The following is a 261964-nucleotide window of genomic DNA, read 5'->3' on the forward strand; positions in this document are numbered from 1 at the left end:
GACATCCCTCTCCAGTACTCTTGCCTGGAAAATCCCATGGATGGAGGAGCCTGGTGGGCTGCAGTCCATGGGGTCGCTAAGAGTCGGACACGACTGAGCGACTTCACTTTCACTTTTCACTTTCATGCATTGGAGAAGGAAATGGCAACCCATTCCAGTGTTCTTGCCTGGAGAACCCCAGGGACAGAGGAGCCGGGTAGGAGGCCATCTTCGGGGTCACAGAGTCGGACACGACTGAAGTGACTTAGCAGCAGCAGCAGCAGCAAGGGCAGGATAAGCTTTATACTGTGACTGCCAGAGGAACCTAGAAATCACATTCTGTTTTACCCATAGCAAAATTAATCAAGTGAGGAATGGCTGAATCTGATAAAGAATTCTTATCTAGCGCATGTGGCCACATATTAGCCCCAGTCCAAAGGAAAAAAGAATACAGACAGAAGCAGATAGGATCGAGGAAAAGTATTTGGTCTTGTTTACATTCTTCAAAATAGAAATTATCTAAGAAAAATAAATGAGGAAACCAGGCCTGTCAGAATGTTGATATCAAAGGAAGACAACAGATCAACTTTGATAGAATAAATTTATAAAATAAATTAGCTGAAACTACAGCAATAATGCAGGAAGCCTTAGGAAAGTATGTCCTCACCTATAAAGAAAGATTTCCCTGCAATATCAAACAAGCATTTGATTTGGGGAGGAGGCTGGATGGAAAACATTTCAAAAAATGGATGTTGATCAGGTATGAGTTAAAGTGGTCACTTCTATCCTTGACTAATCTTTGTCTTTTTACATCTCCTCAAAATTTTCAGCTTCCTAATATGCATAAGAATTAAATAAAATCTGATGGGAGACAATTAACAAAGCACCAGCAGAGTGGTTAATAGTGATTATTCCCCCATAGCAATGGGACCTCATTGAACAAAGATAGTTTGCGTGTAGAAGAGGGTAGAGTGGTTCTCATTATTATGTATCTTAAATATAACCTTGTTCAAATAAATCTTACTTTAATATAATCGAATCTCACTAAGCAAAAAATGAAATCTTTCGTGGAGGGGAGGTTTTAGGCGAAAGGTATAGCGTCTTCTCTCATAGATATAGTTATATATTCCCAGTCAAATGTCTTAAGATTTTTAAGGTATGTATTTACACCTACAGAAGTCAGGATTTCAGGAAAATATATCTGCTATTGCATATCCTAATCAGGGGGCGCAGTGGTAAAGAATCTGCCTGCCAGCGCCGGAGGTACAGGAGATGTGGGCCCAGTCCCTGGGTTGGGAAGATGCTTGGAGAAGGAAACAGCAACCCATTCCAGTATTCTTGCTTGGAAAATTCCATGGACAGAAGAGCCTTGTAGGCTACAGTCCACGGGGTCGCAAAGAGTCAGACGCCACGAGCACACATGCACAGACACACACACATCCAATCAATATGCCATTATACTAGCATATTTAAAGTCACAGACAGTCTAAAATACACCTTGTTTTCTACTTGATCCATATTTATTATTTCCTTAATTTTAAATTTTTGGAAACTATCTCTTGTATTAGATGGAAATGTGTAAGAAATGTATGAAGGCCCTCTGTTAATTGCTAAAAGTATACTGGAAGTATGGACTGGATTTGAAATGGGGTTATTGAGGAAGGAGAAATGCTCCCAGTGTCTGGGTCTTGTTAAAAATAGGGCAGGCTCGTCTCTGTCTGGGCGGGTTTGGGTGTGGTCCGGCTGGAGAATGGACGAGAATAGACGACCGCACACCGTCCCTGACATACTGAGGACGCTAGGAGCCAAGAAGCCCTGGGATTTGGCATTGTGGGAGTAAATGAGAGAAAAACTCTTCCGAGTTTTTATTGACCCACCAGAGCCTAAGAAGTAAACACATCCTTTGTTCCTGTAGCTTTCTGCAACTGAAAACCCCTAGAATAAATGGGTGGCTTCGTTTTACTCAATCAATGCTTTAGTCATCACGTGCTAGAAACGATCTCAGAAATTATCCAGTCTTAGGTAGCCCTTCACAAAAGTGTGTAACTCTTAATTTTAGGAAACCAAATCTTCTGGGGATCCAGGGGAGCATTACTATTTAAAGGAATTCTATATTGAGTCCTTTCCTTACGAAAATACTCACCCTCTGTTTTGCTTTTTTTGTTTGTCCAGAATTCTGGTTTTCCCAAAAGGAGGTGTACGGGTGAGTATCAGTCACTCAGTCATGTCCAGCTCTTTATGACCGCATGGACTGTAGCCCACTGGGCTCCTCTGTCCATGGATTCTCCAGGCAAGAATACTGGGAGTGGGTAGCCATCCCTTTCTCCAGGAGAATGTTCCCGACCCAGGGATTGAACCCAGGTCTCCTACATTGCAGGCGGATTCCTCACCATCTGAGACACCAGCCAAGCCCAAAATGAAGTGTATTTGTGTGATATTGTCTTAATTTTCACTACTACATTAAAAAATTTTTTTTAAAAAGTTTCAGTATTTATTAACTGTATCATTGTGTAGCTACTAAAATTATAACTGTAAAAACTATACAACTTGGGGAAATGTAAATGAAAAGTTATATGAGAAAAGTAGAACTGGAAATTGTGCATTTGCCAAAGATTCTACTACTATATAAAAATTATAAGTATATCTGAATTAAGACCAGAATATACTTTTACAAGTTTAGGCTTGAGGAACTTTCCTGCAATCCAGTGGTTAAGACTTCATGCTCCCTATACAGGTAGCATTGGGTTCAATCACTTGTCAGGGAACCAAGATCCTGAACGTGCCCCATGGCATGGGCAAAAAAAAATTTTTTAACTTTTTTAAAAGGTAATAGTTGATAACACAATGTTACAGAAAACTTACATAAATATGCTCATTAATTTCAAGATTAACTATAAAATTAACTGAATCATTTATATGTTCCACTGGCTGTTTGCTTAAAGTGAAATATTGACACATAATGCATTGAGTAGAAACTCAGTTCAAATCCTGATTCCTCCATTCTGAACCTTTGGGCAAGAGGCAATCTCACACAGTCTGGCTTCTCATCTGAAATGCAAAGATAGTAATCTACAAAGCGGGTGATTGAGAGAGGATTAGGTAAGGAAACATTTAGTAAGTGGTCCTTAGAAAGCATCACTACGAACAAAGCTAGTGGAGGTGATAGAATTCCAGTTGAGCTATTCCAAATCCTGAAAGATGATGCTGTGAAAGTGCTGCACTCAATATGCCAGCAAATTTGGAAAACTCAGCAGTGGCCACAGGACTGGAAAAGTTCAGTTTTCATTCCAATCCCAAAGAAAGGCAATGCCAAAGAATGTTCAAACTACCACACAATTGCACTTATCTCACATGCTAGTAAAGTAATGCTCAAAATTCTCCAAGCCAGGCTTCAGCAATACGTGAACCGTGAACTTCCAGATGGTCAAGCTGGTTTTAGAAAAGGCAGATGAACCAGAGATCAAATTGCCAACATCCGCTGGGTCATGGAAAAAGCAAAAGAGTTCCAGAAAAAAAATCTATTTCTGCTTTATTGACGATGCCAAAGCCTTTGACTGTGTGGATCACAAGAAACTATGGAAAATTCTTCAAGAGATAGGAATACCAGACCACCTGACCTGCCTCTTGAGAAATCTGTATGCAGGTCAGGAAGCGACAGTTAGAACTGGACATGGAACAACAGACTGGTTCCAAATAGGAAAAGGAGTACATCAAGGCTGTATATTGTCACCCTGTTTACTTAACTTCTATGCAGAGTACATCATGAGAAACACTGGGCTGGAAGAAGCACAAGCTGGAATCAAGATTGCCGGGAGAAATATCAATAACCTCAGATATGCAGATGACACCACCCTTATGGCAGAAAGTGAAGAGGAACTAAAAAGCCTCTTGATGAAAGTGAAAGAGGAGACAGAAAAAGTTGGCTTAAAGCTCAACATTCAGAAAACGAAGATCATGGCATCCGGTCCCATCACTTCATGGGAAATAGATGGGGAAACAGTGGAAAGAGTGTCAGACTTTATTTTTCTGGGCCCCAAAATCACTGCAGATGGTGACTGCAGCCATGAAAGTAAAAGACGCTTACTCCTTGGAAGGAAAGTTATGACCAACCTAGATAGCATATTGAAAAGCAGAGACATTACTTTGCCAACAAAGGTTCGTCTAGTCAAGGCTATGGTTTTTCCAGTGGTCATGTATGGATGTGAGAGTTGGACTGTGAAGAAGGCTAAGTGCCAAAGAATTGATGCTTTTGAACTGTGGTGTTGGAGAAGACTCTTGAGAGTCCCTTGGACTGCAAGGAGATCCAACCAGTCCATTCTGAAGGAGATCAGCTCTGGGATTTCTTTGGAAGGAATGATGCTAAAGCTGAAACTCCAGTCCTTTGGCCACCTCATGCAAAGAGTTGACTCATTGGAAAAGACTGATGCTGGGAGGGATTGGGGGCAAGAGGAGAAGGGGACGACAGAGGATGAGATGGCTGGATGGCATCACTGACTCAATGGACGTGAGTCTGAATGAACTCCGGGAGTTGGTGATGGACAGGGAGGCCTGCCATGCTGCGATTCATGGGGTCGCAAAGAGCTGGACACGACTGAGCAACTGATCTGATCTGATCTGATCTGACGTTGTACAAGAGCTATGAAGTGTGAAAGATCCATGGAAGTTAAATGCAAGCTGGACCTTCAGGAAGTCATAGAAAATGGCTATTTTTCAGGCTGGATCCTGGTGAGTCAGGGATGCCCTGATCAAACTGCACTTTGCCCATTCCCCATCCATGCCAAAACCCACCAAGTAATCTTGACCCTGGGCTTCCCTGGCGCAGTGGCAAAGAATTTGGCTGCCAATGCAGGAGACACAAGAGACTCAGGTTCGATCCGTGGGTCAGGAAGATCCCTGGAGTAGGAAATGGCAACCAATTCCAGTATTATCGCCTGGAAAATTCCTTGGCAGAGGAGCCTCGCAAAGAGTAGGGCACAACTGAGCGACTGAACACACACATAATCTTGACTCCTTGCATGGCATTCATTAAAGAGTGTTAACTACCCTTCAAGTACATGAGAGACATATCTTTCAAATAGTTGGAATATTCTAATGATTCCACAGAAGTAAACACCATTGCCACGTAATTGCATTACCCAGAAGTCTAACCTACTTCCTTCTAGACATAAGGGTGCAGGTATAGTCCTTCTGAACGGAAGATTAGATTTCCTCCTCTCTCTAGGCCAGACCTCTCACAAATACAGGAAAATTCATCTTAAGTATCTTGACAGCACAGGATTACTCGCATTTCATTATTGTTGCTGTGTCAGTCACAATATATACCAAACACAGAAAGGCTTGACAAAGACTGGATGGCTTACAATCACTGCATTCTGCACTGTACCTGCAGGAAATGCTAATTACTAAGGTTTCCCTGAACTGAGATTTAGTCTACCGGACAAGTCTTGCCTTTGCTCTACTATCCATTAAAGTGGGAAAGTTGCAAACATAAAAAGGTTCATACCATCCTAGAAATGTAATTTGATAGGGAGTAATGACCCCCACCCCCAATCCCAACCCACCGAAGTGCAGGTGATGAACTTAGTGTCAGTCTACTAGGAAACTACCACACTGGGCTGAACTTCAGTTTCCTAGTGTTCTCAACATTCCTTATCAGTAACAAAATGGAATTGAGAAAATTCTCAGTTCTGGTGTGGTTGCGAATATGACAAGATTAACACACACACACACACACAATACAGGAAGAAAATGGAAAGTGTTCTTTGTAAATTGGAGATATGTATAAACAAAAAATTCTGAGAAAAGTACAAAGTAACATTAATTAACACATGCCCTGACACTGAAATACTCTGCTGATGTAACAGGAGAAATAATCTAGACACACCATTAACAAAGGGGTTTGAGATTACAATGGACTACAAGTTTAAAGATACTGATAAAAAAAAAAGAGAAAGTGAAGTCACTCAGTCATGTCCGACTCTTTGGGACCCTATGGATTTTAGCCTACCAGGCTCCTTCATCCATGGAATTTTCCAGGCAAGAGTACTGGAGTGGGTTGCCATTTCCTTCTCCAGCGGATCTTCCCGACCCAGGAATCGAACCCAGGTCTCCCGCATTGCAGACACACGCTTTACCGTCTGAGCTACTATGGAAGTGGGAAGAACTGATAAGCCCCTCCCAAATTCTTGACCATCAGAAATCATGTGAAATAATGACTGTATATTGTTTAAATTCGGAGAAGGCAATGGCAACCACTCCAGTACTCTTGTCTGGCAAATCCCATGGACGGAGGACCCTGGTGGGCTGCAGTCCATGGGGTCGCTAAGAGTTGGACACGACTGAGCCACTTCACTTTCACTTTTCACTTTCATGCATTGGTGAAGGCAATGGCAACCCACTCCAGTGTTTTTGCCTGGAGAATCCCAGGGGGTACTTTTTTAAGCAGCAATATATAACAAATACAATGATTAAAACTCAGAAAAGTCTGATGCTGTAAAGAGCAATATTGCATAGGAACCTGGAATGTTAGGTCCATGAATCAAGGCAAATTGGAAGTCGTCAAACAGGACATGGGAAGAGTGAACATTGACATTTTAGGAATCAGTGAACTAAAATGGACTGGAATGGGTGAATTTAACTCAGATGACCATTATATCTACTACTGTGGGGAAGAATCCCTTAGAAGAAATGGAGTAGCCCTCACAGTCAACAAAAGAGTCTGAAATGCAGTACTTGGAGGCAATCTCAAAAACGACAGAATGATCTCTATTCATTTCCAAGGCAAACCATTCAATATCATGGTAATCCAAGTCTATGCTCCAACCAGCAATGCTGAAAAAGCTGAAGTTGAACGGTTCTGTGAAGACCTACAAGACCTTTTAGAACTAACACCCAAAAAAGATGCCCTTTTCATTATAGGGGACTGTAATGCAAAAGTAGGAAGTCAATAAACCTGGAGTAACCAATTTGACCTTGGAGTACAGAATGAAGCAAGGCAAAGGCTAATAGAGTTTTGCCAAGAGAATGCACTGGTCATAGCAAACACCCTCTTTCAACAACACAAGCAAAGACTCTACACATGGACATCACCAGATGGTCAACGCCAAAATCAGATTGATTATATTCTTTGCAGCCAAAGATGGAGAAGCTCTATACTGTCAGCAAAAACAAGACTAGGAGCTGACTGTGGCTCAGATCATGAACTCCTTATTGCCAAATTCAGACTTAAATTAAAGAAAGTAGGGAAAACTACTAGACCATTCAGGTATGACCCAAATCAACTTCCTTAGGATTATACAGAGGAAGTGACAAATAGATTCAAGGGATTAGATCTGATAGATAGAGTGCCTGATGAACTATGGACAGAAGTTCATGACATTGTATAGGAGACAGGGTTCAAGACCATCCCCATGGAAAAGAAATGTAAAAAAGCAAAATGGCTATCTGAGGAGGCCTTACAAATAGCTCTGAAAAGAAGAGAAGCGAAAAGTAAAGGAGAAAAGTAAAAATATAGCCATTTGAATGCAGAGTTCCAAAGAATAGCAAAGAGAGATAAGAAAGTCTTCCTCAGTGATCAATGCAAAGACATAGAGGAAAATAACAGAATGGGAAAGACTAGAGACCTCTTCAAGAAAATTAGAGATACCAAGGGAATATTTCATGCAAAGATGGGCTCAATAAAGGACAGAAATGGTATGGACCTAACAGAAGCAGAAGATATTAAGAAGAGGTGGCTAGAATACACAGAAGAACTGTACAAAAAAGATCTTCATGAACCAGATAATCACAATAGTGTGATCACTCACCTAGAGCCAGACATCCTGGAATGTGAAGTCAAGTGGGCCTTAGGAAGCATCACTAGAAACAAAGCTGGTGGAGGTGATGGAATTCCAGTTGAGCTATTTCAAATCCTAAAACATGATTCTGTGAAAGAGCTGAACTCAATATACCAGCAAATTTGGAAAACTCAACAGTGGCCACAAGATGGGAGGTCAGTTTTCCTTCAATCCCAAAGAAAGGCAATGCCAAAGAATGCTCAAACTTCTGCACAGTTGCACTCATCTTGCATGCTGGTAAAGTAATGCTCAAAATTCTCCAAGCCAGCCTTCAACAATACATGAACCGTGAACTTCCAGATGTTCAAGCTGGTTTTAGAAAAGGCAGAGGAACCAGAGATCAAATTGCCAACATTCATTGGATCATCAAAAAAGCAAGAGAGTTCCAGGAAAAAACATCTATTTCTGCTTTATTGACTACGCCAAAGCCTTTGACTGTGTGGATCATGACAAACTGTGGAAAATTCTGAAAGAGACGGGAATACCAGACCACCTGACCTGCCTCCTGAGAAACCTGTATGCAGGTCAGGAAGCAACAGTTAGAACATGGAACAACAATTAGGACATGGAACAACAGACTGGTTCCAAATCAGGAAGGGAGTACGTCAAGGCTGTATATTGTCACCCTGCTTAGTTAACTTATATACAGAGTACATCATGAGAAATGCTGGGCTGGATGAAGCACAAGCTGGGAATCAAGATTGCTGGGCAAAATATCGATAACCTCAAATACTCTAATGATACCACCCTTATGGCAGAAAGCAAAGAGCTAAAGAGCTTCTTGATGAAAGTGAAAGAGGAGAGTGAAAAAGTTGGCTTAAAGCTCAGCATTCAGAAAACTAAGATCATAGCATCCGGTCCCATCACTTCTCGGCAAATAGATGAGGAAAGAATGGAAACAGTGAGAGACTTTATTTTGGGGGCTCCAAAATCACTGCAGATGGTGACTGCAGCCATGAAATTAAAAGATGCTTACTCCTTGGAAGAAAAGTTATGACCAACCCAGACAACATATTAAAAAGCAGAGACATTACTTTGCCAACAAAGGTCCATCTAGTCAAGGCTATGGTTTTTCTAGTAGGCATGTATGGATGTGAGAGTTGCACTAGAAAGAAAGCTGGAGCACCAAAGAATTGACGCTTTTGAACCGTGGTGTTGGAGAAGACTCTTGAGAGTCCCTCGGACTGCTAGGAGATCCAACCAGTCAACCCTAAAGGAAATTAGTTTGGAATATTCATTGGAAGGACTGATGTTGAAGCTGAAACTCCAAAACTTTGGCTACCTGATGCACAGCACTGACTCATTGGAAAAGATCCTGAAGCTGGGAAAGATTGAAGGTGGGAGGAGAAGGGGTCGACAGAAGATGAGATAGTTTTATGGCATCACCGATTCATTGGACATGAGTTTGAGTAAACTCCAGAAGTTGGTGATGGACAGGGAGGCCTGGCATACTGCAGTCCATGGGTTTGCAAAGAGTCAGATACAACTGAGCAACTGAACTGAATTGAAAACTCAGCAATAACCATGGCAATTATTTAGAACTTAGACCAATGAAAGATTTTTTTCAGGAGGGAGTGTTTCATCATTATCATCACACTCTCTTACTGCCTACACCCAGTATGGACAGCTCCCATTGCTTATATGTATCCTGACTCTAGATTAAGCCATTGTCATCTGTTCCCTGAAATAACTGAAGTTTCTGATTCTAATCTCTCCATTGCCAATGAATCTATCTACCATATTGATGATAGTGTAATCTTTCTAATCTTAAATCTGAACTTGTAACTCAGACTGCAATACAGACTGTATAAAACCCCTAATAACTCCGTTATACCTAGAGAATAAAGCCCAAGTGATTCACAAATTCATTTTGTCTATGCAGGAAATATTGGAAATTTCCACTTATTGCACAGTAGTATTCTAATAAGATTGTCATGATCTATCCCTTACTTCAGAGAAGGCAATGGCAACCCACTCCAGTACTCTTGCCTGGAAAATCCCATGGACAGAGGAGCCTTGTGGGCTGCAGTCTGTGGGGTCGCGAAGAGTCAGACACGACTGAGCGACTTCACTTTTCACTTTCATGCATTGGAGAAGGAAATGGCAATTGACTCCACTGTTCTTGCCTGGAGAATCCCAGAGACGGTGGAGCCTGGTGGGCCCCCGTCTGTGGGGTAGCACAGAGTCGGAAACGACTGCATCGACTTAGCAGCAGCAGCAGCAGCAGCCCCTGCTTAGCCTTTTCACCGTCAAATCTCTACTCACCTCTGCATGCACTTGGAACTTAAGTCATAATGAAAGATTTGTAGTTCTCCAACACTTTTGCATTAACTTATCTTTTGTGTAGAATTTTCCAATTCTCCTGTAACTCTACTCCTACTACATTCTAGTTGTATCTTTACTTACTTCGTGAATTCTTTTTTTTTTTTCTCCCTATAAACTATAGCTAAAAATATCTCTTCTTAAAGAAGCTTCATTGGACATCCTCAGTCCATATAAAGTGCTTCCTCCTTAACCAGCTCACCACACTCGGTAGCAAATATGTTTACATGTTTGTTTTTACTACTAGACTGAGAATCTCTCAAGGACAGGAACTATATTTATTTTAATTTTCCTTTAGTTCCCTGTTGATTAACACAGTGTCAGGCCACCCTATAGGCATGTGATAAAAATGGAATGAATAAACATTGAAAATTAAAGCAACAGCAGCAGCAAAAACTACCCACTATTGCAATACCCTAACTCACATACTAGTATAATTTTTACACAAGCATTTCCATATTTTTCTAGATAACAATTTTATATAAATTATCCATTTATATTCTTAGCATTAGCACAGTTTAGTGTTCTGCATTTACTAATATTTTTTATTTTGGATAGCTTCTATTATTAACTGTTCAAGTTCACTAATCTTTTCTTCTTCAGTGTCTAAACTGCTGTTTATCTTTTCAAGAATGTGTTTCACCTCAGGCATTGTTTTTTATAAAGAAGTAGAATCCATAACTTCCCTGGTGGCTCAGATGGTAAAGCATCTGCCTGCAATGCGGGAGACCTGGGTTCGATTCCTGGGTCTGGAAGATCCCCTGGAGAAGAAAATGGCAATCCACTCCAGCACTCTTGCCTGGAAAATCCCATGGATGGAGGAGCCTGATAGGCTACAGTCCATGGGGTCGCAAAGAGTCGGACACGACTGAGCGACTTCACTTTCACTTTTCACTTTCAGAGACCATAGCTACAAGTTAAATATATAGCATAGTACGATTATCAACTAAAATCACATTTTTCTTCCTTCCTTTCTTCCCTCTTTCCTTTTTTCATTCTCCATCAGCCCATTAAAAAGAAATTTATCAGCATGAATTCCTTTCAAATTCATTGTCAGTCTAGTTCATCACGCTCGTGTTTCTGGTGATAACGTTGGTGGCACCCGTGGTGGAAGAGGTGATGAGGGTAACGGTAGGACTAGGAGGAGGAAGAGAAAACAGAGAGAAAGGAGAAGATGAAGGGGCAGAAAAAGATGAGACAAAGAATGGGATGAAAAAGACAAAGAGGGGAGGGAGGAAAGAAATCTTAAAGGAAAAGTGATCTAAGTAACAAGCTAGTACTGAACAATACTTAAAAGTAGGGCTTTTAACAATACTTAAAAAATCTGGGATTTTGCCCTAGATTTTTAACTTACCATAAATAACTACCTTAGGACAATTATTTAATATCTCTGAGTTTTTTTTTAATATATAAAAGAACTAATAGTAATGAATACTTTTATAGTGCTTACTTTTTACCAGGCACTAGTCTAACTGCTTTATGAATATCAACTCACTTAATCCTCTCAACAACCTCCTTTCACAAGCCAGGGAGGGCAACAGTCAGCTTTAAACCTGGGCAGTCTGACTCTGAAGACTGTGCTCTTTAATAACAATGTCTACCTGGAAGGATTTCAGTGAGGATCAAATGAGGTAACTAATGTGTGGGGGTTTTGTAAATTAAAAAGTAATTATGGGGAGTCCATGCCGGTCCAGGGGTTAGGACTCTGCACTTTTTCTGCCAAAGGCTCAAGTTCAATCTCTGGTTGGGGAACAAAGATCTCACAAGCCACATGGTGCAGCCAAAAGTAAATCTAAAAGTAAATATAATGTTAAAATAATTCCAAAATAAGTGTGACAGCAATGATGGTGATAAAATCGAGATAACAAGTCTTTAAGAAAGAAAACAAAGTATTGCTGAGAGTTCAACTATCATTTAGATTTGGAAAATTTACAAGTGTTAAAGAAGTTAAGGGCTTCCTTAGTGGCTCAGATGGTGAAGAACCTGCCTGCAACGTGGGAGACCCAGGTTTGATCCCTGGGTCAGGGAGATCTCCTGGAAAAAGAAATGGTTACCCACTCCAGCATTTCTGCCTGGAGAATTCCATGGACAGAATTCCATGGCCAGCTACAGTCCGTGGGGTCACGGACTGTAGAGTTGGACACGCCTGAGCTACTAACACACAAAGAAGCTAAAGATGATGCTTCTGCTAGGAGTTCTTTCTTCCCGAGTTTTCTAATTCCACGGCGTCATCAAGAAAACAGAAGCAGCAGTGCCTTCCACCTTGCCTCACTGATCAGCGATACTCAGAGAGCCCATACTCTGGAGAGAAATAGTGATAGAGTTTATAGTCTTAGGCGTCTATTTTTATCAAATACTTCCATGTAGTATTGAAACACATGTTATATATTTCCAGAACTGCATTGAAAAGTGTACATGTGTGTATACATATGTGCATATACATATATAATGTATATATACATATACACTGGTTACACCTCAACTTTTAGGACATCATACCATCTCATTTCAAAATGCTTTAAAAAAAATCTCAAAGACAAGATTTGAAACTACTAAATAGTGGAGATAGAACAAGAGGAGAGAGGGAGGGAGGGAGGGAGAAAGGAAGAAAGAATTAGGGAAAGGCAAAAATTCTCCTCTCACTCTTTTCTGATACCTCCTCAGAAGTTCTCCTATTAAAACACTTGAAAAGAGAGCCTTAAAATATTAGGAGCTCAGCCACTCTTTCTTGACCTCTTCTGATGATGAAATCACGAAACCACAGCCTACCTCACAACGGCATCCAAACATATTGCTGCAAGGGTCAGGCTATTTTAAAAAGTGAAATTACAGTTGAAAAAAATAACCCTCAGTTGACACATACTTAATAACATGATTTTGTGGGTCCTTGTAAAACATTTTTTAAAAATCATGTCACTAAATGACTTTTATCTAAAGCATTTAAAAAATCCAAAAAGCAAGGCATAAATATAAAAATCTATCTTTAGGAAATATTGGCCTCCACAAAAATCCAAATTTCTAACCAATAGCAGCTTGAGGACTGCTAGCTTATTCAGAAAGAAAACAGACCATAACGTGAATTTAAAAATTTCCCCTTCCCATTCAGCTGGCTAACTCCTTGAACTTTTGAAAATGTCTACTTATTTGGGACTTTAATATCACCAAAGGTTATATTAATACTTATCAGCAACCTGTTTACAAACACATTCACGGGATCAGCTAGGGAATGCAAATTATGAAATCTTGATCTTCAAGGACGGGGTCTAAGTCTTGACTTGCATCTAGAGGCCAACCATTGCATGCTAATGGTGCTCACTAACTGCTTACTTAATGAATGAATTCACTATAAATTATTTCATTCACCTTTTTGTGGAGATGATTATCTGGGTTATGGTAATAACGAGGCGAACACTTGTTTATAGACCACTCAGCAGGGCTGATTGGGGGAATGTATGTCCCTGATGATCCACTAAGTCCTTAGTTCTACCACATTCTTGGATAGCAGCATCCAATTACATGTATTATTGCTAAATTTAAAATTAGTAGTTTGCCATCATCAACATTATTCAATATTTACTATAACTGAGTCCTTCAGTTGAGCCCAATTTTAGCCCTTATTAATAAATTTATCAAATATTATTTTTAATTCATATTACTTTTTGTCTATTTCAATTCTTGAAGGAAGGTCTTCCTGAAGTTTTGCTCCTACTGTTGGAAATATTTGTGTTCCTTTTATTGGTCTAAAATACACTGGGGCAAGGAAGGGATGCGTGGGTTGTAACATATCAGGAAGTGACTGTGTACACAGCCACTCTTGCAAATCACAAAATCACCGAATTTCTAAATTGGAAGGGACCTTTGAGTATTTAAAGAACTTTTCTTATCACAAGTTCTGGAAATTGCCTCCAATGAATGTGCATGTTAATTGGATAATTGCTGTTCAGAAGGAGGTTCAGACTGGGTACCATGGGAGAGGCATTCAGTCCAACCTGGTGGTTGAAGGAAGTCATGATGGAGCTGTCTTAAACAAAGGGTAAGAGTAGACCACATGAAGAAAGGTAAAAGACCCTCCAGGCAGGTGGATCAGAAAAAGTTGGTTGGAGATGTACAACAATTTGGTGAGTTTAGAAGGCGCAGGCATGGAGGCGAGGAAAGAACTACAAGCCACAAGGCAATGTAGAAGAGGGAAATGAATCTGGGAAAATGGGAAGGTCTAGCCAGGGAGGGAATTTTGAGCTGTGATTAAAAAAAGAAAACTGTGAACTAAGCAATGCTTCTCAAACTCTGATGGAGTATAAGGGATGCATTCTGTGAAATTTTAAATTTGTGTTTCACTTTGATGGAAGAAATGTTAAAGTATATTCCCACTTTAAAAACTAGCAAAACTTTAGTTTCTTAAGACAGGACTCCACAAAATAAGGTATTTGCATAAATACCTGAGAAACATCAGGCTAGACAATGATTTATACATACCTTCCCTGAAGACTGTAAAACAATTCCCTATTCAAGACAAAACTCCATTGTACATTATTACCACTGGTTCCCTTTTATCTACTCTCCTGTTTGTTTAACCGTCTAAGAACTCTAACATGTATGTCAGTTACACTTTCACCTTGCAAAAGCTATATGACCTTTCTGTCTTCAGTGTTCAGTAAATGTGTTACAGACATCACCTAGTCACCTAGTGTGGAAGCAAATTCTCCAAGTTCTACATGAAGTCCTTCTAATGAATCTAAAACACATTTCCAATTTACTGATGCTCTAGCACAGGGACTTTTTGTAACAAAATTTCCAGTTTTGTCCAACAATAGTTTCAATACTTTCTGACAAACAGCATTAGAACAAAGGCATTCATCAGTGCTCATTTGTTTGGTTCACTTCTGATTAACTGTTTAAAAAAGAAAAAGTTTACCTTTGGTTATAAGTGAAACTAGATTGGAGAGCTTGGATGGGACAATGCATGCCTCAAAATCTTTAACTTGGGGTTGTTTCTACAAGGACATCACCCTCACCTTTCACCTCCTACAAGTTTCTTATGGCTGACCCACTCTCATTCATCATGTCTCCTCTAAGTGGTTCTCCCTGACTACTTAAAATTCCTAACCCAACTCCCACAAAGTTACTCTGCTCCCATTAGCTTGTTGGTTTCTTCACAGACTTTATCACAATTTATTATTGTTTTATCTCTGTCTCACTGGGCCGTACACTCCATGCAGGTGAACACTGTATCCCCAGTGTTCCGTTCATAAAGGATGCTTCTTAAATGTTGGTGAAGGTATAAATATATAACTTCTCTTGAGGAAAATCACTCAATAGCTCATGTTCTCCTAAGGATCATCTTGGCACAAATTTCATAAAGAATAGCTCATGAGCTCCTGCCCCCAAATGCAATAAGGATAAAACACATTCAAAAATTTTTTCATAATAAAAAAATTATTAAGAGCAAGCTGATGTGAGCTATTTTATTTTTTTTTAAAGAGAAATAGCTGATCCAGGTTTAGGCATGAGCTGTACAAGAACCTAGGATAATCTTATGCTAGAAAGCAAAAAAAACTATCAAAGACTATTTGTTGTTATTCACTCATTCAGTTGTGTCTGATTCTTTGTGACTCCATGGGTTGTAGCATGCCAGGCTTTCCTGGTGTTCACTGTCTTCCAGAGTTTGCTCAAACTCATGTGTATTGAGTCGATGATGCCATGCAACCATCTCATTCTCTGAACCCATGTCAAAGACTATTGCGATTTGGTAAAAAAAAAAAACAAAAAAAAAACACCAAGCCAGGCTTTCCCATTGGCTGAAAAATGGGACAGTTTGAGCACAACAAGAATAATGATTGTGATGGATTGAAACAAATCAAGCATATAAAAATCCATAAGTTCAGAATGTTGTTACTTAAAACTGGTAAGCTTTGGAGTTTCTTACAACATCAACTTATTATTCTGAAACTTGGTGAATAAGGGGAAATTTACCCTGCTCTTCCTGTGCTAATTATATTTCAAGTTAACCAAAGAATTGAAGAGAGAAAATTCTCCTCCATAGACAATTTCCAACTAATAAGTACAGAAGGGATGGAAAAACTATAAAACCCACAGTTCTATAACTCCTACTGAAATAACGGATTGAGGTAACACTCATGAATGCCTACTAAAACCATGGAACTTTTTAATGAAAAATAAAACTGATAATACCTGAACTTCTGATTAATTTTAATATCACTAAAAGTGAGACAGCCAGACATTATATGTCTCTGTTGATGTGATAGACATCACATCACATATGTGTGTTTAGCACCACCTATGAATTGCTCTTTGCCCCCCAAAAAAGTGAACCTGCATGTAATTAAACCTCTGTAACTAACTTTCAACCTTAAATGACACCTGCTACTGCTAAGTCGATTCAGTTCAGTTCAGTTCAGTTCAGTCGCTCAGTCGTGTCCAGATCTTTTCGACCCCATGAACCGCAGCACGCCAGGCCTCCCTGTCCATCAACAAACCCCGGAGTTCACTCAAACTCACGTCCAGTGAGTCAGTGATGCCATCCAGCCATCTCATCCTCTGTCGTCCCCTTTTCCTCCTGCCCCCAATCCCTCCCAGCATCAGTCTTTTCCAATGAGTCAACTCTTCGCATGAGGTGGCCAAAGGACTGGAGTTTCAGCTTTAGCATCATTCCTTCCAAAGAAATCCCAGGGCTGATCTCCTTCAGAATGGACTGGTTGCATCTCCTTGCAGTCCAAGGGACTCTCTAGGGTCTTCTCCAATACCACAGTTCAAAAGCATCAATTCTTCAGCACTCAGCCTTCTTCACAGTCCAACTCTCACATCCATACATGACCACTGGAAAAACCATAGCCTTGACTAGATAGACCTTTGTTGGCAAAGTAATGTCTCTGCTTTTGAATATGCTATCTAGGTTGGTCATAACTTTCCTTCCAAGGAGTAAGCGTCTTTTAATTTCATGGCTGCAGTCACCATCTGTAGTGATTTTGGGGCCCAGGAAAATAAAGTCTGACACTGTTTCCACTGTTTCCCCATCTATTTCCCATGAAGTGATGGGACCGCATGCCATGATCTTCGTTTTCTGAATGTTGAGCTTTAAGCCAACTTTTTCACTCTCCTCTTTCACTTTCATCAAGAGGCATTTTAGTTCCTCTTCACTTTCTGCCATAAGGGTGGTGTCATCTGCATATCTGAAGTTATTGATATTTCTCCCGGCAATCTTGATTCCAGCTTGTGCTTCTTCCAGCCCAGTGTTTCTCATGATGTACTCTGCATAGAAGTTAAATAAGCAGGGTGACAATATACAGCCTTGATGTACTCCTTTTCCTATTTGGAACCAGTCTGTTGTTCCATGTTCAGTTCTAACTGTTGCTTCCTGACCTGCATACAAATTTCTCAAGAGGCAGGTCAGGTGGTCTGGTAATCCCATCTCTTTCAGAATTTTCCACAGTTTATTGTGATCCACACAGTCAAAGGCTTTGGCATAGTCAGTAAAGCAGAAATAGATGTTTTTCTGGAACTCTCTTGCTTTTTCCATGATACAGAGGATGTTGGCGATTTGATCTCTGGTTCCTCTGCCTTTTCTAAAACCAGCTTGAACATCAGGAAGTTCACAGTTCACATATTGCTGACGCCTGGCTTGGAGAATTTTGAGCATTACTTTACTAGCGTGTGAGATGAGTGCAATTGTGTGGTAGTCTGAGCATTCTTTGGCATTGCCTTTCTTTGGGATTGGAATGAAAACTGACTTTTTCCCGTCCTGTGGCCACTGCTGAGTTTTCCAAATTTGCTGGCATATTGAGTGCAGCACTTTCACAGCATCATCTTCCAGGATTTGAAATAGCTCAACTGGAATTCCATCACCTCCACTAGCTTTGTTTGTAGTGATGCTTTCTAAGGCCCACTTGACTTCACATTCCAGGATCTGGCTCTAGGTCAGTGATCACACCATCATGATAATCTGGGTCATGAAGATCTTTTTTGTACAGTTCTTCTGTGTATTCTTGCCACCTCTTCTTAATATCTTCTGCTTCTGTTAGGTCCATACCATTTCTGTCCTTTATTGAGCCCATATTTGCATGAAATGTTCCCTTGGTATCCCTAGTTTTCTTGAAGAGATCTCTAGTCTTTCCCATTCTGTTGTTTTCCTCTATTTCTTTGCATTGATCGCTGAGGAAGGCTTTATTATCTCTGCTTGCTATTCTTTGGAACTCTGCATTCAGATGTTTATATTTTTCCTTTTCTCCTTTGCTTTTCGCTTCTTTTCTTTTCACAGCTATTTGTAAGGCCTCCCCAGACAGCCATTTTGCTATTTTGCATTTCTTTTCCATGGGGATGGTCTTGATCCCTGTCTCCTGTACAATGTCACGAACCTCATTCCATAGTTCATCAGGTACTCTATCAGATCTAGGCCCTTAAATCTATTTCTCACTTCCACTGTATAATCAATCATAAGGGATTTGATTTAGTTCATACCTGAATGGTCTAGTGGTTTTCCCTACTTTCTTCAATTTAAGTCTGAATTTGGCAATAAGGAGTTCATGATCTGAACCACAGTCAGCTCCTGGTCTTGTTTTTGTTGACTGTATAGAGCTTCTGCATCTTTGGCTGCAAAGAATATAATCAATCGTTTCAGTCGTGTCCAACTCTGTGTGACCTCATAGACGGCAGCCCACCAGGCTCCCCAGTCCCTAGGATTCTCCAAGCAAGAACACTGGAGTGGGTTGCCATTTCCTTCTCCAATGCATGAAAGTGAAAAGTGAAAGTGAAGTCGCTTAGTCGAGTCCAACTCTTGGCGACCCCATGGACTGCAGCCTACCAGGCTCCTCCATCCTTGGGATTTTCCAGGCAAAAGTACTGGAGTGGGGTGCCATTGCCTTCTCCGTAAATGATACCATGAGTTTGCAATAAGCCATGTAGGAAATTCTGTGGGACAAATTACTCGATTTCTTTAACAAATAAACATCAATTTAGAAAGTGCGTAAGGGTGAACTTTTATATAGTAAAAGAAGCTTAAGAGAGACATCAACCAAATGTAATATACAGGCATTGTTTCATTCTGATTTAAGCCAATGAACTTTTTAAAACTGTTTATGGGGTTCCCAAGGACACAACTTAGATATTGAACAATGACAAGCAAATGAACTACAAAACGTGATTTTTAGATAACTGGAGAAAAATGAGCAGGAACTGAGTAGTAGATGATCTTAACAAAGTGTCTGTTATCAACTTTGTTAGAGGGGATCTGATATTGTGTTTTTAAAAGTTCTTATTTGTTAGAGGTAGATACCCAAAGTGCTGCAGGTGAAGTGATACAATGTTTGGGATTTGCTTTAAAACACTGCAGAAAAATTAAAATGGCTGTGTGTATGTGTGTGAGAGAGAGGGTTTGAGGGAGGGAGAGAGAGAGAAACAAGAATGACAAAATGTTGAGAAATGTTGGAGCAGGGTGTTAGGAGCAAAGGGATCATTGGTCTATTCTTTCTGTACATGTTTGAAAAAGATCATAAAGAAAATTAAATGTTGAATTTTGTTTTTAAAATGTTTTAGTATGAAATACAGTAAACATACAAAAGTGTCTGCTGCTGCTGCTGCTGCTGCTAAGTCGCTTCAGTCGTGTTCAACTCTGTGCGACCCCAGAGACAGCAGCCCACCAGGCTCCCCTGTCCCTGGGACTCTCCAGGCAAGAACACTGGAGTGGGTTGCCATTTCCTTCTCCAATGCAGAAAAGTGAAAAGTGAAAGTGAAGTCACTCAGTTGTGTCCGACTCCTAGCGACCCCATGGACTGCAGCCTACCAGGCTCCTCCGTCCATGGGATTTTCCAGGCAAGAGTACTGGAGTGGGGTGCCATTGCCTTCTCCACAAAAGTGTCTAGGACCACTTAAAGAAAAGTATTGAAATATATTGTTACATGTCCACAACACAGTGCAAAACACGAACGATTGCCATCTCTGCAAGCCCCCTTCTGTCCATCCCTGAACATCACACTCTTCTCCCTCAGAGAAAACCATTGTTATGAATTTTATGTTATAATCCCCTTGTTTTTCTTTATAGTTTTAAAAACACTACTCTTGTACTTACTATTACACAACATACTATTCATTTATCTTTTCTGTTTTTCAACTTCATACAAATGGAATCATGCTTTATGTTGACTAACTTCTTGCAACATAAATTTTGAAATGATCTGTGTTGCTGTTTTTAACTGTAGTTTATTCATTTTCAGTGCTGCAAAGTGTTCCATTGTAGGCATGTACCACAGCCATTTTTATCTATTCTACAGGTGATAGACATTTGACTTATTTTCAGTATATGATGAACATTCCTGTACATGTCTCCTGGTACACAGATAGACAAAGAGATGGACATTCACAAATCAAATTACTGTGTCATCAGATACATGCAAATAAATTGGGAAGTGTCAAAATGGTACAGCAGATGTACCAGTTTACATTTCTTCCAGTAAGCATTGTTCTTGAGATATTCCCCTTTTATACATCTTTACCTACTCTTAATATTTTCAGAGTTTTTAAATTGTTGCCAATCTGGTGATTGTGAAATGGTATCTTATTATTTAAATTTGCATTTCCTTTATTACTTGGCTCAGCCAGTGGCTCGGGGTAAAGAATCCACCTACAATGCAGGAGCCGCAGGAGACATGGTTTCTATCCCTGGATTGGGATGACACCCTGGAGGAGGACATAAGCAACTCATTCCATTATTCTTGCCTGGAGAATCCCATGGACAGAGAAGCCTGCGGGCTATAGTCCATAGGGTCTTAAAGAGTCAGACACGGTTGAAGTGACTTAGCATGCATACATGCGTGACTATCTCTTCAAGTGTTATAGTGACATTTGTGCTTCCTCCTCTATGAAATAGACACATTCATTCTTTTGCTCACATTTTAATGTTTCTCTTTTTAAAAATGATTTCAGAAAGTTCTTTATATATCCTTTAGCCTTTTATAGTTCATATGGATTGCAAATAACTATTTTGTGGCTTGCATTTTCACTTTCTTTATAGAATCCTTTGAGGAATCAAATTTAATCATTTTTGAATTTTAATCAATATAGTCAAACTGATCAATTTTGCAGTCTTGGTTACCTTATTAAAGAAATATTCCCTACTTCAATGTGATAAAGATATTTTCTATATTATCTTCTAACAGCTTTACAGTTTTGTTTTTTACATCTAGGCCTTTAATTCACTTAAACTTCTTTCTTCTCCTTTTGTGAAACAGGACTCCAATTTCATTTTTCCATATGGACAGCCAATTGACCCAAAACCATTTATTGAAAAGCTCATTCTTTCTCCACTGCTATGCAATACTAACACAGTCATAAATCAAGTGTCTACATAATTGTGGGTGTACTGCTGGGCTCTGTAAAACAGACTGAATTTTCATCATCCAGAAAAAAGTAGAGCAGTCTAAGTTTGGTCATTTCTTTTATCAACTGATGCCTAGAACCCCTGAAACTGTTCTTAATCTGTTCTCTTCCTTCAGTCACTCCTCTAAACCGTTCCTAGTCCTGCTAGGCTCTTAATGCTGTTTAGTTCATGTCCATTCTCTTATCAAATACATTAAAAGGTCCCACATTGAAACAGTATAAAGAACTATTTTTAACCCCTAGCTAGACAATGAATTACCCCACTCTTCAGACTGTTATTAACCTCAACAGGATCCACCATACAGCAGAAGCTCAGTAAATACTAGCTTCCATATAGGGTTTCACATGGGTTAACTCTTATTATTATTTTTTTTTTATGAGAGTGTGATTTGCCTCCTGGCATATCCAAAATATTCTCATATGAATTATATTGCTTTTTTAAAAATGTTTAATGTAGACATTTGTCTAAATCACAATATAAAGATAATAAAGATATTATAAAGATAATAAAGGCTTCACTTCACTATTGCATTGTTTTTAAAGTATCTTACTAAACCGTTTGAAATGTAATCAGACAAAAATGTAACTGTTTGACAAAATCAAGCATTTCATTTCAGCTTGATTTACCTTTGGGCTATTATGAAAACAGACTCTTGGAAATCCAGAATGACAAAACAGAGTAATCAAGGTCTATTTAATAGCAAATTAATTTTTCATTAGCCTTTATTAGATGGGCAACAAATTCAACTTGAACGTGCTTTCTTACTTATCCTATTTGTACATTTTGGTATTATCTCTTGTTGAGCTAGAATGTAAAAAGTCTTCTACAGGGAGCTTCAGGGACCAATTAACTCCATTAAATTATATCCAGTTACGTAGTGAACTGAACCACGGCTGTCTGGGGCTGTTTGGAGCTGTGACAATCAGGAGATGGAGAGAGGCAGAAAAGGAGAGATTGATTTTAATATGTCACCGAAGCACACTGCAACAATATGCCAGCGTGACTTTCAAAATGGCCTTAAAATATTCCAAACTCAGGGAGTTTCCTTGCTCCTGAGTGGGAGTTGACAGACTGTCTGGCAGCATTAGAAACAGGCAGAGAAAAGCTGGTGTCTATATTGTGTCCTCTAATGATAACATTCTGCCTCTTTGCGACATCTCCCCCTTAGAAGGATCCGTATATTTGGTGTGAGGGTGTGTGTGTGTGTGTGTGTGTGTGTGTGTGTGTGTGTGTACTCGCGCGCGCGAACCCCCGCCCCCCAACCCCCCGCGCGTTTTGCCTCCTCCTGTGCAGAGGGCAGGGTTTCACCTCTCACATCTGGGAAAACCAAACCGAAGGACACTAACCCTCCCAAGGTCAACTAGAAAATTAGGCCTGGGAGGGGGGATGGGGGAACCGAACCCAGGTGTCCCCACTGCAGCTTTGTGGTTGGGCACTGAATCATTTTTCTTCTCTTGTGGGGAAAAAAAAAATCATTGGGTGAGGGTAAGTGAGAGATAAATCAGATTTCTTCCTCTTTCTCCCCTTTCCTCCCCTCCCCTCCCCTAAAGGAGATAAAACTCATGAAAGCAAACAAGGTGTCCACTCCGCAGTTCTTAAGCTGGGTCCCTCCAGTCTACCCCCACACTCCACCCCCAACACAAAGCGATCCGGGCTCCTAAGGTTTCGGTCCGTCCTACGCGGAGCCCGGGAGGTGAGGAGTGGTTAAAACTCAGCCCTCACCTCCAGCGGGTCCCGGATCCGCGGCGCCCAAGCCCCGCCCCCGCCGCCCTTCCCCCACGGCCTCGGCACGCCAGCCCCTCTCCCCTCTCCCAATCGGGCGCACCCACCCCAGATGCCGCCTGGCACCGAGCGCTGCCGCCGCTGCCGCCGCCGCCGCAGCACTTTCCACTTATATTGATCACCTCCCGGCCCCGCTCAGCCTGCTCGCCCGAGCGGAGCGCGGCCAGCGCGCCAGCCCTTGGCAGCCCCGGAGCAGTCGGGCTCCGGGAGGCAACTCCTTGGGAGCGCCCTGTCCGGGGTGCCCTCTGCGCTCTGCAGTGTCTTTCTCTCTGTCTGGGAGGAGAAGGAGGAGGAGGAGGAGGAGAAGAAGGAGGAGGAGGACGTCTGGTCCGGGCTGGGAGGTGGAGCAGCGGCAGCCGCCGCCGCCGCCGCCGGAAAGGGAGAGGCAGGAGAGATCGAGACTTGGAAACCCCAAAGTGCCCGCGACCCTGCACGGCAGGCTCCCTTCCAGCTTCATGGGCAAAGTGTGGAAACAGCAGATGTACCCTCAGTACGCCACCTACTACTACCCCCAGTATCTTCAAGCGAAGGTAAAGGGGCGCCGGGGATGGGGGGCGCCCGGGGCGCACGCTGCTCGGGTCCGGGAGGGGCGAGCGGCGAGCTCCCGCCGCCCCCGGTGGAGTTGATGGAAGGTTGCTAACTATAGCGCTGGCCTGGGCGCAGCCGGGCGGCGCGCTGGGCGGCTGCTGCCCGAGGAACTGAGTGCGGGGATCGGGTTACAGAAAGCCTCGGGGGGAAAGACTAGACAGGAAAGAGCCGCCGGCCCCTTCCTGGCCCGGGAGGCGGGGAGGGTCGCGGGCCGAGCGGCGCCCCTCGCCGAGCGTTGGCTGCTCGGCCGCGGGTCCCGCTGGCGGCGCAGATCTTCGATCCCTTCTCCTGGGCCTCGCCCGGCGAGCGGTAACTCTCGGCTTCCCTCGGAGTGGCGCCGAACCTCCCGCCCCCCGGGGACGCCCCTCAGTCTCCCGCGCGCGCGATGACTGGGGCTCCAGCGGGGGACGGGACTTTTCCCTCCCCGCCTCCGGCCCTGCGCGCCCGCCCCTCGCCTTGATCTTTGTGCGCTGTGGCACTTCACCTGGTTACTGATTTCTACTTTTACGCTGGTGTTTTGGGTAGGAAAGTGGCCAAAGTTCACTCAGCGTTCATTGATGTCCCTTTTAATCTTCACTGTAGCTTCTGCAAAGGAGGGACAATGGGCAGATTTCGATGCAGGGAGAGAAGTGACTTCGTATTTAGTTTTGAAAAATGCTACCTTATATGTTTACCTACAGATCGATTTTCAGTGGTGCTTTCTCAGAAGTGGCTTTGGTACATACTTAAGTAACACAGCAGATGACATGTAGTCATACAAATTGCGCCTGGCTTTCTAGGGACCCTGGGTACGTTGTTAGTGGAACTATCTTATTTTTACTATAAGAATTTGATGCCTTCTGAACTCATTTTAAAAAATTATTGGGTCCATGAAAAGTGAGGGTTTCGCTGCTTTGGAAGCTTTTTTCCAGTTTGGGAGGGCGAAAGTTGGATGCAAAAGATGTCGTCAGCTGTTAGCATCTCCTATCTGGACTCCTGGTGCCCTTCCAGATTACAAAAGAATCAAGTGTGGGTACAGCCTCTGAACTTTCTCTGGAAGGTTGTTATCATGCCCTGCTTGCTGGCAGAGGGCATTTCAGGCCTGGTGCAGAGAATCTCTGATTCAACTTCGATAAGCCTTTCTTTCTTACAGTGTGTGTGGTCCATGTTATGTACCTACATCATCGTTCTGCATGTGTCCCTATAGGTAAAATGACACTCTTCCACATAGAGACCTGAAATTTTTTAGCTCTCAAGGACCTCATTTTCACCCCCTCCCCAATAATCGCCAGAAAGCGGCAAGATGGTAGCAGTAAGGATACCCATTACTCATTTTTGTGTGGTAGCCTCTGTATTTGTTTTCAGGGACTGGAGGGCGGTACCCATATTTTGGTGAACTACATTGTAAATATAAGTTGTTCGGAGAAATTTTGAGGTGTAATCAATGCACTACTTTTTAGATATCATATATGTTTAATGCATTTGTTTAAATTATGCAGCATTGGGTACCTAAAGGACAGCCTGTTCAACACTTAACTTTATGAATAATAAATAACATACACTCAGGTGAAGAAAAAAAGACCATGTTTCTACAGGCACATTCACCTTAGTAATTTTTATGTACCATTAGTAAGTTAGAAACCAAGTACATAGTATTTAATATAGCTAATGCAATGCCATTTGGCTCTTTTTGCCCCGTAAATAATTGAAGAGAGAGACAAACGGCAAGAGCCTGCTCTAGTAATTAGGGTCGGATCCCAGAAAGCTTTAGGGCCCATTTTCTGAAAGTGTGCTTCCTGCATAAAGCATTTAATATTGATTTGTTTTACAGTAAATGACAGTCTCAAAACATATCTTGCTGTTTCTACTCTGAAATCTGAAATCCTATTACTCTGAATCTCTTTGTTTCCGGAGAAAGACAGACATACTCACTTGACCTATATAACATGGTATTAAAGTTTGATAATTAAATCTAAATTCCCTGTTGTAAAGAATCTTGATTATCTCAAGAAGAGGCATCTCCTAAAATGTAAAGGACTAGATACAGATTTTAGATAAGCATAATTCAGTACACATAGCCTTTTTTTTTCTCCCTTATCTAATCTATTTCTCGGTAACATGGTATTGTGAATCATTAAAAAAAAATAGAGACCTGATTTGATCTGTAGTTAGTTTAAAAACAAGTGTTAACCTATTCTACCTGAAGAGTTAATAAACTGACGTAGTATCTGTGGTCTACAGTGATGATCCTTGCCTCTGTGTGTGTTTGTGTTCTAACCCTCTTGAAATATGGGATAGGTAGCGTCACCGTTTAAAGTACAGTGATGTGTTTGCTAGACAGAGTTGTTTTGAAACTTCTGTTTGGAAGCTATATCAAAAACTGAAGAATGGTGTGGTCGTTTACCAAGTGATATTTGACTTAGCCTTGTGATCAAGAGATGGATGTGATTGTTTTGAATCGAGAAAGAATAAATGGATGGGATTTCTTTTCCTCAAAAGGAATAGATACCAATGAAAACGGCACTTGAAAATCAGTTTTGTTACCATACTTTAAAAAGTTATCATATGTCAAATAATTTTTCTTATGTTAATCATCCAATCAGTCTGTTTTGAAAAATTTATTTAGTAATGTTTCTCTATAGAAACATATTAGTTACTTCTACATTCTATTAACAATTAGTAACCAAAAGAGTATGGAGCTGTATTACAGCATGTGACCATATTTGTGTGCGTTATGCTTTGACATAAAAAGAATAGTAATACAGATGTAATAAACATAAGGTAAATAGAGGATATTATGGAAGGGCTGGACATGGGGTGGAAATGAAGGACTCCAAAATTTTTATAATACCTTAGTGCAGAGTAACAGAGATTGCAAGTAACCTGATTTTACACGCTTGTTGAGTTTTTTGTATTTCTCTGTAAGGATGGTCTTATCACAGCAGGAGTCTCTTTGTCACTTGACACATCCATTCTAAGATATAGGTTGATGTAGCTTCATAAGTATAAGCACGTATTGTTTTGAAGGACTTTCTAAATTATTAAGAGATATTGTGTATTATTGAAAGTTAAATTTGGTATCTACTTTTCAGATACACAGGAAACATTCTGACAATGATAATTAGAATTTTGTATGTAGACATTTTCACTTATCGTAAAGGAAACCCTTGAATTCTGTTTGTTTCAAAAATACCATGATGTATATTACTACCAATATGTGTATACAAATATTTATGGGAATTGAAATACTTATTCTAGTTCTTTTGAAGAAAGGGAAGTACAAAACGTTCTTTAATGGTTAGTTGATATTTTGTACCATCTACAAGCAATTTGACTCATTTGTGATCTTTATTCATAGATTGTTTTGTGTAAGAGATGATCTACACTAGAAAAATGTTTTTTTCTAAAACAAATGTTTGTTTTAAAACTATTTTTGTGTAGGTGTATGCCAGAGAAGATACCTGAACCTAGCCTAAAAATCTGAAAAATATTGAGCAACATAATTTTGTATTCTATTAATGAAACTATTAGGAAAAAAGCTTTTTCTGAATTGAATTTTTGGGTACATTAATGCTTTGTTGAATTCTTTAAATTTTCCTTAGTTGTAAACACATGAATATTGTATCAGTCTGTTTCTTTAGGAATTAGGGGTCATGATTTGATACATGGAACTACTGAGTATATTAAGGTGGATTGGAGGTACAGTTGCATGATATTAAGACTTGGGGTACTTTGTGTCCTGAGAAGTAACTGTGTTTGGGGAATGAATAAAGTTTGTTTAAATGCATCAATACATTAATACAATATTTTATATGAAGAATATACTTTCTTTTCATAAGTGGCTGAGATATTGTGGCTATCTGGAAGTAGTGTTGGAAGACTCAGGGTCATGGAAATGCTAAAATGAAGATGCATTATAATGTAATATTATAGGATCCTTCCCCTTGGATAGCCATTTCTTTTAAATTGCCATAATATCTATTATTTTTTATATGTTGGAAGCCAAATCTTACACTATTAGAATGGAACAGGGAAAAGATAAGTGAAGAAAAGGAGGAAAGCAATCAATTATTTAGTATCAGTATAACCAGATATACTTTACATATATGGTGATCTTGGCTTCAGATTTAAATTAAAATATGGCAATTCCCATGTAATACACTTCCATGACAAAAAGTTTTAAGCTTTTTGATATGTTGCTTAGTGTTTGTGCTTTGCTTAATAGTTTCTTGGAACTATTAATTACCCCAGCTTACTTAATGAAGACTGAAATTTTAAGTTCTAGGTCTTTATGCTAGACAGCAGGACCTTTTCCCCTTTCTTTTTACTAAAGAAGGATTTGCTAGAAATGAAAATTCCTTTTTTTCCCTTATATCTTTTGAACCAATAAACATTATGTGAGGAAGGTCTAGAATGGAAGTTAAAATTATATGGACACCTAAATATCATTCATTTTTTTAAAGACGAGGGATTTCTTGTCTAGTTTGCTTTTGATTGGATTCTCAGTCCCCTAAAGTTTATTTTCCCCTAGCGTGGTCTCCTTATCCTACGTTGAATCTCTTTTCAAAGGCTATCAGTTGTCTGTATTTCTTATTTGATTTGCAGAACACTAGGTGCTAAGTAAATGCTTGTTACTATTATATTCTGAATAAGTACATGCAAAATTTTCTTAGACCAGAAAAAAATTATAGACCAAAATTTACAAATATAATAACCCAGCCTAATTTTCTAATGAAATCTCAATATAGTTTGATATGAATTTTAATTTATCTTGTTCCTGTAATGAAAACTTTCATTTTATGAAGATCACTAAGATGAATTCCATATCAATTGGTCCATGCTTAATTTATGAAATCAAAGTACCTTTTTTTTTTACAGTCTTTATTAAAGACTATGCACCAGAAAAAAAGATCTCATTGTGTTATATCAAAGAGGGAAATGTTACATGTGATGAATTGGTTTCTCAGCATGTATTTGCCTCTTACTACTGGCCCCTACCAACACAATTCAAACTTTTTCTGCTTAATTTTCAAGAAAATCCTTTTTTTTTTTTTTCAGTATATTTCAGATGTGGTAAAAACATTTATTCATTTAATGAATAATAACTAAAATATAAACTAGCCTCAAGTTGTTCAGAATTATAATTATCTGTGTTACTGAGGGGTGTATTACCCTAAATATGACATTTAGCTACCTAGTTTTTTAGCCCATTCATTGGGATATTACAGGAATAAACAGGAACATACTCAATTGTTCTTAAGTGGAGGTGTTTTATTCAATGTAACATTACTTAAAGAAAATGTAGTAATGATATGTCAGTGATTTAAATGCAGTGCCATAATATTTGGTACACAATTATGTTGTATATTCAAAATTGAGCATTGGGCTTGGGGATTTTATGTGGAATGAATGTAAATGTCCTGATTTCTCTGCTGTATCATTTTAACAAGTAAGTAGTAAAACCTTGTGCTTTGGGAGAAGCAGCAGTTGGATGATACAAACATTTACCACCCAGAGTTTGGTCTGATGATACACAGCAAAATGCCTTCTTATAGAGTGTATGTGTCAAACACACATGCAGATTTGAGCACACACACACAGATATGAGAACAGAAACTAAGTCATTTCTTAATCAGGTAGATATGTGGGGGAAGGTGTAAAGAGAGAGAATGCTGACAGCCAAGCTAGCAAGCTAAACATGTATCTTACATAATTGAATTCCTTATTTTTGCTTAATGCACCTAGTCTTCTTAACATAATTATATGAATATTTAACATTTTCAAACAAGCGTTGGAAAAAAAGTATATCAAAGATGGTGAGAAAGAAAAGGGGGACAAAAATCAACATCTAGACCTCCAAGAGGAGAAACTGTTCAGTCTAAAACTGAACATTCTTGTTCTCCATATATTGTCTTCTAGCTAATTCTTAAATGCATGCATTTGCCATTTTAGAGGAGGGAGAACAGTCTTCTGGATGATATGTGTGAAAAGCTAGATTCTAAAAGAGAGATTAGATGCTAATATGAACAATTAACTTGCTTGTAAATCTGGTACTGTGGCTTTCCTGGTGGCTCAGATGGTAAAGAATCTGCCTACAATGTGGGAGACTTGGGTTCAATCCCTGGATTGGGAAGATCCTCTGGAGAAGGGAATGACTACCCACTTCTGTATGCTTGCCTGGAGACTGCCATGGGCAGAGGAACCTGGTGGACTATAGTCCATGGGGTTGCAAAGAGTCTGACATGACTGATCGACTAACATTTTCACTGTAAACACACAAAATCAACGTCTTGTGGGTGATTGTCTGCAATGGCTCTATTCTGGAATTAGGCTAAATTTGAAGCTGGTGTTTGTGGGAAATTGCTTAGGCTCTTGAAGGGTTATAGTACTAACGAAGTGATTGTATTTCCTTAGTCACCCTAGAGCACCATTGTCTGCTTTGGGTACTGGGAAAGGTAATGGAGTGTCATATCTGGTCCCTGCTGTCCAGCTGCCAGCAAAGACAGAATAGACACATTTAAGACATAAGCAAAGAATATTTTCAAAATGGTTCACCTGGGAAGACAGCATACCAACCAGGGGTCTGAGTGACAGGAAGGCTCTCTGATCCACATGTGGGATTAAAAACTGTCATGTGTATTGTGAGAAAAGGTAAAGTGGTAATAAAAGTTACAACAAACCTGGGAATTTTATAGCAAAATGGGCTTTAGATTAATGAATGAAAATTTCTTAAATTGATAATCACCATTGTTTTATATATTTTCTGCTCTGTAATCCTCTTATGACTACTTAGAGTTTTAAAGAATATCACTTTTTCATACTTTATCTTAACTCCTTCTCCTCAAAGTTTCATATTCAATTACCTTATTTTACATTATTATGTTTCCAGTTTTATGCTTACAAATATACTATTAAGCCCACCTATTAGGGTTGAGACAGGCTGGAAATGTAATCCTTAAATGATGACATAATTGTGATATGGAAATTTTACTTTTATTCTTTTACTTTTATCATTTGAAGTGATGTTTATTTCTTCTAATTTGTTAGTGTTGTTTGGAGTTGTTAGGCATCATTGTGTGCCTGCAATCTACATGGTGATAATGTGTTTAGTGTGAGTTGACATTTCTTCAGAAAATAACAGATTTTTAAATTATTCCTGATCTTTTAAGATTATAGTTTTTTTATTCTCTTTATTTCATCATTTTCTAGGTTTAATTTTTTAAATAAGCTCTGCAGTGGGTCTGAGTCCTTCAGGAGTCGTATTATCCTCTGGCCTCAGTGTGGGACACTGAGCCCACCCTTCCGACTACCCTTTGAACAACACGTGCTATTGGGCTACTGGGTCGAGAAAAAAAAGGATGGTTTCAGGAAGAGTTTTTGTGCAACAAAACAAGATTATTTCATAGATATCATGAATAATTTTTACCAATCTTGAAGAAAAAATACATCATCTTCCCAGCTCTCCCAAGTGGGTAGATCCACTTTATATGATACTGATTTTGTCTTTTATAAGTTGAAAATTACTAATTGGAATGGACATAGTTCGATGGATACATCATAGAATTCTATGCTTTTTCTGAACTTGAGTTTTTTGGGAGGGAAATAAAAATTGCCAAAAAATAATTTTAGATCATAAACCTACATTTCTATTGTACTTAAGCTCCTCAAATGACAATATACTATTCCCCCTATTTAACACTTTTTAAACATGGTAATTTTGAGAGTTGTAATTAAGAGAATATTTGTGCTGAAAAACCTCTAAAGCCTTCTTCGTATGTGGAATAACAGTGAAATATTTTCACAGTTTGAAATAAAGTCTCATAAAATATTTGGTTACAAGGAGAAGTACATCATATCAGAAATTTGTAATACCACCAACTTTACCTTTGTCTTCTCAGCAGTAATTTAGATTCAGTACCAAACAGGCTTTTGACAAATGCAGACATTTATAGAAAGGAAAATTTGCCAGTATTTATTTTCAGGTCTTTAACTAAAATACTTCCAAAGTCCCCTCTGCCACCTACAGAGCACAACTTTGATTAATTTCATTGTTTAAAAAATGGAAGCCTTAAGAAAAAAAGTTCCTTGTCTCAGTCAGTTCTTGGGCTTTATTCTACATGATTATTTGCATACTTTTATTAACAACAACAGCAACACACAAAAAGAACTGGCTAGAAGAGAAACTTCTCTAACAGAAATTCTATTGCTAGGCAAATGGTATTTTTTAGAATGCCATGTGATTTTTCTGTGATTGGGTATAGCTTATCTTAAAAATGAATTGTGTTTCCAACAAGTTTTGTTCCAAAAAGTTCACATATCACTTAGTACTTGAAATTCATCTCGTATATTTCATATATAAATTGTTATCTTTCATTAAAGGGTTCCCAGCCAACCCATATATGGGCCTGTGAAAGTAGCCCATTTATAGTTCACATATAGTTATTATGTATTGGTCCTACCACATGTGCTTCCCAGCTGGTGCTAGTGGTCAAGAACCCACCTGCCAAGCTTCCCTGAGAAGGACATGGCAACTCACTCCAGTGTTCTTTCCTGGAGAATCCCATGGACAGATAGCCTGGCAGAATGCAACCCATAGGGTTGCACAGAGTCTGACGCCAACTGAAGCAACTTTAGCATGCATGCACTCATGCATAGAACCAAATCATCATAAGGAACAATGTTTCCTGGAGGAGGAGGGTAAGTATTCAGAGTTGGAACTCCGAGTACCCCCCTTTGCCCCCTTTTGCGGGCAGTGAGGAGTTTTTCTTAATTCACCTGAGGGGCAGTGGGAAGACTGGAGCTCCCCCTAGTCCCTCAACAGGGCTTTTGAGCTTACCGGACTGGGGACTGGGTTTTAAGAAGAGGAGGGAGGTATGGCTTATGAAGTCACAAGGGGCAGGGATTTGTGGAAGTGGGACTTGTGAGCACTAGAGCTTCTCGCTGGGTTAAGCCTTGGGGGCCCTGCTCACTCCTCACTCCTGAGACTAGCTCCCCACATACTTGTTTTCTTTTCCTGTGCTGGCCTCACAGATAATCTCTTGTTCTCCTTCCTCCTAGTCCACCCTCAATTTTATAAAGTAGTCCAAGGCTAGATTCTAAGAAGTAGGGTTTTGCATCCCTAGCTCATCACAGGCTAGATTACTACAGCCTTGCCAACTTCTCTCCTCTTCTGTAGCACTGAATCAGGCAAACAGCTCTTGAGGCTGGTAACAAGAAGGAAACCAAAAGACAAAGAAATCATCGTCCGGTGCCATCACTTCTATTTCCAGCAAGTCCTGGTCCAACAATGCTTCATAACTCTTCAGTTCAGTTCAGTCGCTCAGTCGTGTCGGACTCTTTGCAACCCCATAGACTGTAATACACCAGGCCTCCCTGTCCATCACCAAATCCCAGAGCTTACTCAAACTCATGTCCATTGAGTCAGTGATGCCATCCAACCATCTCATCCTCTGTCATCCCCTTCTCCTCCTGCCTTCAATCTTTCCCAGCATCAGGGTCTTTTCAAATGAGTCAGTTTTTCACATCAGGTGGCAAAAGTTTTGGAGTTTCAGCTTCAGCATTAGTCCTTCCAATGAATATTCAGGACTGATCTCCCTTAGAATGGACTGGTTGGATCTCCTTGCAGTCCAAGGGACTCTCAAGAGTCTTCTCCAACACCACAGTTCAAAAGCATCAATTCTTTGGCGCTCAGCTTTCTTTATAGTCCAACTCTCACATTCATACATGACTACTGGAAAAACCGTAGCTTTGACTAGATGGACCAAACCTTGAGCATCTGATGATGGCACAGTCCCATTGACCTCAGATTTTTACTGAGACTCAACCTATGGAGCACTGGTTAAGAATCCTACCCTGAAAAGAGGACAAAAATGGAACCAGTCTGTGCTTAAGAAGACAACTCAGACCATGGATGCTTTGGTATTTGTTTGTGGATTGTGGCTTGACTCTGGGGTGAAGAGCTCGACATGGTCCAAGAGCCTGCAAAGGAGGGATGAAGTCCGTGGGTTTGGGCGATCTCCCAAGTGCGCTTCTTCTCGCTCATCTCCTTTTCCCACACTCCCTCCTTCCTTTTTCCTCCATTTCTACTTTTACCTTTTCTTCCTGCACAGTGACAGTAGTCCCACTGTGCACTGACTTCTGAGCAGCCAGGGGTTTGTGTGCTCCTGGTGGATCTGCCAGGGTGATGGCTGCTTCGAAGCTACTCCCACTGCATCTGCCCAAATAAGGGACCAAGTGGGTCTGACTTAATTTGGGTAAAAAAAAGAAATCTTTGCTTTATAGATTATGATTAAGAATTTGCTAACTTCAGTTCCCTCTTTGAATCAGATTTTTATTTCTGATTCCTTATCCAATTTTATAGGGAAAATTTAAATAAAATTGTATTTGGTGGTGACTTGATGGTGAAGAATTCTGCCAAGCAGGGTTCAATCCCTGGGTTGGGAAAATCCCCTGGAGAAGGGAATGGCAACTCACTCAAGTATTCTTGCCTGGGAAAGCTCATGGGCAGAGGAGCCTGGTGAGCTACAGTTCATGGGGTCGCAAAGAGTCAAACTCGACTTACTGGCTAAATAACAACAAGTGTTATAGAAGCACAGACATGATGTAAGACTTTGAGCAAAAGAGAACATAATTAGCATAATAAAAAGTGTTTTGATGCCAAATGTGTACTCCAAAGAAGATTGGAACTTAAATATGACATAGTGAAATGGTAAGCTGCATACTTTTTTTGTTCACCCATAAATTTAAAAATCATATATAACCATTTTTTCAGTTTCTTGAATATTTCACTAAATTATTATTTATCTAAAAATAATCACAAAAGTTTTTTTTTATTTGATTGGCATAAATGTGTGTTTCTTACTTGGTAATAGTTTCTCAGATTTTAATTTTAATAGCAGAAATCTTTTTTTTTTTTAATAGCAGAAATCTTAAATGTTGACTTCAACTGCTTATTTTTTAAAAGAATAGATTATATCTTAGCATACAAATAGGATTTGAAATGACAGAGAGTGATATCTGGTGTTCTTTTCTACCCCTCTGTTTCTGTCACCAAATTCAAATTCATGGCTCAGCAATTTGGGATATTCTTCAGTGAATATCCTTTGAGCCTTCAAAATTTGATTTGACTGTGTGTTCTGAAGATAGCTCGTTCAGATAAGCACATGGTGATCATCATCCGTGTGTCTGGGCCCTAATGAACATCTGCTTTCTAGGGCGCCACAGGAGTACCTTTCTTTGTTTCCTCTTCCTTTGCCTTTTTGATTTGAATCTAGTTAAACCCTGCAAATGGGGTTGTTTTCAATATGCAAATACTCCTATTTCCCTTTTTGGAAAAGAAAAAAAAAAAAAAACACCAGATATTTTAAACATGAACGCATTGGGAATTTAAAAAGAGTCTGCAGGAAGCAAGCACACAACTCTAGTTCTTCTCTTGACCACTCAGACATGGACAAAAATCATCTAGCGAAGATCATAGAGTTGGAGCTGCCTGGTGGGCAATTTAATTAAATTCAACAAACACTGAGCAGGCATTGTATTAGGCCCTGGAAGGTGCAAATATGTAAATAAGGCATGATTCCTGCCATCATGGAGCACAATGAGATCATTTTATTTACTTTCCTGTTTATTTAAAATTTTTATTTGAGGTAGAACACACACACACACACACACACACACGTAAAAAATATAGCACACACATTTTAAATATAATATGCTCATTTAACGGCTACCCAGGTCATTGTCTGACACTTCCAGCACCCACAAAGCACCTTCATGCCCTTCTTAGTGTGTCCTCCCCAAAGGTTTCTGCTAACCTTACTTCTATCCTTGTAGATCGTTTTTGCGTATTCTTGTATGTCATAAAAATGAATTCCTGGTGGCTCAGATGGTAAAGAATCCACCTGCAATGTGGGAGACCTGGGTTTAATCCCTGGTTTGGGACGATCCCCTGGAGGGAGACATGGCAACCCACTCCAGTATTCCTGCCTGGAGAATGCCCATGGACAGAGGAGCCTGGTGGGCTACAGTTCGTGGGGCCTCAAAGATTCAGACATGACTGAGCGACTAAGCGCATTCTTGTATGTCATACAAATGAAATCCTATAGGCTACAAAAGGATGTATCCTTTTGTGTCTGGTCTCTTTAGCTCATCATTGCTTTGATTTCATTCATCCATGTTGTTAAGTGTAACCGTTGATTCTTTTTTTTAATGCTGTGTAGTATTGTATCTGGAGAAGGAAATGGCAACCCACTCCAGTGTTCTTGCCTGGAGAATCCCATGGACAGAGAAGCCTGGTAGGCTGCAGTCCATGGGGTCGCACAGAGTCGGACACGACTGAAGCGACTTGGCAGTATTGTATCACAGAATATATCACAATTTTTATCTGTTCTACTATTAATGGGTATTTAGATTATTTCACTGGAGCTATTATGAATAAAATTGCTGTAATTATTCTTGTTCATACCATTTGGTCAGCATACCCATTTACTCATAAGAGAGGAACTGGTGGGTCATAGAATGTATGTGTGTTCACCTAAAATGGTCGATGCTACCATTTTCTGTTCCTGCTGGCAAAGTGTGAGAAAGCTAATTATTCTACATGTCAGTAACACTTGGTATTGTCCGTCTTTTTAATTTTAGCCCTTCTGGTGGGTGGTATCTCAGTATGGTTTTAATTTGCATTTCCGTGATGATTAATGATGTTGAGCACTTTTTCATGTCTTTATCGGTCAGTTGGATATCCTCTTTTGTGAAGTGGCTTTCAAGTATTTTGCTCACTTCTTAAACATAACAGCTTTATTAAATATAATTCACATAACATAAAACTCAACCTTTTTCCTCACTTTTTTATATTGGGTTGTCCTTTTTATTAGTTTTAGGTTTTTTAATAAAGTCTGGATACAAATCATCCATCAGATATATATCTGAGATATATCTGATGGATGATTTGTATATGTATATATATACACACACACGTGTGTGTGTTTTAAAGTATCTGCTCCCAATTTTCAGTTTTCTCTTTCATTATCTGATTACTATCTTTTAATAAATAGAAGTTTTTAATTTTACGTTCCATTTATGATTTATGATCATTGCTTTTTTGTTTAAGAAATCTTTGCTTACTTTAAGGTCATGAAGATATATTCCTATATTTTCTTCCAGGAGCTGTATTTTATCTTTCACATTAGGTCTGCAATCTATTTCTAATTAATGTTTGTGTATGTGGATGAGGTCGAGATGCATTTTCCCCCGATACATGTGTGTTAGTTGCTCAGTCGTGTCCGACTCTTTGTGATCCCATGACTGTAGCCCGCCAGGCTTCTCTGTCCATGGAATTCTCCAGACAAGAATACTGGAGTGGGTAGTTATTTCTTTCACCAGGGGATCTTCCCAACCCAGGGATTGAACTCAGGTCTCCTGCATGCAGGCAGATTCTTTACAGTCTGGGCCACCAGGGAAGCCCCCCGTATATGAATATCTTATTGATCCAGCAGATTTATTGAAAAGACATTTTCATTTTCTCCTTTGAATTTTAGTGCCATTTTTGTTGTAAATCAGAGGACCACATTTATGTGTTTCTTTTTCTGGACTCTTTGTTTGGCTTCATATGTATTCCTCTGTCAGTACTACATGGTCTTAATTGCCAAAGCAATATATTATTGTATGTTCCTCAAGGTGGACTTAAGTATTCTAGATCTTCTACTTTTTAAAATAAATTTTAGAAGTTATTTTTATTAAAAAAAGAAATCTGATAGAATATTTATTGAACTGACTTTAAGACTACACATCTGTATTGAAAGAACTGATAGTTTCCAAACTTTAAGGATATCTCTTCTCATTTATTTATGAACTTACCACTTTTAAGTAATTGATAATAAAACAATGGAAACTTACTGTTTTAGATGCTTATTTATTAAATATAGTCAATGATTCCTTCAAAATCTGTAGTAGGAAAGTTGGCATAGATCCTTAGAAAATAATTCTTTTCAAGGGGGAAAGAGAATATTCATTATCAGATAAAAATTAATTTGAAAAGTAGTTTATAAATGAAGCTTTTCCCTTAAAAACATATGGGATGTTCTTTTTGATTTCTCTTGAATGCATCCCAAAGTACTACTGTTTCTCCTTTATAGTCTTTTTTTTTTTTTTCCTTTATAGTCTTTAGTTTCCTTTCTAGGCTTTGTTTATTTGATGACATGTCATCCAGTCACCTTGTCTTATATAAGCATGAGTATCATTTGAAAATTAGTTGTGTTTGGAGAATTTTTTGACATCCCCTGTGATTTTATTTTTTTAATATTACCTGGATATTGTGAAAACAAAGGCTGGGAATAGCTCTGCTTAGATACTAACTTCTGAGCAATAGGATATGCTGCTCTATGGGCCTCTGCTCCTTCGAACTCTTTCTTAGATGTTCTGAAAATCTCATATGTATTTTTTTCATGCTTTATATTTAAGGTTTTTAAGCTTTGATTACTGCCATCTTCAGCCAGCCAAAAACAACTACATAGAACTTTCAGAGCTTATTAGTTCTGGCTAGGTTAGCTTGGGTTGAGTAGGAGGTTGAATAGATGACTTCTGAAGTCCCTTTCAACTCTAAATTTTATGATTCTGGGAATTTATAACATCCAAGAATCACACAGTCTTAGAACTGGAAGGAACTTGAAGATAATCTGGTCCAAGCCACTCACTTTACCAATGAGGAAATCTACCCAAAGTGAAGAGACAGGAGTAGAGTTCCAGAGCTGGGGGAAGTGGGGTAGAGGGATGGGGGGGTGGGAGTGGCAGGAGGGCCAGACCTCACATGACTGGTCCGTGCTCTGACCTGAAGGAGGGAAGGAAAGAAGAAGGCAGGCCACACACAGCCTTAGCAATTAATTATTCCAGGAAACCTATCAGAGGTTGGACTGGGCTGTACTGGGGCTGGTGTCACCAGCTGGTTTCAGGTTGGAAACTAGTAGCGGTCACCCTGTCAGAGGTCACCCCAGCAGGTGGGGCCGGCCAGGCTTATGCACTGCCTTTCCTGAGCACGGCTGCTTCTGCTGGTTTGCCAGAACGGTGTCCAAATCTGATTCTGCTTTGTCGTCCTGTTTCTAACCATAAAGATGCTCTGGGTACCGCTCCCATAACTGGGCCCTGCTTATCCTCCATGGCTTCTGGCCTCTTCACAGCCTTGTTCTCCTTCTGGATTCTTCCTTTACCACATTCCTAGGAGTCTTTGTTTTTACAGTCATGGGTCTGGGGCCAAAACCCTCTCCCTTTTTTAGCACGCCTGAAGCTTTCCCACACTAGCAGGATACACTCCAGACTAATTGATTCTTACTAAACTTTCCCTGTCCTGCCACCACTACCTGCTGTAACCTGTTTGGTCATCAAAACAGCAACACAACCCAGGGAGGCCCTGATTAAGCACCCCCTGTATTTGTTGAAGCCAAACCCCCTCATTCACCACTCTGATGGAAACCACTTTCTTCTCAATGCCGAGCACTCCACTTTGGGCTTTAGTATTTCTTTTTTTTTTTTATTTCCTGAGCTGTTTGAACATAGTTGACAGCCTTCTGCATTTATACAAGGTCAGGTTTCAGGAGCTCCGTTTTAGTCAATTATGTGGAAAACCTCGGAGAGAGAAAACACGCAGTAGGAGGCATCCACCAGCCCGTGTGCTCCTTGGACACAGCGTTGCCCTCATGCTGTTTGGATCATATATTCATTTAAATACATTAGCTGAAAAGATCATGCCTGGCTATACACCTCACTTTAGGGAGGTCAAATACCAGAGAAATTGGGATATATTAAGAAAAAAAGAGAATGATTTTCCCACAATTTATAAAATGTTCGTCAGTGAAAATGCCTCCTAAGTTCATTTACATATTTCTAAGTCTTTGACAGAAAGTATAATTTAAAGTTGAGCCATCAGGAGAAAGGGTGTGTACTAAAAAGAGTAATTAGATGTTAAGAAAAACAGTTTGTGAAATAATTTCTTAGGTCAGTTGGAAAGGACGAGTTTATTCTGTCATATTAGATTTACAGCTGACTTCTGAGGAATGCACGACTGAGCAAAGGTACAACTGGAGTAGCTTTTTGTGTTTGTTTTGTTTTGTTCTCACTGTGTCAGTGCTGATTGGTTTAAAGCTTTTGGTTTTCTTCCTCCAAGTGTGTGTAATCATGACGGGTGAACTCTGGAAGCCATGGCATGCACAGAAGGAAATGACCGAAAGGCCTGTGGGTGATTTAAAATCATCGTGTTAGGGCCTCTACATTGTCTGCAAGGAAAACAAGTTGTGTGTGGACCATTATTTGTCGATAAGCATCACAGTCAAGGAAGTTTCCAGGAGGTGGGGGTGTTTAAAGATTGAGGAGAGATGTGCCTTTTAAAAACATCTCAGGGTGCTATTTACAGGGCAGTTGACTTCTTGGGCTAGAAAGTTCTCTCAGGTGGGTTGAGTGAATCAAGTTAAACAATATGTAGCCAAAAAAAAAAAAAAAAATGTTGTCCCAATGTATTTGGCTAATAATAATAATGTGTGTGTGGGCTTCCCTGGTGGCTCAGTGGTAAAAAACCCGCCTGCCAATGTAGGAGATGCAGGTTCAATCCCTGATTCAGGAATATCCCCTGGAAAGGATGGCAACCCACTCCAAGTATTCTTGCCTGGGAAATCCCATGGACAGAGGAGCCTGGCGGGCTATAAGTCTATGGGGCTGCCAAAGAGTGGAACACGACTTAAGGACTAAACAACAACAAATGGGTATGTGTAAATTGCTGAGTCGCTTCCAAAACAAAGCGGTATTTGGATTTTACTTTCCTTTACTTATTTAATCATTGAAAGAAAGATAGGCCTGCTTGACATTTTAGAAATCTTGTGCATTATTTAAGTTAAAAACATATGTATTCCATCAGAGTAACTTAGAGGAAAGTCAGGGTTCCTATAAGCACAGGAATAATTATTATCCTTAGAAAGATGGAATTTCTTTTCTGATCCAAGTTTACTTCCTAAACTAAATGTTTCTGATTTTAGTACCTTTCATCTAACTTTTCCAAAATGTAACGAAGCTTTAGAGCAAAGGTTACTCACATTTTAAAGAATGTACAGGCATATTAAGGCAGATATATCCAGTCCTGCATTGGTTATATGCTCATTGTTGGGCAGCTGATAAAATCTCATGTTTGGGATGTTTAAAATATAGGGACATAAGTGTTTACTAATCTTATCTTTCCTCATTCCTTATTACATGTTAACTTTCACTGAGTGGAATTTAGTGAAAATTATACAAGGTGAAAATAATATATAGTAAATTAACATTGTAATATAATACAGTTTACATGTTAGGGGAAAATATGGAGAAAGTCAGAGCTTATCAGGAAAGAAAAAGCATAGTCTGAAATTATTTAAACTGCATTTAGTAACAGTTTAATGTAGCATTTTGCTAACAGTAATTTGTATGTGATCACCTTTATAAGAATGTGTTAATACGTTAAGAATCAGGAAATATATCTTGTTCTTTTTTGTGCCTATTGCAATGTTTTGCACATAGTAAGTAGTTAAATAAATGCATATTAAATTGAATACATGTCTTTTGTTTTCTAATATGATAAAGAGAAGTATGAAACACAGCCAGAATTCTTTAGGGATGAAATGCTCTTGTTTAAAATACACGATTAGGATAAAAGGGGACTCTTAGTCTAAATTACCCACATAATTTTCCCAGTCTGTTGCTTTACCATTAGACTCCTTTGTTCATGCCTAGAAGGCCATCACTACTATTAAGCTAGTTTGTTACTGTCATATAAGCAGTTCATGAAGTACAGAAACAAAATATTCAAGTTAAATATAACAAATATATGTAGAAATGAGAGGCCCATTAAAAGGAAAATTTTACTTGTAACTTTTGAATAACATATGGATGGGGCATTATTACTGAAAAGCAATTAAATATTTTAAAAGGGCTACCTTTCTAAGAACTGTATGTCCTACCTAGGATTAGCTGGAGGTCTCTAAGGGCTAGGACTGTGTCTGGACAGATTTGTGATTATAGTTGTCAGGGTTTTGACAGGAAACATATGGCATACTTAAAGTTGGTATTTAAGGGATGTTTAATAAACAAGGTTATTTACCAATGTGTTGGCAGGACTTAAGGAAACCAAAAAGGGATAATGACATGTTCCGAGGCCAGCAAAAGATGGGTATTTTTACTCCACAGGGTCTGAAGGGCTAGAGGAGGGAGCAGTTCCCAGAAGGGTATCCTGCAAAGAGGACTTCCTGAGAGGAGCAGTGACCTTTGGCTGAGGACCAAGGCCCACCCACGTTAGGCAGACATGTCTCACTTTCCTCCCACTTTCAGATCTCCCGTGGGTCTCTCCAGTTGGAATCCACAAGAAGCCAGAGGAAGGAGAATCCCTCCGATGCAAGGCATTATGGGTCCACCTCTAGGGTGCAGAGTAGGATGGAGAAGGTGGCAAGGCAGCCTGAAGAATGGGGAGCAGTAAATATTTGTCAAATAAATACATGTCTGCTTACTACTTTTCTTAATGAATAGTTTTTTTTTTTTCTTTCAGTTAGCAGCACTACTTATTCCCTTCTTAAAAAATCTTTGTTTTTCCTTGAATGAGATAAGCCATATTTAGTAGAATGCCTACTATGTACAGGGCTTCCCTGGTGGCTCAGACGGTAAAGCGTCTGCTTGCAATGCAGGAGACCCAGGTTTGATTCCTGGGTCAGGAAGATCCCCTGGAGAAGGAAATGGCAGTCCACTCCAGCACTCTTGCCTGGAAAATCCCATGGACAGAGGAGCCTGATAGGCTATAGTCCATGGGGTCACAAAGAGTCAGACACGACTGAGCGACTTCACTCACTCTACTATGTACAAAACATTTTGCCAGACCTGTTGCTATCAATAGCAGATAACTTTCTAAGAAAATTCACTACTAGTGGAGTTGGACCTTGCTTTACACAATAATTAAATACTTTGAAACGACATTATAAAGTAATCAAAAGCATCTCATTTCAAGATAAATTTGGGACGCTCGCTCCTTAAAGCAATCCTTCGGTGCCACTCAGTCCAGTAGGACTTTCCACAACTACAGGAATCTTCTATATTGGCACTCTCTGAAGCAGTGGCCACTGGCCCCATGGAGGCTATTGAGCACCTGAAATTTGGCTTATGTGACTTGAGACACTGAATTGAAAATTTTAGCCACAGGTGGCTAGTGACTGTCATATTGGGCAAGAAGCTCTAGTAAACTGTTAAAGAAATATAGGTTACCTGATTTAATTTTTGTGTGAAATCCGTTTTAAAGTAAGAAGTTGAATCTTGCATCTGTAGGGTTTTTTTTTTTTTAAGATTGCCAGCCTCCACATATAGGAACACTGCAAATACTGGTGACCAGAATATAAAGGGACAAGAAGTTAAATGCACCCAAGATGGAGTGGGTCCTATAGTTTTTGGCTAGTAAATGCAAAGCAAAAGATACAAGAATGCTCTTACGTTATATAGTATATGTTTTCCAAAGGTAGGTTATCTTTATTTAGACCGAGTTATATTTAAAAATAGATCATTGCGCCTGGCTTTCTCATCATTAAAAACTCTACTTCAATTAAAAAAACAATACATTTATTTTTATGATGTAGATATTCTGTTCAGTTAAGTTCAGTCGCTCAGTCACATCCGACTCTTTGCAACCCTATGGACCGCAGCACACCAGGCCTCCCTGTCCATCACCAACTCCTGGAGTTTACTCAAATTCATGTCCATCAAGTCGGTGATGCCATCCAACCATCTCATCCTCTGTCGTCCCCTTCTCCTCCCACCTTCAATCTTTCCCAGCATTAGGGTCTTTTCAAATGAGTCAGTTCTTTGCATCAGTTGGCCAAAGTATTGGAGTTTCAGCTTCAAAATCAGTCCTACCAATGAATATTCAGGACTAATTTCCTTTAGGATGAACTGGTTGGATCTCCTTGCAGTCCAAGGAACTCTCAAGAGTCTTCTCTGACATTACAGTTCAAAAGCATCAATTCTTCAGTGTTCAGCTTTCTTCACAGTCCAACTCTCACATCCATACATGACTACTGGAAAAACCATAGCCTTGACTGGATGGACCTTTGTTGGCAAAGTAATGTCTCTGCTTTTTAATATACTGTCTAGGTTGGTCATAACTTTTCTTCCAAGGAGTAAGCATCTTTTAATTTCATGGCTACAGTCACCATCTGCAGTGATTTTGGAGCCCCCAAAATAAAGTCTCTCACTGTTTCCACTGTTTCCCCATCTATTTGCCACGAAGTGATAGGACCAGATCCCATGATCTTAGTTTTCTGAATGTTGAGTATTAAGCCAACTTTTTCACTATCCTCTTTCACTTTCGTCAAGAGGCTCTTTAGCTCTTCTTCACTTTCTGCCATAAGGGTGGTGTCATCTGCATATCTGAGGTTATTGATATTTCTCCCAGCAATATTGATTCCAACTTGGGCTTCATCCAGCCTGGTGTTTCTCATGATGTACTCTGCATATAAGTTAAATAAGCAGGTTACAGTATACAGCCTTGACGTACTCCTTTCCTAATTTGGAACCAGTCTGTTGTTCCATGTCCATTCTAACTGTTGCTTCCTGACCTGCTTACAGATTTCTCAGGAGGCAGGTCAGGTGGTCTGGTATTCCCATCTCTTTCAGAATTTTCCACAGTTTGTCATGATCCACACAGTCAAAGGCTTTGGCATAGTCAATAAAGCAGAAATAGATGTTTTTCTGAAACTCTCTTGCTTTTTTAATGATCCAATGAATGTTGGCAATTTGATCTCTGGTTCCTCTGCCTTTTCTAAATCCAGCTTGAACATCTGGAAGTTCATGGTTCATGTACTGTTGAAGCCTTGCTTGGAGAATTTTGAGCATTACTTTTCTAGCGAGATGGATGCAATTGTGCGGTAGTTTGAGCATTCTTTAGCATTGCCTTTCTTTGGGATTGGAATGAAAACTGACCTTTTCCTGTCCTGTGGCCACTGTTGAGTTTTCCAAATTTGCTGGCATATTGAGTGCAGCACTTTCACAGCATCATGTTTTAGGGTTTGAAATAGCTCACCTGGAATTCCATCACTTCCACTAGCTTTGTTCATAGTGATGCTTTCTAAGGCCCACTTGACTTCACATTCCAGGATGTCTGGCTCTAGGTGAGTGATCATACCATCGTGATTGTCTGGGTCGTGAAGATCTTTTTTCTATAGTTCTTCTGTGTATTCTTGCCACCTCTTCTTAATATCTTCTGCTTCTGTTTGGTCCATACCATTGCTGTCCTTTATTGTGTCCGTATTTGCATGAAATGTTCCCTTGGTATCTCTAATTTTCTTGAAGAGATCTCTAATCTTTCCCATTCTATTGTTTTCCTCTATTTCTTCACACTGAGCACTGAGGAAGGCTTTTTTATCTGTCCTTGCTATTCTTTGGAACTCTGCATTCAAATGGGCATATTTTTCCTTTTCTCCTTTGCTTTTCACTTCTCCTCTTTTCAGGTATGACCTAAATCAAATCCCTTACAATTATGCAGTGGAAATGGGAAATAGATTCAAGGGATTAGATCTGATAGAGTGTCTGAAGAACTATGAACAGAGGTTTGTGACGTTGTACAGGAGACAGGGATCAAGACCATCCCCAAGAGAAAGAAATGCAAAAAAGCAAAATGGCTATCTGAGGAGGCCTTACAAATAGCTGTGAAAAGAAGAGAAGTGAAAAGCAAAGGAGATATTTTGTACTAACTTATTAGTAGTTGCTTCCATGCTTAGGCAATTGATTACAAAGATATTCAAAGAAGGAAGTTAAGAATTCTAGTATGTACTCAGCTAGAAGAAAATATGACTAATGATGATATATTAAAGGTGTATAGTATTTTCTCCTTAAGGTCTTGATATTTAATGTCTTCATTTTTTGGTTATTTCCTTGTTTTTATTGTGTATATTATATATAATATATACGTAACATATATATTCAGCTTTATGGTGAAATCTGAGAGTTCTCTTGGCATTTTAAATAAAGTTTTCTTCTTTTTAGCCTGTCTTTAGACCTTACACTAAGTCCAGAATCTGAAAAAACATTCACTTGAAATTCATAGTTATTCCATAAGGAAAAACAGATGATTACATCACGGATATGACATATTACCTGTGATGCAACTGAAAATACTTTCCAGAGCATTAAGTTCACGGATGTTTGTTTTCTGATTATTATTCTTCTACTCAGGCTGACCTTTTCCGTGTTATGCTTTTATTTCATTGGCCTTTAATAGGCCATAATAATTATATATGAGACTGTGCTTTTTGAAATGAACAAGATAAGGTCTAAGGTGATTATGAAAAAATTTTAAAATGATCTTGCTCTACAAACTCAAGAATGTTGAAGTAACTTTTAGAATGAAATGACTCTTTAAATAGAAAGATGCAGTTATTTTGCCTCTTTCCGTTTCGTTTCTGAAGTAATTTTGTCAGAAACCCAATAAACAGTATACACTAATGATATGGTATGTGCTGAAGAAAGGTGTGGTTTCATGTATGGAATATATCATACTTTGTGACTCACCTTCCTTTAATGTGTTTTTCAAATTTGTATAATAATGTCCATACTTAAGCCTCCTTTCTTTTATTCATTTAATTGAGTTCTTGAGATGATACTAACACAAAAGTGAAATTTTAACTCACTTTTATGTGTGATAAAATGCGTAATTAACTCATAATATTTTGGGAAATTATAAAAGATAAAATCAGCTTTCTTCTACAACATTGGTTCTGCTTGCTTATCTATTGCCATAGTAACCAGGTAAACAGTAACTAATAAAACTAAGTGGGCATCAGAAAAGTTTCTCACATCATTTGTATTGAAAATGCTTCATAGTACCTTTTAACAAATATGTTGTCTGGATAGGGGAAGGAAAGATTTATGTAATGGAAGAGAAGTCAAACTTTATTTGAATACAGAAAGAGAGTTGAAGGGGTAGGAATCTGTACTGCTGAGAAAAGAGTTTTCAGAGCAGACTGTTTTGGTATTTTATACCAATTATGTGCAGCTATTGCTTTGAATAAATTTTGCTGCCCTGCTGAGATTTCCTTTTTTACAAATCCTGGCGCAATTATAAGATGGAAGTCTGGAATGTATAAACAATGTCATTTGAACAGTAAATGAGCCTCATTCTTATAAAACTCAAGGGTAAGAATGTACTACCTTTTATTCTGTGATTCTTTGCCTTTCCTTCCTTCTTAATCATTGCACAGAAACTCGTGTCTATTATGAGTGTACAAAAATGGGAATTTTCACTTGAAATTCTTTCAAAGTATAATTTCTATCAAACTAATAAAAATCTCTCTGTTGCTATAATACAATAAACAGTAATAACTGTTTAGTATAGCTGATGATTATATATTTCTATATCTCCAACCTTAACCCAACAAACTATAATAGATTACCTTTTTCTCTAGACCTGGAGAACAAAACACTGCCCCAAGTCAGTTTCATGGGGAGAAAAATGACACCCTTAGAGCATAACGTTAGGCTGTTTCCAAATGTCAGCTTGTTTTATGTGACAAAGCAATCTACACTAATCATGGCAAACAATATATCAAATCCTAAAGAGAAGTCAACTGTCACTTGGAATTAACTGAAAAAGCCTGAACTCCATTATTTTGGTGAACTTACAGACCTTATACAATGTTTACAATAAGGTTTGGAGAGTTGCCTAGCATTGGAATATATACAATTAAACAACACAGTGGAACGGCCCTTTTATGTCAGCACTGCTAAAAGACCGCCATTATACTCACATGATAGTCATTCTTGGAACTCTTAACATAAACAGGAATAGAGAACATTCATTTGTAATTCTATCCTAGTGCACGCAGGATTTTATTTTATTCACATAAGCCCCCATGGTAACTAAAGATAGCAATAATAACGGGATCGTCGAAGGAGAATTATTCCTTTAACTGTCAAAGAATGTCATACTTTTGTTTGTAACTGAGCCCATGTACTCAGGTCTTTGGACTTTGATGTAAGCTTCTATAAACAAGGGATATTGTGTTTAAATTTATTACAGAGTGAATTTTATTTGTTTGAAGATAATCTTTACACTAGAAATGAATACAAAACGCACTTCCTGGTTCCCTTTCTCAGACATTTATCAAAAATAACAAATGTAAAGATGCCGCAGAGTTTCATAGATTAAAATTAAACCACACGTAGTCTAAGTGTTTAATCCACATCTTGTTTCCTTGAAGTTAGATTAGGTCACTTGAATAGTTGCAGCTGGACTAGAAGGGTTGCTCCTTCAGTGCTATAGGAACCGTAAGAGCAAAAGGTATACAATCAAAGCAATTTCTTGTTTTGGGGAAGTGGAATATGTAAGACATTGATTTATAGTTCTTTCCTTTAGTAATATATATTTTAATATGTGCATTGGATTTTCCAGTAGTATTTTTACCCTGTAGTTTTCCCTAGAATGTTTGGCATTATAATTCCAAAAATTAGTTTATGTTGAGACCAAAATAAAGCAGAGCTATAATCACACAACTCGATACTGACAGGAAGATTTGATCTCAGTTTTAGGTCACTGGAGCCACTCCAGCTGTTTTTGTCTCTGTTTTCCAGTCTGTTGACTAAAATTTGGGAATTTGTTAAGCATGTTTACGGAGAGATTTGAATTGCTTGATAGAAAGTTGATCTGTTATGTGGCCAAAAAAAGGACTGTCAACTTGATATATGAAAAGTTTGCAGGATATTTTAATGACTGAGTATTAGAGCACCTCAACATTAAAAGGCTATCTGAGATACAGTTTTTTCAACAAAAAATGAAATGTTTGCCTCTCCCTAATCTTGGCCTGAAATCTGTAGTTTAGAGCTCTCAGTATAGACAACTTTTTGTCCTTTATTTTTTCTTGTAGTATAAATCCTTCTCCCAACTTCCCAAAATACCTGGCAGGCCTCCACTTATAATCAGAATAAATGAAAGCTTATATTGAGTTAGACTAAGGATTTCCCAAATGTGATTTTGACCCTATTTGGACAAGGTGAACTGAATGCCCCAAGAATCCCTTAAATAACCAATGAATCAATCATAGGACTAGACAGTTCTTGGACCCATTTATGTGTTTAAAGACATTGAGAGCAATGGTATCCACATACACTTATGAAGTACTACTGGATTCCTTTTTTCAGGAAAAGACGTATTTCAAATGTTTCCTCTGTTCTTTACTTTTCATAATTTGAGAACTAAGTTTGGTTGTGATTATAAACTTTGAAAGTATTTCTTTCAACTTAATATTTTTCCAGAATGGGCAATCCTAATTTTATATCTCTTTTCTTTGAATGATTTTAGTTGATAAGTCAGTTTAGTTGTTTGGAAGGACAATAATTACAACTTCCCAGAATGACCTTGATGCACTTGAGTTTTTTGCATAGCGTTGCAACATATTAGTAGATTTTCGATTTTATTTCCATTAAATAACTTGCCATGCCGAGTGTTCATTGCTCTCCTGGGTTATGGCTCAGGCCTTTCAAGTGATCCAAAGTGACTCCCAAACACTGCTGCAGTTGTAGCTGGTAGTTTAGTGGTTGTGTTAGTCCTACTCATGGATACTGAAGACCGTCTGTCACCTTTTGACCTACTTTGCCATTTATCAGCCTCATCAGAACAGTATGTGTTGTGATGAAAGGCTAGAGTGATATATGCAGACATGGCATTTCAGTGTGTTCCGCTTCTTTAAATTTTATATACAAATGTTAAGTTAGGCCAGGCACCAATCCAAGAAAGTTCATTCTTGGAATTTAAAAGAATGATGTCTTGATTCTCTTGCTGGTTTCTTGTGACGTTCCCTTCCATTCTAGTGTTCATCGCACTTACCTAGGCATATGGAGGATTCAGAGGTCACAAGACACAGCCGCACTCTTGGAGAGAGTGTAACACCGCTAGGTATGTGTTATACTTTGAAATCTGTAGTTTAGAAACCTCATATGTAGTGTGTAATGAATAGCCCCTAACAGCCTGAGATGAGGGCTGTGGCTGGTGTGAAGGGAATGGAGAAATGGACTTGACTTCTCTTCAGGATAAATCAGAAGAGCTTAGTGGATGGGGCAGCACCTGTGCTCAGCTTTGAAAGACAATGATGATGTGTGGTGTTGGTGACAGAATAACCCTAGTGTGTTTAAGGGGACGAGAAGAGCAGTGTAGATAGTTTGGGGTCCATGCAAGGCAAATGAAAAGTTCTTGCTTTTTCTTTTGGGCAGTGGAGAGCCATTAAAGGTTTTAAGCTGAGGAACGACAGCATTTCAGGGAGGTTGATCCAACAGATGCACTGTAAATGGGTTGGAGGCAAGAGGAAGTCTAAGCATAATATGTCTTTTTCTGTATGTATTTTAAAGTGGATTCTCTGTGGGAACTGTGTCAGAAATTTCTTGAAAATTCCTAACTGAGGTACTGTCTGAAAGTTAAAGTGTTAATCGTTCAGTCATGTTTGACTCTTTGTGACCCCATGGACCGTAGCCCACCAGGCTCCTCTGTCCATGGGATTTTCCAGGCAAGAATTCTGGAGTGGGTTGCTATTTCCTCCTCCAGAGGATCTACCTGACCCAGGGATGGAACTGGGGTCTTGTGCATTGCAGGCAGATTCTTTACTGTCCGAGCTACCAGGGAAGCCCCAGGGCACTGTCTATATTCTTTCAAATATTCTTTCAGTTAGTGTTAAACAGCTCTTTCCCCTACTGACCACAAAAATATTTAAGTACAAAATCAAATGTGCTTGTCATATGTAGAAAAGATGTCTAGGCACAGTGATTCTGTGTTTTTTTCTTAATTATTTGAATTTGGAATCCCACTTTATAAGACTAAAGCACTATGTAAATTTGTCCTGCACAGCTGCAGGTATAGGCTATGAAAGAATTCATCGTAGTAAGGTAAATTGTTTTGAACAACAATAATAAAAATAATAATGATAATGATTACAGCTAACATTTATTGAATGTTTACTATCTGCCAGGCACTCTTCCAAGAAGTTCATGTGTATGCAAACCACTGTTGTTAAAATATATAGCTAAGTATGAATGGATCTCATGTTAGAGTAGACAGTAGAAAAGTGGGAGGAGAACAACAAATCAACATGCTTGATAGATAGAACAAATTTAATCTATAAATGTTGTCTTTTTTCATAAAATTGAGAAAGCACCTATGTCCTAGGCCATGTGGGAAATGAATGATGTCACTTTTTTTTTTTTTGATGTCACTGTTTTATACTGACATTTGAAATAGTCTATTATATAGTTAATTAACATATGCTAGAAAGTAAAAATAAATTGGGTATACAGAATAATATTTGGGGAGTGTGATGTGGAGCTATTCCAAGCAGAACACCAGCTTGGATTTGTTTTTCTTTTCCATCTACACCCGCACAACAGCCGCATGGATTTAAAAATATATCTGTGCAGTTTTATCGTCTTGGCTCTGGAGCGCTGCACTCAGTGAGAATCTGCATTATCTGCATTAGGCTTCCAATGCCGATGCAGCCTGAGCATCTTTCATTAAAAATCTTCTTTCTGATTCCACCTTTCAGAAATGTGTAGCCCCGCACCCTTCATTGTTTTATCTATTCACTATGAGGTCAACTTTTTGTCTCCTTAACTTTATTTTGTTTTTTGAAATCTCTCTTTCACTCACTTGTGGAGTTACATTACAGAATGTGTATCTCCTATAATTATATATCTTGTGACAACTCTCGCGATGCTTCCCAAGAATAATTTCTGGGTTGTTTGCATAATCCTGTGACTTAATGAGAGTTAGTCATAGGGGTATCAGTAAGGTCCTGAGAGAAAACAGAAGGACCAGGTGTAACTGCTGAGATAGTGACTCCCTGAAGGAAAATGCCCTTTGCCGAGGTGGGTACCAATGAGGACAGTTAGAAAATCGTGGATGGTGATTCTGGTAGATGGTTGTCCAACCTCAAAGAAGCTGGAACCTACTAGAGAAGTGACAAGTTTAGGAAGTGCTGAAAGTTCCTGGGGCCCCGCAGCCCTGAGCAGCCGTCTGGAGCCACATAACTTGAATGGGCAGAGTCCAAGGAAGCCTGGAGTCAGGGCTGTGGTGGCAGCAAGCACCCAGGAGATGAGAAGCAGACCAGGCAAGAGCCTCTGGTTCTTTCATGTCCAAGGAGATAGAGAAGACTCTGGTTTGGGTTAAGGTTGAGAATGAGGGTAAATTTGGGAAAGAGAGAATGCAATGGAAGAATGATTAATATCTCTGTAGATATCATTTATATGTGGAATGTTTAAAAAATGATACAAAGGAGCTTATTTACAAAACTGAAATACACTTGACAGACATAGAAAACAAAATTATGGTTATCAGTGGAAAGTAGGGTGCTTGGAGGGAGATAGATTAGGGATTCAGGATCAATAGATTCACACTACTATAGATAACTAGATAAAAAACAAGGACCGTACTATATAGCACGGAGAGCTATATTCAGTGTCTTGTAATAACCTATAGTGAAAAAAGAATTTGAAAAGAATATGTTTATATATATGAATAACTGATTCACTTTACTGTGTACCTAAAACATTGTAAATCGACTATATTTCAATTAAAATAAAAGAATGTTTTAATGTGTAAACACGAGCCAGACCACGTGGCACTTGAGAGATGTATCTATGTCTAATTTGTATGTAGTTTATTCCCTGAAATTCCTTTACTATTTGCTTGTAAACAGTTACCAAGCCAATCATTTTGTCTATTTTAAATGACTTTCTGAACATGCAATACTTCAGAGTGGGGACTGAGGGCATTTTAAGAAGAGTACAAAGGCATGAAAGCAAGTGGCTCTGTCTTAAGAGAAACTTGTGTTCCTTGGGATGATGGTGACAGAACATTTCCCGAGAAGTGGCATCAAACAGAGGCCATTTGTTTAAGAGTCTCCTGGGTCTGCATTTCGGCAGGTGTACATATAATAAACCCAATGCTGGTAAATACTGACTCTATCCTGGGTAAGGGCAGAACCAATGCTAACAAATCATTTTTTCAGTGAGTTGTTACTAAGCTAGCCCTGCTACCTCTTTTCTTAAAAGAGTTTGAATTTCTTGTGACAGATACATTAGGTGTTCACTTTTTAAAGCTGAATTAATGAATAAAAGTTGCTTGAATGATTTCTTACAGTTTTTTTTTTTAGAAGCCATAAGGATAAAGTTCTCTCCAACTTGACTGCCTAAGATAGAAGTTAATCGTATTTACTTACTTAAAATTTATGCTATAAATTTTAACCAAATGATCAAAATTGCACGTCCCACATGCTGTATATAATACTGTTACTTCAAATGAAAGCTAATCAAAGTGATCAGAAAGTAGCTTATATGTTTTTGGTTGAAATTGCAGAAATGAAAATAAGTTTACTTCTTTTAAAGCTATTTTTTATTGAAGTATAATTGATTTACAGTGTTTTAGGTATGTGGCAAAAATGCGGACTGAAGACAACCAACCTTTCAATGCTAGACCATAAAAAAGGCAACCCAAGTTGTGGGCGGTGGGGGTGGGGGGAGGCTGTGCATTTACACCTCTCATCGTTTTGTGACACTATAACCATGTTGGCAAAACAGTCCAAAAGTAAATCAGATAGGAACATGAATCTGTGTTCCCAGAGAGACTGTTAGTAAGATGTTTGCAAGCAAGGGTCGTGCCTTCAAATTGCTTTGAAACCTCTATTATGCACATAGTGGATACATACGAATAAATACTTGTCGAGTGACCTAGATCCATACATAATGTCATCCCATTCTTTTTAAGAAAACAACCACTGCATTTCCTATTCTAAGTGCACAAATTCCTATCCCCCGCCCCCATACTTTACCTTCCCTGAAATCAGAGTGCATCGCCTGGTTGGTGGCATATTTAAGGGACTGTCAGCCTGCTTCAAAGTCCAGTTCTTCTGGAGGGGATTTGTGGATTTTTGTTTACTTGTGATAGCCACCTGGGGACACTACCAATCTGAGCCCACTTGAAATGAAATCTGCTTGAAGTTTTGTTGTGCCACACTGGTTATACAGATCTAGTGCCAGCTGGTAGTTCAGATTCTCAGCGGAGATTTTTTTCTTTTCTTCACCCAGTCACAAACACACACATTTCCTTGCTGTGTGTTTTATTGCAGTCAGTTTGTTTCTTGTTTGCTCTTTTGCAAATAGTGGAACCCCTTGCTCTCCCTATTTTCTCTAGAGTTCTTCTATCAGATCCCTCATTTTGTATTTCCAAGTGGTACATAGAATAGTGGTGTATCCTGTTGTGGATGGTATCTTAGATGTGATGAAATACAATATCGTTCAGGTTGCAGTTATCCAGCTGATCCAGGGCACTTGAAAGCCCAGACAGAGGCTCTCCTGATTGGCTCCCAATGGGACCAGAAATCTGAGTTTGTGTAGAGGATGGTTATGAAACTTTTGTGGATCTCACGGTATGAGCTAATGGTGGATGACAAGTAATGGTGTTAATTCTGCTAAGCCTGTTTGGGGTTTGGGAAACCAAGTCTCACTGTAGTGACTTCCTCATGGCTCCTTGCTGTGCTTAAGGTTCACTATGAGACAGCACTTACGTGTTCCAGTCTAGAATTCAAGAAGTATTTTAGTCAAAAGTCTTCATGTTTCTCATTAGTTCTCACTACCTACTCTTTCTTTAGATTTATGGCTAAGTTTCTGCTTTACAAACTTACTGGTCTGTTGCATCTGTTTTGTATTTCTCTAGCAATTGATTCTTGCCTCTTTGCTATCATGTATACGTACTAGAACATCCTCCCAAATTGTAATCCCCACTTGTTGGCATACTATTCATTTTATCCTTCATGAGTGTTGCCAGCTCTTTCTTAATGCTTTTCTCTTGGGTGATTCTCTTCCTCTTTGGGAAAAGAGACAGGAGGAGAGTTAATATTTATTGATTGCCTATTGTTGTCAGGTATGCTATGAAATTATTTTATTTAATCCTGACAACAGCTTGTAGCAGATAATTAGTATTATCCCATTTTACATAAGAGAAGACTGAGGTTCGTAGAGGTGAAGCATCTGCCCAAGGCCATACCTCAGGTAAGGAGGTGAGCCAGAATTTGAAACCTGTGTCAGACTTCAAAGCCAGGGTATGTTCATCATTTCACTTGAGGGCAGAGCTTCACATAGGTTTTTTTAAAGTTTTCTTAGGCTCATGTAAGTGATTCATTGACATTAGAGATTCAGCACATACATAGAATTTGACTAAAGCAGATGCTGCATCTGATTTTATCATAGGTGTAGGCCCTGACATTTGAAATTTGCAGTTTTGGCTACCGTGTTAACATTTGAGAAATCGGATAAAAACAAAAGCCAAGGCCTCACTAATCCAATTAGCAAATTTAAAAATCTTAAAATTAGTCTGATATCTGCTTCAGTATCTCATTTTTCACATAGATAACTTGTTTAGAACTTTTCCTCCTTAATTCAGATTTGGCAAAGCATTGATTGCAAATAAGTAATACTTTTTGTTTACATTTAGTTATATTCTCAGACTCCCTAGAACGTACTACTATATAATTTGAGTGAATTTAATTTATAAAAGAAAATGATTAGAAACTTTTATTTTTATACTTTTTTTTTTCTAGGAACTTTTGTTTTTAAAGGTATGATTGACAGACATAATGTAACTCCCTGGGAATGACAATAAATTACAATAAAATTATAATCAAAACACTTCGGGTGTGTATGTACCATATAATAATAATATATGAATATGTTTTGAGCTAACACAAACTTTCCTGATAATTGTCAAAATTACCCTGAGAGGGAGGCTTTATGTTAGCTAGATGACATTCATAATTGCTAAGTAAAGATTGAAATTCAAGAGTGTGTGTGTGTATGTGTGTGTGTGTGTGTGTGTATACACATACCTATAGCTCCACCAAGGCCTAATTTACTTATCTGTCCTCTTGTTTTCTGGTACTTGATCAGACCTAAGCATAACTTGGGTAATCTGAACTAGGCATCTAATCTGATGGGTTCTACCGTGAACCCTCATGATAGATGAGCAGTCTCAGAAGACACTGGAGAGAAGAGAATTCTGTCCCACAGTCCTCACACTTGGTTCCTGAGTCATGCCTGCTTTCATGGTTTCAGGCTGGGATTCCTTATTCCTGATCCTGACTGTGATTGGTCAGTATCTGACTTTTTCTCACCCTTAGACCTGGTTCCTGACTACAGGCGTGAGGGCTGACAGGTGATGATTGAAAAAGTGGCACCTTTCTCATCTTTATCAAGTGAAAAAGTTGAATGAGAAATGTACTATTGAGTTTGACAAGAGTAATAATATTGGAGTTACTCAACAATATTTGGGCCTGATTTTTTTCAGTGTAGGTGGTGATGTATGTTTGTTATACAGAGATTACATAGTTACTTTGGAGGAAATAGAAGAGACAAGACTTTGAGTTTTGAATTTCTACAGAATTGAGTCATAAGATGTTGGAAGTGCTATTGTAGCGTTGCTGTGACTATGCCAAATTCAAGTTTTGCTGTATCACATACTGTTGTCCTTGTTCCTGACAGGTTGACCAATTAATCAGTCTCTTTGGAAAACTTTCAAAGAAAGATTAACTAATTTGTCTTTTTGTCATTATGATTGTCTATCTAATAATAACTTTGGAACATCTTCAAAACTCATTTGCTTCAATGCCCTTTAAAAAACTCTTGGCAAGAAGATAATTAAAGATAAATATTGACAATTACATTTGTTGTACTATGACAATTTCAACTGTAGTACTATGCTATTCTATAAATAAATACATTGCAGTTACTCTTGGGAAAGTTCAAACCTGATGGAAATCCTTCCTTATTGTATATAGAAACCCACATGGTTGAATGTGACACTGTTCCTATCAAATAGGATTAGTTCATTCGTATGAGCCTTACAGGAGCAAGGATCTTTTCTTGTTCTTCATATCCCAGGATTAATGACACATTCAACAAATATTTGTTGAATACACGAGTAAATGGGCAATTGAATGATTTTAGAGAACATATATGACTTTTATTTTTTATTTATTTTTTTTACATATATGACTTTTAAATAAAAGGTCTTTAAAGATACACTATTTAAAAATATCAACATCCAAAAAGCTGCAGAGAATAAGTCCATATATCTATCTTAAAATATTAATAGTTATTAAAATTTGTCACATATGGTTTATCTCCTTTTTTCTTTTTAATCAAAATAAAATAGTTTATCTTCGCTCCTTCCTTAGAGGCACCTCTCATCGTAAATTTTGAGACTATTTCTTATATTCATATTCTATACTTCTACTACATTTATGTGTATCAACAAAGCAATATATAGTAGAGGATTATTTTGTGTTTCTACATTTACATTTATATCATGGTATGTGTATGATAGTGTCTCATTCTGCAATTTTGTTCACAAATTACAAGGTACATTTATGAGAACTATCCATGTTGATTATATATGTTCTGTGCTTAGTCACTCAGTCGTTTCTGACCCTTTGCGACCCCGTGGACTGTGGCCCGCCAAGCTCCTCTGTCCATGGGGATTCTCCAGGCAAGAATACTGAAGTAGGTTGCCATGCTGTCCTCCAGGGGATCTTCCCAACCCAGGTCTCCCGCACTGCAAGCGGATTCTTTACCATCTGAGCCCCCAGGGAAGCCCTGGTTACATACAGATGAATTTTATTCATTTTATTGTTTAGTAGTCTTCTGTCTTATACCGTAATTTTGTCTACCCATTTTTTGACACACAGATTGTTGCAGGTTTGTTCACTGTTCTGGAAATGTCTCCATGAAAATGTCTAGGGTCCCTTTGTGTGCATGTGTGGGAGCTTCTCTGAGACCTGTTCTTGGCAGGGAGTGGAAGGTCCTGGGGTGTCCTGTGCTCTCTGCAAGGGCAATCTTAATTTATTCTGACACCAGTACAGGAGAGTACTTTCCTCCATATTCTTTCAAATAGGCTTTAGTATTTAATTAGTAAAATATGCAAAATAGATTTTAAAGTTCATAGTAGATGGCTTAACTGTTACTGAATTCTGCAAAATTCAAATTCTTTTTCATAACCTTAAAGTATGGGGAAGGGAAAACAGCATAGTGAACAAAACACTTGTGAATGAAAAGATGGAATAGCCATGGAATAAAATAGGAACCATTAAGTTAAAAATCCTTTGGTTGCCCTCCATTGAGAGTTTCTTTGGAACCACACTGAAGTGTGTCTCATTATCAAATGGGTGGTGACTAATCCCCTCCCAGCCTCCCACGACAGTCCTGGCTGAATAGACTCCATAATAATCATTTCTCAGTCCTAAATACTTGGTCTTGTAGCAGCCTGAACTGATGCTTTTGAGAGGCCTGTTATAAAATGCAAGTCGATATCTAATGAGAAGTTCTGGATTAAATAGCTTAAGTGAGTAAGAATCAGCTTTTACAGTTATTGGATTAACCATCCTGACCAATCTGAACATCTTTTAGAACCTCTTTTTTTCTAAAAAAGATATCATCTCTTTTATGTGGAAACTACTATTAGCAGAAATGAAACTCTGGTTTTGTCAGAAAGAAAAAAAAAAAAGCTTTATAACTAATTTTATGGATCAGGTTTCTTTCTCTTAGCTCTTGACCATGGGTCCTGTTTTCTTCTCATTTCTGCAGGAGGAGCACGTTTCCTTGCCATGGTCTTTGCCTTTCATGTATAAATAGCAAGTGTTAGACGGGCTTTACCTCAAAGCTCTTCCGTTCGTCTCAGGCTCTCATTCTTCAACTGAAACGACCTGCTCAATCTGGCAAATGACCGTGGCTAATATGTTCTTTATCTTTTGCCCAAATTCTCCATTTCTCTTGCCAAATATTTTTATTGTTGAGAGTGTGTTTCTACTTACCCAGCTCCAGAGTCTCCAAAATCTCCTGATTATGAAGTCCTCCTGGGTACCACTCACTGCCCTTGCCATCAGAAAATCAGCATTTGGTCATTTGTTCCTTTCCTGTCTCATGGCTTCCCGGCTTGCTTAGACAGTAAAGAATCTGCCTGCAATGCAGGAGACCTGGGTTTGATTCCTGAGTCAGGAAGATCCCCTGGAGAAGGGAATGGCAACCCACTCTAGTCTTCTTGCCTGGAAAATTCCATGGACAGAGGAGCCTAGCAGTCTTCATTCCATGGGGTTGCAAAGAGTCGGCCACAACTGAGTGACTAATACTTCCTATCCCAATCTGATTGGTGTGAAATGTTAAATTATAGGTTAAAAAAGGTCTCTTTAAGGCTGCTACCTTGAGATGCCTGGACAAAAGACAAGAGAAAGAGTAAGGGACAGGAGTCATGCGCTGGCTATTCCTCTGTAGGACTTGGCTTGTTGTGAAGTTAGAAAGTCTGAAGCACAAATGCTTTAGTGTCTACTTACCAGTTATCTGTAACAAATGGCACAGAACAGATTGGTTTTTCTCACCACACAGTATGCTTTCAGGCCACTTGAATACTGCCCCCGAATGGGTTTGGTGTACATCCAAGTTTGCATCCCTTTGGGCTAAGCAGAAGAGAGATGGGGAAGGAATTGGTGGGCGTGGAGCACAAAGAACAATAAAAATAGATGAAACAATAATACTAACTGGTATTGTCTGTTGTTCAGGGTCATCTGCCCTGCCCCTTGCCTTTCATTGTCACAGAAAACTGAAAATTGATTGAATTTATTAAATCAAGAAGATGACAATGGTGATTCCATTCAGCTGCCTATAAACCTGAGGGATACTTTCACAGCTAAGCAAATAGCTATGCGGCTAATGCCTCTAAGAAAATAAGCAGTAGGTCCAAGGGAAATTAAACTCTCTCCTTTCGTCAACTCCCTTTCTATTATATTCTATGGGAAATGTGTATCTGTGAAGGATTTCTGAGTCATTTGCTGTAGGCAAATACTTGTGTGGACCTAATGGAGTATATAGAGCAGTAAAAACGGAGTTATCACTCAGGGAGGAAGGCAGACAGTGGTGTGATGGATGTGAACTAGGGCAGGGTGTCTTCGAGGCTCTTGTCACAGCCCCAGAGCTCTCACGAAGCAACACCAGCCACAGGGGCTCTCCTTCCAGACGCAGTGGAGGTGCAGTCTCTGGCCCTTCGGTGACCGATGTGCTGACTTTACAGAAGTAAAAGGAAAGGGACAGGAAGTCACACCCTACCCCACACTCACTTGAATTGGAATGAAGTAAGTTCTAGAACTGCAGACAAGGTCACAGGCCACTCTGCTTCCCTCTAATGTTTGTAATGCTACTATTCGGAACCCCAGGTGGCCCAGTGGTAAAAAAAAAAATCCACCTGCCAGTGCAGGAGATGCAAGAGACGAGGGTTTGGTCCCTGGGTCTGGAAGATCCCCTGGAGTAGGAAATGGCAATCCAGTCTAGTATTCTTGCCTGGACCATTCCATGGGCAGAGGAGCCTGAAGGGCTACAGTTTGAAGGATGGCAGAGGTGGATGTGATTAAGCGACTGAACACACACCCCTAATGCCATCATTTACACTTTATTCCTTCCATCAAAACATTGTCTTTGATTCAGAAAAAGCACATTTTCTAAAAGAGATAATGTGAACCTTCATTGTTCATCTCACTCTGACTGTAGCAGACGGGATGAAGTGCAAAAAACAAGAGGATGCTACATGTCTATAGACAAGTTCCATCAAGGTCATGAGAAGGGGATGGGGATGGTCATTCTTCAGGGAGCTTAGAAATCAGAGAGAAAACGTACCTCCTTCCTCTCCCATCAATGTGGTTGTCATGTTAGTAAAATGAGAATAAGCTTGACCTACAAGGGCAGCCTTCAAGCAGCAAAATAGTTGTTGCTTTTCAGTCGCTAATTCATGGCCGACTCTTTGTGACCCCATGGACTGTAGCACGCCAGCTTCCCTGTCTTTCACTATCTCCCAGAGTTAGCTCAAACTCATGTCCACTTCGTCAGTGATGCTATCTAACCATTTCATCCTCTGCCACCTGCTTCTCCTTTTGCTTTCAGTCTTTCCCAGCATCGAGATCTTTTCCAATGAGTCAACTCTTCACATCAGGTGGCCAAAGTATTAGAGCAAAAGTAGCAAAATGGTATTGGAGCTTCAGGGAGTTTCAAGGAGCAAAATAGCCAAAGAAAAAAATATATATAAAGTATCAGGTTGTCTGATGCCCTGTGTTAGAAAGGGGAATGAGCCCTCTTGCAGCAGCAGCTCTCGGACCCCCTTCTCCTGGTATCTCTCCAGCCCGTGACCTGTGGCCAAACCCCAGTGACCTTAACCCAGACTCAGGCTCTGTGAACTGCAGTATCTTTATCAATGAGTTGTCCTTTATGGAGCCCTGGCTGTTGATCACCTTATATCCTGGTGATATGCTGAGTGATGAAGGGCCCCATCTCTGGTCACCAATTTCTCCTCCTAGCCCTCTCATTTTCTGCCTCTTGGAGTCATTAAGTGGCTTCAACTTCTTTCTGCACAGAAAAGCTAATGCGTCCTCAAAGTGATGATTGGAAGCAGGACATTCGCCTTGGTTGCCTTGCCTCAGTTCAAGGATGGAACAGGTGGGGCAGGTCAGGGTCATCAACTGCTTCAGGGAGATTCTGCCTACTTTGGGTCCAGATATTTGTTTTAACTTATCTACAAGGTTAATGGATTTAATTGTGTGTTAGATTGTAATTAAGGATTCGTCCCAATTAATGATGCTGGTGTAGGAGAAGCCATAAATTCTCCCATGGCTCAGCAAACTTAGGCTTGAAATAAAATAGTGTTTTGGGGCAAGTTCCCTTCTCCTAATATATGCTTTTGTGCACATTGAGTTCAATCAGTATTGACGAACTGGTCTCTTAGAAAGAAGATAAGTGCTTTAGACTTTATCGTCTCTATCCGGTGAGTCAGTGACTCAAGAGTTAGTATTAGGCACTCTTCTGAAACTTTACTTTTAAAGTAATGGAAAAGTGGAATACATTATTTATTGAGAACTTTGGTCATGAAATGCCCTGATTTCTTGGGCTTCCCAGGTGGCGCTAGTAGTAAAGAACCTGCCTGCCAACGCAGGAGATGTAAGAGATGTGGGTTCAATTCCTGGGTTGGGAAGATCCCCTGGAGGAAGAAATGGCAACCCACTTCAGTATTCTTCCCTGGAGACTCCCATGGGCAGAGGAGCCTGGTGGGCTACAGTCCATAGGGTTGCAAAGAGTCAGACACAACTGAAACGACCTAGCACACACACTCTTGAAGCAATAAGGTTAACTATATAACAGTATAACATGTGAAATAATATATAAGTTGGTTCGCAGTTAATAATGATTAATGAGTAGAAGAAAGAGGAGAATGTTGTAAAATAGGTCAGAAATGTAATGCTTATGTTGGGTTGTATTTTTGTTTGAAAATTTTAAAATCAGCAAATGTATCATTTTCAATTATTTGAAATATGCCATTAAGAATTATGGATTTAAGGTTTCCCATAAATGCATTTAATCTTTTAAGCATTTGTGCTATTACAAAAACCGTGGAGGATCAAGTGAAAGCATGTTAAATGGAAATCTTATAAGAAGGAAGGATGGCAGCACTTTGAGTATTGTACTATATATTTTTCTAAGATGAAATTAAATGTCATGTATTTGGGGAGCCCACTACCATTTTTTTCTTAGGGAGACAACAACTTCGTAACCCTATAGGAGGCTGGATACTTATGGTAAATTGAAATAAATATACCAATTAGAAAGACCAAGAAAGCTCGAATCTGCATGAATGGAAACTGTCTAAAGTGCCATAGTCACTCTGTTAACAGGATCGTTTGGATCATGAATGCAGACCAACTGTAAGCCAAAACAATCTCAAAATGTAATTGCATCGTAAAGCAACTGGACATGGTGGGCAGTAGGTCTTACCCCTGATACAGCCTCTTAAAGGTGCTGCCTGAATTGCTAAGGAACTATGTGGTGCCTCTGACTGGTGGTTAGAAAAGGCTCACAGCAGCACATAAAGGCTGGGTGAGTCTAAAGTGAATGAAGCTCAAGGATCTGTCCCAGCCAGGAAGCTGTTTCTCCATAACTCTGTGCATGTCGTATCTATCATTGGCCTTGTGCTTAAAACATTTCTCTGCAGATTTCTTTCTCTGTGTGTGTTCTGAGATCCAGGACCACAAGATGTGGCCAACAGTTCTTTCATCCTCGCTTCTAAGGAAGCTCTTGAGATGTCGTGGCCATGTGAAGACCTCTCCACTCTGTGTAAAGGTTCTGGTAACTTTAAATGTTAGTGAATCGGTGTACTCTTCAGTGTAATTTCATGTGTGAAACAAGTTCAAAGAAAAATTTCTTGATCCACTTTTAAAATACTGACGATTCTAATGGTGAATAAATGAAGGTACATGTTAATCCAGTGACAATCACTGTACCTAAGTAAATGTCCAGGGTTATGTACTATAAAAAGAGGCACCTCTACCCTGCCATCTAGTATAATATGTAGCACAGAGTCTCTGAAGCAGAGTATCTATTTAATAAATATTGGTTAAAGAAATAAATGAATTCAGACAACCAGAATTAGTTCTAAATAGGAGAGAGAAGTGCCATGTGTAGCATCCAAATAAGGGGTCTGAATAAGGTCATCAATAATGCTTTCAGTTCAGTTCAGTTCAATAATGCTTTAGTGGGATGATATTCAAAAATTGATGCTGACTATGTTTTTATTCTAAAAGATGTTTAATGTGTAATAGAGAAACCTGTATTTCTTTGCATAGTTGTTTCGTATGTGTGTGTGTTTGTGTGTGTTCAGTGGCTCAGTTTTGTCCGACTCTTTGTGACCCCAAGATCTGTAGCTTACCAGGCTTCTCTTTCCATGGGATTTTCCAGGCAAGAATACTGGAGTGAGTTGCTGTTTTCCTCCTCCAGGGACCTTCTGACTCAGATATCAAACTCACATCTTTTGCATCTCCTGTATTGGCAGGTCGATTCTTTGCCTCAGAGCCACCTAGGAAGCCCACATAGTTGTTTTACTCTTATGCAGTAAATTGCTCAAAAGTGGTGTGTTGCACCCAGAAGTGCCAGGAAATCACTGAGGAAGTCACATGATGTGTGAGAGCGTGACATTCAGGCCAGCACTGATTAATGCGTAGGCAGCACTGCCCAGCTAGCTGATCACTGTTGTGTGCTGCCTATTTAGTAATCTCTGGTTTGTGCCCTGAATCATGTCTTACGATTTCAATGTGTATTTTTGATATTACTCAATATTTAGCATACCTAAAGGCATAAACCCAATTGTGGCTATTTCTTGTGGCCATTAGTACTGCAGGAAACGTTGTGTTTTTTCCTTCCTGTTTGTGACAGTGAAGCTTAGGAATAAGACCATGTTCATATCAAAGCTCTGTTACTTATTTGCTGTGAAAGCCTAATATTTCTAGTATAAACATATAATATTTCTTAGCCTCAGTTGACCTCCCTGTAAAATGGATCTACTCTTCTCAGCCTCTGTTGAGTTACACAAAGTTCCCTTGGAACTGGACAGCTGAGGGGAGCTGGAAAGGAAGTGAAGTTGTCTTGGTTTGGCCCAGTATCTCCATTATTGTCGAGGAAATAACCCATGGAGGCCAAGTGGAGACTCAAAAGGAGGTTGGAGAAGCAAGAAGCAGCCAAGCTGGTAGAGAGGGAGTACAGGAGGCAGATTCCTGCTACAGCTTGGTATCTTCACAGCATCTAAAAGTTAGAGTGGATAACTTGGCAGGGAGGGGCCAGACAATCAGAATAGAAAAAGCAGAAACAAATCAAAGCAACTTCAGCTCCCGTTTGGTAATAGAAACAAACAGTCCTACTGTTTAGTATCTCCTGAGGTTTGCTATTAACACAGAACATGATAGCTAATGTTCAAAATATGCTCAATATATTGTGAATTATTAAGAGAATTTTAAATTATGTGCAGGATATTGTGTTTAAGAAAATTCAGAAAATCTAAAATATGACCTAGAAAAATTTTCATTAAAAGAGTCAATATTAAACTCTATGCTGCTACCGCTGCTACGTCGCTTCAGTCATGTCCAACTCTGTGCGACCCCATGGACGGCAGCCCACCAGGCTTCCCCGTCCCTGGGATTCTCCAGGCAAGAACACTGGAGTGGGTTGCCATTTCCTTCTCCAATTAAACTCTATGCTGCTGCTGCTGCTAAGTCGCTTCAGTCGTGTCCGACTCTGTGCGACCCCATAGACGGCAGCCCACCAGGCTTCCCCGTCCCTGGGATTCTCCAGGCAATAACACTGGAGTGGGTTGCCATTTCCTTCTCCAATGCATGAAAGTGATAAGTCAAAGTGAAGTCGCTCAGTCGTGTCCGACTCTTAGCGACCCCATGGACTGCAGCCTACCAGGCTCCTCCATCCATGGGATTTTCCAGGCAAGAGTACTGGAGTGGGGTGCCATTGCCTTCTCCCATTAAACTCTATAGTGTATCTTATTTAAAGTCTAAATTGTCTAGATTGAAAAGAGCAACAGAATTTACCGGGAATGCATTTACAAAAAGCTCCAGTCAGATGGAGATGACCTTTCATTCACATTTTAGCTTTGTGATACTGAATTTAGCAACAATTTCCCCATCTTTCAAATGCAAGTAAAATTACTGCCCGCTTAGAGCTGGTAAGAGGTTTAAAATCAGATAACCCTTGGAAAGCACTTAGCACAGTACCTAACACAAAGTCTGTGCTGAACAGAGGTTAGCTTTTATGACTGGTGTTCTTACTACAAATGTTACAATTACTGTTTTGCTATTTCAAGATTCTATTTCTTGAAACTACTAAGACTCACTCCTTTCACATGAGCTGGAATTCTGTGCTTTGTACTCCCTTGCTTGGTCTGGATTTCCTTTTCTTTCATTGATTTTTCCAAACATTGTATTGATACTGGATAAATCAATGCCATTAAAAGCTTGGGAAAAGAGCTTATATTACACTGTGTGTGCTGGTTATAATTTTCCTTCTGCTTTCTTTCTTTTCTTATCTTGGCTGGATATTGGATATTTCTTTGGTGTCCTCTCCAAGCATGTTCATAATTTTCCTTTCCAAGCTTAAGTAGTACCTATATGACACTGTACTTTGTCAGCCAAAATCCATATACTAAAGTGTGTTCCGGTTAGTCTCTGTTCGTCCTGCAACTGTATTCTCTTCTTCCTTTGTCTCCCTCTTTCTGGTTATAATGTTTCTTTTGGTTTAACAGAGTGTCACAAGAACATTCTAAAAATGATACTGTGCTTTATCTACTTTTTGCAACATAACTGTAACTTGAGTGAATTTGTTTACAACAGAGAGAAGGCTTATGATAGTTCTAAACAAACAAAAGTAACAGCCTTTACTGTTTCTTATATGCCATTCTTGGGCTTCCCCAATGGCTCTGAAGTTAAAGAATCCGCCTGCAGTGCAGGAGATCCCTGAAGATCTGGGAAGATTCCCCTGGAGGAGGAAATGGCAACCCACTCCAGTATTTTGCCTCCCAAAATTCCATGCACAGAGGAGCCTGGCGGGCCACAGTCCAAAGGGTTGCAAAAAGTCTGACACAACTGGGCATGCACACATATATGCCATACATAAAGCAGAAGCTTCAGTGGAAAAGGCCGAGTCTTTAATTGAAGTTAAAATGAAAAGTTTAAGTTTCAGTCAACATCAGGTACTAGTCTTTATCTTGACAAGAGGCTTTGAATACTTTGGAAAGATAACTCTGATTAAACATTTGTTGGCACATAAAGAGTGACATTCCAGGATCCGCAATCTGTGCTGTAACTTTGTATACCTGAAGTGTATTTTCAGAGAAACAAGAGCTACAGGAGGTGGCTGGAGTTTAACTGCTGAGGATGATCAGAGACAAATATTTGACTGATGAATATAATATTTGACTGATGGATATTCAAATAACTATTATCCTAAATGTACTAGAAAATTAAATAAAGGAGAACTTTTCCATCTCACGAGTAATTCTCCCCAAAGGAATTTTAATTCCTCATTTCTGAGTGATATTTTTAAAATGTAAATCTAATCCATCACCACCACTCTCCTCCCAACACTGCCTAAAATCCTCAGTGGCTTTGGATGCCCTTAGAAGACAGTCCACTGTTTGGTGGAACCAGCACAGCTTAGAGGAGCTGGCCCACTGAGTTCCTGTTTCACCAGCTTCCTGACAATCCTTCACTTTTGCAAATGCTCCACACTCCCTCCTGCCTCAGAACCTTCCAGGACTCTTCCCCTTTTGGAATTCTCTCTCTTCCATTCTTTACAGGGTTGATTCTTTCTCTGCCTTCACTTCTCATTGTAACAGTTGCTTTCTGAGAGCTGGCTTCCCTGGTTCCCTGATTTAAATTAGAGCCTCAAAGTTGCCATCTTCCATGGCTTCCTGTTCTTTCCCCTTATGGCACATACCACAGTGTAATTGTATATTTATTTGTGTGTTTCTTTATCATCTATCTCACAATTAGATTGCAAACCTCATGAAGACAAGAATTCTGTTTTCTTCACAGTACATGGTACCTACCCCAGTATCTGGCAGATAGTGAGCCCTGGATAACTGTGAGCTGAATTGATAAATATGTAGGACTGCAAGAAAAGGATAAATCATTGAAATGGTTTGCATGGGTCATCTTTGCTTCTTTTCTATCTCTAGTTTGCTGTAAACATTCTACCTCTCATGAGATTCTCTTAAAGAAACCATTATAAAATTATTTTAATTTGAGTAGCAATGACGCAAATGTTTATTGAGTTACAGGCTGGGTGCTTCCACACACAAAGGTAAATTAGATGTAGCTTCTATGTTAACGAATTTCATAATATAAGCAGAGAGGTAAGCATTTATCTAGCTCTTTGGTGGGCAATATAGGGAGGGTTCCCAAGGGTTTGTGTTTTGGGGAATTGTGGAGAGGATGGAAAAGACTTTCATAAAGGAGGTGACATTGAAGCTCACTGAGTTTGGAAGAAGTAGTAGAATGTTTATAGGTGGAGAATGTTGAAAGGCTCTTCTTGATGGGAAAACTAAAATGGGCTAAGGCAGAGAGCATCAGAGTCCATGCTGTGAGAGGTTCTGTGTGGAGAAGGGTGAGTATTGGAGGAAAGTGGCAGGAAATGAGGCTGGAAGGATAGATTGGGCATCGGTCCTGGATCACGGGGGTGATTTTGCTAAGAGGTTTGGATATTATTCTGTAGGCCATACGGGGCTATAAAATGTTTAAAGCAGGTGAGTGAGAGAGCAGATCTGTACTTTAGAAACATAATGCTTCTTTCTGAAGACCTTTTCAAGAGAGTTGTTGCGGTAGAGTGATGACAGAGGAAAGCTGAGTGGGTGGAGAGGAACAGAAGAGGACGATGAGTAATAACCAGGTTTGCAGAAGCTAGGTTATAAGGGGAGGGAAAATAATGATGGGATCTCTTTTAAAAATCTTTCTCTTAAAAAAATTATGAAAGTGTCTCATGCTTAATAGAATTTGGAAAATGCAGAAAGTTATAAAAAAAGAAAGCAAAGATTATAATATGCTTATGGAAGGGAAAGCAGAGTCAAGGGAAAATGTTCTTTCTCATCCCACCCCCTCCTTCCCCCACGGGGTCTACAAGTCTGTTCTCTCATCTGCATCTCCATTCGTTCCCTGCAATAGGTTCATCAGTACCATTTTTCCAGATTCCATTTATATGCATTAATATTCAAATTTGCTTTTATTCAGGTTTATGCATGTGAGCCTCCCTGCACTTTTCATACTTTATAATTAAAAAATAATAAATTAGGTGGAAATTATGGAAAGATGATTTTTCAAGATAATGTTGCATTTAAAGTTTCATTTTCCTATTTTGTTTGATGGGTTGAATTTAAATAGATGTGAAACTCACCACTAAAGAAACTGAGGTTTATTTAGTACAAAGAAGATAAATTATTGATTTTTTACATTTTAATTCAAATGTTGGTAGCACTGTACATGTTAAAGAAAATCGTTTTTGGATGAATTTTGGACCTCCTGCTCTTTATTCTATTTATCAAGTGATAAGAACTATGAAGACACTAGAAGTTGAATACTCTCAGGAAGTTAATCTCTCAGGTATTTTGAGCACAGAAACCAACATCCAAGGGCGAACGATTAAATTAGTTTTGACATAAATAAATTTAAAGATTCCAGCTACTTCTTTAGCAGTTCATTCAGTGTCAAGAAAAGAAGTACACATTATGAATTTTTCCCCTAGTTTTGCACATTTAGTTGAGTTCTTTTTGTTTTGTTTTTTTACCCCCACTCCTTTAACAAAAATTGGTCACGGTAAGGCATTAAGGCAGCTCAACTTGAATTTCAAAATATTGTCTTGGGAACTACTTCAGTCTTTATCTTTGTCTTCCTGTTTATTTATAGACTGGAAAAGGAAGACAGCCTTTCCTGCTTTTTCAGTTTCCTAATGATGATATCTCAGTTTGTACTGAATTAATCCAGAGGAAGAAGGCATTCTTTCTGTATCTACAGAAGAAACCAGCTCTGTGAAAAGCTGGAGTCGGGGCTGTCAAATTCAAGTGGTTTAGCAATTTCCACCTTTTTACTTTATTTAAAAGTTAACACAACTTTCTAAAAAAATTCTTAACCCTAAGATATATTAAAGCTGGTATTAAAAAATATAAGAATTGACAATATTGTAAAAGGAGATAAAGATAGTAAGCTGTAGTAAAACTAACTTTGTTGACATTTCAAGACTGATCGTGATATAAAATTTTGTTACTTTTGGCATGAAACTAAACTTAATAGAGCCTGTGTTCTGATTACCCTTTCTAAAAAATATTTTACATTCATTCATTCAGCAGACAATTTCTAAGAGTGCTGAATGTTAAGAATGCAGAGATAAGTAAGACCTGGCTCTTGATTTTGCAGAACTCATAGTCTGGGGGGAAGGAGATGGTTTAATCTTCTCCATGGTTATCAAGGGCATCATTCCAACCATTGTCAAAGCCACTGTAGCATCTCTTGACCCCAGAGTGGTCAAAAGAGCCAGGCTCCAGTATATGTGGATTTTTGGAGTCTTCGAGTACCATTTAGCAAGCTAAGCAGTAATGGGAAGAGTGGGCCAAAGCTCCTTCTTTAATTCATTCACTCACAAGCATAAGTGGTTGTTTGTGGCAGGAATGTCCTGTGCTATGTGCTAGCACTATAAAAACGGAAAGCACATTGCTGACCTCAAGGAGCTTGTGACACAGCTGGGGAAATGAACAAGTCAACATGCAAAGTCAACACAAACCCAGTGCGATGGGATCAGTAACCATAGGCTTACGTGAATGTAACAGTAGAGTCATCTAGCAGCTACATCTCTCAGCTTCTTTTGTAGTAGGGATGGAGCCCTATGACTGAATCGTGGTAAGCAGAAGTGATATATACCACATCTTGGCCTGGGTATAAAATCCTTACACTCTTCCTTCTCTTTCTGAGATGACCTTGGAGACCAGGTGTAGATGATGGCAGACAGAAAGAATCTGGAGGTAAACAATGCCCCTCCCAAATAATACTGGACTGTAATATAAATGAAAAATAGATTTTCATTGTGTTAAATCCCTAAAGTTTGAAGGTTATTTTTTATAGTAGTTTATCTATACTGATTAATGTACTCTCTGTCCACAGTCAGGATACCTCCCCCTAGTAAGTGTTAGTGAGGAAGGGGAGGAAGAGTGTCTCAGGAGGAGCATGGCAGGGGAAGGAAGAAAGCTTGGAACTTTCAGGAAACAGTAAGTAGTTTGGTGTGGTCAGGGGTGTAGTGGAAGTGGAGGGCAGTGTTTATGGATGGAGCTGGAGAGGAAAGTCAAGGACTGATCTTGGAAAACTTTGTGGGCCAAGCTAAGGGAGGAGAACTACTGAGATCTGAGCAAAAGCAGCCTCAGGGATAGAGTATGGGATGGGGCGTTCAGGCAGTAAAAAGGAGCTAACCTAGATTTGGAAAATGGTTTAATAATAGAAACAGTTTCTCACAATAGAGATAATTTTTAGTCATGGTCATGCTTAGTGGGTTTTCCCACATGTTGTTCAATTGCTAAGTCGTCTCTTGACTCTTTGTGACCCCGTGGACTGCAGCATACCAGGCTTCCTTGTCCTCTACTATCTCCCAGAGTTTGCTCAAACTCATATGCGTTGAGTTGGTGATGCTATCTAACCATCTCATCCTCTGCTGCCCTTTGCCTTTGGCCTTCAGTGTTTCCTAACATCAGGGCGTTTTCAAATGAGTCGACTCTTTGCATCAGATGGCCAGAGTATTGGAGCTTCAGCTTCAGCATCAGTCCTTCCAATGAATATTCAGGGTTGATTTCCTTTAGGATTGACTGGTTTGATCTCCTTGCAGTCCAAGGGACTCTCCAAGAATTGATTGAAAAGCATCAATTCTTTGGCATTCAGCCTTCTTTATGGTCCAGCTCTCACATCCATATATGATTACTGGAAAAACCATGGCTTTGACTAAATGAACTTTTGTTAGCAAAGTGACGTCTTTGCTTTTTAATACTGTCTAGGTTTGTCATCGGAGAAGGTGATGGCACCCTACTCCAGTACTCTTGCCTGGAAAATCCCATGGACGGAGGAGCATGGTAGGCTGCAGTCCATGGGGTCGTGAAGAGTTGGACACAACTGAGCGACTTCACTTTCACTTTTCACTTTCATGCATTGGAGAAGGAAATGGCAACCCACTCCAGTGTTCTTGCCTGGAGAATCCCAGGGACAGTGGAGCCTAGTGGGCTGCCGTTTATGGGGTCACACAGAGTCGGACACGACTGAAGTGACTTAGCAGCAGCAGCAGGTTTGTCATACCTTTCCTTCCAAGGAGCACGGTCTCTAAAAGTCTGTAATTATAGACCCCTCCACTGATGCTAATGGGGGCATGGACATCGATAGATGTCCAAGTGACAGAACTGGGGATGTTTAGCCTGAAGGAGAAAGAACTTGGAGAGACCATAATCATTGCCTTCAGCAGGTGGTAGAGGGTTATACTTGACTGAGTAGCCCCAAAGTCTCCTTAAGACAGATAGTGGATGAGTATGGAGACAGATTTAGGATCAGTACAGGGAAGAACTTTTTGCTATAATTGCCTGAAAATGAGGCATTCAGTCCTGGAGAAGACGGCAGTAAGTCTTATGAACAGATAGGATTGGAATAAACTGGTTTCACAGCTTGGAGGTTTACCGTGCAGGTCATTCAACTGTTGGATAAGACTGGGATGAGATACCTTTTTGAAGTCTTTGCATAGTCTCATATTCTGTGATATTGATCTGAAATTTAAAATTTTATGAAAGCTAACTACTTACATTTGCCCTGATTTTAAGGTTGAGGAAATGTATGATATAAGGTTTTAAAAAACTTCCAAAGAGAGAGAGAGAAAACTCTGTGTGTACAAATGTCTTTACCCAGAGCTAACCATTTGGCAGTTAATACATACTTTTTGTTGGGGCTGATGAATAGGCATTTTGTCTGCTTCACATGGCTAAATGACCTTGCCTAGATATCACTGAATGGTATCTCCATTAGAATGTCAGCCCCCAACAACAAGGCAGTGGGATGAAGGAAAAGGCAGATACTATCTTCCTCTGAGATATTGGGGGAGAAAGTTTCCCTTAACTCCTTTATTTATCAAAGCCAGATAGCTCAGCTGTTCCTCTGAACCTGTCAGGCTTTCTCTCGTTGCTGCCTCTGAACTGATGGATGGGGATTGATGGATCTTGCTTACCACATGTGCATTGTAGCAAGACACAACTTTATTTAAAATACCATTAAGATGCAAACACTTTAGAGCTACTCTGAAGGTCTTCTCTTACAACATGAATTATTCAAACAGCTCTTTAATAACTGCATTGATTTCCACAGTTAAGAGCAGATCAGATTCTGGAATCTGCTCAATACCACTTAAATGTTTATAGATGTTAGGGTTGACAAAGATCTTTTAGACACTGATAATTCCTTTCACTAGATCGGAATGCTAGAGATTTGGCATTACTAATAATGGTCTGTGTTTATTTTTAATAAATCAGGGAATATTGTAACAGCAGCCATTTAAGGTCTTCATTCTTATTGCATTTGGTTCCCAGAGTCATTGCCTAAAAATCTAGTTATGCTAAAAATCTGACCCAAAACTTTTACATTTATATTGATCAGAAGCCATTATGTTTCTTTTGTAAAGATCAATATATTAAACATGTCTTAACCTGCCTGTATTGATGCATGTATTTTAAAATCTATGAATATTTATTGTGATAAAATCCAGTAAGATTGTAGCTTTTCAGATGCTTTTAGTACCCTATGAAAGAGGGGCAAATTACCTAGTATGAGAAGAAATTATAGGTGAAGCCAAAATGAGATCTTTTGTTCAGTTGTCCCCTTACTTGGAAGTTTCTGGGAAGATGATTTCTGTACTGTTTTAGTCTGTGTGGGCTGCCATAACAAAATAGACTATAACAAAAAACAACTATAGACTGGGTAGCTTACAAACCAGAAGTTTATTTTCTCACAGCTCTTGGAGGCTGCAAGTCAGAGGTCAGGGTGCTAACATGGTTGTGTTCTGGCAAGGCCTCTTTTCTTCTTAAAATTTATTTTATTGAAGGATAGATGATTTACAATGTTGTGTTAGTCTCTAGTGTGCAGCAAAGTGATTGCGTTTTATATGTATATTTTTTCATATTCTTTTCCATTATGGTTTATTGTAGAATACTGAAGATAGTTCCCTGTATTATACAGTAGGACTTTGTTGTTTATCAACTTTCTGTATGATAGTTTGCACCTGTTAATCACAAACTCCCAATTCATTCCTCCCCAACCTCCTTCCCCATGGCAACCGCAGACCTGTTCTCTATGTCTGAAAGTTTATTTCTGTTTTGTAGATAAACTCATTTGTGTCATATTTTTAGAATATACATATAAGTGATATGGTATGATATTTGTCTTTCTCCTTCTGGCTTGTTTAGTATGTTAATCTCTATATCCATTCATGTTACTGCAAATGGTGTTATTTCGTTCTTTTTTTATGGTAGAGTAGTATTCCATCTTATATATGTACACGTTTTCTTTATCTGTTTATCTGTCAGTGGACATTGAGGTTGTTTCCATGTCTTGGTTATTGTGAATAGTTAGAGTTCTTTTGATTTGCAGACGACTGCCCCCTTGCTGTGTGCTCTCATGGTCAACCCTTGGTGCTCACAAGGCATGGAGAATAACGCCACCAGTTCTGTTGGATTAAGATTCTACCTTTATAACCTCATTTAATCTTAATTTCTTCCTAAAAGCTCTATCTCCAAATACAGCTACACTGGAAGTTAGGACTTCAGTATAAGAATTTAGGAGGACAAAATTCACTCCACACACATTGGCAGTGAACTCTGGAGTCAGACTGCTTGTGTTTAAATGTGACCTGGAGCAACTTACTTACTCTTGTCTGTTTCTCAGTTTTGTATAAACTGAGAATAAACAGTAATGTTTTCAAGGCTTTATCATGCTGAATAAATGAGTTAAAACATGCAAAGTACTTAGTGTATGGCATATATGAAATATTCAATAAATGTTAGTTATTATTGTTGAATAACTATGTATTTATGTCTTAGCTAATAAGACTTTTGTAATTTTTTATATGTATTCTCCAAGTATTTGTGTTTATATATCAAATGATTACTGCTGCTGCTGCTAAGTCGCTTCAGTTGTGTCCGACTCTGTGCAGCCCCGTAGATGGCAGCCCACCAGGCTCCCCTGTCCCTGGGATTCTCCAGGCAAGAACACTGGAGCGGGTTGCCATTTCCTTCTCCAATGCATGAAAGTGAAAAGTGAAAGTGAAGTCGCTGGGTCCTGTCTGACTCTTCGCAACCCCATGGACTGCAGCCCACCAGGCTCCTCCATCCATGGATTTTCCAGGCAGGAGTACTGGAGTACTAGCACTGGAAATTCAGAGCATGCCTAAAGAACCTGTGGCGGATTCATTTTGATATTTGGCAAAACTAATACAGTTATGTAAAGTTTAAAAAAAAAATAAAATTAAAAAAAATAAATAAATAAAAAAACTTTAATACAAAAAAAAAAAAAAAGAATTTTCCTTCTAAAATTTGGTGGGTACTTAGTTGTAAGAAGGTAAAGTATATCTTATTTTATAAAGTACTTATAAAGAAATTGTTCTTATCAGTGTTGATCTAGTCACCCTTCTTCTCCCTATCTTATCCTGTCTCCCAGAGCTAGAGAATGCTCTCCAGACAGACTCTGGACCATCTCTGTCTATAACCTAAAGTTTTCAGGATGACATTGTACACAAATAGCAAGGGCAGAGTAACTTTCCTGGTGACCGAAAGAGGAATTCTCTCCTTTTCCTATTTTTCCACTTAACCCTTTTACACATACTTGAACACGCATGCGTGCGCGCGCGCGCGCGCGCGCGCGCGCGCACACACACACACACACACACACACACACACACACACATTCACTTTCCTACTTGTACAGTTAAAAAGCAGAGCATATGGTTGCATACCTTATTGCTGTGCAAATCAAGATACTTTATCCATAACAAGAAATTCAATAATCTTTGGACCACCCAAAGGGAGTTTGGGGTAAAAGCATCCTCATTTAGTTATTGTCTTGGAAAGCTAAGTAGAAGACAAATGACAACTTACCAGTAGCTTTATAGGTAAGATACAGTTGCCTGATTCGTTGGCTAATATCCATTTCCTGTGTTAGACTGAACACTGGCTGGAATTTGAATTGAATCAAAAGGGTAGAGAAAGTGCACTTAACTGATGCTCAAATAATAAATTATTTTTCAAGATTTGCAACACATGCCATCAGACAGTCTACAATCCTTCCTGGCTCTTTCTGGAGCTGTGTTTTCTGTCAGCATCAGTCATTCCTATTTGGCAGGCAGGCTTAAACAAAAGAAGGAGAAGAAGCAAGACAGACCGTGCCCATGAATTCTCTTTGGCTTCTTCCTCCCTAGCCACTCACTTCTCCTGCCTTCTGAGTCTGCGTTGCAGGCGTTGGACCTATGGCTCCCCTCCCTCTCCTGTTTTGAGTACATGAACAAGTCACAGATACTTTGTACTTATAAACGTTTCATTCTAAACAGTTGTACTTATGAGTCAAGTTATAAGACTTTCACTAAAATTAGGAAACCTCAGAGTCTTTTTATATCTGAGCTCTTGCTTCAAAAAAAAAAAAGTGAAATATTTATGTAGTGCAATTTGTAGCTGCTGTAGGATGCGCAGTTTAAGTAATCTGTCCTTGTAATATTTTTAGTGTTAAGATGGCCAGTCCTACTAGAATATTGAATCCAGTAGAAAATAAAATCAGCATGGTGTGGGCATGTACCATTCACATGCAAATTAAGGCATTTATGAATTATTTTTCATTTGTATTGGGATGCAATTATTTCGCAAACTGTGGGCAAATATATTATCAAGAAACAGACCCTTTGGGGAAAAAAGTGAGCTTTCACACCCATCTCTGTTCTATAGAATTAATTTGGATGGATTGCAGACCCATATGTAAACTCAGAACCATAAATCTTCTGGAAGACATGGGAGGATATCTCTATGACCTCAAAGTAGACAAAGATTTCTTGGATACCACACAAAAAGCACATCGTCAGCTTTAAAAACTGATTAATTGGACATTATCAAAATTAAGCATTTTTGTTTGCCAAAATATACCTTGAAGAAAATGAATAGACAGATACCACCTGGTAAAATAGTCACAACACATGTATCTGACAAAGGACTTAAGTCCAAAATACATAGAGAATTTTTACAAATCCATAAGAAAATGCCAACTCAAAGACTGAACAGGTACTGCACAAATTAAGATATATGGATGGCCAACATGCTCAGAAAAAATGATCAACATTATTAGACATCAGGGAAATGCAAATTATAACCACAGTGAGATGCCATTTCACATCCACTAGAATGGCTGAAATATAAGAGACTACCAATGACAAATGTTGGGGAAGATGTGGAGTACCTGCAAATCTCAGTCAATAGTGGGAGTATAAAATGGTCTAACCACATTGGAGAACTGTTGGACGGTTTCTTAAAATGCTAAACAGACATCATATGATGTAGCAGTTCCACTCCTAGATATTTACCAATGAGAAATAAAAATATATTCATACAGAAAGAATTGCATACAAATCTTTATAGCAGTCATATTCATAAAGCCAGACACTAGAAACAATCCAAATGACCATGAAAAATGGATAAACAAATTCCTTTATAATGGGGTACTACTCATCAGTAAAAAAGAACAAACTACCAATTTAAGCAACCACACTGATGAATCTCAAACAGTTTGAATGAAAGAAGCCTGATGCAAAAAAAAAAAAAAGCCTTTTTTCTATGATTTCATTTACATGAAATCCAAGGTAAATCTAACTTATGTTGATAGACTTCAGAAAGTGGATGGAGAGGGAGGTTAAAGGAGAGGGGCATAGTGGAACTTCTGAGAGAGGGAAATGACCTAAGTTGTGTTTTGAATGGTGGTTACACAACTATATACAGTTGTCAGAATTCATGGACTAAACATTTAAGATCTGTGTATTATATCTCAATCTTGTTTAAAAAAAAAAAACAAAACAACAAGAATCTGTCGTCCTCTGTCAAAACGTTTGCATACTGATGAATAATCCAAGATGGGATCCTAGAGAATGTGAGAAAATGTTATATGTGAGATTTCTTGGAAGAAGAAGAAATTGGCTGCCTCCCATGTGTACAAATATGTCTGTGCTATCTGAACCCCTCAAAAGAATGTTAGAGAGGAGGTCTTGGAGTCAGCAACCTACTGAGGTAATGGAAAGCACAGCTTCAGTACCAGTGGATGCCAGGGACATCACTAAAAAGGGCATTTTAGAATGAACACATTTTGGTGAGGTGGATAGGGGTGGGGTGTAGGGGGTTTTGCCAGCAGTAAAGGTGGTGACTCTCATGCTTCCCCTAGAGGAGAAGGTGGTAAGTGGAGATCCTTCCAAGGATACTTCTGATGGTCCTTGGCTTGGGAATCAACTGATCGAAAGACCAGTGAGTCTATGTTGAAGATGGAGCTAAGGTGGAAGCACCCTAAAGTCAGGGATGCCGGATTAGTTTAGGTGTCAGAATTGTGCCTAGACATGGTTTTTGAGGCCAGGCCTATTGGGTCCCATCTCAGGGAGGAAGCTGGATCCATTTGGTTAATTTTCGTGATGGAGAAGGAGAATTCCTTTAAGGTCCCAGTTACTGGAAAGCATTGATCCTCCAAAGATTGCCTTTTGTCTGCATAAACAATAGGTTTTATATAACTTGATTCCCCTATGGAGTCCCTTCAAATGATCTCAAAGAGTATTCCTGACTTCTGAATGCTTTGAATGCTGCTGAAAAGCAAAAAGGACTTGCTGGGGAGTCAGAAAGGACATCAGCATCAAAGTCACTTCCTCTCTTCCTGCAATGGTAGGAACAGCAGGGCCCTAAGGCATTTCTTATTTCTTGTCCAGGTCCTGTCAAAAATCTCAGCTGATCACAGGAGGAAAAGTGGTATGAACAGGGTGATTCTCCTGCACTTTTGGAGTCAGGCTCTTGAAAACTGGTTTAGAGAAATTTATCATTAACCCCTTATATGGAGAAGTGTAGAATATGGCTATAATTGGAAATTTGTTTTAGAAAAAACTTGTAAGTATGACTTCAGTCCATTAATAATCAGTGCCTCTGATTTTTCCTGAATGACAGAAATACGTATTGCATGTTATGCAGACTGTTCCTTCGTACCTGTACTTCTCAGAGTTTGAATACTTCTGATGTTACATGCTTTAAAGATTAAAAAGTATCACAAGCCAACATCCATCAAGCACTTGGGAGGTTGACTGAGAAGGAAGCATCATATTCATAGACTGCCTGTGTTCTTATGGTTATAGACATTTCAAGATTCATTTCTTGGCCATAAAATTGGTCATGTTTCAACATCTGTAACTCCTGTGCATACAGGAGAGGAAGATTCTGTGTAGTGAGTACTGAATTGGAGTGTTGGCATTTCTGACAGAACTGGCAATTTTTCAGATTGACTGAGGCATTGGGTAGACTTTGAATTATGGATTGTATACTATTCTTGCTAATTGTGCCATACTGAGAGCAATTGCAAGAGAAATGAGAACAGTTCATGCTTTGCACCTCTCCCTCCCTCAGAGGACCTTTAAGAGGGCTCAGATGGGAGCCACAAACTAGACAGAAAACTAAGGTGGCAGTGACGGAGCTAAATCAGTGTCACTAAGGGTAACCTAAAGGTCGAATTGATGGCCTTTAGGATAGTAGTTGCCAGTATGCTGTTGTAGTTTTATGTAATTTTTTTTTCACCTTTAATATCACTCAGGGTTCAGTCTAAAGTGGATTGAGAAAGCTAAAGCAGGTTTTACCTTGGAAAGTGTCCCCTTTAACATTTTAGACTTCTCTAGCTACCCAGGTTTTTTTTCATGTCATTCATATTTATTTTACCTATTAAAAATATTTCCCAGCATCATTTCATTCCAGGGAAACGAAGCAGTCTTCTACAATCGAACAAGATTAGTGTGCAAACTTAGCACTTATCTACTTATGTTTTGTAATGATTTAAAGTTCTTATCTCATCGTCGAATTAAATATTCATGGTAAAAAAGGAAAGACAAGAAATAGAGTGGGAGGAGGGGTGAGATTCTAGGATGTACTTCAAAGACAGACAACCCGGCTGCTTAATTTCAGTTAATCTGGCTACTTTTCTTCATTATCCTTTTCAGTTGAAAGGCTTCGGCTGAGAATTCTTTTGCTAAACTCATTCTCTCAGATCAGTATAAAAATGTATGCTATAGTTTTCCAGGAACCCATTACTCTGTTAGCTCCTATCTTTTACTTTCTTTTTGTTCAGTGGTGGTAATAATCATGAGACCAGTGTATAAGGAAACCTCGGGGATGAGCTTCTGTTTGGGTGAGCCTTTTCCATGGTTAGTAATACCTTCAGAGACACTCTTATTCAGTCATATTTGAGCTTGGGTGAAAATGGTCAACTATACTTCCAAGTTATTTCCTTTGTTCAGAATAAAAAGTAAGGAAGCAAATTTGGTAGTAAACTATGGAAGAGATAAAATCATAAATCAACCCAAAACTGCATTGCTTAAGACAACAGTGATGTATTTTCCTCATGATTCTGTGACATGGGAATTTAGACAGGGTTGGTAACTCCAGGTGCTGTCAGCTGAGGTGGGGCATTGGGCTGGTGGCTTCAGTGGACTGGAAAGTTGTGAAGGCTTCACTTTCTAAGAGCTAGTGCTTCTTGCTTTGCTCTTCTTCTTTCTTCTCTGCCTGAGTAGCTTGCCCTTTCTCATGGGACAGTATTCTCAAGATAGTTGTACTTATCTTACATGGCAGCTGTCTTCCAGAAGGAAAGGTGGAAACTGCCAAAAACAGCATCACTTCCACCACATTTTATTGGTCAAAGCAAGTTACATGTCAGCCCACATTCCAGGTGAATTGAGAGAGATTGCACCTCTTGATGGGAGGAGTGACACTTGAGTACAGGAAGGCAAGGAATTGATGGTAGCTGTTTGGAGATTGTTGGCCGAAGTTACTTACTGATGTAAATTAAATAGAAGGGACAGTTTTAGAAAAATTGACAGTTTTATTTGTTCCAGTAAGGTGGACTGCTGCGATGAAGGTTATGAAACCTTTCTTGATGGGTTGTTTCATAGAGATGACTTTATAAATCCAATAATGTTGATCAGAACTCCTTCACCACTTCATTTCCTTCTCAATTTATCAATGCTTAATTAAGTCATAACTTGACTATGTGATGGAACATTTATTTTCATACTATAACTAAACCTCAGAATGCTATAATGAATGCATTCTTGGTTCTTAGGAAATTTGGACAAAGAAGTTCAATATAGTCTGGATCTGAAAATAATTCTAGATTTAGATTTCCCATTATTGTACTTCAATGGACAATACTTCTTGTTTTTCCTCTTACTTCTTGGAGGGAGATGTATATGTCCATTTTCTCACAGCCAGAGGTGATCTTAAAAATAAGTGCTTTTTGTAAAAGAAAAACTAAAACCTGCAATACTAATGTAAAAATCCTCCCAAATATGAAGACTAGTCTATGGCTTGGTGAATATAAAAATCTATTCCTGTTGCATTCTAATTATTAGATAATAAAATATATTGCATGATTATTGTGTACTAAGTATTCTGAAGAAAGAGCCTTGGAATAGGAATAAGAAGATTAATGTTCTGGTTGCCTTTGGCAAGTCACTTAACTTTAAGGCTTTCTCTTTTTGTCTTTTTATCCTAGTTCTTTCTCTTTTTAAAAAAAAAAACATTAAAAAATTAAGGTATAGTTAGTATACAATATTGTGTTAGTTTCAGGTGTATATTCTTTTTCATATTCTTTTCCATCTATTATAATATATTGAATATAGTTCCCTGTGCTGTATACTTTATCTGTTTTATATACAGCAGTATGTAGTTGTTAATCCCAAACTCATAATTTATCTCTGCCTGGCCCCATCCCCACTGTACTCTTTGGTAACCATCAGTTTGTTTTCTATGTCTGTGAGTCTTTCTGTTTTGTAAATAAGTTCATTTATATCTTTTTTTTTTTTTTTTAAAGATCTACATATAAGTGATATCACATGTATTTGGCTTTCTCTGTCCAATTTACTTCACTTAGGATTCTAATCTCTAGGTCTATCCATGTTGTTGCACATGGCATTATTTCACTTTTTATGGGCTAAATAATATTCCACTGTATGTATGTACCACATCTACTTTATCCATTTCTCTGTCGGTGAACATTTATATTGCTTCCATGTCTTAGCTATTGTAAATAGTGCTGCAGTGAACATTGGGTGAATGTATCTTTTTGAATTAGAGTTTTCTTCAGATATATAATGTATAAATTGAGAATAATTCCGACTCTTCCTTCCTCAGAGAGTGTGAGATTTAAATAAATAAAGGTATTCAGGACCACACAGAAGATATGATAACTGGTGATAAGAAAAATGTTGGGATATAAAAAATGAGAAAGAACTGAATTTAGAAAATACATATGTGTGTGTGTGTATTCCACCAAAGGGGCTCAAGTCTCCTTAGAGAGTATTTTCAGTAGAGTATCTAGTTAAAGCATAGAAATAGTTTAAGATAATCCCAATGATTTCCAGAGAGAGTTAGTAAGACTTTTTGTTGTTGTCATTGTGCATGTCTCTCCTAGTTATGTAGACAGTTTGGGTCAGGCTGAACTGCCTTAGCCAAAATACCAATCCCTTTAAATGTTTAATTTCATGTAAAAACTGGGTAACGTGGCAGAATGCTTAACTATAGGAATCAGGATTGGGCTTGTCCTTTCTGCCCTGACATTCTATCATTTCTGTCCTTCCTTGACAGTACTTATCTATGGTTGAAGATCCTTTTCATGGTCAATTTAATAAGGATTTTAAAACATCATCAGATAATTATCAGATAAAAATAATTCTAGATACCTGCTGACCATAGATAGAATAGTTGACACACTTAACTAACCGTATGCAGACATGCTTCGTTTTGTTGCACTTGGCTCTATTGCACTATGCAGATATTGTGCTTTTTACCAATTAAAGGTAACTGGCACTGAGCAAGCCATTTTCCCCACAGCATTTTGCTTATTTCATGTCTGTTTGTCACATTTTGGTAATTCTTGAAATATTTCAAACTTTTTATTATTATTATGTTTGTTATGGTGATCTGTGATGTGCAATCTTTGATGTTACTGTTGTAATTGTTTTGCCCATGTAAGATGACGAACTTAATCGTGTTTGATCTGACTGCTCCACCAACATGCTCTTCCCTGGCTCCCTCCCGCTCCTCAGGCCTCCCTGTTAGATAAAACAATTTTGAAATTAAGCCAATTAATAAACCTACAGTGACCTCAGAGTGTTCAAGTGAAGGAAAGTGTCACACATCTCTTATGTTAAGTCAGAAACTGGAAATGATTAAGCTTAGTGAAGAAGGCATGTCATAAGCCAAGAGAGGGTGAAAGTTGCCTCCTTGGGCCAAACAGTTAGCCAAGTTGTGAGTGTAAATGAAAAGTTCTTGAAGGAAATTAAAAGCACACTCCAGTGAACACATAGATGATAAGAAAGCAAGCATCCTTACTGCTGATAATAGTGAAAATTTTAGTGGTCTGGATAGAAGATCAGACCAGCAACGATATTCCCTTAAACTAAAGACTAATGCAGAGCAAGGCTAACTGTCTTCAATTCTGTGAAGGCTGAGAGAGGTGAGAAAGCTGCTGGAGAACAGTTCAAAGCTAGCAGAGGTTGGTTCATGAGGTTGAAGGAAAGAAGTTGAAGCCATCTTGATAACATCAAAGTGCAAGGTGAAGCAGAAAGTGCTAATGTTATAGCAAGCTACCCAGACGATCTGGCTAAGATAATTAATGAAGATGGCTACACTAAACAGATTTTTCAGTGTACACAAAACAGCCTTTTATTGGAAGAAGATGCCATCTAGGACTTCATAGCTAGAGAAGAGAAGTCAATGCCTGGCTTCAAAGCTTCAAAAGATGGACTGACTCTTGTTAGGAGCTAATGCAGCTGGTGATTTTAAATTGACACCAGTGCTCATTTACCATTTTGAAAATCCTAGCATAAAAATTATGTTAAATTTGCTGTTCATGTGCTCTATAAATGGAATAACAAAGCCTGAATGACAGCACATCTGTTTACAACATGATCTACTGAATATTTTAAGCCCACTGTTGAGATCTGCTGCTGCTGCTACTAAGTCGCTTCAATTGTGTCCAACTCTGTGTGATCCCATAGACAGCCCACCAGGCTCCCCCGTCCATGGGATTCTCCAGGCAAGAATACTAGAGTGGGTTGCCATTTCCTTCTCCAACTGTTGAGATCTACTGCTCAGAAAAAAGACTCCTTCAAAATAGTACTACCTGTTGGCAGTGTCTCTGTCACCCAAGAGCTCTGAAGGAGATGTACAATGAAGTTAATGTTGTTTTCATGCCTGCCAGCACAACATTCATTCTGCAGCCCATGCATCAAGGAGTAATTTTGACTTTCGAGTCTTATTACTTAAGAAATACATTTTGTAAAACTGTAGTTGCCGTACTGATTCCTATGGTGGATCTGAGCAAAGTCAAATGAAAATCTTCTGGAAAGGACTCATCATTCTAGCTACCATTAAGAACATTTGTGATTCATTGGAAAAGGTCAAAATATCAACTTTTAACAGGATGTTGGAAGAAGTTGACTCCAACTCTCATGGATGACTTGGAGAAGTTCAAGACCTCAGTGGAGGAAGTAACTGCAGATGTGGTAGAAATAGCCAGAAAACCAGAAGAAGAAGTGGAGCCTGAAGATGTGTCTGCTCTGCTGCAATTTCACGATAACATTTTAATTGCCAAGGAGTTGTTTCTTATGGATGAGCAAAGACAGTGGTTTTGGAGATGAAATCTACTCTAGATGAAGATGCTATAAAGATTATTGAAATGACAACAAAGAATTTAGAATATTAATAGCTGATAAAGCAACAGCAAAGTTTGGAAGGGTTAACTCCATTTTGAAAGAAATTCTACTGTGGGCAGAATGCTATCAAACAGCACTGCATACTAGAGAAAAATCATTTGTGAAAGGAAGAGCCAATCGATGTGGCAGACTTCATCGTTGTCTTCATCTAGAAAATTGCCATAGCCACCCCAACCTTCAGCATCCACCACCCTGATCATTCTGCAGCCAATAACATTGAGGAAGACCCTCCACCAGCAAAAAGATTATGACTCACTGAAGGCTTAGATAATGGTTAGCATTTTTTTAGCAATGAAGTGTTTTTAAAATAAGGTATGTACATTGGTTTTTTTAGACATAATGATATCACACATTTCGTAGACTATAGTATAAATATAACCTTTATATATATTCATTATATAAATGAATAAATAAATGAATAAAATGAATATTCATTTTATTGTGGTGGTCTGGAGCCAAATCTGCAGTGTCTCCAAGTTTGTTTCTTCTCCAAGTGTCTCCAAGCATGTATAATAGTTTATTTCTTCAGTTTTCAGGGATCCACTAAATAATAGGCCTGTGCTATCAAATATGGTAGCCACTAACTGCCTGTGATTGTTTCCATTTAAATTTAAGTTAGTTAAATAAAAACTTCAGTTCCTCAGTCAACCCTCAGCTATACTTCAAGAGCTCACCAGGTGCCATTTTGGACAGTAAACATGTGGAACATTTTCATCATTACAGAAGATTCTAATGGCTGGCACTATTATAGACTATTTTCTAACCCATTTGCTGCTGTTTTTTTCCTGCTGTCTATCTCCCTCAAAGGCTTCCTCTTCCATGCTTGTTTGTTTCGGGTACACAGTGGGAAAAAAGAGATCAAACTCATGTCCAGTGTTTCTGTGTTTTAGTAGTGCTGATGAAAGAGTTGGTAACTGGATGGGCTGTAACTATTGACTAGAATAAGATTTCAAAAATATCTTTGAATTTAATTTATACATATCACCCAAAATAGTGGTGTAGAGGTGGCTGTGTTTAGTTTTTAAATGGACTAGACTCATGTCTTCTTCGTTAAACACATCTCTTGAGCTAGTGATTACACTTTTCCTATTGAGTATTGTTTCATTATCTCTAAAAATTTTGTTTATTACAAACTCCTTTAGTAAGTGAAAATTAGGCCACCATGCTCTAGGCTTTTTCTCAGTTTAAACAAATTTCTGATCCAAGATATGTTTGGATCTTGATATATGCCAATTAAAATATTGACTTTAAACAAAGAGGTCGTAAAAAATATGTGATTAAAATGATTAGGAGTTGAGTCCTTATCACATAACCCAAAGTAAACGCAGATTGCACAATTCCGTACTTAAGTGGTGCAGCTCTGTTGTACAGGCATGTTTCTGGATATTCTAGATTGCTTTTAAATTATAGTGCTTTGTGTTGAGAGATTGATATTAAAATATACTTGGGAATTAAAATTCACTTTTGATGAATAGTTGTTTAAAAAGCTGTAAGATAGCACTGTGGAGACATGGTGTAAAAAAAGAAGTCTTCAAAACCAACTCACATTTCTTTGGATCAGAACCAGAAAAATTTGTGTAAGCAGTATATTTACCAAATGAATTTCCAGTAGTGGAAGCCCATTTTTCACCTTAACATTGATGCTATTTATGCAAAGCCAGGCAACAAAATTATATCTTCATGTCACTTAATGTTTGCTACATGGACCAAATTTCAGTCATTTTTTAATTGTGAAGCTAAAAATAATGTTTGCTGCCGAAAACTTGAATTCTGTAACCAGACTTGTTTTACTTTCTTAACTTTATATCCAAGCCAGTGAGAATAGGTTCTTTCCCAGGAGATTCAGCCAGTTAACTAGGAGCGTGAACCTCAGAAGAGAAGATAGTTCATAGCTCCTCTCATTGGACTTACATGATATGAACTGCTTGAGGATTGGGTAAGAAGGGTGATATACCATGTGTGAAACGGCTTTGTTTTAGGCAGTTGGGCAGGATACTTAGCATATCTGTCCAGAATTCCAAATCATTAAATGAGATGCTTGTTTCCCAATCGCTCTGTCATGACACGTCAACGTGTCACAAACATTTCCCCTCAGTGTTGCAGCAAGCCTAGCTTTCCTCAAAGCTCTGGTTCCTTCTTAGACACATTGCCACCAGGCTACCAGCATGGTCAGCACATTCTCTCCCCACTCCCAAGCATTTTACAGTCTTTATGTCTGGATTTAGCTGAAGTCTTTTCTTGGCCAGGCTTGGTTTTCAGGTCCTAGTCTGAATTCCTTCACAGATGCCAAGTTGTTGCTACAAGGGGTTAAGTCAGTCTCTACACATAAGTCTAACAGTTTATCATTCAAATGACATTTCTTGGAGTGACAATCATTGCCAGTGTCCTATGAAACCACCATTTCTTTTATTTCCTAGAATTGGGAAAGAATTTGAGACACCAGGTGTAAAGGAACAGTGAAGAAAGACGAGTGTTGTTTTGATGAACACTTGTGAACTTGACTGTTTCTTGTGGGCCAGAGAAATGTATTTGTGTCAGCTTTGCCCTTTCTTGAAAGCCCTTTCAGAATATTTTCCACAAAGTTATCTGTAGTTACCATGTGGGTCAGTCTCCTTCTCCCTATTCTCCTATTGTGTATTATTTAGATCTCCATCATATTACTACTGATCAGGTTCTGCTTTGTCACTTGGTCATTTGTGCCTGTCTCTTATTGAAATGGTTAGATTGTTCTTTGTATCTTCAGAAGCACCTATAATACAATATGATATGATATGATAATATACAACATAAAATAACACATGTTTAAATATAGATATATATTAAGTTCCTTAAATATAACAGATTCATATTCAATATAAAGTATTGAGTACTTACTCTATATTGTATGAGACACTAGTGACAAAACGAAGAGCAAAACAGGTATGACCCTTTCTTTCAAGGAGCTTTTGTCAGAGGATGGACATTAAACAGTAATTTAAACTGCAGCCTGATGAGTCTAGAAAAGGAGATACGCTGAGTGCTGTATGTGAAATGATACAAGACAAGGACCTTGCCTCTTTGGGGGATGGGAGAGATGATTTTCTGGGAGAAATGCTGTCTGTGGTGTCAGCTGAAACTTGGAGGATAAGTTGGAGTTAACCAGGCGGAGGTAGGGGAAAAGCATTGCATTCAGAGGGAACAGTGTGTAAAGCTTGTTGCTGGATAGGTTACCTTGAAGATATGAAGTGTTGAAAGACCAGTGTACTTGAAACACAGTGAGTGGGAAGAGAATGGTGCTGGAGGGGTAGACAGGCATCAACTCTTGCAAGGATTTGTGGGTCATGTGTGGAAGATTTGGTTCTTTACCCTAAAATCAAGAAATCACCACCACAAGGTATACAGCAGAAGATGCTTAATCTACATATTTATTTAATTAAACAGCCTCCAGCTTCTGGAATTTACACTCGCACTCATCGTGCTCATTTGTACTTTTTAGTCCAGGGAAAAGAAGTAGTGTAACTTATACAGGTAATTGGAATACACTTTACCAAAGTTTATTGATAATAAGATGCCTCCTCAGAAGAGAAAGAACTACCAGCCTGGATCTAAAGCTTTTGAATTTTAGTATTAGATGTGGACCACTTGGTTCATTCTGATAACCTGGTCATCTTCCTCCCAATTTATTCTGGTTTTATTGTCTCAGTGACCATTCTTGAGTTCTGAGACCATTCACCCTGCCACCCCTCAGGAAAACTTAGCCATTAAAGGGAAGAACCCCAGTGATTTTTCTCTAGCTGGAGTCATGTGTCCATTTCAATTATAAGCAGTCTCATGGAAAGCTTGGAGGAAGGAAAGGAGGGGAAGGGGCATCAAAATGCAAAGGGCCTGGGACTAGGCGTCCAATCATTACTTTGGTGAACTGGGGCTCAGAAAGATAGGAGGTTGCAAAATTTGTGAATGCATTGAGAATAAGGAAGTCAAGAACTTTTTTTTTTTTGAAAGTATAATTGACCTACAGCACTATGTTAGTTCCAGGTGCACAACATGCTTATTCAATAACTCTATATGTGACAAAGTGATCCCCAGAAGGTAAGAATTTTTGATGGATATTCTCAAATTTGAAATTGCTTGAAGATGCCAGTGCTTTGTGCATAGAAACTTTAGATGATCAACAGTTCTTAAATATCAAAACAAAACTAGAAGTGTGCATAAATAATCATAGGTTCAAAAAGTTGCTTATTACTTGTTGAATCCTTAAGACTAGTAGAAATGAAAAAAAAAATTGTTTAACCAGTTCTTATTTTTTAAAAAAAGCACAAGAAAGAGTAATTTTTAGTCAATTGCATGATTATTTGATGATCCTTAGTATAGTTGTTGTCGAATTGTACATGACTGAATGACTGAACAACAGCAACAACTATACTAGGTACAAAATAGAAAAAAATAGAGATGCAGTATTTTCTTAGGAGAAACATATCTCTCTTAAATGTTAACTTTGCATTTGCTTTTAAGCATTCTCAACTCTTGGATAAGGTATTTTACCTCTGAGCCAGTTTCCTACTGCATGGTAGGGCTATAGGAGCTTGTGGATGTGAAAGGGCTTTTAAAAACTACAAAACACATACAGATGTATTTACTGGTATTATTGTTGCAGTTATCTATTACTGAGGAATAAGTGAAGTCACTCAGTCGTCTCCGACTCTTTGCGACCCCATGGACTGTAACCAGGTTCCTCTGTCCATGGGATTTTCCAGGCAAGAATACTGGAGTAGGTTGCCATTTCCTTCTCCAGGAGATCTTCCCCACCCAGGGACTGAACCCAGGTCTCCTGCATTGTAGGCAGACGCTTTACCATCTAAGCCACCAAGGAAGATCATACTGAGGAATAAACCATCTCAAATTTAAACCAATGATTTATTACTTTGCACAATACCCTGAGTTAGCTGGGATCTGCTGGATGGCTCCAGTGTGACTTCAGGTCACTCATGTAGCTGCATGCAGTTGGGAGCAGAGCTATGGATAGAATGTCTTAAAACGAGTGCACTTGCTTGCCTCACAGGTGTGTGGCTCTTGGCTGGAGCCTCTGTTCCCCTCCACCTGGCTTCCCATTCTGTAGGACCTCTTTCTCTATGTGGGCTCTCTCCCTGGATACAGAGGAGCCCAGGCTTCTTTATGTGACATTTGACTGAAGGCTTTTTAAGACCTAGACCAGCAAGTTACTCAGCAATATGTTTATATACTTCTGATCCATCACAAGACCATCCCACATACAGCAGGTGGAAAAATAGATTGCAAGTCTTGACTGAGGAGAGCAAACGCGCATTGGGAAAGTGTATGCAGACTGGGAGGGATTGTGGCAGCCATCTTTGAAACATTGTACGGACAGTTATTAGGTAAAGCTTGATAGATAAGAGATTCCACTCTCAATGAATAATCAGTTAGAAAGAAACTCTTAACCTATACTACTTCTAGAAATTAAAAAGGTTTGTCATTTTTAATATGTATCATTTTTAATTTCTATCTTTGCATAATAACCATCAAATATATTCTTAGTAGTTATGCTAGTTGAAGGGGAAAATGTTGTCCCTTAAAAGCCTAATTCCTGATTTAGTTTTATTATTTAATAACAAAATGTACAGTAATCATACTTTTTATTGTTTCAGAAGTTAAATGCACTCTACACGTTTATTGATACAAAGGGAATTTGGATCTCCCTCTAGTGGCAGTAGGTTTTCTTTTCTTTTCTTTTTTCAAAGAGCTTGCTTGAAATGCTAAGATGGCTGACATATGTAACAGAACGTAGTTTCAAAAATCACTGGTTCTCACTGAGATGGGTGCTTTCTTCTATGTGAGTTATGGTAGATTCTTTCATCTCTTATGAGAAATGTTCACCTTCCTAAGAAACAATGATCATATTATATGAAAAAAAATTAAAAAGAGATTTTGTTTTTAAGTATAAAAACTTAAGACCCATCAATCAAGGTCTTAAGTGAAAATGATTATATTTGGACAATTAAAATATATTGATCCTTCACTGAAAAATAAATTGAATTTTTAGTTTTTGTCTGAAGAGTTATTTTTGGAGCAGATAAATGTATTTGACTGCAAAAATATTTAGAAAGAGAGCAATAGGTAGTTACTGAAATGTGAAACTTGGGAAACACTAATCGCCAAACCAAAAATAAATAAATACAAAATAAAAATAGAGGTACCCAAACCTTCTGCTTTCCTCTAAAAAAAGTTCGAGTTCAGATTTTCTTAGCCAGTGGAGAAACAATATTCCTCATAGCCATCGCCATCATTGTACAAAAGGAAGCACCACGTCAAAGGGTGGGAATAGAAAAACAGGGACAATAGAATGTGTAAAGGAAGCTTTCCTATCTCCACCCCACCACCAAATAGAGTTAACTTAGTCCTGTTGTCTGTTCATTTACAGGCAGATCTATTCTAATTCTTTAAGAAAGGACATTTTCTGTAATGCTATCAGAAAAAAAACATTCTTACAAATGCTGTTTTCTCAACTCTTTACAGAAGCTGATCCAAGTTACTTATCCATTGTCTTTTCTGGCAGGCTGAGGTCCTCATCCCTCTCTTCTCTTTCCCACAGAGATAGCAGGATGACCAGGGGTGGTAGATGAAAATTCAGAGATTTTTTTTTTTCTTTTTTTCTTTTTAAAATTTCCAGAAAGTAGAACCTAGGATTATCCAAATAATGTCAGGATATTTTTTGTTTGGGAGTAAACTATGAACTAGTAAGATTTCACGAAATTAATTAAACCATCCAATGAAAATTGAGTTTTTCTTTCCAGTACCTCTTTTCAGTTCGACATGTATAACCAAGTATGCGTCTCTTGTGGTCTCGATTACATCCGGTGTTTTTAGCTGGCAGCATTTCCTCTGTTGAGGCCCCACTTGATTTGCCAGACTTCATTTCTGTGAATATAAAGAGAAAACCAAGTTGTATGAGACAGTGGAATTTAAGAAAAAAAATCAAGTGTTAGGAGAACATTGATTTTTGAAACAAAAAACCAGCACTAAATCTGTTACAAACTGATCCTTTGATTATGAAAAATATATAGGCTACAAAAGTACTTGGAAAGTCTTATAGCCATCTTTTAACCGTGTAGTATGTTTTCTTTTGAATATATATAAAAATTTAATTCAACTATCAGGGACCAAAGAAGCCCCTCCTGTGTAGTTGCACGGATCTGGAATAATGAAAGTGAATTTGCAATTCTTAAAATGGTGTTTGCTTCCAGTTCTCATAGAAGTGTTTTTGGAACAGTGGTCTGTACTAACAGCTGTATTCAATCTTGAGTAAAAGTCACTTCCTGAAGAGAATGAAATTCAACTTAACATTCAAACTTGCCCGGAACGTAATCCTGTGGGGCGGGTGTACTATGTGATTATGAAACTGGGCATGGGCACCCTGCTGAGGTGATTTCTTGTAAATAGTACCCAACAGAAACCGTTCATCGGTGCCAGTGCTTTGAACTGAGGATTTAATCATCTAAAAGCATTGCTTCTTCATACACAAAACCATCTTAATTTGCAAGAATTTTACTCTTTGGTATTTTGAAAATATAATTCCCTTCTGGAATTATATTTGTATGGAATCTGTATCTTTATCTACACACACTCATATATATAGATGGATAGATATACATATATGTGTGCATATGTTTATATATATTTAAGCTTCTCAGATTTTTTAAATTGTCATTCTTAGTTTCAGGCAAGTTTGTTTTTGATTTTTTTAATTCATTCACTATAATGAACCTAGTTTAAATAGAGTTTTTGTTCCTGGCCTCATAAGGTTAGTTGATTACATGTAGAGATATGAGAAGTACAGTTTTAGCCACTTAATATCTATTTTAAAAATATTACTAACTTTTACTGTCCTAAATATTGTACTTATTTATTTTAAAGAAACAAATGTGTATCAGTATAATTTGGACATTGTTAATGGAATCATGCTTTAGATGGAAAAGTTTTTACTGAATCAGTTGTTTCATTTATATATCACTCTTCTGATGACTCAATAGTGATTACATGGTTTTCAATCAAACCATCAAACTGAAACAAAGAGAAAGTCTGACATGTTAAGCCGGAATTAACAAACATATATGAAAATTCCAGCCTTCTCAATTTGTAGAAATCAAAACCATTTCCTGCTTACTTTGGTAACAAAGGAGGGAGCGAGGCTTTCTTCACTCCTTGACGAAATCTCCCAAGTTGCCTTGAAGACCTTTGTTTATAATATCTTCATGCATTCTTTTCTTTTTGACATGCTCCCCTCCCTCCAGTGAGATACTAATTAAAGAGAGGCCACTGTGACCCGAGATGGTTTAAAAGTCACCAGGAAAGAGGCAGCAGGGCAAATCTGGACAGGAAGTGCTCATTCCTAAAATATAACACAACCCTTAAGACCATTTTATCAAAAATCTATTGGCTTCTAATAGCAAAAAAAAAAAAAAAAAAAAAAGTGCTTCCTTTGATTTAGAAGATATACACTTAAACCCAAAATAGAATCTCTAAAACTTATTTAGACAATCCGGCATATGTATACTTTTTAGAAGAATTTGAAACAAATAACATCATCTTATATATTAAATGGTATATTAAATGGTCATTTTAGAGACATTGAAATACATAAGCATTAATGACATATTTGGAGTTTCATTTTGGTTTTTGTTATTGTTTTTGTGGGGAGAGAAACCTATATCTTGGCATTCCTTTTAAAGAATTTGAGACAGCTCAGATTGTATGTAAGAACCTTGGTTTTCTCATATACAGAAAATAGCAACACTTTAATTGGGATGATAAGATACCAGCTGATCATGTAGGTGCAATTAGGGCAATTTTGTTAATAATAAAGATTTGAAAGAAATGGAGATAATTTAGTAACTTAATAAGCAGGTGGTTCTGCCCCACATCAAATTATTTCCCTCTTGAAATGACTTGCTGTTGCTAAGTTCTAACTTTCAAGAAGCAGTTTCTTATATAACTGTGTTAGTATCATTTAGCAAGATGCTTTTGATCGCAAGTAATAGAGACCCTCTGCTGATTGTTAATTAATGGGGGTGGGGTTGTTCTAAGAATGTATGAATGGGAATCATGAGTCTCTCTTATGAGACCAGACCTCAAGGGAACCCAGGAAGACTGCCTTACCAGGCCTTGGGATTGGCAGGAACCATAGTGGCTGTGGGCCTTGTTAAACCAACTGGATGACTGGTCTCAGTTCAAGGCACCAATCAAAGAACAGGAGTTTTAAGTTTTCCTTCTTGAGTGTACTTCATTTCTGTCCCCCAGTTGCTCATTTTTTAGCTGCTTTCTGTGTCTGGCTACTTTGCTTCTTGCTGTCTCCTGGAAGCTCATTCCTCCATTCCTCTGAGTCTCAGTGTTGTTGGAAATCCTTGCCCTGTGAGTCAGTATTACAAGTGATGATTCCTCTGTCTCATTGTTTCTGTTTCCTCCCAGCTTCAGCTTAGTCATGGCCCCTCAACTGCCTCACAGCTTCCCTCTCTGTGCACAGCTCCCAAAGGTTTGACTACAGTAAACTCCCTGCAAATATTGGTTGAATGAATAGATGAGGAATGTTGTTAGGGTATTACTTTATCTTCTCTTTCAATCAAATTTTTAAGGAGCTAGTAAGATATAATCTGCCTGCAATGCAGGAGGCACAGGAGATGTGGGTTTGATAGGTGTGTCAGGAAGATCCCCTGGAGTAGGAAATGGCAACCCACTCTAGGATTTTTGCCTGGAGAATCCCATGGACAGAGGAGCCTGGAGGGCTACAGTCTGTGAGGTTGACCTGCAAAGAGTCAGACATGCTGCTGCTGCTAAGTCGCTTCAGTCGTGTCCGACTCTGTGCGACCCCATAGACGGCAGCCCACCAGGCTCCCCCGTCCCCGGGATTCTCCAGGCAAGAACACCGGAGTGGGTTGCCATTTCCTTCTCCAAGGCATGAAAGTGAAAAGTGACAGTGAAATCGCTCTTAGCAACCCCATGGACTACAGCCTACCAGGCTCCTCCGTCCATGGGATTTTTCAGGCAAGAGTACTGGAGTGGGGGTGCCATTGCCTTCTCCAGAGTCAGACATGACTTAGTAACTAAACAACAACAATGAAGAGATGATCAATTCCTCATGGTCTTAAGGCGACCATCCCCTTTTATGCTTGTTTTGTAAGTCCTCTACCTTCCAATAGCTGCTAATCTTTTAGCTTTTGGCTGCTTGGGATATAAAAGTTAACACCAGGTCAGAGTTCTCAATTCTTTATTCCTTGCCCTTCATTTTTTTTTTTTAAATAAAGGTGAAAGGGAGGTTCTAAAGTTTATTTTGTAAAAATCTTTCCCAGATTCTGCAACTTGTATAATAGTTTATGAGGAGATGGTAGGCATGATTAGATCCAAATGGGCAATTATGTTTTTCATTTAAAAGTTTTCATCCAAAACTTGGGTTGAAGAAGAACCTGAAGAGCAGTTCAATATTCAATAAAATACATTAAAAAAAAAAAAAGATTCCGTTGCTCAGATTTCCCTGTTAGAGCATGACTATCCAAAGTTGGCATTTAATGGGGCTTTCATTCTTCCTGTACTTTGGAAAGGATCAGCATTCCCAAAGGCATTTGAGAGTGTTTTCCCTCATTAGAGAAAAAGTGCTTTTCCAATTCTGAGGACTTTCTGTGTGAAAACAAAAAGAAAATAGATAATAAAAGTGCTACATGAGCATGAGGAAATTTTTCTCTTTAATTTTATGAAAATGGTAGATTTTTTCCCCTTGGACTCATATACCAATAAATTTAAAATAACTTTTGTTTGTAGAGTTGCAACTGTGTGCAAGCCATTGAGCTAGACCCCTAGCTCTTAACAAGCCTGCGAATTCCAGTGAAATGCACAGTTGGATATAAGCAAAGTACACTATAAATGGCCATGATAGGGAGCAAATAGATTTCAGTGGTGATGAGAGAGAGAGACAGATAACACAGTGAATGCTGAGCAGGGAAACAGAGGCTCAAGGCAGTTAGGACCATGGGACTGGACCCCTAGAGAAAAGCCAGGATTGGCTCTCTAAATGTGGACTCCTTTATTTAGGGTGATTACTGAAGTGCTAGTCATGGGTGAACTCATATATAGAGTAGAATCTAGAGCAGAGAAGAAAATGAATGCAAAGGAGGACGACTGAAAGAATAGACATTTATGCAGAATTCCATGAAGGTGAGTTACAGAACTAAATCATGTTGAATGAGGGCCAAGAGGCAGCTGCGGGTAAGTGGTAGGGGCGGAAGCTATATCACAGTGGTCTGTAGCTAGAAGGGAAAGAGAACGTATGAACATCCACTGATGGGTGATCCTTTAAGAACTTTGCCAATTAATAAGAGAAAGAATAAAATAGCTTAAGAAGCAAAGAAGCGATTTTCCTTCTCTTAGGATAGAGAAGATTTAAACAAGTTAGTTTACAGGAAGAAAAACCCATTGCATCTTCTGTTATTTCTAAAAGGAAAATATGTTCATGTATTACTTTCATACGAAAAAAAAGGAAGAAAAAAGGAAGATATAGAAGTTGGGGTGGGGAGATAGGTGTGGGGGATGGGAGAGGAAGTAATAGGGAAATTCATTTGAAATCAAGGATTCAGATGGAAATTTACATCTCAAGAAGAACAGGGAACGTCTCTAGTACTTGGTAGTGAAGAATGCCAAGAAAAAATACATATTTGATCATCACATAAATAATGTCCGTTGATCTCTATGTTATCATTTTTCAATGAAGAGTGAGATTTCCAGTTTTAGGGAAAAAAAATTAAAGGTTTGGAATTCTGTGGGGGATGGGATAGGAAGTCACTTGGAAATGAGTAAAGTGAGCGTTATGCTTAAGTGAATTTTTCATGAAGCCAGTGAGCATGGTTATGACTCGCAATTGTCAGCAATGCAGGAGGAGGAACGGAAAAATCTGATGGTCAGAACTGCTTGTGTGTAAGACAGGATGAAACGGCTGTGGATGCTGAACACTGGAAAGAACAAACTTGGTGTCCCTGGTTTGGGGCTTTAGATTAGTTAGAAAGTGAAACGTGTGTGTGGTGGGGGTGCTGTTGGTAATGGTGGTGGCAGCATGACCAGATGGAGCAGAAGAATGAAAGTATAAAGAGAATGAAGGGGAAGCTTACATTTCTACATCTGGAATGGGAAGAATAATGGTGGTGTCAGATTAATGAAGCAATGCCTATAAAGTACGTAACAACAATGTCTGGCACATATTATGCACTGAAAAATGTTATCTCAAACTATTATCTTTATTAATAAGAGCACAGAAAAGATAGAAAAATGGGCATTTCAGGACTCGATGGCATGCAACAGTGTTAGTCATTGAAGTCAAGCAAATATGCAAGTTTTCTTGAAGTGGAGTTCAAGCACCAACTTGTAAAGTTGGGATTTTAGATGACATGATATTACCTAGGAAAAGCTCTTCAGTTCAGTTCAGTTCAGTCGCTCAGTCGTGTCCGACTCTTTGCAAACCCATGAATCGCAGCACGCCAGGCCTCCCTGTCCATCACCAACTCCCGGAGTTCACTCAGACTCACATCCATCGAGTCAGTGATGCCATCCAGCCATCTCATCCTCTCTCGTCCCCTTCTCCTCCTGCCCCCAATCCCTCCCAGCATCAGAGTCTTTTCCAATGAGTCAACTCTTTGCATGAGGTGGCCAAAGTACTGGAGTTTCAGCTTTAGCATCATTCCTTCCAAAGAAATCCTAGGGCTGATCTCCTTCAGAATGGACTGGTTGGATCTCCTTGCAGGAAAAGCTCTTAGCTATGTGCAAATTATGTTGAAGGTGAATATATGAAGATGACTTGTAATTTAACAAACTGAACTGTCTTATTTGCTTCTTTCTTCCCCAAACCCCGTAACAGAGGTGTTGTTGTTTTTTCCCTTTTTACAGTTAAACAGATTAAGGTGAAGATTCCTAAGTTATCAAGTGTTAGAATTTTCTTTTGAACCTGGCAGTTTTTATTGAAAGCCCATGCCTTGCTCATTACTCCCACTATAAACAGCAGTGATGATCTGGAGGTGATATGAGACAGAGTGCGTTTCAAGGGCTGTGCTGTTTGCATTGAAGAGGAACATGGAAAAGGCAGATGCCTCTTGGTGTGGGGAAGACAGAATTAACCACTGGAATTTCAGGGAAAATTGTGTCATGAGGAGAAAGTAATTCTCAGCTGCTTTAGTCATTCTGAAATACATTTTGGTACCATCTTGGGTTATAATAAAATAAATCCTTACCTGAGAAAACATTTCATCAGTACCAAAGCCTCTTATGTCAAGAGGCTATAATTTTTAGGCACTTTTTTTTTTTTTACAAAAAAGAACAAAACATTATATTCTGTAACATACAAGTTATAGAGATCTCTCTTATGTCTGCATGCATGCTAAGTTGCTTCAGTTGTGTCTGACTCTCTGTGACCCTATGGACTAGCCTTCCAGGCTCCTCTGTCCATGGGATTTTTCAGGCAAGAATACTGGAGTGGGTTGCCATGCCCTTCTCCAGAGAATCTTCCCAAACCAAGGATCAAACCCGTGTGTCCTGCAACTCCTGCATTGCAGAATTCTTTACTGTTGAGTCACCAGGGAAGCCTATCTCTTTTATCTCTATCTTTTATAACTCTATCTATGAAGTTAAATGCTTGTTTTTTCTGGGTTCTTATAACTTACCCTCTGGTTCATTATTTGTAACAGTGTTTTTCACATAAGGATGGGAGTGTGTGTCTTCATCCTTTTTGACACAGACTCATATAGAAGTAAGCCACAGTGACTGATGGGAATATACAGTCCAGTATTCCTCAGGTGTGCTGGACTGGAAAAGAGACTAAGAACAACTGATTTATGGTGAAGCCAGGCCAATAAGTACTTGCTGAGTGCTCACAGGATGCCTTTTAACATAGTAAATACTGGAGAGTACATGGTAAATCTTGGTCATGGTTTCATCAGTAGAGGAATTTACAGTGTAAAGACATTAGGTTGACCTAACTTAGGCATTTAATACAGTCCTTAGAAAATATAGCAAGAGGTCTTGGAAAATAGATGAAAGTAGGAAAAACTCAGAGGGGGTGGACCATGAGCTGTGATTTCAACAGAGCAAACAGAGGGAGGGATGAATGTGGTTTGGCTGATGGAAAAACAGAGGCTGTTTCCTGGCAAAACTCAGAGCCAGAAAAGAGTGAGTTCATCTGCAGCCAAAACACAAATAGTAGCCGGAAGAGAGGTAAAGAAGGAAAGGAGTTAGAAAGAGTGCTTTACCAGGGATGATCAGAAATTGCACTTGATGTGGGCATGTTAGGAAGTACAGGGATATGGCCAAAGAGGTCATAACAAAGTATTTTAGAAGCAATGTAGACATCAATTTGGAACAAATAAGGACTGGTTAGAGGGAGAAACAGAAGAGATTCCAGCAGTTCTAGTCGGAGGAAACTAATGGATATAAGATATCGAAAATGAAAAGAGAATCAGTAAGGATGAAAATGAAAAGAGAATCAGTAAGGACCATAGAGGCACTGCTGATTTAAAAGATGGGCATTTTCACTGTCAACTGTAGAAACTGACTGAATCCTGATATGTTTCATCACTTGGAATTAGATAGCATTTTCCAACAGATTTGCTGTCACTCTTGTACTATTCAGACTGTAGTCTCATTTATCAACTTTTTAAATGTTTTTCTCTTTTTAGGAGAAAAGAGCAAAGTGGAGAGATAGAGTAGTTTTTTTTTGTTTTTTTTTTTTTAGAGTATTTATTTAAAAGAAAACTTCCTAGATGTTGGAGCACCAAGAATCAATTTGCCTTGGTTTCTGCAGTCCTCTGAAAACCAACCTCACGAGGCATTTAGTACACTGTATCATCTCAAAATACTTCAATTCTGAAAAATTTCAAATATATGCTAAAGTAGAGGGAATATCTTGGAGAAGGCAATGGCACCCCACTCCAGTATTCTTGCCTGAAAAATCCCATGGACGGAGGAGACTGCTAGGCTGCAGTCCATGGGGTTGTGAAGAGTCGGACACGACTAAGCGACTTCACTTTCACTTTTCACTTTCATGCGTTGAAGAAGGAAATGGCAACCCACTCCAGTGTCCTTGCCTGGAGAATCCCAGGGACGGGGGAGCCTGGTGGGTTACCATCTATGGGGTCGCACAGAGTCAGACACAACTGAAGCAACTTAGCAGCAACAGCAGCAGAGGGAATATCTTCAACAATTATGAACAATTTGCCTATTCTTATTTACTGATAGAGTTTAAGTGTCATGTGATAAAAATGAATCAATCTACATGATTTTCAATTATAAGAGTTTGTATATCTACTTTTTAAAAATTTGGTAATTATCAAAACTTAAATTATGTTTTTTTTTTAAAAAGAAAGGAGACAGGGTATAGAAATGGGAAAAAGTCTCTACCATGATTTGCAATATTTTGTACCCTGATTTACTTAAATGATGTCCCTGGTAAATAGCTTAAATGAAGTCTAAAACTTCTTAAAAGAGCCCCTAAATAGAATATATTTTCAAATCACTCAAGAAATCATGAATTACAGAAGCTGGAATGATATTCTTTAATACTGAAGAAGTTGGCTAGTAAATTCAAATTTATAATCTGTCATTGAATTAGCATATCTTAAAATCATAAGCTGGTTGTACTTTAGGACATAATAATATCTGTTTCAAAAGGACTCTCATGCACTTTAAACATATTGCTTATTTATTCATTAAACCAATATTTGAATGCCTAGTGTGTGCCAGGTCCTGAGTTAGGGACTTAGAATATATTGGTGGTTGGATGTGTTAATGATTTCTATAAGGTAATATTCAGTGTGAAATCAATTATAATTTTCTCTTATAACAAGGGAAACGTTACAGATAAATGAAATTCATAGATAACCTCCAACCAACATTTTGACCAACCTCAAGTGAATTAATAAGTTGACCAGTTTGTTTCACTTTTTCCTATCGGTTTTATCTTCACATCAGCAATGAAATGACTCAAAGGAAAGGTGCATGAGGAAGGAGGAGGAAATGGGACTTGGTTGATTCCTGAACAAATATGAGCCCTCGGATTCCAACAGCTACTAACAGTCATTACTCTAAGTGTGAACCATTTATATATTTTTCTATAACTGAGTCATCTCACCTGCTAAGTTATTGTTTTGATTCACTTTGTAATTTCATATCAATTTTAAGAGTTGTGATAACCATTTTAGATATGTCTTTCTATCCGACTTACTTGATTCACATAAAAATTACTTTTCCAAATGGAAGTGCTGGACGACTGAGAATTACTACTCCAGGCTTTGCTAAAAGGTAGACTCTTAGGTTGGAATTGATGCTAAGTGCCAGAACAGCCCTGAACAACCTTTTGAGTGTGCGTGTGCCCACTTGCGTGCATTTGTGTGACTTAAAGTTGGTAAAGAAGTAACATCTGGGATGAATGTTCTTAAGTTTTGTTTGAAACTGACAGCTTTAGAGAACTGATAACAAGACGTGGAGTGGAGAAGTCTGATAAATGTCTACAGATTTAAGCTCATCTCCTTTTCACTTTTCTTATATAAATGTGCTCTGTATCTAAAGCACTAGGGGTAGAAGTTGAGGTGATTGTTAGGAGGTGGGGTGGCTGAGAGGGAAGCTGACAGCTCTGTTTGTTCCTTTGTGAGATTAGGGTAAAGTTTCTCATTCTGACTCGTGGAGACTGTGCTCACTAGTAAGACACAGTCAGATCTTGGAAAAACTGACAGTGTGAGTCATTTGCTTGCAATCACCTAGTAGCTCTGGGTTCTTGTGAAGGTTAAAAATGAATGTTTGCAAAAGTGTGTTTCTGGAGCCTAAGCTGTAAGATGAACATGTGTGTGCACGGTATCCATGCACTGTCTTCACACACCTGTGTGCCATTCCGAACAGATTCTAGTGCTCCCTTTTTTCACATTTCAGCATTGCTGAAATCAGGATGCATCTTACAATTTATGATGTTCTGTAATTGCTGTTGTCCTTTTTTTTTTTTAAATGTTAACATCTCAGTAATCATTAAGCATATTATAATCAGTGGCATCTTAGATTGTATGACATACAGTTTATATCCAAATATTAATAGGAAACTGATGTCAGAGATTTGTAGGCCATTTCACTTTCCCTTCAAAAGTAAAGCAAGAAGATTTATTCTGACAGTAATAGTTGAGGTCAAGAGAGAAACCATTTGATCGTGGAATCCCATTTCCTTTATTATAAGTAACATACAAATGCAAAATGCAACATTCATTACAGCCTCTCTTAGGATCCCAAGTGATCGAAAGATTAGGATGCAAATTTATCATGCTTAACATAAGCTGTAAAATGTATTCTTTAAGCTTTGATCCCTCCATTTCTCACATTCAGCTCTTTCTAGTTTCACCTCATGATCATTTTCAAAAGAGGATGCAAATCATCATTTGTCATGTGTGTGTGTGTCTGTTTCTCTCCCTGTGTGTGAGTGTGTAAGAAAGCTATCGTTCCTCATTCATTCACACCTCCAGCAGAACCTACTATGTGTAGGACAGTGGGCTAAGGAACTCATTAGAGATTTACAGACTATTTAAGCAATCTTACAAGATTGTTAAGACTCAAAGTAAGATGACTCCACCCTCACTTTTATGGGTCAGACTGTAGAATACAGAAAAAAGCTATATACAATCTACAGAAGACACAGATACAAGTCCTGGGGTAGGAATATAATGAATAGATTCAGATTTGGATGCTGTTTAACAAAGAACCTTCTAAAGAAATGGCTAAATATGGATAGATTTAATTTATTATCAGTCATGGTGTCCAAGGGCTTCCCTGATAGCTCAGTTGGTAAAGAATCCTTCTGCAATGCAGGAGACCGCAGTTTGATTCCTGGATCAGGAAGATCTGCTGGAGAAGGGATAGGCTACTCACTCCAGTATTCTTGGGCTTCCCTGGTGGCTCTGCCTGCAATGTGGAAGACCTGGGTTCGATCCCTGGGTTGGGAAGGTCTCCTGGAGAAGGGAAAGGCTACCCACTCCAATATTCTGGCCTGGAGACTTCCATAAACTGTATAGTCCATGGGGTCCCAAAGAGTTGGACACGACTAACTTTCACTTTCACTTTCATGGTGTCCAAGGAGAGACAGTTACATTCATTCTATATTGAGTTATTTCTTGAGTGATTATTATATGTCAGGCACGGGAACTAGCATTTAATCATTCTTTCCAACCTTGAGGTCCTGCTTCATGACCTAAGTCAAATTGTTTAACCTACCTGAGGCTCACTCTGCTGTTCAAAAAAAGTGGATCATGCCAGCCTGCTACCTTCCCTGAGACTTTAATGAGATGTACAATAAAGCATTTTGTAAATTATAATATTTTTATAATATAATAAAATATAACAAAATAATGTAATATAATATATGCCTGCTTGCCTGCCAAGTCGCTTCAGTCACGTCTGACTTCTTACGACCCTATGGGCTGTAGCCCAGCAGACTCCTCTGTCCATGAGATTCTCCAGGCAAGAATGTTGGAGTGAGTTTCCATGCCCTTTTCCAGGGGATCTTAACTCATCTCCTGAGGCTCCTGCATTGCAGGTGGGTCATTTACTGCTAAACCACTGGGGAAGCCCAGTATAACATACAGGTCTGAAAAATGTCCTCAGAAATTATCTACTTCTTCCTCCTAGTGCTTCCTCCAATTTAGAAGAATTTTTCACAGGATTTTAACATTTAATAATCCTTTAGTTGAAACTTCAGCACATCTGCCAGTAGATTAAATATTAGATTGGGAGGTGGAGGAAGGGTGGTTCTGGGAGGATCTTTTTATATGCTGTCAGCATTCTGGGAGTGTTCTTTATAGTTTGGAATTAGGAACTGCTGATGTCATGATCAGTCATATTGTCATGACAATATCAGAATTTCCTCCTTTGCCTTTTCTTCGCTTGGGGAGTATCAATTTGCCACAGGTCTGTCATCGGTTTGTCCTGTATGTTAAGTATTAGATAACCAGACACTCAGGGTAGGGAATTTTTATAAGCTCCTTATGTAGCCCATTGCAGTACTCATAACTAAATATGCTATTACTGGAAAGTTTGCCTTCATCTACCCCATCTGAATAGAAATTTACTTCTAATTTCATATTTTCTTATGTGAACCTTAACATTTATAATTTAGTGGAGAAGAGAAAGCTTTTTAGCATTCTCACTTATTATTCTGTTATCCTCCTCTTCAGGTAAAATTAACTTAATGGTCCTCTTAGCAACTAAAGAGAAAGGAAACTGTTTTATTGTTTTTTTCTTCTGTATTTTGAATGCTTTAAACCCTAATTTGTGCTGTGGATCCCAGGTTTTGCATAGACATTGTTTATGTCTCCCAGCATTTAGGAATGTCTTGTGCCGTTTGTCATTCTTGGCTTATATGAGGGTTTTGTTTGTCCAAGGTAGTTGTTCAGTCTGTACTCTCCAAATTTTTCATTCAAACAGTTGATTTTTTTACCTATGGAAAGGTGATGGTTACTCCAGATTTGAGTTTTGTTTTTCATGATTTAGAGATTTTTTTTTTTTTTTGGCTCTAGTTTTTCACAAATTTTGTTGACTTCCTAAGTACTTTCTGTCTCTTCCCAAGTCATGTAGGAAGAGGTGAATGTAATTAGCTGTTTCCACAGCACATCACCCCCTCCCTGCCTCACTTCAGCTCTTATCCTTTACACATAGTCTGATTACTACAGACTATTTTTTCCTATTTTTATAGAAAAGCATAGGAAAGAAATTTAACTTACAGAGAACCTATGCCAGGAATTTGAGTGAGCTTTGATTTTATTAACTAATCTGCAAGAGCAAGGCAGTAACTAATTTATGATAGGCTATACCTAAAATTTTTTTGAATGTAAATTATTTGTTTGAAATTTAGAGGATGTTGTGCCAGAGAAATAAATATCCTAAATGATGATTAGGATGTTAGTTGTCTGATAAGCATTTATGAGTCCCATAATGAAGCTAATCTCGAATATGGTCTCCCACTAGATTGCGAGGGAAATTCTATTCTCAGTTTCAGTTCAGGATTTTGGAAAAACCTTTTATGTAATCACCAACCCAGGTTCTTTTCTGCTTCTCTCCCAACTCCATTCTACCAACTATCCCTGAGAGTAAGACTAGTGGTTGTAAGAGGAGTTATATCTTAGCAACCATTAATTGAATAAGATTTAGGAGCTAGGTTGGGCCAGAATGTGTATTTGTACTATTAAGTATGTAATCTAATATTGGAAACTTTGTCTTCGTAAGAAACTGAATGGAAATTCAGTGTAATTTCTTATCTTTTAAAAAGTGATTTGCCCAAGTCATGTAGTTGGTAATCGGTGAAGCTGAGATGCACACCCAGGCTTGGGCTCTTAGGTTTTCCCCCACAGGGTTTGGATTTGAACTGTAGATCATAGTAATAACAGTCATCAGGAGTATCATTGGGGGTAGGCCATTTGGAGTCAGAAGACCTAAGTTCAAACCTCAGCTCCGTCATATAGTGGATCTGTGGCCTTGGAAAGGTTATTTAAGCCTGAACCATCAGGGAAGCCCAACAGTGAGCCTCAGTTTTCCCTTTAGTAAAATGGGCTAATTATTATTCTCTCATGGTGTGTGTGTGTGTGTGTGGGTGAGAGAGAGAGAGAGAGAGAGATAGAGAATGAGGATGGGAGAGAGGAACTTGCTGAGAAAATGCCTAGAATATAGTAGTTACTCAATAAATGACACTTTTTAGTCCATACAGAGAAGCTGCAGTTGGGCAAAGCCCATTTCTTTTGTTTTGTTCACCAGGATAAATTTAAGAATCATTAGAATATTGCTTTTGATAAGACTCATCAGAATTTGGCCATGTTTATGTTCTTCTATATGTCTTCCAGGATTATAGCTATAGAGCTATAGCTTTATTTTATTATAGTAGTTTCATTTTTATACACAAGTGATTTTATATGTGTCTAGGGAGACTTTAGGTCTAGAATAAGATTGTAGAATTTTTTAAAAAGCAAAATAGTAAATAATAGAAAATATTGCTGCTCCTTTAGAAATAGGATACTTTATCAACTCTATTTTGTATCAAGAAAGAACAGAAATTTGAAGAATCTGCTGACCTCATATTTTTCTTTTTTCTTTTTTTCCTGCTTTGCTGGGAGCTAGAGGCTTTTGTTATATTTTAGACGTAGAGACTCTCAAATGTAAACACATTTTTTAAAGTTTGAGCTGCTTACACTAACACCTACTATGTGGTTATAATTTATTCCTTAAATATTGTAATGTAAAGTAATGTTGGATAACTTTTTCCCCCTCTTATTTTCTGTTTTTAATGTGACTCAAATAAAAAAGGGTGCTTGAAATGCCTTAGCACCAATCGAGGATTAGAACCTACCACAGATCTGCCCTTTTGTTGACAGAGGTATTCTGTTATCTCATTGGACATCTTCTCTACACCGCCCCCCCACCCCGTCCCCCGTTTTCCCCCCTCCTTTCAAAGTTTAGCTCTCCCACCACACTTTCTTTGAGTTATTTTATTCAAAGGCTTCTTTCTTTCCTACATGAGGCTCAGTAACACATGTTGGAATGGGGGGCTCCCCTACCTTTTGATTTTCCTTCTGCCTTAAGGAGTTTATCAGTAAGTGATGATTTCAACAGCAGTCACCCCACGTCTACATTCTCTCTCATACCACCCCTCTCTCTCTTATACAGACACACACACACACACACACACATTTTTGTTTTTCTCATCTGTAGAATGCTTCTTTCTGAATGTCCCTCATACAAAAACATTTATACAGCTGAGCTCCCCACGCCCTTGTTATATCCTGTATTGATCTCACCCTGCAGTGGACTTGCACAGTGCGTAATTGTCTGTACCACTTGGCTGGCACTTATCACTTAATGCCTTGCATTATTTGTGTCCAGCAACTCAGTGCTGTAGGGGTTACAAGTACTCACCTGGGAACTGGAGCATTATTTATAAGGCTTTTTTGAGTCCCAGCTTTATAGTGTTGAAGGAGCACAGGACAGGATCTTTTAACCCTCACTCAGTCTGGGTTTGAACATTTGCTTGCTTCTTCCTAACTCTATGGTTAAGTCAGTGAGTCTTCACTTGTTTTCCTCTCATCGGTAAATGAAGCCTAATAACCCTTCCAACTTCATAGGGTTGTTGTGAAAGTGAAATGAGATGTGAAATTTATAAATGAAAGTCTCATTTTCAAAATATTTCTATGGGACAAATATCTTCTCAATTCAGATTCTCAAAATTGTGGTTTTACAAACACTTGGGAGTCACGAAATCTCATCTCCTCTAGGAGGCTGCAGGCTCCTGCATGTACTGATGGCTCTGTCCTTATTAGCCTCATTCATAGCCTCCTCCTGCCTCACAGTGTGATCTCTGATAGCACGCACAGTCTTCCCATTCATACAGAAATGGCCCTGGTCCAACATACAACCTCTTTAAAGGAAACAGGACAAAAACAAACGTGGGAGAAAACCTTGAGTTCACCTAGGCTCTTGAAACAGACCTTCTGTCAGACAATTTTTTTAACCGCTTAGGATTAAGCCTTGGAAAGCATCTTCATTCAGCCATTCAGCAAACAGTTCTCAAAGACACAGGCTCTCCTTACCTAAATTTGGTTTTTTTAACTTGTCCATTCAACCTGCTCCCTTGCTCCTGCTCTTTGATGATCAGCCAGCCTTACTAATAGCAGTTATTTACACAGTATACCCACTTAAGTCTACAAACACCACTATAAAACCTGAGAAAACAATAATAATAGCTGCCATTTATTGAGTGGGGCACTTTGGTTGGAGTACCATAGATAGGCTTAGGACAGTCAGCGAGGAGTCTGAGACTCAGAGAGGTTAACTGGCTTGCCCAAAGCCATGTGGCTAGTCACTGGAAAGCTGAAATGTGCAGCCAGATCGGTTTGGCTGTTTAATTTTGTCCCTTGGATTGCAAAGTTCAGATTCACTTAAGCTATCTGAAGAACGAGGGGTGGGGCTAGTTACCCATACACACAGAGGGGCTGTTGTCAGTCTGAAGAGCCAGAGCAGCTTCAGGGACTCCATCATGTCCCCGCCAAGTGCTCACCCGCTCCTGGCATCTGCTTGCCTCTCCGTTTGCTGCCAGTCAGCTTCCTGTTACTCATAGTTTCTGCTTCCTCATAACCTTGGCTTGCGTATGGTTTTGGCTTTTTGTGGCCTCAACTCTACCCCTGGCACTCTTGCAGTTTCTGCCCCTTCCCTAACTGGTTCAGTTTTCTGAATCAGATTCCCAGGGGTGAGGATCTGATTGGCTCTGCTCATTTTTTCAGTCCCAGCCATGTCATAGGTCAGTGGCCTATCTCTGGATTGACTGCTCTTGGGTCAGATTCCCACAGCTTTACCCACCAGCTGAGCTGGGCTGTGGAGGATATTGTCTGCCCACTCAACAAAGTCTCAGTTTCCCTTTCAGAAAGATGAGCATCTACCGGGCAGATTCCAAAGCTCTAATTGTGACCACGATAACTTAGAGTTTCTCTGGAATGCTTCCTTGCTTTGTCCTAAAATATATTTTTTTCAAAGGTCAAATATACTTTCCTAGATGAATCTCACTAGTGTCTCTTCTTGTAGCCATTTATAAATAATCACTTGTGAATATTTATAATTGATTATATATGTATATATTATATATATATGGTTTAATACTTGTTATTTCTCTTAGGTTGAAATTATTTGGGTTTTAGTGACTTTGTTATATTTTGCATTTTATAGTCATTGAGGGTGGAAAATCAATCTTCTCCTTTCTTTGCAGTGCTTAGTTAAGTGTGTACTACCTTCCTGAGTCTGGAACTTTTGAACCCTGGCTTGTAGACCTTGTATAAATATATACCTTTCCTTGTTTCCTTTTATGCCATCCACCATATAGAACATTTTGTTTTGTTGCTATTTAGATATCATTTTTATTCTTAAAAATAGTCCTTGAAATATTTTTAATGTTCTTAGTATATTTTAGTTACCTAGTTATTAGAATTGCTCTTGTAGTCCAATTTAAATTGTATTATCATTTAAAATCTTGTCTTAACCCTGTAAAACAACTGCAGGGTATCAAATCAAGTCTTCCCATTCTAGAAGAGCACAGTATCCAAAGCATCATGACCTTAGAGCAGAACCATAGAAAAATTAATCTATGCTGTTCTTTTGTGGTTTAGACTGTGGTTTCCTAAGAGACCAGTCATGACAACTGAGGTTGTACATGGAATTTTTTCCATAGATGACAGGTTTGAACTGCTAGGGTCTTGGGCATTAAGTTCTCAGCAAAAGGCATCTATGACTTGAACAGTTCTACCTAAAGCCTTCTATTTTATACCTGTGTTTGATGACTTGTGGTAAAAGGACCTAGTGCCTGGAGACAGCAAAGGAGCAGCCAAAATGGCATGGAGTAGTCCTAAATAGTATATATATTAACACAGAACTGAATGTTAGTTGCATTGTTTTTATTCAGTCATTTAAAATAACAGATACATTTCTCTGAATGTTATTTAGCAAGTTCTTACTTGCCAAACTGTGCACCTAGTGCTGTGCTTAGAATAAGGTTACTGCTGCTGCTTTTTCTTTTTTTAACGAGAAGAATTAGAAATTATATGTATAGTTTGTGTATATAGTTTTTAAGTAGGTGAGACTTGCTAGTTCTCATCACTTTTGTCAGAAAATGTTCAGAGCCCCTCTGTATACCGAGGTGGTTCTTGAGGTCAGCAGTGGGAAGGGTATCTAGGTTGGATATTTTTCAGCTCCTTGCTGCTGGTAACACCCTTGAATGGTCACAGCTTTGCTAGAAGATTCGATTTCCATAGGGGCCACTTTGTTTTCCTTAGGGCAGCCAGAAGTTGAGTGCCTTCACTTCTTAGCCAAGTTAGGATTTTTCATTATCATGGCAGATGGCCCTTTCCAGGGAGGCGTTAGAGGCCAGAGGCCAAGGAAGAACGCTGTAATATTGACCGCTTAGTGTGGTAATACTATCCCTGATAGTCTCTGCTGAACAGGCCAACTGTCCCAGTGGCCCATCCACACACTGCCTGTGGAGCTTGCTCTAAAGGCCATCTGCATTGCTCAGGTTCTATCTGGGCTTGATATGCTAACGAATGCAAAGCTGATCAGAAAAAAAAAAAAAAAAAAAAAAAGTGGGGGCATCTTGAATCGCCTTAAATAATTTCAGTTGAAAAACAAAGGAAACTACCTCCTCCCTTTGTCCCTGTTTTGCAGTTTCTGTGTCCCTTCAGTGGAACACACTTGTGTCGTATTTAATAATTAAATATAGAAGGATCGTACTCTTCCAGTTTTCGAGAAGGCTTGCTAAACCGATGGCTTGAAATGATTTTCGCTGTTTGATTTTGGCATCTCGAAGGTAAGCTTGCCAAACTCTGGCATAGGAATGAAGCACGAACTTTACTGTGCGTGTTTGCGGTGAGGGGGTGGGGAGTGGAGACTTATTTTCTCTGCTAAAATTTTCGCGTGCGAATTGGGGGAACGGGGATTTGCAGAGGTTTGATGGAAGGCTGGTGTGTTCACTGAAGTAGGTGTGATCGCCCGCACCTTTTCTAGGAGGTGGACGGTGTGGGGTGGGGGGGGGGAGTAGTTTGGAAGGATGAAAGAAAAGATAGAACTGGGACCAGCTGGCTTCCTACCCAGGTGTTAGCGTGATCCCCGACGAGGTGCCCTGAAAAGGGGCTTCGAGCCGGGGTGCAAAGCTGCAGCGGGTGCTGAGGCCAAGAATCTAGGAGAGAAAAAAAAGAAAAGAGGAGGGGGGTGCCTACTCCAAGGAATGTGCGGCATGCGGGGAGCCAGACCCAACCATTGCACCGGAGCGGGGGCGCCGGCGGCTTCCCCGGCCGCGTGGCCCCCGCCCCGGTCCCGAGCCCGGGAGGGAGCGCCTGGGGGCCGGCCGGCGGGCCGGCGGGGCGGCGGGCGCGGCGCCGGGCGGGAGGGCGGGGAGACGCGGGTGGGCCTGGGCGCGGCGCGAGGCGGTGCGCGGCCGCCTCCCCGCCCCCGGCGGGCGCGCTCTCGGGGCGGTGGTTGAGGCCGCGGTAGGTGGGGACGCGGCGGCGCTGCTCCTCCGCTGCCGCCGGGAGAGTCCGCGGCGCCGCCAGCTCCGCGCGCGAACTCCCGTCCATGGCACGCAGGGCGGCGGCCGCCCGAGCTGCCCGAGTCCTGCCCGCCGCCGCCGCGCCGCACTTTTAGGCGACTCGGGAGGTCGAGGGCGGAGGAGAAGTCAGCCCGGAGCTGCAGCCCCCGCCGGCCGCCGCCTCGCGGCGAGAGGGAGTTCCCGGAGCGGCCGCGGCCCCGGCCGGCCCCCTCCCTGCGCCCTCCCCCTCGCGGCGAGGCTGCCCCGCGCCCGCCGCGATGATCTTCCCCAGCAGCAGCGGCAACCCCGGGGGCAGCAGCAGCTGCAGGACGCCCTATCGCAAGCAGGTGAGGCGGCGGCGGGGATGCCGCGCGGAGGCCGGCCACCCCGATCTACAAAAGGCGGCAGCGCCCGGCCAGACTCCGCTGTCCTCCTCGGAGGGACCGGGCTGGGCGGTGACCTTGTTTCGCAGGAGGCGGCCCGCGGGGACGGCTCGGGCCGTTGACCTTAGCTGGGGAGATGCCCTCGCTCCCGCCGGCCGGGCCGGGCAGGACGCGGAGGAAGGGGAAGGGGTGGCGGCGCGGCGAGAGCAGGAGCGCTCCGGGCTGGGGGCTTCGCCTAGCTCTGCAACAAGTTTGGGTTTTTTTCTGGAAACCTTTGTGTGTGTAAGAGTAAGATAATAAGTCGTAACATTAGGCTACAACAATCTTCACTTGGAACCTCAAAGAACCTACCCGATTCGTACTAAACCCGGAAGACCAATATGTGTGTGTGTGTGTGTGTGTGTGTGTGTGTGTGTTCGCGCGCGCTCCCCCTCCCATTTTATATATTAGAAAAAGAAAGAAAGAAAAAGAAACAGGAACTTCTACTGTCACTTTCTCAAGGTTTTCAGTTTCCAGCAGCAAAGGGGAATCCTGTGACATCTAGTTGCAGAGATACTTGGATAAGCCTGAGTCATACACATGCCTTTTCCTATTTTAATACCGTTTCATACATTTTTTAACAGATTGAACTCCAAAGGCACTTTAGTGGTTAGATCAAAATCCCCTGCCGGGAAAATGAGTGGAGCTGGAAGCTTATATTCACAGCCTTTTGTTTTGTTTTTCATCTTTGTTTTTAAAAGAAGGTTACTGAAGCCATGTTGTGATAAATCTCACAGAGCCTTTCAGCAGCAGCAAAAACAAAACGTAGCCTTAAATTATGTAAAAAATGTGCAGGTCTGTTTAGAAAAGGTTAAACTGATTTAGAGGTCAGTGGCAAGATGCTTGTTGAGAAAACAAAAACACGATTGCAGATATTTTTCTTCCATAATATATCTCTTGTCTACATCCTTAGCCACTGAGACAAATCAATTAAGTTATTACCCCCATAATGATTCAATCAAACTGTATCCTTCCATGCAGACCATGGCTCTGTTAAGATCATGACAGATGACAGCGATGCCTGGTGGCTTTCCTAAAGGCGTTCACAGGGTTATTGATTATGTTTAGTTCTTTTTGTTCTCAGACTCATTTTGGGGGAGGGAAGGCATGTCTTAGCATAAGTATGTCTGAAAGTGGTCCTAATTTTCTGAACAGAGTGACAGTGTCCAAAAGTATTGTTTTCTGGCCCTTGTGTCTTTCACTTGTTAGCTTCCCCCCTTAAAAAGACAGTAAACACACCTAGTCTGTGTTCCCTTCCTGCCCAAGTAAATGGAACTTTTACCTGGCTTAAGAAAAGTCCCTCCTTTTAATTAAAAAAAAAAAAAAAAATCTGCATTTGTGACTTGGTTGAAGTATAGACTAAAATTGTCAAGATTCAGAAACCGGCATCTCTGCACTCTCTTCCTGTGGCCTCATTTAAAAGAAATACCTGGGATCCAGAACACTTACATCAACTTCATAAACGAAGCCAATTTACAATGAATATTCTCCTGAACCCTCCTCCCCCACCCACCTCCCTCTACCTGAAAAGATGGCTAATTATGTAAGGGCCTTGTGTATTCATTTATTTGTTGTCAAAACCCGGCGGGGTGTTAGCTCTGAAATGGGGAAAAAGCTCTGAGGGCGAGGCCTTTTGCTGTGAGGGGCTGGAGGTTTTGTGTGTGGAGGGGGACAGCCTGCTGGTCTGGAGCACACTGATAAGATGCTCTTCTTTTCACTGAGCTCTCCTTAGATTCAGAGACTAAAAGGGCTGACTGAATCAGAAAAACAAACAGACTCTTTTTTTCTATAGGCGAAGAAAGAAATGAATGTGTAGGCATTATACAGACACAAGACCCTGGGTACCAGTGGTATTTTGAGTCAAAGGTTTCTTTTGTTAGTATTTAGCCATTCACTGGGAAAACACACTTCCAGCGCGGGGACCTGGTTACCATGAGTGACTTTGTGATCTCATCCTGGCATAGTCTAAATGGGAAGTCTAATTAATGCCTCTTAGAAGATTTTGTGATATCAAGCTTGCACCTTTCAGGTTCACATTACTCTGTTTATTTAGATGAAAGAATAGGTACGTTTTAGGTGTATAGTGCAGTTTGATTTTAATGTAGAAATATATAATCAGCTGTTAGAGCTGATTCAAGATAACTTGCCTGAGGAAAACACTGAATGTGAGGAATACTTGAAAATCACCTTTGGAAAAAAATAAGCCGGAGTCACCTTTGTATTATACATATATATTAGTGGCAAACCATCATTGAGCATCTTACAGCCTGTGGATTGCTGTTCTCAGTGCTTTAGGTGGATTAACTCATTTGGTCATCTTGACAGTCTGACAGGGCAGGTAATAATATCTTTATTTTTACAGTTGAGGAAACTGAGACATAGTTTAAGTTCCGTGCTCAGTCTGTATGACCCAAAGTGCAGAGCCAGGATTTGGACCCTGGCAGTCAAGCTCTTTAAACTACCACACCTCAGCAGCCTGCTTATTACGTGCACGTTTCAATGAAAATTCAGAGAGCTTCTCCACATTACTGCCCATCACCCTTCTAGGCTCAGAAAGTCTGGTTTAGGGATTCCTCCCACCTTTCTGGACTGTGGGCTGGGGAACAGGGTGCAGGGATGGTAAGGGAGTTGAAGGTGAAGAATGATGACGTGGATGACTTGGATAGTGAGTTCAGAATATTGGGGATTGGCATCAATGTCAAAAGATTGCTTTGTGGAGTGATTGTACAATTTCTTCTTAGAACTTTACAAATATTAGAGTCAGCCAGTTTCAGTTAAAGCAGAAGTGGGTGATGCTCATTCTCCTCCTACTCCATGTTGTGTGTGGAGGGCCTCAAGGAGCACTGATCTCTGGCATCATCCAGAATAAACAGGATTTTCGTGTATCACAGGCCTACGAGCTTGTTAGAAATACACCTGCTCGGCTCGGGTCAGAGTAAGATGCTTTGAGTGGAGTGATAACCCAGGAGGCAGTATCTAGGCAAAGATTGCTGGCTCTAGTCTCAGTGGAAAAGCCTGTGTGTCCAATTATTGTTAACTGTGACTTTCAGATATAGGATATTAAGCAAACCTAGTCTGATTATATGAGAACACCTTACAACCAAAATGAAAACCACTTCTGTAATGGTAAAAATATTTTAGTATGTTTCCGTCGAAAAAGTGCTTTGTGCTGAAAAGGCCCTTAATTAGAGAAGATAAATATTTCCATTTTATTTTCAACTGTTTTATTAAGTACTTCCCCCTTGGTGTTTCCTTACTTCCATTATGGAACTGCTTTCTTGAGGTAGTTGACTCAGTTATGTCATATGCTTGGTTTTTTACAAATTGAGGCATGTCCTTCTTTAGGGTTTTGAGAAAGTCCTCTTTTTTTGCCCGGTGGTTTGCAGTTGGGTCTTTTGGGGTAGAGGAGTGAATATAAGAATTTGCGTGTGTGTGTTTCTTTTCTTTCCAAATGATCTTGCCAACCAATAGCTGTACTTGATAAGAGTTGCTAACTTTTGATGAGTGAAGTACTTGTCTCCTCAGTTTAAATAGATTTACACAGTTTGCTGCTTTCTTGAAGATTAACTGGGTGTAGCTGCACGTGAAGAATTCAACAGTGATTCAGTATTTGGCCTTGTTAGAGGATGACATACAAAGCTGGTGATTAATCCTCTTCAAGCAGTTTCTGTTCACAGCAATTTATGTGTAGTAGATTGGGTTTTTGTTAAAGTTTGAAGATTAAAGTTGTTCAGAGAAATGTTTAAATCAACACTGAATGAGCCAGTTCCAATTTATTGTGTTTTTTGTTTGTCTGTTTTAAAGAAAGTAAACCTCCTCAAGCCACTGATATTGGAGGTTTTTTTAGGAGACGTTAGCAGATAGTTGAATTGGTATCCAGAAGATACCAATTCCTGGTTCTTTACTAGGCTGTTCCAGTGTGTTTGTGATTCAGTAGTCCTTATGTGTCAAGGTAATGTTTGAAATAAGAATCCATAGCCATTTGGAAAGTATGGAATTCATCATTAGTGATATCCAGTTTTTTCTCTAGGTATCCCTTTTGGCATCTCACTACATTTTCCATAGTTCACGTCAGGTTTTAAACATGTTTCTTGTTTTTGCTCTTTCCTTCCTTTTAGAGTCTACTGTTAACTGGGCTCACCATATATTGGTAATACTTTTCAAGCCCTTTCTTGGAGGAGTGGCGGGGAGACTGTCTCGTCCAAGTTTCTGAGAATGTATTTCCAAAGCACTCTGCCAATAAATATTTAACGATATATATGATATCCCCTCCCAACCTCAGCTATATTTAATCTTCACAACGGCCGTGTAAAGTAGGAAAAGGTCAGGAATTTTGAGGCAGTGAATTTAAACGGCCTGGCTGGTGAAAGCTTGGTCTCTGGAGTCAAAAGCTCTGTCTGCTACCAGGAAAAAGAAGGAAGCTCAGTCAAGAACAGCTGTAGCCCTCTCGACACTTCCCTTTCCTTGGCCTCCCAAAGACATGTGGCGCACAGAGCAACCCAGATTTCGGCTTTGGGAATTCTAGCTCTGTAATTTATTAGTGTTTTTTGTTTGTTCCATGAAGGCCTTTGCTCTAGGGTTGTCAGATAACATACAGGACACCAAGTTAAACTGGAATTTCAGATAAACAATAATATTTTAGTGTAAGTACATCTTGAATATTGCACAGTACTGTGCGTTTTTATTTGCCAAATCCAATAATCCTATCTATTTCTGGGGAACCCAACTCACTTTTTAAAACAAGTTATAAAAGAGATGATAATCGTAAACAAAATTATTCCCATGTTTTCCTCCTAAAATCTTGCCTCCTAAGATATTCCTTGAGCCCTGGTAATGCAGATTTCACATCTTAACTTCATTAACCATCACTCAACCTCATTGAAAGACCCCCCAGCTTAAGTTCTGGCTCTGTCACTTGCCTGCTTTTTCAGTTAACCTCACAAAGCCTCAGTTTCTGTTAAATAAAGATAATAGTGCACACTCCACAGGGTTGTTGTTGTTAATCCTTCTGAGGTGTTATTATTATTAATGTCCCTACCAAGCAAGCAACAGCGGGTGGTCCTGGGAGGCACTGTGTGATCCTGGGGGACCTTGACACAGCCTCTAAGAATGGACTTTGTTTAGAAAGTGGGGGCAACCTCCCAAAGGGTAAGGATCTGGAGCTTGAAAACAAGACTTTCAACCACATTAAAAAAAAAAAAATCCAGAAAAGATGTAGAAAAGAACATCCCACCATATTTTAAGACAGTGGTCCTGTATTATGCTCTTGTTTGCAGAATTTGCCGTGTCTTTGGGGAAAGAAAGCCTTTCAACTTTGTTCTTTATTTTATGCAAATATATGATTGGAGAATGGGGAAAAAAGAGCATTAGTGACTGTTGTTAATGAAAAATGCTGCCTTTTAATTTGCTCAAAAGCAGACAGATTTGATTATTAGTATATGCATGATGATTTCCTGAATTCTTTCCTTTGTCTTGTTTGTATATTTGGTTTTCAAAGGTACCATCTTTGCCTTTCTCAGAAAAATAAACATTTTTTTTCTCCTTGGACATCTGTAGGTGTTCAGTGGGTGTTTGTTTTTAAACTCGAATCTGTAGAGAATGCTTTGCTTAATACATTCTAAAAGCTTGGTAAATTTTAAAACAAGATAGACATAACCTGAGGAAGGAAGTAATAAGCTTTTCCTGAAGTTAGGACAAGGTGGAAACATTAAATGGAGCAAACTAAATTCTGTATTGAAATAATGAATCAATGTAACTATTGTTTTTTTAACACTTATTAAATAGCAGCTACAACAAAACTTGTAAATATAGTAGTGCTCTAATAAATAGAAATATATCTTGGCTCCACTTTATTTAAGTATATGGATATTCAAAGCAATGTAATGTAAACTGGGGAAATCGTATTTACACTTGTTAATTGTGCATACAGTACAGCTTCAAAAATGCATTTTAAAAAAAGAGGCTGAAAGGAAATATGCCAAAAATATTAACAAGTGTTTTCCTCTGTTGGTAGATGGAACCATGAATGATTTACTTTTCATGATTCTCTTTACATTTGTTTTTCAACCTTCCAGTCCACCTTGGTCTCCACAAGAACATACAGTCCTTTGGTTATCAAGAAAAAGATAAAGTGAAAAGAAAAATCTAGAAAATTATACTATTTTTAAGGTTTAAAAATTGCAGTGAAAGTTCAGTTTTCAAGTCAATGAGAATTTCAGCCTAGCGTGTAGGTACTACTTGTTTCTATGTCTGACCTTTGAGATGTGGTCCTTTCCTATTCCTTACAAGTTTCTATGCATTCTTATTTTTACTGTGAATTCCTGTATCACGTTTCTGGAAATCACCTATTTCTGACACATAGTTTTTATATTTATGAACTCAGTATTTTCCTGTTTTATACATGCTCAACAAGACTTCTGTACTTTTTAAAAAGCATTTTTAGGACACCACTTTATATGAGTCAGCAAGGAGAAAATATAGCTATATGTATGGAATTTCATTTGCTAGATCACTTTTCAGGAAAGGAGCTATTCAAAATATTGAGGAATTACCTCTGTTTTCTCTTGTTGTCATTTGACTTATAACTGCATTTCAGTACAGCTGTTTTGTGGACAAATTCCCTCACATTTAATTTCTGTGCTAAACATGAACCAAGACTGCTCTACTACTCATGTCATAATCCTTTGGATTTTTTTTATCATAAATACTTATGGTTATCTTCATCACACACTTTCTTTTCAGTATAGCTTTTTGAAAGGGCAGTGGGGTTGGAGAAGTGGCTTCCTCACAGATAGCTGTAATATATAATGGGGCAGTGAGGGTTTCTGTAAGAATCATTAAAGCTGTTACTTTGTAATCCAGGGGGATTTTCAGTTTATCAGGATATTTGAGGTGAACTCGATAGAGGCTACAGGACTTCAGAGAGAAAGGAGAGAGCGCTGGCGGATGGAAGGAAGAGGTGTTGGGTCTGAGGGAGAAATAGAAGGAAAGCAGTATTGCCTCGTTTTGTTGTTTGGTCGAATACCTGAGCTATCTTTTAGGGAAAGAGTGAGTAATCTAGGTGAGCTGGACTGCAGAGTAGAGCTTGGGGAGCAGAGCAGGGATAGAGTCAAGCTTGCTAAGGTGTATGAGAGGAGCTGCTGGGCTGTGCTCAGTTGTGTCCAGTGTAGCCCGCCAGGCTCCTCTGTCCGTGGGATTTTCCAGGCAAGAATACTGGAGTGGGTTGCCTTTCCTCCTCCAGGGGATCTTCCCGATCCAAGCATCGAAGCTGTGTCTCTTGTCTCTCCTGCATTGGCAGGCAGATTCTTTACCACTTTGCCACCTGGGAAGCCCAGATGAGAGGAGAGCCCTGGCTCAAAAGTATTGGCGACAGTTGAGACAAAGCTGTAAAATGGAGTAATGGCTGTGTGAACGTAATAGATGGAGTGGATTCAATTTATTGCACAGAGAGAATTGACAGGATTTAGCTGGTGACTGGTTGGAGGTGGCATTGGTGAAAAAAGAATCTTTGGTCTCTTGTCTTGAATGAATGGGGAAATGAAGTTTCTGCTCCATTACTTGCTCTGGGCTCAGTGATAAGATAGAATTCAGCCATTCTCTTACAAGGATTGTCTACATTTTTTAAGGCACAAAAATTAATTGGGGAGGGGCGTTAGGTGCTAAATTCTAGTGACATTCAAAGTCCAGACACCAGAGATGCAAAGGGTCCTTCAGTGTCCATGTCAGTCTCTTAAGGAAGAATCATCCAGGCTAAAAGGCTAGTGGCACCTTGTGCAAACCTCTTCGAGAACTCATTTTGGATCCAAGAGATGGTTGTAAATATTTTTACTGCTTCCCTGAGATTGTCTTAAAGTTAGTGTAGAGACTTTGTCACATGGGTGTGCTCATTTCATGTTTGGCCTGGATCCTCACATTCTTTGGAGTAGAGTACTTATCCAGCAGGTTGTTTCTTGATAGTACATGTCATCTATAACATCTGTAGTATAACAAGTGCATTTGGTTATACTAAATATTCCCACCCCTACAAAAGTATGGAAGATGGCAGGTTGGGTGGCAAAGGGGTTAGAGAACTCACCCTGCCACAATAAATTAGTTTCTGAGGAAAGACCATAAGCTTGGTTTGGCCATTTTAATTTGGCCACACAAATCACACATTACCACCCTTCCCACCTGCCAACCGTAGGCAGAAATTTCCAAAAAGAAATACAGAACTAGGCAGGAAGCTCAGAACCTTCTGAAACTTAATAGAAGGCACATTGGAACAGGTTAAAGCAGTTCAGGAAGAGAAGGTGTCCAGAAGAATCTGGACAGACCTAGGGGAGCACAGGTTTGAGAACCTGTGGGAAGAAGGATGAGCATTAGGCAAAGCGGGGGAAAGAAACGGCAAAATATTGGGAGAATCGAGAGATTATCACAGAAGCCCAAGAAGAGCGGAGTCTCTAGAATAGCTGGTCAGCTCTCTTTGTGTTGCCTAGAAGACAATGATGTAGTAGAGGGCGTTGGGAATGTCCATTGGAAGGTCTTTGAAAGCACTCAAGATGGAAGTTTCAGTAGACTAGTTTGTGTGTGGTAGACAGGGAAGGGGATCAGGGGTGAGCACAGAAGAAGCACATGCCAAAGAGTGTAAGGAATTCGTAAGCAAAGAGGGTGTGTCTTTAGAAAAATCGGATGTCCAAAGGCAGAGTCCCTTCAGACAATATTGACACGAGATTATCTTAGTATCTGACTGGTTGTAAGTAGAGCAAGGTAATAGAAAACACAGAATAGCTGGAACTAGGTCTTATTTTCTTTGCTATTTTTTAAGAAAGATTGAGGTTAGTCTTACAGGAAAGGGATCTGAGAGAATTGCCTGACCATGATACAGGAAAGAGGAGATTGGTTATGCTAGAGATGTTAGGAGGAGTAAGGAGGCTGGTGAAGCACAACCTTTCAAAAGCTTGCATCTCAGTAAAGAGGCTAGGTCATCTGTTATGATTGAAAGAAAAAAAAAAAAGAGAGAGATTGTAGGCCTAAGGAGTGTAACAGAAGATTTAGAATAGTCACTCTTGAGAATTTGGTGAGTGTTCAAATAGAGATGGGTAAAAGGATGACTGAGCTATAGTGAGGGCCCCTGGGAAAGCAGGGGTCTGAGGTGGCAGGGTATTTTGACCCTTCTCCAGCAAGAAATGACGGAAAGCATCTGGGTAATGGGAATGCAAGGAGATCAAACAGTCAATCCTAAAGGAAATCAACCCTGGATATTCATTGGAAGGACTGATGCTGAAGCTCCAGTTCTTTGGCCACGTGATGCCACCTAAGAGCCTACTTGTTAGAAAAGACCTTGGTGCTGGGAAAGATTGAAGGCAGAAGGAGAGGGGATGACAGAGAACAAGATGACTGGATGGCATTGCCGACTCAATGGACGTGAGTTTGAGCAGGCTCTGGGAGATGGTAGGGAACAGGGAAGCCTGGCGTGCTGCAGTCCATGGGGTCACAAAGGGTCAGATACAACTGAGGGACTGAATAACAACAACAAAAGGGATTAGGTGTGGAAATTGAGAGTATTTTTATGAAGGTTAAAGGAGACAGGTGAGATCAAGAGAGACACTGAATTTGGAGAACAGGGAATATCCTGGGGATCCTGGTAAGATAAAAAGGAAAGTCCCTGGGAGTCAGGGAAGGGGAGTGATCAGAAACTCCTTGATCACTATCTTGAAGTAGTAGTCCCAAGATCTTAATCTTGTAGAGTTATTGGGAGAATTAAATAAGGTGATACCAGTGTGTCTGCCTGGCATGCCAGAAATGCTCAGATGGTTATAATCATTAAGATGTGGCTCTTGTATAGTATTTACCTCCCTAAAACCACTATTCAGATATTGGTGTAAATCAAAGCATATATCAAACAGACTTCAATCATGAACCACAAACCAAAATAATTCATGTTTTCAACTGAACCACAAGCTGAAATTAAGTTTTAAAACATACCATCAAACTATTTCAAATCATCTTAAGTTGCTTTTAAAGAAAAAAAGGTGGACATGGCTGTGGATCCCAACTTCATCATTTATTCTATTACTGTGAACTCATTTCTTAAACTTCCTGGGTCTTGATTTCCTCAGTGGCAAAACGAGGTAAAATAGTTACTTAATGTAATTGAGATGATTCAATTAAGTCATAGGCATGACAGCACTTGAGCCATTATCTGGCACAGGTGCTCAGTCTTCCCTTCTTCTATGGGATATCGCCTAACAAGTTACTTTACGCAAGAGGATCTCAGTGGATGGATCACAAAGTGATAATATTAGTGGAAGATTGTGATCATTCTATTCATTAGTAGAAAATACTTTTAGAGGAGAAAGATCTAGAAGGATAACTCAATTGTCATTGATAAATGGAAATGATTCTTACATTGTCCTTTACTTCCTAGAGTAAAAGGTCAAGGGATTAATGACAGACTTTATGACAGAGAAACACTACAGAGATATTGTTATGGCTTCTGAAATGGGTGCCCTTTCCAACTATTACATGAGTATTTTGTTTCCTTCAGCATGTGATTCTAAGTTTATAAAGTCTTATCGTTCAAAGCTGCTTTTCCCAAATTGTGTCCTCTAAGATTCTGGAGTTCTTTTAAATGTTAAAAGTGTTCTGAAATTAAAATATTTAGTGTTCAAAGAAACTTGGGAAACACCACATGCTATATGGTGTTACTGTCTTAGAGAGTAATAGTGGAAATCAGCATTAAAAAGTCTGAAAAGTCCTACGGTAAAGATTTTTGTCCAAATTTTGTTTCCAAAACTATTTGATCATGGTACCTAGAATATTTACTAGACCTTCTGTGGAACAATTTGGGAAACACTTTTTTAAAGGAACCCTTTGGCCTGTTAGAGTTGGAAGGGACTTTAAAGATGGTCTAGTCCAACCCATGTAATTTACTAAGGAAATTAGAATCCAGAGACACTGAATGGTTTGTTCAAAATCTCACAGTTCTAAGGCCTAGATCTTTTGACCCTGAGTGCTCCATCATCCTGCCTTCAGAATCTTGACTTTTCCAAGATTCTGTGGCACACCCTCGGACCAGTGTTTTCAGAATGGTTTTCATATGACGTTTTTTTATTCTGTGAACAAGTAAGTACTTAGGGATGGTATGCTATGTGTTACTTTCAGACAAAGTAAATTAGTATCTGCCAACTGTTATCTGTTTTGTTTCTAATTGCTCCTCTTTTAAGTTTAGTTTTCCCACCTATTTTATTATTTCTTGCAGCATTTACGAAATCTAGATTACTGACTTGGGAAATCAATCTAGTTTTAAATATCAGTGATCTAGAAAACCCACAGGTTCTAATTATTAATGAACATTCTTTTGCCCTCTAATTTTGTTTTGTCTTTTTCACCTAATTGGCTGTGGGTAGACAAATTTACATATTTTTAGCCCCTTCCTGCCTGACTTATTACAGCATGCAAAATTTGCTCTGTGGTTTCTAGGTTAAGTTCCTGTATAGAAGAAACCACAGTTTAGACTTGACAGTGCTGCTGTGTGCTAAAGGCCCATCTAGGACACAGTAAAATATGCTCTTTAAAATCGAAATGACCAGTTTGTTGCCCTCTGTTACCATTATGATCTTTTAGGTGCTAATAGTTCACTTGGAGAGTTTCTCTTTTTCTGTATCTTAAGGTTTGTAGTTGCTTAGTTTAAAGAAAAATGGGTGGGTCCCTGTCAGAAACCTGCACTAATTTTTTCTGGTGTCTGCAACATGAAAATTTATTCTAAATGAATCCTGTAATGTGATACTAGTGTTCTGGATGAAGTGATATGAAATAATGTCTGTAATATCATACGTATCACAAAAGGAGCACAGAATATTAGTAAAGGACCTTAGAGGTGAGGATATTTCAACATCACTCAGCTTATCTGTAACAAAGCCAGGAGTAGAACTCGTATATCCTGACTACCAGTGCAGTTTGAACCTTTGCAAACAAATTCATCTTGGATTATCATTCATTCGATCAGTATTTTATGGGCCAAACGCAGTGTTAGTTCTGAAGGGAATAAGAAATTAATGGTTTTACTTCTCAACATTATACTGAAATGGGAGCTATGGAGCAGGTATAAATAACTAGATAAGGTAGAAATGAATCAGTAACATAAGAGGTGTAGCTATTTAAGAAGTGCATGGTGTAAGAACATGTGTAACCTGTAGCTATCTTGCTCTCAGTTCAGTTCAGTGGCTCAGTTGTGTCCGACTCTTTACGACCCCATGAATCGGAGCACGCCAGGCCTCCCTGTCCGTCACCAACTCCCAGAGTTCACCCAAACTCATGTGCATCGAGTCGGTGATGCCATCCAGCCATCTCATCCTCTTTCGTCCCCTTCTCCTCCCGCCCCCAATCCCTCCCAGCATCAGGGTCTTTTCCAGTGAATCAACTCTTCACGTGAGGTGGCCAAAGTATTGGAGTCTCAGCCTCAGCATCAGTCCTTCCAATGAACACCCAGGACTGGTCTCCTTTAGAATGGACTGGTTGGATCTCCTTGCAGTCCAAGGGACTCTCAAGAGTCTTCTCCAACACCACAGTTCAAAAGCATCAATTCTTCAGTGCTCAGCTTTCTTCACAATCCAACTCTCACATCCATACGTGACTACTGGAAAAACCATAGCCTTGACTAGACGGACCTTTGTTGGCAAAGTAATGTCTCTGCTTTTCAATATGCTATCTAGGTTGGTCATAACTTTTCTTCCAAGGAGTAAGCATCTTATACTTTCATGGCTGCAGTCACCATCTGCAGTGATTTTGGAGCCCAAAAAAATAAAGTCTGATACTGTTTCCACTGTTTCCCCATCTATTTCCCATGAAGTGATGAGACCAGATGCCATGATGTTAGTTTTCTGAATGTTGAACTTTAAGCCAACTTTTTCACTCTCCTCTTTCACTTTCATCAAGAGGCTTTTGAGTTCCTCTTCACTTTCTGCCATAAGGGTGGTGTCATCTGCATATCTGAGGTTATTAATATTTCTTCTGGCAATCTTGATTCCATCTTGTGCTTCTTCCAGCCCAGCGTTTTTCATGATGTACTCTGCATAGAAGTTAAATAAGCAGGGTGACAATATACAGCCTTGACGTACTCCTTTTCCTATTTGGAACCAGTCTGTTGTTCCATGTCCAATTCTAACTGTTGCTTGCTGACCTGCATATAGGTTTCTCAAGAGGCAGGTCAGGTAGTCTGGTATTCCCATCTCTTTCTGAATTTTCCACAGTTTATTGTGATCCACACAGTCAAAGGCTTTGGCATAGTCAATAAAGCAGAAATAGATGTTTTTCTGGAACTCTCTTGCTTTTTCGATGATCCAGCGGATGTTGGCAATTTGATCTCTGGTTCCTCTGCCTTTTCTAAAACCAGCTTGAACATCAGGAAGTTCATGGTTCACGTATTGCTGAAGCCTGGCTTGGAGAATTTTGAGCATCACTTTACTAGCACGTGAGATGAGTGCAATTGTGCGGTAGTTTGAGCATTCTTTGGCATTGCCTTTCTTTAGGATTGGAATGAAAACTGACCTTTTCCAGTCCTGTGGCCACTGCTGGGTTTTACAAATTTGCTGGCATATATTACTCTAATTGACCTGAATTTAGACTATTTGACATTTAGATGCATTTGACTTGATTCTGGGATAGAAACAAGATTCTCGGTTGGCCCATTTTGTCATTGTGTTGGTTGTCATTTTAGAGTTACTGTACCCTTTAACTGACTGTAATAAGCTGCTTACTGGGCTTCCCTGGTGGCTCAGATGGTAAAGAATCTACCTGCAATGCAGGAGATCCAGGTTCAGTCCCTGAATTTGGGAAGATACCCTGGAGAAAGGAATGACTACTTACTCCAGTGTTCTTGGCTGGAGAATTCCATGGACAGAGGAGCCTGGAGGGCTACAGTCCATGGGGTCACAAAAAGTCGGACATGACTGAGCGACTAACACACACACACACATACAGACACACACACACAAACACACACAGTTTATTAGGGTGTAAAGTAGAGTAGAAAAGACACAAAAGTGTATCTTTCATATTCTTGACATTAATTCATTGCCAGATTTGTTTTAGTTCTCTAAAAGAGGAGTGGGAAAGGTAGAGAGCACAAAGAGAAATTCAGGCAAAAGTAGTACTAATTCAGTTTCTAAAAGGCTCTCTTTTCATTATTCACTAGCTGAATGTTTGAAGAATTGGAAAATATAGTATTTGTAGAGCTAGGATTGTTGACAGTCAAGGAAATAATAAATAAAAGTTTACATAAAAGTGGCTCATACATTTTATAGAGTATCTATGGCCAGGGTCAGCACACAGTTTTCTGTGAAGGGCCTAACAGTAAATATTTTAGGCTTTGCAGGCCGTAAGGGCTCTGTTACAATTACTTAGCACTGCCTGTGGCTTCCAGAAGGCCATAGAGAATGCTTTCAAATGGGCCATGTTCCAATAAAACTTTATTTACAAAAGCAAGTAGCAAATGAGATTAGGCCTCTGGACAGTAGTTTGCAGACCCCTGATTTATAGAATCCTTTATTCATTGACTCTTTTACCAAAAGGTGCACAGAAAGAATTGAAAGAAAATGACATTCAAACCAGAAGTAATGATACTTATTAGCACCATCAAAATAGAGAATAAAAACCAAGTGAGTATAGGTTTGATTCTTAGCTTTGATCAAAAGGTTTTAGATTAAAGACTCAATCTTGACTAGATATTTCATTTGGTTCCATTTGGGGAGGCTTCTTTCGTGTATCTGTATAATCAATACTACCTTGGTCTTTTTTTTTTTTTTGAGAATCCCTAAATCTTGGTCATCATTCTGAAATGGTGAGACAGAAAGCTGTCTTAGAAATAACATCCTAGGAGTAAAATATTAATTTTTTTCCCTTAAAAATATTTTTTGCCTTAATTTCCTATAGCTGCCATAACAAAGTTCCACCAGCTGAGTTATTAAACAGTAGAAGTTTCTTTTCTCACAGTCTGGAAGATAGACAGCCAAGATTGAGGTGTTGGCAGGGCCACGTTTCCTCTGACGTGTTAGAGAAGAATCTTTTCAGGCCTCCTTCCTAACTCCCATCTTCACATAACATTCTCCCTGTGTGGATGTCTATCTCTTTGTCTAGATTTTGCCTTTTAATAAGGACACTATTAGCCATATTAGAGTCCACCCTAATGACCTCATCTTAACTCAGTTACCTTTGTAAAGGCTCTGTCTCAAGTAAGGTCACATTCTAAGATACTGGGGGTTAGAACTGCAATGTATAAGGGTTTTTTTTGTTTGTTTGTTTTTTTGGTGGCTAACCCACAACAATCTGATACCAGACTTGCATTGACCTGGAATTGCATTCATCTGTTGGGTTCCCTGGTGGACCCAAAATAAAGGTAAATTGCTTTGTGACTCACTCATGGTCACCTTGGCTTTCATAACACAAATGTTAGTTATCCTGGTGGCCCTCTTGTATATAATATATAGATGATTTTTTGTTCTGTTGTGTTTAACCTGTAAGATAAAAGATACTTCTTTACAGAAATAGTTTAAACATGCACATGGCTAGGGATGTGTCCATTTCCAGCCCAAGTCTTCCAGGACCTTGAGAAACTAAGTGCTGTGTCCCCAGTCTGCTTTGCTCAAGTTCATACCTGCCATTCCAGTCAAAGTTATTAATACTTCCTGTGCTTTCTGAAGTCTATTTTTCCTTCTTCTCCTCCACACTTTTGTTAAGCTGTCACATATGGCCATGGAACTCTGTCCTCTCCTCTTCAAGCTCACTTTCCTATCTTTTGGAAGTTCAAGTTCAAGTTCTGCCTCCTCCAGGATGATGATCTCTGTGATCTCTTTTTTCCAGCAGTTCCTGCTGTTACATGAGAGCAGAATTCTGATATGATAGTTTTCCATCAACCACATCTCATCTGGGATGTGTGTGTGGGGTGTGGAGAAGCGGTAATGCTGTTTATATTCAGAAAGGGATGAATTGCATCATTACCCATTAAGGTATTAGGTTACCCCTAGGGACTTGGAATGGGCGTGAGTTCCTATAGTTATTAGGTAAGTCCTTCAGAACAGGGAGATTCTTGCCATTTGTAAGTTTGTTTTCAAAGCTGTTATAGAGCTGTAGTTCTGTAAGAATGTGGAGTCGTATCAGAACTTCTTGAGTCTTATACAAAGATTTAAAGGTGTTCATCCATTCCATTAGAGGTTCCTTGCTTTTGTTATTCTTTCTTTTACCTTTTTCTTTCTTTCTTCCAGGACCACTCCACTCCTTTTTTTTTTTTTTTTTTTTTTGACAGATACTAAGGATGTATCTTAATGGCATCCATTTAAAAAAAAGGCTAAATTAGTCATTTCTCTTTATCAAAGGATTCCTCATTATATACATAATTGTTGCTTAATTTCTGAGTTCTCTAACTTTTTGTTTGGGTGTGTTTCTCGTTACCCACTAGATTGTTTAAGATCTCTGTGTACATGGAAACTGTATTTCTCTGCAGCATAGTGTTTACAGAGCACAGCATTTTTGCATGCATTATTTGGGCCACAATATTTGCTGATTTCACTGTCAGGTTTTGTTTTTTTTTTTTTTTTTCCTATTGTCAGGTTTTCTTTAAACATTTTATTTTCTTACTGCAAACTACCTCAGTGTGTGAAGTAGACATACCAGTCATTATTTAGGCAAGAATTTATCAGTGACTGGCACTTCTCTATGTCAGGGAAGGTACATTTCTGCCCAATATGAAGTCGTTGAGTTTATAAAAGCTGCCACTTTCTGAAATTTGTTTGTTTTACCACATACAGTCACACAAACTTAGGTAAGAATTGAGACAGTTTGTTTGTAAGATGAACAGATGTGGACTTGACTCCCTGACTCTGAATGGGAAGAGAAAGATGTCTTGAAACTGGATAGGAGGTGCCCTGTGGAGCGCCTTGTCCCAGAGCGCGGCTCCTAGCAGGCGAGTTGATGTTTCTTTGTACCCAGTGAAGTATATGTAGAGCTGGACATTGAACTCCCTCAGAGTCTGTCCAGGAGGAGCCACAAAAACCTCTCACATCTGAGGGAGGGTTAGTAACAAGTGTCAGATCAGGGAACCAGAAATTGCTTGAATCAGCTGATGCAAAAGAGGATCTAGAGGGTGTGACCAGAGAGTGTGCAGTTTTAGAAAGGGGAGACGCCTTTTCCTGCCGGCAAGTCAAAGGATCAAGTGTCATTTGGAAGAGTTTAAAGAGACCTGGTGGGGAGCAAGGGAACAAGGTGGCAGCTGCTTTGTGAGTAAGGTAGTCACAGCCAGGGTGCTGGGGCTTAAGTGGGTGAGGGCCTCAGTGCCCTGAACGCTCAGATCAGTTGTAGAGACCAGAGGGTTGACCTTCCAGAGTAGGAGGAACACCAGGGCCTTTGAATTTCAAAAGTGTGCTCTCTTGGTTCTATGCATTACATAGGCATTTCCTCAAGTGTGGTCCCTGGACCACATGCATCAGTTTCCTGGGGTGCTTATTAAAAAGATAAATCACTGGGTCCCACTACCTCACTTTCTCAAATGCTGCAGGGACATTTTAAGGGCTCTTGGTCCCATCACTTCATGGCAAATAGATGGGGAAACAGTAGAAACAGTGTCAGACTTTATTTTTCTGGGCTCCAAAATCACTGCAGATGGTGATTGCAGCCATGAAAGTAAAAGACGCTTACTCCTTGGAAGAAAAGTTATGACCAACCTAGATAGCATATTGAAAAGCAGAGACATTACTTTGCCAACAAAGGTCCGTCTAGTCAAGGCTATGGTTTTTCCAGTAGTCACGTATGGATGTGAGAGTTGGACTGTGAAGAAGGCTGAGCACCAAAGAATTGATGCTTTTGAACTGTGGTGTTGGAGAAGACTCTTGAGAGTCCCTTGGACTGCAAGGAGATCCAACCAGTCCATTCTAAAGGAGATCAGTCCTGAGTGTTCTTTGGAAGGAATGATGCTAAAGCTGAAACTCCAGTACTTTGGCCACCTCATGTGAAGAGTTGACTCATTGGAAAAGACTCTGATGCTGGGAGGGATTGGGGGCAGGAAGAGAAGGGGATGGCATCACCGACTTAATGGACGTGAATTTGAGTGAACTTTGGGAATTGGTGCTGGACAGGGAGGCCTGGCGTGCTGCGATTCATGGGGTTGCAAAGAGTCGGACACGACTGAGTGACCGAACTGAACTGAACTGAGCTAAGGTGACTTAAAAGAATGAGCTTGCTTATAAAGCAGTGATCTTTTAAGTCCAGGAGTGATGCAGGCAGTAGTAGATGGGTGCCAAGTAAGAGAATGACATATATATGAGCAACAAGTCAAAATCAGGTCCAAAGAAAAATTGAGGTGTAGCTTTCAAGGCCGACATCAGAAAAGCTAACTGCGTTTGTCCCTTGGAACCTCAGTTGTCCAGAGCACTGGACCAGCTGGACTGGTGCATTTGAGCCATTCTGTGTTTCTGTAGGAAACTGGAAATAGTTTCAGAGTTCAGTCTGTAGAAGTGCTGAGCCAGCCAAGATGCCAGGGCCAGGCATAAACCTCAGGGACCAGATGAAAATCTTTAAAATCTAGAATACAGAAAGTTTTTTCTTTTTTTATCCCCTAGTCGAATTTTTGCCACGCATGTTTTTTTAAGTAGCTGCCTAGGGTGTGTATGCGTATTGAGAGGGTGGAGGAGGTATGTATACTGCTAGCTGTGTGTACTTGTTGGGGGAGAGGAGATTGCTGAGCATCTCAGAGCCCACATAGCTGTACGTGTGTGTGATAAGAGTGAGCTTCCATTTCTCTGTTTTGTTGACTCTTTTCCTCAACATCCCTGCTCTGCTTACAGAGTGGACAAGATTGCCATTGGCAGCAGGGACGGGAAAGGTCCCAGGACTCACACCATTGCTAAGCCTCCCCCCACCAGCTGGACAGCTGTCCAATCAGGAGCAAGTACAGGACTGGTCAGCCCATCAGACAGTATCACCCAAGTGCATCTTTTCTTCTTGCTAAGCCACAGTCCACAAAACTTGGCAGTTACTGTTAATTTTAGTAAACAACATTTGGTTATTAAAACCTCTTCCTAATAAAATTTAGAGATTTACCCAATTCGTATTCAGTCTACTCCTTAGGGAATAGGGCGAAAAGAACCATTAAGATAAAACGAATGGTTATTGTCATCTCACTTGCCTCAGTGTTTTCCCCATCATGACCACCTCCTCAGCCCCATTTACTGCTGCTGCTGGCAGTATTTTGATATTTTTAACTTCTATATTGACAGTCACCGATAGCTCTATCTCTTGCTAAGAGAGAAAAAGCAGCCAGGGAAGACAAGAGGTGGGGTTAGTCTTAGGATTTGATAAACCAGACAGAAAATATCCTGAGATGAACTTGTTGAAAACAGCAACTTGTACACCGTGTAGAAAATATGCTTCTCAATTCTTCAGAGGACATCCGGCTGGGAAGAGTGGTGCACTACAGAGAATATCAATTAGCAAAAAGTACCAGCCCACTGGAAGATAGGTACCTGTTAACAGAAAGAGCGTAGATGGGAATAAGTAATCATAAAATCGTGCAGTTCAGTGGAAAAAAAAGAAAATACTGAGGGAAATTGAATACAACTTGGTATGTGAAAAGACCTGTATGGTTGGTTTGACCATACATGAGTATTAGCCAACTGATTTAACTGCTTAGAGCACTAGGGTTGTTCTACCTACAATTAATAAAATTTGAGTATTTAAATTGGGAAATGAAATCATCCTATTGCATGGATATTGAAGTTCATCTGTAACTTGAAATTTTAAAAATCAGAACACTTTTTTTTTCCCAAAGGAACATTGTATTTGATAAGTTGGTTCCTAGATTTGCCAGTCAAAATGTTATTAGCAATAGCTAGATTCCCAGGTTAGCCCCAAAGCCCGAAGTCTTCTAATGGAATCTGAGAACTGGTGGTGGTGCCAGCTTCAGTTCTGAGTCTCTGGTGAACAGAGGCTTGTCATATGATACCTTCAGTAGAGGAAGAAAATACCTTTCTCACTTCTAATAATCATAGTGAAAAATGTAAATTGGGTGGCCTTTTGCACTCTCTCTCCTATCTGTCTGAAGGTTGAACATAACAAAAGTTAGGCACCTCTAATGGAACAAATGTATGTCTTTAAGTTCCCTTGCTGATGCTCATCTCAACTGTTTTAGGTGATGACTATTTTACCACATCAGATTCAGAAAGTTTGGGGATTTTAAAAGAGAGGCCCCAACCCAAATGCATCTCTAGTTGGAATTTTAAGTGATAAAACTAATCCAAATGGAAAAGCTCAGGGAGTAGGAAAGGTTTGGTTAGGCCAGCCTTCCCAGGGAGCCTTTCCTGGGTAATCAGCTCCCGCAGTTTCCCTTTCCTTTTGGAGCTTCTTCCACTTTTGAATGCACAGGGTAGTTTACATTTTCAGTTTTCTCCATTCTCTTTACTGTAGCTTTGCAAAGGAGCCTCAGAGTAGGTGGGGAGGGGATTGAGGAGCTGCTTTCCTCTATAAGTCAGTTGCAAGCTTAGGACTGATGGTGTCTATACCGGGCAGAACCCTCTGGGTACCAAGATGAGAGAGAGACACCGAGAAAGATGAACTCACATGTAGCTGGAAGTCATTAAGCGCTTCTTCCAAGCTTGGCGTTTTACTGGGGGCCCGGCAGTGATTAGTGTGAGTCTTCATAACTACTCTGTGAGCCAGAATAGACAGTATCACAGTAGAATCCTTATTTTTTTCTTGGCCACATGGTACGGTTTGCAGGATCTTAGTTCCCCACCCAGGGATTGAACCCAGGCCCTCAGCAGTTAAAGTGCCAAGTCCTAACCACTGCCAGCGAATTCCCAGTATCATCCTTATTTATAGATAAAGAGATGAGATTCAGTGGCCATTTCCTTCTTCAAGGGATCTTCCCCACCCAGGGATCAAACCCATGTCTGCTACATTGACAGGCGGATTCTTTACCACTGAACCACCAAGGAAGCCTCAATATAGTGGTACTGACATAACTTTCTATACATGTTTTGATTATAGAAGTACGTTTAGAAGTCTGATTAGGAGAGTCAAAATCAGCCTTTAGAGAAAGTCACTTCAGTGGGTTGAATAGTGGCTCCCGAAACGCATGTCTAACCAGAAATCCAAAATGTGACTTAATTTGGAAATACAGTCTTTTGCAGATATAATTAGTTAAGGATCTTGAGATTAAAAAGTATTAAAGGAATTAGAGTGGGCCTGAAATACAATGACCAGTGTCCTTATAAGAAGAGGAGAGGACCCAGAGAGACACAGAGAGGTGGCTGTGTAAAGTTGAAGTCAGGTTGGAATTATGCTACCTTGAGAAAAGGAATGGTTGCTGCTGCTATGTCACTTCAGTCGTGTCCGACTCTGTGCGACCCCATAGACGGCAGCCCACCAGACTCCCCCGTCCCTGGGATTCTCCAGGCAAGAACACTGGAGTGGGTTGCCATTTCCTTCTCCAATGCGTGAAAGTGTAGGAGCCTCCCAAAACTAGAAGAGACAGGGACGGAGTCTGCCTTAGAGCCTCCAGAGGGAGCACTGCCCTGCTAACCCTTGATTTCTGACTTCTGGCCTCCTGAACTGTGAGAGAATAAATATCTTGTTATAAGCCATTTGTTGTTGTTGTTTAGTTGCTCTGTTGTGTCCGACTCGTTTGTGACCCCATGGACTGTAGCCCACCAGGCTCCTCTGTCCATGGCATTTTCCAGGCAAGAGTACTGGAGTGGGTGGCCATTCCCTTTCTCCAAGGGCTCTTCCCTACCCAGACGTCGAACCCACATCTCCTGTGTCTCCTCCTGTGTCTCCTGGGCAGACAGATTCTTTCACCACTGAGCCACCAGGGAAGCCATGTAAGCTACTAGGTTTGTGGTAATTTGTTATAGAAGCTCTGGGAAACTAATACAGCCATTTCCCACTGTCTCTTCATTTATATTTCACCTTTAGCTTTGGTATGGCTTAATGTACATATGTAATGCTTTAGTTAATATACAAATGTAAGTTTTAAATCTCCTGACAGAAACTAATGACACTTAAATTGTTTTAAGATGGTGATACTTATTATTCAGTTACTTTTTTAAAGAATTTTGAGGTTCATTTCAAGGAGTAGCTTTTTCTTTGTCTAATTTTTTGAAAGCCACGCTGCAGTTGAAGGGATGGCGGGCACGGTTTGGAATTCATCTGAGAGAATTTTATCAAACTACTCAGATGATTCCATTAAGAAGTTAGTCCTCTAAGTAACTCTCTGTCTTACACTTCTCTAATGTTAAAAATCAATTAAAAGGATTGGAGTGAAGGTGTCATTTTTCAATTGAGAGTCTAATAAAGCAAATCCTGGCAAGAATGAATAACAACTGCCTGACCAGATGTGGCCATTACCAAAGGCAGGAGGATCCCAGAGTGATTACATCTTCTTGAAGGTTTATAGTAATTCTGATTAATCTGTTTTGAAAAGACAGATACCCACATATCTCCTGTATCCAAAGGAAATAAGATTAAGATTATTAGGACTCATCTTTTTCGCCAAATTATAATTCTTACTATCAATCATAATTTGTCTAGCATCCCTGGTGTTTTTGAAGTCGAAACTAGGAATTTTAAAAGTCCACCTGTCAGAGTTGGGAAATTGTCCCAGAGATGCTTCAAGTCTGGATTTCAGTGAAAATAGAGATCTTGTTTCAGCTACAAAAAGGCTATGATTGATGCATTCTGTCCCAGATGTCAAACTCCTTTCTCAGACAGTTAAGCTCTACCCGACATCTAGCCCTGGCCAGCTCCTCTCGCCTCTTTACATCCCAGAGATGTTCAGCGTGTCCCATTTAAAGTCCTGCTACAGTTCCATGGTTTCTAACATGTGTCCGCCTTTGTTTCTTCCCTTTTCACCCACAAAAAGCGCTTGGTCCAGGCTCTGTGCTGTGTGCGTTGGGATAATCAGGCAGGATGTGGTTACATGTCCTCAAGGGGCTTACAGGCCAAGGGAGGAGATTTATTCTTTAATTCAAAGGTAGAAATATCTTTAAATACTTTTTAATATTTAAAAATAAAAAGTGTTAAACGTTTGTTAAAATTAAGATAACTGTGTATTGAGAAGACCTAAAGGAAAGCATGTGGCCTGAGTGTTTTGTAGTGATATTCTTTCAGAGTCATGCTGTACTGTTGGGATGGCGGTAAGAGAGGACATATCACTAAGTTTCACCATTCCTGTAACCACTTTCTTGAGCCAGAAACCTTCAGTTAATCTTTTATTGATGGATGTTAGGAAGATTTTTAATAATCATGACATAGGCAAACTATTCCAGCAGAGGTCTTTTTCTTAAGGCTCCCAACTCAGTGAAACTCAAGCATACACCCTCCCTTACCCGCATTTTCTCTCTGCTTAGCTCCTAAGGAGGTTGTCAGGCAGACCATATTTCATATCCAGACTGCTACCTCCTCCATGATGCTGGGGAAAATCTCTTAACTTCTGTTTTCTCAGCTGTAACATGGTGAAAATCATACCTCCTTAATTGTGATTTAATGAAAAAATACATACAAAGCATCTAGCTTGGTACCAAAAAAACACAATAAACGCTCAACAATGTTAGGAATCAGTACAGTGAATAACACTCAGTTTTCTAGAAAAAAATGTTTGCAATAAGTTGTCATGGTTTAAAATGGTGTTTTCCCTTTAGTTTCTGCTTGTTTTACTGTTTTAAAAGATTGTCTAGATAAATTTGACAGTAAAACGATAAAATATTATAGCCCCAACTAAAACAGGTAAACAAATGGCTAAGCCTCCTCCCCTCAATTAAGAGAAAAATATTGTTCTTGGCATTCTGTCTTTTTTGAGAAAGATGAATGCTAACGAGCCTTTGCACATCAGCTATTATTGCAAGACATGCTTGAATTTTGTAAGAAGAATGAAGATGAAGTTAGAGTCTCCAATGCAGGCAGAGTTTCCATGTGTATTTCTGGGGACAGCAGAGTGAGATAACCTGTCTAAGATTTTAATGAATAAGTTCTGGCTTCAGTATTTATAATTTATATATTACCTTTTGAAAAATGTATCCAGGTAGGATTAAATGATTTTTTAGATCTGTATCTCCTCCTAATTTGCTTGGTAATGGAAGTTCTCCTAAAACTAGGGTGATATTTTAACTTGAACAATTCTTACATAACTGGGAGCAGCTACTGGGTTGCAGAGATGAGCAGAGCAGCAGCTGACTGGCACCTTCTGTGCCATGAGGTTAGGACAGCCCCCTCTGCTTTCCCTGGCGGGAGTGTAGAGAAGGCAGCTTGCCCACTCATTCCTTTTTTTTTTTTTTCCTCATACTAGAAGTTATAATGCCTGGTTCTGACCTTTAAAAAAAAGAAAAAAAATCTACCATTCTTTTTAGTTCATTCCTTTTTTCTATGCCCTGATTTTTAAATTGGGCAGAGAGTACCGTTTGGGGAGTAAATCTAGAATGTAAAGGAAGTATCCAAAGACTTGAATTTAAGGATTTGTGATGTTGTCTATAGGGAGAAATAGAAGTTTTAAAGCTGTTGGTGTTCCTCTCCTGCATTTTTTTTTTTTTTTTTTTTTCTGTTTCAACAAAATGATTTGGTAATGCACAGGTTCCCTGAGGTTCCTCTGCTGCTGTGTTGTGTTTACACAGTTCCGAGAGCCTAGGAGATCCTAGGTGGCTGCAGGTCGCACCCGAACCATTCCTGTCTGCTCTGTCAGGGCAGGGGTTCACCTTCCCTTTCCTACGCTGGCAGTGCTCATTGGCTGCTTTGAATTAGATGGGGTGGATGCAGAGAGCTGGTCCCTCCTTCCTGGTCATTGAGTGTGGAGTTTCCTGAAGCCAATTTCCATTTAGGTGCTGCTACTGCTAAGTCACTTCAGTCGTGTCCGACTCTGTGCGACCCCATAGATGGCAGCCCACCAGGCTCCCCCGTGCATGGGATTTTCCAGGCAAGAGTACTGGAGTGGGGTGCCATTGCCTTCTCCGCCATTTAGGTACAATTGTCTTCATAATTTTTTTTATAATACTTCTTTGTTGATGAGTGGGAAGAAATGGTGTCATTTTCTTGTGCATTTAGAAGGGCAGAGATTTATATAGCCCACTTTGGGTACTTGTCACTAAAAAGTTGGATTAATCCGGGGTTATGATTGAGAATGAAAGATTGCATGTTTGATTTTATGCTGCAAAGGTAAAGAGTATGTGCTAGTATAGTGAAACTAAACAAGAAGAAAGGGGGATGGGAAGACGCAATGGAATGAATAAGACCTGTGCTGCTGGGGGAGATGTGACCCCCACACCCGGCCCCTCAAACTCACAGAGGTTCCAGGTCTCCTTTCTACCAAGAGTTAGAACTTGATTCCTACCGTCCAAGGTTTCTTGGAAAAGAACCTCCTTCTGAAGTTTTCAGTTTTCAATCAGTTTCAGATGAATGAATGCTTTGTGATTAACTTGAGCAACAGAAAATAAAAAGGTCTACAGGAAGATTAATAGGTTAACTTTTTTTCTTCTTGAGCAACAACTCCCTACTTTAAACAAAGAGTATTATGAAATAATTTTTCTTTTGAAAAAGGAGTCATGTCTGGTTTGCATAAATACTGAAACCATTTCCCACATTCCACTTACTACAGAATTAAGATGTGGATTAGTTTATCCACTTCAGAAATGATGAAGAGAGGTGTGAACCTTGCCAGAATTTGGGTCGGTTTCCTACCAAGGCCCCCAAGTACCCCAGGGCTGATACCATCAGTCCTGAAGTGATGAGACAGCAGTGGAGCATGGGTTGGCTCCACAAGACAGAGGAGAGTCTCCAGGCTGCTGGAAGCATGGTGGTTTAGTGGCTAAGTCGTCCAGCTCTTTGTGACCCTGTGGACTGTAGCCTGCCAAGCTTCTCTGTCCATGGATTTTTCCAGGCAAGAATATTGGAGTAGGTTGCCTCTTCCTTCTCCAGGAGATCTCTTCCACCCAGCCATCGAACCTGGGTCTCCTGCATTGCAGGCGGATTCTTTAACCACCTGAGCCACCGGGGAAGCCCAATAGATATTCAAGTATACAAGAGAAATACAATGTGAAAGAAAATTGTCCCTGCAAAAAAGTAGAGAAATGCCTACCAGGTCAAAAGAGATACAGTTCTTTTAAGTATACTGGTGAGCTGCTGGGAGCAGGTTTATCCTAACTTTTTGGGCTTCTAAAGGAAAACCTACTCATCTTAGAGAATTATATGAGTATAACCATTGTGAAGCTTTGGGATAAAACCAAACACTGGAACACATGAAAGGAGAGTCTCACAAATCTCTGTTTTCTTTGTAAGAAAACTGAAGGTTGAAGTTGTTTGCTTTAAGTGAGTGAGTTTGTGACATACTCAGGGGGACTAGACAGTGGGCAGACAATTCTAGTGATTTTTCAGAAGGTTTTAATCTAAGCTTATTAAATTGCCAGTTGACCCTGAATGTACTTCTCTGACAGCAAGGCAGCAAACTGCTATAAGTCATCTGTTTCATTTGTTTATCTCCTTGTAGATGGTACAGATACTGATTGTGTTAGTCACAAATTTTTAATATAGACATGAAAATAAAAATGGTAGCATTCACAGAATTTTTTTAGGGATTTTTGAATGATAAGTTTAATAGATAATGTGAGATTTTTTTGGGGTGGGGGGATGATAAGTAGGAAACTGGATGTCTAGCATACACATGGACAGCTAGGTAAGCCATTTAAATGTATCAGAGGCAGTACAAAATATACACTTTTTCTATGATGCCTTAATAGGGCTAGCATATCAATTTTCCTTTACAAGACTCATTGAGAAAACTTGGCATGTACTGTCATAATTGCTGCAGTACTTATGGCAAATAAGGCTGGTGCCTTTTGACAGCAGTGGTGGGAAGAGAGACTTAGTTCTGCCTTGAATTAGCTGTATGTCATTGGACGTACATATTCTTTGACATCTCTGGACCTCAGAGGGGTTTCCTGAAAAGTAACATTGAATTAGATCAATGTTTATCCACACATCTTCCTGGATAAAAATAAGAATACTGCCCTGTCTCCACTCCTGACCCATCTTTTAAGTTTCCGTTATACTTCCGGTTGAGAATTACTGGACTGCATGATCTCTGATGCCTCTCTCAGCTCTGGAAAGCAGAAGAACAGAGCTTTTCATCTTATTTTGTGGATAGGTAAGCCTTGCTCCTTCTTAAAGCTGGCAAGGGGCCTTTCCAAAATGCATTCTTTCTCGCCAGGAGTACACATTGCCTTGAGTCCTGCCTTGTGCATGGCCAACACCCAGAAAGAAGCTTGCTAGAACTGCAGAATCTTGGCTCTACCCAAATGGCTGAGTCAAAATCTGCATTTTAACAATGCAGATGGTTCCTGTGCACAAAAGAGTTTGAGAAATGCTGCAAAGCACTGTTTTGTAACCCACAAGTGGCAATATTAGTGGGGTCTGAAATCAATTTAGTAGGTTGCCGCCAGCATTTCTTATTCAAGGAAATAGACAAGAAAAGATAGTATAATGGCACATTGTCTGTGGTAAAGGACAATAACTATTTCACAAAATTTTTGCTTCAGTTTTAAATGTCTGTGTCTGTATGTGTATACAGGGTTTCAATCTCAGGCCAAAAGTTAATTAATTTTTAGGTGGATCTAAGGCAAAAGAGGGGTAGGGGGAAGCCACTGTGCTTTGTGTCTCAAGACAGTGTATCTCAGAGACAGTCATCTGTTTCCTCCCTCTGTTTGCTCACAGACAGGTCAAGATACGTACACAGAGATGCAGAATAAAGAGCTGTCCTTAACACTAATTACCTGTATTGCGTCAGATGTAAACTGCTGAATTGTGCCATGAAAAAGAAATAAATGTGACTGTTAATTTTTTTGAGTTGTATTAACTCAATTTTTTTTCCTGTTGATGTTTTACTTTGTATACAAATCACAACACTGTCAGATAAGATTTCTTTTTTTTTTTTTTTTTTTAATGATTATTATGGGAAGATTTCAGATACTTGTTCGGTTTCCTGAAAGTAGAGAGAATGCTTTTTTCTCCAGGGACTAATTTGTGAAACCCATAATGCTCCCAGCTTATTCACAGGTCCCTTTGCATATTGAAAAAAAAGAATACCTTGAATAAATTCATTTGGGGTTTTTTTTTTGGGGGGGTAAACTGGCTCATAATCACTTTTTAAACTTTATGTTTAGTTAATCACTTTACAGTACTTTCAGTAAGTATTGTATAGTGTGAAGAAAGTATATTTTTAAATAGGTAGTTTCCACCCTGAGAACTTTGCAATCTCAGCAATAATTCTTTACTTACAAGAAATGCTAGAAGATACAAACTGTACTGTACATAGACTTTTAAAAACAGAGGGAAGGAAGTTGTCCATGCCGGCATGCTCACTTCATTGGGGTGAAGCAGGAAATTCAGGCTTTGCAGAGATGTTCTGAGCTGTCATGATAAAGGTAACCCTGCACTTCCCTTAGGAAGTTTCCTTTTTTTCCGTTTATTTTGAGTAAAAAGAAAGAGTCTGTTCTTGTCCCTTCACAGGGCTCTGTGTTGAGGAACATAATGGGTGTGGATTTGAAAATTCTTCATTTGAGACTCAGAATGAGAATAAAAATACTCCATGCACCTGCTTTCAGAATCCAGAAGAGTAATCCGTTTTGTACCTGCAGTTTGGCAGGATTTTTTGTGTACTGTGTGGAACATAGCTGGTTGTTAGGAACGTTCTTTTAGGGTGATTTTGGAGCTATCACATGGTCCTTGTTTTATGTGAGATTAAATAGAATGTGATATGCAGCTTTTTGCTGATTACCCATTGAAACAAAGAGATATGAGGCTGTTAACCAACATAAAGTCTCAGTAGGTCAACATTATTAAGGCAACCTCAGCTATAATATTTTTACCGTAAGACCACCCTGGCTCCAAGAACTCTGAATATTATATTTAAAAAACTTTAAAAATTTGTTTCTTTAAACTTTAGTTTTAATTTCAGTATAGCTTCCATGTTTATAGTCTTTCCTCATAAACATCTGTGACTAATAGGACTCTGTGCTTGGCCTGAGTGATGTAGGGAGTTGGGACCACAGTGTGACTCCTGTCTGCCTTTTAGCTGTGCCTGTAGCTTCTCAGGTCTGCTGATTCAACCTCTTACTCCATTTCTCAGCTAGTGGTGCAGGTCAGTAAGAGTACCAGGCACCTGGCTGAGTTTGGTCATGATATACCTTAGCTGGAGACAGCAAGAAGCATTAGCCAGCCTTAGAATCTGGAAGTGCAGGGGAGCTTAGAAATCACCCAGTCCAATCGGCTCATTTCCCAGGCGAGGAACTGTGAGGTCCAGAGATGACATTCCCGTTACTGGCCAAGACAAGATTGGAATCCAGATATTTTCCCATTCAGTCATTTTTCGTGCCTGTATACCTTTTTGTAGAGAGGAGGGGGAAGACTTTCCTTTGTTTTATGTTTTCCACAAGCTATGCACTTCATTTACCATTTGAATTTTCTTTTCTCCCTTTGAGCCTGAACAATCATGTGTGGCACTATATCCATATTCTGTATTGATTTCTAGGTAATCTTGCTGCCTTTCTAGTGTCATCCCGCTGTCCCTTCTCCTCCGCAGACATCACCCTGTTCTGGCATACCCTTGAGCCAACCAAGGTTGGTCTTTTCCCTGGCTTTCGTGAAGAATGCTGCATCCTTTCTGTATCTTTGTTGGCACTTCTCTCCCCACACACCCATCCCTTTTAGCGCTGCGCTTCCTCTGTTTTTAATGACTTGCCATTAATATTCAGCTCACTTAGCCATCTACCCCCTTGGTGAAGCCTTCTTCAACCTTTCTGCCCCAGGCCCTTTCACCCCTGATTTTGCCTTAGTTGAACTGTAACTATTTTTAGAAACCATACCATGCCACACCATTAAACGTGATGCAGTTAAGGGCAGATAAGGCCAGGAGCCCACTGCTAAAAGCTTTTCCTTCCTAATGAATGTGCTTTCTGGTAAGGAAGTTTTGAGCCCATTGCCATAGGCCCCTCACAGTTTTCTGGTGAATAACTTATATTTAATACCTTCAGTTTGATATCTTAATGTTGATTTTTGTGCTTTTTAAAGACTTTTTTTTTTTAAGGCAGTTTTAGGTTTACAATGAAACTGAGAGGGAGGTTCAGAGATTTCCCACCTGCCCTGGCTGTCACACATGCATTCACTTCCTCCATTGTCCACAGCAGTCATCAGAATGGTACATTTTAAAATTTCAGTGCACATCTTAAATTTATTTTTTTTACCCAAAGCTTAAGAGAACGATGCTTAGGTAAAGATATTTAGAACTTAAGAGATTTATGGGTAGAGATTGCAACTTTACACTTAAGGATCCGATTTGATAGGTATCTTAGAGAATATTAATTATGAAGTCTTAGAAATTTTTACTTTTAGCTCACATAGTAACGTGAACCTCTTTGCTTCAACAGACATAATCCAGCAAAAAATACTGAATAATCTATTGTTCAGTTTCATAGTTGGAGGCTACAAAGTTTATTTCCGAATGAGGGACAGTGACAGTATGAGAGCCAGTTCATTAGCTAATTAGCTTTGTGATCTTAAGCTTTGATATCCTGGCATCCAGTGGGATTAACTGATATCTGCCCATTTGTCCTCCTTCCCACGTGATGGATGGTAGTAAGACTTTGCATGTGTGAAGGGGCACCATTGTTCTTGGTTACTGCTGGTGCCGTCCTTTCGCCTCTGGGCCCACCCGGAAGAACATCTGCTTCCTGACCAGCTTCTCATCTCTCACTAACTCACCTCCCACTTCTCAGCTGTGTACTTTCCCAGCTGCCTGTGCCAGAAACTTTCTTTCTCAGCCATTATTCCTAGCCCTTTTGGAGCCACTCAGATGTCTAAAAGAAAACAAACCAACAAAAATGCCCTGACGGTGGTGAAAATGGGCCCATTCACGTGCTCCCCATACCCCACCCCATCCCGTTCCATAGTTCCCTTAAATTATTATATTCCCTTTACATATTGAAAGTTGAGAGAGAAGAACCAGTGTATGGAACTAGTTTGGTAGACAGTGCCTTTGTATAGTACTCCGCTCATGCCAGGCTTGATATTACACTGTTTCCTGGAGAAATGATAATGTCTATGACTCTAGACTCCAGTCTGCTCTCAGGAATGACTGTGGTGATTATTGGATAAAGAAATAGTTGACGTGGTAGACCTCCCTGCTGTTTGATAGTGGGTGTCTATCTGTCCCTCTGTGTGTGTGTGTGTGTGTGTGTGTGTGTGTGTGTGTGTGTAGGGGTGGCAGGGTGGAGACAGGGATTATGGATTATAATCTTAAACTATAAGGATGACAGCCTTAAAGAAGACTTGAGGGTAATTAAAAGCCAGGTACTAGATTTCCTTTCCCTTCAAAATATATTCTTAGGGAAGTTACTAAATGGGGAGGTGGGGGTGGGGGAAGAACCACTTCAACTGTAAAATTGGTCAGAGCACTATTCTTTAGCCTATTAGAAATAGGAAGGAAATAAGACAATAGAATTTATAGTGACCAGTCTTTAATTGTCTTTGCTGAATAGAAATCTGCAACAATGTACATGATTACTAATATATTTTTAGTTCACACACAGCTAATCCCTTAAAAAAAAAACTTTTAGACGCATTTATACAGAAGAGGCTTCTTAGTGTGCATTGGAATAGGGGTGATGTGATGGGAGTGAAATAGATTTACCGTACGTATAGTTGCTGTGTGCCAGGCGTCTTTTAGTTTAGGAGGTGAGTGGGCCTTCCTGCTTTGATGGAGGCAACAGAGCTGTCCACACAGGAAGTCCTCCCTGATTGTGGTCCACACAGGAAGTCCTCCCTGAGTGCTGACAAGCACTCTTCCTGCTGATGCCACATCCACTCCTACAGGGAATGCAGAGAAGCTCTGCTAACAGCAACCCAATTATTCCCCATCAGCTCTGCATGAGAATTTAGCCCAGTTATTAATAAAGTTATTGTGAAAACTGAATTAGCTTGTTTTTCCCCTTGGATGACAATTTGCTAGGTATATTGTTTGCCTGAACTAAAGCAGTGAGATTAGGCCAGAGAAGACTGGAATAGACTTCTTAGCTCTTGTAGGATGAGCCATCACTTAGTGGTGGTCATTCAACCATCCAGTTCCTTAAGTAAATAGGTTGAATTTGTGAAAATTGTCTACACGCTTCATCCAGTGGGTGAAAGGTTGGTGGCGGGGAAGGGGGGTGTCTTTTCAAATTTGGGGGCAGCTTAGGGATCTTGAGAGGCAAAATGTAAAAGGACAGCCAGTAATGAAAACAAAGTTTGGTAAAGTATCATCTACTTACAAGCTTTTTTTCTCTCCCTAAGTTTGCTGTTCATGCTGTTGAGGCATGTGACTGTAAAATGTAATTGCTTTGAGTTGATCAGCAGGGTCCTAACTAAGGTAAAGACTTGTCAGGGTTTGTATTTCAGTCTGGGAGAGAGGGTTTCATTCTTTTGTTGAGTGGAGCCTTCCTAAAATGATGACTCTGATGTTCATCTGTAACATGCTGTAATTTTCCAAAGTTGTTTGCAGAATTCTTTTAGTGAAAAGATCTATAAGGTAGAATTTTTAAAACTGACCTTTTAAAAGATTTCCTTAAAACACACACACACACACACACAAGCTGAGTTCTGTGATTATTAAATTAACTTAAAGGCACCTTTGACATTTTTTTAAAAGTGCAGCCACGGATGGTAGTAAGTATCATATTTCAGAGAAACTGGCATTTAGTCATTTAACTTGCAGGAAGGATGAGCACAGAAAAATGAAGTAATACAAATAGCACATTTAGGATATGGACAGTGTTTCGGATGCCATTTAGGGCACAGATTAAGGGCTTTGACTTTTTTGTCCAGCAGTCCTGAGTTCAGATTCCAGTCCTGCCACCTACTAAAAGTGTGACCATGACACATTACTTAACCTCTCCTGGGACTCAGTTTTCTGATCTTCAAAATGCGAAAACAAGAATGCATCTGTCTCGTTTGGGTTAAGTGAGAGAATACATACACAGCACGTGGCACAGTGTCTGGTACATACGAAACATGCAATATATGATAGTAATTATTACCCTGCTCTTACAGTTATTGTTAACCAATTCCGAATATTCTGGAATAAACTCCTTTATTGTGTTTGAATTTTCTTCTTTGAACATGTGTCCAGTCTTTATTAGGATTTAACTTTAATTTTGATGAGTTTTAAAAACTCAGTCTTTGGTCTAAAGCTTTAGAAAATTGACAACCTGGACTAATTTAATGCTTCTTCTCTTTAGTCATCAGCCATTTGTGACAGTTGCTATTAGGATACATTTAAATTTAAACTTGGTCACCAGGATTCACCAGAGACCAGTCATCCTCCTTGAGATGCGTTCAGGAACCCCCTTCTCCCACCTGGGATAGGAATACTAGGAGATTTCTTTCCCCCAGAGAGTAAGTTGAAGAGTAAGTGGGGAGGGACAGAGGTTATTTGCTCCCCACCTACTTCCCAGAGTAGGAAAATATTACTGTCATAAATAGGGAGGCCTGTCAAAGATATATTAGATCAGCTATGTACATCACAGTTCTACTTCTGCCAAATACGTGAATAAAAGCCTACTCCTTCATGTCCAAAAAATCTCCTGATAAATCATGCCCCCAGGTGTTTCTTTTAACGATAGAAAGTCCATGCCTGGCACTCCACTTTCCACCCCAGAGAATAGCAGAGATAAGAGCCAACGCCAACTTGGAATGCAGTCTTTCAAACACCTAACGGTTCACTGGCTTTTGCATGGCATCCCCCTGAGAGGTGGGCATTGACCCGAAATCCACAGCTTCTGTCAGACCCCTGCAAGGCTTACCCAGGTGAGCACATTGCCTTCCCCGACTGCCGCACTGAACACACCAAGTCTTACTGGGAAAAACAGTGTGTTTGTGGCAAGGACCAGGTTCTTGGATGTTAATCAGAAGTGATTTAAGAAAAATTTCAGTCTTGCCTAATCATCTATGGCTGTCAGTTCTTTGTGTCATTCGAAAGCTAGGGACAGGGAGGCAGATGTTTGGGTTACGTCCCAGCCCCTCTGCTCTTCACTGAAAGAAAGAAGGGGCACCTGGCTGATTGCAGGTATCAGCCAGCAGTTACATTGAATGACCTTGGAGAAGGAACACAGACCTCTTTGTGGCCCGGATGGGGGTCTGCAGTGCCATCAGTGACAGTGCAAGAGACAAGGCTTAGTTTATACCTGGAAAGCAGGTTTTACCTCTTAGAGAAACACAAGGGATGACAGGAAAGGGTTTGAGTTCACCTGCTTATTAAGGGCATAAATCAAATAGATTTGATAGGATATGATCTCAGGCAGGTTTCATTGGGGTTAAGCATCGCTGATGTTCCTGGTTCAAGTTCAGCGTTCATTAATACACTGACTATTGTTAACCCTTATGGCAATGGCAACACTCCTTTTTGAAAAACAATCCTTTGAGATAAAGTGGTATCTGGGTTGTGATTTTAGCAAGGACCCTAGGGAGTGAGAAGAAAAATCTGCATAGTATATGTTTCATGTCTAGATCCACGAGGAGCCCCATGCCCCAGGATATTGTGGAGTTAGGATGGCCAAGGCAGAAACGTGGTGCAAAGCTGGACATTCTATCCTGGGGTGTTGAGATGGCCAACAAGGTGAGAGGGGTTGTATATATTGCCAGAGGTCTGCTTTTTGAACTCTATAAAGTGGAATTGAATTGTGTCTTAGATAGGCTTTATTTTCTTGTTCGTGGTAGTAAAAGTCCTAAGGTTTGACATTTTTGATCCATGTCTAGTGACTAATTTTACATCTTCAAACTGTTGTTCAGTAGCAGTGATGTCCTTTATTAGGACCGTGTTGGTTAGTCTTATTTATTATTTAGAAATTGTGAAGTGAAAAAATTCTGTCCTGGTGCGAAATTGCAGAACATTTGCTGAGAGAACACTTTAGGGTGTGCTCACTTGCATCTCAGGCTGAACCATTTCACTTCCTCAGAGGTCATGTGTGTGGCACCGGGATGGAGAACTGTGGTTTCTTTCAATTGGTTAACAATTATCTGGTGTGAGTACATTTTCAGACAGTCTTCCTAGGTGGCTAAAACCACACTGAGCCCTGGCTTGCAGGCTTTACAGAAGTTACGTTGGTTGCTGCCAGGCCTGGGAATGTTTCCAGCTTCTGCACCATTCTCACAGGGGTTAAATTTCACAAGGTTAGCCAGAGCGAAAGGCAGCTGACCTGTGAATCTTATCCAGATGTCTCAAAGAAGCCGTGGGCCTGTCTTAGAATGAGGTGAAGTCTTCGTTCTTTGAGCATCTTGACTGAACTCTTCAACTTTCTGACACTTGAAGAGTAATCTTTTTTTCTTTTTTAGTCGCTAAGAATCATCTCAATAAAATTGTCAGCAACTTTCAATCAAGTGTTTTTCAGCGTTTGAAAACCTTTTCAAAAGTCCGGTGATTTCTGAATGACTGTATATTAAAATATTATTGCATAACTTTATGCAAGTTCACTTTGAGTCTTGAATGTATTCCTTAAAATATGTGAAGAAAATCTTACAAAATTTTAGTCTTATTTCAAGGGCATGTAGAGAATAGTTTACTGAGTTGTCCTGTTATTAGTTTCATATGAAGGAGAGAATACTTTTGCAGAATGAACAGATCTTTTTTAAGATGTAAATTAAAATGTATGTAGTAAAGTAGCTGAAGATAATCTGTATATTTATCTTGGTTTGCAGATCATGCAACCTCTGAATGGTGCTGAATACAGGTTCCATGGAGCATTCTAACGCTGTGGTCTTTGTTTTCCAGCAGTCTCTGGTCCCAGCCCATCCTATGGCCCCTCCCAGCCCCAGCACCACCAGCAGTAATAACAACAGCAGTAGCAGTAGCAACTCAGGATGGGATCAGCTGAGCAAAACGAACCTCTATATCCGGGGACTGCCTCCCAACACCACAGACCAGGACCTGGTGAAGCTGTGTCAGCCGTAAGTAGAGGTTCTTGTTTTTAGCTCCTAAATACCTCCTTGATCATATTACAGAGTGATATAAATTGTGTTTTAAGAGAGGTTTAGTACAAATCTGTGAATCCTCATTATGGTCACAGTTGACAGGGTTTCTAAGTTTTGAGTCCTTGGACACTGTCTCAGTCAGCATTAGCATCAACAGGGTGCCTATGTAAGAAAATAAATTGGAACGTTTTCTCAGTAGAATTTTCCTTTGTTGGCACATGAGAAGGAGAATATGAATTATTTAAAAAACACGGCTGGTTCCTTTTGAGGAGTGCTTTTGTTTTTGTGGAAGCGCGTCTGGGGGCCAATAGGTCTCATCCTTAAGAGAAACTTCAGTTGTTACTGTTTGTCAGAAAGGTAGTTCCCATCTAACCTAACTCTAAATGTGTATAAACTTAATTCCAGTGGGGCAGCGGTGATCTGTCTTCACTCACACCTGTAGTTTTGTGGTTTGAGTTGCTCACCCTCGGCTCTGGACATTCTTTTTTTTTTTTTTTTTTTTTTTTTTTGGACATTCTTATTCCTCAAGTTCCTATTCCTCTTCTTGCTCTTCCTTCTCCTCTTCTTGCCACACCCTTGTTGTGTCCTGGGAAGAGGTGTGCACATGTGTATCACTTTGTTCCAAAGGAAATGTGCATTCTATGCTAATGTTGTTGAGGAATGGAATAGAAATACACTACTTGGCTGCAGTTGCATTAACTTAGTAAGAAAGCACTAATTTAAACCAAGGAGCCAGAAGCACTGTACATTGCAGGGATCACTGTGTAAAGACTAAAAACTGCTAATCACTTTAAGCTAGAAAATCCTGCACATGCAGCAGCATCTTTCATTTACCCAAAGACAATCATGGTCCTTCACAAATGGAATTTTATGTAACTGTGGAAAAGGATATCCACTAAAGAATGTTTCCTGTTCCCTTAAAAGTATTTCCATTTCTAAACATCTGATTAATAGCATCTGATTTCCGTTACCCTGGGTAAAATATAAATTTATTACTTCTTGCTTTAAGAAAAAAAAAAAAAATCTTAAAACTTACTTGGGCAGCGTTTCCAAACCGGAATCAAAAGTAACATCTGGCTTTCCATCAGGAGTGGTGGTGGTTTTGCTCTGTGGTGTTTCTAGAGAGGAATGTGGGACGGTGAGAGATGACCTGTCAGGATCCAGAGAGCCTTTTGACGGCCGTCGCCCTCAGCACCCTCCCTGGGCCTTTCCCATGTTACTGTTCTCATCAGCCCCTTTGGACTTGGACTGCAGCCTTTGCTTCCAGGGCAGTGAAATAATGTCCTGTGCTCAGGATGACTTTGAAAGCAAGTCCAGCTCTTGGGGTTTGTCCTGCTGACCAGAGTCAGAAGGAACTCTGCCAGGCGCGCCCTGCCCTTTTGCAGCTGTTCAAGACCACAAATAGGCCTTTTGCTATCTTGTCTGCTGCTGGCCTTTACCAGCATCTTCCTATGATTTTGCAGCATAATTACAGGTAGATAGAGCACCATAAGGAGAAGGTGATGGCACCCCACTCCATTACTTTTGCCTGGAAAATCCCATGGATGGAGGAACCTGGTGGGCTGCAGTCCATGGGATCGCAAAGAGTCGGACACGACTGAGCGACTTCACTTTCACTTTTCACTTTCATGCACTGGAGAAGGAAATGGCAACCCACTCCAGTGTTCTTGCCTGGAGAATCCCAGGGACGGGGGAGCCTGGTGGGCTGCCGTCTATGTGGTCGCACAGAGTCGAACACGACTGAAGCGACTTAGCAGCAGCAGAGCCTCATAAAATCTAAGGAGCTAAAAATACAACTTCATAGGGAACAGTAGAATGAAGATAAGCCTCACATGTTTGAGGTCTAAGAGAAGGGGGAAAGATTCCAGAAGACAAATTTTTCCTTCAGCTAGTTTGGAAGCACATAAGGTGAGTTTTAACACAAAGAAGATAGAATTGAACAACCATAATAGAGTAATACCATGTTTTATGTACAGTAAATCAGTATTCAAAAAATTAAACTGGAAGTTTTTTTGTTTTTTGTTTTTTTTTAACTGAGTTAAATCATGTCCCAGATGCAACAGAAGAGCATTTGATCATCTGTCCTAGATAATTCATCCTCTTTGACGAATGTGGATTTTCTCAGCATGTGTACACATCAGTCTCTTTGCTGTTATCGATAGCAGCAATAACAGTTTGCCACTTACTTTCTCCTATCATTTGCAAAACCCCAAGTTTGATAGTTAGCTCCAGTGATAGTGTTCTTTATGTATTATACAGAGGCAAGACACACAGTAATAGAGAAGTCTTATGTCAATATCTGTTGAGAGCTTCATTCCATTTAACACAGAGCATCTAATAAGTACCAGACTTATCTTGTTGACAATTTTGTGTCTCAGAATGTGGAGAGAGAGCAAAAAAGGGCATTCCTGTTCTGGATTTGATTGTTTCCAATAAAGAATAGCTAGTTGGCGACATGGAAGTGACAAGAACTCTTATGGGAAAGTGACTCATCCTAGAGCTTAAAAACCCAGTGGATGTAATTAGAGAGTTTTTAGAAAAGTTTCAGGAGCTTCTCAGAAAAGATAGATAGCTATCTTTTAGCTACCTATCTCATAGCTCATTATGAGATACAAGATATGAGCTATAAGATATCTCATAGCTCTTTTAGCTACATTATCTCATAGCTACATATCTACATTACGAGATACAAGATATGAGCTATAAGATATCTCATAGCTCTTTTAGCTACCTATCTCATAGCTACATTATCTCATAACTCTAAAAAAGAAAAAATAAATTAGAAATAAAAATTTAGCACTGTAATTTACAAATTGACCTGATGAGCTGAATTATAGTAGGGGCAACAATAGAAACAAATAATTTGAATCTCTAGAGGACTTGTATGTTTTAGAGGATTATCTAACAGATAAATGAAAAAGATGCCTAAGAACATTTGTAATAGGGACTCAATAATGTTCAAACAATGCATGAAATCTAAAGGCAAGAATGACATGAGGGTTGTGAAAACTGGAGAGAGAAGCCAAAAGTATTTTTAAAATGCTGTGTTTGGAGTAGAATATACAGATGCTATAATGTTAGAAAAAATGACGGTGAAAAGGCAGATGTCAACACAAAGATGACGGTGGAAAAGCAGCCTCTTTCCAAGTTACAGAGGGACTCAGGACAACGTAAAGAGAAGGTCTGCATGGCTAAGAGGAAGGGGGCTCATGCTGGAGGGCCACCAGTTTAGGTTCCTTGAAGGAGACTGGCCTCAAGGACCAGGCAGGGATGTGACAGTGGCGATGGTGGTCAGGTGACTCGGAGAAAGAGTAGGTCCATTTTCTAAGAGCATTTGATGAAGGCAGCTCAGCAGCCCTAGCTGACAGCATATCATCTTCATGACTTTCTTACCTACAGTATAAAATCATGGTAGTCAAAGTGGCAAATTTTTGGTACCCCAGAGTACCTACTACAGTGCTAACTAAGCAAGTACCTCATTCTGTCAGTAGCCTGTATAATGGGTCAAATGATGCTTATATCATATGAGGTGGTGATTAGAACTAAATCGAGTAATATAAGCAAAGGAACTGGTCCACATTCTAGGACCATTGAAACTCATTTGTAATTGAACAAATATTTGTCTCCCCATGAATGAGCCTTTGCTCCTCACAATCCCAACTGCTGGAATACATTTTAATTGCATATAGTTCTACATCTTAAAGTAAGAAGAAAATACCAGATTCTGATCCTGAAAGCTGAGAAAGCCAGGGCATTTGAGAAAATGCCCATAGGCTGCATTGACAAAAACCACCAGCCTTCTCTCCCTGGAGCTTTTTGGGGGAGCCGGGGGAGGGGAAAGTAAACACTAAACACTAGTTTCATTCTCCGCCACTCATCACTGATTTATTCCTTGTCATAATGATGTGAAGTCCTTTATTGTGTCCAAACTATTTTTTTCTGGATATTTAGAAACAATATTTGGTACAAGGTTTGGTACATAGTTCTTCCTGGTTTGCAGTGGGGGCAGATATGTGGGTCTCTGTTGGCTGAGGCTAGACATTACTGTGGTATCGACATCACATGGAAGGGTCTGCATAACTCAGTGTATCAACAGCTTCATGGTGGTAGTGGTTTAGTTGCTGAGTCGTGTCTGACTCTTGTGACCCCACAGGCTGTAGCCCACCAGGCTTCTTTGTCTATGGGATTTCCCAGGCTACTGGAGCGGGTTGCCATTTCCTTCTCCAGGGAGTTTTCCTGACCCAGGGATCGAACCAAGGTCTCCTGCACTGCAGGCAGATTCTTTACCAACTGAGCCAAAGGAAAAACACTGTACTGGTATTAAAACAAAATGAGATGTTTCTACTCTTCCTACCTTCTATAACCTTGTTCTCATTCCCAAACCAGTCCTTGGTCAACCAGTTGTGTTTTTTCCCCCCTTTCATTCAACAGATATCTAATTCATTTCACAGTGAAATAAAGCATAATTTTTATATAAATGTGAAATTAAATTTAGCTTATAACATTATAGCCTAGTACTAATTGAAAGGAAATATTATTGAAGTATGATTCCCTGGTTGTAATACCCAGTATATTTTCATTTCCTAGCCCTTTGTTTTCTCTTCTCTGCGAATTTTCCTTATTCTTTTGAATACAATGCAACTCTTAAAAAGGCAAAGTGGAAAAAGCAGGACAGATCAACAGAGGCAGACATAAACAGCCAGCCCTAATTTGAGACAGAATAAAGTAAATGTTATAATCAGTGCAGTGTTCTGGGAGGAGTCAGAAGACGGTTTCATTAACCCCAATGCCAGGGAATTGGGATTGCTTCCAGGGAGGAGATGATGCTAAACCAGAGAGAAGGAAGATTTCATGCAGGATGGAAATAGTAGTGTCCTGCAGGCCTCTGAGAGGACCCAGGAGATGTGAGCATGCTTGGATGTTTAAGAAAGCACAAAGAGCACTTCCTGGTGCATAACTGTCATGTAGCAGTTGTTTGTTAGCCAGGGCTTCTGGTGTCCGGAGTGGGGAGAGTGGGTGTAGAGCAAAGAGAAGCAGGTTGGTAGCATATTGTTAGCACTGAATAATAAGCTAAAACTTTTACAGTTTATTCTTTAGTTACAGAGGAGAAGCTGGCTCTTGGAGTGAAAGAGAAACACAATTCTGTGTTTCCTTTTTCTCTCTTTCTCAAAATGGTAATTATGCCAGAAGTCAACAGGTTGGTTTGGAGAAGGGGGCTCTCATAAGTCAAGTTAACACGACCCTCATCTGGGGCTGTAATGAAAGATGGAGGGGAGGGGCACCCTAGAGATAGAAACCCAGGGACTGAAGCAGGATTTAAAATGACTGTAAGGTTTTAGCTCTGAATAAAATGAAAATGTGAGTTGCACTTAACTGAGAGAGAAGACATGAAGGGCATAAACACTCATTGATTCTCTCTCACACCCTAAACTCCAGCCTCTCCCTGTGTTCCCAGATGTGGCCACACTTTATTCATTCATGCAACCTATAAACAGCTCCCACTAAACTACTCTCCTGAAACCACTAATTTTTTTTGTTGTTGAACACCGATGTTAAAAGAATATTTTAAGTTCTGACTGAAAAAGTCAGGGCAACTATTAGGTAAATGGAGAACTTGAAATAATAAGGAACAATTCTTTATACATTTCCATCTATTTCTGTAACTAAAATTTCTTAAACAGTCTATCAGCTAAACGTTCTTTTTTCTCTATCCAAGAATAAAATGATCATCCCTTTTATTTCAAAATCATTAGGCTATTTTTAGGGTAAGTTTGGAAGTAAAGGTTTTCTAGTAAGGTAAGTTTAGTTTTTTATCCTTAAATGATCCACTTTTAACCGTAATATGAAGTTAAACTCTGAAAGTAACAATAGGTCTACCAGACCCACTATTAGGAAATCCCAGGTATATATGAAGTCCTTTGAAATTTACTCTGTGAAATGGGAAGACCTTAAATTGAAACAAAACAAACATCCTCTGATGAAGTAGGAAAAATCACCCAAAAGTGATCTGATTCTCACTCACTCTCAAATCGATGAGAAAATTTAAAGCCAGGTGATCCAAGGCCATGCAGGCATCCCCAAATGACTTAGTCCAAGAAGCCTGAACATACCCTGAGCTATTAGTACAGTTACTTTAGAGAAGAAACACACACACCCCACGTGGATTTATGCTGGAGTATTCAGATAACTGTACAGACATCAAAGATATGGACCAAAAGATTGTATTGCCTACCTTCAGTATCATTCTCAAGTCAGGCTTGTGAATCTTACAAACCCAGAGCTTTGGAAGCAGGGTTAAGTGAGAAGCTGCTCTCTCTCTTTGAAGCATGATTTACCCTTCAAGTGATGTTTCTAGGAAGTTGAAGTAGTGTCAGCTACTTCGTGGCAGTGGTGGTGGTATTGGTGGTGGTGACAGTGTATTTAATTCACAGGCCTCAACAGTGAAAGACCCATAGGTCATTTTTTTTCTTTGGCATTGACTGCATCTTGGATAATTGAAATTTATTTCAATATTGAAGTTGTATTGTATTCCAAAGCCATTTGAATTTTTAGGTTTTTTTTAAATTGTATTTTACAAAGATACTGAACCTATGTCTAGCAGTTTTTTATATCTTTTCCTTTGAAAGACAGCCAGAAAAAGAAAAGTTGACAGGAACATAGAGTAATTTAAAAAAAAAAAAAAAAGTAGTTCTTCTCTCATTAAGTGTGTGCCTTAAAAAAAAAGTGTTATTGACTGGCATACTTAAAAAAAATTCTCCCCAAAAGTCAAGTTAAGATAATGTTTGCCACAGTTAATCATAGGAAATACAGGCCATTTTTTCTGTCTGTTGCTATTGTGTAGCTCCTTGCCCATACACAGGTTTTATTTATATAATAAATAATAGGGTTTCTTTTAAGTTCCAATTGTTTTTGCTCTTTACGCAGGTGATTTTTATCCTCTCAATGATTCTTTCTTCATCGATCTAGAAGATTCTCAAAACATAATACTAACAGCAATACTTTCTGGGACTTGGTTTCTTTTATTATTCCTAGCATAAGAGGATGACACATAATAACTCAGTGAGGACTTAAACCAAGAAAATTGAGTATTTTCTGAAAAATGTGATCTAAGATGTGTTTTTCAGACTTTATGTCACCCTTTTAAAAAGGCATGCCAATCTATTGCATCAAAATATTGAGTCACTAATTGTAATTTAACTCTTTCTTCATGGATCATATTCTAGTAAGGGTATGTATAGTCAAAAAGAAAAACACGGTGCTTTAGACACTGAGCAAGATATATATCATCTTGTGATCTTTTCTTCTAAAAATGGAAGTCACAGCCAATTTCAGAGTTTAGGAGGAACAGTGTGTATTTAACTAAATCTCCTATTCATCTCTTGGATAAGCATATAGAATTTTTTTCTTGTTCATGTTAATTGCTTCATTTTCCTTCTTGGTATGAAAGAATTCTGGCACTTTAAGAAATAATTTATGTACAATAGATCTTTGATACGCTAAGATATAATCTGAAGACTTTTGGAAATCCCAGAATTTCACAGACATAATTTCAGCATCAAAAAAAAAAAATCCCCCACAAATACCTGCTTTCCATTAAAGAACCATCTCTTTCCTACAGCTCTCTGCTTTTTCTTCCCTTTTATCATTAGAAATGTCAGTTGGCTTTTTTAAAGGGAATGGGCAGTTTTCAAAAGTGAACACAATATTGAATCCCTTCTTGAGAGTTGCTGCTCCACAATTAGAGCAAAACCCTCTTGAAATATGGACCCTGGGTCATGGGCTACGCTCCTTCACTGGCAACATGACTCGCTTCCGTCTGTCTAGGAGTGCCCAGGATTCAAATACATAGCACAGCAAAACTGAAAGTGACTGCAGGTCAGCGGCATTCAGGGTCATCACAAGCAGTTGAAACCTCAAGCGTTAGGTATTGCCCATACCTGATGTATACATGCATTTGATACTTTGGCAGAAAAATCTCAATTATGTCTGTTTTCTAATTTATCCTCTGTGTGATATCTGCTGGTTGGCATGGATATGTAGAGATCTAGCCAACCCTCCTTATTGTCAGATGGCCTTTTTCTAAGGATTTCTTTTTATTGTTCCTGGGCATAATTAAGAGCCTTCTCCCTTGTATTACCCAGATACTGCACATGCCAATGGCAAATCAGTTTCAATGTTAGCCTTAGCAGAGGTTAATTGGCAAGCCAGCCCTGACGATGAAGGCTTTGCCACATGAATTTTTACCGGAGCATCCTCTCCTTCTCTGTAAGAGCAGATGGAGCTTACTGTATGTTTGCGCATTCCCTGTTCCTCTGTATGAACCTTGCATTTCTGTGGCATCTTCTCTGGCAGCAGCTCGGCAGTGTTTAATTATTATATAAAGGTGAAGGTAGTGTCATCAAGAATAAAAGCATTAAGTCTTTATTTGGCCGTTATGCTTAGTTTGACTTAGAATTTCCTTATTGGGTTACCATGAATATAAGAAATTTATAACCTCTCCCTCATCTTTCCTCATTGGCATTTTATAATAAATATATGCGAACAATTCTGTATAATATGTGAACACCTCAATAATAGCAACAGCTAACCTTTTCAGATACGTCCTTTGTGCCAGTAAGTATGCCAGGTGTTTCATTTTTTAATCCTAAGAACAACATTATGAGCGGTACTGTTGTCCCTGTTTTATCAACTAACTTTTAACAAATTAATTTTAATGGATTAAAATTAATTCTTAATTTATAAAGCTTTAATATTTAAATTATTTTAAATTTAAATGTGTATCGTATTTTTTCAGATTCTTTTCCATTATAGGTTATTACAAGATACTGAATATAGTTCCTTGTGCAATGCAGTAAGACCTTGCTTATCCATTTTATATGTGTTAGGATGTACTTGTCAATTCTAAATTCCCAAATTTATCCCTCGCCCTCACTTTCACCTTTGGTAACCATAAGCTTGTTTTCTATGTCTGTGGGTCTGTTTCTGTTTTGTAAATACATTCTTTTATATCTTTTTTTTTTTTTTTTTTTAGATTCCACTTATAAGTGATCATCTGATATTTGTCTTTCTCTGTCTGACTGTCATCCTTATTGTAAAGATGGAGTTGAGAGAGATTTCCTTCTCTTACTGCTAAGGATAATTCAGCTGATGACGGTGGAGCCGGGATGTGGGCCTGGACAGTCTGACCCCAGAGCCCATACTCAGAACCACTGTGCTTTCTACTTCCCCAAATGTCCTCTGAATGCCAGTTCATCGTCTTCATCCTCCCCTCATCAGTGCCCACAGTCCTCTGTTTACCACAGACTATAGAGAGACTCGTTTCCTAAAGATCCAGAAAGAGAGAAATTCAGTCATGATAGATGTAACAAGATTTTGTTAGAAAAATCAGCTTCCCTTAAGTCCAGTTGACTGGTTAGTAGAATCAAAAGCTCAAGGCAAAGGTGAGAGGAGAGAGAAGGAACTCATCTTTCCTGACGTCTCACACAGTAATCCCTTTTAATGCAGCCGGTTATACAGAACTCCGCCCCCAGTTAGCTGTATAGTGTGCAACTGCCCAAGATTACACAGCACAGAGAAGGTATGCAGTTTGTCATTCGCTTGATGCCTGAGGGGCATAGTGCATATGAAGAGAGCATTCTTTTACGGATCCCCGTCTAGCAAATCTAAACAACAGTGCTTTAGAAAATGGCATAACATAGCATTATAACTTTACTACAAGTATCAACTGGATTAAAATACAAACCGAACCTCTTCTGGGGAGAAATTAAACAAGTAGAATTGGGTGGTGAATTCCATTATTTATTAAGCATCATGCTTTTTGATTTTGCCAGATCCCACACTGCATAAGACACATTTCCCACCTTCAGGGAGGTTCTTGTCTTGCATAGAAAATAAACTTCACTCATAGCCATAGACCAGAATGTGGTGTATCAGGTGAGAGATAGAAAGTACTCAGAGCTTACAAGGTAGGGCGTGATTGCGTGTCCTTGGATGGTGCTAGTGGTAAAAAACCCACCTGTCAACACATGAGACATAAGAGATGTGGGTTTGATAACCTGGGTGGGAAAGATCCCATGGAGGAGGGCATGGCAGCCCACTCCAGTATTCTTGCCTGGAAAATCCCATGGACAGAGGAGCCTGTCAAGCTACAGTCCATGGGGTTGCAAAGAGTCAGATGTGATTGAAGTGACTTAGCACGGAGGCATCAAAAAAAGCTTGGCATTTGATTAAGTCTTCAGTCTGGGTGAGCGGCTTAAGCCCAGGTTTGAAGCCTGGCTTCTGCCTTGTCTGGTCTTCATCAGGACCGTGTCATGGGAGGGCTTCAATCCCAAAAGAAGGCCTGTACTTCACTGAGAAGGTAGGCGATACCTTCAGGATTGTCCCTTGACGTCATGTAAAAGAGGCTAAGTCCAAGGAGGAAGATGATTCCAGATGAAGGTCAGATTCTGAGTCTAGAAAACTGGGAGTTTGGTGCCATTAACAGATATAAGGATCAAGGGGATCAATAACTTACTTTTATTCTTGCCTGCAAATTCTCATCTACGTTCAGGAAATTTCAAATTGAGTACCTGTTTGCTTTATGAGTTTGTGTGCTTTTGGTGTGGCTATTAAGCGGAAAGAAATAATACGTCAATTCCAGACTGAAGAAACTTTAGTGCAGAAGAGTGACTAGTAATTATACCTGTTTGTCAGCTGGAATACTGTATATTAGAAACTTTCCATCTATATAGCCACCATTGATATATATATTCCTCTAACGTCATTATTTTTGTAAATTTTTATAGTTCAGTCTTAGGAACTTAATTTTTTTTTTTAAGTTGCTTTTTGTTTAATAACGAGCTATGCAACTCCCTTGATAGGATCATTTGGCTTCAGACTGGAGACTTTTGAGAAGAGATTTTGTAAGAGAGCCGTGGGATTGAGTGGGAGGAGAGGAGGACAAGTTTCCCTAAATGGGGTATCTAGAATTAGAGAGGAAGTGCATTCATAACACAAACAAACCTGACCAAGTTCAGGGCTGTGCCAGGGGACGCCATCTGTACCCTCAGTGACCTGGCTTAAACCTACGTCCTAGGCTCAACTGGCTTTTTGGACCAGGATCACTTGACTTTCTCATTTTCTCTTTATGCTATACCACCTTTCTGATTCTATTACTCAGCTGTCAGTGAGGGAACCTGTATGAAAAAAACCAACATTATTTAAAGGATCAGCATTTACATGCAGAGTTCCATCTTTTCCAAAGATGCCTCTTTTCTGGTAGCATAAGGATTGTTTATTTAAACATGGAACAAAGAAGTGGTTATTTGTGATCCTAGAAACAAAGAGAACCCTGGCCCATTTGGATAGAAGCACTGATCCTTTCCAAGGGTTTTTCCAAAATGTTTCATCTTCACCCCCAAATCTAAGCCAAAAATTATGAAAATATTGTTACTGCCCATGTATATAGGCTTGAGTTTTGCTTCATTACTCAATCAACTTAAGTAACCTGGTGCAATCTGTCTAGTTAACTGGCTAGATAACATTTTGTTTCCTAAATTTTCCCTACTATTTCTTTATTCATTATCTTTGTTGTTATTGTTTGATACCATACAGTGTAGCTGTTGAAAGCCAAACCCATTTAATTTTGAGATTTTTGAGGCCAAAGAATTTGAATATTTATTTAATTAAAAAGTTTATGTCACCTTTTTCATCTCTAAGCTGAATCACAGAACTTCAAGTGACTGTGAACAAGGAAACTCACCAGAATTAAAATTTGCATGTGCAGGCCCTTCAGTAGAGTCTGAGTCAGAAGATTTAGAGATACACATGGAGAGAGGCAGTGTAACATGGAATTGTACTAAAGAGCACTGGCTTGGGGTCCTTCCACCCATCTCTGCCACTTGACTGGGCAGATTTCTCAACCTCTCGGTGCCAGTTTCCTCCCCTGTAAAATCAGGGTAATGGTACCTGTAACAGAGTTCTTGTGGGAACTAAATGGGTTAATACACATAGAATGCTCACATTTCCTGGCATGTATGAATATCATTGCTAACATGATGTATTTTGTAAAGCTCTCAGGAGGTTCTGATGTTCAGTCCCTGTTAAAAGCTACTGATTTAGTCCCTTCCTATTACAATTGAGAATGCTGAGGTTCAGAGAAGGTTAAGTAACCATTCTGGAATCAAAATAAGGAAGTGGCAGGCCTGGGAATACATCCCATTGTCTCCCCAGTCACCCACCTATCTTGATTTCTCTCTTTACTTTTCATGAGTGAATGAAACTCTAACCTCATCTCTGCCCTTATCATGAGTATGAAATATCTGTTCTTCGATTTCTTGCCAAAGAACTTAACTTTGTTCTTTCCACTGCAGCTCTTGTCAAAAGCTGTTGGGAGAAATCAGATTTATGAAAAATTGCCAGCATGATTTGTAATTCCTTTGTTCTTCAGAGAGCTTCCCAACCTTGTCATACCACTCATAGAAGAGGATGGTGTTTGTGTTAGATTATATTGGTATCAGATTAGATTAGACTGGTAGGTCATTAGATTTAAAGACTGCTCAGTGCTTAAAGTGAGGGGCCCCACCCAGTCTTGGGAGGAGGGGGGATGGGATCAGTATCTCCCTGTCTGTCATAGGACTACCCTAGCCAGAGGTCATTTTGAAATTTTTTAGTAGAAAAGTTCTTCAGTCAAATGAAATTTGAAACAGAACTACCTATACAAATATTTCACACTAGTCTTTTTAGTGCATATTTTATAAATGCAAATTTGTAGCATTTATGATGTTCATTAGGGAGCGACATGAGGCAGTTTTGATGAACTCAAAAATTTGAGATGGAGACTTCTGACAGTTGCAGAACAATATTAACGACTTAACGTCTAGATTATTTCTGTTTTCCAGTTCAGTAGTATAATATTAGGGAAATACTTAAATCCATAAGTAGTTACAGAGATACCTGTCTTCTAAGCTCTCGTTTTATCTTCTTAGTATCATCTTGAATTAAATCTGATCCAAAAAGCTAGAAAGAACCAAAAAGTTTTTTGTTTTGACATTGAATCCTAATACAACTATCGGTATGCCTCATGATAGGTCTAAAAGTCAGAACAGGGACAACAGTTAGGACCAGTCTTAGTGATATTACCTTGTGATTCAGTGAGCGTGGTAGGCAGCTTATTAATGTACAGCTGGCTATTAGGTCATGATGAGGGCGTACACCAACTTGTTGTACCTGCTCCTGGCCTGTCATTTGTTTGAAGGTGATGTATGTGTAGGTTGTTTGTATAATTTTATATGAATGGACATGCGCAGGCTTGAATTTCCAGAATACCAACACAGAATTATAACTTTCCTAATCAGTGACTCATTTTTAAGAAGTTCAAATGTACGAGAAGAGATGGCAGGACGCATGTTGACCCAGCATCTGCCCTTAAAGAGACTTAATATGAGGATGGTTACCACTGTTAAAGTGTGTAGTGCTATGTATTTGCTTGCATTTCCTGTTTGGGTTTTTTTTGGGGGGTGGGGTGGGGAAGGTTGTTGTTTTGTTTGTATTTGAAGACTAGGAAATTGAACTCCAAGAGAAAATTGGTAGAACTCTGAAAGTACCTCTTTAGAACCCAACTTGATAACCACTGTTCCAGGGAATGTGAATTTTATCTCTGGATGCTACAAAGTCAGCAGAGAGTATGCTATAGTAACCACAGAAGCCTTTGCCCTTGTAGAATTCCACAAGGCACCAGGGCACTTGTGGCACCGCGAGGCACAATTCCACCAGGCATGAGGTCACCCGATCTGGCTTTGCACCTAACTTGTGGCCTCAGGAAGACCCACAGGAATAAGCTCCTTCTGGCTTCAGAGCTGGAACAAAAAGAACTTCTCCTGAGCCCTAGACTTGCTTTTACTCTAATGACCACTAGTTTCATATTGTTATATTTCCTTCTTATTTTGACTGCTAGGAAGTTCTAGGCCAAATTTGCATCTGCTTTTGGCAGCTCTGTGGGACTTCATTTTCTGGTTTGCATGTCTGTGTAATAACTCTACTCCTGGGTTTATTTTCCCTTCACCTTGAACTACGTATCTATTTCTATCTTGTGGTGTTGGTTACATTTCTGCCAGCAGTCTCAAGCTTTTATGGAAAGAAATATAAATAAATGTTTCTCATGCTCTCTATTTGACTACCCCTTTTAACCTCAGAGTAGATGGAACTTTACTGGGTCATCTTCTCTTGTCAGTTTGTACCACATCGTTCTTATCAAAAGTGGCTGTCTGGGGAATGCTGGTATTTTTGAATACGTGCATGCATGCTCAGTCGCTCAGTTGTGTCCAGCTCTTTGCAACCCCATGGACTGCAGCCTGCCAGGCTCCTCTGTCCATGGGATTTTTTCAGGCAAAAATATTGGAATGGGTTGCCATTTCCTCCTCCAGGGATTAAACTCATGTTTCTTGCAATGGCAGGAAGATCTTTACCACTGAGCCACCTGGGAAGCTCGGTATTTTTGAATATTCAGTGGCATTTCCATTGGAAAGGAAAACTTATTTCTGGCCCTGTAAAGGCATAAGTGGGTGCACAACGGTTCCTGGATGTCAGTAAACATTACAGTCATCAAATACTCAAAATCCTGATTCCCAACAACTCCTCACCTGATTGACATCTTTAAGGAAAAGGAAGGTTTTTTTAAACTACTTTTCTTATACCCATTCTCACTTGGAATTCCCTTTGGCCTTGAATTAATTGTCCCTCTTTTTAATGTTTTGAAGACAGAAAACATTCAGCAACTTGCTTAGATAGGTGTTTTAGCTGTAGACGTTTATTTCACCTGTGTTTTGGTGGCTTCATAAGTCACAGTTTAAAATACTCGTTTCTGACTTCTAAACCTCCTGTGGGCTACAACAGCTGCTTCATTCTCTGTCTACTACAAGTTCCTGATAAATTCCTGCTCTTGAGCTTGAAGGAACATTCTTCTTTCAGAAGTAGGTCATCATAACACAGTCAGTTTCCTGTCTCCCTCTCTCCTGCTTTCTTCTCTCTTTGGATGTTTGTTCTGATAGCACCAGCCTTAACCAGGCATGTGTAGACAGTAATGATGTATAGGTTCTGAGTTTTTCAGGATTGGTTTTCTTTTTGGTTCATTTATATCTCAGTCTTAAAACAGATCTTCCTCAACTTGCAGTGTGGGGATATACCCTGATAATGGGCTCCAAAACCACTGCAGATGGTGACTGCAGCCATGAAATTAAAAGACACGTGTTCCTTGGAAGAAAAACTATTGCAAACCTAGACAGCATATTAAAAAGCAGAGACATCACTTTGCTAACAAAGGTCCGTATAGTCAAAGCTATGGTTTTTGCAGTAGTCACGTACAGGTGTGAGTTGGACCATAAGGAAGGCTAAATGTCGAAGAATTGATGCTTTTCGACTGTCGTGTTGAAGAAGACTCTTGAGAGTCCCTTGGACTACTAGCAAATCGAATCAGTCAATCCTAAAGGAAGTCAATCCTGAATGTTCATTGAAAGGACCAATGCTGAAACTCCAGTACTTTGGCCACAAGATGCAAAGAGCTGACTCATTGGAAAAGACCCTGATGCTGGGAAAGATTGGAGGCAGGAAGAGAAGGGGATGATAGAGGATGAGATGGTTGGATGGCATCACTGACTAAATGGACATCAGATTGAGCAAGCTCCAGGAAATGGTGAAGTACAGGGAAGCCTGGCATGCTGCAGTCCATGGGATCACAAAGAGTTGGACACGACTGAGCGACTGAACAACAACAACAAAGTTGAAAATAACCTAAGTCAAAAATGCATTTGACACACCTAACCTCCCTAGCGTCATAGCTGAGCCCAGTTTACCTTAAATGTGCTCAGAACACTTAATGTTAACCTACAGGTGGGCAAAATCATTTAACACAAAGCCTGTTTTATAATAAAGTATTGAATATCTCATGTAATGGAGTAGGAACTGACACCCTATTCCAGTATTCTTGCCTGGGAAATCCCAGGACAAGAAAAGCCTGGTGGGCTACAGTCAGTGGGGTCGCAACATTGCACTTAAAGTGGAAAACACAATGGTTGTAATTGTATTGGATGTTCATCCTTGCGATTGTGTGGCTGACCTGGGGCTTCAGCTGCTGTCCTCTATCACGAGACAGGATCCACCCACACATCGCTAGCCCAGAAAGAGATGAAAAATCATCTTTCACAGTACAGTTTCTGCTGAATGCACATAGCACCATTGTCAAGTATGAGGACTGTCTGTATTCATAAATAGTGGTTTTCTGACCTCCAGTACTTGCCAGACCACGGTTTCCTCTGTGGGTCCACCACTAGGAAACATCCAGGAAGAAGAATCTTAATACCCCGTTGAAGAGAAATGATGAGGTGATGCTTCATAAGTGATCTCAGTACAGCAGATGGGACAGTCCTTCACTCTCCACTTGCCTTGCTCTTGCTCTCTGAACCTTCTCAGAATACGGCCATAGGAGCGCCGCTGCCACATGGACACAGCGGCCAGGATGAGTCTCGTGTCATGGACGCTGTGAGCCATGAAGAGAAATATCTCTGGGCATGTTCCTCAAATCTGTGCCCTGCCACTCCCCACAACTGCACAAAATGTATAGGTCAGCCCTGTCTCCAGAGTCAGGGAACTCAGCCATCCTAGCTGGCTGACCCCTAGTGACTTTCTCACTTGACTCATCATTTACTAGTCTTAAGATGGCTCCAAGACCCTGTATTACCTGCCCCTCCACACACATGTTATTTTTCTGACCTTGTCTTCCCTTATTCTCCTCTAGCGCTTTACTCCAGCCATGGTGGACTCCTTGGTGTTTCTCTAAAACCTGCCAGGGCTGCTTCTGCCTTCCAGTCCTGCGATGGTTTTTCCTCCTCACGTAACTGCCTTGCTCCTCCCCAGGTCATCCTGACTCACTCCCTTACCTCCTTCAAGACTGCTCAGATGTCACCTCAACAAGCCTGCCACGGCCACCTTTTTAAAAATTATAATCTGCCTCTGTGTCATCTTGGCATGGTATATCTCAGTCCCCCTTTCCTTGTACTTTCTAATTGTTATAATACGACCCTGTACCATACTGTGTAATTTGCTTATTTTTGTTTAATTATTACACGCAAATACCAGTTAACATTTTTGAATGAATGACTAAAATGCTTCTTTATGGCACAGAAGAAGGCTGAGGTATGAGTCCAGCTCTCTTAACTGCAGAGGCTTTGTTTTCTTTTCTTCTCTTTTAATTTGACCACTGTTTTTTTATTTTTAAAGAGAAATATTTATTTCTTCCAGATAGCCCTTACAGAATTAATAACTTTTCCTGTACCTGTATTCAATAAAAATATCCTTTTGAAATGTATTATTGCCAGTAATTCAAAGTACAGTAGCAAAGTAAATGGGCAGTGCTTCTTGAGGCCTTGTTTTCTTGACAGCCAAGCTTGGGAGCTGCTCCTGAGGTGCATATTTGTCAGACACACACATATACTCACACTCACACTCACATGCACATTCATACTCAGCATCTAGATGAGGAGTGAATCTGTATTCTCCAGCACTGGGAAAGGCCATGGTGAAATGAAGGCTTCAGAACTGGCCACAAGGACGAACTTTATCCTCCTCATAATGTATATATTTTATCTTTCATCCTGTTTTGTCACATCTCTTTATTGTTTCTGTGTGTATTTCTGAGACATGCCAAATAGTTTCTATAGTAAGGCAAGCTAAAATAAATCTAAAGAGAAACAGTAAATAAGTAGCCCAGCACTTTAAGACTCCAGTTCCTCCTTGGTAACATCAGCGGATTGAACTGAGATGAGGAATAGAGCAAGCAGTAGTGCACCGCCTCATTTCCTCTTCCCCGGCAGCATTTCTAATGCAAAGACGGGAACACTCTTTCCTGCTGAGCCTGGCTGGGCCTCAGAATCCTTCCCTACACAACACAAGCCTACTGACTCTTCAGGGATGGCATGCGAGAGGAAAGCTATTTGAAACCCTTGACAGATTCCTTCCGGCTCTGTGGTCTAAGAAAGGGAGAGATAAAGGGTTACTCTTTGCCTTTCTAGGGACCTCGAACCTTGCTTGTTTCTGTTTTGTGGGGTATTTAATATCCCTGCACAAAACATATTAATAAGGCAGGGGCTTGTATCTCCAAGTCGTCAATAACTGAGCTGTCTTCCAGTTTAGTCAGGAAATAGGTTATATTAATTTTATGATTATAAATAGAATATATTCTATATGAATTGTCAATTTTCAAAGCAGCAGGATGCAAGGAAAGAAAGACATTTTCTTATCGTGATGCAGGTTACACTTAACACTTGCATTGCAGAGTTACCATTAGGACCAATTATTCCTGAAGTATGCTTGTGCTGAAAAGATGCTTATGATAGATTTCTTGTCAATCAGGTGCTTGATCTCCAGGTCATTCACTGTGTTTGATCAGTGCTGGTTGATAGTCATTAGACAAGCTCTTCAGACTTACCCACCGATGAGAAGTCGGGCACTTGAAACAATTGGCCTCTCTCAGTAAGCCATTTCACTCCTGCCTCATTTTCCCTTTGTCTCATGTTCCTTACCATTGATTTTTGCCTTTATTTTATCTGGTAGAATATGTCTTTTCATCAGCTTCCTGAAGTTCTTTCAGGAACAGGACAGACAATGCACATATACACATATACATGCATGTAGATGTATATGTTTATATATGTATGTATACACACATGCACACAAGCATCTTACATATTTGAATGCATAAATAGATGAATAAATGTCACTTTTACTCTTGTGAGGAAAATAATGAAAAACATCAACTAGAAATCTTTTCATTCCTCTGGTAAAGAGGATATTTTGAGGTGAGTTACCTTTTGAAATGTCTTATGGGAAATATTTGGAGTGTCAAATGCATATATACCGTATTTTAAAGAAAAAAAAAATACCTCAAATTGATTTTGAGTAGATTTATATAATGGTTTCCTTTCATATTCTGTTTTCAGTGCAGTAGATGGTATTCTTTAATTGGATCACAATTAGAAAAACTTGTTAAAGGTAATAAAATTAGCGATAATGACTGTGCGGGCCATTGTTCTCTTCTAGAATGATCAGGAATACTGCCCCCGACCATTCTCCATGCGACTGGAGTATCTAATTTGTTATCATTTATTTTAGCTTCCTTTCCCAGTGATGAACTCTAAATTAAGATAATGAATGGGAAAGCACTTTGTAAAGTATAAAACAATCTGTTCACACAGAAGATCAGGGTTATCAGGACCTCTGCTGGTGTGCTGTTGGGCTAATTTGAGACATTGCCATAAAACACAGCAAAATTCTGTAGAAAAGCTATGATTCATGTGATAATGTAGGTGACAGTGCTTGAAGATCAATAAAAATGTTCCTCTCAAAATCGTGCATTCTGTGCACAAAATTAGTGGACAGGCTCTGAGGTGGTTTTGCCCATTAGTGTCAGGGGTGGTTATTTATACTGTTACTTGATGACCCCCAGTGAGGAAATGGATTAGTCCTCCTGCTGTCTTGGATTCACCACTGTTCTAGTCCAAATAATTCTCCAGTTCCTCAGTCTAACTTGGTCTCTTGCGTCAGTGAGTTCCATTATTGTGACTGTCCTCTTCTGTCACTGGGTAGCACATGGATGCTAAAAGTGAGGATAAAAATAAGGTTTAAAAAGGGTGTTTATATATATGCAATGGAATAATACTCAGCCTTTAAAAAGAACAAAATAATGCCATTTGCAGCAACATGGATGGACCTAGAAATTGTCATACTGAGTAAAGTAAGTCAGAAAGAAAAGGAAAAATAACATATGACATCCCTTATGTATGGAATCTAAAAAGAAATGATACAAATGAATTTATTTACAAAACAGACTCACAGATTTAGAGAATGAATTTATGGTTACCAGGGGAGAAGGTTAGGGAGGAGGGATAGATTAAAAGTTTGGGACTGACATGTACACACTGCTGTATGTAAAACTGGACCTACAGTATAGTATATGGAACTCTGATCAATGTTAGGTGGCAGCCTGGATAGGAGGTTAGTTTGGAGAGAACGGATACACGTGTGTGTGTGTGTGTGTGTGTGTGTGTGTGTGTGTGTGTGTGTGTGTATGGCTGAATCCCTTCACTGTTCACCTGAAACTATCACAACACTGTTTGTTAATTGGCTATACCCCAGTACATTTTTTTACAAAAATTTTTTACTCTATACCCCAGTACAGAGTAAAAAGTTTTTTAAAAATGGTGTTTACAGGATTTCCCTGACGGTCTAATGGTTGAGACTCCACATTTCCAATGTTAAGGGCACGGATTTGATCCCTGGTTGGGGAACTAAGATCCCACACACTGCACAGTGCGGCCAAGGGAAAAAAAAATTTTTTTTAATGATGTTTAAATAAATAAGCACCGCATGGTGTTATAACTATTATGTTAAAATTGTTCAAGAACCTTACATTTTTGCAATGTTATGTTCACTTTGGTGCTTTGATGGTTTGAAATACTCTGTGAGCATTATGCTGGGTTTTTCATTGAATTTTCAAACCATGTGAATTATTACAGCCACTGAGGTAGTAGAATATTGCTTGAGTATTCTGAACGATTAACTGCTGGGACTTAGGAAAAGACAACTATGGTTCTACCTCTGCATTAATATTAAAAGTAGTTTTATTCCTCATTCAAAGTCATTCATTTTTTTTTCTCTGATACGTCTTATATTTAAGTTGAAGCCCAGGCATTTTCTAACAGTAGTTTTGCTTTTATTTTTTCCCTGATGATAAGAAAAGATCTCTTTTTCATAGTACTTCTAGAAAAAGAGGCCCCAACAGAGTGGCTCAGACGGTAAAGTGTCTGCCTACAATGTGGGAGATCCAGGTTCAATCCCTGGGTCAGGAAGATCTCCTGGAGAAGGAAATGGCAACCCACTCCAGTATTCTTGCCTGGAAAATCCCATAGACGGAGGAACCTGGTAGGCTGCAGTCCATGGGATCCCAAAGAGTAGGACACGACTGAGCAACTTCACTTTCTTTCTTTCTTTCTAGAAAAAGAAGCAATGAATTTCCTTTTGTAACCAGTTCTTTTGCAAAGTTGTTTTCTTTCTTTTTTTTTTTTTTAAAGAACTTCTCCATAATAATTACATTTGGTTTGAATTGAGGGACCTAAATGAAAACTTAGAATTCTTTGGTATTTTTTGAAGGTAACTTTAAAAAATTTTGTTCAGAACTCTGTAGTGTTTATAGAGGAGTCTGTTATTGGACACAAAACCATTAACTTCTGTTCATTGGTCCTTCCTTCTCATTGTGCTCCCTTTAAAATCTTCACTTTTAAGAATGGCTTAAAACAAAGGAATGTTCAGTCACGGCACGTGTCGTGAAGACAGTTAATGTGCACTGTCTCTTGCCTGCTAGCTGCTTTCGCCCTAACCCCATTCCTTTATTGGTTAATATATCTTTAGGAGGACGGGGCAGAGAATGGAATCTCAACCAGTTTTACCACATGGCAGCTTTCTACAACAGGTCAACTTAGGTGAAATTTGGAAATAGATATAAATAAAATTTGGACGTTTTCTGTGATTTGTCTATATTTTAAGGACATGATCTGATTTTCATTTTATAAAATTTTGGCAAAATTTTCATCTTAGGAAAACCTTTCCTAAGTGGGTCACTATGCTGCAGGAGTGGTCAGGGCTGCACTCAGCACCAGAAGGGCCCACTGGAAGCTGCCCTTTCTGGTTGGTCAGTGCCTATGTCATATTAAGAGTGAAATATTTTGAGCATCACGTCTGTGCTGGCATATCTGAGTTAGAGACTACATTCTGATGGTGAACAATGCTGTAGCTTACCTCTGATAAAAAGTGTAAAGACCCACACTGAAAGAGGCAAGCATAGGAGATATTTCATTATTGAAAAGACTGAAGAAGGCTTCCCAGATTTGGGGAAATGTATTTATCAAGTAATTCAGCCAATATCTGCTGAGAGTGCTTACCATGCTAGGTTCTGGGAGCTCCAAGGTAAAGTTAATAGCACAGTCCTTCACTCTGAACAGTCACTGTCTGCTTAGGATGCTAATTATGGCACCATGTGTGACATAGCCTGGACTGTGAAAGTGGTGTCCATCCTTAAAGTTTTAATGGCATTATGAAGGAAGATTGTTCCTGCCACCCACCACCTTCATCTGTAAAGGTGTGAGTGAGAGTCAATTAGAGCAGACTCTAACTAATCAGAATAAGCACTGGCAAGCTGGTTTATGTATATTCTGCCCACTCATGGGGAGCTTCTCTAATTTTCTAAGGGGATTTTAAGCATATAATATGTGTGGGCTGTATTCTCAAAGAATAAGTATTAATACAAGACTGAAGACCTGATTTCAGGCCCTGGTCTTACCCTTTTCTAACAAGGGTTGCTTATAAGTCAACCCTTAGGAATCCATTAAATATTTGAGTTTCAGTTTCTTCACCTTTAAAGTGGAAATGATGTCATATGGAATGTGAATTTCTAACCCTTACCCCATGTTTCTTAACTTCCCACAGGAATGAGCAATTTCAGGTCTCCCTTAAGAAATCTTCACTGTGTCTTCTAAAACAGGACTAGCTTTTCCATATGGGCTACTCTTCCTGCCTTCACATGTTGACAACTAACTCTCCTTCACTCTTTCATATTTTTATCTGCTCTCTCTATAAACATTATTTCCAGTGTAGCCCTCTTTTCTGAGCAACTTGCTGTGTTACGTTTCTGTTTACTAGCCTGTAAGACCTGAATGTCCTACAGGTTACTCAACTTAGCATTGCAGGTTTTACAATGGGAAGGGAAAGTTCAGTTGTTCTGAAATTACTGTGTAATCTTGAGTGAATTTGAAACTTAGTGTCCTTTTTTTCTTTTTTAAATAGGAGTAGAAATACTAACATTCTAAGCTTGTTTTTTAGGAGACTTAAAGGTATACCTGAGCTGTTATATAGAATATCTAACCCACGTACAGTCCCAAGAGGAAGTTTCTATTCATATTAACATTGTCATCATACTGTAAGGCAAGAATTAATGATGCATCAATAACCCAGTCCAAGGAATCTTTGCACACTAGGTTCAGTTTAATAAACTTTTATTTGAGCATCTGCTATGTGTCAGACACTGTGCTGAATTACAGGAAGCAAAGATGGTACTAAGCTGAACAAGCAGAGACACCTGTAGCCCACTGCACCTAACCCGTACCCACATGTATTATTAGTATACTGGGTTTTCTTTTCTGTCCTTTGTAGTTTAACATCTGATAGTAGACGCTCAGTAAATAGTTGTGAAATATTTTGCCATTCCCATATACTACGTGCAGGTGGAAAAATTAAAACCTGACCTCTTCCTTTTGAATAGCTTATGTTGCATCTTCCTTGTAAGACCCATCAATGTTTCCATTTAGTGTTACGAGTCATGAAGTTCTCATCAAGTCAAGCAAAACATCATAGATATGGAAAGGAATGTGAAAACCTCTCTCCCTCTGTTCTGTCTTTGACTGAGGCTGCCTTGAAAGTATCTCAGAAAGGTGTTGATCTGAAGTTAAAATTTCTAAAGAAACAAACTAGTTGCCGTTTTAGTAATACTTGCTGCCCCACCCACTATTGCTGCTTGTAAGTTCCCTATTTTACCTACTTTATTGGCTGTCGTGAGAACTCTATGAGATCGTTAGTAATTAAAATATCAGAAATAGACCAATTTCACTGATTTCATTGACTTTTATAAAATATAAGGTTATCAAAAAAAGAAAATGTGCACGCAAAAGGTAACACTGTTCCCTTAATTCTAAAGTTGTTCAGGTTCGAGCTTTTGGCCAGTGAAGGATAGGATAGGAAATAGATAGGTAGGTTTAGAACATGCAAGTCCTCTAACATTGTTTTAAATGTCAGCCTAATTTCAGTCAGTAAATCCAGGTTCTTGTAGCTCATGTTCTTGTACACTGAAAAATATATAAAGAATTTGCTGAATTAATAACACATAGGAAAATCAGAATAGATACACTGTGGTCTCACACTCTGAGTGAATTATTTTCAGATTTTAGTAAGAGGTTTAGTTGTAATCATTTTCCTAATGTCAAATCAAAAATTGTAAGATTGTATTTAACAACCACAGATGCCTCACAAGGAGCCATTTTATATCATTCTTACTCGTATATTCTCTGGTTGATAATTAAATTTTAGTCCAGGTGACGCACAGCAGAGGTCAGAACTTCCTATAATGATAATAATGCACATTAATAGCTGTGTGGTAGCCAGTAACACAACCCTCAATTAGAACCAGTAATCTGATAGGCTTCCTAACGAAGCCGGAGGCCCCACTGAACTTGTTCTATTTCCATATGCAGACCTAGGATGGAACTACTGCTAGGATTTGGCTATAATAAGCCAGTAAAATGTGGCCTAATGCTAATTAAAGTCAGTTTGTTATTTTAATGTGGATTTTACTTTTTTTATTTTAAATATATGACATTCAAGGAGAATTTCTTAAGTGCTGAACAGTCATTTTTTTGAAGGTACAAGCCATTTTTTCAAAGGTGCAAGCTGTTTTTTCAAAGATACAATTTCTGAAGTGCTAAACAGCCATTTTTTTTGAAGGTAACAAGTTTTTTTTAATGAAAACCCTTGATTGTACTTTTAAGACTATTCACTGGAAATAAGGATCTGTCTTGCCTAAAATTCCACAAAAAGAGAAATTCCTAACCCTAGTAGGAAAAGGGTTAGGGGTAAAGAATCCGCCTGCCAATGCAGGAGACGCGGGTTCAATCCTTGGGTAGGGGCGATCCCCGGGAGAAAGAACTTCTTGCCTCTAGAAATCCCACTCCAGTATTCTTGCCTGGGAAATCCCATATACAGAGAAGCCTGGCGGGCTATAGTCCATGGGGTTGCAAAAGAGTGGGACACGACTCAACAATAGCAGCAAGCAGCATAAATAAGAGCTGTGTTTTGTCACTCCTCGAATATAGCATTTGATTGAAGTGAGCATTTTTAATCTAGACAATAATAGACTGTGGTATGTAATGACAAACTCTCCAGGGATCTTAGTTTGGTTCAGTCAGTAAGTTTCCATGAGATGTGTTTGGTGCCAGGATGGCTTCCTAGATCCCTTACTCTAGTTCTTAGGAGATAATCATATTTTAATATATCAACTGAAGATCTCCAGTTTGGATTGTAATAGGGTCATAAGAACATAAAATTTTTCCTTAAAGGTTCCCTCTGCAGTGATAACTTGGTGTGTGCCCACTACAGACTCCAGTGTGAACAAATGGTGCAGATGCTTCCAGGTGGGAGAAGTGTCTGACACCTAAGAATATGCTCCATTTCTGCTCTAATACTGATTTCACAATCTTAAGAGGAAGCATTGTGTGAGCATTGAAGTAAATAGGCAGCTGGCACCATTGACTATGAATGTGGTGAGTTTAAAAAATAATCTCTTTGGTTGGATTTTTTTACCTTATACATTTTGTATCTTTCAGTAACTATAAGGGATGCCTATTTATATGTTGAAAACATGTATAGGAACATAGTTCCCAGATGACTTTTGAAAATTGAGATACAAATGTCTTATTTACTACATTGAAGTATACAACATAAGAATTTGATATTAATATGTATATATATTGCAAAATGATTATCACAATAAAAACATTCATCACCACACATAGTTTTTTTTTTTTTTTCCTGTGACTGAGAACTTTGATGATCTACTCTCTTAGTAACTTTCAATGTTGTTAACCGTAATCACCATGCTATCTGCATATTACATCCCCAGGACTTATTTATCTCATAACTGGAAGTTTGTACCTTTTAACCACTTTCAGAAGAAGATTTTGACTCCCAACATTCCATGATACTATGCCAAGCATTAATAGAAGTCATTTTCTTCAAGGAATTTCTATAAATGACAGTAGTAAAATAGCTGCTCAGAACTCAGGGCTTTTTTTTGGCATGTGGCATCTGGAATCTTAGTTCCCCAGCCCGACCAGGGATCAAACCCATGCACCCTGCAGGGGAAACATGACATCCTAACCACTGGATTGCCAGGGAAGTCCCAAGAACGCAGGGTATCTTAATTAGGCCTTTGAACAGTTTGTTTCTGTCACTTGATTTCAGAGACAGTTTTACCAGGTTCAAGATCAAACATTAAGACTGTAAAGTGAAACTTATTTATTATTGCTAGATAAAACAAATGATTTAAGAGCAATCTAACCAGGTTTACTGAGCTTTGCTTTTGGAGAGGAAGGTTTTGTGTTTTTTTTTTTTTGCATTTTCTCAATAGTATTCGTAGACTTTGTTAAGGATTTTAATTTAGTTGTAAATGTTTGAAAACATGTAACTATATTGAAGGTAAAAGTTCAACTTTAGATCTTGCTCAGATTCATCTGTCCTCTGAAATACTTACCATGAGATTTGTAATGGAAGGGAAATTGAAATGGGAGGTAAAATTATTTGGACATTTTAGTATACCTTACTGGTTTAATTTAAAACAGAAAACAGATGGTAGTGTAACTCAACTTTCCTATCCCCTCTCCACTTAGAGATACTTTTTTCTAGGTATCCCTGAGAACAGGGAAAATGTTCCTGGGTACTATCTGTGGCTCAGGTGGTAAAGAATCTGCCTGCAATGTGGGAAACCCAAGTTCGATCCCTGGGTTGGGAAGATCCCCTGGAGCAGAGAATGGCTACCCTCTCCAGTATTCTTGCCTGGAGAATTCCATGGACAGAGGAGCCTGGCAGGATGCAGTCCATAGGGTTGCAAAGAGTCAGACATGACTGAACAACTAACACTTTCACACTTTTCACTATCTAATATATCTCTTCTCGTGGTAGTGTAAATAGATTTATGGTTTGTAGGTTGTTGTTTTTTTCTGGTTTCTTTTTCCACCCTTAACACTCCCTACTTCATAGTAAATATGGGGTTCTCCTTTCCCTCTGTGGTGTCAAGAGAGAAACTTTCTGGTCCTGACAGTGGTACAAGGTTTCCAGCTTTGGCATCAGAGCACTGGGACTCAGAATTCAGTGCTGAGCAGATGGAAGGTAATTTATGGCCCTGAAGACAGTATTAGCGAAAGGATATCTATCATGGTGCCATTTGTAATAATAAAAATTTAGACACAACCTGAATATTCTGAAATAATTTATAGTGTATCCATTAAAACATGTTGTAATCATCTTAATAGATCTTGTTTTTAAAGAATATTTTGTGAAATGCTCAAAATTCTCAATATATTAAATGAAAAAAATTAATACTTATATATTCAACATTGTCTCAATTTTGTTAAAAAATTTTAGTTGTCCATCCAGCCACTCACATACATTTATTTTTTAACTCTTTTAAGACAATTAATAGTATTCCTAATTTTATAAGAGCACCTGCCAATTTTATAAGCAAAAACAGAGGGGTGAACATTTCACAGGAGAGAAATGACAAAAATGAGAGTAGACTATGAAAATGTTTCTAATGATTGAATTAAAACTCACCATTCAGAGTATCTTCTCTGATGATAATTGGGTAGTTGGGTATGTAATCACTTATCTAACATACATATGTTTTAAAATAACAAGTCTTAAATTTTTTGCATATTTTCTGACATACCTGTGAAGATCCTAGTATTCTAAAAGATTCAAGTGCATATTTCATGTTTTCTTCAAGGGATGAACATGTACAACTAATTTCATTAGCTCTGACTTAGGTTTATTGTTTTATTTTCTGCATGGTGGTAACAGGTTGCCTGTTTTTGTAACTTGTGTCAGAAAATTCTGGTTCTCTCCACATCTTCATTGTTGAATTTGCACCTGCTTCAGATCTTTTCCACGAGTTGTTGATTCCTCAAACTCTCAGGCCTCCTTTAATTTCTGTCGTCGTTTCCTTAGAGATCTTTCTTTCTTCCTTTTCCCTTATGTACCCTGAGGTCAGCTGGTGTATTTCTGCTCTGACTAGATTACTCCTTGAGGAGCCAGAAGTCGGTGTTGGGCCTCAGGGGAGTATATTATGAGAAATTCTTCCTTGCAGTGTCTGGCAGAATCTCATATCCACTATAGCAACATACCCCAAAGATATCCCTTTTTAAAGCTGTCAGTGGGATTCAGCAGAATTAGACATCTTTTCTGATGGTTGCCTCATACGGCTATTTTACTATTTTGTCTAACATTCTTTAAATAGTGTTGATCCATTAATAAATCACAGCAAAGGAAGTAGCATATTTAGTATTTTCTTAAAAAATTATATAGCTCGTGAAGAAATGAAAAAGTATACAAAAGTCTAGAGAAGAAATTAAGAATCAGATGTAATTTCACTGCTGAAGAACCCCTCTCCACAGTGTTTAGTTGATACTTAAAATATGTCCATGTAGTTAACCTAAATTGGTTCATTAAGGTCTGCACAATAGAGCACAAATTTGCATGAGAGAGAGAACAAGGGAGATGATTGATTGAGACATGACTCTTCTGAAGGACAGCAGGTGAGGTAGGCACCCTGAATAGTGTTGTGAACAGTATATGAGCGCTAATGGTCCAAACATCACCAATCCAAGGATAAGACAAATACCTTTAAATATATTCCTGTGTTGTAAGAAAATACCTATGAACTAAGAACTAACCTGGGCTTCCCACATGGCACTAGTGGTAAAGAACCCAACCCACCTGCCAATGCAGGTTGATATAAGAGACTCGGGTTTGATGCCTGGGTTGGGAAGATCCCCTGGAGGAGGGCACAGCAACCCACTCCAGTATTCTTGCCTGGAAAAACCCATGGACAGAGAAGCCAGGTAGGTGAAGAGTCAGACACAACTGAAGTGACTTAGCACACACACAGCAAGAACTAATCTAACTTTTTCAAAGTATTCCTTATTACAGTTTACTTTAGTCACAAAGGCTATTTTACACACACAGAAACACCCAAACACATTTTTAAAATTGCATCACACACAGACACACACCTATGTATAAAGATACGTGCACACACTGACCACATGCATATATTCATTTTGCTATTTTGGACACTTTACTAAGAACTTTATTTTAGGACAGTCCACAGTATGTAATAAAACACCCTTGTGTTTCATTTCTTGGCACTGTGGGGAAAATTAATTTACAGATACTGTTCCCAGAACTTCTAAATCACCACAAATAATTTTAGAGCATCAGCATAGCTTTGACATCTGTTTGTTTCCAACTACATCAGAAACACATAAAAACAGTGGGTAACAAAATCATTGTTACCATAAACTTCAGAAGCTCAAAGTAATTTGCCTTCCTGGAATTTTATGTTGACTAATTACTAAGATAACTTGGTTATCAATTTAGAATTTATACTCAGATTGTAATGTTACTCATAATGAAAATAAACTTATTTCAGCAGACTGCAGTGAGATGGGTAACCGGTAAAGGAAAAAGGAGAAAGACAGCTGCCCACTTGGATAATGGAACACAGGGTTTTCCTCCCGAGTCTGTACAGCTGGCCTCTCTGCATTTTCTGTAACAAGTCCTCCCCTTGCGCTGACCTAGTTCAGTCCTGGTTTCCTGTGTAATAGCTGGATGATCCTCCGCAAATTGGTCTTCACTCTGGCCTCAGTGTCTCAGGCATAGAGACCGGGAATTAAGTAAGATACCATCCGAAAGTTCCTCCCCCAGGGCTTGGCACAAGCAGGGTATGGAACAAATATGGTTTCTTTGGTTCTTTCCCTTGCCTTCCCTTTTCTAAGTATGGAGTGGTTATTGGATATTCTTTTGTACTCACCCTATTATCTGTGCCTTATGGCCATAGCATTCTCTCAGGATTGTTTATTATGTATTATAAAGATTTATGGAAAATATTTTTATTAAAGTTACCGTGTATTTCTTCATGTTAAGAACTTTATGTTGAAAACTTTAATTTCCAAGTTTTATATGTATAATAACAGTTTCAATTTTTGAAAACCTGGATTTCTCTGTATTTTCTGCCTCACCTGCCTGTAAGGAGGGCTGTCACCATTCTTCAGCATTTGAGAAGCATGGCGTTTTTGGTACTGATGCTCCTGAAAGGAATATGTAGCCTGTACATTGAGCTCATTGCTGTCTCCAGGCCTTGCTACCCATGTCTGCTATTGTGTGCCAGCTGGGAAATTGTTCCCAGGACCCCCATAAAATTGGGGACACCTGCATAAGAAATGCCTGCTTAGCACGGGTATGGGACTGAATTCCCTCTCAGAGTCAGACACACATCCTGTGCCTGAGGGATTTCTTCCTACCACGGAGGAATCTTTTTTCGTTTTGCAAAACCCCACTCCACCCCACTCCAGTACTCTTGCCTGGAAAATCCCATGGACGAAGGAGCCTGGTAGGCTGCAGTCCATGGGGTCGCGAAGAGTCGGACACGACTGAGCAACTTCACTTTGACTTTTCACTTTCATGCATTGGAGAAGGAAATGGCAACCCACTCCAGTGTTCTTGCCTGGAGAATCCCAGGGACGGGGGAGCCTGGTGGGCTGCCATCTGTGGGGTCGCACAGAGTCGGACACGACTGAAGCGACTTAGCAGTAGCAGCAGCAGCTTTACCGTCTAAGCCACCAGGGAAGTTCCCATTGGTAGTTGCCCCAAAAGGTAAATACTTATTATCTCCCATATAGCCAGGATTAGAAAAATAATGTCAGAAGTGCAAAAGTGATTGCTCTCTTTTGTGCTCACTCTAAAGCAATTTCCACAAGCAGTCAAACTAGTAGCTGCCAACTGCTGTCGCCATGATTTAAATGATGCCAGGATACTATTTCCCATGGCAAGGAAAATCGTAAACTGTAGAGCACACGGCAGCCCTTGAACATCTAGGTTCACACAAACAACACGAAGCAACCAGATGTGGCTCTTGAGTGCTTGAAACATGCCCAATCCACATTGAAATGTGCTAGGGTATAAAATGCACGTGGGATTTCAGATACGACTTAGAAAAAATACATTGATTATGTGCTGGATTGATGATATTTTGGACATATGGAATCAAAGAAAATATTAAAATTAATTTCATGTTTCTTTTTACCTTTTAACGTGGTTACTACAAATTTAAAATATATGGGTCACATTTGTGGTCTGCATTCCACATATTTATATTGGACAGTGCTGGTCTAGGTGTTTCAGGAGAAAAGGTGGGGGGATGTGTCTGTGGTTTCTTCACTATCTGTGGTCCACAAAATAACAGATTTTGTTGCCTCTGTCCCGCAGGCAGGAACTGTCTCTATAACAAGGACATAAAATATCATATTTTTCATCCCATGGCTGGCTGTTCTGCAGTTTACTTAGTATTTAGATTATTTACAGTCATTCTGCAGACTCTTTGTCACAGAATTTTGTACATGATCTTAATAGTTTCCTCAGGAGAAATGGTTTGCAGCCTTTGCTTCACATTGCCCTCCCAACATGACCTGTTTGCTCTTAGCAGAGTAGATGCCTCTTTTGCCAATTTTCTCTCCATCCTGGGGATTTTTGTTGTTGTTGTGATGGGAAGTGTGTGTCATCTCTATTAGAAAAGGGAAAACAACTGAATTTTACACTCGAACATGAGCTGCTCAGTGTAAAGTAATATAAAGAACGAGAAAGGACAGCATATCCTAACCCGCTTTGGATAAAGGTTTGAATTAATTTGTAGTCTCTGCAGAAATATATCAGACTGGGTGACCATTGCAAATTATATTTTTCAGACTTTATGCCAGCATGAAGACCCCAAGAAATAAATAACTTAACCTGGCATGGACTGCCTGGTAGGATGAGTCAGCCCACTGACGTGCCCTGGAAATGAAAGGATGCCAAGAGCAGTTAGCATCCCATGTAGCTGTCCAAGTTCGTAATGAAGATCCTGGGGAAAGTGTCCTTCTTGCCTGGGAAGTTTCTAATTGGCCTGGCTGCCTGGGGTATGGTTGCATCAGGATTGCAAGTCCAGTTAGCCAGGAGTTTACGAAAATCCATCCTGTGCCTTATGTACTTGAGGAGAACAAATGAAAAGGAGCCCTGAACACACACAACTTTCGCTTTCCTTCTTTTCATTTGCCAACTGTGTAGAACTGGTTTACGTCTGGAAATTGATCATCGCTGTTGTCTCGGGCACGTTACCATTTTTCACACACAACAGTTGGAACGGTTCCCTGGGAGGTTGCTGTCCTGTAATTGTCATGTCTCATGTTTGCTACGTGGCTGTAACAGGAAGAGAGCCTCAGCCACTTGATGAATGAATGGGATGCTTCGAGACATCTGGGCTGCCTTCTTTCTCCCCGCTACTTTATATTCTGTGTAGAGCTTGACAGGACTGCACATCCTTATGTGCCTTTGTTTGTTTTGTTTTTTCACTTGGTTGATTAGTTTGATAATATATCAAATGAAAAACTATTTCACGCCCCCTCCCCCCAAATAACATCCTACACATTCTCACCTCCCCTCTGTGGGTGATGGATAGGTCACATGCCATTTCTCCAGAAAGCATTTGTTTTTCTTTGCTGAGCTTAGGTGTGTAAGTCATATTCTTTAAGTTTGAGACATTTCTTCCTCTTTCTCCTGCATGGGGAATTAAGATAGAATTTAGTCTTCATGACTTTGCCTTTTGTTACCTGATTAGCTGAAGGGATTTGGCCTTTTTTTTCTGAGATAATATCTTTTTTGTTTTCGATATACATTACAGCTATGTCATTTGGTTGAAAGACTATAATTTTTGAAGTTGTTTTTCTCCCAAACCATCTGTCTCCAGTCTCTGCTTTTATTTGCCTAAATTTTTAACTTGTTCCTTAAACTTAGCCTGGAAAGGTGACTAAAAAAGATGAATTTTGGATTTAAATGTTTTTGCTTTATTTCCCTAAAAGAAGATCATGCTGTTATTTCCCTGACCCAACACTCTCTTCATGGCTCAGGTCCAATCTTGGCTTTCTTTAGCAATGATCTCTTCCCATTTTAGCCAACAAGTTTCCTTAACATACTTTTTTCACTGGAAGTGGCTGCTCAGTGAGCTGCAGGAGCCTGACTCAGATTCATTTTAACCAAGTATCTACCAAAGAGCCTGGTTTCCTTTTCTGATTCTTTTGTATAGGTGTGCCCTGGAAAGATGAGTCACTTTCCCCTCAGTCTCAGTTTCCTTCCTCTGCAGTACAGGACTGATCTCCCTTGCTGGGTTGTCATGAGGCTTGGGTGAAAGCCCTTAGAAAATGTCAAATGTGACAATTCTTTAATAAGTTTAAAATCAAGGAAATCCTGGAAATCAGGCACTTGTCATAGCTTCTCTCCTGGTTCTTTTCTTAACTGCCTCCCCACTCGTCAGAAATACAAATTCCTATGGCTGATTCATGTTGATGTATGGCAGAAACTAACACAATATTATAAAGCAGTTACCTTCCAATTAAAAAATTTAAAAAGAAATAGAAATTCCCCATTCATTATCTCATTGTTTACTCAAAAATATGTTTTTGAGGACCTGAAGTACCTCTGTACATCTTTTCTGCAAAATCTCCTGGTGTAATGTATCAGAGAAGTGGAAATCTTTAGGTACTGTAGATAAATGCTTGTGAGTAGTAATGGAGGATTCCTCATTGGACAGGATAAAAATATTTTTAGAAGTAAGCCTACAAAATGATCATCATTGCCAAAATGAATTTACAAATGTGGGCATCTCATTACACATCGTACCAACCCCTCAAGTTTTCATCTGCTTAAAATGACGACACTTTTTTTATATGGTAACTTTTTAACTGTAGGATAATTGCCTTACAATATTGTGTTGGTTTCTGCTGTATAACAGCGTGAATCAGGTATAAGTATACATACATCCCGCCCCTCTTGAGCCTCCCTCCGTCCCACCCTTCCAGGTCATCCCAGAGCACTGAGCTGTCCCTGTGCTATACAGCTGACCACACTTTCTGTCTCTGTCTGTTCTTTGAGGTTCACCATTCAGGATTCACGCTTGAGTTGCATGGTCTCATTTGTCAGTTTTAAAGACCCTGGCCTGTCATTGTCTCCTGAATTTCCATTGCATCGTCTCTCCGATTCTTCTGATTATCTTTTGTGTTTTATGTCCAGGCACTAGAAGGAAACTTTTTTGTTTACTGGACCTAAAAGTGCTTGTTCCTGTCTACCAGCCATCCCTGACTTCACATGCTCTGCATCCCATCACCTTTGTAGATGAAGTGTGTGGTTTGGGAAGCATCTGGAGTCAGTTCTTGAAAGAGAGCTGCCGCTTCAAGCCGTCCCCTGCTTTCTTTCTGATCCCCAAGTAGGAGCTTGGAGCAATTAGTGAGCCTAGGGTAGGCCTGGGTGTTAAGGGGGCAATTATCACCTTCCTCTGGATACAGTTTGGAACTGGCGCTGGCCTGGTGGGGGCCAACCCAGGTGAAAGAAAAACAAATATTTTGATAAGCTGAGCTTTGAACAGTTAAGTAGTGGGAAAGGGTACTTAATATTTACGTAGTGCTTTGTCTTTATCTATGTTTTAAAACAGCTGCCATGTTCCTTGTAAGTGAGTGGGAGTTTGTATCATTAGGCTCATAGTATAGATTATATACAGTGTATATTTGTCAAATAAGCACAGGCAAGATGATCATGTCATATCCCTAACCTCTCCCGTAGTCTCACATATTCCCTAGTTTCACTTTCAGCTCAAGCTCAAAGAAAGCCCACGTGGCCTTCCCACCCCATCACCGCCCAGGGGTGCCTGGAATGGGGTCCGGGAAGAGTGAGTTCACCTCTATCTGGGTGGCCTTCTATTTGCATCTCACATTAATGCCAGAGATGTTACACTTACTTTTTAAAATATAAAAAGCTTCACACTTAACCTAGAAAGAACTCTTGTGTATGTGCATGTGGATGTGTGCACACACATAATATATGTGCTTATATATGTAAAACTGTGTTATGTGATAAACTTTCTGGTGACTTCCTTTAACACCATGTCTTCAGTGATTCTCTAGTATCACTGGGATTTCAGCTTCCTTTTGAGGACCCCTCGCAGGTTGTATGAGACCTTTGTAATGATCTGTAGAATGCCGCGTTTGTGTTTTCAGGACCCATTGTACTTTGACCATTTAAGCGTACAAGGCTGATTGAAGTAAGTGTTAGTCGCTCAGTTGTGCCCGACTCTTTGCAACCTCATGGTCTGCAGCCCAGCAGGCTCCTCTGTCCATGAGATTTTCCAGGCAAGGATACTGGAGTGGGTTGTTATTTCCTTCTCCAGGGGATCTTCCCAACCCAGGGATCGAACGCGGGTCTCCTGCACTGCAGGCAGATTCTTTATCCACTAAGCTACAAGGGAAGCCCAAGGCTGATTGAAGTAAGCCCCAAATGAAGCAGGAAGTCAGGGGGGCTGAAGGCTGTGTTCTCAGCAGGAGACTTACACTTTTGCTGTAAGCAGTGGTCATCACCACGCCTGCATCAGCCAAATCCAAGAGAGAAAACCAGAGAAAAGAGAGCTAATCAGAGCCTTCTCCCTGTTCTTTTTTCTTATGTGTATTTTTTTCGGGGGGAGTGTGATCTATTCATGTGCAGTTTTACAGGATTTTATTGAGCCGTTTTTGACCCAGTTTATAATTTGAAATTAAAATAAATGGAACTGTGTGCGGTATTGTTTTTTGAAAGATATATTTGCCTTTATTCTTGACCCGAATGATTCTGTGCATGTAACCATTATCCTTACCAACATTAATCTGATTGATCACCCAGGTCAGTCTCCTTTTCAAAGCAGGAATGCCAACTTCCCACTCACCAACCCATCATATTTTAGTGGCTCTCCAGATTTGGGGATTTAAGAACCAATGCACTAAACAAACTTCTCCTGGTGGCTCAGATGATTAAAAAATCTGCCTGCAATGCTGGAGACACTGGTTATAAATATTTAGTAATATTTGTTAAATTTTTATTTTGTCAGGAAGACACAAGCTAAAACAACCACCATCTTTTGTCACTATTTCATAAAATTACCCAAAGTATTTTATTTAGTTATTTTAATACCAGTACTTGTTTAATAGGGCTTCCCTGGTGGTTCAGCTGGAAAAGAATCTGCCTGCCAGTGCAAGAGATGAAAGAGACACAAGTTTGATTCCTGAGTCAGGAAGACCCCTTGGAAAAGGGAATGGCAACCCACTCCAGAATTCTTGCCTGGAAAATTCCATGGACAAAGGAGCCTGGCGAGTTGCAGTCCATGGGGTCACAAAGAATCACACTTGTTTAATGCCAAAAGTGTGAGAAGCCCATAATTTTACATTAAATTTAACTCTTCGAAAAATTCCCTGCACTTGTTTTTCTGTTTACCACTTGGCGATCATCTCTCCCTGGGCTGGTTTTTGTGAAATCTGCATCTACAGCTGAATCTCTGACCCAGCCCCACTTGAACGCTGCTCGTGGTGGCAAGCTCTCTTAAGATAGTTTTTAGACAGGACTTCTTTATAGTTTTTTTCTTTTCCGGGTGAGCATCTGCAAGGCTGTCAGCCATTTCCTCCTTGTAGGATATGATTTCTAGACCTTTGTCTACTATGCCCACCCTCCCCCAGAAGAGCTCAGACTAAGTAAAAGGAGATGTTAGAACAAACATGTTTCCTGTAGAAAGCACTCTGAAAGCAGGCTGTCATTATTCCTTTATTCCTTTACTCCTTTCTCCTGAGTTATGACTGTTGATCACTGTCCGGCACTGTGCTGGGGCCTGGTATACAGAGAGGAGGTGATCCAAGGGCACACATTAATGGGGATGCAGATGTGAAGGCGATGCAAGGCTGCCCAGGAGGTGGTAGGAACACACTAGCTCAGGCGGTGGCAGAGGCAGCGCTTAGCTTGGTCAGGGGAGGCCAGAGAAGGCTTGCTGCTGCTGGAGACAAGCTTTACACAGAGACTGCAGAAAGATGTTGAATCTTCCAGGTGAGGTGACATCTTAACTATCAGGAAGTTAAGATGGAGCAGGGCAGGTGCAGGGCTTACATAGGATCCACAGGTAATCTGGAGCTGTTTGAGATTTCTAAGGCTGTTGTTACAGGGACTAGAAACTGGGTAACTTAAAATCATTATTTCACAGCTCTGAGGGCTAGAAATCCAAAATTAGGCATCAACAGAACCATGTTCTCTTTGAAAGTTTTGGGGGAATCCTTCCCCGCCTCTTCAGCCCATGGTGACTTGCTGGCAGTCCTGAGTGTTCTGGCTTCCAGCTGTATCCGTCCCCTCACCCCCAAGCTCTGTCTCATCATCACATGGCATTCTCCCTGTGTCTCTATCTGAGTCCAGATTGCCCTCTTACAAGGACACCTGTCACATTGGATACAGGCCTACCCTAATGACCTTATCTTAATTTGATTATATCTACAAAGATTCTATTTCCAAATCACGTGCACAGGTACTGGAGCTTAGCACTTGGATGTACTTTTTTGGGGGGGGCGTGAAGATGGGGTGGGACACAATTCAATCCATAGTGGTGGGTGTCAGGGAATGTTGAGCAAAGAGGCCCAAAAGCATAATTTCTTTCTATGGTCAGGATCATATATTTTCCTCAGTACAACCTAAATCTGTCTCATTCAGAGAACTTGAATTTGTTCCTAATCAGAAAATCCAGATATTTTCATATGAGTAAGCCAAGCCTTTCCCTAAATTTATACAGTTGACCTCCACCACCCCACCACCCCCACCTTGAAACTTATATTAATACTTACTTTTCCCTATTAAATATTACAATGTTGGCTTTGGCCAAAAATTCATTCTAGCCTGTTGAAATAATTCTGACATCTTACTTTCACCACCACCCCCAGCTTTGGGATGTTTATATATCTAATAAATACACTATCAGTGACCTGGTTTATAGCAATTTTAAATGTTGTATACATGCTGGCCAAGAACAGAGCCGTGTGGCTCATCACTAGATGGTTCCTCTGTGCTGACTGTGACCCTGACCATCAGACTAGCTCAGTCACTTGTTTAGCTAGTTACCCACTCACCCAAACCACACTTCCTCTTCCCAGATATACTCCTCTAATCCCTGAGCAAATAATGATTTTTATTTAGCTCAAATCAAAATATACATTGTAGCATTTCCAAGCAACCCTGACCTTCCTCACCCACCCCCAGAGTAGAAAGAGCAAACTTTAATATTCCTGAGTTGCTCTAAAGGACTTTACTGATGCCTGTTCTCTTCAGTCTTACTAGTACCTTCTAGTTCACCAGTCCATTCTGCAATTTCTCTTCAGATCAGCATTAGCCTTACCTGCCTTTTGCTTCTAGAATCTAGTTTTCTGTTCTTTTAAAGAATCAGAATGATATTTTTCCTTTCCATTACCACCTCTCCTATTATTCAGGTTTTCTCAAAACAACCAAGATTGGAAAATCTTTGCTGATGGTGTCCTGTAAACAAGAAGCACTTTTAGCCCCAGCCTGGGAAATCCCATGGACAGAGAAGCCTGGCAAGCTGCAGTCTATGGGGGTCCCAAAAGTTGGATACAATTTAGCAACTAAACCACCAACCACTTCATTCACAGCCCCCTTACTTATGGAAAATGCAGTAAATTTAAGCTCTCTTGAGAGTGAGGCATATTACCTTCATTTGAAACATGGTAATTTTGTGAAACTGATACTAAAGTAACTTAACAGCATTTGGCTGGCTCTCTTTGGTTCCATTCTTTTCAGTTCAGTTCAGTTCAGTCGCTCAGTCGTGTCCGACTCTTTGCAACCCCATGGACTGTAGCACACCAGGCCTCCCTGTCCATCACCAACTCCCGGAGTTTACCCAAACTCATGTCCATTGAGTCGGTGATGCCATCCAGCCATCTCATCCTCTGTCATCCCCTTCTCCTCCTGCCCCCAATCCCTCCCAGCATCAGAGTCTTTTCCAATGAGTCAACTCTTTGCATGAGGTGGCCAAAGTACTGGAGTTTCAGCTTTAGCATCAGTCCTTCCAATGAACACCCAGGGCTGATCTCCTTTAGAATGGACTGGTTGGATCTCCTTGCAGTCCAAGGGACTCACAAGAGTCTTCTGCAACACCACAGTTCAAAAGCATCAATTCTTTGGTGCTCAGTTTTCTTTAAAGTCCAACTCTAACATCCATACGTGACTACTGGAAAAACCATAGCCTTGACTAGATAGATGGACCTTTGTTGATAAAGTAATGTCTCTGCTTTTTATTTTAATATGATGTCTAGGTTGGTGATAACTTTCCTTCCAAGGAGTAAGCATCTTTTAATTTCATGGCTGCAATCACCAACGGTGGTGATTTTGGAGCCCCCCAAAATAAAGTCTGCCACTGTTTCCCCATCTATTTGCCATGAAGTGATGGGACCAGATACCATGATGTTAGTTTTCTGAATGTTGAGCTTTAAGCCAACCTTTTCACTCTCCTCTTTCACTTTCATCAAGAGGCTCTTTAGTTCTTCACTTTCTGCTGTAAGGGTGGTGTCATCCATTCTTTTGCATAAAGGTAATTCCTCTCTGATGTTCTTAAGTTTTAGAGCCATACTATTCTGTCTTTGGAATGATTGCTTATATTTATCTGCAGTGTCCAAGGACAGTCTTTTTCAGAAAGAAACCAGTGGGAAACCCGCGTGTGAGCCCTGTTTATCCTTTTCCATCAGATATGCTCTTAAGAGACGTGACCACTGTCACGAGTGACCCTTGAACGAAATATCTAAATTTAGAAACATCAACTGTGCTGGCAGGCTATTCCCTTGCCTATCCAACTCAAGTGTATCTTTTTTTTTTAAACTAATGATAACATTTATATTATATCCCCAGATTTCTTAGAACTGAAGTGAGTAAAATAGATACCATTTTCCTTCTCAGTCTGTTCTTCAAACAGGCTTTTCAAGGTTGTGGGGCAGTCAGGATTTATTACTTTTAAAAACGATGGCCTCATGGCATTTGGAAATCAATACGCTGGCGCTGTGTGCTGGGTCAAAGCCAGCATTAGGGTTCAGTCTAGGAAATGTCCAGTTTGACCCTGTCCTTTTTCAGTTTGTGTCAGAATCAAAAGAAATGTCTAGGTAATTTGCACACTTTGTTTTAATAGTTTCAGATAACTCTCTGTTTTACTTTAGAGAGCATGTTTACTTTTGCTCTCTGTCACGCTCTTCTTGTTTTGAATGAAACAGTCATTTATGGTTTGAGTGTTGAAGTTTAATGCATTCTGTTTTACAGACTTCTGGTACTCTGTGTGTGTTGTGTGTAAAAGCTTTCTACTTTTGATTTTGCAAAACAATCTAGGAACCAAAACTCTTCTCAGTTTTTTGTGTTCCCCTGCCACCAACCCTTTGTAGATTTCCTTTTAGTAGCAATTTTTAATTCCATATTAAGCTCCTAAATTACCTTGCTTCCCTCATTTGTTTTTATAAGCTAAATTGGGATAAGATACAAGGCCATGTTCAAGGCAGAATCCAGTATTTCCCTGCTCTGGCTGCCAGTCTCCCTCAATTCCCCATACCAAACACTTTAAGGGAAAAAAATGTATATTGCATATTTATGTTTTATTCATTCAAGCAATATATATTAAGAGGGTTTCATTATGCAAAGATCTGAACTGAAAAATAACCATAAAAAATGGTGAGTCTACATTTCTCAACATTCTTGTGTCTTAAGGACCACATCATTATGAAGGTGAGGAGGGAAGTTTAGTTATCTCCAGTGATAAGAATTAAAGTGCCCTTATTCCAAATAATTCTAGGAGGAGTGGAAGAAAAGGTTAACATTTCTTACCAAGCATCTGTCATGGGCCAGCACTGTGCTGACCCCCTAGTAACAGTCCCGTGAAGGAGATGTTACCACATCCTTGGTGGTAGAAAGGGTACAAATGGGGATGCTGAGGCCAGACACGCACACCCAAGTCACAGAGCTGGCTATTGGCCAAAGGACCCAAGTCACAGAGCTGGCTGTTGGCCGAAGGTACACTTGAAGACAGGTCTCTCTCTCGGCAGCTCCTTTCCAGTGTAACGTCGTCTTCCTTCTCATATGGTGAAGTACTATATCAACGTGAAGGTGAGATTGTCAGAGCAAAGAAAACACATCACAGATTTTGGTGGGAGAGGGAGAAAATTTCTTAAATGCTCTATCATTGTCAGATTATAAATTCAACTCAGAAATAAAACACGATTTTATGTAATTAAATTGCCTTTGTTTTAAATGTTAGACATTAATCAGTGTGTGGAGACTTTTTGAGACTCATTTTTATGATAGACTATCTACATTTTACTTGCAAAATTCTGGGTTCCATTTGCAGCAAGAGTTATTTTCCTCTGACATATTAGTACTTGGGCGCACTAATTTGGGGCTGACCATCTGTGACTGCATGCTAAGTGCTGCAGTACGGTGGCTTCTGGCTGAAATACGGTCATAAGGTAGGGTCAGTGACCCTTTGTGTGCTGTGTGCTCTTAAAAAAACATAAAATAGTGTAAAGCTGCTTTACCTTGATTGCAGATCATAATAGACTGGATACTAAGCTCTAATAGCAAATCTGTGTAATAAGTCAAATGCTTTATAGTGTGCTCGTTATTTAGGAGAGAGGTATAAGTTTTTCACAGAATATGGCAAAAAGTGCATCTTAGCCATTTCTAATGAGGTGGTTTTTAATATTCATTCTATATGAATTATTTAGTTTGAGCCACACATGCAATAAACAGCATCAATTGTTGCTTCTGTGTAGCATGTATAATCGTTTATCTGCCAGCATCAGTGTTGAGAAGGCAGAGTAACAGGAGAGGTTCTACATTTAGTCATAAGTTATATTCATCCCAAATCTGGGTGTAAATTAGTAATTTTATTTGTATTCTGAAAGGATGTGTTCATCTTAAAATTTCAGTGTTATGAAAAACTAGATATGTAGATATATTTTCTCTTGAAAAATATGCTGCTTTATCCCCAAACTTCTGTAGTTTATTCCCCATCCGCTCATATGTTGTAAAGCAGCCCGTCTAGCGAGGGCTGGACCACTCGAGGATGGTCTTTGCTTCTGCTACGTTAATCTACAGACTCCAGGTATGGAATTGGAACCAGAATTTACTGTCCTTTCCAGGATAGTTCAGAAAAGAAGACCATGGTGATTCCTTTTCTCCCTCTCCTCTTTGTTCACAGAGGCAAACCATTGGCTTTCTATAACACAGATACCACAGGCTATTTTTCTCAGATATTAAGTTAAAGCATTTAAGGCTAGTTAAAAGAAGTCCTCTGTCTTAAAGCTTTCCTGTCCTTTAGAACCTTGCCATTCATCTCCTAGCTCTCCTGAGCCCTCCATGATAACTTCTTGAACTTGAATGTTATTGCCTGAGTACAAAGAGCCAAAAAAAAAAGAGTAATACTAAAACAAAAATGTAACATTTCTCTCTGCTAATTCTAGCTGTAAGATTTTTGTTAATCTTACCAAAATCCTGCTTTCATCATATCATTCCACAGTTGCAAAACCTCCAGCCACATTCTGTTCCCTGACTCCTTTTCCTAGAACCCAAGGCCCTGTCGGACCTTTTCCAGACTTGGCTTCTCTTACTCCTCGCACGGCTTGCATTAGACAGATTCCTCTGTTTACTGTCTTCCATGGCCTACCTGAATTTGTTTTCCCCAAAGTCCTTTTTGCTGAACTTGACCTTCATCCTGTTTATGCTCCTTTATTTAGCTTTCATCATACAAGATCACAACATTCTTAGTTATTTTTTTAATATTAAAAAATCCCTTACACTCCCTCGCCCCAAAACGGTTCCCCTTGATGGCAGAAATGGCATCTTACATATTTTTCATAGGCCTTGGATGGTGAAGGGCCTACTGGAGACATGCTGTAAATATGTGTGGCTTGATTTCTTAGTCTGACCTCCTTCTGGACTGTACTTGTCTTTCACGTGTTCATTCAGCTTCGGGACCAGGTTTGCCTTTGACCTTTAGGACTGCAGCAACTTTTCCTGCCAAATATTTTCCACCTTCAAACCCTGGCTGCCATTCCAGCCGCATCAGATGCTCCTTCCTCTTCTGTCCCATACACAGAATCATGTATTCCCAAAGCACACCCAAGTGAAAGGGGCAGTGACCGAACATTAAGGAATCAAGCCAAAATGGCTGGAATTACAAATGGAATATCTTTCTATATCTTTCATTGTTGTATCTTAGATGTCTTATACAGACAGCGAAAATCTTCAAGGCCAAAAAGCTGAAAGTTTTAAAATACCTGTCTCATATTGATTGCCTAATTTTAAAATTTCACATATACCTTATCTTCAAATGCTTACCACTTCTTATACTAAGTAAATAAAGAACAGAGAACAAGTTGAACTATTCAAAATAGTGAGGATTCAGGATAACATGGATAAACAGCTCCTTCTGCTTTTTTCTATTTTAGGCCTCATTGTCCAACAAACTTTAATGTTAGCAGAATGTATATAATTTATACTTTCTTGAGCTAAAGCAAATTGTAGGAAATCCCCTTTCCTGGGAAGTCATTGAAAAAGAAGCAAAAAAAAAAAAAAAGCAAATTAGAGAACTGTAACACCTGTGTGTGAATTTTTTTCCCTTTTCTCTCACAAGTCCACAGTCACAAGAAAGTTTTGGCTCTTGTTCATAAATCCATTACCACCAAACAGATACATGTAGTTACTCTGTTGAAGCTTTAAAGCCAGCCATACCTCCTCCAGACTGATACATTTGTTGTCTTGGGCCTCTTATTCCAAATAGAACAATGTTGCCTACCCAGAAGTTCAGGTAACAACTTTCTGAATGTTATCAGTATCTGTCTCAGACTTAGCAGTTCCAGAGTCCACCCTCATCCCTCTGCCACCTGCTTGGAGCTATGCAGACTCAACACTGGGAACTGCTTTGAACCTGTGGAATATTCTGCAGTTGGCAAGTAAAGTATCTGCAGTTATCCACATGGTTGACCAAAGCAAACTTCTGCCTCTCTTTGTTACTTACCAGCTTCCCTGGTAGCTCAGCTGGTAAAGAATCCGCCTGCAATGCAGGACACCTGGGTTCAGTCCCTGTGTTGGGAAGATCGCCTGGAGGAAGGCATGGCAACCCCCTTCAGTATTCTTGCCTGGAGAATCCCCATGGACAGAGGAACCTGGCTGGCTACAGTCCACGGGGTCGCAAAGAGTTGGATATGACTGAGCGAGTAAGCATAGCACAGCTGTGTAACCTTCAGTTCAGTTCAGTCGCTCAGTCATGTCCGACTCTTTGCGACCCCATGGACTGTAGCACACCAGGCCTCCCTGTCCATCACCAACTCCCGGAGTTTACCCAAACTCATGTGCATTGAGTCGGTGATGCCATCCAGCCATCTCATCCTCTGTCATCCCCTTCTCCTCCTGCCCCCAATCCTTCCCAGCATTAGGGTCGTTTCCAATGAGTCAGCTCTTCACAGGATGTGGCCAAAGTACTGGAGTTTCAGCTTTAGCATCATTCCTTGCAAAGAACACCCAGGACTGATCTCCTTTAGAATGGACTGGTGGGATCTTCTTGCAGTCCAAGGGACTCTCAAGAGTCTTCTCCAACACCACAGTTCAACAGCATCAATTCTTCGGTGCTCAGCTTTCTTCACAGTCCAACTCTCACATCCATACATGACCACTGGAAAAACCATAGCCTTGACTAGACGGACCTTTGTTGGCAAAGTAATGTCTCTGCTTTTAAATATGCTATCTCTGTTGGTCATAACTTTCCTTCCAAGGAGTAAGCGTCTTTTAATTTCATGGCTGCAATCACCAAGTGTGGTGATTTTGGAGCCCCAAAAAATAAAGTCTGACACTGTTTCCACTGTTTTCCCATCTATTTCCCATGAAGTGATGGGATAAGATGCCATGATGTTAGTTTTCTGAATGTTGAGCTTTAAGCCAACTTTTTCACTCTCCTTCTTCACTTTCATCAAGAGGCTTTTTAGTTCCTCTTCACTTTCTGCCATAAGGGTGGTGTCATCTGCATATCTGAGGTTATTGATATTTCTCCCGGCAATCTTAATTCCAGCCTGTGCTCCTTCCAGCCCAGCGTTTCTCATGATGTACTCTGCATAGAAGTTAAATAAGCAGGGTGATAATATAGAGCCTTGACGTACTCCTTTTCCTATTTGGAACCAGTCTGTTCCATGTCCAGTTCTGTTACTTTCTGACCTGCATACAGGTTTCTCAAGAGGCAGGTCAGGTGGTCTGGTATTCCCATCTCTTTCAGAATTTTCCACAGTTTATTGTGATCCACACAGTCAAAGGCTTTGGCATAGTCAATAAAGCAGAAATAGATGTTTTTCTGGAACTCTCTTGCTTTTTTCATGATCCAGCAGATGTTGGCAATTTGATCTCTGGTTCCTCTGCCTTTTCTAAAACCAGCATGAACATCTGGAAGTTCACGATTCACATATTGCTGAAGCCTGACTTGGAGAATTTGGAGCATTACTTTACTAGTGTGTGAGATGAGTGCAATTGTGCGGTAGTTTGAGCATTCTTTGGCATTGCCTTTCTTTGGGATTGGAATGAAACCTGACCTTTTCCAGTGTAACCTTCAGTGCGTCCCATACTCTCTCTACTCCTCAGTTTCACATCTACAAAGTGTAATAAAACTTCACCTACTCAAAAGATTTCTGGGAAGATTACAAATATTTGACCTAAATCACTTAAAACAGTGTCTGGCATAAGATAAAAGCTGTATTAATGTAAGCTGTTACTTCTGTTATTACCCTGAATTGACTCACTATGTCATAGGCTTTCCAGTGTGGATGCTAATTCAATAGCACATGGTCAGAAGTTTGGTTTTTCCCTCATTTCAGCCCCCTCTCCCTCCTCCTTGCTGGTTATTGTCATTTGCATGGGCACAATCTCTCTCACAGGGTGGGAAGTTTCTTTGTCCTTCAGAGGCAGTTCACTTATTAAGTCAAACAAACGATCATCCTATATGCATGAGGAATATCCCACCTGTTTTCATACTTAAAATAATCAGTTTTTGTTTACATTATGTGTACACTTTTTTGTAGTTTTTTTTTTCACATACTTTTTTTTTTTTGGTTTGATAATGTTTATAAAATAAATTAACATAAGCCCTGCTAATGACCCCATAGGGCCTTAAATGAATCTCTAACTGGGATGACCAATATTAAAATTACTCATCAACCCTTACCGCCATCTGTTGGTAGTAGGTGGAATAAACTCCATTCTCCAGAGGCTTGGCTTGTAACCAGCAATGTTCAAAAGCTCCAAATTCTCTGCAAGGGGAGAGAATCAGTGTACGTGTGTGTGTGTGCACGCATGTACACTCACATGCCATGTGCACATGCATGTACATGCACATTGGAGGAGTCTATAAAGATACTCAACAATCCATTTCACATTTGTGTCCAGGACAATAGGTGATTTTAGTATTTTAATCTACTTTCCCGTGTCTTCAAATTACAACAAATATGCATTTCTTTTGTAATTATGGTAAATTATCAAAAAGGTAAAATTTACGAGTGACTAAGTGATGGGAGACAGAGGAGAAAAATCAAGCTTTATTTTAGTAAGTGCAAACTAAATATACTTAGATTTTATACTACAGCCAATGAAAGAAGAAATAGAAATGGGGAGATATGACGAAAGCTGTGGTGCAAAGGAAGAAAGTTAGGTAGATTCTAAGCAAAAGGTTTTTCAGCCAATAGGTTTAAATTTGAGTTTTTACTTGTTTATCCTCTCCCTTTGAGATTTTCAGTACTCCGTAGTCATGTCCCGTAATTACTCTCTATCCTTTTACTGTCAGAGTTTCCTCTGGGGTGGATCGTCTACTCTTAGCACAGAATATTATATTCTGGGTAGCTATGACTGTGAGTCTGAGTCTTCTTACTTTGAAGCTGATAAAACCCAAAGAATCTTTGTTTTCATATTTTCCCCCATAAAATTCTGCAGCTTGCTCTCTTGGGCATGCATCTCCTTGGTGTTCTTAGATTGTGAATTCTACCCAGTTAGGAGGCCTGTTTTCTCCAATAAATCATATGTCCCTGTTACTAGATTTTTTGTTCTGTTTTGTTTTACAAATTAAGTTGCAGATTGGAGCAGGGGAGGTGAAAATCTGGTTGCTTTATTAAACCCCCCCCCCCCCCCCCCCCAGATATCTGTTACTCTTACAGGCACTGCTGATCAACGATAGACTTAGGCTAAATGTTAATCATCTGTAATGACTTCTCCCCCAGCCACTCCATCGCTTGCCTCACATTATTAAATCTTAACTACAGATAAGACTAGCAGAGAGGGATAGTAGCCACTTTGAGCCCTGCTGCCCCCTCTCCTGCTCATTGAAATGCCATTTGCCACGTGGCTTTCCCCCATATTCTAGATCCTTTCTCATGTCATCAGAAGAGCTTGTTCTGTACTCCATCCCCACAATATGACTGCATCAGCCCCTGAGAAACTAACTTCGCCAGGGCCTGAGCAACTTAGAAGTATTCTGTTTCCAGGCCAGGGATCTGTATTTTTGTGAGAGCCCCTTGTGTCTGAGCGGTATAACTGAGTGAACAGCTCACAGGAAAGATGTAGGAAAGAAAAACCCCTCAGACCCCTGCCCCCACCGCCACCTGTGGTAACTCCATAGAAGCAGCCTCCTGAACCCCTGGATTGGACAGAGGCTGGTATGCAGTAGTGCCATGGACTGAGTGAAAACTGTCTTGACTTCCTGGGAAGTCATGGGCTTTCAGTGTTAACCCACAAATCATGATGAAAACCACAATAGAAAGTAAAACTGATAAATGATAGACATATCTCTTCTTCTATACACACCCCCATCCCTCCTTCAACTATGAACCACCTGTTTATTTCTTGTGTCTAAAACAAACAAAAAACTTGCTTTGGCTTGAAAAATAAATCTATTCTGATGCCTTAATAGAAGAGATCTTGCATTTTTTCCCCCTCACCTTTCATACTCTGAGTGTATAAAGGAAATTGTTTCTCAAAATCATTTCTTTTTTTTTTTTTTTAATTCCTGCAGACTTTATTAGAATCACATGGAGGACTGCTCCTCAAAAGCTTTTTCCCTCTAAGACCACCTTTAATCTTTAAAGTATACTTTGGCCAAGGCAGGGGAAGGGAAATGTCTAGAGCCCACAAATTCCTTATTAGCCCAACTTTCTCACCAGCTTATTTCCATTTTACAGCCATAGAAAGCTTAAAGGAGTTCTACTACACATTCATCATCTCTTGAGGCCTAAAGCCCAGAACACTCTATAGCAGTTATCCCAAAGGAGCACTTAAGTAATGTATTTATCAGGTTAGGAGTAAGAGTTAATCCAGTAGTTTCTCTGCCATGCATTTCTCAACATGCACTTCTGAGCAGTATTCTTCCATGCACAACAGGAACAGGATGGGCAAGAATGAAACTCAAGAGTGTTGAATAGGCTAGTCTGTTACATCCCACAGAAACTTCAAGGAATCACCCCCACCAACCTACCCAAGATCAAGTAATAAGCCATCTTCAATAGATTATTTGAACAAATGGTAATTAGCACACACTACTTCAACAGACTTATTTCTTTAAAGGAATGGATTTTGAAGAGAAAAAACATGGGGCAGAGAGATGTGGAATAGAAAATAAATGCAAATGTAAGCTGTTTTGCTAATTGCTTTATAACCACAAACTAGTACAGAGAATGCCCTCTACAAAACACAATAAAGGTTCAAAGGTGGAGGTGTTCCCTTAGGCAAGGCTGAAGGCTTCAGTCCCTGGTATTTGGAATTTAGGCTGCAGTCCTTGTTTTTGGATAGATCACTGGGTGTGTGGCACAGTCCACGCTTTTAACTGGATTTGAACAGGAGAATGGCCACTGGGCCCAAGTAGAAGTAGATGAAGTGTTTGGTTTCACGTGTCACATAACTACCGAAGTTCCTCCCCACGATGCAGTGCCAGGTGGGGTTGTACTTCTTGTCAAACTCCTTCTTGACATGGGCCGCAATGTCCTTCTCTATATTATATCTCTGCAATGCCTGAGTAGCACACTCCACCAAGTCCTGTTGCATCTCCTTTGACATATCGGCATTCTTGATCTCAGCCGATCACACATGGTTACCGAGGAGCAGGGGCTGGCCGACTGCAATGGTCTCCTGGGGGAGGGGCTCACACCTGCGTAGAGAGGGGATCGCAGCCGAAGCCTTGGAGCTTTTCTCATTTCATAGAGAAACTGCAGTAAAAGAATGAAACTAGAACACTTTCTAATACCATACACAAAAATAAACTCAAAATGGATTAAAGATCTCAACGTAAGACCAGAAACTATAAAACTCCTAGAGGAGAACATAGGCAAAACACTCTCTGACATATATCACAGCAGGATCTTCTATGACCCACCTCCCAGAATATTGGAAATAAAAGCAAAAATAAACAAATGGGACCTAATTAACCTTAAAAGCTTCTGCACATCACAGGAAACTATTAGCAAGGTGAAAAGACAGCCTTCAGAATGGGAGAAGATAATAGCAAATGAAGCAACTGACAAACAACTAATCTCAAGAATACACAAGCAACTCCTACAGCTCAACTCCAGAAAAATAAATGACCCAATCAAAAAATGGGCCAAAGAACTAAATAGACATTTCTCCAAAGAAGACATACAGATGGCTAACAAACACATGAAAAGATGCTCAACATCACTCATTATCAGAGAAATGCAAATCAAAACCACTATGAGGTACCATTTCACACCAGTCAGAATGGCTGCGATCCAAAAGTCTACAAGTAATAAATGCTGGAGAGGGTGTGGAGAAAAGGGAACCCTCTTACACTGTTGGTGGGAATGCAAACTAGTACAGCCACTATGGAGAACAGTGTGGAGATTCCTTAAAAAACTGCAAATAGAACTGCCTTATGATCCAGCAATCCCACTGCTGGGCATACACACTGAGGAAACCAGAAGAGAAAGAGACACGTGTACCCCAATGTTCATCGCAGCACTGTTTATAATAGCCAGGACATGGAAGCAACCTAGATGTCCATCAGCAGATGAATGGATAAGAAAGCAGTGGTACATATACACAATGGAGTATTACTCAGCCATTAAAAAGAATACATTTGAATCAGTTCTAATGAGGTGGATGAAACTGGAGACTATTATACAGAGTGAAGTAAGCCAGAAAGAAAAACACCAATACAGTATACTAACGCATATATATGGAATTTAGAAAGATGGTAACAATAACCCTGTGTACGAGACAGCAAAAGAGACACTGATGTATAGAACAGTCTTATGGACTCTGTGGGAGAGGGAGAGGGTGGGAAGATTTGGGAGAATGGCATTGAAACATGTAAAATATCATGTATGAAACGAGATGCCAGTCCAGGTCGATGCACGATACTAGATGCTTGGGGCTGGTGCACTGGGACGACCCAGAGGGATGGAATGGGGAGGGAGGAGGGAGGAGGATGCAGGATGGGGAACACATGTATACCTGTGGCGGATTCATTTTGATATTTGGCAAAACTAATACAATTATGTAAAGTTTAAAATAAAATTAAAAAAAAAAAAAGAACTTAAATGTAACTATTTTTCTGTTTTGATGTGTTAGGCAAGATCTTAGACCCAGAATTTCTGTGAGCTTTTGTTTTCCATTTGCAAAAGTGAGAATAAGAGCAGCTACCTCTTACGATTGTTGTGAAGTTAAATAAGATCATACACAGAAAATGCCTAGAACTTTAGTAGAAACTAAGGAAATGTAATTCCCTTTCTGGTTTCTTATAAAATCACCCACTGAATGGTTGAGGAGATTAGGGATGGTTTCATGGAAAATCTAGTGTTACAACAGCTTCTTTAAATTCAAAGATTGGTAGGAGGGGGCAATAGAGAGATGAGAGAACCATATTCAACTCTCACCTCTCCCCCGCTGTTTTTTTTATTTGCTATGCTGTGCAGCATGTGGGATCTTAGTTCCCCACCAGGGATTGAACCCATGCCCCCTGCATTGGGAACACAAGAGTCTTAACCACTGGACCACCAGGGAAGTCCCAGAGAGAACCATGTTCAAAGGAATGTTTGCAACTGATCTGATCTGATCTGATCTGAATATTAGACACATGTTAAAAGAGTTAATGACTAGCTGGACTCAGGAATGGCCGAGTTGATGATGTCTCAGGGACATCACCAGCTTCCCTGGTGGCTCAGATGGTAAAGTGTCTGTCTGCAATGCGAGAGACCTGGGTTCGATCCCTGGGTCGGGAAGATACCCTGGAAAAGGAAATGGCAACCCACTCCAGTACTCTTGCCTGGAAAGTTCCATGGACAGAGGAGCCGTGTAAGCTACAGTCCATGGGGTCGCAAAGAGTCAGACACAACTGAGCAACTTCACTTCACTTCACTTCAGAGACCACAAACTTGATGGAACATTGGGAATCTAATGGTGCTACAGAATGAAAAGATACATGAAGAGGAGACAAGGAAAGATTTGTCTAGGGTTCTTGGGAGATACGACTTAGAAAATAGAGGACATGAGGTAACATTTAACTAGATATTTAGGTATTTTATATTTTAGTAAGATACTAAGATGTTTAAAGAGAAGAAGACAAAAACTAAACCTTTGGTCAGATTAAAATAAAAACCCAGGAAGGAGAAGTTGGCTTCATCAGAGAAGATTCATTTATTAAATCCATGGCATTGGATATATTTCCTAGGAAAGAGAAGGTGGAGGACTAATTATTAAATGTGATCAAAGAACTTGTTTAAGGAGAGAGAGAGGAGGGAGCTGAATGAGGAAGAAGAAAAAAACCAAAAAAACAAAAAACCCTGAAAGAGAGAGCAGAAAGGTGAGATGGGATCCCCAGAATGAGGGTCCTAGAAGCTAAGGTGTCAAAGTGAGGAGTAATGTCAGATGTAGCAAAGATCAAAGAGAACCCAAACCAGAGGAAAGTATGGCACGGATGGAGTCTCTGGATTCAGTGCTACCAGGAGCCTCTTCTCTTTCCCTGTTTCCCACTCCTTCCTCTCCACGTCTTCGTCCTCATTATTAATGTGGAGAGCAGAACCAGAAAAATAGAAGGCCAGCCCCTGACCTTCTCTAAATTTCCTTCTATTTGGTTTACAAAGACCCTGTACTCTGTGACCTCAAGCAAAGTCCCTTAATCTCTGTAACTCCCAATACCTTTATCCTACATTGAAGTCATACAAGTTTTCTTCACTGCTTTTGGAAAGGGCTGAGGTAGGGATGCAGTCTAAAAGCATTTTCAGCTAAAACTTGTACAAAGGAGAGAGTTCTGATAAATATCAAGCGTGTCAATAACTTAGGTAACTTAGGTTACCTTAGGTAACTTGCCAAAAGGTGGTCTTTAAATCACTTACTTTTTCTGGTTTGCAAATTTTTTTGTTGTAAGCTTAGTGACCTTCTGTTAAGGTTGTTGCAAATACTCAAAAGTCTTTACAGGGAATTGAAGGTGTTTATGCAGCCTTATGCCTCTTGGATGTAATTGTCATTTAAACCTTAAGTTATCTTTACTTTTATGCTCAGTTAGTAATCATTTGATTACATGATTACACAGAGTGAAGTTAACTGAGGAAGAGTGGTGGCCCAGACTATTTGTTTCTTCTAGATAAGTATCTTTCAGCTTGTTCAAATGCATAAAATAGAAACCTGCAACATTGAAAATGTTTTAAAGTACTGCACAGATACTTCCGTTTCCTAAAACTTTTAAGTCTTTTTAGTCCTCAGTAGCAATCACAAGAAAATATTAGAGAAAATGTGGAATTTTTAAAGTAAATATATAGAAAATTAAAATTTGGGGATTTGGCATGTATAAATGTGGAAATAGTCTCAGATAGCTGAAGTATGTTAGATGCCTTTCCCATAGACCCAATAATTTTTAAGAATTATTTTTCAAAGGTTTTTCTCTGTTTTTTGAAGACTAACATAGATAGCAGTGCTTTGCATTGTAGTCTGGTCACTGTGAAAGGATATAGGGTAGTACATATATTTAAACTCTCTTGCCCCCCTCCTTTTTTTTTTTTAATTATTTATTTTTTTGTACCAGGTCTTAGTTGAGACATGCAGGATCTAGTTCCCTGGCCAGGGTTTGAACCTGTGCCTCCTGCTTTGGGAGCTCAGAGTCTTAGCCACTGGCCATCAAGGAAGTCCCCCCTTTGTTTTCCATAGCATTGCACTCAGTTTTAACATTCTGAATTGTTTTCCTTCTTTCCCCAACTTCTGTTGTACATGAAGGAATTTGAACACATTTTTCATACAAACTCTCATAAATTAATGCTTGGTTCCTGGTTCATTGTTTTTTGTTTTTTATTGCCTATTTCTTGCACACACATGCCCACATGTACATTAGTGAGTACACTGTGTAACTATTATTATGGCATTAAAAGAGGTCTTAAAAGTATATTTATAAACAGTCATCAAAATCTTAGATAAAAAGACCTGTTTTAAATATTACATTTAAAATGCTTAAATATCACATTTAAAATGCTTAAATATCCCATCAAGCGTGTTAAAGATACATATTCCAACACACCCTTCTGTGATGATCTAGAGCCACACAGAATCACCTGCAAAAGCAAAATGAATAGAGTGATTCAGGGAGCTTTCTTGCCTTAGTTAGTTCATAAAGGCTTTATGCATCGTAGTCCTTTCCCTTAACAATTCTGTAGCCTTGCTTTTGGCTTTGCATTTGACCACAGACATAGTGTTACTATGGGCTTCCCTTGTAGCTCAGTCGGTAAAGAATCTGCCTGCAGTGTAGGGGACCCGAGTTTGATCCCTGGGTTGGGGAGATCCCCTGGAGAAGGAAATGGCAACCCACTCCAGTATCCTTGCCTGGAAAATCTCATGAATAGAGGAGCCTGGTGGGCTGCAGTCCATGGGGTTGCAAAGAGTCGGGCATGACTGAGCGACTCACACACAACACACGCATACACACACACACACAGTGTTACTAGAAGAAACTGCTTTTTGTAGAGAAACTATTTTTCCTAAAGCTCACATTCCATTTCTTTGGTCCCAAGATCACCAGGTAAGTGCCTGATTTCTCCAAGCTAAGTATCAAACTATAATCCAAAGAGCCAAATGAGGGGTCTAGCCATTCCTCCTTTTTAGTTTAGCTTGAGTTTCGAATTCTTATTTCCTGTCCCCTAGTAAAGAACATTTTATACTTTAAAGTTTGCAGAGGTTTGATAAGTGTGTGTGTTCTCTGGACTTAGATATTAATAAAGGTTCCTCAATTATAACCTCTTTTTTTTTCTTTTTTTAGATATGGGAAGATTGTTTCCACAAAGGCAATTTTGGATAAGACAACAAACAAATGCAAAGGTATGTTTCCTTCTCTGATGATTTACTAAATCAGAGCTTCAGAAAAAAAAAGTGGAATTTTAAACCTGATCCTTGATTTCAAAACTACCTCCATTTATTAAAACGCAAATCTTACATGTCAACCAGTTTCCGTCTTGCACAGTGTCAGCATATTGCTTATGTTGGTCCCTGGTTGAGTTTTGGCTGGAAACCCAACAGCAGCTAGCCGCTTGCCAGAATCCCAGATTTGACGCCAGTAGAGTTAACATGCAAAATACTGGCTGGCATTTATCCCCTGCTTTTAAAGGGGGAGTAGAGTTAGAAAATAGCTTTTCTTTCCTGAGCCTGAGGAGATTAGAGCTGCTTACCAAAGACCATTGGACTGTACTAAAGAACTGAAAAGATTACATATTGTGCAAATTGGCTCTATTAATTAGAATAGAGTAGTTTTAAGCAGTACTTAATTACATGTTTCAATACTCCCAATTGTTCTCTGCTGAATGCCTGTTGACAATATTGGCAGCAGGGAGGGGAGAACCATTTTCACTGACCAAATTGTAATAGGGAGGGGAGGTCATACGCCCCTTTGAAATATGCTGCTGCATTAATTTGATGCACTGACCTTCAGTTTTCCGTGTAATTAGGATGAGCTCATCCAGCTCCATGAGCTGGAAGAGGAGGCGTCTATAGTAGGCAGCACTGATGCTCTGTGGCTCTGACTTTTAATGATCCAGCATCTTAACAATAGGCATGTGATTTCTAGGAAAAGGGAAGAATGGAGTCAGCTGACTTTGAGTCTAACAACTGACCCCATGAATTGAAATAAGGTTGACAGGAATAGGCAGAGAAGGCAAATCTCCTCATTAATTAGACCCCAGTTTTCCAAGTAGGGGTGACGGTTGTGACTTAGCACAATCTGAACAAGGCAAAGAATGTCAGTGAAGCCTATGGTACGGTAGGGCCTCGCCTTAGAAGCCAGCCGTTTCCTTTAATCTAGACTTGAAGTGATTCATTGTACTCCTGTCTCTTCTTCAAAGCTCCTGAATTTAAAGGAGCTATTGTGGCAAATATCTGAGCCCATGTTTAATCAGCATGGCACATTCAGGCAGTTTTGCCGTAGGACACTGAATAAGAGCGGTGCTTTATGTAGAGTGATACTCAATTAATATTTTAAGTGAATTAAACTAGAGAGAGTCTAATTGTAGACTGAAATGTTTACCCAGTTACCGGGTTAGTCTTGTTTCACATATTTTAAAATGATTTGGATGAGCAGGGACCCAGGGAAAAACTTGTTGGTTTTATCACCAAGAGATGGACTCATGCAGGTATAAACCAGGAAGCTGATCTCAGCATTTGTTTCAAACCAAGAGAGAAATCACAGTAGACAATAGTTTTACAGCCTTACCTACCTTTCTTCCTCCTGACCCCACCCAATTCCCTCTCCCTCAAAAAAGAAGTCTTCACATAGGTCAGTGTGTTAAAAAGCAGAGCTGCCCTAGTTAAGTGAGAGAGAGGACCCAGCGGCCTCCCTGAGTGAATTCTCTATCACACCTCTGCCTTGGACACTGCTGTTTTACACTCTTCTCCAACACGACCCTATTGCCAAGAAACCGAAAGTCCACAGATGCTTAGCGTAATCTAGAAATGCTGTTGGTGGGGGAAAAAAATACTAAACTTAATATCTTATAATAATATAAACCCATGATATTTGACAAGAGTCCAAAGATTAGTGGGGAGATTTGTGGGGCTTCTAAATAAGTATAAATCAGAACTAGTTTTCGATACATGTCTCCTAGAGAATTTCTCCTAAATTGAGTCGTAGGAGAGACTGGCTAGTATGTGGGGGCGGTGATAGAAACCTTATAAGGCTTTTGTGTGTCACACAGGCCTCTCAGAAAGGAAAAATGATAGATATCTGGGGTGTGGATGAGTGGGTGAGGAGAGAGAGTAAGCAGGAATGGATTTATAAAATTCTGGAAGGGGCAATGAAAGAGCTCCTGAAAAAAAGTAATTTCGGGACGAGTGAGAAAAAAAAAAAAAAAACAGCATAGCTCACTATAAAGACTGGTAACATGTTAGTAGCCATGTTATAAATAACTTGGGAAGGTGGGGTGGGTGGATGAATATAGGTAATGCTTAAGAATATTAGCATAAATGAAAAGTGCTTGTATTGTATACTAATTTTTAGAGATTGAACCGATCAAAGAATTTCATACCTGAAAATTAGAGACCTTAGAGGTCATAGTACATTTTTTGGTCACAAAACGTATTTGGGGGCCTTTCTCCAGAAGACAAAATTAAGCTGAAGGAAACATTGCTCTGAATAACATGTTGCTGTAGTTATTAAATTTAAAAATTTATTATTCAGTTGCTGTCCTACATTTCAACTTTTGCCAGTTTTTAGCCAACAAAAGGTGTTTAAATGCTTTTCAGCTCTAGTGTACATGCCAGTTCAGGACCAGGAAAAACTTACAAAGGATTGATTGTGCTCAGTGTTTACAGAGTTGCATATAAGACCAGAAAACACAAACGCACACAAAATGGGTGAGGACAGATCAGACCAAAGGAAAAACAGGGGCAAGAGCAGGAAGCTTCCTATTACTACAGAAATGGCCCTGTGTTACCTGGTTGCCAAACCAAAAATAATGTACCTACTCCCATGATTCAGTAATCTCAGTGTAGAAGAAAACCCAAGAAGCAGAAATGCCGTAACTATGCCTGGTCCCAACATCTGGAAGAATCCTCCTGGGGTTCCAGTGAGAGGATGCTGTGTTATTTAGTGACTCCCACCTTCAAAAATATCTGTATACATGTTTAAATAATGAAACCCCAGAGAATCCGTGAGACCCATTTATATACTCTTATATTTACTTGAAAGTATTATAACAGGGAAAGGGAAAGAGTGCACGGTTGCATGCATAAGCATGTTATATTTGTTTTAAGCAAATATTTATGAAACAGCTATGTAGTGGCATTGGGCAAGGCCAGAAAAGAATGTAAACAATTAGCTAAGATGCAGCCATTATGGATTTTTCCTAATAAGGAAATAACAGATAAAATAATACTAACAGTACTTGAGTAGAAACTTCAGCTACATTAACATCAAACTTGGGATCTTCATCTTACTGTAATTTATTGACAACAATAAAATTAAAGAAGGACTCTTAAACATCCATCAGAAATTATATCACTTCAATGTAGTTGGGTGTTTGTTTATGACCTGCTTAAGTTCTGCTTGGTAATAAAATATGTATGAGCGTGAGAGAGTGAGTATGTGTGTGCCCACATGCATCTTCATAGTGGGTTGCATATTAGCGTTAATAACAGATTTCTAAAAAAAATATGAAGTATACTTAACCTAATTTCTAACCTGGCTGTTGAGGAGCATTCTCTGTTTTCACCTGGGTCAGCCTCCTCTTTTCCTTTCCAACCTGGTTATTTCTCTACTCACTGTCAAAATCAAATTAAGCCTTATTCCATCACAGTTCCAAGTAATAGAAAGAAGCTGCTATTTGTTTTAGCTTTGACACTCGTCTCTCTAAAATACCTATTTCTGTAATTTATAGTCTAGTTCACTAATTTTTTATCAGGCCAATATTTTTGTTGCTAATACTGCACACTCTTTGAACTACTTCTGAAGTTTCTGTTTTGTCATGTTGATGTGAATATTTTGACCGTAGTTCCTTCCTGTCTAAATTACTGTAGCTCTATAATATCTATAAATAAATGATAGGCCTGGCCCCTCTTTTGTGTAACTTCCAGGCAAGACTTTCCTTTTTCAAAATATTCTTACTCATTTAACATTCATTTGATAATAGGTTTGAGTCCCAAGTAGATCTCTGTTGATATTTTTGCCTGGAACCCTGATCATTTCACTGATGTGCTTTTAAATACAGTTGAACCTTTTCTTAATAATTTAAGACTTATCATAGTGGCACATTAGTGATTGCCTGATTTAATACAGTGATGCTTATGGGATTGGTGAGGTTCATGGAACTGTTGCTCATGTGCTCTGTAATGCCTGCTCTTTGTATTGTTTTCCTCTTTTACTGGTTGCTGTTAGTTTTCACTAGGTATCATCCATATGATTTTGTAGCAGCCCTACCCTCAACCTGACCCCTCTTTCCTCTAATTTCCTGCTTTTGATTTGTTATAGCCAAGGAAAATAGCTGACCAGCTTGTTTAAAATGTTTGAAAAGCTATGGATAAATAAGCTTTGAACCAGGGCCTCTCTTAGGATGTTGTTTGTTTGTTTGTTTTATTATGTTTTGTTTTTAGACTTAAGGCCAGGAACGTGAAAACAGCTATTTTGGGTTTCTGGAGCCATTTCCCCACTGCCCTTTATTTTGAAGAGATCGTGAGCTGTATTTTAGATAAATAAGTAATATTTTTAAACAAGTTCTAATATGTACATTATTTTATATTTGGAGTATCCACTGGTTGTACAGAATTTATTTCAAAAATGCAATTTACAGAATAAACAAATATTTGTAAGCTCTGTAGGATAGCTCCATCTTTCTTACCAAATTATTAAAAATGCTATTTTTTCCTGAAGTTGATTCCCCAGGCCCCTTTTTTTTTAATCTTGATTGATAACTTGGATGTCTTCCTCCCCAATCCCCTGCCTCACCCCAGCAAGTACAGACACTTGAGAAAAAGATATGGAAAAGGAAATAAGCTGGTTTCTCTTTTTTTCTTTTTTTTAAACTTTGAAGGGAAACTTACCGAGCCCAGATAGGCGGGACGGACAGCCTGGGGAGGACGTTGTAGTACAGCTATAAAGCTTGGGACTGTCAGAACGTCAGGGCTTTGATTTTTGTTGCCTGCCTCAGAGACCAAAGGGAGTCATCCTTTCCCTCTTTACATAATCATAAAATAACAGCTTAAATACTAATTGTGTTTTGCATTTCAGGTTATGGTTTTGTTGACTTTGACAGTCCTGCAGCAGCTCAGAAGGCTGTGTCTGCCCTGAAGGCAAGTGGGGTTCAAGCTCAAATGGCAAAGGTGAGTTGAGGGCTGGTACTTATTCCTCCGGTCTCTGGCTTTGGTTCTGAATCTGGGCACATGGCTTTTCCTGTCACCATGCAAGTTCTCCTTCCATCCCAGCGAGTCACAGTTACCTGGGGACATTTGCCCCTTGCCTTCATATCCTCAGTAGCAGCTATTTTGCCAAAGACAATTCCTCATAATTTTATGTGTGAAAAAGAAGTTTACAACTGTATAAAATTTTACATAGCAGATTATGTAACCCCGTAAGTAAATGGAGAAATAGCATCAGATTTTTTCAGGTAATTGGGTACTTGTGGACTAAAGCTCTGTACTTTATTTTTTAAAATAATTTTAAATTTTCAATGTTTAAGGAATTAATACATTTTAGAAGTACTTCTGAATGTCATGTTCTGAAAGAATAATATACTTTATCACATATGTAGGCTTGTACAGATATACTAGTCGTTGTAATGCAGTGTCAGCTACAGATAATATTTCCTCTGTATAAAAGAGACATTTTTAGACATTGATTATTAATGAAATTAGTAATTCTACAGTTTCAATGAACTCTTACCATAGAAGTGGTGTTTGTGCTCCAGGTTTTATTGCCTGAATGTAAACTTGGGTTTTATCATACCTAGTGTACTTACTCTTTTCAAAAGATCAATACTTTTATATTATCCAGTTTCTTGAAGTACAAAGTAATTTTGTGCTGTCCTCTACTACTTCTGAAGAGTAGCTTGTGATCTTTCCCTGAGGAGCACTCACATTTCCATAAGGGAAGGAGATTTATGAAAGTTAAAGAACCCTGGGTGAAATAAGTTACCTGCTAAGCCCTTAAAGCTGTTGAAGGACAAATATGCAGCTACCAGAATAGCGATTTCCCTTAACTAAAAGAATCAACATGAATAAAGATTTCGGGGCTTCCCTGAAATTGATGAAAGGGGCTTCCCTGGTGGCTCAGATGGTAAAAAATCTGCCGGCAATGTGGGAGACCCAGGTTCAATCGCCGGGTCAGGTAGATTCCCTGGAGAAGGGAATGGCTACTCACTCCAATATTCTTGGCTGGGAAATCCCATGGGCAGAGGAGCCTGGTGGGCTACAGTCCATGGGGTCACAAAGAGTCAGACACAGCTGAGTGACTAACACTTTCATCACCTTTCTAAAGTTATCCTTGACTTTTAATATTTTTAGACCTTTGGGGTAAGATAAAGTCCAGAGTAAGAAGCTAAAATAAACTGTAAATACTAAGAACACATCTTCTCTAGAGTAAGGGCACCCTGATTTTTCAATTATTTGTCCATAATATAGAGCACCTTCTTGTGGTATTGTTGAAAGATGGTGATTATGAGGCTTTAGTATGTTTAACTGTAATATGCAATACTTGTGTTGTTGATGGTTTACAGAATGTTTAATATGTATCTGTAAACCGTAGGTAACCATATGTTTTCTAAGCAGGACTTTGAAGGCACGATCAGAAAAGAACTGTATTTTTCCCTCTGTTCTGTCCATTTCCTCTACTCTGTGAAGCTCCTGTTTCTTCCTCTCGTGGATAAAATCTAGGGCAGATCCCATGACTTTTCTGGCAACTCTCATTATTTTGAAAAGTCCCTTCAGTTGCTTCTTTCATTTCAGGCCTTTTTGGTTAATTTTTTTCTTTAGAATGCCCTTTGATTTTTTTCATGTACAAACTTCAGGGAATATAATTGTCTTTAAATACATTTTCAGCCATTCTTTTATGTACTTACACCAACCTCAATACAGTATTTTAAATAAGAGGTTTAAGGGGGAAGTCTCAAGTTATATTCCAAATATGGTTAATAAAGTCTCAGAATTGTGTAAAGGTTTTGAAAACTCAGTTCTGAGAGTCAGCAAAAGGGATGTGCGTCTTGGATGTTGCTGGTGCCAAGAGAAATCACAGCTTACAAAGCAGTTGTCTGCTAAAAACCACACATTGATAATTTGGTGATCAAGAGGTGATATTTTGTAAGTTTACATCCCAAAAACAATCTTTTACATGTTTCCAAACACACCCATACACACACACAGATTTGTAGACATGTATTTAGTGACATTTTAGGAAATTGGAGGCTGTGATTAATGATAATGCATTAATGCTTTTTTTCTTACTTGAAAAAAATGTGAAATATTATTAATACATCCCAGTACAACCATCTATTATTATGTGTCTATAAACACACAGATGTGTAACACATGGTTAACATTTTGATGCTGAATGTCTGATTTTTCAACCACACATTTAAACGCTAAGTGTGTGATGCCCATAATTGAGATGTCCAGTCCTGTTTATTTGGCAAAATTTTGTGTGCCGTATAATACTAAAACTTCTGCCTTCCCCCCAGCTCTGGTCTGCTCTAACTAGTAAGCTTGTCCTGGGATGGGAACATGGTTCGTTCTTTCCTATTTTCCAAATGTGTGTTTTTCCCACTCTTCCATAGCTAGCTGTGGTTTCTTACCCGTCCCAGGTTGGAACAGTGGTGAAGGATGGGAAAGCTTCTTGACCTGACAATTATGTGATGTGGTGTTGATTTCTCTGGGCAGACAGAAAACTGATGCTTTCCCTAGTAGAATGCTCTGCTCTCTCCCCTGTGGTTCCTTCACCCTAGAGAAGACGTGTCCTCAGCTCCTGAGAATCTAAGGGCCAGCCTTCAGTCCTTTTCTTCTTGGACCTTCTTGTCCTTCAGGACAGCCTTCCTGGGTGGATCTAACACAATCCTGCGCCAGCTCCATCTTGTGTGGCCCACATTGATCTGGCTGCCAGCTGTCTGTGGGAAACTAGTAACCTCCCAATCACACTTATAGGCCCCTTCAGTCAGCCTTTTGCCTTTTAGATTCCTCAGGCTTAAGCCAGACATTGATCCATTGTATCCACCAAGCTCCAGAGGACACAGACCAGGCCTCATGAGGGGTCTCTTGAAGCCCTTCTTGCTTGGCTGGTGGTGGGCGGAGGAGGGAGGGTGCAGGAAGAAGCCCAGTTGGTGGGAGCATGGAGCACGTCATAGAACACATCAGTGGTTCTCTCCACCTGCGTGTTCATTCCCAGCCTCCTCAGCCTCTCCCGGGCAGACAGGAGGTGGGTGGTCAGCTGAGCATCCAAAACCAGGCTTCAGCCAGTTCCTATGCAGACTCTGTTTAGGAGGTCTGGTTTCTCACTGTGGCATGTGGGTGTGCCTGACACCCGTTTTTTGGGTTTTTTTTTTTTTTTTTTTGGTGACTTCTGCTGAAACAAAGTTAGAAAGAGGCCTATTTTAACAATCTATTAGGGCTAATGCAGAGGCCTTATTTAGAGAGGCCTCATGAGCACAAACCTAGGCATCTTTTCAGTACCAGTGATCCTGAGTAGCATAGTGTATTAACTATATGCTGTTTGAAGAAGTCTTTACAATGCATTTAGTCAGAACCAGAGTGGGTATAGATTGGCACTGTATGTCTCGTGTCAACAGTGCGCTTTGAATGCCAGCTTTCCTGTGGACTGATAATGAGCACTGTTCAAAGACCTCCTTAGGCAGCTTGGGACTGTAAATTGGCTAGGAAAAATGACCCCTTCCTCCATCATCTGCGGGGAATGAGCAGTGCAGGGCTTCAGAGGCACTGCCAGTGTGCCAACACCCTGCACATCGTGAATCTCTGCAGGTCTCTATAGAATGACTGAGTTTCCTGGACCTGATTTCTTTTTTATTATATCATTAAAGTTACAAAAGGTATTTTAAATGGTAGAGGGTCCATTGTTCCATGCCATAGAACCATGGATGTGAGTATGGGGAGTTAACTTGGCCCCTTTATGCCATCTGGATACAGGATTATCTGACTTGTACCTTTTTGTGGAAACAATTTGTAAAAGTTTAAAATTGGCTCCTATGTTTGGGTGATAAGAGACCTGTCACTATCCACTTCCTTTAATTAATCTGGATACTATAAAGTTTTTGAAAATTCACATTGCCACATATTAAAGGCTTGCCCTTTTGCATAATCAAAAAAATTCAGGGACATTCTAGTAGGTGAGGGGGCATATAATATTGTTTGACATTTTGGCTACCTGAGTTGAAAAAGGACTCCACAAATATTCAAAACTGAATTATAAAACTACAAATGGAGAGCCTTGGACAACAGTGATTGTTTCTTACTCGTGTTTTAATTTCAGTGCCTTGCTTGGTACTGGGCATATGGTAGATATTAAATGTTTGTTTTGTTGTTGACCAAAGAAGCCAATTAAGCATGAGAAAAACTTCCCAGCTTGGGCAGATACGGAGCAATAAGAATGGACCATTTAAAAATTATATTTATTGAGCTCAGTCCATTGAGTACCCTGATGAAATTTACCAGAAGGTTTTCCAAAAGGCTCAAGGTCATTCCCATTTATGTTACACTGGGCATTTGTTTCAAATGTGTGCGTTTTTTCCAAATAAAAGACTCAGAATCTATGAAAAGAAGAAAGAAACCCCAGACAACGAGCTAAAAAGATAAGAAACTCAAATCAACATTGGTTAATAGAGTGATTCCTGTGGGCCTTTCAGCAGTACCTCTTCCGACCTGCTGGGGGTCAGCACATCATTCCATGTTATTTGCCTAGTGGTATGCTTGCAATTTTTTTCAGTAAATAGGCAGTCAAAGGAGCAGGAATTTAATCGCCCTTCCACACAGAGGTCTACCATGCTTCAAGCAGTTTGCATTCACATGCCTGTAAGCAGCTATCTGCTGGTTGGTGAACCTATTCAGTACAAGAGAAAACAGATGTCTGGTCTTCCTGCCAAGTCCCTTTCTTGCATTTTAGGAACCATTCCACACGCACAGGGAGGTTTTTGTTAATTTCTTTCAGATGATGACTGAGCGCTTTACACCACGTGGGACCTCTGAGCCCTACTTTTCTACTCAAGTGAACATTAGTAGCCATTTATCCCTCTCATGGCCAATGTGGGATCTAGTTTTCTACTTGTTAGAGAAGCCATTGAACCCTTTCCACGCCTTGGGATATAAAGAGGCCTATTGGCCGCGTTTTTATGTCTGACCACCCATAATTTACAGAGTAATTGTTTTTTCAGACATAGCATTGCATGTCATAAAACAGAGTTACGGTTGTCCCTGATTTAAAGGCGCAATATTGCCCTTATTCAAGAACCACTCCCCTTACTACAAGTACTGTATGTTCTGTTTACTATGAATGTATCATGATTAGAACACAGGGACCCTTTTTTGGTGATTAGATATTTTTGTGGCCATTGCTGCCAGGTTGGAATTGCTTCTCATTTTTGTTTTTTTATTTTTTTAGTAAAACTGTATGCAGAAGACGTTGACCATTTGAAAAGAAAGATAAATAACATTAGCCCTGGAGGTCATTCCAATGAAAAGAGCTAATTGACTGACCTTTTGCTATTGAAAACAAATGCATTAAAATCATAGGAAATACCTACCTATATTTAGTCTACCTTATCTACCTATCATAGAGTGGGTTGGGAGCTCAATTTCTGGATTCTGATTTAGCGCTTTTAATAATTTTTTTCCTCATTGGTAAACTTTCAGATTGAATCAGCATTTTAAAGAATAATATTTTAATAATTTAATAATTATATTTAATATCAAATATTCATATTTCATATTTAATAATAATTGATATTTTAATAATAGCAAGTAAAACACAGATTTAGAAAGCACTTAGTTACCTTACATTGTTAGTTCTTTTGAAAATACTTCACAGATGACAAATTCTATGAACATTCTTAAATAGTCTTAAATGTTCATCATTTAGATTTTAATAATTGTAAACCAAAAGGAAAGCTCATGATGTTTATGATACATGTTTCTTACATAACATTTCTGATGCCATATCTTTGTCCCAGGAGTGTTTTAATGCTCCTTAATTAGGGAGTTCCCAGCTTCTCTGAATCTGACTAAGCATGATTCAGAAACCTTTCTAATAAGATAGGTTTGATCACATCACTCCCTTGCGTCTGTGCCTCAGGAAGCTTCCCACTTTTGGGGGCATGGCTTTCTAGCTGTGGTTCCCTCTTCCTAGTCCTCCCCCGTCACCCACCAGAGTACCTGAAATTACAGGATAAATATGGCTTATCTCCCTGGAGTGTCATTATGACTCCAAAGTATTAGGTCAGAAATATTGTTCTATATTGAAACAAATTCAGATAATTAGGGAGTAGATTGCAACATTCCCATACCTTCCCCCCCCCCACCCCCCCAGATAAAGCACAAGGCTTCAAGGAAACTGTGCAGCCTTAGCAAGGCTCCTTTCTCCATTGCCCACACACTGCACGAGACATAATCATTCTCTTTGCTGCTGCACTCCTTAAGTGGAAAAGTTTAAGCAGGGATGACTGACAAAAAAGTCAAACTCCTTGGATAGCTTTTTACAGTCTGGTTTTCAGCCTCGTGCCTTATGCGTGTTTCTCAGGTCTCAATGACATGCTCCCTGAAAAGTGTTCCCTACTAAAGACAGGCTCCCCTGTGTGTCCTCCCATTGGGATTTGTACGTGTCTCCATTACAGCATTCATTTCGTGTGTTTCTATCTCCCCAGCTCCAACTGTAAACTGTTGGAACACGGGACTGGCGTCATAATTATTGTGTAAGAGGGTCTGGAATGTACAGGATACGCTGTAAATGTTATTGGACTGTGTTAGGTTACAGGGCCCCTCAGTACGCACCTTCAGAAAGAAAGGATCCCATCTGTGTTTGCCAGCTAAGGACCAGACTTCCGCAGGAACAAATACAGTCTTATATACTCCATGAAAGCTTCAGGGACTTAGGAGATTAGAGCTGACATGCGGTAGCTAATTGAGAAGCTGTGCAATTAAGTGGGCGAAATTGAGGAGGTAGTGAGTGAAGTGGAAATAAGGAATGGAGATTTTACCTCTTAGCCTACCTCAAAAGAATTGAAAAATTTGATACCTAAGAACATATTGTTTTCCCCCTTATTTTGAAGCCTTTTATCTATTGTTATGCATTTATTAAATCACTTTGCAATTTTTATATATTAAAGATACACTTTATGTAATTGTCAGTGAAAGATTTTGCTCTGCGTAAGGTAATCAGTGGTACCATAGTGACTTTGGCTCAGAGGTTAAAGCATCTGCCTCCAATGCGGGAGACCCGGGTTTGATCCCTGGGTCGGGAAGATCCCCTGGAGAAGGAAATGGCAACCCACTCCAGTATTCTTGCCTGGAGAATCCCATGGACGGAGGAGCCTGGTAGGCTATAGTCCACAGGGTCGCAAAGAGTCGGACACGACTGAGCAACTTCACTTCACTTCACTTCACAATGCCTTTAATTTCAGCCAGAAGCAAGGCTAGTAGCCATTTTTATTTAGTCTGTCAAGGGTTAAGGAGATTAAGTTTTTGGCTTACTATTGAACATTTGAAAATTTTTGATTTTTTTTTATTGGACCCAACTGCGCCTGACACACCTCCGAGAAGCTGGGAGCTTCTGCTCATTCCTTTGGGACTGGGGGTTACAGGCTGCCTTCTGTCAGAACCAGGAGGTCACAGAGAGTACTTTTTGCCCATAGTTTCTCAGTCTGTGGTAACTTTAATTCTTGGAACTACCAGGGTGTTTTACCCTTCTCTGGGATACCAGATTACTGTTTTAAGTCTTACAATTTAGGTATAGTGTGAAAGATCAGTACTCACTTTTACTTGCAGATTATCTAAAAGGAGAAGTTTTATTTCATTTTTAATTAATGCCAGAATAACATTTGAAAGCAGAGACTTTGTACAAATCCAAACATTTGTATACTTCACATATATTTTTAAAGTACTGTACTTCACATATATTTTGAAAATCTAAAATATGATGAGTGCACTTTTCTGATGCCTAAGACTAAAACATGAATTAATGACTTTGCTAATAGTGCTTGTTGGGCTTCCCAGGTGGCTCATTGGGTAAAGAACCTGCCTGCAGTGCAGGAACATGCCAGAGGTATGGGTTCAATTCCTGGGTTGGGAAGATCCCCTGGAGGAGGGCACAGCAACCCACTTTAATGTTGCCTGGAGAATCCCATGGACAGAGGAACCTGGCGGCTACAGTCCATAGGTCACCAAGAGTCAGACACATCTGAAGCAGCTGAGCACGGCACAGTAGTGCTTATTAAAATCATAAACTTGCATAGTTCAATATGTAAAGATACAGTTGATTAATAATATCAAAGTAAAGCCTATTTTAAAGTTAAGACCATCCTAATCTCATAATTGCCATGGTGAATTTTTATTTGCTCAGAAAATATTCCAGTTGTCATGTATGCTTATTTCCTCGTGAGTTAACACCAAACTCTTCGTAAATCAAGATACTTGCTGTGAGAACCCCATGAACTGTATAAAAAGGCAAAATTATACATAGCAGTTACTGATTCTCAGAAAACTCAGTTCTTATCTTTGATTTCCGCTGATTTTACTTCTGCAATGGAAGGGTGAGTGGGAAATGGTCTAATTGTTGTTTCTTAGACTTTCATATGCATTTTTACTTCCTGAAGATCTTGTTAAAATGCAGTTTCTGATAACATCAGTCTGAGATGGGACCTGAGATCCTACATTTCTAGTAAGCTTGCAGGTAATTCCATCACAGCTGGCTCCTGGATCACTCTTTGAATAACAAAGATTTCCCAGAATGCCCTACCCCCTTCTACACTTGAGTTTAGCTTTATCCAGATTCTAAAATTTGCTCTGCCTCTAGTCTTTCATTTTGTATGGCTTTGTAGGTTTTTTATTTTTGTTAACTTAAGAGCTCTCTATTTTCCTTTGGTGATCACAGATCAAGGTAGTAAGGACTCCACCATAGAGCAAAAGAAGGGAATTTGGACAAACCACCACTGAATTTTGGATGACTTGGTCCAGAATCCATCATGTGTCTCTGGATTAAATTATTAGCAGTAACCACCATCTGTGCAATAGTGTGCCTGAAATGGGCTCCTAAAAATAGTAGTGGAGTCAAGGTTAGTTATTTTGCAGAACACTGCAAATGGCTGAGACTTGTACTTCCATGAGGGCATCCTCTCCAACTTAGCAGTGCCTGCCAGCACTTCCACTTCCAAACCTGCCAAGAGTGGTTTGGTGGGATCGTGACTAACCTGCCCAGATTGTCCAAGCTTCAGACACTGTTGTTGAGTGTCCAGGGTGACTCGGGTGTTCTGTAGCAAGTGGTCTCACTTGCTAGTACTTTGAAGGGACCTGAACTCAGAGAGTGGCTAAGTAAAAGTGTGTTCATGTAAATATCTCACCCTGTATTAGAAATTAATAGATAATTCCCTGTTCCGTTTTAGCAACAGGAACAAGATCCTACCAACTTGTATATTTCTAATTTGCCACTGTCCATGGATGAGCAAGAACTTGAAAACATGCTGAAACCATTTGGACAAGTGATTTCTACAAGGATACTACGCGATTCCAGTGGGACAAGTCGTGGTGTTGGCTTTGCTAGGTGAGCATACTGCCCTACCTTCGTGTCAACAATAGCTCTGCTACATTTCCTGGAGAATAAAAATTGAGCAAGAAGAGAGAATTTAAGCCACGGTTATAGGAGCCAATTGTACCATGAATTTAAATTATGCACAAAAAATAATTTGCATCTCCCCCAGCTCTTTGGAAGCTCCCTGGGATTCTTGAACCTGAGGACCCTAAATATTTGGAGACTCAGGGTAAGGAAATATCACATGAGCAATAGTTTTGCAAGTGTGTTTCCTTAATATTTTGACTAATTCGATCAGGTTGCCTAAACTGCTTAAAAAAATAATCGCAGGCTCCTAAATTTCATAAATAAATTGGTATTTTTGTCTCATTAGGTAGAACTTTGATTCATCATCAATAAAATCAGTAAATTAGATTTTTTAATGAAATATTTCACACATTGAGAAGAGTACAGCAGACACCTAACCACCAGTTGTCACACACATTAGAACACTTTACAGTTTTTGCTTCAAATAATTTTTTAAGAAGTAAAATGTTGCACATATCTAAAGCATCCTCCTTCCTTCATCTTACTTTTATCCCTTCCTCCCCAGAAAGGGTGCTTCAGTGCAGTGGTTAGTTTGCTTCCTTTGATTTTGACATAATTCAAATCTGAAAGCCCACATACAAAAACTGATTTTACAGCGCTTAGCACCCTATTAATTCTGTGCAGTAACCAATAATGTCTACATGTTTTAAAGTATTGACTTTGATTTGGGGGGCGGAAATTGCTGACTTTTTACTTTCCTATGCTTTATCCTGTTTGATGACAGTCGCATCTACCACAGGCCTGTGAGATCAACAAAGCAAGCATTGTTCACACTTTCACATATAAAAAGAATTGAGTTAAAGAAAGGACATTGTCACAGGGTTGCCAAGCAATGAAGCAAGGTCTAGTACTTGGTTCTTCTGGCTTTCAACCCATTGCTCTTTCGGTTAGACCAGATGATTTTATAATAAAACTAAAATATTCTACAAGTGGAAAGTCACCAAGGCCAGAACCCATTGTGCACTTCATGGGTTGAAAGGATCAGGTGAAACTGAAAGGCCCAGCACCATCTGAAAATCGGCCCTCTGTGGGTGTTCTTCTGAAAGCAGATCAAGGACTTTAGTTTCTGTATCCAAAGATGGAACCCAGTTAAATTCTAATGCTTTTTAATTACCACTGTTACCACCCAGTAAAATCAAAGTGCAACTATTCTGGGTAGTCCAGGAGTACAGTGCATTTTGAGCAGATTATTCAGTGTTTCCTCCATTAAAGGAAAATAAATCAAAATTATTTAATTTCCCCGAAATGTTTCTGCAGATGTAGAATAAGTTGTCAGGCTCCATCCTTTAATTCTTCCTCTAAAGCCAAGAAGGCAAAGAAGGAACATAATTGACTTCACTAATTTTAAACTTGAAGCTAAGGTGAAAAACTTGTAAGACACATCCTCTGTTCAGCCCCAATTCATTTTGTGACTTTTGAGTCTGTCGTTTTGTGAATAAGTAAAAGGAAGGACCATCTCTAAAATGAGCAGTGTCCTAGCAGCACTAAATACACGAGTAGTTTAAACTGGTATTTTTGTTTCTGATTCAGTATCATAACTAGTAAAGCTATTGTGTATTGATTATCATTTCAACAAGTAGAAAAAAATTAAACATTTTGTATGCTTGATTAAAGGTATAATTTATTTCTTTTATGATTCTGAAGGTATCTGGTCATCAAGTTTTCATTTTACCATGGAAACACACAAACAACACTAAAAGAGAATAAACCCACTTTTTCTTATCACTCACATTTTTGTTAGGTTTCATTTGTATCAAATAAACCTATAAGATTGTATTCATGTGCACAGAACAAAATGAAAATTAAGATATCTTTGATTATTTATGTCTTATTTTTATGTATAAATAGGATGGAATCAACAGAAAAGTGTGAAGCTGTTATTGGTCATTTTAATGGAAAATTCATTAAGACACCACCCGGAGTTTCTGGTATGTTGTTTGTCTAAAATTATATTAGTAGTCTTTTCTGTTATTTATAATTTTAGGATGTGGTGACTCTTATATCCAGAACAAACACTCCTCATTTAGCTCTTTAACATTTATTTCTTTGGATCTCCAAAAAGATTTCAAAATTCACTTCTCCCAGCTGTTTAAATGTGAATGGAAGCATAAAGTCACAGATGTAGAAAACAAACTCATGGTTACCGGGGAGGAAAGTGAGGGGTAGGGGGAGGGATAAACTGGGAGACTGAGACTGACAAATACACACCACTATACCATATATGAAATAGATGATTATAGGAACCTGGACTTCCCTGGTGGCTCAGCAGTAAAGAATCTGCCTGCAATGCAGGAGACCTGTGGGAGACAGTTTCGATCCCTGGGTCAGAAAAATCCCCTGGAGAAAGAAATGGCAACCCCATATTGGTGCCTGGGAAATCTCAAGGACAGAGGAGCCTGGTGGGCTACAGTTCATGGGGTGGCAAAAGAACAGGACAGACCTGAAAAACAACAACAAATAAGAAGCTTCAGTTTACCACAGGGAACTCTACTCAGTTCTCTGTGATGATCTGTATGGGAAAAGAATCTAAAAGAGTGGATATGTGTATATGTACAACTGATACACTTTGCTATACAGCAGAAACTAACACAACATAGTAAATCACTATACCCTAATGATTATTTTTTAATTCAAAAAATAAAATGAATATGTATGTATAAAATGAAAATATATATATGAATGGAAGCAGACGTATTGGTAAGGAGCTGTGTGCCTTGCAGAGGATTGGAAACCTCTCCTCCCTGGATGCTAAAGGCATCCTCTAACACACCTTATCATTCAGTAAATATTCTGTCATTCAATCATATCCTTTGAGGACAATGGTACTTTCTACCCCAGCTGCTGCCTTTGTTCTAGATGATTTCAACATGTGTGCACCCTCCCTGCTTATAGTGCCTGGACTGAACTGCAATGGCCCCTCCATCCGCTGCTCTGTAGCCTCCTCCTGCCGTTGCTCTGACCTGTGTTGTCTTGACTGAGAACAGTGCACCTCAGGAGATTTCATTCCAACATCACACCTCCTCTGACTCCCACTAAACCTGCTCTTGAAGACAGTGAGCTCCAGCCTAACCAGACCCTCAGCATCACTGGGCCTCACTCAGCCTCTCACCCTTACCTAAACTGTAGTTCTTCACAGTTTTCACCAGTTTGCACAGCCCTCTCCCTAAACTGCTCCCGCACCGCAGTCCTAAGGAGATGGCTTCACTTCCATTCCCTTTAACTTGGCTGTTCACTTCTCACCCCTCAAGATTCTGGTCAAGGCCTGCCTCCCCACTTCAACAGCCTTCTCTGCTCCCATTGGGTTACCGTCTGCATCGCTCCCTGAGGACACCCACCTGTAGGGCAGCATTTAACAGGTTTACATATGTCAGTGCACTAAACTGAGCTCCTTGAAAGCAGAGCCTGTTTTCTCATCTTTCGGTTTTCACACCTATCTCAGTACTTGAACCGTACTAAGCACCAATAACTGTTTGTTATTTTGCATAAATTTAACTACACTAATTACCAAGACAACACTGTTTACAAGCTGGCGTGCAAGTGGCTAACCACAAACTGGAAGATGTTCCTATGTGTGCATGTGTAACTAGTGTTTAGTATTTATTCTCCTGTAGCTCTAAGGCTCCATCTTTAACTGGATGGCTGATGATTATGGTTAGGGATCCACTTTAGTTTCAGTATCCGGGTGAATCCCACTTCATAGAGAACTGATAAGTATGTACAGCGATACCATGAACTAACTGCATCCTTTAACACCGAAACCTGATAGGATACAGTTTGCATGGCTGTGTGTGAGCTTGAACTGCCTACTGACATGAGTTTGAAGCATAAAATACAAGACCTGGTAGTACATTCTTTCAAGGAACTCAGCCTTGTGAAAAAGCTTCCTTTTTTGTTTTTCTTAGGCAGTTTTCTTTTGAGTTGAAATTAAAGAAAATAAGAAGGGATTGTTTTTACCCTCCAACTAAGTAAAGACAAGGGAAAGGTGTCATACGTGGGAGCCTTCTGTCAACCTTGCCCTGCAGGCCTTGCAAGGCCCCTGCACAAGCTGCCCCCGTGCCCTGCTCCCTCCCCTTGCCGTCCTCTGCATAGCCAGGACCCCAGAGAATTACCTGAGTCCCTTCGAAGGGCTGCTCATCCACACACCTATGACCTCCTTACTTTGTCAGCCTGCTTTTGAATGCAACAGGGGAATTTCAAGAAAGAAAAACACCACAGCACCCTTTTATTTTGATGTTGTATCAGCCTAAGATAAGATCTGCCAGTTCCCTGAGTAAAATAGATCTCAGCATGTCACAAATTGAGGTTGGCCAGTTTCCTTTTTTCTCCAAAGGACTTCATGGTTGTGTCATTTAACTGTTTTCTTTGAAGTAGATTCGAAGATTGTTGGTCACACCCATTCTAGGAAAAAAACAAAAAAGACCTGATTTCCAAACCACATGTAAATGATTGTAGGATTCTCTGCACCTTTGCAGCTAATGATGAGTAGTTTCTTCCAAGTAGTGCTGAGGGTCAGAGCGGGTGTAAGAGCAAGATCAGTTCCTTCTCCAAGAGGAGCATCCCCTAGGGAGGACAGCTGTGCCGTCAAGCCGTTCTCTTTATTCGAACCAGGACTTAACTTTATGCCATTTTCTGATGTGTGATGATCTCTCCTGTGTTTCAGTATTGGTTCCCGACTAGACTACAAGTTCTTTAGTGGCGAGAGCTGTGTTTTATATTTTAATTTTGCGGTAGGCACCAAAAGCCTGTGCATCGCCCTACACTAGCAGAGGTTTATCAAAGGGTTTTCAAGAGCATTTTTCAGATGGAGTGCTTATCACAAGATTCGTGGCTGGCTATTTTGATGGTCTTTTGGGATAGATTTTGCCTATAAGTGGTTGAGCTGCTGTTTTGGCAGGAGTTTGAAATGTACAATGCAGGTTGGGAAGCCCACTGTTCAGTAAACAACCTTTCCCCAAAACAAGTCTCCAGTGGACTGGAAAACCCACACCAGAATTGAAACCATTTTCAACATCTCTGGATTGTTTTCTGTCCATGTAAATACAAGAATTATCTTTGACTAACAGTCTGTTTATTAATGCCTCTCTCTCCCCTCCAATTACCTGTCTGACTGCTCTGTCACATGGGTTTCTTCATGGAGTGCATATGATTACTTTCAGTAGAACCAGATGAAAAAGAAAAAATATTGTCAGACAAGGGTAAATTGAATGGGCCTCCACTTTCATGTTTAAATAATGTAGGCTTATTGCTAGGCAGACATAACATTTCATAAATACAGTCAGAGGATGGTTTATTTAATGATGCACATTGTTTAGCTGGCATAAGCAGAATTATCCAGAATGGCTTCTGTCAGAGTACTCCGATTGTTGCATGACTGGCGATTTGCATGTGACATTGGAACCAGGTATAGAAAAGACACATTAGACACAGTTCCCCAAAGACACTTTTTGAGAATTAGCAAACTGGGCAGTTAAGTCACTGCATGACACTAGAAAGAAAGTCTCTAGATGGCAAAGCAGGAGGAGCTCAGCTATGTCATTTCTCCAATACCACCCATCCGTCTGCCAGTCTTGCAGACAGATGGGTGATATGTCTTCATGCCAGGGTGGATGTCTTCATGCCAGGGTATTGAAGCTCAGTCCCCTATGTGGGGCCTGGTAATACATGTTTAGAGTTCCATAAAAATCACTCAACCACATCACAACATTTTATGCAGTCTTCTTTCTGAAGCTGCTTTTTAAAAAATCTTGGGCTTTTGTGTCTGATATTACCATATTTTCACAAAGGCTTTATCTTATGGCAGATTCTTCGAGCATACATTACAATTTATGTTGAAAAAGAAATTTCTCAGAATGCCTTGCCTTCTATCCTTCTCCGCACTCAGGCCCTCACTTTTCTCTGAAAATGCTGAAGCATTTTCTTTTGTTTGGATTTACCTTGGTTTTGAGTGCTAGCTGGTTTGCACTTAGTCACATTTACTTGAAAGGACCACGAGGATAAAAGAACTTCTTTGTGAGACAGTGACTTCTTTGTGAGACAATCTAGGTGAATTCCATACACATATAAAAGCAGTATGTCCTATTAGGTTGATAAAAATTCTATTATGAAGAAATGGTACAGTGGTGCTTTCCCACACAGTGAATGTTAGCAACAAGAGATGGGCAGAACTGAGGTCCAAATTAGGAGATGTGCCCAAGGCAAAGACACTGTCACTCATGGTCATGATTCAGAGATTTGTCTGGAAAATGTTCTTCCAGTACCTTCCTGGAAGAGAGTGCAAATGTATACGGCATGTTAGCTGGAATTCTCCTAGGGCTGCTTGCCCTGCACCCTCAGTCTTCGCACAATACACACCCCATGGACAAAGGCCACACACATATCCAGTGCTGCAGAAGGCAGTATGATCACGTCTCTCCTTCTGGACCTCTCCGTGACGTTAATGGAATGTGAAGACATCCTAGTGTGGTCGGGGCAGAGTTTTTTTTTTTTTTTTTTTTTTAAGAAAAAAAGTGCCTAGTCACTGGATATGCAGTTGCTTGTTAGATTCCCAGCCTCACGCTGGCTTCATTCTGCCACATTGCCTGACACTTCTTCATTTTGCATTGCCTGAAGCTTCTCCTGTGCAGGCGTCGGAGCTCCAGTGAAGTGCATGTGTGACTGCTGGCCGACTCCATCCAAAGACCCCAGCTTGTTTTCCATCTGCTTTCTGTGTTACCTTGACTTTTCAGTTTGGGTATATGCCCGGCAGGGCTTGAAAACTGCTTTTATCCATGTTCTGGAATGTTCCCTATATAGGTAAAATTATTTGGGCCTTGTTCAGTGCCAGAAGGCAGAAAAGGTAATGTTTAGAGGAAAAATTACAAATCTAGTAAAAAGGCTGGACATCTTTCAAGGGCTTTTATGGCCCATTTCGTTTCCTGCATGTTTGGCTTAAACTTCATTTACTCTGTTAAAAAACAGAAAATTTGGGCAACTCTAGGACAAAAGAAATACTTGAAGACATGTGCGATGGTCCTGGTACCTTTAGGACAATGTGATCAGACCTCTGGGATTGTGATGGTTCCCGTCTCTCTCGCTTAGTGCATACAATAGAGCAGAGTCTGAACGCACGTTCTGTTGAGATGTTCCCTCCAAAGGTAAATCATGAGTAAATCATCGCCGAGAAAGCAGAAGGACAGGAACCATCCTGGGAGGCCAGTGGGGTGAGGACTGTCTCGCAGATCCAAAACTAAAACTTATTCTCTACCAGAAGGAAAGTCTGGTTTTTAAAAAGTGACAGGGGATCTCAACCAGACGTGTGCCCATGTTTCAGATGAAGACGCTTTGAGTCTTGTGCCAGGTTTAGGAGGAGACTGCCTTCAGGCAGCTGTTACCTCCGTGGATCACACCCAGCCCACAGCAGGCCCACTCCAGTCAGTTTTACACCTTTATACTGTCACGTCCTGCTAGAGAGGAATAGTAAATAGTGGTGTGTGCGCATTAAGTCACGTCAGTCCTGTCCCGACTCTTTGCAACCCTGTGGACTGTAGCCTGCCAGACTCTTCTGTCCATCTATTTCTCCAGGCAAGAATACTGGAGTGGGTTGCCATGCCCTCTTGCAGGGGATCTTCGTGACCCAGGGATCAAACCCATGTCTCTTATGTCTTCTGCATTGGTAGGTGGGTTCTTTACCACTAGCGCCCCTGGGAAGCTCATAAATAGTGAAGTAAGATTTTATTAAAGAATAAGGATCTTGAGTTAAAGATTTAGGTGTTACTATGAAACAGTTTTCTAAAAGGCATTTGCCAGTAACTTCATTCCTAACTACAACTTAAACATTTCTTTAGTCTACATCAAGCCAACATAGCAACCGTAGCCAGCTCTTTAAATCTCACAGAATCAAATCCCAAGGAAAACAGGCCAGTCCCTAAAAACGTTTATAACTTCTGAACCAGAAGTTCCTCTCCCAAGAATTTAACAATTCAAAGAAGGAGCCACAGCTCAGAATTTGAGCTCCTCCTGTTGTCATAGTGATGATAATAATAGTAACTAATACTTATTTAATTGTTCTGTGTATTTTATATATATTTGTATATATAGTAATTATAACAATGTTTTGAAGTAAGCACTCTTAATGGTCTCCATTGCACATATTATGAAACCAGAGACCTGCCTGGAATCACTAGCTAGTAAATGGAAAAGCCAAAATTCAAACCCAGAAAGACTAATCTATATCCATTGTTCCAACCAGCATAGAATCTGACCACTAGCATCACATTGGCACTGGGACCAAAGAGATAAAATATATAACACACACAGATGTTCACACAGTGTTAGTTGTAAGAACAAAGAAACTGTACATGATCCCTTTTCAAATAGAACATTATGTAACCATTAGAAAAAAAGATTCTGTAGCAAGATAAAGGGCTACAATGTAAATGATAAAAGCCCCTATCATTGCAAAAATGAAAAATAAATATAGACTTAGAAAAGTAGTAAATATAGAATATTAAAATATTTATGTTGGAGTGATGGGAAAATATTGTGTTTTTGGTTTCTCTTTAACCTGACTTGAATGTTGGTTAACCATTATTTTACTGACATGGAAAGCTGAATGGGATATGGAACCACTCTGTAAGGGTCAGGAAAGCAGAGACAGACCCTAACAGAGCCTGTGTGGGAGGATATGCATCTGCAGAGAGAAGCCAGAGTTGTGCCCCCCATGGTAGAGAGGACCACAAGGTTTGGTTATAAACAAAGAAGGGACTGAAACAGGAAACACAAAAAAAGGATAGTATTTATTGGATCCTTAGATCAAAATTTTTAAGAGTCTTGGATAGTTTCTTGCATGTTGTTAGTTGAAGAACTTTGAAAGTAGCTGACAGTGATCATTAAGAAAGCTGATTACAGTTGCTGTGAAGTGAAAGTCACACAGTCATGTCTGATTCTGTGCAGCCCTATGGACTGTAGCCTACCAGGCTCCTCTGTCCATGGGATTCTCCAGGCAAGAATAATGGAATGGGTTGCCGTTCCCTTCTCCAGAGGATCTTCCCAACCCTGGAGAAACCTGGATCAAACCCAGGTCTTCCACATTTCAGGCAGATTCTTTACCATCTGAACCACCAGGGAAGCTCCTATAGTTGCTGAGTGGGCTACTTTTCCAAAACTGATAGAAAAGCTTCTATCAAAGGCAGTTTATGTCTTAGAGACTGTTATTTGGGATAAAATGCTCCATAGCTAGAAAAAAAAAAAAAAAGAGTACTGGGGGGTAGTCGTTTCTCCAGCTGTTAGAACATGGTTAGGAAAAACTCCACTTTGTTAGAAATAGAAGAGAACTTGGAGTCCTCTGAGCAGTTGGATTAGATAAGCGAGGAGGATGTCTGGGAGGTCTGATCATGTGCTACGGTGCTTAGTCAAAGCAAGCATTCTAGAAATGATGTTGAGTGTAGGTGTCCAGGAAAGACAGTTGAACCTAAATAAATCGCTGCAGAGTCTGAACTTCAGAAGATGGGTAAGGATACAACTTGGTGGAGATGTGCAGGAAGCCATCGTGGGCATCCCCCCTGTGGCTCACAGCCCCTTAGGAGGGACTGTTGATGCCAGAGATCAGGCACTTGGTGAAAATTTCAACTGCGAAACAGACCAGAGAACATAATAATAGAGGAAAGAAGTGGTTAGAATTGTATGTTGCCTCACACAGAATACTAGGGCATTCCTCTTTCCCTGAAGCAACGACCCAACAACTGTCTGAAAACTCATTTCTACTGGGTTATGCTGCTGCTGCTAAGTCGCTTCAGTCGTGTCTGACTCTGTGTGACCCATAGATGGCAGCCCACCAGGCTCCTCTGTCCCTGGGATTCTCCAGGCAAGAACACTGGAGTGGGTTGCCGCTTTCTTCTCCAATGCATGAAAGTGAAAGGTGAAAGTGAAGTCGCTCAGTCATGTCCGACTCTTCGCAACCCCATGGACTGCAGCCTACCAGGCTCCTCCGTCCATGGGAGTCTCCAGGCAAGAGTACTGGAGTGGTTTGCCATTGCCTTCTCTGACTGGGGTTTAGTTCTTTGAAATAAGAAATTTGTTTTCCTAAGATATGGGACACCTGCCAATAGACACACTGTTTTAACGACTTACCTTTTTGGTTTTAGAGGAAGGAAAATGACAGTGCAGAATCATGTAGCAAATGTAATTCACTTTGTAAGATTCAACTACATTCTGTTCCATTTGTTTCATTTTAAATGATATATTTGCAAACATGTCATTGCTCACTTGATGTTTACCTCCTCATTACACGTCTTTAGCAGGCTTGATTGTTGCCTGAAATTGCTTTTTCGTTGACAGAGCTTAGTCGAGATGAATGAAAATGTGTTGGGAGCACCTTCCCACAGATAGGGAAGGCCTGTTTGGCCTCTCAGCAAAGGCGCAGCCTTGGCGCTCCTCAGCGATGGCTCCCCAGCTGCCTCCATTCGCACCTGCCTGCCTGGGCAACCCTGGGGAACTTCCAGAATTATTCTGACCTGGTCACCTTTCTCTGCTAATGTAGGAAAAATGGTGCATTTGCGTTGTTCCCTTTGAAGGGAACTTTTTTTCTTTTTTAATTTGAGTTTCAGTCTTGGAGCTGATCTTTATAATGCCTCTAGATAAAAGCACTTCCCCAAAGTGAAGCCCCACAAAGTGCCGGCACCATAAAGTTTACTCTCTCTTGCTCCGCAAGGTTATGGGGAGACAGAATCCTAAAACCCTCAGATGTCATTGGAGGAAACATTTGTTACTATAAGGACCTTTCTAGATCAGTGGAGAGTGAGCTCTTAGTTTCTCTCTAAGTTCTCAGTTTGTCCTCAGAAGTCAAGGATGAGGCATCGCCGGCCTCAACAGGCAGTCTCTTCACTTCTGCTTGAATGTTGTCTTTTCTAGGTCCCATTTCCATCTGATTCTGAAGGGCCAGTTGCAGGATTAAAAGCACTGTCAGTGATTAGAAAGCTCTCTGGTTTCACTACATCCATTTACTTTACCTTCAGTGATTGTTGGTGGAGGTGGAAATTTCCAAAACTCAGTAGCTTTTTTTTTTTGTTTGAAGAGACAGAGAATGTGGTTTAGGAATGTAGGATTTGGCCCCTGTCCATCGTCCATCACACCCGGCTTGCCTTAAATGGAAGAATGGAAGTTCCTCGCTCAGGAAATCAGTGGGTGGGGGAGGTAATGGAGTCAGAAGGGAAACTCAGGGCCCCTTTGTGAATGGCGGGGCCCACGTGTCTCACCAGACACAGGACGGCTTTGCTCGCACCTCCAGACACCCATAGCAGTACAGCTGAGCTCACGTGCCAGCCCGTCCCTCTGGAGCAGCTCAGCCAGGGAGAGGGGAGAGGAGTACCAGTGGACAGCCTGCGAGGAGGAATGGCAGTGGGGCTTTGGTTATGTTTTGTTTTTTTGGCAGAGCAGTACTGAGAGACACTATTGCTTCCACACCCTGTCATTAGTGGGTGGGTAATAGTGATATAAAATAAGAGACGAATTAGGATAATAAGAGGCAAAGGAGAAAGGAGTAAATTTTCCACAAGTAATATTTTTCTCTTCATGGTTATTTAACTTTGAAACAGAACTTGAAAGTAGTAATCACCATTCCACGGTAGACAAAGGACTGAATGTAAGAGCCAGACACGAAGGTGTGCTTATCTTTATTATGTTAACTAGAAACATACTGAAATATGCACAACTTTTAGGCATACACTGCTGTTTCCATTACAGAAAAGAACATTTTTAAAAAGGAGAAGTTATGGGTGGCCTACTGTGTTGTTGCCTTTTTTTTTTCTTTTTCTTTTTTTTGGCTAATGAAGACGTAACCCTGGTGAGAAAAGTCTGTGCATCTTAGGCACCTTTTGCTTTTCTTCGACAGTTTTTGGGATCATTTTATGAGGCAGATATATTGTAAAGCAACTCCAAGTGGGATGATTAAAGGCCCAAAAAAACCTTTAAAGGCAGTAGGCAGGTATAGCTGTTTCCCTGCTTTAGCCCCAGAATAAATAAGACCTGTTTGTATTCATTCGTTGGTTCACCCAAGAGGGAATAAGTGCCTGCAATATGCCAGACACTTAGGCACTAGAGGTAACAGGGATGAACAGAAGTCACTGCTCCCACGGAGCTTACACTCTACTCTGGAGGGGAGATAGACACCAGACAGATCGCCACATTCACAAAGCATTATAAATGCTCCAAATAAAAATGCAATGTGGCGGGGGTGGGGGTGGGCGTGTGAACTGAGAGAGTAGCACTGAAGTGTCTGCACTACCATGCGTAAAACAGACAGCTAGTGGAAAGCTGCCGTATGGCCCAGGGAGCCCAGCTCGGTGCTCTGTGATGTCCCAGAGGCTAGGAAGGGGAGGGTGGGAGGAAGGCTTAAGAGGGAAGGGATGTATGTGTACCTATGGCTGCTTCATGTCATTGTAACACAGAAAGTAACACAACATTGTAAAGCAGTTACACTCCAATTTTTTAAAAATCAAAAATTTTTAAATCGTATGAATAAATAGTAAGTGCCTATAAAAAAAAATACAGTGTGTGCAGTATACAGGGGAACTTGTTTTCTCCTGGAGGAAGTGAAGACCTCTCTGAGGAATTACAATGGAAAATTACGGGGGCATTTTTAAGTGGAGGAGGGAAGGGTGACCGTCCTAGTTACATCTGAAGATTCACAGGGATGGGGTTGAAGAGGGCCCACACCTAAAGAAATACCCGAGTGAATCAAAGGCTGCCTTTGCCTCCTCGGAATAGCTCTTTAATGTTTTCTTACACTCCAGTTTGAAGTAAACAGCTAACGTTTTGTGCACTGTGTTTCTCGCCAGTGGGTCCTCTTCTAAGGGTCTGAATAAACTTTTGCCTTGAAGTATTCTCTCAGTTCCCTTCAAGCACCAACACTGCTCCTATTAAAAAAAAAAAAAAAGAATTCAGTTAAATTTTGCCACTTGTAGACACATACAATTCTGGTTTCCTGTTATTTTTCCCTGTTTATTCAGCTCCTACAGAACCGTTATTGTGTAAATTTGCGGATGGCGGACAGAAGAAGAGACAGAACCCAAACAAATACATCCCAAATGGACGGCCCTGGCACAGAGAAGGAGAGGTGAGACTTGTAAGTCCTTTCTTGAAACTTCTGTGGGGCTGTGTCATCACGCAAAATATGAGAGTAGTTACATGCGCAGCATCTTGACGCGGTTATCACGTTTCTAAAATAGGGGCTAGGGTTAAAACTTCATTATCCAGATAGTGTCACGTGAGGACTTCTCACAGTGAATACACAGCTAAGGGAGTGATGGTTCTCCCGACAGACAATAGGTGGTGGAAACAGCCGTGTTTACCAGTTAGCAACATTTATTTAAAAAAATAAATCATTTTAAATTGCTGTACGAAATGCACATCTACAGCTAAGTTGCTTCAGTCATGTCCGACTCTGTGCGACCCCATAGACGGCAGCCCACCAGGCTCCCCTGTCCCTGGGATTCTCCAAGCAAGAACACTGGAGTGGGTTGCCATTTCCTTCTCCAATGCATGCATGCATGCTAAGTCACATCAGTCGTGTCCGACTCTATGTGACCCCATGGACAGCAGCCCACCACACAAGTGGTCTTTAATGTTATGATTTCTTAGAATTACAGTTTTAATTATTTAGAAATTATTTTAAATATTATTAAAATAAATAGTATATTTGTCATTCAGGTTTTTCTTTACCTAATTCTTTTCAATAATGTTCTTTAGAAAAAGAAAAAGAGCTCAATTTCTTAATAAAAATGTTGGTCCTCCATTTCCCCATACTAACCATAAATAAATTGTTCTTTTGTTTTGGGTTTTTTTAAGTAACATATTGGTTCAAGAATGTCTAAGAAACTGCCATTCAGTAGAATGTTCTACAGTCTGTACTGTCCAGAGGTTGCCACTAGTCACTTGTAACGCCTTTGTAATGTAGCTGGTAGAGGGACTCAGCTTTTCATTTAAGTTTAAATAGCTGTCTTTGACTAAGGGCTGCTATGTTGCACAGTGCCAATCTAGAGCTTAATTCTCATGTTGAGTTTATAATTACGTGTGTCTAACATAAACTCTCAATTTTATCAAATACTAAACTATCCCCATTTTTTGTTGCCATGAGTCTGAGAAATGGAATTTTTAATTTGTACCTTTGCAGATGAATGTTTCTTTTTCTTTCCCATAGGCTGGAATGACACTTACTTATGACCCAACCACAGCTGCTATACAGAATGGGTATGTCATTAAGATAAATACATAATAGCTAGAGGGAAAATGTGAAGGTGGAAAATATCAGACGTTTATTCCATGAATGATTGTGCTTAAAGGATTACTTAATAAAGGCTTTTGTGTTTGTTCTAGATTTTATCCTTCACCATACAGTATTGCCACAAACCGAATGATTACTCAAACTTCTATTACACCCTATATTGCGTCTCCTGTATCTGCCTACCAGGTTTGTACCTTAAGGATTCATCAAGAGTATGACAGCTTGCCAACCATGAATCACTGCTATGTTTTTATGTATCTTAAAATTTTGAACACTTACAATGAAATTTTAAGTCAAATGTTAGGCAGCTCAGATACCCAATTTAGAAATAGCTGCTTTTTATTTGACAGAGTGATTTATTTTTGTGTTTAGGAGAATGTACAACAAAGGGAAATGGTTGTCAGTTTTTGAAATTGTAGCATTTTAGAATTGGGACAAACTCAGATGCTTCCTTTACAACAGGCCCTGCCGCTGGACACCATGTGTCCCAGACATTGAAACTGGAAGAGAATTGCCGTTAGGTAAAATACGGAATAGATCTGCGCTGTTCCTTTGTTAATTTGTCAGCAGAAACTAACAAAAGAGCAAGCAAATATGCTAATAAATGAAGATGTGTCTCTATCAGGTAACATGAAATGAGCAATGCAATGAGACTTGAGGCCAAAAAAGGAGAGGCGGCTTCCCATTTAGGTTATTTTTTGAAGAGGCTTTACCTTACACTCCCAACTTAGAACCAAGATCTCCTTCAGCACCTTGTGGTTATGCTGATGTGGTTTGATTGGAGGGGTAGCTCCTGTTCTCCATGAATCCTGGTTGTACATGTATTTCTTCTCCCATATTGGAGTGCCTCTCACAAGATACCACCTTGGCCCAGACAAGAACACCAACGGAGTCAGTTACAGACATAGGAATACACTTTTGTTAACTGTTGAGATCCTGTGTGACTGAACTTTTGTGTATTCTTGTCTTTAAAACAATTGAATTAGATATTGTAACCCTGGATTTGGTGGTAGGGGATAATATCTAATTGTGTAATTTCACATCAATAAGCCTCAGTTTCCTCATCTTTAAAATGGGGATAATAATAGTTTCTATCTCATAGGCTTATGATAACAACTAAAGGAGATTATCTGTGTAAAGAGCTCAACCCAGTACCTGGCCTATGATTAGCACTCAATAAATGTTAGCTATGATTATCAGTATCATCCTTTACACTTTACATCCAGGATTAACTGGCTGGTAAGAGTATATCCATTCTGCTTTTTTAAAATAATGGATTGGTCAACATAAGCAATATAGCAAAGGTGGTTCTGTCTAAAAGCATAAAAGTAGCTCTGAATAACAAAGAGAAGTGTTTAAATGCCCTAAAGCTGAAGTTGTAAAGTAGCATTCACAGCCTCCCTCAGCTTCTAGGTTCTTTTCACTTCTTTCTCTGAGCCGTCACTCGTTGTCTTTTATCTCCGGGTTGTTAAGTTTCTTACGCTGCTACTTCGATCTGCTCATCTGCTCGGTGTAGCACTCACTCATTTAATCCCTCTCTAATGATTTTGAACTTAAGATTTGTTTCTTTTCCTTGCCTATCTGAGATTCACTGAAATCTGCTGCAGTTCATTTTCCCTAATTAACAATTCCTGTATCTGATTTTAAAGGATAGTCTTCTTTCTTAACTATTTGAACTTTGCAACCTCTAATAGGGACAAGTAAGTATATTCTCAGGCAAATGAAAGATTGTGCATATTAATTTCAGTGTATGCACTGTAGATATTTACAGCTATGAATATCTTCTCACAACCTCCTTTTCTGTCTTTACTATAATGGCAATGACCATTTTGGCCACAAAATTATTTCATAGAGTAGAAGAAAATTAGGTGACCAGTGTTGTTAATAGATTTGATAGACCTAACTGGAATCAGCATTTCATTACAAAGGCCTGATTTCTTTTCCTGGGCAATCTGTTTCCCTAAGATACGTGTGGAATTTCATTCCAATTGCCTGGCCCTCAGTGGCATTACTTGTTAGATCCTCAACCCCATAAGTTCAGGGGCCCAATGGGGTCAGAAAATGGGCTTTAAGTGATCTGTGATTCTCTTAAATGCAAAGTGTCACTGGTATGTATGCAGTCAGGTGCGGAGGGAAAGGTCTATTTCCTTCATCAGGTTTTCAAAAGGATTCATGATTCAAAAGAGAATAAAGAACCAATAAAGAACATAGATTATTATTCCCATTTTATAGTTAGGGAAAATTGAGGAAAAGAAATTGACAGCAGCAGATTTGTTGCTTCAGAAAGAAAATTGGATTAGATGTCATGGCTCCCTAACCCCATGATGATATGAGCTATTAGATTATCAGGACCACAGAAATATACCACGGATGAGTGCATCTGGCCCAAACTGGGGTCTGCAGGGAGCTGCTCCCCTCCCCGTGATGTTTTCAGTGAAGGCCTGGCGCTCGTGTTGGAGCGGGCCTTTCTCTACTAAACCACTATATGCTTATATTAATACAATTGGATTTGAGAAATTGGCATCTGGAAGAAACCACCAATATCCCGATGGGGAAAGGCTGCAGTCCAGATAACTGAAATGCTAACGAGGCAGAAGCACTTAACTTTGGTCTGCCTTAGGTGGCAAAGGAAACCAGAGAAAACAAGTATCGGGGCTCTGCTGTCAAGGTAAATCACAACCCATTCTTCCCCCATGACTCTTCCCCGTGTCCTCTCTGTAGAACCTCTTAACAGTGGAGGATGAGATGCAGGAGGGTTTTGTTCTCAAGAATTAAGAGACAAGCTTATTCTGAAATCTAACCTCAGGAAAGCTTTGGGTATCAAGAAATGGGCTGATAGTCTTTTCTCTAGAGTGGCAGAAACTTCCCTGCTTTCTTCCATGCCACAGAATCTGACTCTCAGTCATTTCTCAGTCCAGAGGGTCTACTGTACAGATATCCTTTTAACTGTAGATGTCAGGACCTAGTTACTAAAGTTTAATTTTCTAAATATGAATTTCAGATTTTTATATTTCACACTAACTAGAAATTATTGACCACCAGACAAGATTTCTGAAATACAATGTCCTGGGTATCAAAAGGGAGTTGAATTTGATTACTCTTAAAATAAGCACATACTTTAAGGGTTAGTTTCTAGTAAGATGTGCTGGAATGAATTCTCATTCCTCTGTATTCCTAAAGCACCTATGTTCCTACCTTGATTGTAACACTTTTCACTGTTTCTTTGAGTTGTTCATTTGTTTATCTCCCTTGCTTAGATAGTAAATTTCTTGAGGGTGGGGCCCATGTCTTATTGCCTTTACCTCTTTGGTGCTTGATACTCAAATACTTTTTCAGTGGGCAGATGGAACTTGGTTTTGAATAATCATTTCATCCTATTCAGAGTGACCAGTTTGTCAAGAACTCTTAACTTGCCTTAAGTTAAATCCTTTTAATCAGTTGATAGTATTGTTTCTTTATTTTCCACCTGTAGATTTTAACATGATTAAAAGAGCTCTAGAGAAATAAGTAGCGCTCCTATGGAAATCAATGTTTCTTCCAAAATCCTTCCTTTTCCAGGTGCAAAGTCCTTCCTGGATGCAACCTCAACCATATATCCTACAGCACCCTGTAAGTTTTTCATCTTAATGGCTTTGTAGTTTCCAAGTAAGCTATGTATAAGTTAAAAACCATTTTCTGGGTTTTAATCATTTGCGCAAAGGTGGCATAAGTATTTGGGAAATGTTAAATATGGGATATTGAGAATGTATAAGTTCATTATAAAACTTTAACTCGTCTTAAAACAAATTGGTAGTTGACATTAAGTTAGATTTGCAATCCATGAGAATTTAAATATAGGAGATCATTCCACTGAATTTTTAAATTTTAAAGTTTTTAAATTGCTAAATTTTTAACCATACTTGTGATGAAATAGCTCTCTTTGTCTACATTCTGTTTAATGCAAATATAAAGTGTTCAAAATTGACCTAGAGTTTTTTCATCAGTGTTAACCTCTCCATGGAAATTTTAAATACTAAAGTAGTAATGCCTACTGAGGGTAAATAACAAATGTGATTTCTTTAGTGACACGGGCATGTACTGTACTTACATATATATTACATTTTTTAAATTGAATGAGTTACACTTCACCTTATTAGGTAGTATATTGAATGTATTTTTCAAAAATACATAAAAATCCAGTTTGTTGAATTAGAACATGAGTTTAGAATGTTGAAAAATAAAGATAAAAAACAAAAATCACAAAAAAGACTAAGGATGCCTAATATAATCTGGATGCTCACCACAAAGCAGCCACAAAGTGAGCCTAAGCTTTCTAATAACCAATGCAAAATGGGAATCTTAATAAGCAGTATAGCTCATAGTGCTTATAAAACAGATCCATTGCATAGGAGAAAGCACATTGTTCTTGGCCTTAAAATGAGACAGGAATTTCTTTAGGACAACTTCCAAAAGAGGACCCTACGCAGTGTTAGACCAGGCATGTGAAACAGCAGAAAAGGGACACATTCTGAACAGGAAGTTGCTGAGATGACTTTGAAGAAGGAGAAAAAGCATGTTTAGTTGATAACACAGGAGAGGAGCCCTCTGATGATGTATCTATATGTGTTATACTGTCTGTATAAACATGCACACATATGTTTCTACACACCCACACATATATCTACCCACATCCACCCACTAAGCCACACAAACGCTCATGGCAGTCTACACCCCAGGTACTCTGTGCTGTCCTATTCGGGAATGCTAGAAATCGGCTCATTTTTCATTTGGGGGCTTTCTAGGACAATAGCTCCTACAGACGAATGAGGAAGAGCAGCAAGAAACTCCTGAATTTTATAGACTTCTGAGTCATTTACATGTTACCACTCACTTTTGAATGATGCACATTAAAACATTTTAAAGGGAAAAAAATCTTATGAAATATATTAATAACAAGTGATCTCTGACATGGGCTTCCCTGGTAGCTCAGCTGGTAAAGAATTGACCTACAATGCAGGAGATTCTGGTTTGATTCCTTGGTTGGGAGGATCCGCTGGAGAAGGGATAGGCTACCCACTCCAGTATTCTTGGGCTTCCCATGTGGCTTAGCTGGTAAAGAATCCGCCTGCAATGCGGGAGACCTGGGTTCGATCCCTGGGTTGGGAAGATCTCCTGGAGAAGGGAAAGGCTACCCACTCGTTTTCTGGCCTGGAGAATTCCACGGACTGTAGTCCTTGGGGTCACAAAGAGTCGGACACGACTGAACGACTTTCACACAACTACTATCTCTGACATGAATCTTCATCCTTTGGTAATCTTCTCCTGGAGGGAGGAGGGCTTACCTATTAGAGACAGGCAGCACATCTCTTAGTTGAACACCATTGAGACAGCTGTAGTGTGTGCTGAGACAGCAGGAGTGTGTGCAGAAGGACCCACCTGAGAAGTCATTCCTTTTCAGCACCCAGATTTAGACTGCCTGAGACTAGCACTAAAGTTCCTGCACATCAGCTTTTACCCTCAATTGTGTATCTAACTATCAATAAATAACTGTTTTTAAGGGATAATGAGTCAGTCGCAGTGATACCAAAAACCTAACATTAATAATTGTATGATGTATCAGAGTAATTGCATCCTCAGGTAATTGGGTGATTGCAGAAGTGAGAGGAATGCGATAATCTGTAAGAATATTACAATAGGATAAATTAGAGAAGATGCAAAAATCCAGAAATAGAACTAATTGAATTTCATATACAATTAGGGTGCCATTAAGTAATCATTAGAAATGATAATGAGAGCAAGGCAGTAAGTTAGGTAAATATTAATAATGGAATGTTAAGTTAAAAAGCAAAACCCAGGATATGAAGTAGTTTCATATTTTATATGAACCTGGTTGCAACTCTGTAAAAATATGTGGAAACCAGAATCCATGCAGTGCTACCCAGACACTGCTAACAGCCATGTATTAGAGGCAGGCTGGGTTATATGAGTGATTTTTTTCCACCCCTCCTCTGTGTTTTTAACTATATTTAATTTAATTTAATTTATTTATTTATTTTTAATTGGAAGGTAATTGCTTTACAGCTATGTTTAATTTTGTTTTTGGAAGACCAGAATTTTTTCCAATGAAGTCAAAGATTCTGAAATTAGATTATTAATTATATCTGAATCTGCTTCCCTCCCCTGGCACCAAATTACAGTTGCAAGTTCTGAGAAACACTGAGTGAATGAAGACTGTGATCTTGACCCTAAAAGCCTGACCTTGAATCCAATGACTATTTTTTTTAACATTTTTAAACAAGATGCTGTATTTATAATATGCAGTATAGTATATTGTGTTGTGACTGCATAAAACATCACCTGTCATTTACTTTAAAAATGAATTAAGTATTTTGTAACCCTGGCCAGCCCAAAGTAGTTCGTGTTTCCCGTCACAGCACATAGTCCCATGAACTAGCTTGCTTTACAGTTAAGTGAAGAGGAAGGGAGAGGGATTTCTATGAAGTGAGTGCTCTTTAGAAAAGTCTCAGGGAGACTTCCCTGGCGGTCCAGAGGCTGAGACTCCATGCTCCCAATGCAGGGGACCTGGGTTTGATCCCTGGTCAGGGAACTAGATCTCACATACAGCTGAACAAAGATTTTACAAGTCTCAGCACAATCTGGATGATTTTTAAGAAATCACAGATGACACAGTTTACAAGTTTGAAGGGAGGTTATTTTTGCTTCATGTTCTGCAGCAGGCTAAGCCATTTCCTATGGAAAAGGTGGTTCCAGAATTCCACTCCTCCCTCAGTGTGTCTCACTTGCTCTGTCTGACTCCCCAGGGTGCCGTGTTAACTCCCTCCATGGAGCACACCATGTCACTACAGCCTGCGTCTATGATCAGCCCTCTGGCCCAGCAAATGAGTCATCTGTCACTTGGCAGCACCGGAACGGTAGGTGGCAAATTAATATCATGTGTCTCAGTTTACAGAGGAGGCTAAAGTTGTGCAGCCTGGTTTTCCTTATCAGTTACAGGCTCTATAATGTCAGAGATTATATCTGATCCCCTCTCACCTCCCACATTGCCTTCCACATAGTAAATACTCAGAGATTTCTTGATTAATTGATGAGCTAAAAGTCTGTCCTCTGGCTGGCTGTCTCTCCTGTATCAGAATATAGCATCCAAACAAGACCACTTGTAGCCCTAATAACTGGTATCATTCATTCACACTGGCAGACCTGGTCTCATAAAGCCAAAGATGAAGGTGATACATGGTAATAAAGGCAGGGGATTTTTCCCCACTTACTTCCAATTGTATGGTTTTTAGGGGCGCTGAATCACAATCGTAGTATTGACTTTTTCCCCAAGTCCAGGGTTGCATTTGGGTATGGAGTTGAGCTGATATCAGATTAATTTCCAGGTTTGATATGTGTGGCATTTAGATGGTAAGATGACCAAAGGCTTTTAATTGAGACCATATCTATGGTGACTTAATAGAACAAAGGGTAGTATTTTCTTTGCTTACGTTCACAGCAAACAGCAGCAGCTCGTCAAGGCTAAACCAGGGCCACATACATCGAATGAGAAATCTCTCCTGCCTTTGGAGAAGGATAATTTTCAGCATCAGGAAAGCAACAGTCCGTTTTCCATTTTTTTCCCATTTTTCAGTGACCTGCTGAAGATCTAAGGCATTTACTTCTTGGGTTTCCACTTATGGGAACAATTCTAATTCAGGCAGCTGCTGGAAATGAATGAGGTTTTTTGAGGGAGAGATTTTCTAGATTAAAATAGCACATTAGTGATATTGAATTATTGAGGATGAGAAACTGTAATGATCTTCACCCATGGCTTGTCATTGGCCACCCTGACCGTATTCTTCTTTTCAGTACATGCCTGCCACATCAGCTATGCAAGGGGCCTACTTGCCACAGTACACACACGTGCAGACGGCGGCAGTTCCTGTGGAGGTTGGTACACACCATCCAGTGGCCATTATGGCAATGAGTAGTTTCCAAAGTGGGTAAATCAGAACTCAAGGAAGAATCAAATCAAAAGTGAAACATGTACATAAAAAATTGAGTTTAGAGGGAGTGTATGCTTAGAGTTGTTTTCAACTATGAAATATAATTCTCTGCATACAGCTTAACATAGCAATATCCAAGCCACACCCCCAGGGCTCCCTGAAATATTTTAATATTTTCTAAGCTTGTAGCACATTTCATTTCCCCCTCAAGTCTCTATCCTGTCTCCTATAAAATGATACTTCCAGGCAAGATAAAGCTGGAGATTGCGGTCCTGGTACCAAAGATTATATCAATAATAATCATTATAAAAATCTGTTTTTAAATACTTGGAAAAAATATTTCAGAATTTAACAGGGATAAAAAACCATACCTGTTTTTGTAGAAGACTTAATAGAGCTAAATAACTCTTAGTTCTTGTTACGAAAGAGACTAGTATGATATTAATATGGAAGAAATCTGACATTTGAATTCAAGTTGGGCAGAAAGCATAGTGTTTTCCTGCAAAGTATCCTTGAAATTCTAAGGAAATTTATCTACCCAGTCGATCCCATCAGCTCGTTACATCCCATAGGTTCCAATTCCAAAAACAGCCCTAGGATTGTGGCTGAATTACAGGGGAGGTAGGGTTTTTTGTTTTGTTTTGTTTTATTTGCCTCTAAATGATTTAAATTTGTGCAGTTATTGGCAACCACAGTTACTGGAACCCACAATCCATATCTGCAGTGCTGAAACAAACAAATCTTAAGAATTTTCTTTGTAACTACTTCAGCAAAAACCTGACCTGTGGCAGAAGCCCAGCTGAACTGACACAAGAGGAGATCTTTGCCCCATTTACACTGTATCTTCATACTTTTCAGCACAGACCTGTTAATGTGTTTGATCATAAGGTACAGTCTGAGACCCCACTGAGTATCATCGGTGATACACAGCATATGAATAGTATATTTCAGATTGTAAAATCTGAAATTACTGAGGTCCAAGTCACATCTGCCCCAAAGGATGAGAAATTTGTTTAATAAAGTGTAGTTTGATGTGAAGAGATGACAACTACAAGTTGGAAGAGGTTCTTTGGGTCTATCAGACATTTAAACTCCTTAGGGAAGTAATTAACCTTGAAGGCTCTATATGACATTAAGAAAATCATTGGTAGGCAGTGCTTGTCTTTACGATGTGGGACTCAGTCCAATCTGGGTAGTAGAGTTTGGATTTCATTGCTCACATGTCTCATCTGTTCTGCTTTGTTGTAGGAGGCGAGTGGTCAGCAGCAGGTGACTGTGGAGACGTCTAATGACCATTCTCCATATACCTTTCAACCCAATAAGTAACTGTGAGGTATGAGGGAACCATCTCCATCACTGTAGGGCTCAAGTCAAGGAAAGGCTGTGATAATTTTATCAGAATGGTACTTAGAACAACTCAGGTCTGGTCACGCTGCTTCAGTCATGGCAAGGGAATCCAGTGTTCCTGAAATCTTAAAATCAGGGATTTTCTGGTCTTGTAAATTAAGTATTCTGTCCAAAAAGAACACAGTGCCTTATATTGACATCAAATGTGTGTTTGCTGTCTCTCCCTCCCTATCTGCCTCCAGAATCAGTAACATAATCAGAGAATACCAGGTACCAAATTTGTCCTACATTTTTATATATATATAGATAGATAGATATGTGTGTATGAGAGAGTATATACCTATATATGTGTGTGTGTATATATATATATATATATATCCTATATTTATATTATTTTAATGCTCACAGACTGAAGGAAAAACAGTGTGAGATTTTGCTTAGTCTAGCATTACAAGACTAGCAGTATCTTGACAGAATCAAAAGTGAGCATCCTTAGATTGATAGATTGCTTTCCCTACTCTCACTTGAACCACGTATCTCAAAACTTGTCACTCTGCCATGCAGATTACATTGAACAACTGTGTGGAACATAGAACACTTGGGTTTCTAGATTGCCCTGGTGAAGTATGTTGCAGGTCTCAGATTTGAAAGGTGGACTCGGGACATAGAAAGCGACCCTCAGTTCCAGAACTTGCATTTACTGACCTACCACCAGTGATGAGCAGATCCTTTCTCAAACATATATGTCTTTAAAGCAAGAAAGAGATGACAAAGCTCTATGGTCTGTTACACCAACTGTTACAAGAGCATTTGTTTTTTTATATTTTTCTCTTCCAGATGTACAGAAGGGTGTTCTTACATGAAGAAGGTTGTGAAGGCTGAACAATCATGGATTTTTCTGATCAATTGTGCTTTAGGAAATTATTGACAGTTTTGCACAGGTTCTTGAAAACGTTATTTATAATGAAATCAACTAAAACTATTTTTGCTATAAGTTCTATAAGGTGCATAAAACCCTTAAATTCATCTAGTAGCTGTTCCCCTGAACAGGTTTATTTTAGTAAAAAACAAAAAACAAAAAAATAAGCAAAAAAAAAAAAAAAAAAAAGATTTTTATCAAATGTTATGATGCAAAAAAAAGAAAAAAAAAAGAAAAAAGGGAAAAAAAAAAGAAAAGAAAACTTCAATTCTCTGGGTATGCACAAAGACCATGAAGACTTACTCAAGTGCATGACCGGATTCTTGTGGTTTTGTTCATTTTGTGTTTCGTTTGTGTTTTTTTCCGCTGTATGAAATGGGCTTTCTGACGTTTAAATAGTCCGACTTCACCCCTGGTGTTCTGTGCTTGCAGTGAGAGTCTTACCGCCAGTGTCTCTTTTCCTAGCTTTCCGTTTTCCTTTCCACGTCGTGTGAAGTGTCTTATCCTTTTCTATGAATTCCAATTTGCCTTAACTCTTTCGATGCTGTAGCTGTTTCAGTAAAAGTTAGTTCAAACTAATGATGTAGAATGCTTTGACCAAATGGGCTGGTCTATTATGCCTTGTAAAACAGCAGCATAGGGCTTTTAAAAGGTAGTCAATAAAAGTTGCTGAAATTTTGGCTTTTTTAAATATGTAGTAGGTGTTTTTAATGATTTTTCACATAATGTGTAAGGTAGTGAAATGCAAGAAGGGAAAACTGTTTTGTGTGAAACACATTTTCTGACTGGGGAACTTTTAATAGGGTGAATTGTTTGTAAGGCTGTATGCCAACAGTTTCCTCTGATAGTTTGACTGATTTAGGATATCTGCTGTATGATGCAATGTAAAGTCTTTTTTGCCTTTTTTCAGGAAAAAAAAAAAAAACTAACTTGATGTTCTAGATTTAGTGTAGGTAGCGTTGGGGCAGGGGGTGGGGGGTGGGGGAGGGGAGTCACCGAATGTTTTGTCCTTCCTTTATACTAATGATAGTGCTTTAGAATGAGAATGACGCCTGAGATCTGGCAAACCGAGAAAAAAAGAAAATGTTGCTATTGCAACTAAATGGCAAAAGCTAAAAGTAAGGATTTATCTTCAAACATAAAGCTGAGATATGAATAGAAGCAAAATGATTGGCTACTAGCTCTCTCTATTACGTAAATTTGAGAAATAAAAATTACTTGGCACTTTTAAAGGTAACTTCACCAAAGACCGAAGAGCCAGTAACCAGTAGCTCCAACTAGTCTCAGCATCACATCTTCTGTGCTCTTTATTTTTGCCGGACCAGTTTGCGGTTAGGAGAATGTGCCTTTTTTGTACCTTTGCATTTAGGTTTTCTAATTTTAATTGATGTATGGACACACACAAACAAAAAAGCATGAAGGAAGATTTGGATCCAAGCAGTGCCACACTTTACATCATCACTACAAGTGTTCAGTGTAAAGAAAAACCAATTTTGAAACTATGAAATTCCTGATTCATAAATACACAGTTATTTCTACTTTAGTACCTAGAAGATAATTCACTGTTATTAAAGCTCTTTTATTAAGACAATTGCATATGTTTGAAAAGCAATGGTAAATTAAGTTGTCTTCCAAAACTGTGTACTTGTCTGGTCAACTGTGTGTGATCAGTTATCTACCTCAGAGTCTATTTTCTTTTGTGCTGGGACAGGTTGCTGGCCCTCCCTGTTTCCACAGACCAAATCCTTCCTAGCTCAGGAGCTAGGCCTAAGCAGTTATTTCTTTCGAGTATTTTTTAGTTCTTAAAATTTATGCTTGTATTTGATTATAGATGTCAGTGACATTTCATAGTTTCAAAAGTCCTTGCTGCTCTGAGAAGTGTAGATTCTAGTGAAAATTACATAGTCATAAGAGAAATGTGTTTTTGTTTTTGTTTTTGTTTCCTTTTTTTAAAGTTGTGGTATTATTGGTTCTATGCTCCCTGGAATATTACTGCTTTGTGAAAGTCCAGACCGAACGCAGCACCCTCTTTGTACCTAGTACGTTATAAACCTGGGTCTCTCACTACTTGATATTTTTGCATTAGTTAAGACAGAAATTTGATAGCTCAGTTAGAGAGGAGGGAAAATCTGCTGCTAGAAATGTCTGAACTAAGTGCCATACTCGTCTGGGTAAGATTTGGGAAACATAACCTCTGTACATAAAAAAAGAAAAAAAAAAATCAGTTAAACATCACATAGTAGACAGCCATTAAATTATAAAAAAATTAATTTATGAAGAAAGACCTTTTGTACAGATTGAAAAAAAAAGATTTTCATAGAGATATCTATATGATCAAGAGAGTTAATTTTTTATTTTTGTTTTACTAGTGCCACAAACTTGCCAGTGGTAACTTATTTGTCCGGTTCAAGATAACTCTGTAGTTTTCTTTCCTAGGACTTGTTGTTAAACGCCAAAAGACATTTTTGAACTGTACATTTGATCAGATTGTTAGCTTTTTTCTGTTTTATTTCTTTTGAAAACCTTTGAATAAAAAACATCTGAAATTTTATTTTTCCTGTCAGTTTCTTTTTAGGTTAGATTAAATGTGTTATCAGAATTTCATTTCATTTCTGATCTCTTCCTTCAGTTCAGTGAATTGGTTGGAAATTGAGTTGCAAATTATTTTAGATTCAATATGTATTCAAAGTACATTTCCTTTGAAAGAATTGGAAAAACCATCCCACTGTCTCATTTTTGGCTATTTCAGTTCATGGACACAAGGACAACATTAGCTCACCACGTTTCCTCTCGGCAAATTCCACCTTTGGTCTGTCCTTAAAGGTCAAAAAATCGTATCCCTCTCCTCCCTCCTTCCTTCCTGCTACCTTTTGGCGGTGGTACTGTCATTGCCCAGCAAGGGGGACAGGATAAAAACTGTCACTATCTCATAAGCAGGTTCACAGGTAAGAGTTTCAAGATGGTCTCACCCCTGCCTTGATGACTTGGGCCTCCTTTCGTGACCTCATTTGGCTGTGCCCAGTAGGAGGCTCTGGTGCAACATTCATGGAGGAAAGACACAACACTCTTTCCCACGCTGACATGCTTTATGAGAGACTCTTAGTATAAGAACTTGACTTTTACCCAAGGTAAATGAAATATTTTAGTGTAGTTATAAAGGTTTCTTTTTCTGCTGCCCAGTGACTCTGTCCTGTTGAAAGGAATGGGCAAGAAAAATATCCATAGCCTCCCATTTCTGTCTGCCTCCCATGCAATGTGATATGTGAATTAAATACAAGAGGTTTAGAGCACTTCACTTGCCAGAGCCGAGAAAGCCCCAGTACTCTCTGGCTCCTTGAGTAAGGGAAGCCAGGTTCTCTGATGATAACCAGTGCATCAGAGGGGAAGATGTCGGGGCAGGAGCAAAGTGTGGCCTCGTTGAGATGAAGGCAAGCTGCCAAGAATGTAAGCAGCGTGATCTCATGTTCTGTCGCATCCTTGGGGTCCCCATGCTCCTTCATAGGACCGCCAACCAGAGGCAGGAAGAAAGTACTACTGGGCTCCTTAGGTTTTGTTAACCTCATTTTTGTTCTTTTAAGATGGCACATGTCATTGGAGTCCTGGGACACCCAGGGGCTGTCATTCATACAGAAACTGAATAAATGCTTTTTCAGAGCACCTTTTCTATCTGAGCAACAGGGCTGAGCAAGCCAGGTTGCTGATGAATAAAAAAGGAGCTATTGCTCATACATAGAGAGAGGACCTGCAGCACCCCTGGGGATTAACCCCAGGTTCCTCGGGTCATCATCAGGGGCCAGGGTCTGAGCAGCGGCGTGGAATTCTTGCCTTGGAAGGCAGGGAGGAAGCTGGAACCGGCTCCCTGGTGTGCATCCTTCCCTCTCTGTGGGCCAAAATGAGAGAGCAGTGGTGGATGGGAGCCCCGTTTTCTCCCATGCCTTTCAAGGGCAGTGGAGCAGGGTATATGCACTGGAGCCTGCGTTCTGCCTCCACTCAAATTTCATAAATGCTGCTTAAAAAGTCACACGGAAAGGCCATGCCTCCCAGCCTGAGCAGGGGCTGAAAAATGTTCAAATGAGACCGCAATAGCCTCATTCCACCGAAATAGCCAAAAAGGAGAAGATCCAGAGCCTTTGGATAAAGATCACAGACTAGTCACCACCACCCTCCTCCCACAATGCACGAAAAGCTTCAGAAGATGACAAGTAGGTGAAGAAGGAAAATTCAGAGCCAGAGTTAAAGAAAAGCCGAGTAGTTTCTTCTCCTTGAATAGCAATGTGATGAGATAAGCAAGGGAGTAGGGGGACACCGGCGCCCACGCTGGGCAGGCTGTAGGGCAGTGCCCAGGGGGTCCAGCACACAGCTAGCGGGTGGTGCTGTGCGCCATCCTTCGTGTGGGTGATCCTGGCCAGGCGATGGAATTTCAGTCCTGTGGAATGGCTCCAGATTGTCTCCCATCTTGACGCTCTGGATCTTAACAGGGCCCGGGAGTGTTCCCACTTAAGCCACTAGAGGGAGGACTTTGTCACTCTTTATCTGCGTATGTGAGCTCCTAAGGCAGGAGGCCCCGGCCTCGGAGAGGGCGCTGCTGTGGAAATTGAGGTGTGCACACCGCTGGAGATTACAGGGTTCTTGAGCTGGGAGTTAATGGTAAGAAGTGTTGCCCAATGCTGGCAGCTCCCTTCTGAGAGCATTGTTGCTGAGACTGGCAAGTAACTTATGTGACTTTTAAGATTCAAGGAAGCTGGAGTCAGGGAGGGAGCCAAAAACCTTGCCAGACCTTATGACTCCAAGTGCAAGAAAGTGCTGGCAGGTCTCTGGGCTGCTCAGAATTGAAAACAGGTGGCCTTGGATTAAATACAAGCTCTAATGCTATTGCTCCATTGTATTATTATTATTGTTGTGTTTTGAGATTTGATCTAGATTATTCCACTGCTCATTTACACAAGATATGTAAAGGAGACTACAGGTATCTCCTACCCTCTAGGATTCCTGAAGTCACTTCTGCTTGAATACTTACAGGTACGGGGCACTTCCCACCTTTCTTGGCTTCCTGTATCTTTTTGGACCAGCTCTCAAACTTGCTTAAAAAGTCAAGTTTGCATCTGTTCATTTCTACCTATCAATCAGCCTTAGTTGTGCCAAATGAGATGCCACAGAGTTAAGTCTGTCATTCCCATTTCTGAAAAAACAGAAGCATAGTGACAGAGGGCATGTCAGTGATTGCCTGAGTTAGTGGGCACAGGAGGCTGTGACCACGAAGGGATAGCACAGGAGAGTTTGGGGGAGGAAGAACCTGTTTTTGTCCTGATGGTGGTGGTTACCCAAATCTATATATGTGCTAAAATTCATAGTGCTGTACACCCAAAAAAGTCTATTTTAATGTATGGCATTTGCTTTAAAAATCTTCTTAAAAAATGAGACAAGTCAGTCATCCCTCAAGTGTGGACAACTCTGGCTCCACAGATCTCTGGGTTAAACACTCCTTGCAGCTTTAACTGTCCCTCATTAGCTCTGGCTCCACACTCCACACCGGCAGCTCACCCTCCAGATGGACCACAGTGACTTGGGATACAATCCAGAACCCCAGGAAAACCCTGTTCTTCTGTTGCAGATGAAATAATTTCCTTCTTGACATCTCAGTTCTTAAAGCTTGCAGCCAATTAAAAACCCTGTGGGTATTGTTTTGTTTTTGTCACGACGATTGATTCTAATAAAGACATGCTATAGTCATTTTTAAATGAAAACATTTTCACGATATGAAATGCAGAATATAAAGAATATCCCTGGTGGTGCAGTGAATAAAAATACACCTGCCAATGCAGGGGACACAGGTTCAATCCCTGGTCCAGGAAGATTCCACTCCAGGAAGATTCCACATGCCTGTGGAGCAACTAAGCCCATGAATCACAAATACTGAGCCTGTGTGCTACATACTGAAGCCCACACACCCTAGAGCCGATGTTCTGCAACAAGAGAAGTCACCATAATGAGAAGCCCACGCCCTCCAACGAAGAGTAGTCCCTGCTCGCTGTGACTAGAGAAAGCCAGCAAAAAAGCAATGAAGAGCCAACACGGTCAAATATAACACTTTTTTAAAAGGTTTTTTTAAAAAAGAATATAAGGTAAATAGAATGCAGACATAGAACTGTAGATACAGTATGATCTTAATTATGAAGCAGTATTTACAAAAGATGAGAAGAAGGTACTTCCAAGTGCTTACATATGGATGAAAAAATTAGGGAAAGTTTGTGTTTTCTCATACTTTTCCAAATTATTCTAGTTGTCTACAATAAAAACATTCGATAATCAGGGGGAAAAGTTTCAAAAGAATCTTATCAGGTTATCCTGAAATTATGCAAATAGCTATGTTCGTTATATTGCAATTCAGTGCATTTGATTAATTTCTTGCATTAAAAAGTACTGCACCAGACATCAGAAGACACAAAGATGACATGATGTTGTCCCAGTCCCCAAGGGACATTCCTGTAGAGAGACGGTATGTAAGTGACACTGTTTCAAGGAGGAGTAACCAAAGTGTGATCTAAATAAAGAGCTTTGGGAGTTCTATGAGCACATAAACGAGCTCTCCTGAGATTCTTGTCATTTTCACATCACCAACCAGTTCATTTTTCACTGATAAGAATTTACTCCAAAGCAGCCATTTCCTCCCTAGTTCCTCTGCCTTCTGACAGATGAAATTGTTAGGCAGACAAACGAGGTGTGTTGTAGCTCTGGCCTTGCAGAGTGAGACTGGGAGCAGATGTCCGAAGAGTGGACTTTCTGTCACTCCTGCTCTGAAAGTCTTGGGATGTGTAACAAGAAAGTATCATCTTGTTTTGGTTTGTGGTAAACAATGAAGTGTAATATATTTCCTAATAGTGTCTTCTTTTACCCGCCTTGGTCAAGTATTCTGCACACACAAGATTGTGGATTTGCAATCATCTGTATAGCCATCTCTCCCATGTCCATTGTTGTCCTGAGAACTCATATTTTTTACTTTGTTCACAGATATCTAGCCAGCAGTCTCATCATATCCACTTTGTTACATGTTGCTTTGACATATGCAGAATAATTATGTGTATTATTCCTGGCCTCCTTGCCTAAGAAATAACCAAAGGAACTTCTGTTCTTGCTATATGCATGATTTTCATCCTAATGTTTAACTCAGTTTTATAGAGAAGATTTTGTTTCTCTCAACTTTCACTCTCCCAGTGATTCTTCTGTCTGTCTCTGTTTGTTTTACAAACCTTTATTTTTACAAAGGTTTGAAACAACTTACCAGAAACACAACAAAACAAATGTAAAAATCAGAGCTTGGGACGTTAACTGTGAAGAGATAAGGAGAGCATAGGATGTAGCTCTGCAAGCCAAAAGGCCTCTGTCATCCCTATAGTTGAAAGTCAATGGTTTTGAGTTTCCTGGCAGCCAGAGTGAAAAGGAAGAAAGGTATACACATCTAGTCAAAGAGTACAAGACTACCAGATCCTCTGCGAAAAGGTATTTACTAGATTTAGAAGGGCTGCCTGGAGGAAGCACTGGGCAGAGTCTTCTGCCGCCTTTCTGTGCCAACACAATTGCACTTTCCCAAAGTGGTTTCAGGTAGGGCCTCTCAGTGAAAGCCAAGGCCACCTCCCAAAGCACCAGTCCATGAAAGGGACTCTGGAAGGCTATAGACTGGTAGTGAATGTTCTCAACTGGGTCTCTTCTCAAATGTTCTTATGCAGTATACTTCACTGCTCTCACCAAGCCAATTGCTCTGCTTCCTTAAGACACATCTCCGCTTTGCAACAGCACAAATGTTCGAAGTGCTCCTTTCTCTTCTACATTGAGCCCCTCGATGGAAAAAAAGGTGCCAGCCCCAAGTCATCCTGCCTCTTACTGAGCACTCCCTGTGATGCCTGAGTCCCTATGCCCATTTCTTCCTTGTTTCTTCCTTCAATCAGAAGCAGCACCCTCCACCCCACCCACCCAGAGGGTAGTGGCTGGGTGGGCTGGTTTGGGCAGGCACTCGCTGCTCCTTGGTGGCAAAGCCTGAGAGCTGGGAAGCAGGATCATGGCATGTTCCATTACCTAATACTGAAACTTTCCAAAGACTCAAAATAACACTGCTTCTCTAGTTTTTCATCAAAGGACCCTTGAGAGCTGAGGAGGGAGTATAGGGAACTCCGAGGACATGGAAGTACAGCCTTGTGCGGCCCACCATGAACACAAAATCTCTCATGTTTTCTCAGTGGGAATCTTGTGTTTACCTTATAACATCTGTCTCTTTTTCCCCGAAGTAGTGGTGCCATTGAATTTGTTTCTTAATTTAAAAAAAAAATTTTTTTTTGAAACATAAAAATTTTAAGTATAGTACCAAAAAGCTTTTATCCTGACATGTTCAAAAGCAGATTATCAGGGCTTCTCTGGTGGCTCAGTGGTAAAGAGCCCCCCTGCCGATGCAGGAGACACAGGTTTGATCCCTGACCCGGGAAGATCCCACATGCTGCAGAGCAACTATGCCTATGCACCTACTGAGCCCATGTGCCCTAGAGAAGCCATGCTCTGCAACAAGAGAAGCCAGCACAATGAGAAGCCAGCATACCGCAACTAGAGTGTAACCCCTGTTTGTTGCAACTAGAGAAAGCTCACACAGAGCACCAAAGACCCAGTACAGCCAAAAATAAATAAACATCATTTTTTTTAAAAAAGCAAATTATCAACCCAATGCTCCATGACCCTCTACACATAAGGATATTCTCCTGTGTGATCACAGTACAACCATCAAAATAAGGAAAGTCTTGCTGATACATCACTCAGTATTCCAGTAATGCCTTTGTAGTACAAAGATCCAATTTGAAATCATGCATTGACTTTAGTCAACTGTGTTCCTTTAGTTTCCTTCAGTCTGAAATATCTCCCTGGTCTTTAGTTGACTTCTGTGATTTGGACCCAATTGAAGATCCCAGGCAGGTTATTTTGCAGAGTGTCCTCAGATTGGTTTGTTTGACGGTTCTGTGTGGTTCTTCCCCTTCGGCAGGAATATCACCAAAATGGAGCTGTGTTCTCCTCACTGCATCCCTCTGGGAGGTGCGTGATTTCAATTTGTCTCATTATTGATGATGTTCCCTTTGATCACTTAGTTAAAGTGGTGTCTCCCAGGTGTCTCCCCTGTAAAGTTACTACTTCCCACTTTGCAATTAATAATTAGTTTGTGGGGAGATATTTTGAAACATGTCAATATGCTAAACTTCCTCAAACTTGAATTTATTCATTGATTTATTTCTCTAAGTATGGACTCAGGGTTTTCTTTTTGTTCAATGAGTTCTAATCCATTACAATCATCACTCGTTTTGATGCTCAAATTGTCCCTAACGTGGCAAGTGGGAACTCTTAACTCCTGCAAGCCAGCTTATGTGTTTTGAAAGATGGGTCCCCATGATTCTTCAAGCATTTTCTTGCTTGCTGGCTCCACCAGATGTGCCAAGTTCACCTTGAACTCTCCCTGTTCCAGTCCTGGATTCAGCCATTTCTCCAAAGTCTCCCGGTTCCTTTTAGCAGAGAATGGTGTTTGAAAGGTAAGATTTGGGTACTAGATATTCTCTTTGCTACTGATAACGTCAGTGTTCTCCAGCTCCATCAGTGAATAGGGTTAAAGAGTGTGTGTGTGTGTGTGTGTGTGTGTGTGTAGGTGTGCAACACACATTTACATCTGCATTTACTCATAAACTCTACATATTGAAAAACATACGTCTGTACATCCAGACCTCCAAGTCTAATCAAACATGACAGAGTTCATTTTCCCTTATTTGTAAGTCTCTTTTCTGACATCAAAGAACCTGGCTTCCACCTCCTTGATACACGTACTCATCTGATCAGATCCCCAGTGTGTGACCAGCCTCCCATCTCTGACACCCTCTCGGCCAGACAGGTGCCTCAGCCTTGCCCTCCTGCGCAGGCTGGGAGTCGGCGGTGGGAAGGAAGTTTGCTCTTCTACTCTGCACAGAGGGAGACAGAACCAACGTCGGGGGGACAGGCGTGGTCATTCTGCCATAGAGAGTGAGTGCTCTCCAGGGGAAGGGGGCCTCTGTGGTGCCCTAAATTTGCCCCAATGACATCTGCTTTCCTCGCGCTGTCAGATGGAACATGGTAAAAGGCTTGAATCAGGAAGTTGAAGAACAGGAAAGTTGTTGTTTTTGTTGTGGTTGTTTAGTCCCCAAGTTGTGTCTGACTCTTTGCCATCCCATGGACTGCAGCACACCAGTGGAAAACCCGCAAAGGAGACATACAGAGAGACACGAGAGGATGACAGAAAGAAGAGAAAGAGAGGAAGGAGAAAATCGTGACTTGGGGTTAATGTATGACAGGAACCAACACAATATTATAAAGCAATTATCCTCCAATCAAAAATAAATAGAAAATCATAATAATCTACCTACCAACCAGAAAATCAATTTAAAAAAAAAAGAAAGGGTCTTAGGTAGGAAAACTAATATTAGAACGTTTGACCAGAGAAGAAAAAAAGGAAGATAAGATGAATTCCAATGATTGACATTACTGACCTCCAAGCTGTCCGTGAGGACCTGGTGAACAGCTCTCAGCCACCAAATTCGATGTGCAGTACATTGGGAAGAGAGAGATTCCTAAGATGCCCACACTGAGTTGCCATCTCTGAGGCCCCAAATCCACCATCCTGTAGAAACTCCAGCACAGCAACCCCCTAATTTCCCAGGCCTTTTTTCCAGCACTTCAATAGTGAATCCAGTCCAGCGTCACAAAGCACCAGAATAATTTCTTAAAGGTGAATCATCTCATTACCCATGAGTTAATTCAGAAGCCTCTGAAATAAATACTTTTGAGTTTTTGAGAATGAAAGGAAGAACTACCACCTTTTATGGTCATGGAGAAAGCGTGAATTCACCAACCTAAACCATCTCATTTCTTTTTCTCCAATTGGCCCTTCCAGCCACATTGGCCGGGGTGATGTCTCTACTTCCGGTCTCGGCTCCCACCTCATCCTACTGTGGCCTGGGGTCTGCCCCAGCTCTCCACTGCACCGTTCTCATCCCAGCGGGACCGGAGTCAGAGGACTTTAAATCCTGATCTGAATGATCCTGCCTGCACTTACCACTGTTGACAGGCCTCCTCTTCTTGAAATTTCATTCTTCTGCTTGAGATTCTTCCACAGCCCACCAAGTCGAAATGCCTGGCTCCCTCATGACCTCATTTCCACCATCTCTGGGGTCTCACCTCCAGCCACACTCCCAACTTGAACTTTAAAATCTCAGAAGCTTTCTGTACTCTGCACCTTTACCCCTTCTCCCCTCACTCCTAGGATGGCCTCCCCAACCTGGATAACTTCTCTTTTGCCTTCTCAGTACCTAAACTCCCTGAGAATAATTAGGCAATAAATAACTGCCTTCTTTTGGACTATTTTACAACTGTGAAATAAGCTAAGAAAAGTGCAAAGCCATAGATGTACAGCTCACACTCTCATAGCAAAATGAGTACCCTCAACCACCACTTGACTTGAGAAATAGAACTCAGCCCCTTCCCTTGGCCACCCCCCCACCATGGTGCCCCTTGACCGTCATCAAACCCTCCTTCAGCTCATCAGGTAACACTTGTTGGTTAGTTGCTAAGTTGTGTCCAGCTCTGGGATCCCATGGACTGTAGCCCACCAGGCTCCTCTGTCCATGGGATTTCCTAGACAAGAATCCTGGGGTGGTTTGCTATTTCCTTCTCCAAGGGATCTTCCCAACCCAGGGATCGAACCCACATCTCCTGCATTGGCAAGGGGGTTCTTTACCACTGAACCACCTGGGAAGCCCAGGTAACACTACACAGACTATATTGTTCATGTTCTCAGTTTTCTTTATGATTATATCACCTAAAATGTTTAGTTCTGTCTTTATTTGAATTGTGTATAAATGGAATTGTACATTCAATATTTTGTTGTATCTGACATGTTTGCACAATATTATATCTTGAAGATTTAATCATGCATTTTTGCTTAGCTGTAATTTGTTTATTTTTATCTTTACATAGTATTTCATTGTATAAATATACCAAAGAGTGTCTGTTTTATTTTTGATAGACATGGGAGCTCTTGGCTATTCTGAACATGCTACGATGAAAATGTTCAGTGCATCTGTGCCTGTATTTCTGCAAGGTATATGCCCAGCTTCCCTGATGGCTCAGGGGGTAAAGAATCTGCCTGCAATGCAGGAGACACAGGAGATGCGGGTTTGATCCCTGGGTCAGGACGATCCCCTGAAGGAGGAAATGGCAACCCAATCTAGTATTGTTGCCTGGAAAATCCCATGGACAGAAGAGTCTAGCGGGCTACTGTCCAAACATTCACAAAGAGTCGGACAACACTGAGCTACTAAACACATATATGCCCAGGAGTAAAGTTGCTGGGTCATGGAGTTATGCCTAGCTTCAGCCTCACAGGATAATGCCAAAATGTTTTCAAAGTGGTCATCACTGACCCTGAGATTAGATGAAATAGCTGTCTTTCATGCAAAGAATACTTCTACTTGAGATTTAAAATAAAACAAGACAAAAAGCAAGAACTACAAGTAAGAGTCCAGGGGGTGAGAGGTGAGTACTGGCAAAGGTCAGGGAGGATGAGGACCCACTGCCGAGGGGTCTAGCCCTCACAGGACTTGGAAGGTGAGGGTCAGGATAGAACCACTCGAGCGCCCCATGTAGTTGTGGTGGCTTCTCAGCTGTGAACACTGAAAAATAGCTCCCCTCCTTTCTCTTGAAAAGAAGGAACAGGCTTAACTAAGCAAGGATATCATTCCTCCTTAGGGTATCCCAGTGCCTCAGATGTTTCTGTGGCGTCCACAGACGTCCATGGGAACCATGGAAGACACCAGGTTGCTCCTGGGCCAGCCCTCGTCACCCTCTGCTCCAGTTCCCGCTGGCTCCGTCTCCTCAGCCTCAGCAATGCTCCTCCTCTCCTGGCTGGCCAGTGGCTCTCGTGGTTCTCTCCGAGTCTCAGCCCTTCCAGCACAAAGAAAAGCTGCAGGAGTCTCATGTGCCACCACCTGCGTGGGGTGTGGCATGCTCTTTTTCCAGACCTTTCACTCCTCAGTCACAGGCAGCACCTGAGAGGGAGGCGAGTGGGCAGCGGGGGTGAGGGGGAGCAGTGCAGGTGGAGGTGGTATGTCTGGGCATTATTCTGAAGCCAAGGCTGAGGGGGGGGGCCTAGGTTTCCTCCTCTTCACTGTATGGAGAAGTTTGGACCACATCTTAGTCTTCACTGGATCCTTCCCTTTCCCCACCCCCTCTCCAGTGCCCAGTGGAGTCCCTACAGCTACCTAATCGGCCTCTTACCCAACCATCAACTCTGTAACAACTGGAGATGCAGGAGGTACCCAGTTCTTAGAACTCTGTAGCATCATCTGCCAGAAAATTGTCAAAATAACCATATAAATCTACAATGACTATGTGACTGGCACCCCCTGGAATTGTGCAGAGCACAGCTTTTTCATTGTACGCTATATTCTGCCTTATGGGTAATAAAATTAATGGTTATATGCAAATTTCATGTTTATTAGTAATCCCAAACTCTTAAAATGGGGTGACCAGTGTGCTAACAAGGAACAATTATCTAAATGCCACTAAAGGCTCCCATTAGATGGAAGATCCACCAAATAAGTTCAAGTCAGCCAGAAACTGCCAGCAAAGGGGACTTGATTTAATAAAACAGGCAGTGGATAGATTTGAATTTTTTCTATAGCTTAATGATTCTTCCCATGTGAACTAGAAGGATGCCACTTTGCAAAGTGTAGCAAGAGGTGACATCAAAATTCATCCTTCCAGTTCTTCATGATGAGAGGCTGGAATGAGGGGCCCAGGGCACATAGGCTCTGAATCAGAGTTCGTGGCAAGAGCGGCTGCACAGGGCTGTGCAGGGAGTTTGACTGAGGAGGGTAAATGACAAGCTCACCAAAACAACCGCTCAATCCAGTTGAAGTCTTTTTTCCTCCAATGTGTCTGCCCACAGGGATGTCTTTTTATAATTCTCATGAGGACTAGTGCTATGCAAGATTTTCAAACTATTTCCACAAAGCCAAACCTCCTAACAGCCGTTCTCTGAAACCAACATCTCTTTTGCAATCCACAAAGTCAAATACACTGGTTTGTCTAGCTTCTTTGTTAAATTATTTATAACTCTATAGATCAATGAAATCTGTGTTCTAAGTTCAGCACTGTTTGCTCTTCCAGATTACTCTTTGTAACTCTCCGTATTTTATGAGACTGACCTTCAGGGTGGCATCACACAGTCTCCCTTGCTTCTGGCTTCTATCTGGGGTTGGCCAGTGTGAGCTACCTGTATCCAGTGGGCTGGAGGGAAGACTGATCAAGTTTTGTTGCCCATGCTTCTTCCTTGCGGCCCACAGATTGACAGTGTCAGCATTATGGGTAGAATTGTGCATGTGTGCATGCTAAGTTGCTTCAGTCGTGTCCGATTCCATGCGACCCTATGAACTGTAGCCTGCCAGGCTCCTCTGTCCATGGGATTCTCCAGGCAAGAATACTGAAGTGTGTTGCCATATCCTGATGCAGGGGTTGAATTATGTACCCACCTAAATCCAAACTTGAAGGCCTGAGCCCCAGGACCTCAGCAAGTATTTACAAATATGGCCTTTAGAGAAGTAACTGGGGCTTCCCTGGAGGCCCAGTTGGTAAAGAATCCACCTGCAATGCAGGAGACCCAGGTTCATTCCCTGGATAGGGAAGATCCCCTGGAGAAAGAAATGACAAGCCACTCTAGCATTCTTGCCTAGAAAATCCTAGGGACAGAGGAGCCTGACGGGCTATATAGTTCATGGGGTCACAAAGAGCTGACCACAACTCAAGTGGCTAATCACTCCTCGACAGATAATTAAGTTAAAATGAGGGTGGCGCTAGGGGTAGAGAACCCGCCTGCCAAAACAAGAGACATGGGTTTGATTCCTGGGTCAGGAAGATCCCCTGCAGGAGGAAATGACAAGCCACTCCAGTATTACCTGGAGAATCCTGTGGACAGAGGAGCCTGGTGTGCTACAGTGCATGGGGTCGCAAATAGTCAGACATGACTGAAGCGACTTGGGATGTCATAGGGTGGGCCCTAGTCACATATGACTGATCTCCTTATAAGAAGAAGAGATTTGGACACACAGATACGTGCGCAAAGGGAGGACCATGTGAAGACATGGGGAGAAGAGAGCCATCTATAAACCAAGGAGAGATGCCTCCGAAGAAGCCAACCCTGCCAGCACCTTGATCTCAGACCTCTAGGCTCTAGAATTGTGAGAAAATTAACTTCCATTGTTTAAACTGCTCAACTGTATTTTCTTTGTTAGAGCATTCTGGGCAAACTAATACAGTCCGTCTACCAAAATCACAGTGCAGACCAGCACTCCCTGTGCTAGAGCCAAAGTTCTCTCCCTGGCTTGTGTCACTGCTTCCTCCCTGGACTCCAGGCTTAGGGGAAGAGAGAAAGGGCTCCCTGCTGTTGCTGGCTGGTTTCCTTTTGCTTTTATTATAATGGGACATAATGTAATAAATATAATATAAGAGATTATCTTTATTAAACTCACTTCAATTACTCCATTCACGTGCACCAGCAGTTACTACTAGGAGCTCAGACCGATTCACTTGTTCCCAGCAGTTTGCATGCTTTGTTCCTAATACGCAATGTCACCCAACAGACACAGACCAGGGTAGTTCATCCTGCCATCTTACTGCGTGAAAGACATTTTCTGAAACTTCCTTTGGTGACAAGAAGCTGTTGGAATATGCAGCCTAGTGGTGAGGTCTGCGTAAATAAAGACCCCAAATCTGTGGAGCCCAGGAAACACTGACACCTTCCTACCAGGGAATGAGAAAGTGACTGCTCAGAAAAAGAAATTCATGCTTTGGAGAGAACATGCTGGAAACTAATATTTATATTTATACAATATTCCATCATTGTATAAATCATCTCCAAAAACCATGTTTTTTTCTCTGTTAAGAATTCTGATAAATACCCATTCTAAAAACTTGGAAGTGGGAGTTAAAAAATCATTTTAAAACATTTTAAATGTATAATTTTAGACAGCTTTGAAAATATCTCTATCTATTGATCGATCTATCTACAAAAATGGTGCTTCAACAAGGCTTCCTTGCCTTTTCACTTTCTCTGGGTTTGGGCAATGGAGAGTACTTTTTCACTAGATTATGAGAGCAATTGGTTGAAGCCAAAAAAAAAAAAAGATGGAAAAATTTTAATAAACTTCCAATAGAATCTTTGCCTAGTTAGTAGATGTGCTCCAAAACCTGTCAGGATGGAGTCATTACAGACAATTCATTTCTTGCACATCTTTGATGCATTGCTTTTAAAAATAATAGTCACTAACCAAATATCAGAATAAACTGTGCTTAGATGATGTGAATCAAATCACCAAGTGGTAACATAAGCTTTTCAAGTGAGGCATAGAAATATAAAATGAGCATACAATGTTAACAGCATGCATATGTGCTAAGTCGCTTCAGTCATGTCGGACTCTTGTGAGCCCGTGGACTGTAGCCTGCCAGGTTCCTCTGTCCATGGGATTCTCCAGGCAAGAATACTGGAGTGGGTTGCCTTGCCCTCCTCCAGGAGATCTTCCCAACCCAGAGACTAAACCCACCGATGTTACCTGTCCAGTGTTGGCAGATGTGTTCTTTCCCACTAGTGCCACTTGCTGCTGCCGCCAAGTCGCGTCAGTCGTGTCCGACTCTGTGCGACCCCAGAGACGGCAGCCCACCAGGCTCCCCCGTCCCTGGGATTCTCCAGGCAAGAACACTGGAGTGGGTTGCCATTTCCTTCTCCAATGCAGGAAAGTGAAGAGTGAAAGTAAAGTCGCTCAGTCATGTCCGACTCCTAGCGACCCCATGGACTGCAGCCCACCAGGCTCCTCCGTCCATGGGATTTTCCAGGCAAGAGTACTGGAGTGGGGTGCCATTGCCTTCTCCAGTGCCACTTGAGAAACCCATTAATAGCAAAGGAAGGGGGAAAAGGATTTTTGTGCCATCAAGAAAACAAAGAATTTAATATTATTTCACTTTAAGAAGCATTCTCTGTGTGTTTTTAAGAAACAGGGTATTAGTTCAATGGTACCTGCCTCGCCATAAATAAAAAACAGTATTGGGAGAATCTGCTTAATGTCTTTTACTGATTCAGGTGAGTCATCCAAAAAGTTGGAGACCACTGAGCATTCCAGCATAAAGGGCTGCCAAAGAAAAACCCACTTTACCAGAAATCTTAGAACTTCAGGCTCACAATTCTCTCTTGTTCCAACTGACTTCAAAGCCAGACAAGGGGGAGAGCACAAAACAGGAATGCTGTGCCTGAGGGCCTGCCAGTGCCACCCAGCCTCCCACCCGAGCCAGGGGGTCAGCTCCTGAGGAAGAGCTGCTACCTCTCAGAGAGGCTGGAAATATTTGGAATGTGGTGGGAGGCCCAAGGACCACCCAGTAGTAAAAACGCAGAGGAAAGCCTTCCAAATAAAACAGGAGACAGGAGAGTGGCTCCTCTCCGGCTCCGCCTTCTGGCCTGGCCCAGGGGGGAAGCAGTCAATCCTCTCCTCCAACCTCCGCCTGCGTCTTCCCGCACGCTTGACTGTCACAGAGGCCACAAACCTTGGAAACAATGCTATCATACTGTTTAATATTTGGAGGTGACAGAAAACACCCTAGTTACGTCAGAGAAAATAGCCGTTTAGAGTAGACTACAGGAAAATGCCCCTGGCACTCAGCTCAGCACGCCTTCTCTTAAATGCCACCAACAAAACAAGAACCCAGCTCCAGGCAGAGCTCTGGATGATATGCATATTCATTACCTGGTCTTTCAGGCAGGGGCTATGAAAATACGTTGATGGAGTGAATGTCACTGTTGTGACTTTGAAATCAATGCTGCTTCTCAGCTGTTTTCTGTTATTGTTTTTTTTCAGGATTCCTCACTGATAAAAATTAAAATCTGGTCACAGAACCTGGGACCCAGAGAGCTGTTCATTTCTCTGCATTCCTACAAAGGCATCCTGCTGTTCCCAGGTTTTCTCCTTAAAGACACTGAGTGCAAGTCGCTCAGTCGTGTCTGACTCTGAGACCTTAAGGACTGTTGTCCCCAGGCTCCTCTGTCCATGGAATTCTCCAGGCCAGAATACTGGAGTGGGTAGTTGGTTGCCTTCTCTGGGGGATCTTCCTGACCCAGGAATTGAAGTCTCCTGCATTGCAGGCAGATTCTTTACCAGCTGTGATTCTAAATCGCCTTCTCAGCACTGAAAGATGCACCAACCAGCTTCATCTCCCTAGAGAAGCCCCTAGAGGAGATTATCTGAATGCTTGAAGAAGCCATCCTTCTTTGCAATTATCCAAAGGAGTCTGTGATGGTGACAAGATATTCTTTCTGCTACCCACATTCAGAGTTGCTAGCTTTGTGACTTAGATACTGGGAATTTGTTGTCATCTTTTAAATGTATTTTTTAATTTTTAGTTTATTAAAAAAAATTTTTTTTTTTACTGCGCTGGGTCTTCGTTGTGGCCTGGGGGCTTCTCTTGTTGCCCTCTGGTATGTGGGATCTTAGTTCCCTGACCAAGGGTCAAACCCACGTCCCCTGCATTGGAAAGCGAATTCCAACCACTAGACCACTGGGGAAGTTCCTGAGCTTTGTTTTTAAAGTCCATTCAGTTGTGGTCTGAGTAGAAATTAATGGGATTTTGCAATCTAAGTGAGGTGAGCTCATTCCTGAGTTTTGCTAAACTTCACTATTCAGCCTCCTGCTCCACTCACAGGGGACCTTCTAAACCCAGGAACCTCTCTGGCTGAATCAAAACGCAAGTACTCTGCCCAGAGCCACACTGGGTGGAGCCAAGCAAGGCGGGCAGACGCTGCCATGTTCCATGACTATGGCCTCCCAACCAGGTTCTCCTTCTTTTCACTCCTGCAAAGAATAAAAAGGTCACATGATCCCAAATTATTTTTCCCAGATGACTTTCCCAATGGGTACCTGGGGCATCCAAACTCCCTCCTACCAGGAAGCATTTGTCATTTTCTCCACACACCATGCTCCAGCAAAACAAGATTTCTCACGTTAAAGGATGAAGCACACACTTTCATCCAGCAGGCTTTTTGAAGAATGAAGGTGAGGCCTTGATTTACTGAGATTTGCCTGCCCTACTCTATGATGCAAACAGATTCCTGGGCCTTGTGGCAGCCTTGTCCTTCATGTTTTGTGGCCAGGGCCATACCTATCTTGGCTGGAGAGCTAAGAGTGGAATTTTAACTGTAAATTTCCTTGTGTTTAATAGACTGAGGTCAAAAGACCACGTTCTGTCTCATATACACATGAACAACTTCCACTGGTGTTACTCATGTATATCTGAGTTTAGTTAAAATACTCCACACTTGGGCACTATTGAAAACATTCTTCTTCTTGTTTAATCTCTTTAATGTGCATGTGGGAGGGTGAAACAGCACGCGGAAATTAATCAAAACCTCACTCTGTTTCAGATAATGTTTTGTTTTTTAGGGAACAAAGCCATTTGGAATCAATTCCATTGTTATACACACCAACCACGGAGCCTCTCCAAGCTTCTCTTGGAGGTCGCGTTAGCCCAGACCTACGTGGTTGTTAAAGGGGCAGTTGTAGTAGAATGAAGCACACAATAGGTCTATACTCAAAAGAGGCAAGATCAAGTTCCAGCTCTGATAATATTGTACCCACTTGGCAAGCCACTTGATCTTTCCTGGTACCTGTTCATCTGTAGGCTGTTGACTTTACAAGGTTATTATGTAAATTCAGTACATAATGGGTGTTACATTTATTTTTTACTCAGAAGTATTTTTCCTGTTATAAAGGCAAAAAATGTGAACAAATAGAAGCCCAACATCTATGGAGATAGTAAGGAGAGACTTAAAGTCAAACAATGCAAGCATAGATTGGTATAGCTCCTTTGGAAAGTAGGTGCAATGCATACTGATGATACTGAGTAGGTAACGTTATCTTCTTTGATCCAATTATTCCACATATGAGTTTGTCATTGAAAATAAAAAAAAAAAAGGGCAGGGGAATCTTCATGTGTAAAGGTATTTTTTTCATACTATATTTTTGTCATGGAAAGCAAGTGGAAACAACCTAAATTTTAAGTAAATAATGAAATTTAGATGCTTAGAAGATGCTTAAATTCTTAGTGTTAAACGAATAGAAATGGATTCAAAATATACATTTTGTGTGATTATATACAGAATCATTTGTACCAAGAAAAATAAGCATTAAAAAGGACTGGAGAAAAATAGGACAAGATTTCCAACAATAATGGGTACAATAAAACCAGAAGATGCTTTGAATAAAACCACTATATGAACTTTTGCCCCTTTTTGCATTCCTAATACCTTATACATGTATGACACTGTATATAGTTAGTGAATTTCTTAAGCGTTATGCCTTAGCTCCTAGAATACTTGTTTCAACCAACTCTCCAATTAATCAAAGTTCACCTTAATTAGCACTGCAAAATAGTTTTGAAATACTTTTTTCTAATGGTCTATTCTTATTTTTTCACCCAGCCGTCTGTAAGATCATAGACACTCAGGATCTAGCACATTTGGCATTTGGTCAAATAGCAAAAGCTTAGATTTAGTCATTGAGTGTCACAAGGCACAACATCAAAGGAATTTTCCAGCGTTGCTCCCCACATACAGCCGGGCTTATGTCACTTGATCCTGAAGAATGCCAAGCAGTGAGCAGTGAGTGGCGGCTGCTCATGGCAGGGGAGCTAGTGTGTATGTTTCTATCAACAGGATAATGGGTGAAAGCCCAACAAGGCGTGTGCAGGCATGTTTTCATTGTAGAAAGCAGATTTCAGAGAAAGTTCATCAGCATTATCATTGTGAGTTAAGCATAAGGAGGGGATACAATAAATAAAACCTCATTAATTTATAGAAATAGAAGAAAAGTATCCAAAAGGGGCAACTCCATGAGTATTTGGTTCTCTGACTCACAGGGAATAATATTTATTGCCTTCAGATGGGAGACATCTCTAGTGGTTTTCCTTTGTAATAACATTATAAACTATCATTCTGGGTTTCTAGGATGTCCTACAGGCCTCTCTATGCCTCCCTTGGAAACAGCACCACGCTCAGCATAAACTCGGGAAATGGATGCTAGCCTGTGTTGGGGCAACCCACAGAGGAAATGACTTTTGCAGAGAAGGAATAACATCTCTAGGGCAGAAATTAACTCAGTCCTTGAATTTCAAATAGAAATGTTTCCTCACACCTGAGCTCACCTAAAGAGCAAAAGAATGAACATTGACCTCAATTATAGGGAAGGAAAAGCCCCTTGAAGGCTCATGGGATCACAGAGGGTTAGAAATGAAGAGTCCTGATATTCCACCACCCACAAGATACACACATGAGACAGTTTAGAGAGGTTAGAAATTTTTTTGAGATCACACAGCCAGGAAACGATGGAGTCAAGAATTCAGCCCCAAGTCCCCTGGCTCTCTGCAGCTCTGTTGTTCTTCAGTTGCCAAGTCATGTCCAACTCTTCGCAACCGCATGGACTACAGCACACCAGGCTTCCCTGTCCCTCACCACCTCCTGGAGTTTTCCCAAGTTCATGTCCATTGCATCTGGCTTCTACACAAATATGACACGGCTTGTGATCTGCCGGACCGCCACCAGAACTGTTCTTCAGACGTTCAGGAAGTGGTGTAGCATGATGGTAAGTGCTTTGCAGTCAGACCAGAGTCTAAATCTGAAGTGTCACTGGCTAGTGTGTGACCCTGGGCAAGTCATCTCTCTGAACGTCAGGCTCATCTATAAAGCCAGATCATAAACCCGGCCCCACAGTGGGGTGGGAAGAATTAAATGATATAATGACCTCAAGTGCTGGACAGGCCACAGGGACTCAATGAACAGGATCTGCCCCTACAATCTTACTGCTGTTCTTGAAGGCAGACCCAAAGCCCTGCATAGT

At 39.9% G+C, this 261964-nt stretch overlaps 1 protein-coding gene across 10 annotated transcripts; it reads left to right on the top strand.

The window, feature by feature from the left end:
* The first annotated feature begins 23310 nt into the window (after window positions 1-23310).
* On the top strand, window positions 23311-242530 carry RBMS1 (RNA binding motif single stranded interacting protein 1). 10 transcript variants are annotated; one of them, XM_055572430.1, is made up of 15 exons: window positions 23311-23834; window positions 146657-146832; window positions 200942-201000; window positions 205892-205983; window positions 215247-215404; window positions 217328-217407; window positions 228463-228578; window positions 229653-229702; window positions 229829-229922; window positions 232357-232404; window positions 233295-233345; window positions 236537-236647; window positions 237582-237662; window positions 238967-239051; window positions 239903-242530. In XM_055572430.1, exons 1-14 carry the CDS (start codon window positions 23760-23762, stop codon window positions 239042-239044), a joined length of 1269 nt encoding a protein of 422 aa, XP_055428405.1. In that variant the 5' UTR covers window positions 23311-23759; the 3' UTR covers window positions 239045-239051; window positions 239903-242530. The 10 variants fall into 10 exon arrangements, with proteins under 10 accessions (XP_055428405.1, XP_055428408.1, XP_055428413.1 ...); XM_055572433.1 differs by having other exon boundaries at window positions 146660-146832; XM_055572435.1 differs by lacking the exon at window positions 23311-23834 and adding an exon at window positions 110413-110781.
* Window positions 242531-261964: the final 19434 nt, after the last annotated feature.

Source organism: Bubalus kerabau, chromosome 3 (assembly GCF_029407905.1).
Source record: "Bubalus kerabau isolate K-KA32 ecotype Philippines breed swamp buffalo chromosome 3, PCC_UOA_SB_1v2, whole genome shotgun sequence".
In the NCBI taxonomy this organism is placed as follows: domain Eukaryota; kingdom Metazoa; phylum Chordata; class Mammalia; order Artiodactyla; family Bovidae; genus Bubalus; species Bubalus kerabau.

What these genes read in the sequence shown, in the direction of transcription:
- RBMS1 (XM_055572428.1), top strand. Translation starts at nt 145,412, where the DNA reads ATGCCCCAGGATATTGTGGAGTTAGGATGGCCAAGGCAGAAACGTGGT. An exon ending in GACAACAAACAAATGCAAAG is followed by an intron (nt 201,001 to 205,891) that starts GTATGTTTCCTT and finishes TTTGCATTTCAG; the next exon opens with GTTATGGTTTTGTTGACTTT. An exon ending in CTCCTGTATCTGCCTACCAG is followed by an intron (nt 229,923 to 232,356) that starts GTTTGTACCTTA and finishes GGTCTGCCTTAG; the next exon opens with GTGGCAAAGGAAACCAGAGA.